At 34.1% G+C, this 226,956-nt stretch overlaps 2 protein-coding genes and 1 long non-coding RNA gene across 5 annotated transcripts; 1 reads left to right on the top strand and 2 right to left on the bottom strand.

Annotated features, from left to right (window-relative positions):
* Positions 1-11,136: 11,136 nt before the first annotated feature.
* Positions 11,137-221,906, top strand: LOC119070822 (discoidin domain-containing receptor 2). Of its 3 annotated transcripts, none has more exons than XM_037175322.1 (18): positions 11,137-12,024; positions 46,542-46,597; positions 82,125-82,366; positions 95,296-95,401; positions 118,247-118,478; positions 120,497-120,644; positions 130,921-131,100; positions 154,304-154,443; positions 158,407-158,596; positions 161,448-161,582; positions 161,764-161,987; positions 162,278-162,416; positions 176,413-176,776; positions 181,882-182,133; positions 182,259-182,351; positions 215,254-215,413; positions 217,319-217,468; positions 219,479-221,906. In XM_037175322.1, the coding sequence occupies exons 3-18, from the start codon at positions 82,264-82,266 to the stop codon at positions 219,632-219,634; spliced, it is 2,772 nt and encodes a 923-aa protein (XP_037031217.1). In that variant the 5' UTR covers positions 11,137-12,024; positions 46,542-46,597; positions 82,125-82,263; the 3' UTR covers positions 219,635-221,906. The 3 variants fall into 3 exon arrangements, with proteins under 3 accessions (XP_037031217.1, XP_037031215.1, XP_037031216.1); XM_037175320.1 differs by having other exon boundaries at positions 158,389-158,596; XM_037175321.1 differs by lacking the exon at positions 46,542-46,597 and having other exon boundaries at positions 158,389-158,596.
* On the bottom strand, positions 142,290-142,759 carry LOC119070862. Its single transcript, XR_005086560.1, has 2 exons — positions 142,638-142,759; positions 142,290-142,559 (listed from the first exon to the last, which is right to left on the bottom strand). It is a non-coding gene; the product is annotated as an uncharacterized LOC119070862 (long non-coding RNA).
* LOC119070847 lies at positions 169,137-170,390 on the bottom strand. Its single transcript, XM_037175357.1, has 3 exons — positions 169,452-170,390; positions 169,246-169,293; positions 169,137-169,206 (listed from the first exon to the last, which is right to left on the bottom strand). The coding sequence occupies exon 1, from the start codon at positions 170,186-170,188 to the stop codon at positions 169,475-169,477; it is 714 nt and encodes a 237-aa protein (XP_037031252.1). The 5' UTR covers positions 170,189-170,390; the 3' UTR covers positions 169,137-169,206; positions 169,246-169,293; positions 169,452-169,474.
* Positions 221,907-226,956: the final 5,050 nt, after the last annotated feature.

Raw genomic sequence — 226,956 nt, 5'->3', positions numbered from 1 at the left:
AATCTTGAATTTGTCAACAATGTGTGGCAACATGTATAAAACAAAAATCAAAACCCCCTCAAAACCGGTGGCGATCCACTTGTCAACGGACAATACATAAACAAATTCCATCCCCTATTGTCAACATTTGTGTTTCACCGCCTTCGTGATCAACTCAGAAGTGTCAACCCTGTTCTTTCACGAAGGCGGTGACACACAAATAGAGTTCAGCGGCTAACGAAGTTTATATGAAAAAGGCAACGTGAGGGATTCTATAGAAGCCAAAACCACTTTCAAAAAAATTCTTCGAAGCTTTTGTGACTGGTGAAAGGTGATCAAAAACCGAAAACTTGCACTTTTCTTACCATTATTTCTCCAGTTACACGAGCCGTACATGGCCGTACATGGTCAAACCCCCATAAGACCCTATTTGGCCCAAAAGCACATAAAATTACCTTTCAAATGATACCCCACACCACCATGTACGGCTCGTGAAACTGGAGAAATATTGGTAAGAAAAGTGCACGTTTTCGGTTGAAAACTTCAACTGCACATATTTCAGTGTGGATTAATTTTAAAACCAATGAGTCTCTATTCGCCTCAATAGTACATGTGATTACCTTTCTAATGACACCCCACACGACCCTGTACGGCTCGTGTACCCGGAGAAATTTTGGTAAGAAAAGTGCAAGTTTTCGGTTTTTGATCACCTTTCACCAGTCACAAAAGCTTCGAAGAATTTTTTTGAAAGTGGTTTTGGGTTTTAGGGTAGAAGTCCTTTCTAGGCACATATAAAAATGTCCACTGGAAAATGCGTCCGATTTCGGTAGGCTGTTTTTCAAAAGAATCGCTCCGTAACAAAAACAAAATTCCGAATTTTTGTTCTTTCCTGGATTTATGTAATTATTGAGGTAGTGCGACAACTCAAAAAGGAACGTGAGGAGCTGAGAAGGTCTTTTTAACGCAGTGTTAAATCGTCCCATTCTCATATAAGGAAACGTTTAAATTTATTTTTTCGTCCATTTTTTGGTCACTCGTTCACTTCAAATACAAATGCGCATTTACAGCATGAATTAGGAGTCAGTTCCTACCAACTGATCATTCCTTATTGTACCTAAAATGACTATTTCACAATTTCTCTAAGAAAAACGTCAACATTAAGAAGTTCTTAATTTCTAGATGATGCGGTTTTTATCAAACAAAACGTGTCGCGAAACCAGTCTTTTCAGATACAAATTTTATGCACTGCACTCTGTAATACACTGTAGTAATATGTGTTCACTTGAATATGTTCCCATTCCCTACTGTTGTAGTATACTTATAATGAGCGGTTGCCTACAAATCATGCTAAATTCGATCTATTGTCTATAAAAAGACTGTGGTAATTGGCATCTCCACAATTCGACCTATTGCGAACCTTTAAAACTTATATTGATGGGACACATGGCAGATATGTCTTCTTGACTGGTTTAGAATTCCTAATAAAGAACGTGAAGTGAAATTAAGAGAAATTGAATCAATGAAATGAAATAAAGTTTGGGTGTCACGACTGGGTTCGAAATTAGATCTGAAATTAAAATGTCCACGGTAGCTCAATCCCCGGTGAAAAAAAAAAAACGTATTTGAGACCCTTTTTGAGACCGAAACTTTTGTATGGCCGTGAGACTACGTATTTCGAGCCTTTGAGAATATTTGAGACCGAGAATTTATCGAAATAGTTCATCGGAGTTCATCCAAAATTCATGAGACGTCTCTCTTTAGACTCATTTGAGGATGTTCTAGTCTGACTGAGTGGTCTGGTTGCGGATTTCCTAGACGTAGTGAGACTGACTGAGTGGTCTGCTTTCGGATTTGCTAGACGTAGTGAGACTGGATGAGTGGTCTGCTTTCGGATTTGCTAGACGTAGTGAGACTGGATGAGTGGTCTGGTCTCGGATTTGCTAGACGTAGTGAGACTGGATGAGTGGTCTGGTTTCGGATTTGCTAGACGTAGTGAGACTGGATGAGTGGTCTGGTTTCGGATTTGCTAGACGTAGTGAGACTGGATGAGTGGTCTGGTTTCGGATTTGCTAGACGTAGTGAGACTGGATGAGTGGTCTGGTTTCGGATTTGCTAGACGTAGTGAGACTGACTGAGTGGTCTCATTTTGGATTTGTTAGACCTTGTGAGACTGGATGAGTGGTCTCATTTTGGATTTGTTAGACCTTGTGAGACTGGATGAGTGGTCTCCTTTTGGGTTTGTTAGACGTTGTGAGAATGGATGAGTGGTCTCATTTTGGATTTGTTAGACCTTGTGAGACTGGATGAGGATAAATGAGTGTCATAAAAAAAAAACTTTTTCAGACTTCTAATTTTTGAGTTTTTTCTAGACCGTTTGAGACTTCTCTTTTTTCAGTTTTTTCTAGACCGTTTGAGACTTTTCATATTTGATTTCTTTTTAGAACTTTTTTCTTCGTTCGTTATTTATCAGAAGATTTTTTTTGTACTTCTATGTTGAGTTCACAGATGGCCACTACCCTTTACTTTTTTTATAATTCGCTAGACCAAACTGACTGAAATTGTAGAATCGTTAGTAATATTTGAATTTTTTTATTTTACCTTTTTTTGTTTGTAATGTTTTTTCCGGTCACCCATCCAAGTACTAACCGCGACGAATGATGCTTAACTTTCAATTTGGACGGCCGTCGACGTTCACGTGCTGCTAAATCAGATATATCTATTTGGAGTTCTAATTTTGAACCGTTGTTACAATTTCCGAGGTCGGATGAGCAGTCTCATTGGCAGGCGGCTTGAGACCGAGTGAGTGGTCTTTTTTGAAGAAAATAATTTCTTCAATTACTGAGACCGGTTCAGTGGTCTCATTTGAAGAAAATATTTTCTTCGATATCTGAGACCGAGTGAGTGGTCTTTTTGGAAGAAAATATTTTCTTCAATTACTGAGACCGGTTGAGTGGTCTCATTTGAAGAAAATATTTTCTTTGATTTCTGAGACCGGTTGAGTGGTCTCATTTGAAGAAAATATTTTCTTTGATATCTGAGACCGGTAGAGTGGTCTCATTTGAAGAAATCATTTTTTCGATTTCTGAGACCGGTAGAGTGGTCTCATTTGAAGAAATCATTTTTTCGATTTCTGAGACCGGTAGAGTGGTCTCATTTGAAGAAATCATTTTTTCGATTTCTGAGACCGGTTTAGTGGTCTCATTTGAAGAAATAATTTTTTCGATTTCTGAGACGGGTTCAGTGGTCTCATTTGAAGAAAATATTTTCTTTGATATCTGAGACCGGTTGAGTGGTCTCATTTGAAGAAAATATTTTCTTTGATATCTGAGACCGGTTGAGTGGTCTCATTTGAAGAAAATATTTTTTCGATTTCTGAGACCGGTTTAGTGGTCTCATTTGAAGAAATAATTTTTTCGATTTCTGAGACCGGTTCAGTGGTCTCATTTGAAGAAAATATTTTCTTCGATATCTGAGACCGGTTGAAACGTCTCTTTTGCAGAAAATATTTTCTTGCATTATGGATACTGTCTACACCCTCAAGATCAACAACACCAAAAAGAAATGAAACTCATTATAATGAACAGTGTGATATGAAAAACTAAAACAGCTGAAATTGAATTTTCGATGGAAAATGTAATACCGCTCGGTTGCCAGAGCCTTTATGTTTTAAATCTCTAAACCATCCCAACACAATCATTAAATCTGGTACATTTCCTTTGTTAATAAAACGTTTGATTTAATTTAAAACAGTTGTCTCACTGGATCTGCAGAACGAACCAAAAGAACGCAAAACCTCAACTATTCGGTTGCATTTATTTTTAAAATTAGCATTTTCTTCGAAAGAGACCACTCGACCGGTCTCAAAGAATTGAAAAAATATTTTCTTCGAAAGAGACCACTCGACCGGTCTCAAAGAATTGAAAAAATATTTCCTTAAAAGAGACCACTCGACCGGTCTCAAAGAATTGAAAAAATATTTTCTTCAAAAGAGACCACTCGACCGGTCTCAAAGAATTGCCAAAAATATTTTCTTCAAAAGAGACCACTCGACCGGTCTCAAAGAATTGAAAAAATATTTTCTTCAAAAGAGACCACTCGACCGGTCTCAAAGAATTGAAAAAATATTTTCTTCAAAAGAGACCACTCGACCGGTCTCAAAGAATTGCCAAAAATATTTTCTTCGAAAGAGACCACTCGACCGGTCTCAAAGAATTGAAAAAATATTTTCTTCAAAAGAGACCACTCGACCGGTCTCAAAGAATTGCCAAAAATATTTTCTTCGAAAGAGACCACTCGACCGGTCTCAAAGAATTGCCAAAAATATTTTCTTCGAAAGAGACCACTCGACCGGTCTCAAAGAATTGAAAAAATATTTTCTTCAAAAGAGACCACTCGACCGGTCTCAAAGAATTGCCAAAAATATTTTCTTCGAAAGAGACCACTCGACCGGTCTCAAAGAATTGAAAAAATATTTTCTTCAAAAGAGACCACTCGACCGGTCTCAAAGAATTGAAAAAATATTTTCTTCAAAATAGACCACTCGACCGGTCTCAAAGAATTGCCAAAAATATTTTCTTCAAAAGAGACCACTCGACCGGTCTCAAAGAATTGCCAAAAATATTTTCTTCAACAGAGACCACTCGACCGGTCTCAAAGCATTGAAAAAAAAATTTCTTCAAAAGAGACCACTCGACCGGTCTCAAAGAATTGAAAAAATATTTTCTTCAAATGAGAACACTCAACCGGTCTCAGAAATCGGAAAAATTATTTCTTCAAATGAGACCACTCAACCGGTCTCAGATATCAAAGAAAATATTTTCTTCAAATGAGACCACTCAACCGGTCTCAGATATCAAAGAAAATATTTTCTTCAAATGAGACCACTCAACCGGTCTCAGATATCAAAGAAAATATTTTCTTCAAATGAGACCACTCAACCGGTCTCAGTAATTGAAGAAAATATTTTCTTCCAAAAAGACCACTCACTCGGTCTCAGATATCAAAGAAAATATTTTCTTCAAACAAGACCACTCAACCGGTCTCAGATATCAAAGAAAATATTTTCTTCAAACAAGACCACTCAACCGGTCTCAGATATCGAAGAAAATATTTTCTTCAAACGAGACCACTCATCCAGTTTCGCACAGTTCACCAATAAATGTTAGCAAAGAGACTACTTGTTCCGTCTCAAGCGATCTGGACATATAACTGCAACGAGACCACTCATCCAGTCTCGCACAGTTCACCAATAAATGTTAGCAAAGAGACTACTTGTTTCGTCTCAAGCGATCTGAGTATATTACTGCAACGAGACGACTCATCCAGTCTCGCACAGTCTGGCGAAATAATATTCTAAAAGAGACTACTCGTTTGGTCTACGGTATTCTCATTTGTTCATCCGAAATGATTTTAGCAAAAACAAAAATATTTTGAGACCTAATTGAGAATTCCAGCAATTTTGAGACTGGAATTAGACCGTTGAGAATACGTATTTCATGGTCTCGTGAGACCGACATTTTCACTGGGGATTGGTTAGAGCAACACCCTGGCAAGGTGGAGATTCTGGGTTCGGGTCAGATTTCAGATTTCATTTCATTGATTCAATTTATCTTATAATTTCACTTCAAATTCTAAGTTCTAGATTATTTCAGACACTATTACTGATAACAATATTCGATTATTCTATTCTATTATTTTGCCTTAAAATTTCACTCCTCTGGTTTTTCTGCGCTCAGTAAAGACAGTTTCTCTTACAACAACCATAATTTGTCAGCTGGCATTTAATATAATCGTGTGCACTGAAATCCTTATATTCGTGGTATATTAGGGTACTATGGGCTGTGGGCGACTAAAACCCACTTATCTCTAGTTCCCAATTTATCGACACAGTCTAACCTGTTTTGATTGCATGTGTTGACGAAATACGGTCTTTGATTACGAATAATGATCGATCAGACTGCATATGGCTTTGACGAGAATTGTTTAGTTCGAATTATTCAAGACTTCATCTGTTATCGATAACGACGACAAAAATAGTGACAAGCTCTGAGCAATGTGGTCGCTTATATAGTAAAATGTTTGTTAAACAAATTGAAGTGCAAGATTTGAAATCAACTAAAGTAGAGTTAGAGGAAGAACTTTGTTATTCCTTCCGCATTACCATAAAGCTCTTTCCTGAATTTCTTTATCTTATTAGCCATTAAGTAAGACATGAATTCCTCATTTTAACCGGTTATTTCATTGACCTTCCAAAGTCTAAACATATAATTCGAAATTACAATTTTTATATTTTCGCCTCTTCCATTTTATTTTCTTAGCTAACAAAGTTAATTATAAAAATAATAATAATTTTTGTTTGTTTATTCTTTCTAATCGCACATTAAAAAATAAACACAGAATTTTTTTTTATTAAATCTCAGCTTTAGCACATACCAACTCAACAGCTACAAAAAAAAATTATTGATTACATAATTACAATCCACGCGAAAAATTTATAATAACTATATGCACAACATGTGTGATTAATAATTTTCTTTCACATCGTTTCACATCCAAACAAATTTGTAGAAAAAAAAAAAGATTTTAAAAATAGAGATTGACACACTAATACTACATGTGTGTAATAAAGTGATTAAAGAACTCACTTCATTAATGTTCTACGTTTTATTTCAACGTCTAGGGTGTAATTGGCTTAACGTGTTATGTGATTATTATTATCACAACAAATGGGAATAATTTATTAATGCAAATTAGACAAGAGCTATAAAACGAATAAAAATTTAGATTTTTCTATGTAAGTCAATATAATATGGTGGTATAATGTCTGTTCAACTCGAGTTTCTGCAGCAAGAATGGTCAAATAAATAGTGCAATTACCTCGACAATTACGAATTTCGACTTTACCGTATAATAAGTTAGCTGTAATAAGGCTTAATGTAGCAAAAAATACGTAAAAGATTTTGTATGGTCAGAAAAAATTTGGATCGATAAGTTATATTAAACCTTAGACTAATCATAATTCATCTAAGTATTAAACACATTGTTATCGAAGACAATGACGAAATGTTTGCAAGCGGAACTGGAGCAGCTATTGCTATGGAAGCAGAAGACACTGAATCTGGTAAATGACAAGACCAATTTCGTTCAGTACCAGTCGATTTTAGGTTGTTCACAACTAATTTATCACAGTTTGTTTCGGGAAAGTGTAAACTTGCTCATACGGTTTTTCCTAATCAAAGTGTGATTAGTTACTGCAATAGCAATGCCAATAGGCTCTTTCGACCGTAATAAAGTCGTAAAAAAAAACAATAAGAAATCATAGCGATTTCTCATGTATGACAGTCATGAATATACACAATTGTATCTGTGATGTCACATAAACATCACACTCATACCGGATTTCAAGTCGAAATGTATCTATCGACGTAAGGATAATAAGACTTACGTTTGACAGTGGTTCGGATTCCACTTTAATCAGTAGGTCCAATTAGACGAAAAAGGGTCACGCACAACAGGGCCAACGGAGGCTTAGGTGCAGAGATTCGTCTCATCCCATACAATCTAATCTAATCTAAGTCAACGTTGCTCACAGATTTAAAAAAACAACGTCTTCCTCATCATCTGTTATCAACAACGACTTCACTAATGAGCAAGAGTTCTGTCTAAGGTTATCTTAGTGAAGAAATATGTGTTAAGACTAATGAAGTAAAAGATTTGCATCAAACACATGGTACATTCTCAACAAAAGATGTAATAGATTTTATGTACCTGATTAATAAGGAATTAATGTCTTCCTCAAACTCTACTTTAACCTGTTACAAATGGCAGGTATATGACCACGGTAATTATCGGAAATGAAAGTATACTCTATAGGTATGGTCTAATGTCAAAATTTTTATGGAGCGGAGGAAATGACGATTTTATATAAAGAAACTCACCTCTCAATGATTTTCATTGAAAGGTGAGTTTGTTTATATGAAATCGCTATTTCCTCCGGCTTGAATGGACTAACCATACCTGGTTTGTACATTCCTTGATTATCGGGTCTATTACTTCCATCGATCAAAGTATTTGATTTCAAATCTCATACTTCAATTTTTTAAACATGCATTTTACATATAAAGGACTCGATAAAGGACGATATTACCCAGAGCTTGTCATTATTTTTGTCGTCGTTATCGACAACAGATAAATAGCGGTATGTGACAGGTTAAATTGTGTCCATAAATTAGAAATTAGAGATGAGTGGGCATACCTAATTAAGTCGCCCATAGTCCAGTACCCTCAACGAATATAAGGTGCTCATATTCTCTAAAAATGTCCATGCCCATATTTGTCTTTAAATATCCTTTATTAAAAAAATTCTGAAACCAGTCACACAATAAGACATTTCTGCCATGTGTCCCATCGTAGCAGTTTTAGAGGCTCACAACAGGTCGACTTTTGATCATGCAAATTAAGTCAGTCACTTTACAGGTTTGTTGACAGTAGATCGAATTTCGTAGCTTCTTTGAATCGTTAAAATTGCGTGTTGAAGTTACGCAGACTAATTTTTCTTACTCTGACTTTACAGTCTTTGACATTTCAAATGTCTCACTGTCAAATTTTTCTGAGAATTTCATTGTGTCATTGCGAATTCACAATGACATTCTTTGAAAAAAATGAAAGTGAGACATTTGAAATGTTAAAGCAACGCACCGAAGCTGACTTTGCCGTCACTCAAATAGAGGACTGAACCGATCAAAGTTGGCTATTCTTTTTCATCCAATGGCTATCAAAAATTTTTACAAAATAGTCAACAGGTGTGTTTTTGGCCTTCTAATTGAGTTATGTCAAAGTCAGCTTCGGTGCTTGGCATTGCTTTGGTTAAAGCCTGTAATATCTTTTCATGACGAAATTGTCGCAACTGTCAAATAAAGTTAGAAATTTCTCTATCGAAAATTTCGATTGCTGTATCTGTCACTGAAAACTAAGACCAAAACACGTTTTCAATGTCTTGTTTGTGCTATTTTGTGCTACAAAGCTCATTTCTGGTTTAGTAGTCGATAAAGCATGCCGTTCATCGCATTTAACGCACAAGTTGAGAAGACCACCAACAAAATAATTTTAAGCCGGTACAGTGAAAGGCAGTCAATTTTCAGCATAAATTAGCTTCAGCTGTTGATCCATACAAACAATCACAACCATTTATGCGTCTTTATACGGCTTTACCACTATCATGCGCGTGCGTGTAGCAGCTTCAACCGTATGAACAAGGAAAATCAGTTTTGTTTGTATGTGTGGATCAGCTGAAAAACAGCTGAAGCAAATTTATGCTGAAAATTGACTGCCTTTGACTGTACGGATTTTGTACTCAAGTAGAATTAACCTGTTACTGACAACGACGGTAATAATAAACGACAAGCTCTGACTGAAGAGGTCTTATATAGCAAAAAGCATGTTCAAAACAAATGAAGTAAAAGATTTCAGAAATCAATTTATGAAAATCTTCGATCAAATGAAGTAATAGATCAGATAGTAAAACTGTTAAATATGCTTGCCGTCTGTGACAGGTTAAATAATTTTTTAATTGTGAGTGGCGTTCTTAACTGCGCGAAGACTTTTTGTTTAGGAGAGTATTCTCTACTGATTTTTGAAACGAATGAAGATTCCCAAAGTGCACTTCACAATATTGAAGCGTACTTTCGATTGCTCGATGTATAATGTTGTTGTAAAAATGGCGCCGGTGCTGAGTTCCATTTGCCAGTTCCGTTCCACGAGGCCATCCAGCATATACCGAAGAATGCAATTTGCATTGAAATTGATCCTCACGATCTGTTGCAAGCCATCATCAAGCGTTCACTGGGAAGTTCGATTCGATTCGACTACGAAGACAGTCACAGACCATCAAATGAGTCTATCCGAAGGAGCAAATTGTGTGGAATAAGCTGTCGATAGGTCTTTGCCGATAAGTGGAAATGGAATTGAAGACACTGCGATGGATTGTTGTCTTGAAACGGTACGGATGAACGAGGAAACACATGAGATGGATCACTCTGTCGAATGGGCTCAGGCAATTGGTGACAGCGAAGTTGACGTTACCTGCAATGACGACGGTGAGACCGATGGAATGGAGAGCTGTGCTGGAGCGGTGAATGATGAAATCGAGCGGCAATTTATCAGCAATGTCATGCTGGACAACGACTGTGAAAGTGATCAGCGTTGATGTGGACGATTTCATCAAGCAGGAAAATGTGGGATGGTCGTATTTAGTGTGCCAAAAACACTTTGTTTCGCGTCGGAACACGAAAGTTCACTTGGTCAGAGTACATTTTCAACAGTTGGCAGAATTCGAACGCTGCTATATAGGCAGCAAAGAATTTCACGTGAGCAGTCCTATCAACCGACACCATATTATGAGAGGCCACATTGAGACTGCTGCCATTCCATTCTGAAACACATGACACAGCCCGATTGAATCAGTTGGTGGCAATTCCGTGGATCAACCGTCATGTAGCATCAAATGATGTACACAACTACTTGCAACCAGTACAACGAGATATCATCATTTCCAAATTGACGACACATACATCAAGAACGGACAGATTCCACCACACAATATCAATTTTTTCATGGAAACAGTCAACGGCAAATCACCAACCCCAACAAAATATAATCGGCGTAAATTCCAAGTGAATGATATTCGAAGCATTTTACAAGACCTCAATGTTGATTACGTTACATGAAAATAAAGTTTCGAAAAATATTTACGTTCTAACATTTTGTTGACATTTTTTCTACTCTCTCCTACTTTTACTCCAACACTTCAAATACCAATTTCGGTGAATTTTGATTTTATTCCATTGAAATTAGACAAAATCAAAATTCACCATCCAAAGCGATGCACACACGATGCACTTACCACGATCGGAATAAAACTCTTTTCGGTATGTTATTGTAACATGCTCTTTGCCAGAGTGTTGCGCCGAAGTATCCACATTTTTATTCATAAAACAAATTTCTTCAATGGTTTTTCTCTTCGGAGAGCCCAAAATCAATATTCACACAAAATTTTCTCTCTCCGGAAAGAACATTCAGAGAACATTTGTAATATAATAATTGAGCAGACAGGAGAAACTTTGCCGTTTGACGGTTTTGATTCAGTTCATTCGAAACTGTTTCTAGTGTAGCATTGACGTCGTGAGATTAGTATACTATTCGAATTGATTCAGATAATGTTAAACAGCGGTGATGTGTATAATAATGGTATATGCTGTGTACATGTTGGATTATTGATGTGCGGTGTCCGTGAAATAACATTAAAAAACATTCAGACCAAAGTATCTAATATTTCTTTTTAAACTAAAAGCTACGCTTTGTTTACTGAAAAGGTGAATCGGCTACTACGTTCACAACACTAAGGGTTAATGAAAGTAGCCTCCTCAATATATAGAATTTTACGCACACAATATAAAGATATACAATTTTGGTGTATAATGTTGTGATCGAAATCAATTCGCAATCATTTGTTGTTTGAAAATGTTTCTATGACTTTTTTCGGGGACGAAGATTTATGAATGGAACGAGTATTATGTACAATTAATTCGGCAATTGACTGGTGCGAATTTATTATAATTGTAAAGTGCTAATGGTGCGTGAGTTGAAATTTTAATTGATTTTTTTGTTCGGTCAATGGTGTATTGTAGATTTGTTGCATCGATAAGGAAACAGTGATATTGGACGATTTTACTATAATAATATGTATATGGGACCGGTAACCCATTCTCAACTGTGAATTATTCATTAATGTTGTTTCTACAATCGATCAAATTTTGATCATAATACAGTGTATACTGAGTGAATTACAATCTCTGGATTATCAGTTAAATAATTAATTAATTGTTGAAAAAGGAACATAATATATGAGAGGATAAAAATACACTAAGCACATTAGAAAGCATCCAAAAATTGATTGAATTAACTTCATATTCTACGGTTACGCTGGATACACTTTTTTCATTCTTGCGGAATTAATAAAGAATGGAACGATAAGAATGACTGAAAAAGGTATAATAAAGATAATGCTGTAATAATAGGTCTAGTGATTTGTTATTTTGCGATTAATTATGTGTGAATCGTGCCTCTTTAATGACACGCTAAAATATGATTATAATCTGATTGATTTGCCAAATCAATACGTATAGGCAGGAGAATAATGATGATATAGGCAATGCGCGTTAATTTTTGGTATTTTTCATTCTTTTTTTTTCTTCTTTCATCCTTTTCTTCGGTGGCTATAATAACCAATCTAATCAATCTCGACACTGAGCACTTTTAAATGAAATTTTTTTCGTTCGGAAATTAGATTTGTTCGTGAGAAATGTCTTACTGGATATGGCCGGGTTCGACCTTTGGTGTGTACTTTTGTATTTTTGTCGTTACAACTACTCAATTGCATGATAATTTGGAAAAATATCAGCTGGATAGGTTTTGGTTTTCGTAAAATGTAGTTTTATTTGCTTAATGGTTTATTGATCAAACTGTTGAGTCAAATAATATTACAAGTCGACAGTCTGTCATTCGTTCTGTCTTAAAGACTTTCTGACTTATTAGCGCACTATAGCAAACTATGTCCTTATTTGGAACTTTCTATTTTGCTAATCGTGGTGTAGGTCGAGCCGAAAGCGAGGTACGCAACCACACGAGTCAAAATAAAAAGTTCCAAGGAATTATGCAAGATAGTTTACTTACTAAGCAAACGGGAAATGAGTTTTAACGCTCATTTCTATAATTTCTATAATAATTATCAACGAAACGATTTTATATGCTCGCGCCAAACATACTTTTCAAGATTTTTAAAATGACTTAGTGGGAATTTAGTGGAAATTTTAATTGGTCATTTGGAGTTCGTTTGAGGACACCAGTTGAATTGTAATGTTTATTGAACTATTTTTCTATTATTCAGAATGTGAAATTCACAAGCACATGACTACGACTAAATGATTAATTTTTAATCTACTACTTCTTTGGATACAAATGTTTCCGATAGATTGATGCAGACACTTGCAGTCATTTTTATTAGATTACGAGGCTCAGAATTGATGGCGGCAATTGTCCATTCAAGGTAGATGGAACGTCTGTATCTGTCTTACAGTGGTGTGTGATGATACAGTTCACAGACGAATATATTATTTGTTATCAATGTGATGTTATACTTAGGAAAGTATTTAATTAATCCAACGAAGTACAAGATTCTGTATTGGAATGTTGGAAATAATTCTATCAAAAGAAGTAATAGACTCGATAATTTGTCAGACTGATTACGTCGAAAGACTTGCTTCAAACATGAAAAGTACGGTTTTTGAGGCATGTAGCCATTACATAACTCGGAATAAAAAGCTTAAAAGTCTTGTTTCCGTGTGTTTACTGACCTCGGCTTCGCCTCGGATCAACAAAATTCACACGAAAACTCTATTTTTGAACTTTTTATCCCTTGTAGTTATGTGAATAACTATTATGAATCTTTATTTGTGTAAATCTCACTTCACATATCAAAAACATTTTTCAAGAAAATTTTATTTTCGTTTTTTCTATTATCAAAGGTGCATTTGCATGTCTTTTCCATAAAACCATTTTATGTTTCTTAATAGTTTCTGGATTCTTACTATGAAAATCGTTTGTTTTTACAATGGGTGTCGCAAACACAACCATTTCGTTCATTGCAAATGAGAAAACAGTATTTCCTTTGCAAACAAAATTAACATTTTTTCTCTTTTTTATTGGAGACAATGTTCGAATCTACGATGAAAAATTGGAAATTATTCGGATAAAAATTTGAATTTTCGTTTTGCGATTTTTTTCTTCGCATCGACAAAATGTTGCTATTGTTTTACATAATGAAATTAAGCCAAACAAAACGAGAATAAGTCTAAAGAATATGGAGAATATGGATAAACATCGAAACACGACATGTTTGGATTTTTTTTTGTGTGAGTTTGCCCTAAAAAATGTAATTTACGAAATCAATGTACTCAATTTCACGATTTCGACATAAATGTTGGCGTGTGGGTGATCGGAATTGTACACATAAGCCAATGAGACTGTTAGTTTAGGAATACAATTCGTTCAATTTTTTTTTCTTCTTTAAATCGTTGAGAGAACATCGCTGTCCTAAGAAAGTGTCCTTACGCCAACAGACTGTGATTTTATACAAGTAATTTACCTTCTTGAAACGAATAGTCATCTGATATCAACGACAGCGACAAAAGTAATCGATGAGGTCTGATTTGAGTTATATTATCAAGTGAACATTATGTTAACACAAGTGAAGTAGTAGATGTTTTATACAAACTCAAAGAATTATTCGTACAAGAAAACTGATGGATTTAACTGTTACAGTAATAGAAATGTCAGGACACAACAAACAAAAATAAAAACAAAAATCAATTTCCCTAGAAATTCCGGTTTTCCTCTCCTAAAACTGTCCTCCCGTAAATCCCTTCCACGAACACGAACGATATCTCAATACGATAAATAGACAATGGATTATCCATTTTAATACGATTCCATGAATATCATTTCATTTTCGTTCATTGTATTTGTTCATATTGAAAATAACCCTTGAACAAATAGCGCAAACCTTAACCTCTAACCCTTCCAGCTAGGAAAAAAAATGATTTATACGAGAAAGAGGTCGACATATTTTTATAATGAAAATATTTTCAGATTGTTTGGTTTTACTCTCATTATTTCGTTTTGAATTTCATTATTCAATTTCATGCATTCTTCCTTCCTGCAAAGTCTATTCCATGGAGACACTGACTTTGTTAGCACGAAAATTAATTTTAAAAAAAAAAGTTGAAAAGGGTTTTGAACGCATAGAAATTATGATGTTTCGTCTGAATGTTTTTATCGCAGTCTAAGTGGATGGGATCATCGACCGACAAAAACTCCACTTCGATCATCATCTACGACAATGAGGTTTATTGTCTGTTCAGAATACTGCTAAATGGTCTACTTATCGAAATATTTATTCAAATGTTCCCAATCACAATACAGCAACATCCGAACATCCATTGCTCACTCAATACCAAACAGTACAATGTGATGTCATCGACTAAAACTGCATATTGTTTCGAACAGAAACGAAAATCTTTCCAATGAAAATTCAATTAATTAAAAAGTAATAGATACTCATTAAGCAACCCTAAACGCTCCAGACAATAAACTGCGTTATATACTGTGTTATTCGAATTAAAATAAGCTGTCTGTTTGTTATACACACAGTTCAATCATTGTTTCGTATTATATATTGTGATTCATGAAAGGGTATCCATTAAACGTTCCATTTATTCGTTAGATCACTCACACACATTAGTTCAAAATACAAATTAACTATTTTAGCGAGTAAGCATTCAAATGGTTCGTGGAAAAATCAAACATATGTCTGTTCAAATTTCATTATTTTTAAACTTTCCTTGTCGGTTTCAGTTTTACATTACATGAAAAAAGAGTATAAAATTGCGGTTTAAACATAAACTCTTTTTTTTCACATATTGTGGGGTAACAAAAAAAAGAAGAATTTTAATAAAAAATAGTAATAAAAATTCCATAGCTAATAGTCGGTGAAAGTGCTGGCGTTTAAAAATGCATTTGAGTTGAATTTTTGGACCGAAGAATTGCACAGATTTTGTTTATTGCTTTTTTTAAGAAGACTTAATCTTTGTAATGTTTTTGATTGATTTTTTTGGAAAGTAAAGGTTCAGTAGAGGTCAGTTATTATGACTAAAAAATATTACAAAAATTCTCGGAACCCGCAATATTTTAGACTGAAAATTAAATTTCATTCTGCCATGCATTCCATTACTGTCTGCGTCGCTCTTCGTTTAATGTTATATTCATTCTAAAATGTAAAATCCGGCTACTCTAAGCCTTCGTAGAAATCAGCATACAGAGAGTTTTAGCATTGGATCGTTGATCCACCCAGGGCCTATTTTTGGATAATTTATTTAACAAAGAATCATAAGACTTAGTGACTTGTTCTCGTCCAGGACAATCATTAAATCTACATTTCGTTGTGAAACCATGAGGACAAATTTTGACCAAACAACGAAAAGTAGACAACGTAGTCCATATTTCTCACTACTTGGCTCAAAATGTGGTTGACGATTCATCTGATAAAAATTCACGTGAGAAAAAGGATAGCGGAGTGAAATATTTATTTATACAACAGAGTGGTAAATGCTTTTTTAGGCACTAGCTGTGTAGATTGTCCCTCGAGGCCGTAGGCCGAGTGTGACAATACACATCATGTGCCTAAAAAAGCATTTATCATCGAGTTGTATACAACGATTTTCGCAATAAAGGCAAAGGAAAGTCCTACTTTTGGTCACTTGTTGCGAAAATATAAATTTTCTCTCCTATATTGTCACGTCGTTTTTGTTTTGTGAAATGGTGTAACAGAGTGATGTGTTTGTTGCGCGGATAAAAACGGCTATTCACGCTGCGCACGGATGAAAATGGTGACGGGAAAAATCTCAGAGTGTATTATCGTTGCAGCGGTGATAATATCATTTCATGGACGACAATATCGTTACTTACTTACTTAGCAGCCTTTGTCAACCCAAGCGGGTTTTGGCTGACTCTACTAACTTCCTCCACTCGTTCCTGTACTCGGCGAGACTACTCCAATCCGCGACCCCCAATGATCTAGTATTCGACCACACAGTCTATCCATCCCTTCCGTGGTCGCCCTCTCGGACAATATTATAATCGTACAGCGAACAATATTATCGTATCAAAAACAATAATATTATATCAGCCGACGATAATATCGTTTCACGGGATATATTATCACTGCAGAAACGATAATATTGACGCATGAAACGATAATATCGTCGCAAAAACAATAATATCGTTGCATGAAACGATAATGTCGTTTCAATCGACGATAATATCGTTGCACGGACGATAATATTGTTAAAGAAAATAATATTATCGTCGGGAAAACCATATTATTGTCGTTAGATACGATATTATCGTCGCTCGGACGATAAATCGTCGTTGAAAACAATAATATCGTCACAGCGACGATATTATCGTTTAGGAAACGATATTATCGTCCCCAACGATAATACACTAGGAGATTTTTCACTAGCCCGACGAAAATAGTTGCGTTCACTTGTGAAATTACCATTCAGCAATTCAGTAAACAGACAGGACACTCTGTGAATAGCATCATTTAAAAAATGAGGAATAGCGGTAATAGTGGCAGGCCCGTGGCCAAATACTGTTGTCAAAAATTTATTAGTTAAATAGTCATGTGAGGAAGGCCCACCCTCGATAACAATTGGATTTGAGGAAGAAATCAACGAAATTGCATAAAATTGACAGCTATATCCTTTCAGAGGATCTAGCGGCTCACACACAAAAGAAATGTGTTCTAGTAATTCAATTTCACAATATTATACAAACGGAACAAAAAAAGTGTAGCTTACAGAAACCAGTACCTCGTATGGGACAAAACATTTTCGAGTTTTTTTTTCTACTTTCTTTTATAATTCTTGCAAAGAAAAATCAGCAACGATGTAACGAGCTATTATATTGTTTATATAAGTGCTTTTTAGTCAAAAAAAAAGAAAGAAAAAACTTTTCCTCCAAATAGTTCACCGTTCATGATGAAACGAACGAAAATTTTATAATAATAAAAATTCCATCCATTGTCAGTTATTTATAAAGTTTTTTTTTGTTACTTTCATACTTTAACTTGACAGCACTTCCTTCTACAATTTATTACACAAATTTTATTTTCCAAATATTACATTCCGTGAAACTCAAATGTGAAAAACGTTTTACGACGTCCGTACCTATAACATAAAAAAAAGAACTCCCCACACAACATGAATGTATATCCTCGTGAATATCCGATAGTTTTATCGCCAATAATTGATCGGTTTCGATATTCTTTACATATCTTAAAAGTTATATTGCATGTTGCATGTCTGTTATTTGTTTTCTCACCCCGATATAAATGCGAAGTTCGCGTTTTTTTTAAATAAATTATTTATAATCCAGTCCTCGTGGAATAATACATAGCTTTTAAATAAACTAACCTGAGGTAGTTTAACATTGATTATTGATTCCGTATTTTTTAATGCTTTAACTAATCCGATTAAAGAAAAAATCACAATGCATCCATCTAATGGGAAAGTTAAAAAGGGATATTATTTCAATAATGCACCGTAGGCTTCACTCTTAGTTTAAAAAAAAAAGTTTTATTCTTCTGCCCGTACACAATAAAGTGCTGAGAACATAGTCATTTGTACTCGATGTAGAACACAAAGGGACCCCATAATTTCGTTTATTTGTTACCTTTATATTTTGATATTATCCTCGCATACATAAAATGCAGTTCAATTTTCGTAGGTAAGAGCGAATGACGAAAACGTCAAATAAGCGAAAAATCAAAATCAGTTCTGTCGACTGTTCTATTAGGCTGAGAGCACACGTGCATAATAATACATCATTAGGCTATGGATGGTATGAAATTTATGCCATATTTTCACATCACACATGAAACAGTGAGGGAAAAGTGAAATTCAACATGTTTTCTGTTTTGTGAGTTGTTGTCGCTTGTAAATGATTCCACACAAAAAATGCTTAACAAATGAAAATCTAGATTTGTTGTTTTAGTATTTCATTCTTATTGAGAGCGCTTCATACTGTTTTCTCCATGTAGAAAGTGTTTGTTCTGACATCTTTGTTTCTGTCTTTAAGTACCAGAAATGCCCTTTTAGGAGCATAATCCTAGTGTATAAAGGAACCGTTAAATGCAGAAACAGGATATGACACATTAGCAAATTATAAGAAAATTGAAATTCAGCCTTTTCAGATTGGCTTCCGATGTTTTTTGTTTCAAAATGTCAAAAAGCTTTCATTCACCTGTTTGAAACGGAGCAAATAAAATTTCATTTTTCTTAAAATTCGCTAATATGTCACGTTTCGTTTATGCATTTAAATATTCAAATCTTAGCTAGATTACATCGTAGAAACTCCACACTAGTAACTAGTTGCAAAATGAAGGTATAGGTAGATCATGAATAGTCAAATTTTAGTTCGACGCCATTTCGGTTTCTCTACGATTAGATATTAACAATAAACTAACTAGACTAATAATACTGTAGATCTACCTTCTTGAAGTCCTTCTTTGAGATCAAAAACAACTAACATTGATCGTCTTTTTGTAGCAATAACCATTAGATTTCAAACCGTGTCCTTACTAAAGAACCCCGTTGTGTAGGTTGGTTCTTGGTCTATAAGAAGATTAAATATTGTCACTTACGCATCACTCTGATGTCATGGATTTCTTCAAATTTAATTAAATCTATTATGACACGAAATAGACTCTGACTTCTATTTATCCGTAATATCCTTCAATCAAAATTTTTTTTCTCTCCCTTTTTCGCCTCTTCATAGTTTCCGGTTTCTAAGGTATAACATTTCAAAAATGTTAAATCTGACAGATTTCACTATGGTTATGGTTGTATATATATGTACTTGAACGAGGCATACCGTTCTATATATTCCTCCAAACCATTCGCTGTGTGTGTTTCCATTATGTCTGTAGCATTTTGTCTGTGTTTTTAAATAACGATGTTCCTGGTAAACATAAGGCATTTAAGTTATTTTCAATTTGAAATATTTTTATTAATATTATTGTGTTGGCTCTCCGGTACCCATATATAAAATACATTGTATTACAGAGAACACGAAATTTTTATGGAGGAATTCCGAACCATGAATGGAATGATGCTTCATATTTTGTACTTTCTCGTTCGTTCGTTTTTTTTATTATTATTTCTAACTCACTTTAAATATTCGCAATAAACTCGTATACCAGTTAACATGATGGGGGTATTTTGGATATTACATTCGTAGGGATTAACTTCACTAATACGGTAACTTGAATGACTCTGTGAAAAAGATTCGTATCAGAACTGTTTGCATTCATTTTGTTGTTGGGAAGTCATATGAAAAATTGAATTCGTTGAAAGTTTGCACACTCTATGCAGTGAACAGAAGGGAGTGTATATGTGTGCAGTGTGCACAATATATGCATAATATAAGTTTTCAGGGCAACCCTTCATCCGATACCATAGCACTATTATTTAAACGATAAGCAAGTGCACAACGCTGTCTCATTACGTAGAAGACGTTTTATCTTATATCGAAATTACATTCACATGTTATTTCAAGCGCATTAAAATAATTACAGGTACCTGTTTCCTCCCCGAAAAGGTAATTCACAGTTGCATTATTTAATAACATAACGTTAGCTCTCTGAATTTATTCGGGGAATTATTTTGGAACAAGGCTGTTCTCTGTGTGCATTAGTCTGCTTTAAAAAAGTGTCAACAATTTCTTCGGGATAGAGTGGCTTTTCAGCAATTTAGCAGTCTAGAAATAATTCGTTTCAGTGGTATAATCAGCGAATCTAGATGTTGCTATGCAGTATTATGTGCTGTGCAAAGTTTGCCTTCAGAAGATAACTACAACAAATTTGGAATTAAAATTTAGAAATTGAATACCTACTAATTGCAAGGTAAACCACTTACATTGAAAAAAATATAGAGAATTGTCAACTTTTATAGACAGTAAGCTTATCGCAACACGACGACTGAATCTGTCGCTTCTTTTCTTTAAAGTTTCACGTAAAGTTTCATACCAAATCTGGTACTTCATTAATTTTGTCGTTGTCAATGACAGATGTTGTGCCGTTTATAACTATCCACGGCAATCAACACAAAACACAATTCTAAAAAATTTGTTTAACGGTATGCTTCCAAAATGCACCGATATTTTTATAAAAATGTGACCTGGTAACTAGGACTAGCCTGTATATCTACATGTCTACATCAGAAGAATATCTTAAAACAGTTTATGTCAAAAATATTACGTCGGCCATTTCTACATTTTATGTTTGCGGCTGCACGGATTGTTCAAATGTCAAATGTCAAAAAAGAGTTGCATTTTCGAAAGTGAGTTGCCAAAGAGTTGCACACTACAAAAATGAATTGCACACATAGAAAGTGAGTTGCTTACGAAAAAAGAGTTATAAAAGAGTTGCAGGTGGTTTCTCCCTAAGTTTTTAAGCTTCTCAACGCGTCTCCACGAATTTTTCAGAAAAAGTACAGTCTTCTAGGAAGAACCAAAGATCAATTAGATCAGAACTTTTTCAGCCTAATTGTGACCCATTCATTTTGCTAATTAATCATTTATTGAAATTATAATTTTTTCAATTTGAAAAACCATTCCAGTAAAATGGATTGCCCTTTTACAATTTCATAATGGGTCTAATTAACCTTTTTTTCTCGTCGACAATGTAGTCGTTTAGCGGTCTTCATTTACACGTCATTTGCTTTTTATCGATATAAAAAAAGTTACTATATTGTACCTAGTAATACCTCAAAGAGCTCCATTGGTTCCATTGTATCACATCCAATTAAAAAATATAATTCCATTTTTTTTTCTGCTGGTGTGCAGAATTTCTCTCGAAAACATTATTTCATTGAAATGGCTTTTCACCAACGAAATTATATTCAACTATAACTAACCAACCCTCACACTCCATCATTGTATATACATTATATTCAAACGTGTCTAGTTGTACCACAAAAACATCATTTTGCAATCATAATAAATATTAATAAAAATCGTTTCCTACCATACATACAACGTCATATCATATAATATAATATACAAACATCAAGAGCATTTTATATTCATGTCCACATGAGTACGACAGTTACTATTATTATTATTGTCACTTTATAACATCAGACATACTCATCAAACACTTCAGTTTCTGCGAAATGTGAATAGAATAATTTTTTATTTTTGAATGCTAGAGTGCAATCGAGAAATGAGTGAGAGAAATATATATGCAGAAATGAAAATTCGTTTTTTTTTCGTTCCTGTGAAATTATTTTATCCAATTCAAAACGGTTAAAAATGAAGCAGAAAGCAAGTATCGTATGTCTATCAAATTTTCACAGTTTTTTTTTTTTAATTGAATTATATTTTCGAAAATTCAATTATTATTTTAAAACGGAGAGCTAATCTATATTAACTGCGGAAGGCACGCTTTTGAATAATTTTTTCGATGTGTCAAAAATAATATTAAATTCCGTAATTGAGAATGGGATATGCTATACATGGTATATATATGTCTGGAGTTTTTTTGTATATATGAATAATATTAAGTTTTTTGTCGGAATATATATATTATGATGTATACATTACGTTTGCTGGTTGCTGTTGCGCGTTGAATTAAAAATTAACAAATTTATCTTTGCTTATAATAAGTGCACAATTTGTTATAATGAAGGAGAAATGTTAAAAGGAATTCGTTTGAATACAGAGAGTATAACATTCAGATATATATAATACGACACGCCGTGCAACGATATAACGACAGACTACATAAAAATGTGAGTCATTTTAAATTGAATTTTGCGTTAACGTTGTTTCGGCAAAGTTTTTTTTCTTCTTTATTTTGGCTAGGTACTTAAATCCAAAATGAAATAAATTAACAAGTAGTTGTTCATGACTTCTTGAAGGGAGCTGGGGACAACAGAAAAAAATTGATGTTGTGTACATGTCCTGTTTTTTTTTCGCGAGGAGTCGAACGAGAAAGAGAAAAAAATTTGTATTTGGCTATGTACTTTCGTTAATTTAGGTGTGTTTATGGTGCACAAAAAAAAACCTTCCCATTTTGTAACATATTTTTAGATGTCCTAGCTGATAGAATTCTAAAGATTTTTTTTTGTTCGTTATCAGGGTACATTCGGCTGGGTATTTTGTGATGTTATGTAAGCATGAAATTATGCAAATAGGAAGCATAAATCAAGACTGTTTATTCTTGTAAAATAGAACGTAGGACTACAATTAGATTTGTTTGTATCTCTCCTCGATGACTTTGGCAAGGTGTTTTACCGGTTCCATAATCACTGATATTTACCATATGAATCCTGATTCACTTACAAAAAATTAGTTACTTGTGTGTACAGAGTACATTTGCGGTTTCCATTAGCAAATACTGTTTAACGAAAACATCAAGAAAAATATTGGCTACGCGGACCCGTACGAGATGGCCTATTCTTTTGTTCATCTCCTCTTTTCTTCTTCTTCTTCTCTCCTCTCATACGTTCCCTTTAATATATACGTCAAAAGTCTGAATAAAATTTCTTTAAAATTGCCATCAATATTGATAGACCTCTACAAAGTGCAAGGACCAGCAATCCGGTATTTTGTCGGGATTATTATTCAATTACATTCCAAGTACAACAACACTTAGCGAAATCGGCTAAAATTTTATTTGCAAAAAACACTTAGGGCCGAGTAGCCTTGCGCTTCTAGAGCCCTTTCTCACGATCCTGACAACACTTAGACGACTCATATCAGGAAGGGCCGGCCCTAGTATGCCGATATGATCTTCGAACTTAGATCCAACTTTTTGATCATCTTTCAGATTTATTGAGTTTATTAAGTTTATTGAAATCGGTTGGGTTTTACTCGAGCTACCGCATGAAAGGACAGGCATATACTTTTTGCTGATTCGTCATTTATTTGCATAGACAAGCAACGTTTCCCATGTAAGCATAGGTTAATTATTAATGTTCCAAAGTCGAACGCAAATTTATGAAACCTTGTCCGTCGTACGAGTCTGAAAATATCTCGACTTCATTCGACTGGTAAGCCAAAGTGCTAGAAATACATAACTAACTATGCAAACGAATTAAAGAAGCTGACCGTCTGTCGACGCACCAACGCCATTTCAAATAATACATTGTTTGACCTCACTTATAGGACATCGATGTGCCAATATTTATTTTGCTAAATAACAATTCGCTGCAAGTGATCTCTACGTTCTTTTGTATTAGGAAATGTGTCAATGTTTATCGAACAAACAGTTTCTTTTGTAAAATTATAAAATTGTGTACGTTATGGTCGTTCATCCATCGATGAATAGTTTTCAAAACAATTCCGTTTGAAAACGGTCAACCACTATACCAGTAGAATCTGGAACACCTAATGAGTGGGTCCAGATGGTGCACACAAGTTTTATGTATATCTACCATGACAACATTTCTATTCTATTAAATTCACCAATTAGGTGGTATTGTACCTAAAAATTGGTATCGAAACCGAATTTCAATTGTGGATTTTATACAAAGAGAGAAATCTAGTTTTTTTTAGCTAACGAAGCAAAAGATGTTTAGGAAAAAAAAGACGAAAACAAATCCAGAACTGACCTTGATTAATCGTTTATTAGGCCATTTATTTAACAGAACGATCCACAGATTAGCGTTAAGGTTAATGTTTTCATGTACAATGTCTATATATAAACGATGTTACATGTCATGACATGGAAAGAAGACAGACTGTATATATACTTTTATGTACAATTATAAATTAGTTTTCCTGTGTATTTTCAATTCTAGCACTGACAATTAGGTTTGCATGTGATGTTAACTTATAAAAAAAACATTGAACAGAACATTATTACGGGGCTTTGCCACAAAAATGTGTCGTTCCTGTGTATGTATAATTAATTTAGACAAAAATATTACAACCAGCAAAAAAAAAACTTCATTTATACATCAGAATAGAGTAATGAAAGCCAGTTTGGGTAGGCTGCCACACAATAAACAGTTTGCTTTCCGTTTATTATGTAAGGATGGGCAGACGTGTTTAGAAAAATTGAGTGTTTATTGCCATCCAACATTTTGGAAAGATTTTCAATGGAGAGAAGATTTAATTTTTTCAGATATTTGTACTTACCTGGGAAAGAACACTTTGTCGCTCGTTGGCATTTTTTCCAATTTGACGTACTTTTGCAAAGGGATTGGCAAACAAGTACATATCATTTTAAACGTCTACTTAACAGATGATATGTAAAACAGTGACAAAAATAAACGCTGATCTGTGGCTAATGTTTTTTTATGTAACAAAGCGTCTGTTAAAACGATTGAAGTAAAAGATTTTGCGTCAAACAGTAGAATGTTATTTTAAATAGGATAATTAACAGATTTGATCAACATACTGCGATACGCAGGGCCGTAGCTAAGTGGGAGCGAAGGTGAACTGAACTCACTCTGGAAACCCTAAACTGAAAATTTTGTCATATTGATTTTCGACCAAATGCACCGAATATTTTCTCATATTAGTTTTCGACCAAAATGCACTAAAAAATTTCTCATACTGGCTTTCGACGAAACGACACCGACAATTTTCTCATACAGTGAGAGGCAGTGAAATTTTAGCCTGAATTTGTTTCTGCTGATACTGTATGTGATCAAAACTGTTTAAACGGTTGGTTTTCGACCAAAATGCACTGAAAACTTTCTCGTAATGCCCGTGTCACAATCATACACAATCGTGCACACAATATAGGCAATATTTCATATATTTCAACGTTCGCTACATTAAATTGACAGTTTATCTGTCAAATCATAGGGCAATTTTAATGGGGTGTGTTTTCGTATTGTGTTTTCACGAAACATGTCCCAGGGCAGAAGGAAATCAAAACCGGTTCTGGCAACGGACACACCAAATTTCAACATCAGATAATAATAATTAATTACCAAAAACAACAAAACCAAAATTCGAAACACTCAAGGTGTGAACAAATTTAGTCAAAAGAGGTTGAAATTACCATTAGCTGGAAATTAGTTTCAATTAAATTTTTTTTATAATCAATTAGACAAATTGAATCTGTATAACGCACAATTGCTAAACATTTTCTACTGATTCATCAGCCAGCAGTTGAATGTTTATTATAATATGAGAGATTGTGGCCATAAGTGTTTCTGTGTTGTTGCTATTTTTTTTTTCTGCTGAATTGATAAATAAAAGATAATTTGTAATATTTTCGTACGACTGGTTTTCTGAGAGATGTTGAATCTTTTCATTGGTAAATAAAAGTAGATTCGATATACATGACACACGTATATAACACATAATGCCATCATGGTATATACAATGCTCTTTGGAATAACAACAGAAAGAATATTTTTTTCTTTATTTCCTGTTAATATATTTTTATCAGACTTGTTTCTTTGGCTCTTCTCTTTATAATGTTGATATGTTTGCAAAGCATTTATCATATCATTTAATTTAAAAGACATTCGGCTTGGAAATAAACTAAAGTAAACTTAATTGAATGTTTTTTTTTCGAAATGTGTTTACTGTTGCAGTTTATGTGTGTACTTTCGAAAGAAGGAAAAAAAACTGAATTGATAAGAATAGAAATTTCTTCGTCCATTAGAGTGGAAGATAAAACGAAACATTGATTGTTGTATGATTTATTTATTTTATTTCGGTCTCATCGTATATCCATATAACGTGTATAATATATCAAACCAAACAGAAAGAAAATAACAAATTTATTTGAAAAATATTATACCTGATGATAAGCGAAAGCAAATATTGAACAAAAAAATTGTTTTCTCATTAATTCCTTTTCGTGCAACCTGTGATGTGTTTTGTTCGTTATATTGTGTGTCTGTTTTTTGGCCCGTATGTTGGTAGAAGGTCTTATAGTTTTGTGTTCGACTTTGTAGCATTGAAAAAGGACCAATGTTTCCGTATGCATAGTTGTTTGTCTCTTCGTAGAAATGACAGATCAGTTTAAAAAAAAGTACGACTGTCAGTTCTCTGGCGAGTGCAAACTATTTCGAAATGTTTTTTCCCTGAAAGATGATCAAAAAGTAGAAGCTATCAAACATGGGCATATTAAAGCCGGGATTTCCTGAGCCAGTGCCGGCTCAGTGTCTTAAGGTTTTTGAGTATATTTATCGAAAAATAAATTTTGTAAGAGTAAATAGCAAATGATAGGTATTGAATATACCAATCCAGTAAAAATTAGTTCTTTGAAATCGGATACTTAGATCCTGAGGCATTAGGAAGGATGCTTCTCGATTTCGCTCGCCAATTTTTGTTTTATTTGAAAGGTAACTGAATACTACGGTTTCCCTAGAAAATGTCAGATTGCTGGAGAAGTTGAAGTTGAGAGGAGGGGGCTACGGATGTAAAGTAGGGTCTTGTACTTTGTAGAAGTCTACCAATATTGCTGGCAATTTTAAAGAAATTAAGATTTTTTGAGCGAAATTCCTGATTAAAGGAAACGGATGAGAAAAGATGCAGAAGAGATTAGAAAACCGAGAGGGACTATGAAGAAAAGGGGAGGTGAAGAAATGTTGAGGTGAAGAAAAGTGTGGACTTTTGAAGCGATTTCGTACGGGTCGGCGTATCCTATGCTTTTTTCTGTTAAGTATGCAAGTTTCGAGAATTCGAGATAAAAGCTTATTATGTTGTTCTGTTTTACTGTCAAAATATTATTCTTTGGATGTGGTAAAAGCGTTCCGTTCTTTTGCGAATGACAGGGAAATGTAGATAAAATGAGTTGACGTTAACAATATATGTATACACAAAAGATAATGCGCTCAATATTATATTCGGTTTCAGATAAAACGTAATACATCTAGACCAAATTTACCAACGTTTATGAAAATAGTTTGGAACATTTGATATTATTTCACGAAAATGCTGGATAAGGAAATTTAGTTATTTCGATTTGGAGATAATGTTTTTGTTTTTCTTGATACGCGTTGCATATTGTCGGCAGTCTGGTTATATCACAATTCGGAAAAAAAAACGTTTTTTTTTTGGTTAAACTACAAACAAACAAATTCCGAAATGATATTATCGAAACGAGGGGAACGTACTCTTAATATATTTACATGATTAACATCACGTTAATCACTTGTTAATCATGTTAATCAATAGATTAGGCACCCTCGTTCGGAGAGTCGATGAATCTTTTAAAACCACTCGAAGTAAACATTCATTGCAACATGGAATTCGTATGTGGTGAATTCCATGACATCTCCCGTGATTACAAATGTTTAGATCAGATCCTCACAGTACCACTTAATCGAGAAGAAAATAAGGAGCGATTCTTGACTTAAGGCTTAGCTTCGCGATTCCTTTCCGTCACTTGCAATTTTACGTTTACATCTTAATCTATCGTTTCTAAGAGTGTAAAGATGGGCAAAGTCAATGATTCATTAGAAGCATACCTTTCTGGTGACCATTTTACTTACAACAGCCACGCCACAGTAACTAAATACACGCTTCAAAAAATAACCAGAAAGTCGCCTTTGAATCGTAAACTTAAGACTTGATCAACTCAAGTTATCAATGGTCTTTTGTTGTAGCCCACCTGGTCTTAAATCGGTTAAATTTAAACGTCTCGAATTAATATAGTCAAATGTAGAAGTTAGGCTATCATATAGCGAAAGATTTACGAGAGATGACGTCTAGAAAGGGATGTCTAAAGCAACCAACGCAACGTTTCCATTAAAATTGTTTTTCTCCGCTTTCCTGCAGGGTTTTCATAGTTTACCAAAATTAAATTTCTTTTGGAAGATGCCAATAGAATAATAGAATAATTGTATTACTTAAGGGTATCTAGGGTTAATTGTATGTAAAAGTAATTCTTTTAGCTTCGGTTAAAACATTTCGAAACGGATCATCAGCTATGCTATGCTCTGTTTGCTTTCATGCACTATACAACAACGTTTTCATGTTTTTTAGAGTGTGCACTTAAGATCTCTTTTTTTGTTCATAACTAAAAATACACGTAAATCCACCAGCAAAGAGTTTTTAGTATTCGTTTTGTTTGTTGGTTGCAACATAATGCTTCTTAAAAACAGTTCTTTTTTTGCTAATATAATAATACCACCCAGTAATATTTATGAATTCACTTGAATATATATTTTCGTGTAGAAAACATAACTCAACATAAATACGTCTATTATACAGCGCGCTCGAAAAAAATGTATTATTCAAATTAAATGTTTTGAACACATTCGTCATTTATAGATTTTTAATTTGGGTGTGCTAACACAACGCATCTGCTAAGTTTTTTTCTTCGGTAATGTGTGAATGTTTTCAATTAACAAATTTGAAATAGGAAACTGGTATATTTGGCAATTTTTTATGTTTTCGGACAGCGCACATTAATCAAATAACAAGAATAATAATTTTTCAAATGTTGTATACTCGATCAATGTAATACAAATAGAAATTCAACATTTTCAACAAAATCGGTAAGCACTAGAATTGTTAATGGCTCATAAATGTTTTTTTTTTCTTCATTGAATTCGTTTGTTTATTGCTTCGTTTTTATTTCCATTATATTGAAGTTAAAGATACACAAAGTTTATTTATCGAATTATAATAATTTATCATTTTACGATGGTCGAAATCGTAAGGAAAAAATAATAAAATAACCGAACCCGACAGTTTCTCACAAATTAGTACCATCGTTTTGAGGCTTTTTTTCACTGAAATGTATTTTTTTCTCATTCTTTTCGCTTCAACTTGTAACAATGAGATACGAACAAACTCAATCTTAGAAGTCATGACTTATCAGACGTAGACTAATACTAGCCGAACATAGCAACGCGAAAGAGACCTAATTCAATTTTTTTGGTTCTACTGTCCAACTTTACAGAAGAACAACATAAAATTTAAATTAGGTCTCTTCCGCGTAGATATATTTAGCTAGATTTACTCTATCTAAGCGTATCAAAGCGAAAGAGACCTAATTCAAATTTTTCATATGTTCTGTCAAGTTTGACAGTGGATCGAAAGTAATATTTGAATAAGTCCTCTTTCGCCTTTGGCGTCGCTAAGTGTGGCTGGTCTAAGAGTTGGAGGCAGGCACCAGACAGGAGGCAGGAAAACTAACTTATAAAACTGTTGAGCAAGCTCAGCTCGTCCATATTAGTTCAAATTTTCTTTTCGTTTTATTATCGACAAATGAAAAATTTGAATTAGGTCTCCTTCGCGTTGCTACGTTTAGCTAGGTAAACTGTCAAATTTGACAGTAGAACAAAAGAACAATTTTACTAAGGTCTCTTTTTCATCGCTATGTGTGGCTGGAGTATGACATATTCAAGCAAACTGTCTGAGAAAACTAATGAACAGGTGCAGGTGGTCACTGGCTGGCCGAAGGACACTTTGTGTCTCAAAGTTTGAGATGAAATTATTTCTCAGTTTAACTTAGGTGGTTAGTGCTGTGACGCTACTCGAACGGCTATAATTGTCGTTAAATTAAACAATTACCTGCCACATGACATTCATTTATACCCAGCAAATCTGACCTGGAGTCCATTCATCCAAGTGACGCAAACGGTTTCATCCGACGTTCAAAGTAAGAAATCAGTAGTTCTCTAAAGATATATAAAAACTACGTACAAAAGTATACGTCACAATTCATTCCAAGAGTCACACAAACTGTATGTATAACCGTCGTCGTCTATTTAAATAAAATTTCTATTACTCGATGCCGTACCCCGTACACACGTATCAGACCGAAAGTTTTAAATTGCAACCCATATATTAAACGGCTTCTTTCAAATTAATTTCCATTTAATTACAATCTTTCACATAAACTTAAATGCACGCAGACATATTTCTTCTCCCAGCACTAATTTAACCCTAACCCATTGCAACCTATACGAAGTTGTAATAAATGTTTTGAAGAATAATCATTCATTAGTTTGTCGTTCGTAAATGTGGTGCAGATTTTCACATTCATTGTAGAAATGGTGCATGGAGCATATATATATAGTGTGAGAGAGAGAATATTTAGTTTTATAAATATTCTATTGTCTGTCTCTGATGGGACTTTTGAATATAATAAAAGTCTCGCCTTTGTTTTCGATGACGTTGTTGGAGGACAATACTGAGGTCACAATCTCATTGTTTTGCGAAAGGTTTCCCATAAAAACAAATTTCCCTCATAAATCATTGCAAAAGCTCGGACTTAATAAATTGAAATTTGTAATTTCAATTAGTTGAGAATATCTATGAACCTAATTGCCCAATAGTTTCCCATATTTTCCGATCCAAACGATTATTCTTATCATGTCTCTTCGGCGTACCGACCACAGACTGTATCTTTAAACTACTTCATAATCAGCGTTCTGCAATTAAGCTTACTTCAGCACACAATTTCTATGCTGCATATGGCGCAACGGCACCGACCATAAGGATATAGGAATAATAAACAGTTTAATTTATTGTCACAAAGACATCCCAGCTTTATATTACACCATGCATAGACATACACTCTCTCTGACTATAGCAATTCCATTTAATTTAATCCACAACAGAACAATATCGAATTAACCACATAAATCAGATGGTATTACGACCTATATGCAACAGTTTATATAGCTTATTTAATAGTGATAAGGGCATCATATTGGGTGTAACGTGTAACTGGTCGTGCCGTTCCTATAAACAGATAAGTTTGCTGAACGCGGGTACCACAATATGCGTAGTACATATAGTGTAAGATGCAGATGTAAATTACAATCAATTAAATTTAATGATGCGACGAAAGAATCGTTGTCAATTTGATTAAAAAAATTAATTGAGAGGACATATTGGTAAAGGTCAAACTTTTGATTTGATTGGTTTCACTTGATTATGGTCGCTTAATTAGTTTCTTTGTTCAATTTATTAAGCACATTTGTTGGAAATGCAAGGTTCGTTTAAGTATAAAAACTTTCTTTTGTACTACGATCCATCAGGCACACCTTAAAACTATGTATGCTCATCAACTAATTGAAATAATTAACAGTTCTTCTCGAATTATTTCTAGTTTTAAACAAATAAACAAAAGGAATGTGGAAAAGATTTACTTCAATTACATCTCTTACCAGATACAAAATTTGTAGTTGTGTGCCAACCAATAAATACTGTAGACCCAGATGCAGAGGATATCTCTGCACTCTGCTTGTATATATATACAATGCACTATACCAGAATGTAATGGTAATCACTTTGTGCTCTACATTTGTACATACTTGCATTTCCAACATCATTCTACGAAATCTTAAAATAATGAGTAGAAAACAACAACTAGCTTTCGCATGAACATCATATGTACTCAAAAGAACGAATCACATCAAAAGACTGTGTTGCACCAAATGGAATGAAACATCAGAAAAACGATATTTATATCAAAAAGGAAAATGGTATTGAAATAATGATACACATATCAAAGGAACGACGCAAGACTCTCTAATTTAATAACTATATACATTTCGCCGATGATGTATCAAGAAAAAAAAAGCAGAGATAGATGTTATTATAATGCGTGCACAAAGAACATAATATCGAATCTCGGAAACTGTTATCATTTTACTTTTAGTTTACGTTTGTTTTTTGTGCATCGTTGTGATCGTTTTTCTTTCTTTTGGTTTCAAACTGATTGAATGCACACAACATTCCTGTAACTCTTGACAATATATCGGTGTTCCGATTGTAATTTATTTTAGAGATAAAAAAAGTTGTTGTACACAGAGCATCCTGAAAAAGCAGAAGAGGTAATAAATAGACCTAATGCAACTCAGCATCATAATGTGCAAAATTTGCAAACTTTAGATGCCTCTGTTGCATAAATCGTTACGTATGAATCTCAGGACATAGTTTCTTATTAGGTTCATGATGTACATTATGACACACGGGCTACAGCACGCACGCGAGGTCATAGACCGATGTTTGTTTCTTACACTTTATATTATAACCATTATGTAAAGTAGTGCGATCGAAAAGATTTATAAATTTTCGCACTAGTGCAAAAAAGTGACGGTTGCACTGTCGATGCACTGTCGTATATAATAGCTCAATAAAAATTCTCAACCTAAGAAGAAGTCGAGGCTGACACAAATTGCAAAATTCCTGTTTATCCACATGTTGGAAACCAGATTTTGTTGACAGAGAATTTTACAAACGCCAATTTTACGCACTAGTGTGAAAATCCACTTACACATAAAATCTTTTTAACGACTTCTGCCTTTATTGAAAATTTTCGTTTAATATGTAATCGGCCCCAGCTTCGGCTTGGGTTTGGCAATTTTGACATCTTTTGCGGAAAATTTCCATTAAGGCGCATGTAAGGAAAATAGCTATTGCCACATTATAGCGAGTAATTCAACGTTTTAAATGTCCCAGCTATTAGAACCCTAAACCAATGAAACCGGTGTGTTTGTACATATATATCAGAATAAATGCCATTATTTATTAAGAGAATCCGCCAACTGTTGTCACGCAATAAAGATAATGATTTCAAATGCTAATTTAATACAAAAGGAAAAATAATAAATCTCCAGACATTAAAATTCGTTCTCTCGGTTTCTTCTTTTCTTCTTCATTTTTTTTTATTATTTTACTTCTCAACCGTTTTGCAAAAATCAAAACCCCTTAATTAAATTATAATATTTCGACTTTCCGTTTACCTCAGCAGAATCCGTGCGGTGATAACGATGCGATTGTTTTGTCGATAAAAATTTAACCAAAAAGAATTTTGTGCACGAAAACCAGATATCTGTTTAATCGATTATCGCGCCTATCGTCGTATATTTGATTTCCATAAATTTTTGTGGAAATTTTATGCAAACATTTTTCCTAAAATATCAATCAACTTTTCTCGGTGGCGTAAAGAAAAGTTTTTTTTTCTCTCGGTGTTTTTTTCATTATTAAATTATAAAAATCTTTTAACTTTTCCTTTGCGGATGAAATGCGCGCATATTACATTAGGATCGCTATATTGTTTATTAAATTCTTTTCTTTTAACTTTAAGTTCCCGTGAATGGAATTGAATTAAAATATCTGTTGCCGCCTTTTACTGATTTTGAATAGCAATTGGCAATAAATAAATTTAAAAACAAAAAAAAAATATATATTGAAGAAGGTGTCAGGGTCTTTCGGGTTTATATATGCTGTGTATGCAAAACACTTTCCTCACACGTACATATCCTCTCGCATCTACTATATATATCTATATTATCCGCTATAATTCTCAGTTAATATTTTTATTACGTTCTTTAGCATGAGATACAAACACTTATTGCCGACGGGAATAAAATATACAAAAAATGGAAAAAAAAGTCACGGCGGGTGCATTGTTCATAATTTATTGTATTGTTGTGGGTTATGTATATATATACAAGTGGATATAGTTACATGCGGTTGGTTGGTATATATATTTATACGTACAGAGGATATATACCTTATACTTTTTTGTGTGTTTTTCTATCTTTTCACTTAAGTCTTCATGGTTTTACGTTTTATCTTCGTTTGCCAAATAAATAATTAAGAGTTATTCCCTATTCACTATGACAGGAAAATATTTTTTCTAAGATTCCATTGTTGTATTTCAACTCCTTGCGGTTTGCTTTTCCATGGGGATTTTAGTATTATTGGTTTGTTTGAATGATTGTTATACGTATTTTATATGAGTGTTTGGGTAGGGTTTTTTTTCCTTCTTCTGCTTCTCTCTCTTAAGACGTTGAAGGTACACGGAATCGTTGTGACTGATGTGAACTGGAAATGCTTGGCTGTATAAAATTAAACGAAAGCAAGTGAAGTTTGAGGGAAAATGGAATATCGTTTTCAAAGTTAATTTTACATTTTCGTTGTGTGTCGAACAGTTTACTACGGCTTCGTCGATAGTATAAGTACGATTTAATGATTACTAAGTCGTCTAAAACGCAAATGAATTTCACTTTAGACAATTAAATTAAATTGGATATTTATTCGTTATTAGATGGAAAAAAATGTATTGTATTTCGCTTGGGTTATAAAAGCAATTACGTTTTTACGATTCGACCGTATATTTTAGTCGGGTTCGGGATATTTAGTTTTATAACGCGTTGCGATAATTATTTATTGAACTATAACACATGAATCTATCATAAAAATTTATCATTCAGTTTTACGTGAGAGGTTAAATGTGTAAATGGGTGGATGTTGTCTCACAATAAATATTTGTTGAATTTCTATTTTTTTGTTCAATAAACGGCATGTGCATGCATGATAATGGGAAGGAGTAAAATACGACTTTTAATTAAAAGGACTAAAAGTGAGTCATAACAGAGTGGCGTCTCTTTTTTAACGTTACACTGTAATGTATTCGTATTGGTAATGTGTCATCAATTAAAACAGAAAGCATTCATGTCGAATTTAGACACAGATATCATCAATTAGGAATTTCACGGGAAATGTCTAACAAATTATAATTACAGTTGGTAAAGCTGACATAATGGTATGGTAATGAGGGACTTCAATTTCATGTCGCAGATCTAATAATTTTTTTTTTAAAATAATTTCTGAGTTTAATTACAAAATCACAAAAAGGTATTGGCAGTATTGGTCTGTGGATTGGATGTTATAGCTTTCCAGGAAGAGTTAATGGGTAACTTATCGAAAATAATGTACGGTTCAATGAGTCAGATTTGTCCGATGTGAAAGAGTTGGTTCTTAAGTGAGGTGAAATGTGTTGAATGAACCCACTCAACATAATTCATCTTTTATCGATAACGACAACAAAAATATTAACAAGCTCTGGGAATATGTTCGTTCATATAGTAAAATGCATGTTAAAAAAATTGAAGTACAAGATTTGAAATAAACAGATTAAAAATACTTTGCCCTACTAGGAAAGTAATAAGTTCATTACTGCCCTAGAGCAAAGTCTTTACCAAACTCGTCAGGTAAAATAGCATGTAGAACTGCCGCCATCAGATACTTTTACTCACCTGGATACGAGATAACTCGTTACTTCCCAGTTATACTAATCTACTATTGATCGGTGGAAGTAATAGACCTGATAACATATGCTTGCCGTCTGTAACAGGTTAAAGGGACTGTATGAAACAATGTGACTTCGATGTACAGTATATCTGTTATCGACAACGATACCAAAACTAATAGTCAGCTCTGCTTAACAGCGGTATCTTACACATAAAAATGCATGTTAAATCAAATGAAGTGATAGATTTTATTTCAGTCTGTCGAAGAATATGTCGTTTGTAGAGTTTTTTCTTAAAGTTTTTACAGTCGACAAGCGGTCCGTAATCAGTTAATCTCTTGATTCGTTTGTAAACAACGACAGGTTACGTCACGATATTTATTTCTATTACTTCATTAGTTTTCATATAAATTTTGCTTTATTATAAAAATACACTAACTAGAGTACACCGTCTATTTTGATGGTCATTCTGGTCGATTACAGATGCCTAGCTATTCACTCTCAACGTCTAAGCAGTCTCTCTTTTCTACAAGTACGAAATACCACAAGTACAACTTACATTTACTTGAATTTCTTAGACTTTAAATTGATTGATCTGACATATAGATAGAAAACGCGTAAAATTGGGTTACATCTAGTACTTTGAGGATTTTTTTATGTGAGCAATGTCTGTGCATTTAGAAACGGAAAAAGGAATCAGAAAAATGTTTCTAAGCGATTTTTACAAGTTCTAGAATATAGAATCGTCTTCGGTTTCTATGGATGCAATTTCATCCCAAGCATTTTTCAGTTGATAACAATTAGCTCCACAAACTCCATAAACTACTGCACTACCGTCTATCAGCAGTAAAACCTGTTATATCTAATCAACAGAACCAGAACAAAAGCAATACAGGAATGCACCTGTGTCCTTGTTGTGAAATATGACGTAAAAGTGAATTGAGCTGGAGATATTTGTTATGTAATTCTATGGGGGACACACCAGCATTTGTTACGTTTATTAAAAATTCTGTTATACCACATTCAATTCTTTCTCCGGCACATCCAGCACACACACAACCAACTATAAGCGTTGGTTGCAAATGAAAAAAGGAAAATGCATATGAAATTGTATAAAAATGACCTGACCCTGCTGACATCTTTTTCTGACGACGGTACAGGTAATATCATGTGAGTTTTCAGTCGGTTTTCGCCTTCAAAAAAGTTGATTTAAAAATCTGACTATATTATACATGCTCTTAACGAAGCGTTGCAATTTTGTCATAAGGTTGTTTATCTTATTTTCTCACTCGTTTTCTACGGAACCATTCCAAACTGTTGATTGTTGTATATATATCCATGACGGTATACACAATTGTGTACGCTTTTCGTGATGAAAATATACAACATCTGTTCCATTTCTGGAAAAACCATTCAATTTTAACACCCTTAGCATACGTTACCGAAAGTAACATAAATTGCACCTTTATGCTATTCATGACATGACTTCATAAATATATTTTTTTTTGTCCTGTCTACCAGCTCGTTTCTGACAAAATGTATTTGATGCTGGAGATCTGTTGCTTTTAACTGAAAAATAATTTTCATCCAATGTGTATCATTTTATGAAGAAAAAAAAATCGTTCGCCTTTTAGCCTACATAACGTTGCGGTCTTTTTTTTCCTCCGTATACATAATCCATTACGCTCAAGGCGATTTGAAAACAATATATGCATCGTTCGTATTACACATTTTTTTTTTATATTTTAAATTTAATTACATGGGACGAAGCATACAAATAATATAGAAAAAAAAGAGATGTAGGCCAAACTCTATATCATCATCCCGTTGCTCGTTTCGTTTTCATGTATTTAATTTTTAATTAACTTTTATGTTACCTTTGCGACATAAAACAGAAATAATAGAAAAAGGAATATGATGTGTGAAAGGCGTGGTGCTTTAGGTTGGGACTTGCGTAAATCAATTATATTTTAATACAATTTTTGTACACAACAGCTCAGAATAATAACATTTTTCAATCAGATTTTATTTATTGCGATTGCATCAAAGCAATTTTTCCTGTGAATCCATCCCAGTAGTATAAGTAGCTCTGACATACACGGGAATAACAAAATTTAATGATGTGTGCATGGAATGTAGAGGCGACGTTTGAACATGTTTTATTTCATAAAATAATAGTATTTTGTTAACCGAGGCGAGAAAATAGGAAATTCCAACAAGAGCGACGTTTGCGACTAGAGCGAAGCGAGTGCTGCAATTTCACTCTAGTAGGAATTTCGTATTTTCCCCCAGACGACAGTACAATATGTTTTTCAACTGTGAGCAGTGACATCATTTTGTTACACAATTTCTCAAAACAAAGCGCCTGTGTAATGGGCTCCATACCGTCGTCGACTAGGTTGGACGAAATTTACTATTTGTAGTCGCGTCATTTTTATATTCAATTCATGTAAACCGAATAATGCAAATAAAATAGAAAATTCACACCAAGCGACAATTCAGGTGAGATGATGACTATTTTTACCCTGCTCTCTTTTTTCACGGAAGAGAGCGTTGAGAAAGTAGACACTTTCTCACCTGAAGTGTCATCAGACGAATTATCAACAAAGCACCATCGTCTCATTGTATTTGAGTGGAGAAATTTTTTTTAATTTATTTATTTAAGCCAACGGCTGACACCTACTGGCTGTAATTTACAACATAAGAATTTACAAATAGAATAAGGTAAATTCATTAAGCAAAACCGGAGGTGAAATTCGGCCCAGTCGACCCGTCGGAGCCTCGTTTCGCCTTTTGCTTCGTCACTTGATTGAAACTGATCGATCGCGTTCTATTTCGGAAATTCGCGGTCCAGCAGCGCACAACAGTCCACGTTCCATACACTGAATGATTGGGTAACCGGTCCATGAAAACAACTCGCATGATTCTCCATTCGTGTGATCGGTCCACGCAGTCAATATGGAATAAGAAAAGAGCAATTCTTAGAAAGTACAGTCAAGAAGACGTATGACAAGAACTATGAATAACGACCGAAAAAGAAAATGATCAGGTGGCAGAAAGAATAAATCCATGCCTTATTCACGCCGTACGGATGAAAAAATGTAAATCAACATTAAGATTAAAGTGAAGTGCAGCTATTGACATACAAATTCAGCAAAATATATCAGAAAAACAAAACTATTGAAATCTTTTACAACTCTACGACTCTCTTTACGGACTATCGTATAGTATAGTACGTTAAATTGTATTGTCTATAGTCTGTAGTCTATATACAGCGTAATGCAATGTCGTCACAACATGTGCTGTAATTGTTGTTCATTTATCTTAACGATCTAGGTTCCTCAGATGTTTACATCTTTGCATAACTATTTACTTCTGCGACGAGCTAGTCTTATCGTCTTTACTCGAAAGCATCTCACAGTGAGCATTTTCCATTTTCCTACCTGTTCCCTATATACATCATGTTGTGTTGTGTGTACATATATAGTCGAGGTACATATGCATGCATGAGCATGATACACAGTATTTATACAATTTTTTTTGTTGTTGAAATATTTGTTCTATATCTATATACATATGCACATCGTGTGTGTATGTATAGACATTTAAGCTTTTTCCAACCAACACAGTTAAACGCAAGAAAATCCCTTTTATATAACGTGCATATAATATTATTATGATTACAATATTCCACCTGTCCCGAAACCAACATAAATTCATATACGACAGACTTTATTTACTCCGCGCTCATATACTCTGGCGCTCTTGACAAACACATTTTTACCATCCACACCAATACATCCAAACACATCTAGGATGTATTTATACACCGTGCTATACACATTCAACATTAAAATCTAGAATTTCATCCCCCACACTAGACACACCATATCTCCCCGACAGTATACAACCAGCGACTGTGAATACGAATCAACCATTGGAATATAGAATATAGAATTTGAAATATACTCAGTGCTTTCCAAAGGCACACAAAAAAAAAAGTTGCAACTGTATGTGCTTGGGCTTAGTAACATCGATGTGTAAAACATAATATGGAAAATTCAAGAGAAAACATTCTGGTGGAAGAGCCCAAATGGATCTCGCGCATGGTTTGGGGGAAGCCGAGAATATCGATCCATAGTCGTTTCTTGGTTGAGTTGTAACTTCGCATACCGGGGTGTATAATAGTGTTTGAATGCCAGGTTATATTGTCTGCAATTTGATTCAATTATTTATACACAACAGCATTGAAACATAAATGTTGGGTTCTCTTTTCTGTATTTTTTTTTCAATACCGTTGGCTAATAGAATTTCCCTATCTAGATGGACGTGTGAGGGGTTGCTTACCATATGTCTTTTGGTCGATACAATTATGATCTTTTTTTTTCATACATTCTGTTCGTTTCTTCTTGCTCGCTGGTACTACATTGTTTCCAGTTTCATTCAGATCATGTGTCACTTAAGATGAAGAGATTGTTGCTTCTCTGTGGGTTTTTGACATCAGGGCGTTGACTACACACAAAGCATAACCGAATCAAATGTAAAATTCATACAACTTGTACACTCAACGGGTGATACAACAGTGTGGCTTGTGTCTCTGTGTTGCCATTGCACTATCTGTACGAGAAGTAAATATAGCGTTGCGGTGTCGTATACTTGGGAATCTATTTGCCAAACTCATTACATCACTCTTTTCTCATTTTCTCTGTTGCCAGTCTCATTGTATAAGGTATAGCATGTCTACATTTCTGTGTTTTTTCCCCACTCCAGTGCAATAATTTTTTTTTTGTTCGTTACGTGATGGCTTTAGTGCAAATGCGAGATGCTATAAAAACTTGTTGCCCCTCTGGTGAACGAAACACAACCCTCTATGTATTGATGTTCAAATATGTTGTGAGGACGCACAAAATGGATTTAAAGGTGGCTTTTACAAAATGTAGTTTATATCTTTTGGGTAAATAAAAAAAAATGTAGCAGCCGGAGATAATGTGTATGTTTAGGAAATTCTGAAGGAAATTTTTTCTTCTTCTTCTATTTTTTAATAGAATTTTTTTTATGTTTAAGGTGAGATACACAATAAATTTCGAGATTTTTTCGCAGTAAAAGTATATTATATTTATGGCATACATTACCCGTTTGGCAATATTAAACGTAGAATTATATAAACGTTTTTTGGTGCCGCATTTCTAGTTATGTAAAAGGAGTATAAAATGGGAAACCGTAGAATATGATAAAGATATAATATTCAATGAAGTTTGTACTTGATTACACCTTCAGCGTACAACAGAAGAAGAGAAAAAAATTGATTGTATAAACGTGGGGGGATCCACCAACTTTCCAAAATAAAATAAAATAAGAAAGAATTTCGGTTGGTCTTTTTTCGCTTGTGTTTTCAATTATTTTGGCTTATAAAGTGTTTGTTCTGTGTGTACAACATTTTAGCGGTTTTGTGTTTCTTTGCTTTGCTTGTTGGATTAATTAGGAAAGTATGACAGGGTAAAGTTATTCATTAACATTCTACTACACAGCCATACTATACAGGCTTGTGTAGTACAGTAACAAACAGATAAACCGCCGATCGATACACATCATATCGTAATTATTATGTACTCTAGAAAAATGTTTGTTGTAAGTTTTCTGACAGTCATGGTCATCATTACAATTTTTAAAATGGGAAAAATATAAAAATGATAAATGGGAATTGTTATAGGGAATGAAAAGAAAAATGTGTGTGTTCGTTGTTTCGGGGTGTTGGATTTGGAACCTCATAAAATGTCATATTGCGGGCTAATAAACCGTAATAATGGGTGATTGTATAATATTCTCATTGAGTTTTTTTTTTGTACGTTAGGGTTTGTCAGTTTTTGGACGAGAGCAGGGTGAGTTCAGTACTTGAACTTGTAATTAATTTTACGTAATTAAATTAAAATAATTTATTCCATTCGTTTAACGGAAGTGGTAATTGCGGTGTGTATATGTGATTATTACTAAATTATTTAATTTCTATTAAAAGTTTAGCGCTCCCCAATTTTAATGACGATAATTTATCAAATTTCGCAACTACCTCCATCAGTTGCACGCCGAAAATTTTATTAATTTTCCATCGAAATTTCCATATTTTAAAAATGATTTGCTTCGATTGAACTGCCATCACATAAGAAATTTTCGGTTACATTACTGATGAAAAACTTACCGGCAACTTATGGGGTGGTGGCTATTTTTTTGGGGGTAAAACGTCAGCTTTGACAGCAATGGATAATTAGTCAGAAGAAAATATAATTTATTATACCCGCACGGTGCAAAAAAAAATCACCCCGTAGAATGGAAAGCACCATTTGGCCGAGAACGAAAATAATTCCATTCAGTAATATTTGTACGTCCATTTTAACGGTTTTTACGTCCATCTGTTTGTCTGACTGTCACAATAACTCACAAAATAATTGAGCTGGGATGATGAAATGTTGGTGAAGCTTTTTTTCAATGCAATGAAAGCATATGTGGATGACCTATGCAAATGAAAATAGATGTGGAGCGAAAAGTCGGGAAAATCGGGAATAAATAACAAAGTTTTCATTCATAAGCATGACATTCAACAGTATAAGTAACGTTACACGACTATTGAGTTATTAATGACACTCGCTTTGGTGCGATTCTTACTATACTGTCCCGTAATACTATTCGGTTTCCGAGACCAACCAGACAATTTGTAAAAATAAAACAAAAATAATTTCCCATAGGAAACCAATTTACAAATTGTATATGCCGTCTCCAATCACGTCACAACACAAAGATTTGATTTGAATGGAGAAATATTCAACGTCAATCACATCTTTTAGAACTTTACAATTAAAGCTGTACGGAAAGTTAGGGAAATAATACAGAAATCAAAAGTGAATTACGGGAGTTTCATTAGCTCTGGCAGAAACATTGTAGTCATGTTAAAAATGCCACCTCATAATTTTCAATGAATCTTTTTTGTTTTCATATTTCTTTCAATCGCCTTACGAATTTTACAAACTTTTTACACCGTCACCTTTTCTATTTACTGAATATGATTGATCAAGAAAATAGGAAAAAAAAAGAAATCTTTTTAATCATAGCCACACGTACAGTATTATGACAATAGGAGTGTGACGCAGGTCTTATGCAAAATTTCCAAATTGAAAATTGTCCCTGATGATCAATAGTAAAATGTTTTGGAAATCACCTGTTATCACGAGCTCGAGCAATTATGTGGTGGATTATGTATGTAAACAAATGAAATAAAAGATTTTGTGTCAAATGTAGTCGAGGCTTTGAACAAAATATAGAAGAGACTCGATGATTATGCGGCAATATACGCTTGTCATGGACAAATTGTATTATGTGTGCAAACAAATGAAATAACAGATTTTGTGTCAACTGTTATTCTGTCAACTGTTTTTACTCTATATATGTTGAACGAGAGAAGTAACAGATTCATTATATGCAGTGCAGTATATGCTTGTCAAGTTGAATTGTATGTGTAAACAAATGAAGGAAAAGATTTTGTGCCAATCATAGTCGATACTTTTAACGGTGTGGAAAATTACTTCGAAAATGCTGTACCATTACTTTGTGACTTCGTTGTAGAACACAATATGTACTTTGTCTGTACATAGCTTTGATCCACTTTACTCATGTACAATACTTTCCAAGGGAGACACAAAAATTACATCAACAATTTGCGAGTAGTTCAACTCTTTAGGAATTTTTCTTTTTGCACTTATGGAGACTTGCGTCACATTGTCTCGCTCAGCTGATCCGGCTGATAAGATACGAATAAGAGACATAGATTGAAAACCTTTGATGCTTTGATGTGTCTTCTACATAACATTTTTTAACTGCTACCTCGACTGCTACCGTATTCAATTTGAAAAACATATAAATTGAGTTCGATAATTCTTAAAATGGAAACCATAAAATTGCCTGTAACGACTGTCTTGTTACATGTTTCGTCCACAAAATACTTATCGATGTCTCGTATAAAAAATGTAATAATTTCTCTTGTTAAAGGCTCCAACTTTTTTTACAAGTTTTAATTTAAAATTTTATTAATAGCTACAGTGCCTTCCAGCTAAAGAACTTTTTTTTTTAATAATAGACTCTATTTTCTCCGTACGTCTTTATTATTAGAATTCATATACATAAAGCTTTTATGCTCAACTAAGTCACCTGTAGCGTCTTATCCGTGTAATTTTGTTTGTATAAATAAGAATGAACATCAATTTTATCCATGATCGTGGGTCATTTATTTTATTACATTTTCTGCTTTATGTCACTTTGATATGTTCGTTTTATGTGTATGAATATTTATCCATACCAAGTCATTTAAAAAAAATAGGTGTGTGCTAAGTACATTTAATAAATTGTTTAAAATGACATAAAATGCATAAAGAGAAGCAGCAACAATAAATGTAAGCTTGAGAAAATGTTTTCGCGGTAAATGACCCGGGCGGTAGGAGAGGAGTAACATCAGTGTGTACATATACTTGTACCGTTGGGGATGTAGAATTCATGTCTGGTTATTCAATTAATAACTTTTTGACTTCAAAATTCTTAATTTAATAAAGTTTTAAGTTGCAAGATAATCAGATAAAAAGCTTCAACCGAATCTTTTCGCATATTTTAAATATAAAATATACGAACAGAAGGTGGTTGGAGTTTACGTGAGAAAGATTTTTTTTTGTAAGTTTAGATGGTGTTGTCAAACTCTTCTCGACGAGTGGGTTTTTAAGAACACTGAACGACTGAAGTAGTACTATACTCATGGAATATAATGCTGATACATATTTCACGCAAAATATCTCGCAGTTATTTTCGCTAGTCAACAGAGCAGATAAAGTGATGAAAAGTCATCAGAAAATTGTGTTCGTTTACATTAGACTGCTTAATGTGGCTGAAACAGGTACCCACTGAAGAATAACGAAACATCCATCTTGAGTCAATTTCCAGGGAATATAAATACACTTTATTAATAAAATACGACGGGATGGAGTGAAAGAAATGTTGATTTTTTTTCCTTTTTAAAATAAATATACGAACCAATTGGGACGGAATTGCAGACGAGAAAAAGTCGATAAGACCGGTGAAAAATGATCCAACATAATATAAATGACAAAAATGTAACGAAGCGGAAAGTATCCGTCAATCTATCCTTTCGTCTGATATTATTACATCGAATTTAATATACAAACACCCCCATCATCACCACACAAAATAACCTTTTTCTTCGACTTTATAGGTTTTTTTTTTCAATATTCGCAAAATACACATGTTAACGCTCGCCACTCGCACGCCATACCTTGAAATACTGTCTGGGCCGTATAAGTGTTTTTCTAAGTGTTAATTAGTGCCGTATGGAACGGCGCTAATTCGGAACAAATAAACGAATTTCCAGGAATGATTTCTTGCTATTAAATGTATAGGATTAAAAATGTATTTTCTCATTTAATCCGAGGGAATAAAACGTGGCGAGGTCGTTGAGAAGTCATTAATTTTAATAACGACGAATTAACTTTCACAAAAGTTTCTTGTTTATAATACGTACGGACGTAATATCTACGATATGTATTACGATAAAACGCAGTAAAAGTTTTTGTTGATAATTTGGCGTTACATTATTTTATGTTTTATGTTGGCATGAAAGCAGGAAAAAAACAGCAAAAGTTAAAACTTACTATGAGGGAGCACCAATACTACAGAACAATCCACGAAAAGAAAACTCCAAATCATTAGTTATATACGAATCGGTTAATAGTATAATAATACTTAAACATAACTGCTTGTTAACCAACAAACTTAGTATAGTTGAAGCTTCACTTCAACTACATCACAGAAAATAAGGGAGTACACAGAGGAAACCGAAATTATATGTTGAACCATCAATGCATTTTTTATCAAATGAAAAAAAAAATATTGAAGAAGCTTCAATAGCTGATGCATAATTTATGCTCCAATTATGGGAAATTCATTTAGGAAAATTCCTATTCAATAGAAATTAAATGAAAATTCAATCATTGAATGTCTGACTTTCATTCCGTCAAAAAGAAATATATTTTTTCCTCTTTAAATTGAAACAAGATGAATCCGATCGTCATACCTAATTGAAACTCAAATAAAAAACCGCTGAAGTGTTCTTCAAACTCTTTACAATCGGTAAGCAATGAAATCATTGTAAATCTTTTACTTCCTTTGTTGAAAGTATCGTCTTGTGTGGTTTGATTCAAAATCTTTTATTTCGTTAATTCTTTTCATCCTTCTATGAGGTCTAATCAAAAAAAAATTGAAAAAGTTTGCTGGTTGAGTTTACGTGAGCCATCTAGTTACGAATTTTCAATTTGGAAGAATCGTGTATTTGGGCCAAATTATTTGGGAAAAACACCACCATCGACCACCCCTAGTAAAATTTGTGTGGTTTTCAACGTGACCGGACCGAACAGATTTCTAGAATAAATTTCGACTGACATCGTTACGATCTTCACCCCAAATAAGTTCCACGTAACGAGCTACTTTCAATCCTTAAAAAGCAGACAAGATTCAAATTTTATACAAAAATTACCGTTTCTATTTCAAATATTTAAGCATTTGAAGCTTAAGTTCCGCCCCTAAGGTTAAATATTAAGCCCGAAAATTAAGATTGTCATTACGTTGACATCCCTAATAATAAACCCCCAGCTATAACATTTAAATGGTGGCGGTACCAGCGACACATACATGCACTTTATATTTTTAGATTATTCATGAAGGAAAAACTATTTGTTGGGTCGATATGGAAAACGTATCGAAACAATTTCGCTGTATTATAGGACGAAAATGGCTATACATTCGAATATTAAATGAAATCACGTCATTATGATAGATTCGCTCACATTTTTATTCTTTTCCGTTTCAGATAAAAATAAAATAAGTGAATGATGTCCACCGAGTGCCAAAATCTAACTATCAACGGTGAGTGCAAAAAATATTAAAATTTCAACAGTTAATTTGAAGTCAAAAATAAAAATTATTTTCACGCCATATAAAATTGACATGGTATTAGAGCTGGTTAGTGCCCCGGCATCTATTCTATTATTTAGGAGTTTTTATTTCCCGAAAAAAAACCTGTATCATATCATGTGGCATTTTTGTTTAACTTTACTCAACCAATTTTGACTCAAATTTATCTCCGGTCTCATCATTTTATTAATAGCAGAAACCGCACTTTTTCTTATAATTTTTATTATTGAGGAAAAGTCATAAAAATCAATGAACGTTTTATAACCATGCCATAGAGAAAACTATAAAATTTATCGTTATGCCGTGTACACTTTTATATATTTAGAATATGTTTACCACCACGTGAAAAATGTAAATTAACTCCGAATTCAATAGACATAGTCTGTCTATACGCGTTCCATATTAATATCCACATACAATTCCTTATTATCATTTGAAGTCAAATTTATGTCACATCGTATATAAGTAACATAACGATAGGTTTCGGATTCTTTTTTTTTTGGTCTTCGAGTTTGTATACACATTTTAAAATTAACTATTTTCATCCGGTAATTAATTGGTTATTATTTAAGCTGTCAGTTTACAATGATTTATTTGATTTGGTAAATTTATGAATGAGTTTTAAGAAGGGAATCATTTGAATTATTTTTATTAAATATTTTGGGTTTTTTGTTTATTTTGTTTTTTCGGCTATGAGATTTAGTCGGTCTATTAAAAGAATTATACCAAAATAATCATACATGCTCATCATAAACGACTATATGTTAATCGCTGTGTTATACCACAAGGATTACATGTCTCGTGTTATGGATTTTTGGCCCATGTTTATCGAGTGGTTTTTTTAAAAACATTATGAACATTTAGAGCACATTAAACTCTTTTAAAATGTTAACTGTTCAACGGATTCAATTGATATTTGAAATAACTTAGAGCAAATGCCGGAATTTACATTACGTCACATTGAATTGCAGCGTAATGTGGCTATAAAAGTATAGTTAGCATTTATAGTGCATTACCGGAAGTATGATATTGAACTGACTGAGAAATGAGCAATGATGTACATGAGACATGAGAGCTGATAAGGTTACATAAGGTCGAGCATTATGAAAATCAATAAAGAGAAACAAGTCAATGATATGATCAGTTAAAGACAGAAAGGGGACGGGTCACATTAGCGAATTATAGGTAAAATGAAGATTGATTCATTTCGCTTCGGCTGACGGTAAAATCGAAAGTGATTGCCCCCTCGCAATCTAAAAAGATTCAGAAAAACCAAAGAAAGATATTTGAGCCGAAGTTTACATTTTTTTATTACAATTTCTTCATTCCGACAAACAAAACAGATGAAGTGGCATGATATGAAAACTTATGTTGGTATTTAATAGTGACCGGGGTCTCATGTCGATGCAGCATATCGATGGTACATAGGTTTCAGTCTGAATTCGATTGTCATTCCAATTTTTTTTTGTAGAAAGTCGACTCAAAAGACGAAAGTAAATATGAAAAAATATATTGGTCACTAATTACAAAAGCTAACGGCGAAAGATCTATGGCTTGTTGTCTAAATGGAGCACAAAAATTTAGGATTCTCAACTATTAAAGAAATATACAAATATTTACCGATAGGATTTGTCGATGGGACTAAATTTAAATCTTTTAGGAATTAACAGTACACGACCGAATCGTTTTTGAAATTTAAATTTAATCCACTCGGGAATTACTTTCATTTTACCCCAATTTAATTAACCCCCGAGGGATCACATTTTAATCCTTCGAAAAAAAAACCTTCGATAACTAAGTTCAAAACTCAAATATTTTGTCAGATAGGATTGGGTTTGGTTAGTAACCAATGGTTACAGTTTCTCGTGAAATGATCGTATTCAACCAAATCATTCCAATTGTGTAACGGCGACGTTAAAATTTTCATTTTAATTCACATGATGATTTGAATTTCCTTAATCCAGCAGAGGATCACAGTGTAATTCAAAAAAAACTTACTGGAAGTAATTCATCCCAGGATTCCAATTTTAATTCCGGATTTTTATCTGTGTATCAGCTGTGGCAAAAGAGGAAAGCACCTCTACCGATATCTGACGTACACATACTTCAAATCCCTCGATGCATGTGAAAGTGTCGAAAAAATTGACAGATAAATTTAATGCCGCCGCTAGACGTGAATAAACACGTCTCGTATACTAAAGTTAATATCAAACCAGATCGACTAGTGTCACAAAAAATTGTGTAAAAAGTCGGAATTCGGCAAGAATTTTATCGATTTTTCAAGTAAAATCAATAGAAGCACAAAGTCAACATAAAACATCAAATTATATGGATTGACGTTGACCATCATGACAGAGTCCAGCATCGTTTCATTTTAATCACCATTGACGTTTCACTGGACCATTCCGAATATCAGTAAATTGGCTAAAGTCTATTCACCAGAATATACAATTCAGAGCACACCATGGAAAGTTGAAGTTCGGCAAGGAATGGTTAATTTCAAGCAACACCTTGGTATATACTTGCATCATGCTAACATGAACGTGTTGTCAAATTTGTCATATGCTGCAAAAGCTACATTTAAATTGATGTCATTCGATAAAGGCACTGATCGTCTGTTATCGATAACGACGACAAAAATAATGACAAGCTCTGGGTAATAGAGTCTTTCATACAGTAAAATGAATGTTAGAAAAATTCAAGTACAAGATTTGAAATCAACAGATTAAAAATACTTTGATCGATGGAAGTAATAGACCCGGTAATAATACTGGTCATATGCTTGCCGTCTGTAACAGGTTAAGAAACGATTTTTTTTGCAAGTGAAGTAAAAAAGATGGTTCTACACTTAAATGTATAAATATTCATTGTTATCAAAATTGATAATTCTAAGTGAAATCGTTGATGCGAGACATAACACCCGTATCGTATACATTATAGCATAGTGCTCATTCGATTTCCTCCATTTCGAGCAACAGTTTATAATCCTTCTACCCTGAGCAAATGTATCTTGAAGAAAGTCTCTGGACATGTACAAGTTTGATAAATGAATCAAAGAACAATAGGTGTCTGACAACTGGTACGTGTGAAGAGACTGGTGCCTCCACCCTATATGCCTCAAAGGTCAACAACTTTATTTTAACTAACTTCTTCATAGAAACGTAGAGTATACAGGGATATAATGATTAAATCTGTAAATCTGCACAAATTACGTACGGCTATACGTTCCAATAAAATTGATTTGATTGTATGGACAAAATCGTACGAGGGGTGGGAGTCTTACGGCTTCGTTTTCTGTTTAAAGTGTTAATAGGTGTCTGTATTTGATAAAAAAAAAAACTCTTTTTCATTTGTCATCGATGTTGACAATTGCTGACAGGCGTTTTAGAAAGGTGAATAGGGAAGTTTCATAAATCTTTAACCTTAAATAAACTTCTTCGCCTGCAATCGTAACAATAAATCTGCTACTTCTTTTGTTCGAAATGCCATCTTGTTATTGATACAAAATCTTATACTTCATTTGTTAAAACATACACAAGTCAATACAAACGCAGGTTCATTGATTCTTTTGTCATCACAGACAATTTTAACAAGGGTTAAGTATTGACCATTATTGTCGAAACACAAGAAGATATAAATCTATGATGTCTCAAAGAAGACCAAAGAAAATATTTAAAATAAATTGCTGCATCACTAATTACAAAAGCTAACAATGTTAATTCCGGCATTATTATTAAGGTAAACTCTTTGAAGATAATTTCCCTTTCTGCTACATAAAATTTGAGTAACACAAAAAAATTAGCCCTTTCTTTGTCGTGGGAAACGACGATACACAATGTCTGCTTATTTTTCGGCTTGGCTAGGCGCATATTTCTAACTTTATAAAAATACATTTTCTTTATTTCAATTTATCAAGAAATTTGTCATTCGCTGTAAAAGTCTGAATACCAGCATAATCGTACCGCTCAAGTCAATTCTTTGTTCCGTTAAGAGATTATCAAAATAGATTAATTGTTAATGATATTTTTGGTATATAAGACAAAATTGAAATGAATGGAACAACGAAGAATTATTAAGTGTTTTTTGATTGACCTTAGATTATCGAGTTTCTTGTTTCAAGAAATAATCCCTTGCCTTTTAAAGATTTACGTTACTTCGTTACGTGGTCGATTCTATTCGTTCCATTCGTGTAAACAAATCTTAAGTGTTCACTTTATTTCTGCAGTTTTACCGTACATTCCCATTGCCACTGACACCTGCAGCTATCTTCCAGATGTATATCCCTTTAATTCGAATAGTTTTACGAGTTACAGTGTGCACTCGTGCATGAATCGGATTAGTTTAACACTCTGAACACGGTAACCTTCGTAGAAACAATCAGAAAACGTATATAGATCGAGAAAGCCATAATACACTCAACCTGCACGTCGCAGAATTCTTTTTTTTATTCTCTGTTTGCAAATTCTTTTTGACAGAAAATGGTTGAATTGAATATGTAAGGGGGTTTCTTTTCGGTAATACGGTCAAATTTTTCTGTCTATAATATGATTGAGGTTGGATTTGGATATATAAAAGACGTGTAAAATATCGTCAGCCCTGTACGACGCACGTGTTTCATACGTTTGATGTATACCTTTGATGTATAAGATTAGAAAAATTCTTAGTAAAAAGAGAAAGAGAAAGGATACAAGAAAGTAGCGGTAAACTCTCTTCACTTCACAAGCTCAATATTTTCCATTTTACTATAAATGTCTTTGGATGCTTCTCATCGCTCTACAGAAGTTAAACTGGTGGACTCAAAACCCTTGATGAGTTGTAACTATTCACGAATCATAAGTCTCGCAATCGTGAGCTTTCAAAAAGAAAGTCCTCAAGTAATTAAATGATAAGAAGAGGATTGTTTTACCCTGATTATCAAGAATCTCCATCGATTTTGTTTAGTTTCAAGGATTTTCTTGGGTTTTCAAAGATTTTCTTGAATTACCAAGGATTTTTAGGCTTTTCTTCAATTTTAAGGATTTTCTAGTTTCCAAAAAATTTCAAAGAATTTTCTTTAAGTTGAAAGAGGTTTTTTCTTGTTTATCCGCCCATCGTGTTCGGGTCTAGGTAGTAGGTAGCCATTCTGATTATTATAATTCGCTGTTGCGAATGATTGAATTTTCCATTTTTGTTTTACAAAATACGTCAATCAATATTATCCACGCATATCGGTTCACTTTAACTGCTTCCAATTATTAAACATTTCCCAAAAAATGTCAAATTACAATTCGCAGAAAAACATCATCATATAGAATGTCTAGAATGTAGTTGAACCATGTGAATGACATTCAATATCCAAAAATTAATGAAATGTTTCGGATTCACATGACAGGTCTTTAAATAGTTTCCCTTTATTCAAATAAAATAGTATGCAACTGCCACAGCGATGTAATACACACACACACTCATGAATTTAGTAAATTGCAATATTTGCTTTGAAGAAGTTATATGCATTCAAAATTCCCTTTATTATATCAAAATGAAATGGCAACAGAATGATGTTCGATGAATGCACGGAATATTTAACCGATTTATATCGTTTTGACTACGTTTTTTTTCACCGTAAAACGCGTTGAACACAGCCAATTTTATTCCATTCCTCCCTAAATATCAAGAAATAAACAACCAAATCTGAAATCACAGAATTTTGGCATTCCTTTCAAATTACGGATTAAAAGAAAAAGTATTACGGGGGCATTAATACAATAAATTATAATTCAAAATAGTAAACGGGCGAATATATAAATAAATTTCATGAAAATATGGACAAAATGCACATCTGGTTTCTGTAAGTAGTATAAAGTAGCAGTTTCTATTATTGTTGTATATATTGTATGTTGCAAAAGGGGGCGCCGAAATGTTTTATTTTTATGTTTCGGAGGCGTTCGTTTGGAAAATTTAACTTTTAATATTAATCAATTGTTCTTTTACGTCGTCAGACGCAATTAACTCGGTTTATAGTTCCTTTCGGATACATTTCACGTTTATACTTCATTGATGTTAATGTGATGCGAACACATTTTCGAGGGAATATTTCGTACACACCAATTGTGTTAAACGCATTTCGATGTTTCACTAACAAAATATTATTTAACTTCACAGTAGGAGCTGCGGGAAATGAATGGACATGCTAGGCTTTCTCAAAAAAACCAACACAAAGTCAAATTCTCTATGTGTTCAATTCAGAGCCTATTTTAATTGAATTAAATTCCCTAAAATTCCTGAATCTTTCCTAAATTCTTTACAGTTCTTTTAATTCCCCAAATTTCCGGCAATTCTTTCAATACCTGAAAATTCCTCAATATTATTTGCTCGTAAATCTGAAGAAATATCATTTCGCTTCGCTGGCTTATCGAAGATCAGAAACAACTAAAAATCCATAGGACACAGGCTTTTCAATACGCATTAAAAGGAAAAAGATCGAAAGGCGGCGATAAAATTAAGGAATTTTAGACAGTTTAAATTTCCCTTAAAGTAGGCCTTGATTCATTTCCCGCAGCTTCCAGATGGGAATAAATTTTGAATTTTGTAAACAGTTGACGTTTTCACAACCAAAACAAGACCAGGTCAAGCTTTAGTTCGATCGTTCAATGAGTTAAATTCCGTGTCTCACATTGATTTATTTCTGAGTGGAATATATTGAATTTTAACAATTGTTTCTTTGAAGAAGGAAATGAAATTATAGATCGTGACGTGTTTGTTGCTCCTATTTTCGTTTCACTTTAATTCCATATTTAGAGTCATTTCGCTGTGAAAATGGCTTGCTCCTCAAAATGGTTCGTGTGCTGATCCCGAAACAGAGAAATAAATAAATTGAATTGCAAAAATATCTACCTGGGATATGGTGTATCTATCGCGAAACGTGCACGCTGAACGATTCCATATATAAATATCTGATTTGGCCATCGATGCTAATAAGATTTCGTTTATCTCATACATTGCTTTTCTATAACAAACATAAGACCAGGAATACAATTTCGGTGTATCCATTTCTCCTCTCCCCCGTTATAGTTCTTTTTGCGTTTGCTTAACTTGAAGTTCCATTGTTTGATAACATCAAATTTAGCTAATACGACATTAACTCCATGTGTATAAATATATAAATCTCAAGTAGCAATGCTTGTATTATGCTAATCTCTCAGCGTATTATTGTGTTACATAAGCATCTAACAAATTTCCGACAAAAAACCACAAACACATATATTAATGCATTTTGAATCTCTGGGGAGTTTAGTGGCATAACATCGATTATCTCACCCTAACAGATAGCATACACACACTCATATATATTTATACATGCGTTTACGAAATGTGGTTGTGGTATGTTTGGTAAGGAAGAAAAAAAAACACACAAACTGTACGAGGAGTATAAGTGTAGTGAAAAGGCGAATGAACGCCAACTATAGCAGTATTCGAACCGAATTTCAAATCACTAGAGATCAAGTGTTTTATAAGATTTTCGTGTCCTGTCCCACGTAAAATTAGATTGTTACTGGGATGCTAAAAATAATGTATATGTGTACATGTTGTAGAGAGTGAATTAATGTAGTAACATGGTTTTCTTTTCGTTCATGCTACCGTTGCTTTTAGTTTTACGATTACAGGTATATAAGCTAACCATTAGGGTAAATGCTAAACAGTTCGTATGTATTGCAGGGTTTCCACGGCGACTTCTAATTTCACTTTTTTATACACAGTAGTTCAAATGTCGAATCTACTACTTCATTTGATCGAATTGTTTGATAGAAAGTCTTTTACTTCAATTGTTTTAACACTTCGCTTACTTTTTTTCACTTCAATCGTTACCAGATGACACAGCCACCGACTGACAGTGACAGCGGGATTTCATTGCTCTGTTTCGGATAAAGAAATTTAATTTAGAGAACATATAACTGTGACTCGCGAAGTCTGCGAATAACATTCTTCATTTGTAAGATCAGATAAATCTCATTTCAGAACATTAAGCAGTGTGATATGATGCGGGAACCCTGTTGAATTGTGTCATATTATAGTTGTGGTGAGACAGCACTACTCTCAAAGTTTTATGATTTCTAAATTGCTGTGCTCAACGTAAAACATTGAGCAGCGTACTTGAAAATGTATCTTGTTCCGGTAAGCAAAGCTTATGTTTTTTTGGCTGCTTTTACTCAAAAATGTCACAAGTGTAGCAACGAATATAATTAGCATCCTCATAGCAATTTTTCTCGGTGATGTTGCACCTGCGTTTGCATTGTTGAAAATATTTATATTTTCAGAGCGAAAATACTTTTTAACATTGGATGCTGCGAAAGTAAGGTAACCTGAGGTAACAATTTTGTTATGAAAGCAAACTCCCAAATGTGTTTTTAAGCTTCGGTAACTGTCTGTTTTCGACAAGTGTTACGCTGGAGACAGGTACACTTGCCCAAAAAAAAGCTACCGAAGCACAGGGCGAGTTGCTCAAATATACACGAGGTAGTTTGCCAGTTTCACAAAATTGTTTCCGCTTAATCAATTACAAAGCAGCATTCAATGTATACTGTCCTACTGCCTTTCTCATGGAAAAGTTGAATTTGACATACAAATTCACGAAAAATTAAATATTCTTAAAGTAATCGATCATTTTCGCAGGGACAAATTTCTATGTAAAGCTCAACTTTCGAATAGGGCTGCCAGTAATAGTCCATTACTGTCTTGCTGGGACATTTTTTGTTGAGGCGTGTGGGAAGGTTGCATTTCGAGGAATATATCACACACGCCTCAACAAATCAGGCCCCAGTGAGGCAGTACGGTTCTTTGTTGTCTTGTGAACGGTAATGACACATTTTCTGGCCGCAAGACAATAAAAGTCTTTCCAATTAATGCACCATAGCAAATTGAGTCCATGTGTCATTGCATCAGGACCAAGACAAAATGATTTCAAATTGCCATTTGTTACCAAGAACAGAAATTCAAAGAAAGAAAAGGAAAACTGTCGAGCTAAATCAGAAAATCATAATTACGTTTTATGACACAATTCGGATACAGAGGCAGACGTCCCAAGTATTTATTCATCATATCGAAGGCATACATGCATAACATGTGTTTCCCTTTAAAACGAAACTCTTCTACTGGTAACATGATATCCGTAGCTAAGTTTTTCGTTACAAACCTATTTTAAATTAGAGGAAAATCAAAAGACTTTTCTGTTACGGGTAAAAAATTGTATATTTAAGGAATAAAAAAAAATTATGTCGAGAAATGTATCATTATATTAACGTAATTATTCCAGCTGGAATAGAAGTGGCTTTGCGTATATATCTATGGAAAAAAGGGACACTCTATTAATTTAAGCCATACACTCTCTCGGTTGTAGTTAGTTTGTAAAAAGAATTTAATGAAGACACTTTGTCTGCATTGTGCACCGAATGTTTTGAAACAATTTAATACTCGTCATTGAAACTGTTATTCGGTTTTATATATTTTTTGTTGTCTCTCGGTTGAGAACACAGTAAGTTGATTTAATTTAACTTTGGTTTACACAAAATTGAGAGCTTGTTATAATGTTGGCTTGTGGAACAAGCAGAAAATTAAGTACAGAAATGGAGTTTTGTTGAAATCTGCAATTATGCAATTCCATTCTTGGCAAAGAGAATATTTTTTCGTTCAACAGAAACCGTTACACGATTTTTAGTCTACACATCGACATTGACTATACACCATAATGGTAAACCATGGCCTGAAATATCTGAAATTTGATTAAGTTACATAAATTGACAAACCTAATTTGATTACTTTCACCCAATAATGTAATGACCAATGGCCTCATTTCCAACGAAGTGGTTAATCGACATATATGTATCCATCGACTATATTATGTTTGTGTATAATGTTTGGCTTTTTATGATATTGCTTTTATCAGGCCCAGAATCATCATCAAAAACAAATTAAATATGAGACAAAACTACACATAACAATTTTTTTGCTTTTTACGGAAATGTAATCCAGTAAAGAGGCCATTGAATATTTAATTTACATTTATCAATCAATCATTCAATTACCGGGCTCGAAAAAGCTTATCCATAAATTATTGTTGTCAAATAAAACAATTCCTGGGAAGTCTACACCTTTGTCAATAAACTGTCAAGTGTAAATGCTTGAACTGTGCGGCAATATGCTTTTCTCGTTCAGTTTTCCATCAACAAAAAGTTTGGCATTTTAGTTCGAAAATATTGTTTTATGTGTCAGAAAAGGTTCTCGTTCCTCGTTCTCTGACAAACGAATTAGTCTAATTTGAAATGCAATTTTGGTTTATACATTTTCATCATTTGGAATGAACATTAAATTTTCTTTCGTAATAAATTAGGAGAACCGTGTTGTACTGTTGTGACAAGGAGTATGATGTAGACAAACGTTCGTTTAGGCATTCTTCGTATAAGATAAAAAGAAAATTTTATTTTCCGTTTGACTTATACTTATACTTAACTATTCGTCTCAGTAAAATGACCTTCTACGGTACAGAATAATAGTCAAGCCGACCAGTATCGGAAACGAAAGCTAAAATGTAGTATAGAGTAAATTCCTGTAAATTTGGGAAAATGTGGAGTGAATCCTGGTTAATACCAGAAGATGAGAAAATACAAGAGCGGATGTCAGGAAAAGGTATAACAATTTGGCAGAAAAATTACAGTGAACTAAGCCGATAGTGAAAGCTAGTTACTTGCCGAGACAGGCAGGCAGTCCTTTAGACCTGATCCGAACCTAATATTGAGTAAATCGAAAAATGAAGCGAAATTCGACGTAAATCATTACAAGTCAAATTATACCCGACAATCCGTCAATACAAAATCTCTATGAGATCTATTCCGGGCTTGTTTATAATATCGGACTCTGACTTCATACATTGTATTCCACATGCAATAAAAGAATGATAATAAATGATTTGAATGGAAATTTCGAAGCAAACTACACTGCAATCACTTTCCATAATTATGATATTTCTAAAGAAATGACTAAAGCAGCAGGGCATAACCTATTGACATTCGTACGTTAGTAAATCAATTTTTCATTTTTTTCCCCTTTTCTTTCGGAAACCCAACAATCAAATAAACAATTTTCCCGAAAAAGAAGACATTACTGAATATTGTATACAACACACAGCCGGTACACAAAGAAACTGTTTTTTTTACGTACAATTTCGATTTCAATTTCTCTTTCATGTTTTTTAATCAACTCCGACAATCGTCCTACACTTTTGACGAAACACGAAATAAAACACTCGCACTCTAGAATACAGAAACGATTTTTTTGTTGTTGTTTGGACGAGAATGTTTTATCGAAATATAAAATAATGTTAAACATACGTTAAATACAAGACACTACAGAAAATTTACGCACGCACAGCTCTCGGTGTTATTATAAAAATTAGTCGAAAAAAAAAGTTTTTTTTATGTAAAATTGTTGAACAGCCCAGCCATATAAATAATTAAACATTCCATTATCTGCCCAATTCAACCCTACGGTATTGTCTGCTTAATCATTCATATAGAATGGTTCAGCACCGTCATGGAACCCCGTTCGCTTTTTGTTTCGACATATCCGACGTAGAGTGGAGAGAAGACAGAAAAGAAATTTCCGTCCATTTTCACTCACCTTTTCATTCCAGAAAATAAATAAATAAAATTGTAACATCTTCATTCATAAGATGATATTTTTCCGTAAATTAATTATTCTAAAATTAGAGTGAAGCATGTTTATATTGTGTCTAACAAATGTATTATACGGAAAAGTTTGTGATAGAAGTTTTTTTTTCTGGTGTGTTTGTTGTGTATTCCGTCTTCGGCTTCTGTTTTTCCTTTTGGCTTTGTTAATTCGTATCATAACAAGGGAAAGTAAAATTATGATTTTGTGATCTCTTTTACAAGATAAATTGTCTTAGCTAATTAAGGAACATTCCGACCATTTGCTTTTTGTACGGAGAAATGTTGACATGTTATTCTATTATTAACAATATCATGATTGGACTAACAAATATGACAGAAAGCTTGTCGAGTGAAAAGGGTATGCTCTAATGTGTAGTAGACTTGTAGACGCTCCTAGCTACATCAGTTCAGGTCACATATTCACATGGTATTTTCATTAGTAAATATTGTCACTGAAATTGAATTAGTATCAAGAATCCATAAGCAGGCAGTTTTGATTTATGAGGTTGCCCTCATAAGTCAATGGTTTGAAACCAATGTCAGAAGCTAAGACTAAAAAGCATTTCTCTGAGAATTTCTTTGAGCACTAGAAATTCCCTTAACGAGGCTCGCTTACATATCGAGAAGAAATTGATATGAAAATTAAGGTATTTGTGTCACGTGACGATATAATCATTGTCTTGTCAGGCACGACTATCCACTAAAAATTTGCTTTTTAATGTGGACAAAGGACACCACCAAATGCGAGAAATCATTTTTATGCCACTCAGCATCATAATATGTAAAATTTGCAAACTTTAGATGTGTCTGTGGCATAAAACGTACTTTGCAACTCGGTTGCGTAAATAGATAAAGAATCGTCACACTTTAGATGTATCTATTGCATGAAACGTTTAGGTACCTACCTTTGAGAGAAATATTTTCTCGACTTTCTTGAATTTTCCGAAATCTTCTCGAATTTTCTCGAAAAAGATTTTCAAGAACGAATTCGAGATTCAAAATTTTTTTGAAAACCCGGGTTTTGGTAGAACAACGAAAAAATGCTTGCACTTGACCTCATTTTTTTCGGTTTTCTACGAATGACTCTCTGTGATACATAACCCAATCTTTCAACTTGAGATTACCCAAAAGTGTAACTGTTGGATGGTAACACCCACATTATGTGTATTATAAATATTAGTTTGCGGTCTCGTGTAACGATTGCACAATTAGTTGTGACATCTATTGCAAATAACGAATCCAGGGCATCTAGAACACCCTAATGACGCACCTTGCACTCGATGGCATAAATAATTATTCTGGCAATGGCCTTTTGGAGCCCTAAGCATGCGATTCTCTAACAGTAGATTGCCTGATATTTACACCCACCTTTGTTTGGTTTACGGCATAAGTTTTACCGCGTTCCCTTCTCTAATGAAAAACTGATATGCACGTATGCTATCGATACATAAAACCAATTTTCTGAAACAAACAATAGGGATCGTTTCTGAAAAGAAATGAAGTAGTACGACATCTACTAACCTACTTCTAAATATCTGCTTTGCATCATCATCAAAAAATCATTTAAAGCGTTTGACTATGCCGCGTAACCACAACTCGTTCGCGATGTGATACACTCAAATGTTTCCCGTTTTCTAGTTGACACACTTTACTTCATTGATACACACACCTCTCACTGTTTGTTTCCTCTGTCTTGTTATTTCATAGAAAACGATTCAATATTTAACAATATATCTGCCAGATATCATCTCATTTTTTATGAATGAAGAAAACGATCCACATTTGAAAAATTTTCGAGAGAGAAAAAAACGGCCTTCCCATTATTCAAATACACTTGCACCATACATCACATTATGTAAAAGTAGATACAACATAATAAAAATGTGTCATATCATTCTCTAACTATTTTAGAAAAATAAACAAAAAAAAAATGTTTCGGTCTGTCCAAATACAAACACTCCATTTTTCTACTTAGTTAAACCGAATGTGTCTCGAAGAAATGACTAAGCTAAACCATAGACAAAAGAAATAAAAGAAAGAAAAGAAATATTAAATCGAAAAAAAAGAATTAAAAAGGGGAAAAACGTATAAGAAACGAAATATTACGGATGACATGGACACAAAATTGTGCCAATTCATTGGTATTTTGTTGTCGTCCGTTATTGAAAAGCCATAAAGTTACAGCTTATTGCCTCGGTATATGTTTTGAATGATAAAAGTCTGGTTTAATGTTTGTTGTTTAACATTTCTCAGAAATTGTTATTGGCTTAGACGGGAACGGTTTTAATTGGAACACACATTTTAGGACTCACCATTTTATTGAACGAAATAAGAGAAAGAAAAGAAAAAATTCCAAACGAGAAACACGATTCTCCAGCGAAATAAGTCACAAATTATACTTCCCAAGAAACGAAAAATTGTTTTAATTTTCCCAACTTTATGCTGGTGACATAGTGACATAAGATCTGCTTTTGATAATAATTTAATTGCCAAATATGCACGAGCGAAAATTGTCAGACTCAAAATTATAAACACTTCTAATTCCCACTTCAACTCATAAAATCCCATTCTTAAACAGAAATATTCAAGGTATATAACACTCACGCATTGTTATGTTAATACCTTAACGATGGAAACAAAGAAATTTTATGCTACATGGAATTGTGTCTTCTATTAGCTATTTTCGGATGTGAAAAACATGTTACTCTTCATTTGTACATTTTCCCTTTTTAATGGAGCCGACTATTATCTGGGAATTTTCGTGTTATGAAATTTCAAGATTTACGTTTATTTGGTAAAACAAATATGTTGTATAATAATAATGAAAGCTCTGAATGAATGAATGTACAGGAGAAAAAAAAATAATTCGGGAATTTATACAAATTTTTCGGGTATATAGCAGAATTTTAGCGAAAACCTAAATCCATTATTTAAAATGAAATGTTGTTCGACCTGAATATATTGCTGTGTTAATTTTACAGCATTAACAGCAGAGAAGGATGAAATTCGTTTTAATTTTATATTTTCAAAATATATAACGACAATCGTTACTCATCGTTATGTATGTGATACGAAAATTTGTAGATTTTAATTTTGTAATTCGAATTTATTTTCCGTTTTTTTATATTTTTAATTTTTATTTTTATTTTTATCACGAAAATATAATTTTCTTTTTTGATGTGGTATATTTCAGTGAATTAACGACTTACATTATGCTGTCATAGACGGATGACATATTCCCAGTATAGAAATTCATTCTATTCCGTCTTTCAATCTAAGGATGATCGACATATTGAACGAAAAATCTATTACTTCGTTTGATTTTAGCAAACATTTTGCAATAAAAAGCCACGTTAGCCAGGTCATATCGATTATTTTTGTTGTCGTTGTAGATAACAAGTGATGTCTGAGATATTTATAAGTGAAATTGTCCACTGTAACATGATGCTTTAGGGCTGGTTGGTTACATAGAAATGAGAATTGAGTTGGCAGATTTCGAGAAATTTTAGCAAATGAATGAAGCGAATTTGTCAAAAATATACAAAATTAGTGTGAGCATCCATTGTGCCTTCAGAGATGATTTGGCAAGTTCGGCCCTGAGAATCTTGCAAAAACCTTGGTAGATAGAACAAAAACAACAACTTTGCAGAACCGTAACTATAGCGGGCTCAAAATTGTGATTTTTAATCATTCCTAAAAAATTCTTAAATCGTGGAGTCTGGTTGCGACGCTGCGACCATGATGGAATTTTCCGAATCATACATATTCTACCTGAGAAACTATAATGAAGTTGAGAGTTATACGCATTCCTAACAATGGAACAATTCACCTCAATCTTGAGTCTCAAAAAATAGTTTTGAAGTACAATTACAGTTGAAAAGGTTCTTTCGTCACTGCAATAGAAATTCCCTGTATTTAGTACGGCTAATTTCATGAAATCTGTTTCACTGCAAGCGTGATGGTGCAATCAAATCTGTTACTTCTTTTGTTTGATTGTGCTATATAACAGAACGTCGGCTAGAGCTCATCGCTCATTTTGGTCGTTGCTGCCGATAACAGATGAAATTCAATCACGAAACAATTAATTTGCGATGCTAATCCCAGGAATGTTATTTCACTTCTGCACTGTACAGACTAGGCACCACTTTGGCTGCCAACATTCGTCAAACTTCTGGGTCGAAGAGCAGATAATCTTCGCTCTTAAGCTCCTCGAACTTAATTATCTGTTTTCGAATTCATACCATTTCAACTACTTATGCCAATTCACCGCCTAAATTTCCATAGATGAGCAAAAATTATCGAAGTGATAATAATTGTAAATGAGTTAAATGTAGAGCGTTTGCGCTATTTACATAACATACATGACTCCACGTCTAAATAAAATGTCTGAGAACCACTTGTATTTACTTCTGTTTACATCAGAGACGCTTCCAATGTGTGTGTGATGTATTTTACGTATTTCAAGTCGATTAAAGCTCATGAATATATGAGCAAACAAATGTTTGTACAAGTACAGTACGAATATAATTAAGGAAGAAAAATCTTGTTATTATAGTTATATGGATTCAAGTAGTGAATAACGTACATATTTGATGAGAAAGAAAATTGAATTTTACATACGTAAGGTGAGGTATCTTGGAGTTCCAACAGAGAATTCATCGAATTAGATCGTCTTTTTTCTCCGTTGTTGTTGCTGGTGCTGTTCAAATGTGTTACATAATACAGCGTTTTTCTTTGTATATTTTCCTCCACTGCCATGTAAAGGATACAAAATGTGTGCTCAATTCACATGGCTCGATGTACGTACACGTTTATATTATACGAAAATTTCGGTAGGGATGATGGTGATGGGATGTTGCATATTTAATACATTACCTTTGTTAATAATGAAAACTAATGCTTCATGAGGTTTAACGCAGTAGAATCATATTCACGTTTATGAACGTGGCTGGTGTATTGGGCTTACTGATTTCGAATTGAAATGTTTTGAGAATGATGGCTATGTCGGATGTTATAAATTGGCTATTGGGAAATGGAATGGAAATATTATTAATACTCCAGATAAAATGGTTATAAGATTGCGAGCGTTGGCACAACATATATGGCTTTTACTTAACATGTAGTTGATTGAGAATAAATTTTTAAACTTGATGAAATAAATTGGGAACAAATCGTCAAAATTAGCTCCGACAGTTAGAATTTGTTATTAAGGAAGACACCTATCATGAGACAGGTGAGTTGAAGTACAAATAATGGTTTCAACGTATTGATTTTTATTGAGCAAGCAGTGAAGATTTCCGATGGTAATACACTTCTGCAGACACGTTTCTTATGTTAAAGTGACTCACTTTATACATATGGAGCTGTTGGAATTTAGGAAAAACAGAAAAAGACATGAATTTCTTGCTAACATTTTGATGAGAGTGTAAACAAAAAGTTTGTTACAATTTGTTGCAACGACGGACTTACACTCTTCCACGCAAAAATTCATGAGAAAAAAATTCAAAATGTCCGGAATGCCTGCTTTCCTCTGACCAGCTCCCCAAGGTTACATTTTCAGGCTCCTCAGCGGAATTCTATCCGACAACATTAGTCCGTACTTTCTCATTCACTATCGGCCTGAAGATTTGAAAAATTTGTTATAGTTCCCTGCCATAAAGTCTTTATCTTTACAAAAACCACAAAGTTTTTATCTCTCCAACAACCAAAAAGTTTCCAACTTCTTCGAAGTTTTTCCTTTACATTTTGTGACACTTGGTTCGGGTGTCTATTATCAGTTGATGATGCCATCACCATGCATTTTTACTGGTTCAAAATCAGTGGTGTATGGTATTCTGCTAACGTACAGTGGACCTCAGTGAAATTTACACATAAATTTGTTCAGCTGTTTTTGAGCTGGTCCACTCATACAACCAAAAGTACTTACGGGTAAAATAGTTACACGCGGTAAAACCGTATACAGATGTATGACGTCAACTGTAAGTTTTCCTGACAATGATCGAAACTCAACATTTAGCGTGTCTGTGTATCCGTGCATTGTTGTTGAATCAAATTAATTTTTCCAGCACAACGCAGTTACACTTCATTACTCATTTTCCCAAATCCAATTCGTTCACTAGCAGTTATAAACATTTGAAAAAAACTACGCTACGTCGGACATGTCTTTCTCACAATGCACGCTTTCTTGTTCAAAACCAGAACCAGCACAGTCAATTCTTTACATTTCCGTGGCAAGTGTTCACATCTAGATAGTAATTTAAAACTGCAAATTGAATATACACTACACAGCATCATTTTTTCTAATTGGAAGACTAAATTGTGGAAATGCATTTGTTTATTTTACTGTAGGAATACTTTTGACCTGAATGGCATACCTACCATTTTCGAGTTGAACATTTTGTTTGGTTATTCAATTCAACATTTTTTTTTCCCAGTGAAATTCAACTGCGGTGGCAAAAGAGGAAACCATTTTAATGTTGTTTTTGATATCGTCAGCGAAAATGTTTGAAATTCTTTTTTTTTCACTCGTCTCGATAAAATTACCATTTGCGCACAGAGCAATCAGCTTGGTTCTCCGGTTTACAAGGAGCGAAGACTGTGTGTGCTTTCAGCTCTCAACTTTATATTTAATATAAAAGGGGCAGGATATCTAATTTTTCATCACAGAGTACATAATGTTTGGAATTATAAAGTATTATGAAGAACATTGAAAGATAACATCTTTTTTAATGGAAATATAAATAAGCCAGAGGTGAAACAACATACGTGTGAAATTAGATTATGTTTTTTTTTTGCAGACGAAAATAAATGTTATTTACTTAGTTCGGGAATATAAAAAAAATGTACAGCGCGACAAGAAGAAAAAATAAACGAACCCACCCAGTTGTATGATTTTATCGCTCCGACATACAGACCGAGATATATATACAGAAACCTTCTGTGTTATAATAAAAAGACTTGCATATTATAGTACTAGCAGCTTCAAAAAACCGAAAAACTTTATTTTATTTCGACATCATGTTCTACTATTATTTGACTATAATGTGAGCAATTGATGAACATGCCCTTTTTTACACAAAATTTTCAATACAATCGACATAAACAAAATATTTTCTTCAATCAACCGATGTATATATTGAATGTGTGTAACGCATTTCACTTCTTCATAATAAAAAAAAAACTCCATCGTCGTCGCCATTGACTATGTGAAGTGAAAAGAAAAATTGTTATCAGTGATTTTGCCACTTATTCGACTCTTGAGCATCATTTACAATAAGGGGAGAAGAAAAGTATTTCGATTTTTCCGCATATTAGGGTTTCTCCTAGTACATTTGGAAATATGTACGTATATTGAGTGTTGCCGAGTGTGAGCATTTGAGCATTGTTGCATATCTCCCACGAAAAACGAAGAAGAATATTACTTTTCGCTTACTGTTACATATTTATTATGTGTACCATAACCATTATTTCGTGAATGTAACAAATTTACATGTTATGCCATTTTAAAGCTTGAGTATAAAATATCGTACCATTGTTTGACTTTGGGGATTATTGTATTTCAGAGAGGAGTCATCCATTTAATATACATTTTGGTGTTTCGCGAAATAAAATTTTTTGTTTGTTCTCTCGCGATGAATTTATTTATTTACCTGATGTTTCGAAGATTTTTTTTTTTTTTGGAACATAGATCATAATGTAAAATTGAAAATACATCCACCGGGGAAACTAAAAATGTTGAAAGCCCCATAACCAGGCAATTACGGAGTATATGAAATGATTTCTTTTCAATTGCATTGAAATATGTGGATTGAAAGTCTGTAAATGGATTATATTCTATTTGGGGATTAATCTGTACTCACTTGAGTACTTGAATTACGTAATATTAAGAAGTCTGTTCTCAAACTCGAAGAGGACAGAACAGCATAACACTGTTCTTGCATGAAAATATCTTGCAGGAAATACTGAACAACATTTATAAGGTGGTAGGTTCCCAAGATAAAAAAAAGTTTTCGTCAAATTTGAATGAACCATAACAAACTAAACTTAGCTAAGACTAAGTAACATTCGCGCCCATTTAATCACAAAAAAGATAGGCTTGGAGCGTCTTCTAATCTCTTAAAAGAAGTAACAAAAGTGAAGGGTGAAGAAAGTGGGAAGACTTGTAAAGTTGGATGAACTATCAAACAACCAAGAAATTGGTAGCATAGGTGACTGTTGCATTTTAATAACAATATCCAACTAACTAAATAGAGGGAGAGCCTGGTGTGCATGTCTTTCTTTAGGTTTGACACCTATGCTATATTATTATGATAAATGTTACGCAAATGACGATATTTCATTAATACAGTCGACACAAATTCCTTCACTTTGACACCAATCCGGATACGTGACGGATGAAACATATACCATTAACGATCAAGGACAAAATTTCACAGTCTATCAAGCGGAAACATATGGCATCTCACAATGCAGCCGGGAAATGATAACCGAAAACATCAGAGGAAAGTCGGTAATAATCTGTTCTGACAGCCAAAGCGCATTGAAAGCTATAAGCGCATACAAGATTTGCTCGTCTACCGTCCTTAAGTGTAGGGACAAGCTTCAGGAACTCGCCGAACACAATTCGGTCAAACTGGTTTGGGTCCCAGGCCACAGTAATATTCAAGGCAACGAAATCGCCGACACTCTAGCGAAAGCGGGTGCATCAAAACTAATATGCGGACCAGAACCATTCCTAAAAGGACCACCGTCATTCTATACAAATCTAATCTCTAAATGGAAAAGCAAACAGTTCAAACAACACTGGGACTCAACGAACCACGCCAGACAATCAAAAAACTGCATTAAGATCAGCGCCAAGAATGCTAAATATCTCCTCTCACTTAGCAGAAAAAACATAAGGAGATTAACATCCATTCTCACTGGCCACTGCTTCCTAAATAAGCACTTGCACACTATGGACCTATCCTCAAGTAGCTTGTGCAACAACTGCGGAGACATAGAATCAGCCGAACACTTTTTATGCAAGTGCCCCGCTTACATCTCAGCTGGAGCTAAAAGCTTTGGAGCCTACATTCTCCCATACAACATAATCTGGAGCCTTCCGCCCAGCAATATTTTGGATTATCTAAATCGCACAGCTAGGATTTAGGTAACCCTGTGGGTATGCACAACAGGCCCATTAGAGGCTTAGGTGCTGAAGTTTCGCTTCACCCACTCTAACTAACTAACTAAGGACAAAATTTACTGTACATAACGGGTTTTCTCCACGAAACGATAACACCGACTGGTTATACAGTGTTTAAGTAGAGTGATTTTTGACCACTTTGTTTAAACTGGTCTCGGGGTCACACGTCAAAATGAGAGAAATCACATACAAATTTAAACTGGGCTCAACTCCCAATTTCTTTTTTCATTGATGAATATTTGACAGCTGACCCCGAGACCAATTAAATTTAACTGGTTTTCGCTCTCCTTAAACACTGTACACGTACAGTGCTAACGGAGAGAGATTTTTCGGCTCATTCGTTAACGTTGCATATGCTGTTATGACAGGAGATAAGGAAATATAATTCAGACCACTTATTTAACGCAAATCTATCAAATCTATTGAAAAATACAATGACAAGTCCCTCAACGCAGGTTGTAATTTACTGGCCTTCTACCTTATCACTCTGATCATAACAAAACACAACATTTTTGAAAACGAGAGAAATGTCATTCAACAAATTGCCTTTTTTCTCATGACCTTTTGAGTGGAGAAAATAAGGTTAATCACACCGCACACACAATAGTGCATCGTCATATTTAAATCTTAAATCTTTTGTTTAGAGTGTCCCAATCCCAAACAGACAAAGCCCAAATGGCTATAAATATGATCGTCAAACTTAAAATCTCTTACGTCTTTTGTTTAACGTATTTTCTTTTACTTCATCAGTATTAGACGTACGCTCTGCAATATAAAAGAGCACAAACCTTAGCGCCCGCCTATTTTTATCGTCATTGTCAATAACAGATAAGTCCAATTTTTGTATAAACAATTTCTGCCAGAATCCCCACAACTTCTACACGTTCCATTTCGTGGGTAACCCTCCATTCGTCTCAGCACTGTAGTAAAAAATAGTTTAACTGAAAGTTTTTAAGTTTTATGTGTTTAGGTAACCGAGCAAAACAAAGCGTTTTAAGTGACGACATTGTCAAGAAGCAGATAAACTTTCTGAAAAGTTACGCAGCTAAACATTAACTTTGTTTTGGGTAGTGATGATTTATGGCTTGTCATTGTCAAATTCGAAAATTTTGATCGATAAATAATGAGCCGTTTTCAATAATGTTCGACATTTTTGTTCTAATCGTTTCGTTGGTATGCAACTTGTAAGATTTTGTATGTTGAGGAAACGCAAGGGTAAATTCTTATCGGACATGGGCTATTATTAAGGCTCAATTCATAGAGCTTAGCGTCGTTGATAGCTGTAAACGATTAGCTTCTCTAGTTGCTATCCATCTGCTAACGTTACATAAATAAACTTGTAATGGGGATCACGTGTAGATTCAGGTCCGAAATTTGTTTTCAAACCGACTAAAATAAATTGAAGATTTGAAATGTACGTACACGTGATGCCATTGTATACCTACCTGTTCTACGTCCTTAATTTTGAATGACATTTTCAGTATTCCACTAGATTTTTCTTTTGCTGCTACATTATGCCTAATGCCATGTTTCCTTTTCTCTCTTTTTTTTTAATATCATATATTTAATAATTCAATGTTTATATACCCACATAAAAGATTGCCAGAGGGATTATGCTTTTCGGTTACCTGATTCAAAGCTTGTATTTTATGTTTGAACAGCCCGAATCTCGCAGTCATTCAATGTGCGAAAAAGTAAATATGGCAAATTTATGACAACAACAGAGAGAAATCTCTGGTGGATCAGCTTGCGGGAGGAAAAAAAGTTATTTACAATTTTCGTGACGTAATTCATTGCAGTTAAACAGAAAAAAATAAAATATTTGGTTTTCACAATCTTTTAATCTAAAATAAAGTTCATTTTCCCCACTATATAATCCCTTGCTAGTTCATCTAATTATATCCACCAACTTGCCATTGGAACGAATAACCCATTTTTGTTCGGTTTTCTGTGTACTCTTTCTCAAGTTTCCGCAAAACAAAACACTCAATGACACCGTACAATATTTTGTATGTCGTCCGGCCATTAATGCAAACGATGATTTGATGATATCGTAAATGGCTAAACATTGAAAATAATCAGGGAAAAAATATACCATCCCCACCCCCACAAGTCCCTGACACATTATATTTCGAACAGCAAGTCCTTGATTAATCAAACGTATTACGAAACTTATCTCTCTAATCTAAATGTGAAGTCCTTTTTCATATAATTTACTAAAGGTTTTCGGTAAAGCCTCCTCATAAATGAATTCGGATTTTGAACCCGACATCGGGCTATAAAAATGCGTAACAGGGTGGAAACGTAAAACGGAGACGTTGCTCAGCTTGAATTTTGTTCGATGAAGCTGGTGGCTGTGACAAAATTAGATCTATTATGAATGTCGCTGCTGTGGCGGGTTAAAGAAAACTTGGCGAAACAATTGAATCCGAGCAATATATAACAATGGCACCCTGTTTGAGTATATATATACACAATATACACCATCATGTAAATGCCGCTTCATCATCCCAACAAGAGAGGATGTAAAGAATGGAAAATGTCAAAATAGAAACACACAACACACACAGGTATGATAGACAAGATGTATAGAAAATAATGTCAATGCCGTGTTTTGTGTGTTTGACTTGAAATTTATTTTGTATGTTAACTTTGGGAAAAAGGAAAACTTATATCTCCACTTTTAAGTACGATTGCTTGTACCGCACATAATAATGCGAACTTCGTTTTATGTAACATGCATACAGCCAGAACAAGCTTAATTATTAACGTTTATTGTTAGTGAAAAATCGTATGTGATGAGAATGCTAAAAGTGTTGGGGTAATAAATGTGTGATGAAACCATGTTTTTGAGGGTAGTCATGGTATAATATTTGTCTTTTATTGTTGCCTTTCATTCAGTTTTATTATGTTGAGTACAATGACGTATTAACAACATAAGTTCAAAGCACTCGCGACATTTTTCTTTCTTTCTTCTTCTCGCTTCTCGGTTTTGTTTGAATGATTTTTCATTTCTTTTCTTGTCGTCTATATGAATGCCGCGTGATATCATAAATGGACGAACATGAGCATGAATGTTTATATTTCAAGTCGGTCAAATGATATGCTTACATCTGGGAGGGTTTGTTTATGTAATGGAAAAACTATACATTAAACTCAGATCGTCATACCATTATGTATCATACAAATTAACCGACAGAACGAAATTCAAGATACAGGTGGTTTTTACAGTTACAGAAGAGACGAAACTTTTTTTTCAAACTTTATCGAAGAGCCTTTTACAGAATTGAGAATTCTATATGACGTAGCTGTAATCGTGAACTTTTAAATTAAAAGAGCGAGATAAAAGTTCAGAGTTTTGGTAGTTAATGGAGATTATTTGTCGTTTGATTAATTTATTTTCGATGGACTTAAATATACGAAAACGTTATTCTCGTCTTCTTCAGATGTAAGTTGAACTGTAAATAAAAGATTGTTTCCGTTAAAAGTGGATGGTAGTAAATGTAATGCTTAAGAGTTCTGCCAAGGATTATTGGAAAAATCGTGTCTGGAAATCCAAACTTCTTCGACAAGTAAAATGGGCTGTCTAGTGTATTCGAAGAGGTCAATTAATCCATAAAAAATTTAGAAAATTCATTCGGAAATTGTAAAATAGAAAAAGTAATCAGACGTCCCAGGTGTCTAAATTTAGTGCTACCACAAGCCAACCGAGAAAATGAAATTTCCAACTTTTTTCCCGCGGCCAACACAACGTTTTTCAGAAGCTTCAGCGGAGGGAATAAAATGACAGGTTTCTCGTCCGCGTTTTAAAATAGTTATTTGTTGAAAAAAGGAAATTCCAACAAGAACAGTTTCGCTCGAGTATTCCAACAAGAGCAGTTTCGCTTCCAACAAGAGCAGTTTCGAGAGAGTTGGAATTTCCTATTTCTGCCAGAGGTGAACATAGCGTTTTTCATGCGTTCGTGTTGTGTTTTTCCGTTTTTCTCCACGAAACGAAAGCATAGATTCGCAATACCATTTTCGAAAACATAAACAAAGTGACAGTTCGAAAGAGAAAATTTCTATTTTCTCCCCACGGGAGAGGAAGTGCAGCACTTTTCTTAATAGAAATGTCATTCGACAAAATGTCAGTCGTCAAAAAAACACAAGTTTTTCATGGCCTATTGGGAGGGGAGAAAATAAGCCAAAACACAACGCTCGCATTAAAAAGTCATTTGACCTTACATCCAAACGTCAGTGTGAAATTTCAGCGTATTCAAATCTCAAATCGTGCATTTCGTAGACTAGATTCTCTTTTCTCTTCAAACGCTAATTCCGAAAGTCATCGCAAAGTGTCATCGACAAAGACAAATGTATCAATTTAGCGAAGATAACTACATTTTGACTCGATGGATTTTGATCAAATAAAAGTGTACAGCGTACAATCCATGGATTCCGGCAAAGTAAATAATTAGTTTAATCCTAAGAATAATTATACCTATCCTAGAGAGGAAATTTCGAACAAAATTACGTAAAATATGTGGTCCCAACACGAAATGCGAAATGTTTATTGGTATGTGTTTGCCCTCTTAATCAAATGGGCAAATTGAACTATCAAAAGCGTCAACGCATACATGTGTTGGTGAAAATTATACGAAATGTGTCTCTTATAGAAACTAATGTTGGGACCACATTTCGTAGTACATACGCCTTTCCTCTCTAGGTATAATTACTCTTAGGTTTAATCGAACTTGGAACTGCCATTCTCTAATGGTTGATTCTGTTACTCCATTTGTATCTACTATTGTTTGTCGAAAAATCTTGTGTGATTACTAAATCGTTCAAGAAAAAACACAAAAAATCTTGTACTTCATTAGTTAAAACAACAATTTTGCTATATAAGAAATGAATTGTCAACGAAACTGATTATTTCTGCCGTCGTTGTCGATAACAGATGCGACTTTATTCAGGAAAGCCTTACAAGTTCACAATCATGCAAAAGGGCCAAATCACGAGAAAAATTCCAAAACATCGTCGCATGAAAACGGAATGTCTCTATCATATATGGTCTCTATATAGTGCATCAGCGTTACGCACGTTACAGAAATGTTATCACTAGCTTTTTTTTAGCGAATTCGATTCCGGCTCGTGCTGGATACTGGATGATTCCTCTTATTCGCCGAAAACCCCTTTATTTAACATGCGTTTCGGAAGCGTCCTATCTGTTTACGAAGTAAAATGTGAAAAGGACATCATTACAGGATGTGACTGCACGTTATAAGTGTGAGTAAGTACATTTCATCATTAATAAAAATATGGCCATTTCCAGCCACATTTTTGTGTATGAAGCGAAAAATTCGTTATCACTCACATTATATACATAAATGGAATGGAATGGCTTCCGAAATTATTTTATAACATTCATCATTTGTAAAGCGAAACCCTTATGTCGTTATGAGCAGTTTTTTTTTGTGTTGGTTAAATAGTAACATTAATTTACCATTTCTATCTCCCACTGTTCGGCTGAACATATCTTTTAGCTGTACAACATTGGGAGACATTATGTTATATATGCAAATATGGATCTACAAAGGATTTATTCATAGCCCCTCCTAAAATCCATACCTACACTACATATACCCATGTTGGAGAAAGGTTTTCATGAATATTTGTGAATACGATACAACGAAGGTGAATCATTAATTTTTCAAAACAAATGTGTAATATAAATTTATGAGCTGGATAACCCAGTGATATACACTTTGTAGTATATCAAACCCATGGATATTATATGTTTTGTTCAGCAAAGTTGTTCTTTTCTCCTCATATGACTCTAGGTATTATATACATACAACAAAGAGGGATACAGCACACGGCACATGCTACCAACAAAAATTTTATACAAAATATCAAGTGTATGCTCGAACCTACGAGTAGTTTCGTAAATGAACAAAGTTAGGAGTTACCTACATTTTACACCACGGTTGATAGTATGAATACGATCATGTTGAGTTTGATACTTTAGGGAATTCTTCGGTACTTTTTATTTCTCCAAATGTTTTTCTCATGGTCTGGGCTGTGAGAGGGTTTTTTCTCGTTGCTGCTTGTTGATTTTTTGCCATTGCAATTTTACGTTACCGCAGTGAGAAAGCTATTAGGTCGGTTTCTTTTACGGAAAGAAATTCATATTCATTATGGCGTTGCTGATACTTACTTTCATATAAGTGGAAAGTGGAATGCATTTTGTACCTCGATTCGACTTTATACCTGTGTCTCGATAATAAATCGGTTTTAATCAGCGTACGAGACGCCATATTATTTATACAATGAACGAAATAAATTCGGAATGCTGGCTCATCTGTTCGCTAATATGTTTTCTTTAAAAAATGTTTTTGCTTGGATGGAAATGGTTCAGCAAAAACAATTATCGATTTTATGTTAATTGAAATTCATGTAGGATGTAGGGTGCTTCATAAATAATTAGAACGAATTTCCATTTCTTAGTAGGTTTTTCATTATTATTCTTGCTTGAATGGGACGGTTCCACGTAGGTGGATTCTTAAGGTACAATTTACGTGTTAAAAAAGTGCAGTCAAAAGACCATTAATTCAACGTTCGATGTTACTTTTTTATTTGAATTTGGAGTACAGAGAAAAAGTGAAAGAGTGAAATCTTTCGAGCCAACGATTGTTTCGCGTTCATCAATTCACGATGCTCATCCAAATGCATTGCAATTTCTTCACGAAGCCGCTCAATTTCGGCGTGATATTTTTTTGAACGGGAACGTTCTTTTTCCAACGCTGCTTGTAGACCACCGATCCGGTCATGCAGTGACAAATTAATCTGTTCCAGAATCACTGTTTTCGTATTGTTCTCATCGAATCGGTCATGGGCAATTTTCAATTCCTTTATTGTATCGGACAGAGCGGCTTTATTATGCTGGGCGTCATTTTGCACGGCCCTGATTTTTGTTGCGTACATAGCCTCAATTTCGTCACGGTTTGATTTCATTTGAATTTCGTATTTTTCGCGAAGTTTTTGCATGGCATTGGCGTGGATTTCATGCTGTTCGGTTAGGCGGTCTTCAGCTTCTTTCTTTCGGTTTTCAACTTCTAAATTTCGAACACTATCGACGTAGCTAGCAAAACGATTGTTGATGCTATCTTGTTGTTCCAGTTGACTTCCACCATTTAGTTGTACTGATGACTTCACTGATTGTTCCATTTTGAAAGAAAATTAATTTTCGAACACTTTTAAAGACCACTTGTGAATTGTAAATTGAACCTCTCGGTAAGACTGACCGTCAGCAAATAAATGCAAAATGCAGAAATCGTTCTAAATCGATGTCAAGTGGAAGCATAAATAACTCTGTCACCTTCATTTAATTTCTGTCTTCTTATTGGTTGAAGATATATTATGTACATAAGAAGAGGAAATTCCTTTCCGAAACTTCCCAGGTAGAAATGTAATTAATATCACATTAGAGCATTTTGTATTGTCAATATGAGCGTACGTTCATTTCGAGTCCTAATTATTTTAGTGTTTGCTAACGAATATGGAAAAACCATTTTTACAACTGAATGAATACGGGACGGGATTTAGCTGGTACATATTTCTAAAGGGTCTCGAAAGTGTTAAGCTTGTCAATTGTAAATAGAGTGTTAGTTGATGGTGTAAACCGGTTTTCTTCTAATAAATCCTCATTCACTTACAAACAAGACAAAGACTTTAAAGTAGAAAAAGTAGGGTCAACAGGTCAGTTGAGAGCCGCTCTTTATTTTTAGTTAAGAGCCCATCTCTTTCAAGCACACATTTGACACAATTTTTTCATTCACTGCTCGTAACTGGCAACGGATTCTGACAGGGAACATTTGAGAAATTCTTTTTACTTGAAGAACTTAGGAAGTTTTTGAGAAATAATAAAATTTCTAAATTTGATGAAGCTTTGAGTAATATTTATTTGAAGTACAGCAATTTGCTATGAATGCACTTTCCTACCTGGATACAACTCTTATTTAATGTTTGCTACTCATCATTTTACATCATATCTCCATATAAGATTTAGTTCTATTACTTCTCTTGTTCATAATATCGCCTTGTATTTCATCCAATATCTATTACTTCACTTTTTTTAACAAGCGTTTTGCTATCTGCCTAGATATGACCTACTTCTCATATGTCACTCTCTTTTAAAGTATCTCGATGTCGTAGAACCACCCTAATATACGACTATATTTATTTACCTATAAAAATAAGTTGCAGTGCCCATAAAGCTTATAAAAAGGACTTACACATAAACGTACAGTGTTCATGTACAACATACATACGTTATTATTGTTACCTTTTATAAAACACACACATATATTTGCCTTTGTTATCGTAGGATACACATGTTAATTAATGTTTACATAGGAATGGGATCTAATGCACCAGTTAATGAATGGAATGAGTACAAGGTTCGAAATGAGTTAAAAGAAAATATATGAACATTGCCACAGATATCGCGTATTCCATTAAATCGGTAGATATGTAGAACGTGAATTTAAATTCTAATAATTCTGTGTTTGGCTTGCTTTAAGAGTTCATTACAGCAGTGCTCATATGTACATACGGTGTATAAGATAAGTGCCAATTATTGTAGTGCACGAGCCGAGGGCGAGATGCTTAAATCGCATTTAAGTTGTAGTTGTGTACATGAGCACTTTTTTATGGAATTTTAACGTGCGGACAAACGGAGGTCAAAACAACAACAGAATTTTATCCAAAAAAAATTGTCGCAATTTTAGTAGGCGACAACACTGTAATAGTTATTTTCCTAACGAATGCTAAAATACTTTTTTAGCGAATGAGACGAATTCGCTAAAAAAGCCTTTTAGCATAAGTTAGGAACAACGTTTTTCCTAAACGACGTGGGAAATAAGCGACCAAGTCGCGATATTTCAACACTAGTTAGGAAATATTGAATTTACCGACTATTGGCCTGTTATGGAAGGAAGTTCGTTATATGAAATCTACATCTACATGGTAATGCATGCAATAACAATACAGAAGAACGCTCCTTTGGTTCGGAATCCACAATAATTAGCACTAGTGTTATTCATTGTTGGCATAAACACTTCTGTACTCTAGTATAAAGACATCTATTGATGCAGGCAGATGCAGCACTTACACCGCACTTACAAGCTGCTGTGTCATCTGTTGACGACTGCAACGACGAAAATTAATAACGAGATCTAGCTAACGTCGGCCTTTATGTAGAAAAATATATGCTAAAACAAATGAAGTAAAAGATTTCAATCTGTTAATAGTATTTGCATTTACTAGGAAGGAAAAATGGACTTTCCGTCTCCAGGGAAAATTCTTTCCCTCCTTCGTAAAGGAAAACGTTATACTACACTCGGGAAATAATTTGCTATTTCGTATTACGATGAGTAAAAGTGTCCGAGGGCTTTAGCCCGAAATATCAAATTCCTTCCCTTATATACTAATATATTTTATCACATACGCGCGATGTTCGGATGTCAAAATTACCTAACTAGAAGAATAATTCAAAAATTACACTTCAGTTCGATGTTGATGTCTCGTTTTCGATTATGTGATAAAATAGAGTACACACTTGTCACTATCAGCCTAGGCAAGCCTCGACTTCTTCGAGACAAGTGTGTAATATATATATTACATGACTAGGGATAAAAAGATCAAAAGTTTAGTTTTCGTGTGAATTTTTTGATCAGAGGCGTACACGAGACTTTTAATTTGTATCCCGAGTTCTGTAATCGACATGCTGAGGGCGTTGAAAGTAGTGCTTTAAAAATGAAAAGTACGGTTTTTGACGAATGTAGCATGTGTAAATATCTAATTCAAGGATCAAATCAAGCTATCAAGCAACAGTTTCGATGACTATGAAAGGTAAAATCAGTCATCGTCACTTTGAAAGGAAAAAAAAGTCGAACTCACGCAAATGTTCCACATATTGATAAATGCGAGAAAAAATGAAATCAGTTGTCAATGTCGGCTTTGACACTATATCACGCATGTCATCAAATTTCGATTTTTTTTTAAATTAAAAATCATCGTTCGTTTAATGGCTGTTCGTGAATAAATTCCAATCACACCACATAGTAATTTATGATTTTATCAAGCATAAAGTAAATATGTTCAATGCGTAGGACTAACCACTACAATATTACAATAGTACCCATGGTGTTACCATCACCTAATTTTTTTTTTTAATGATATTTTAAATGCAACGTTTCGGTTCACAGGTATACTAAACACATAAAATTGGTTCACTCAATTTCTATACAGTTAATTTTCAGTTTAAAAAATAATTAATATTTGACGTGCGGTAAAGGAATACAGGAAGGTACGGGAATTCAATTAGTTTTTTTTTATTCCAATTTGTAGCTATAACCATGATGCAGATGCACAGACAGTGCATTAATAAACACGGGGATGTTGTAACTAGATAGTTCAGCGAAAGATTGAGTTTAACTAGGTAATTTCAATTACTCAAACTATATTAAAGATGGGAACATTAAAAGTAGGGAAATTGTAGTACGATACCTGTTGTATAACGATTGAAAAAAAACAACATTTTTTTCATAATCTTTCAAACCAAAGCGTTTATGGTTAGTAATGGTAAAGTACAGCAACACAATTAAATCGACGTTAAATGACATAGCCATTAGTGACCAGAATGAATATCCCAAAAAGGATTGGAAAGTTTGCGTTACTTTGTCTATATCTGTTTTCCGTTTCATATTAGCTTCTACGTAGAGAAGAAATAGGAAGTCCCCGTGTTATGTTTCTCGTCAGAATGTTGAAATAACGAAGCGGAGAGCATCAGGCATTATGTTTGTATAATACGATCCGACCAAAAAGTTTGTCTAAATATTCATTTAACCTAAATCAAAAGCGTATACCAGAGAGAAATTGTATCTTAAAAACGTGTATCCATATTGCTACCTCTTGAATTCAGTGGTTAGCAGCAAAAACATTCATAAACTTCCACAACCTGTAACGAGGAAAGCTTATTTAAAATTATTGTTACATTAAAAATAGGTCGACACCAATTAATAATAATACCAGGCGCATATTATTCTCGAGACTGCATATTATTTATGTTTTCGTATTTAAAGTGAATTTAGATAATTTGTTCCTTAATTAATATAAATGGCATATCATAATTCATTTTCTTATTATTTATGTACGACTCAGACGTAATATATATAAATACATAACAATATATCAGAGAAAACTCCATTTGTTGCAGACAATGTTGAATCCTATTTCAATCGACTCTCGTGTGCTATTATACAACAACAATATATATAGATCTTCAACTAAGGCGCAAGTCCTTGTTTTGTAACCAGGTTAAATGGTATGGAATAAGGTGATGGGCGATGGTGTTTTAACCACAAATTTACTTCATATACAATTATAGTAAAGAATGAAACAATTCACCGTTCAAGTATTGAGACATAGTTTTTATGGCTCATATGAGGATACTTGGTCAACAGTCTCCGTAATTGTATGAAGGCTACTTTTTTTTATTGATTATAGATTGAATTCTACTGTTGGAGGGATTTATCAAGAGGATTACTTGGCCGGGTGGTTAGTAGCTGAGTAACATAATCAATTCCTACCACAGCGATATATTGTACGTACATGTTGTTCGCAAGAAGTCAATGGTTGATTAATGTGGAAAAAATTAAGAATCTTTTCAGTGTATTGAATTGTGTGAACGACGATAGTACGATGACTCTACATCCGGTATATACTGAAATATATTAAAATTGTTAATTTATTGACATCTAACAAGCGACAAGCAATTTGTCGTATATAATACCACAATCTTTTACTTCTTTTGTTTAAAATTTTACCTAGCGTTCGATGCAAAATCTTTTACTTCATTAGTTTTAACATACAATTTCCTGTTAAAAGGGGCTGTTTGTATGAATATGTTCAACAAATTTCTCTAAATTTCCGAATAAATCCGAGCTCATCGTTCATTTATGTTATCTTTGTCAATAGCAGATGACTAGCAATTGCTATGTGTGTCATGTTTCTGCATGGTTATTTTTTAGGTCTCTAGGGCTGTCTTCATACATTCACACCATCACTTTATGTTACACCAAAGCTACACAGCGTTTTTTGTTTCCGAACAAAATAATGTGTGCTCTCTATCTGTCGTGTCTATCTGTAGACAAAATTAGCGAACATGACCTACATTTTTGCATCTAGATGCAGAGCTCGGCTATAAATTTAGGATTGAAAAATGTTTTCAGAATGAAACAGTTAGAGGACATAATTTTTCTTTCCGATAAAGTCACCGTAATCTGTAATCGATTTCCGTGCGGAAGTGGATTGGTTGGTTAGATTCAGAATATTTGAGTTGAAATGTTTTACCAATGGTGGATAAAAACCGAAAATATAGAGGAGTGATGCACATCTCAACCAAAAAAAAGGTATGTGCAGTCGTATGGTGTCTGTAAGACTTTTTGGTTTTGAAATTACGTATTTCACATAAAGGGACATGCTCTTTGGGAACTAAAGCTCAAGTGTAATAGATTTTTGTATAATTCTCTTACATTTCTAATACATTTCGTGACAGGGCCTGCTTTTTGGAAACTAATTTCTTGAATTTTTCGAAATTTCTCGAATTTTCTCGAATTTCTTAAAATTTCTCGAATTCGAGAAATTCGAGAAACTTCAAGAAACTCAAGAAATTTCTTGAATTTCTCGAAGTTTCTAGAATTTCTTGAATTTTCTGGAATTTCTTTAATTCGAGAAAATCAAGAAACTTTGAGAAATTCAAGAAATATTTCTCGAAGTTTCTTGAATTTCTCGAAGTTTCTTGAATTTCTCAAAGTTTCTTGATTTTCTCGATTTTCTCTAAAAGTTTCTAAAAAGTAGACCCTGTTTCGTGATAAAACTACCAAGGGGTCATTCATAAATGACGTCCACTTTTATCAGTGCTGCCAGCAGATTTGAATCATTAATAACTCAATAACTCGCAAATATGCGTTCTGGAGAGCCTAATGTGTGATCAATCCTTCACTTATTGACCCATTTGGGACAGGGGTGGTAGAACACACATTTGACTCACGAAAATACATATTTATCGAGTTATTGATGATTTAAGTCTGGTGGCAGCACGGAAAAAAGCGGAAGTCATTTTTGAATGATCCCGAATGTCAGCGCTCAAGTTTTTTGTGAACCAACTTCACAGTGATGACATTTAATGGACATTTACTAGAGTAAAATTATTTCATAAGAAAATGGAACACAAAGAATGAATTACTGAAGTTGTGGCGCCTTTTCTAAACACAAGCGCAGATGAAATTTTTCATTATAGCGAACTAGTCATCTGATATCAACGAAGTCGACAAAAATAAGTGATACGCTTTGACTAATGCGGTCTTATACAGTAAAATTTATGTTTAAACATTTTAAGTAATAGATTTTACATAAAAAAATGAAAAATACTGAGATCAAAAGAAGTATTAGACTTATACGAATGAATGAGCTTATAGTCTATAAAAAAGTTAACTCAAATTCGTTATTTATCGCAATAAATATAGTCATCATGTATTACACTCATGAAAGTGTATGTGGTACTTTCCTCCATTTATCCATCTGACCGCTACGTAACGGCGCAAAATAACAACTAAACTTAAACATGGACCTGCACACAAAGCCATAAAAGTGAAAACTTTTTCCATCAAAGTTGAAAATTTCTTGTTAACTTTCCATTTTAAATCTATTGCATTTATGGCTAAAGAGAAGAAAAAAAAAATTCCAGACATATTCACATTCTATTTTAATTCCTTAAAATTACTTAAAGCGAAGTTTCGAGTGTGTGTAGCATTTTCCAGTTAATTATGTAATACACACCGGCAAAAGTTTCAGGTTAATTAAAAATGTATAGAAAATTTGCTTCAATTTTAACACACAATGGAGATAGAATCTGATAAATAATATCGTCGTCTGCCACTTTGCACTATAAACGGCAAGAAGTGTAGTATCATTATAATACAGTTTCGACTCCTCACATCGATTCACAATCCGTGGAATGAAAATGTTTGAAACTGTACTTATTTTATCTATTATATACCGAGCACAGCCCCCATCTCCATCATATCAAAAACTTTTCCCGTCCAAACTTTATTTCCTGGAGTATAATATTTTAAATAAATTACGTCAATAATTATATAAATTCCATTTTAAAATGATTTTTTTCTTTCTATGTCTACATCATACATAAAGATACTCTAATTGAATAGATTTGTCTCTATCCTCATTAATTGAATGAATAAACTTTAAAAGCACTTACCATTTTATAAATTGTGTTGTTTTCGTCTCACATAACTTTGTTCCATTTTAAATCAACTTCATAATCCTCTTAGATTTATGTGCATAAATTTGTCCAGGGAAAATAAAAGTGAAAAAAAAAACGAAAAACAAAAAAATATTAAATTGTTGGCTTAAATATTATAATTCTTTCTTTTTCATACTTTTTTTATACAATTTTCGTTTCGTTCCGTCGTTGTGTGTGTGGATGTGTTATTAACTATGCTAAATTGTTTTTGTTTTACATTTCTAATTTCAGACGAATAATCTACATTGCACAGACGAATATTCCGGTTACATTGTCATGGAATGCACATTAACGTTGTGTACTTAATGCAAATAGGTCACGACAAGGATTCGTTTGACTGGTTACCAATCTTTCAACAAACGACAACAATATGACGATATTCAAGTCAACGAAACTGCATGATGGACGCATTAGATCGGTTCAGTTGCTCATCAGCATTATGTCCATACAGATCGTACATGCAGTTGATTTAGGTATGTACATGTCTCAATATTGTGGTATTACATGCCAAATTATCCCGCATTTTAAGTATACATAACATACAATGCAGACGGAAATCATTTTCTTTCGCTTTCAACGGAATTTATCATAAATCATGAAATTAGGATGATGTTTTTCTTACCATACATGAAATATTAGGTCGATCAGACATCGTTTAAGTCATCATTATATTATCGGTCGAAAATCACGAATCAGCATGATGATGATTCGAGTAATTTTTGTATATGGTCGCTTTTGATTGCCTCAATGAAAATTACGTTGATGCCAAGGGTCAATTGGTTCTGTTAAAGTATCTTTGCTCAATAATTCAGGGGTCCCAATGAATTTATTTATTTTGTTTAATCTTTCACGGACGACAAGTATATCGTGGGCAACAACACTAAAGGGCGTATCTCCGATATCTCAGGAACTACTGAACCGATTTTGATAAACTTTTTTTTCCTTCAAAACGGTAGTGAAAGGTAATGAATTTTGAGCTCCGACACCCGACATAAATTTCAGTATTTGCATTTTTCGTCGTATTCTTTAGAGGCCTTTCAGTTTTTCGATAATATCCTCCGATTAACTTCATATCAGGCTCAAAATTCATAATCGGTTCAGTAGTTCCTGATGAGATATAGGAGATACGCCCTTAAGTGATTTTGCCTACAAAATCTAAGATAGGCTAATTATCGAATTTGTTACTTCATTTGATCAGAACACTTTCAACAGATTGTGGCGAATCTATTACTTCATTCGTTTTAACATACCTATTTTGCCATATTAGTCGACGTTAGGTAAAGTTGATTGTTTCTTGTTGTAGTCGTTGTCGATAACAGATTATTTTAGTCATGTTTTGCTGAAATCTTAATGTAAGTGCAAGAATTCTAGCCAAATTCAGAAAATTAATTTTCCAAAAATAGGCAGCGAACACGTCTTATTCACCTCATCTTCTGTGATTACATTTCGTAATTCGGTTTTGTGTATTGGTAGAGCTTCAGTTCATTCAGTTTTAGCATCCAATTTCTAAATAACTTAAATAACCGCAACATTCAACTGTTTCGCGCATTCTTAAAAAGCCGATTTTAACAGAAATTCCTAAAATGTTTCTTATATTTAGCTAAAAACCTCAAAATGCGATGTACTTCTTTGTTACTTTATCTATAGATTCTATTCGCACAACGTGTGAATCGCCTACAATATACTTTGAAGCTAAAACAAACCTCAATCTTCCCACGTAAGACCATAGAAAATAAATTTCCTACAAATTTTCAATGAAGCTCCGATCGATAATCATCAACAATTTTAGTAGTAAATGAGGTAGAAAGAAGGGAAAAAAAGTAACCGAACAACCCCAACAAGAAATAACTAAGGCAAAGCTTTGAATACAGAAAATTTTTTATTTACGGTCGTTACAGACAGTGTTACAAATTGTTATTTAATTTTTATATCAAACACGAAAAACGCTCGACAAACTATTTGCACAATTTATTAGAACTTCTTCTTCGTCTTTTTTATGCTTCCAAATTAGAGTCCAAACTTTTTCGCTTCCGAGAAGGCGACGAGTCCGGCGACGAACGCCTAAATGTTTTCTCTGCATCACTTAATAGTTGTTCGTAGAGTGAAATCTCTCGAGCCAACGATTGTTTCGTGTTCATCAATTCACGATGCTCATCCAAATGCATTGCAATTTCTTCACGAAGCCGCTCAATTTCGGCGTGATATTTTTTTGAACGGGAACGTTCTTTTTCCAATGATGATTGAAGACCACCGATCCGGTCATGTAGTGACAAATTAATCTGTTCCAGAATCACTGTTTTCGCATTGTTGTCATCGAATCGATCCTGGGCAATTTTCAATTCCTTTGTCGTATCGGACAGAGCAGCTTTATTATGCTCGGCGTCATTTTGCACGGCCCTGATTTTTGTAGCGTACACAGCCTCGATTTCGTCACGATTCGATTTCATTTGAATTTCGTATTTTTCGCGAAGTTCTTGTATGGCTGCGGCGTGGATTTCATGTTGTTCGGTTAGGCGGTCTTCAGCTTCTTTCAGACATTGTTCTCGGTTCTCCACTTCCAAATTTCGAACACGGTCGACGTACCGAGCAAAACGATTGTTGATGCTATCTTGCTGTTCCAGTTGACTTCCACCGTTTAGTTGTACTGATGACTTCACTGATTGTTCCATTTTGAAAGAAAATTAATTTTCGAACACTTTTAAAGACCACTTGTGAATTGTAAATTGAACCTCTCGGTAAGACTGACCGTCAGCAAATAAATGCAAAATGCAGAAATCGTTTCAAATCGATGTCAAGTGGAAGCATAAATAACTCTGTCACCTTCATTTAATTTCTGTCTTCTTATTGGTTGAAGATATATTATGTACATAAGAAGAGGAAATTCCTTTCCGAAACTTCCCAGGTAGAAATGTAATTAATATCACATTAGAGCATTTTGTATTGTCAATATGAGCGTACGTTCATTTCGAGTCCTAATTATTTTAGTGTTTGCTAACGAATATGGAAAAACCATTTTTACAACGGAATGAATACGGGACGGGATTTAGCTGGTACATATTTCTAAAGGGTCTCGAAAGTGTTAAGCTTGTCAATTGTAAATAGAGTGTTATGTGATGGTGACAAACTTTTGTCTACTTATAACGACATCAACATTCAACTTACAAACAAGACGAAGACATTTCATTTATATTAGAAAAAGTGGGGTTAACAGGTCAATTATGAGTCGCTCTTTATTTTCAGTTACGAGCCCCTTAGTTTTATCTCTTTCAAGCACACATTTGTCTTTCTCTTTCAGTGCTCGTAACTGTCATTGACATATTTCGATCTCTTTATTGATGTTAATGACAATAGCTGATCGGCTTAAGTACAGTAGACGTCAGTGAAATTTATGGATGAATTTGATTAACCTGTTACAGACGGCAAGCATATGACCAGTATTATTATCGGGTCTATTAATTCCATCGATCAAAATATTGTTAATCGGTTGATTTCAAATCTTGTACTTCAATTTTTTTAAATGCATTTTACTATATTAAGGACCATATTACCCAGAGCTTGTCATTATTTTTGTCGTCGTTATCGATAACAGATGAATAGCCGTATGTGATATATTAAAAGCTGTTTTTGCAGTGGTCCACTCAAACCATCTTTATACCACTATTTCACCGGTATAAGACCATATAAGCACATTTCTTTGTAACCAACTGAACAAATTCATCTCTAAATTTCCTTGACATCGAGAAATCTCAATTGAGAATTTTAGGAATTTTTTCAGAAATTCAAAGAGGCGTTGAGTAATATTTGAAAGACCTTGGATTCTGCAGTACAGCAATTTTCTATCCATTTGCTGAACTGGATACAGCTCTTATTTAATGTGTGATGCTACAAGAAGGTACTATTTAGACCGGCAAAATAATTTGGTTACGTCGATTCTTAAATTAATTGAATTACATGGAAAATGTTCGGTTTTTCAATAGGATTGTTTTAAATCTAAAACTTTCGAAATAATAATTTAAAATGTAACGACAGGTAGTCTTGCGAATTTCTTTTTTAACGAATGAAACGATTTTACAGAGATTTTAATCTTTACCACCATTTCATTTTACATAACATCGCCATCTGGGATTTATATTCTATTACTTCATTACTTTTAACAAACACTTTGCTCTTAAGAGTTTATTGCTCAATTTGGTTATATGTCGTCCTTATCGACAACAGATGTGTCGTGATAATAGCTGCTTACTTGCTTGAAGCTGTCGGCTTAGATTTATCTCGATGTCGTCGAACCACCCTAATGTATGACTATATTTATTTACCTATAAAAATAAGTTGCAGTGCCCATAAAGCTTATAAAAAGGACGTACATACGTACATTCCTACAAATTTTCACTGAAACTTCGATCGATAATCATCAACAATTTTAGAAGTAAATGAGGTAGAAAGAAGAAAAAAAAAGTAACCGAACAACCCGAACAATAAATAACTAAGGCAAAGCTTTTCATACACTCCATACACCCGAAAGGTATAAGTAAACAAAGCCGAAAATCGGTAAAAGATAACTTTAAAATGTTCAAAGTTTCTTCGTTTATTCAAAAATCATACAACAATAATTATTTGTTCTAACAACTCGGGGGAGTTAACAATGAGTCGAGCGAAAGATGAAGTGAGTGCCATGTTCCGAGAATTCATCCGAAAATTTCGAAACGATGCTTTGATTATTCTCGTGACTGATAGTCAGGGTCTTACAGATGAAAATCACTCGAACATGTTTCACGATCTTATATAATATTCCTAAAAGAATTTTTGTCTTGTCGCTTGTAGATCAGTGCCCCACGGCACTTTGAGTTTCCCATAAAGCCACGGCTTGAAACCTGTGCCAAATTATTTTGTTAACCGACACGAATTTGTTATCTAGCGCTAGAAGGGGCACCCCTAGTGTGTATATATGGACAACTACACATCGTAGAAAATCCAAATCGGGTTCAAAGTGAAGATATAGCACCCAAATGAAAAATTGATAAAACATGTTTGTGTTCCACGAGGAATGAAATTAACGGCAATATCAGTCAGTCAAGGGACCTGACCCACCCAAAAGGTGGCAACTAGTAAATATATAATACGTACCACGTTACATCCGAATATTTTCCCTTGCATATCAACTGTTAAATTAAAACTTGTTGAAAACAAACAAACAAAAATCAGAAAACTTGAACATTTTGGAGGATATTAAATGTATTTTTAAATAGACTGAACAGTCTCTCTTTCACTCTACGATATATATTTCCATTTCCATTGGAATATTTTATTCCACGAATGACATGAAACGTTTAGATTAAGTTTTTTTTTATATCTTGATCGAAATTGGGTTTTTCATTTTAATATGCTTTCAGAGTTGATTTTATCGACAAGTCAAATATTATTATTCCATGTTCTTTCTTGACATGAAGGAAGTTAAATGAACTGAAAACAGTTTTCCACTGAATGTGTATAGATACATATATACATTCACAGTATCGATAAAAATGTAGAGCACAACTAAAAAGAAACAAGCGAAAAAAAAATCGGAAGGAAAAACGTCTCATCATCATATACTCGTTATAGAAGTGAAATTTGTCTTAACATTATTTTAATAATGATTGTATTCAGGGTGAGTGAATGGGTCGCATACCTAATGTGTAGCATTAGAGCTTATCAGCTATGAATTGGGCTAATATTTATTAGCTCGTTGAATATAATTTTGGGACGATTCCATCACCCACACACATACACAGTCTGATTAAGCAATAACGGAAAACACTTTCCCATAAAATTGTATGCTATTAGCGGCTAAATGAGTTGTAAAGCTTTGTTAATTCCGTAGTGAAACTGAAAATAAAAAATTGATTTCATCAAAAGTTCTTCGGCTTCTCTCTCTCTCTCCCTCCCTCTCTGCTTCGTTTATTTAATACGAATACATTATTAGATCCCGTAACGTAACACAGGGTATTAAATTGTTAAATCTGATATGGAAAACTTTCCTCTTACGCTTCCACTTTAATTATTTAAAAGGATAAGATGTGCGTATATGGGCTCTCTCTAACGTTAACATTTTCCTTGGTTGATTTTCTTGTGAGTTTTTCGTCCTCATGATTTTCACTTTTCCATAATTATAATGGGCACCATCCATTGTTTGCTGTTTTGTGTTCCACATTCAAATCTTTTGAGTTTTCCACTTTTGGCATGCAGTGTTATAACTGTTTTGTTTGAATTCGTAAATGTTTTATGTTCATTTCGGTTTTTGTTCATATATTTGCATGAATGCTCGCCTAATTTTCGGGTCATTTTATGCTTGTTTGAAGTTCATGCTGAGAGCAAGGCACGTGAAGGTATAATTAATAAAGTAAGTAAGTTCCGTAATAAACTCAGGCCATTTAATAATAATTGTTCGTGACATGTTTGATGAGGATGAGGATATACAATTCAATTCTTTTATTCGGGATATATCCAGAAATTTTGTATTTTTTGTTGTTGTTGTTGTTGTGTGTGTTTACATCAAAAGGAATCCGTTTCGGATACATGAAATGGTAAAATTTATTATCTCCTGCGTTTGCATGCTCATCGTTTTGTTTGTTTTGTATAGTCGTGGAAGATCTGATGATGAATTATGAAAATTTTCCAACTAAAAAAAAAACTTTTAAAGTCTCGACGGCCGTGCAGTAATGGTTGGATATTCGTTGTAAAAAGGCTGCCTAATTACTTCTCAATGACCGATTCTTTTCAATTTATTTTAAGCTTACAACTTTTGAAATTATTTCCACTATGCTATGTACGATCCACTTATTTTTTGGAAATTCTATTCACCATTTACCTCTGCTAATTGAAACAGAATCGAAACTTGTATCTCGCAACAAGTTGACAAAGTCATTTCAACTCATTATCGATTCAAAAAGTTGAACAACAATCGACCGGGTACGTACAAACGTTTGGCAATGATAATAGCAATTAACAAACTTATTTGAGTACAATTAGGAATTGAATTAGGTAACGTAATGACATACTTTCCCCGGGAAAACATCTTCTCAGTGCTTTAAAACATCCCTCAATACAATATCTTAGTCTATGTCGGCGTGTATTAATGAGCAAACATTTTCATGTTGATGATTGTACTCGAGAGTTAATTCTAACCAATTTCTATTTTGATAATTCATATTAGAAACAATATTATGCAAAACAAATAGAAGTGCCCGGATTAAATCATTTACATGCGACCCGGACACGGTGTGCCTGAAATGACTTTAAGTGCAAAATTTTACAGATGAGATTTGTCAACGGATTTTGCTTTTCAGCGTCAAAAGAACCAAATTTTGTTCAAAAAATATTGGGCGGGATGGGCTTTTGACAAATGTCAACTTTGTCGGTTTAACGAGAATGAAAATGTTTTGAATAACTTGACGACATTTACTCTAAAACCACGGGTCCAACAACTGTGTTGTTTGTTTTATAATACCAAACCTGGGACTATTTTGTGGAAAACATTTTCCTTTATTTTCTTGAATTTTCACAAATTTTCCCACAGCTTCGCATATTTTCGCAATTTTTTTTTTGTATGAAAAAATTGAGAAAAGTTTGCAGAAAATTCAAAAAGGCATAGGAAAACGGTCTAACAAAAATAGTCAACAAAACTGTACAAAACACTTGTCTTCAAGTGGAACCCTGCAAAAATGTATGAAAATTGACCTAAAACGGCCATCTTGGTCAACAAAAATTTTCAAAAGCGCCCGCAGCACCTCAATACAGTTAAAACAAAAGTTGTTCCTTTTAATTCAAAAAAGGCATTGACTCGTTGATCAATCCCACGTTCATTTATCAATTAAATCCATTTCAGGCACACCGTGCGGAGTAATTGCTGGGAATCATTTGATTTAAAAATACATTTCTGAAGAAGAATAAAGTCTAATGAAGAATCATTAAACGAATTTACATTTTTCTTTGGTGATACCATATAATCTACGAGAAAGAGTTGAAGAGAATCTAGACATAAGTAACACCCCCAGTCAGACAATCTATTTTACTCTTCTATTGTCAAGTTATAATTCCCAGTTTCAATGAAAGTTGAATGGTAACTCGTCATCAGCATTTTATTGCACAGATCGGTATAGACATAGATATTGATCCTGTTTTTTTGAAACTTTTTTTTTTTATTTTAATATTAAATGTTGAGTTCTCTCTCTGCATTACACTTTTTTTTTGTTTACAAGTTTTTGAGCGATTCAAAGTTTAATATTAGAACTTTTATAAATAGAATTGAATAAAATGTTCCACACGTTTTTGTATGTTAGAGAATTTTGTACCACTCCGAATAGATTATCTTTAGCTGTGATGATATAGTTTCGTACATTTCGATAATCCCTTACTCGTTTGAATGTATTTGTGTATATAATGCGATGCTATGAAGTGGATGTATATACATTTTTGCTGTTCAACCAACTTAAATTTCATTTTTTTTTTTCATCACTGCAGAGGGTAAGAAAATCATAACTTTATTATGGTTGTTGGAAAACGAATGAAAGTATAGAAAAAGTAACAAAAATGAATTTGTGAAATGTAAAAATTTTTCCTTCTTTTTCTCTGCAAATGCACTTTTTTGATAAAACGTCTTTAAAATTTCCTTAAAGCTTATTCAAATCCCTTTGAATATGGAATCAAGATAGTGCTACCTACATTGTATCATTCAAAATGTAATATTCCTTTACTAAGCTCACAATGGAACTTAGACCTTCTAAAAGCTTTACAAGTTTTCCGTCGAAGTCGTTGTACCGGCACAACTTTGATGAAACAAACTGAGTTATTATTTTAGTGGATTAAAGGTGATATCGATTTCGTAATTAATCCGATTATTTATTATTGGGCCAGAAATGAGATAAAATGATGAGAGAAGGATGAAATGGAACTGTACCATCTTTTCATTGTCGAGATTTGATTCGATAGATTTCGAGCTACGGGGGCTTTAGTCGAATAAAAGCGAAAAACACAGATAAAATATCGTTCGTTTCGATCCACAATTCTTCAACTAATAGTGGAATTTCCCAGTTTTCATTTGGAAGTCGTTAATGCGCTTTCCATCAGAACACGGCAGATCCTCCTCACAGAGTTCATAATACCCAAAGGACAGGCCCTGAATTCGGTGTAAACGATATACATAATTCATTAAAAATGTTATAATTCATTAGGAATAGATCTAACAGAAATACAGATTAAGTATCCACTGCCGCCCAATCTTGTTTCCAATCCGTCTTCAGGCGTCCAGCTTTTTATAAACCGGAAGTGAAAGAAATCTTTTATGCAAGTAAATTGTAAAATGTCTTCTTGTGTTTGATACTAATCTATCTATCAAACTCGTTAAAATAAAAAAGGAAATTCTTGTATACCAGGAAAATTTAGAAAAATTCAAGAAAATATGGGAAAATTACTCTAGTTATCGTGTTACCAACGACGAGTCAAAAATTCTTTTATCTGAGAGAAGAGTGTAAAGACGTGGAAACACACCTAGAAACTGATGGACATCTGTGATCGACAACGATATAACAAAAATAAACGATGAGCACTAAGTAAAGTGCTCTTATTTATAGCAGAATGAATATTCGAGTTATTGAAGTAGAAGATTTTGTATTAATCTCTAGGCAGTACTTTAAACAAACGAGGTAACAGATTTGATGATTATCTACCACAAACAGATTTCATACTAACTCGAATACCATCCTTCGCTTCTAAAAAGAATAACGCCGATGGTAGAAATACCGTACCTGAGATTCAGAAATTTCAAACGTCAAACAACGTCGGATGAATATTTGTCATCACGTACCGAGTATTTCAATTGTCTGCAGTGCTGGACTGACAGACGAATTAATTACGGCCTGAATCGATATTTTTTATGTGCCCTGAAAATTTCGTAAATCCGGTAAACATCATTCCACATACTGAATGGCATTCCTATTGTGACAAGTTTGCATGGCAAGTGAAAACATTATTGCCAGACATATCGTAATGAAAATTGACGATTTTGGGCTTTGAACATTTTTTTTCTTCCTTTTCGATTTCGAAATTATTTCGGAATCGTGAAAATATATTCGTGTGTATAAAACTATTTGTCGATTCAACTGGCAATTAAAGTTCATTCCGAATGAATAACGTTCACCGTACAATAGCCATTTATTGTTCTTTATATTAAACAATCGCGTTGGTATATCCCTTTATTCCTTTACGAATAATTTATTGTACAAACAATGAGTTCAATATAAATGGATTCAATAAACAAAATTGCTAATGTAAACACAAAACTAAATTCATTTCATAAAATAATAATCTCTACGTTTCGTATCTATGAAAACTATCTCCGATATCCGAATTATAGTTTGGGAATTATATATACATCTAATAATTCCGAGTAACAATTATTTAGACGTAATGTATGGGATATATATATATATATATCAACAGTAGAGACATTAAATAGCGCATTGGACCTATTCTAGTTAGAGTTAGATAAATATAGACTTTCGCTGTTAGTTTAAGAAACGCTTTCCGGATTAAACAATAAACAACACATTTTATAGGCAAACATGACATTACTATTATCTTATTGGTAATGTTAAATTCATTTGCATTTACTTGATTTTACAGTTAATGCGAATTTGATATGTAGACAATTTTTTATTGTTGGTCTATTCATCGTAATAAATATATGTACAGAGATAGAACACGCCATTGCCATGCCAGCACCCCCCATTCCTAAATGAATGTATAGGTATGCTGTTATTCACGACACAACACAACCTCATCCGAATATCATAAATACGTTTCTTTTCTCCGAATGTGTTCAACGTATTTTTTCCCTTCTTCCTGTCATTCACTTCGAACTAGATTATTTCATTTGGGAGCTTTCACACAGCAGCAGCAACAGCAGAAGCAGCATTTTCTAAATTATATCTAAACCAAAGTTTATATATTTTTCCTTTCATCTTATTCTTCCCATTCAGTCAGTTTCAGACGGTTTTATGACAGATACCATTTTCTAAAGAGGAAGACGGAACATTTTACAGAAATTCCCGGTATAATGCTCAAAACTCATATTATATTCTTACCAGCTAAAATGCTTTATGCTTCTTAAACGAAGTTGTATGCCGACAATGCACATGTCGTTTTAGTCCTGTAATATTGCCAATTATAACAATACAAGTATTCCGAGAATGGTGCGAGAGGTGGTGTAGGAGTTTATAATGCTTCTTATACTATGAAATTAGCAAATAATTTCATTTCATAAGAATGGGGTTGATACTACAATATATTACATAGACGAAATGAAAGGTTTATGAAATGGGTAATATGTCGTGAGAATTTCACCGGATCGTACAAAGAACAAGAAACGGTTGAAGAGCGTTAGTTACTTGTCAACTTCATTGCATTTTATGGGTATCCTTTATTTGATTTTCGAAAACAGAATATTGCGTGCGTGCTTATAACACTAGGGTGAGTGGATTTTTAACCTTACGGGTTATATAGGGTAAGTAGGCCAGGTCCTTGTGTTGAAAAACTAAGCCAGGACCACTATCATCTCTTATCATCTCTCATCTCTTACTGCAGGAATAAACGACACGCTCTGACTAATGAGGTCTTATACAGCAATATTGTTAAAAAATGAAGGAAAAGATTTGGAATCAATCTATTGAAAATGCGTCGATCAAATGAAGTAATAGATCTGATTGTAAAATTCTAAATATTTTTGTCGCCTGGATATCTCCGAATATCTCCGAAACTACAATATCTTCTTGAAAAATTTCTTTTGTTGTGGCGCATTACCGATTTTTCATGGAAGAACCTTTTTGTTGGAGTTTTTCCTGTAGTTCTATAGTTCTGGGATAGGTAAGACAGTGAACCATGAAGAGTCTTCATTGAAGACGTCATTTATTTTAAGGATCTGACTTCAAACTTGCTAAAACTCCAAATAATAGCCGAAAAAATGGTCAAAAACGTGTGAAATGTCTAGTGTCTAAAACAAAAAAGTAGACACGCCAGGATTAGGCATTCCTTTGGATACAAAATTGTTTAAATAGTCACAAAAATAATTGCATCGACGAATGGGGCCATTAGTTATGTCAGACGAAAAATACATACTAGGACAAGGATGGTTTCGTAGGCCAAATATTAAACAAGTACCGAAGTACCTGCACTAAACAATGTATCTTTGAAATGGCAATAATATGTTGGAGACCGAGATCTTTAGTTTGGATGGGTAGCTCTGCTTTCTCTCCAGACCATGCCTGCCAAATCTACCAATCATGACATAATATGTCGTATGCGTTATGCCTGAATGGGTAATTTTATGGATAGTCTACGAAAGTACACTACAACATGGTGCAGGTGTTAAAAATAGGGTGAAAATTCGACCCACCCTATATATACACACACTCAACACACTAAAACTTCTGTCCATATAAATATAATTTCACATCCTCTCCGGATGTACGAAAGAAAATTACAGTGGAAGGTTGGTTGTGTGAAAAATCTCTGTTCTTACACAAAGATCAGACAGAATTTACGCAAAGAAAATTACCTCATTCAGTTTTTGCTTTAACTCATTCACACAAAATGCCATCACAGTTCTCTTTTCAAATTCTTTTTTTTCTGTAGTGCAAGACTCGCTTCCGACCTAGATTTTTTTGTACTTAGGTATGGTAATTCTAAGCGAACTTCTGTGTCAGCCATGTCCTCTAATTTATGGCATTTTGCTAAAAGTAACTTTATATCTCGATTTTATTATCCGACAGCGAGACATGTATACTACAAAAATAATGCTGCAAATGAAAAAGCGTAACACAACAGAGATGAACTAAAAAAAAAATCACAGAGGAAACTAAATAAATGCAACAAATGCTATGTACGTTTTCTGTTGGCCAGTTAACGAACACATGGTCTAGTTAAATGTGCTGCTACTAAAGTTAAATAGTCCCATTTATGTGTGCCTCGTATTAATTGGACATAACAGCTTCCGGCAGCTTCTCACTTTCTGCTACGTGCAAAAGTAATTTTCAACGATTCGGATCGTTTCTGGGCTTTCTCTCTCTATGTTTTTTCATTTGATTTCCATTTATAGAAATTTAATTACTGAAAATAAAAACTGAAAACTTTTTTCATTTAAAATTTCTAAATTGAAAATTAAAACCTTTGATTTAGTCCGTCCCGTACATTTCACATACAGTATGTTCGGCATAGGTAATATAAATTGAATAAATAAACCATTTTATAGCAGAAACTCAATAACAACGTCTTGCTTAAATCCTATGCACTACGTAGAGCTACATGAACCGAAAATTTGTTATCATAAATGTTTATTATTGCATTTTCATGTTTGATTTTAATTTTGCAGGAAATTGCAAAAGCCCATTGGGCATGGAGTCTGGTGCTATTGCTGACTTTCAAATAACTGCAAGCAGTGCACACGACATTGGAAATGTAGGACCACAGCATGCAAGGTATGTCTACATATATATATCTAAAATAATTGTTAATATGGAACAATATTTAAGTGAACACAATATCTAGAAACAATTTATGCTAAACTACACGTATGTGGGAAATGTTTGTTCAATTTAGTAAGAACATTTCCTGAAGGTTTGTCGAATATCCCATCAGAACAATCCACATTTGGAAATTATATTAAAACTTCGACATCTTTCAAAGGATTGTGAAGGAAGACAACAATGATGTGGTAGAAGACCAATAGGTCTTGGTTCAATCTTAGAAACAACTTGAATAATCTTTCTCCCATTCTGGCGTTATTTAGTTCATCCAACTTTTTTTTTAAATTATTTTTAGTAAAATGTTAAGCCGAATACAAAACGTTCAGGTCAGAACGACTAAATTAATGGGAAAGCGAGAAGTTTTTTTTTCTTTCGTTGTGCAAAAGAAAACTTTTGCTAAATAAACTTTATGAAAGCCTTTTGTGTTTCAATTTTCTTTTCATCTATTCATTCGGTTAATTTTACAATTTTCATTTTTTTTAATTAGTGATGATATGTTTTTCCGTTTTAATTTCTTTTCGGAAAACGTTTTTTAGGTCGAATATGGTTTGAAATTACTCCCGGCTTAAAATAATTAAATTGCACGTTTCGACTGCATGAACACAGGGCCAGAATGGGTATATCAAAGTCGGTTGAGAACGGGGTAAATAAATCAAACATAGTACGTTCTATTTTCTTGTGTACCTTCTGGTCACAAAAATTCGAAGTGGGTGCCGGAAATCGCTTGATCCATCCCTATTACCTAATCTAGCAGCAAAGTAGTGTTATCATTATACAGCAAACATATGTTGAATCAATTGAGCTAGAAAACGTATCGCACAAAAACTAGAACGAACAACAGAAGTACTAGATTTAATTATGATTTACCGTGATAAACGCTTGCTGTATGCACAATATTAAAATTTATTAGCCAAACACAACACATTTGAGACCATTAGACTACATATTACAAACTTCTCAGACTTTCATTCCGAGCCTTTTGAAGTTGTTGTAAAAGTCTTAGCTACTTCAGACTCTGTTCAATTTTCTTTTGTATTTCTTTGTATTGTGGTTGTTTCGGTAGAAATGGGCGTCGGGAATCGCCTTGATGACCGGACTGTGCCTTTATGAACTTTATTAAATAAATAATACGAAAACAAAGTTGGAAAACGACATTGTTGTGACAAAAAAATGTTCTGCCAATTAAAATGCTCCATACACGGGTCTACTTTCTATACGCCTTCGGAACTGATAATGAATTCCGTTCTTAATATCTAATTCTGGCCTTATTCTACAACTTTGTTCAGACTCGGAATCGCTGAAAATTTCTTTGCATTTTATTATCGCTGAAAGGCGTTACAGTCCCAGTGTGGCTATGACAACAACTCAAAAGTTTTTTTTTGGTTGTTGTTGTAAATTGTTACTGAATAAACATCCATTTTATTTGAGCCGGACGTTGATTTTAAATGTTTGCAATGAGCTTTTGGTCTTCAAACGAAATTAAATAAATTAAATTGCCATTGCAATTTGTTGATTTAAAGTTCTGGTAATGGAAGTTCGTAAAATGCATTCATTGTTCTCTATATTTTCGACCATGCATAATTCAACGTTGATTTAACATTAAATTTTTGTGTAGTGAAAACAAACCCTACGAAGGGACCCGTACGAATAGTGTACTAAATAGTTTGTTGCTCAGAAAAGTGATATAAATCTTGAGACTGTAACACTGCAACTTTAAACCTTTCATCAAAATTGCTCACAGCAATGTTGACATCCACGAAGGAAGTCAAATTTGATAACTCTTAAAGTATCATTTTTACCGAAATATTTCACTTTAAATCCTTTTTTCCACTGATTTAACATATCTGGACAACCACAACAGGTTTCCCGTTACTCCAGGAGTCGAACTCAACGTGCTACAACCGTGGCAGCAAACGTAAGACCCCCGTACTTCGTACAAATCTAAAAAAACTGTTATCAAGAAAATCTATCAATTTCCAACTCAAACGAAATACATTTTTAGTCGGAAAGAATAATTGTCTCCTTTTACAATGTTTAACTTATTTAAATTGATGTCATCGGCGCCAACTTTCACCTAGTGCTAGTTGCTAGTATAATAATTAGAACCTGCGAAGCATATAATCATTTTATATTTGACACCACGTTTTGTGACATACGTACATGTGCAAGTGTGAACGAACAGTCGCTAGCAAAGTTCGCAATGAAGTTCGTGTGCCTAATCATGTCCATCATAATATGCGAGTATATGACTACTGTGATGTGATAGTCTGAGTCTGGTGGGTGCTACTTTCGCCCATACATACATTCATACAGATGTTTTATTGACCTTTGACTTCTACCGATGTTTCATTCAACGTCTGATGTCCATTTCCGTTTTCTGAGCTTAAATAACCTGAAATGTGTCTACAATATTCAGTTCGGAGAACAAATTCCATTCAATGTTTATGTTGTAATTATCGTTGGCCTTTTCAGTGCACTTGTGAGAGTATCTGTACGTTAATAAATATTATTCAAGTTAAATATAAATTACAGGTGCTAAATTTTTACTGCTACACCTTAATGTGATTATTGTGAGCATAAATTTAGACAAGACAATTCCATACGGACATTATGTTGTGTATATGATGCCACTCTATTCAAAAGAAGAACAACTGAACAACGTTGAATGAACAATATGTTAACAGTTGACATAACACCATATACATACCCAGCGTATTATTATATATACACTAGAATAAGCGTGCGTGCTTAGAGTACCACCATTTAATATTAAAATAATGTAAACAAAAGCTTGTTTTTACAGCTAATTCAGAAGAAAAAACATCTTTCCAGAAAATCTCTTACGAAAACTGTGTTAGTTTAGGTATCAAAATGGTAATGAGATTGCTGCTTCAGAATGTGTAGTGTGTATCTACTATATTCTTTTATACGCTTTTTACCATTTGGATAGACACAGAAAACCCTCCTAAATGGCTATCGTTCCATTCTGTATTATATACACACAGACGTAACCATTCACCAGATCTCGTCATACAAACAACACAATGGAAGTAAAAGAATGTATCTCTTTGCCTTCCATTGTATTTTTGACTAATTCGATTTGCAATTTTGTCCTACCATAACAGATTTGTATTTTGTGTATCTACTACTCTCACTCGTACCCCTATTATCGAGGATATATAGATGTTTTGACCAGACTCCAATCAGTGTATAAATAATTCAATGAAATAGGTTAAGTCTTTGTGATAATAAACTATAAATAAATGAGATAAAGGGATAGGGGGAGAGAGAGAGAGAGAGAGAGGAACCAAATTGAAAAGCTTCGGATATAATGAGCGCGCAACAATAATCATTTGATCGAAAGGACTCATTTGGAATTAAACTTTTATTTCTAAGGTACTTTCGATTGATAAGTGAAATGTATTTCTCTCCGCACATTTCTCGAACTAGACAGGTTGAGGAGATTGCACAAAATTTCGTTTGCCGATTACTTCAAAGTTCGCTATGATATACGTATGGTATACCCTTAAAATGGTAGTACTAAATGGAAGAGAATATAAAATCACTAATCCATGTAGTGTTCTCGTTCACGCAGCGTCATCTGTTAGCGACTCCAACGACAAAGTTAAGCTAGTGTTATATTACAAAGCACAAATAATGAAGGACTAGATTCCACTATTATTTTTTACCGTAAAACGCTTACGGTTTGTACGTTATTAATATCCAGTGTTAATTTAAGCTTCTTTTTAGACAGCTGATCGTGACACAAAATATTTCATTGTAGTTTTCTCAGAAAAGAAATTTGTGATTATACAGTCTTCTTCTTCTTCTTCTTTAGCCTGTTTGTATCCACTGCTGGATGTAGGCCTCCCCTAAATTTTTCCATGTTGTACGATCCATTGCCACTTGTTGCCAGTTCGTGTGTCCATATGTACCTTTGATGTATTTCTTTATTCCGTTTGTCCATCTCTCTGGTGGTCTTCCGACAGGTCTTGTTGTGGGGGGTCTCCAGTCCATGATGGCTTTGGTCCAACGGTCATCTGTCCTAATTGCAATATGTCCTGCCCAACTCCACTTTAGAGACGCAATTCTTTCCATGACATCAACGACTTTTGTTTGTTGGCGAATCCATTGGTTTGTCATTTTGTCTCTGAGTGTAATTCCAAGCATACTTCGTTCCATGGCTCTTTGTGCCACTCTCAACTTATTTTCAGATGCTTTGGTTAATGTTAACGTTTCTGCTCCATATGTCAACACTGGAAGTACACACCTATCGAAAACTTTCCGTTTTAGACTATTATTCATTGTGCTTTTGAAAATCAGGCTGAGTTTCCCGAAAGCTGCCCATCCAAGACCAATTCTACGCTTGATTTCTGCAGTTTGGTTGTCTAGACCTAATTTCAGTTTGTGACCAAGGTATACATAGCTGTCGACTCTTTCAATAACTGTATCTCCAATTTTTATTTGTCATCGTTCATAAAAGACGTCCGATTTTATGTTTAGTTTAAGTATGGAAGGATGAGTGAATACACTGACGAAAAAGTGTTGAAAATCTGTGTTGCATGTAACTTTGTCTCCGGGTAATGTATCTTATCTGATGCAGTTGCATCGTTTGTATTGAGACCCACAGCTGTGACAGCTATTGTAGGTTACCTGGAGAGAAAGTTACCTGCAACAGGCTAGATTTTAAACTCTTTTTTGCCTTTTTTTGTCAGAATAGTTTCAAAATTGTAAGACTCCCTATGAGTATCCTAATTAATCGAATGCAAGAGGAAACCACGTTGAAGACGAACAATTGTTGAATATGCAATAGAATCCTTACATTTCTTTGAGAATCCGAGCGAGAAATAAATACCAAAATATGTCAAACGGAAGGTACATCAGGGTGAGGGTATACCTGTAAATTATATCCTCATTTCTACCAACTTTTATATAAGTGGAGGGTACGTGAAGTATCATATGAATACTGAAGGTACGTCTACCCTCACTTGACCGTTTTTTTTTCGTTCGGGAACAATACACCAATAAAAGATTGTTTTCCTTTTCAAACTTTTTTTCTTGGTCATAGTATTTAAGATCTTCTTTGCAAGTATCTAGCCCCATATAACCAACAGACAGAATCTAATTCATTGTTCTTGTTGAAAGCAATTCCACTTCTCTTAACTTTTTATCAAAAAAAATGTTTTCTGAATATACTTCGGTAACAATTTCACAGTTTTGTAGTTTTTTTTTCTTCTTCTGCTCCTCTCACTCCCATTCTTCCCATCGTTTATAATAAAAGAAAACTTTAAATTTATTTATCCTTCCGTAAACAAATTGAATAAAGTTATAATGGCGTTGAAAATTGTCTAATAAATTAAATATATTTTTAAAACGAGATGTGTCTATCTTCCAAGCATCAAATGAATATGTCCCGATGAGATTTCGTGCGCTAAGTGTCCCCTTTTTACTGCTGTGAAATATTAATTACTCGAATAAACTTGGAAGACATTTATAAGTGACATAAAGCAGAAATTTCTCGATTAATTATATCTGTACGTAATTATCAACGGATATTCCACTGAAAAACAATTTTCGCAAAAACACGTTAAAAGCGAAAGTGCCAAGAAAGAGTGTGAGTGTGTATAACACAAAAAAGAGCGTTTATAAATCGCAGGGAAAAAGAACTGGCAATACAGATTCAAAAATAATCAACCATTTGACAAGCACTTTATATTCTTTCAGAAATATCTGACGATGGCAACTGCTTGTTTGTTGTACCATGCCACGATGCATATCATTTTATAAACTTGTAATGCAAATTGTATGTCTATTTTTGAGTGCATTCCACAATATATATTTCTGAATTACAGAGGATGGAATTTTTTTTCCGTTTTGAATGCGCATGTGGCATGGATTTATTAAGTCTTAATTAGCTTAAAATTATTGCTCATGTTCGATATGTGTGTATATACCAGTAGGATATGGTATGATCCCGTGTATAATGCCTTTAGATGTGAACACATGTCACCATTTACGACAAATTATTTCGTTTTTTTTTTCTTTGGTTCTCTCTTCTATCTGATTTTGCAGGGGTATAATGTGTTAACATTACATTCTGGGTATTACAAGATAAAATGGTTGTTAACCTCATTTTGTGTATCATCAAAATGAAAATTGTTTCCACTGAAATTTATTTCCACTTAAACGCCCATTTCTGTTTCGTTCGACAAACAAACCGAAAAAAAAGAAACAAAAAATAGCGAAGAAAGGAAAAATGTTGAAGTGCATTCTTTAACCACACACAAAATCACGGAATGATGTTAAATTGCTTATTATGATACTCAGAAAACGACATCCAGTGATCCCGATTGTGCACTTTTGACACACAAAGTGTGTTCGTGTGCGCGCACTTTGATGTCATTTCCTGTATTCTGAAAATTTTTCCTATTTTTCATTTTTCATTTTTCACTCATTTTATTGAACCATTTTTTGGAATGAAAAGTAACATTATACTGCAAATGTAGCAGATGAAATATTTTATATCAAATTCCATTACACTAATTAGTTACCATTTTGACTTTTTAGTCATGTTGTCATATATGTCTACATGTCACAAATATAAATTTTCCCTGACATAACTCAGAGGTTTATGTGTTACACCGTTCTGTATTGTACACATTATATGCAAAACAAAATTAATAAATGATACGAATATGGGATCGAGTTAAAAAAAAAGTGTTGCCATACGGCTCTTGAGCATGATGGTGTATGTTGGGAAATGGTAAATTGATGGGTTTACTTTGCTATTGTCTCATTACGAAAGCTCCGGAGAATAGTAAAACATAACTAACGATCTAAATCGCTTTTCAATTTGAGGTGTGTTACACACACACATCACTCTCGTCAATGAGCTTGTCTGACTCAGTAAAACCAGATGTACTGCGTCACCCGAAATTAATTCAATTTTAGAAATTTAATTACTGAATTACAGTCAAAGGAGCATTCGAGCTCAAGCAATCAAGTGAAATGTGAATATGAATATGATGCAAGTGACATAATAATAGCAAGAAATAAAACGTTAAAATTGAGTGAATGGACATTTAAGCGAGGTTAACTTTTTCATTCAACGCAGAGATGGACGCAAAGTTAACGTTTTCATTCACTTGCAGTTGATCGATGTTCCGCTCGTGGGTGGTAGAACATAGTGTTGTGATTTTTAATCGCATTAAATGCATATTTAAAGTAAATGCAGGCAAATGTTAAATGAAAAAGTTTTGCCATTCAACAGAAGGACGGCAACCGTTTGATATGAACCACTAAGTACGCCATTTAATACATAAAATTTTCATTTTTTTTTTAGTTTAATAACTGAGGGCTTATTCCGTCTAATTATTTAGTAATGGGTGAATGTATTTATGATATTTATTCAGCATTGGAAATACTATTGAAATAATTGATGAACATTTTACAGTGCAATTCTTCATTAATATGAAATTTAATTTAGTGGAATAATTTTGGTATTTTACTTATTTCAATATTTATTTATTCGACTCGTACTGTACGTGACGGGGTCTATCAAGTTACACTTTTTTTTGTAGCTAATAGTAGAAAACTTCTAACGCAATATGTCTCAGATGTTTTTCAGCTGGTCTACTCATACAACCTCACTGTCTTTCGCTTTTAAAAATAAAAAACCTCACTGTCTTATACGTGTTACATGTTTATACGAGTTTAATAGGAGTCGTAGTGATAAAATCGTATAAAGACGTATATAAGGCTTACTATCAGATCGGGTTGACCTGAACGACCTGTATTTTTAAGAGTCAATTTGCCAAAACTTTGAACAAATTAAAAACTAGCCATCGGCGATTTTTGGAGGTTATACAGTTATTGAATCAGGAAACCCTCCTGAGTCATTTGCAACAAAAAAAATCCTCGAAGTAATTATGTCTTCACTCCATTTATCTGTAATTATGGTCATTGGTAGAGGTGTTGACGCCGCATAATGCTGGCCTTTAAAACATTTCAAAAGTTTTCGTGTATGTGGTGCAGTAGCTATTTTAGGGAGAAAAAATTCCAACTTTTGTTGGGTAGGTAGTGACCTACCGCGACACGACTTTCATTGAGCTTCAATTTTTATTGAATTGTACTAACACAAAAATTCTTCGCGTCTATTTTAATTTTTCTGACGTATGAGACAATTTTAAGTCTAGGCTGGAGTTATCATTGGTGTGGGGCTCTCCTATTGCTGCAATACACTTACTCATTTTTTATTTTATTTATTTTTTTAAATTTCATTGTAGCATAACATTGATACGTGCAGTGCATGTACCAATGTAAACTTTAAATTGAATTTTTACATAGAATTACATTAACTGCATTCGTTTATATTAAACATTAAACAAACATTTATCTGTAACTAAGTATCTCACTGCAAAAATATATTTTACAATTTATAATTTAAATAATCATACAACCAGTCGTAGTGATTTAACCTCTCGAAACTTTTATTCATCAAAATTTCATCTCAAGCTCAGTTTCAGTCTTCCAAGAGATAACATAAATAGCAGAAAAAAACATTACATTTACATATAGCAGCTTTTGCCTGGATAAAACCCAAACTGGTAACGTCGTAAAAGCATACGTCGTGAAATGTTTTCAGTATCCCAGTAGAGAACACGAAATATAAAATAACAAAACAGGAAATTATAAGTAGCATTCTAATGTTGTAAAATTTCAAACTGGATAGTACATCATGTATAAAGTATAATGTCTGGTCTAGTTTACTGAGAAGCGTGATAATTTTGTTTTTGTTATTTCGTTCGTTTTTTTTCGTGAAACATGCATTTAAAAATCCAATAATTGTTACTATTATGTTGTGTGTTTCAGTACGCGAATTTTTCTTATTTCTGAAGAAAAGGAAATTGTCCAATTAATAATAATTCCTCTCATCCTTTCAGTTAGTTTTGCAGACGGCAGTTCACCAATATAATTATCGAATCTATTACATTACTGAAAGTGTTTCGCTTCATTTTAGGTTTATCGTGCTTCTCGCTATACTGAACACATTAACCAGCCACCAGCGATCGTTGCTTAAGTTTGTCATCTCTATCGACTGTATAACAATACAAATACAAAATACAAATGATACAGAACAATGATTCATCTCCTTTATGGGGCGATTTTTTTTTAATTCAGCATCTCACTCATTTACAGTCTACTCATTCATAGGTGTCTCTTAAGTGTTTGTGTAGACAATCATACGACGGACGCCAGTTCACTCAAGAAAAAACTTGAGCTGAAGGGTGTCGTAATTCTCGAATAGAGTAAATAGTCATCATCATCATCTTTATCATCATTGTTTTCCTTTTAATTAAATTTTACTGAAATATTTAAAAGCTATGATTCCCAAAGTCTGATAAAGTCTGTAAAACTTTTGTCTGAAGCATGTTCAAGGCTTTTTCATTTTTGACGACATTCTAGGGTGTGATCCACCTTGACCTTTGACATACATTTTACATAAATTCGCTATAAAATAGAATGCAAGACAGAGCCCGATGCTTATTTTCGCCCTCGACATCGATAATTGATGACAAGCTCCTTCTGAAAGGTTGACTCACCACTCACATCCTCCTCGTCTGAACAATAAATTGCAAAAAAATAGAGACAAATCACTCAAACAAAAGACTAAAAACCAAGCGCCTCCAAGCATCAGCAACTGTTGGACACGCTTACAAACTCTGTAAAATTTCCAATGGATAGTCTTTGATTCAACCAAAGGTTTTTCGACCCTTCATTGACATTATGATGTCTGAGGGACAACCACCTTCCAACAATGCCCAGGCCACTAATTTCTTCAACTATCGCAATAATGTGGTCACCCATTGAGTTTACGGCTTTGATGAATACATAATCATGGCAGTACCCGTTAAATATGCAATATTTTTTCTTGTGAAAATAAACAAGAAAATCTGTTACTTTGTTGTGGTTGATACAAAATCTTGTACTTCATTATTTTAACATTCGCTTCGCTGTATAAACGGACACAAGACAGTCGTTGTTGTTATCACTAACAGATGACTAGCCGTTTCTAGAATCAATCATCACAAAAAATTTAAACAACCATGATCACGTTACTATACTGTCCGGTTTTTATCGAACTTCATACGTTGCTTCCTATTACTTTTCATTTTTCAACGAAACTCAATTTTTGTATACTCTGGGGTTTGACGAGATTTGTGTGAGTGTCATTACAACTAACAGAATGGAGTTTGATTTCTCAATCGCCCTGATAAACATCGAATTTATTATTCATTATGAAATTCGAAAGTTTCTCATAAAAAATTAAATTCCATGCGTTACGGAAAGTTCCCAATTTTCTTATTTATTTATTTATTGATTCAGACAAACTTCCATTATCAAATACCTGGAAAGGACATACATGTATCCCACTCTAAAAAATTACAAAGTTATTGCCAACAATAAATTGAATTTATTTTACCGTTCCACTTTTCGGAAGTATTCTATAGCATTCAATCCAAACGATTCCGTGAATATAATCCCTTTCAACATTTTTTTTTTACTTTCTTTCTTCCTTCGTCGATACGAAATGTCATGTTCAGTGGAAATCTATATAATAACATGCATCATATTTTCTTGCTATAATTTGACTGATTCCAATACATTATATGTACAACAGAGAGAGGAGTCTATACATTTTGTTTCAGTAAATACATCACTTATATGATATCTATGATATCTATATATAATGCGCGCATTCATGTATTCTATTATTTGGTAGTCCCTGCTCTGGGTGTACGTATCTCAATTTTCATGTATTCAAATTTCAACTATAAATAAATAATAAATGCTTTTCATATCCAGCTTTCCATATGTCTGTATGAACATTTATCCGACATTGCTTCTCACATATATCTACATTTTACGGAGAGAAAAAAAAAATCAATAAAACACTGTGTTTGGCTATACGTGTGCACTGCAAATAAAATTCATCATTTTTTTGCCGTCGACATATATTCCCGATTCGACACACAAATTTTTGAATGCCAGAGAATTATTACATTTTGAAAATATCGAAAACATATTCGCTTAATTTCCATAGATACATACTAATTTCGAACGGGGTAATTAACATTTAATTCCCGACCCCCGTTCCCCATGTATATTATCTGTATGTACAGTATATATGTTCACAAAAAAACATATTAAATTCAATGATTTAATAAAATTTATTTCTCGATTAAATCTTTTATTATCTACCTTTTTATTCGGAACCCCCGAAAATTGACTGGAATTAATTTTTTATTATGCGAACCGTTTCCGATAAAATAGATTTCTGGGTTCATGTTAGTTTGCAAACATGTTTTTTTCTTTCCAAGACGGGTCAGCGATTAAATAAATGTAATTTCTATTTTATGGAAAAAACGTGCATAACTTAAGCCCCACACATTCGATTCAATTCTCACCCATTCACGACAACAACAACAAAAACACGAAAAACGAAAACTGTGTTTTTCTGACGATAACATTACCACCTTGAATATGTTACGTGTTGATTTATGTTGTGTGTGGCATAATAGTTTCAACATTCCGTTCGTTCCCTAGCGTCTCGTGGTCTCGTTTGGTATTTCGTATGTTTATAGTTTTCATCTGACCATCATTAAACTTGGGAAATTTGTATGCTACAAGCGACCAATATCAGACCGAAAGAAGCTGAGTTGGTTACATGTATATAACTTCCAATTGAAATTGTTGGATGGAATTTTACAGTTCTGACTCTTCGTAGGAAGCTTTGAGTTTTGAATTTGGTTGGTTGATAAGAGGTGAAATGTCAGGACTGTCATTATTTATCTTCGATCATTGACCATGCGTTCATCCTTTATCGATGTTATATTTGGTCGATAAAAGAAAAAAAGTGAGGAAGGGCGAAGAAGAAGCACACTGTTTACTTGTATCTATAGATTCGCTTAGATTAGCCATTCATCATTCATACATTACCCGGTCTGTGATCCAGGGCCTACTTTTTGGAAACTAATTTCTTGAATTTCTCGAAATTTCTCGAATTTTCTCGAATTTCTTAAAATTTCTCGAATTCGAGAAACTTCAAGAAACTCGAGAAATTAGTTTCTTGAAATTTCTTGAATTTCTCGAAGTTTCTCGAATTTCTTGAATTTTCTGGAATTTCTTGAAATTTCTCTAATTCGATAAAATCAAGAAACCTTGAGAAATTCAAGAAATATTTCTCGAAGTTTCTTGAATTTCTCGAAGTTTCTTGATTTTCTCGAAATTTCTTGAATTTCTCAAAGTTTCTTGATTTTCTCGATTTTCTCTAAAAGTTTCTAAAAAGTAGGCCCTGCTGTGATCTCTTCGCCTGAGTAAAGAAAAAATTTCAGGCAGGAATAATTTTTGTCTCCAAAGAAGAGTCTCCAAGAAAAACTTGAATTTGAGTCCGATTAACCAGGGCCGCAATCGAAGAATGTCGCCAGATGGCCTCATATACCACTGTATGGCCATTAGATTTAACGTCTTAGATGAGCTAGGCATTCAAAAAAGAGAAAACTATGACCTCTTCAGAGTGCACCTGCAGATCCACTGTCCAATGCTTTTTTTTCTCTAAAGACTGTCCTGTCTGACAGGTACAACTTTTGTTAGCAACATCTTCAGCTGCAAAAAAACTTCTACAAAATTTCGCATAAATCATGTCTAAGCAGCTTGATGGACTCGCCTATAACATTTTGTAAATCTGCTGACGGTACCATTTTGTTCCATTATCGTGTATAGGCAACATTTTCGAAAACATTATGTGCCGCAGGTAATGTTTCCAAATCTTTTTCTTGATATAAGTGAAAATCCACCAGAACTCGTATTTCATATCACCAGAGCAAGACCAACGAGAGTGAAACTTTCGCAATCGTATACAATAAGTTATCTCTGGTGACCCGTTTCCCCGAAACTTTTCAACAAGTGGCTCCAACGAAAATGGGCGTCCATAATTTCTTTATACATAGCAATTACTTGCAAGCACTCGATTTAATGTATAAAAGAAGTTGATGTGACGGGACTGTTTATCATTGTTCGAATCGAAAATTATTATTAGAAATCGATCGAAATGTTCTTGTTGGTGGATCAGGTCTTGTTTATTTCAATTTACGATTACACACATTCTTTGCAACCAATCGATTGTTGTAGTGAATTTATTTGAACATTGTGACGGAAATGTTTCAGAAACGTGTTCATGTGAGTATTTTCACGTGACGGGAAAAAAAGCGCAGAGTTTTTATTTTAAACCGAATTTAGGTGTCTCGTTTTTTATTTATATCTTTGTTTGGTTGGTTGGGTTTGAAACCGAATAGAAAAAGTTCACCGCGGGAAACAAATTGTTTTGTTTTTTATAAAATAAAAACCTTCGAAATAATGTTGAACTTTACAAATATTAGTTGAAAATATTGAATGTTTGATTATCTTTCAGCGGAAAATTGTTTTGGAAAATTCCCCAAAAATACCGTGCGTGCATTCTGAGTCTGGCTTCAAATTTTTGTTGCTATAAAATTTTAAATAATTTTCCATGGCAGTGTTTTTATGGGGAAACCCTTTAGGTTACCTACAGTGATGTTAATTCATAAATTAAAAATTGTTTGCAAAAGTTTGAAAATGTAATTTATAAACACATCGTACAATCATGCTCTAAACTATTCGCTTCTCGAATTGACGTCACTGTTTATGAAATTTTTTTCATGAATTTTTATTCTCAATTTTCACGTATAAAGTTACAAAAAACCTTGCATTTCATTACATAACCCGACGGCAAATATTTTGATTGCTCTCATCTTAATTGTGCAATACACATCTACGAATAATTAAAAATAAATATCGTTTATTTCGACATAAAATAGAAAATCTAGATATCAGTTTTGTATACATTCTTCGTCTTCTTTCATAATTCTATAATAAATTGTAATCAACACTTTAAAAACACATTGACGTAATTAAGTCCATAAATCTATTACTTCTTTTGATTAAACAATAAGCTAAAATCTGTAACTTCGTTAGTTACAACATACTATTTTTGCTATATATAAGAACACTAGCCATAGTAAATCGTTTAATTTTGTCCATGTTGTCGATAACAAATAAATAACCGTTTTTAAAAGATGCCAATGATATCATGTAGGCATTCAATCTGTTACTATTTATAGTATATCGCCGAATTTTCGATGCAAAATCTTTTACTTCGTTAGTTTCAACATAATTATGTAGTGTAACCATATGGCATAGGTTTTAAACTCTATTAGCGGCTGTCGTTCTATAAACAACAATTGACAAATTCTGTCGAAGAAAAAATGCGAACTTTCCCATAACTCACCTGTAAAAATACGATTTGCATGTTCTACGGCTCATGTATTCTTTTAAAGGCATTTTCATTGATTTTGAAGTTTAAAGTCAAGCCATACAATAACACAACCCTCAGTACCAGCGTTCAATTATAAATTATACACATTGCACTGTGCGTGTCTCAATGTAATTTGAATATAGAATAAAGGATTCAAAACAAAAAAAACTTATCACCATTCTCGGTTCGTTTGTTTCTTATAGTAATGGTGTCCATTTCTGAATGAAATCGATCCCGAAACTGTCGTTTACAATTTCCGAACAAAAAAAACTGATTATATTTTGCTACAAAGTATATATCTAGTTAAATTCGTTAAGTGTGTACACCAGTTTAAGTTTCCGAGAACATCAACTCTGTAAAAGTCTTTCAGAGATTTATAAATGGATTTCGTTCGAGAAGTTGTTAAGTTAATTAATTTCTTGTTGAAGTTCCATGAACATTATATTCCTAATTTATCACAAACTGAAATTTTCAACAAGTTGTAATTAATCATTTCACAAACAAATAGAAATAATAATTCCCCAGTTAAAATTCATTCGATTTGACCCGAACGGAGCAGTTTTTTTTTCTCGTCTTTTTCTTCATTTCGTTATGTTGACTTGACATGTTTCATTTCGGCTAACACACCATGAAGCATAAAGTGTATACTTAAACAAGCTACTGAATGATTTTGTATGTTGAATGTTGTGTTACAGTTTACATTCAAATACGTATGATGAATGCAGTTTTGACGGAAGAAAAAACCGATCTTTGTAAACAATGTTATCTTAATGGTGGGTGTTAAAATGTCAGATGTATAACATTTAATGATACGATATCCACATCCACACATATGATTATATCGTTAACATAAATGCATTTAGTATATGCGAGGGAGGGTAACTCTTAAGAAAATCGAATTTTTATGTGGTTCTTATCATTCGATGTTTGTATAATGAAACGATGTGAACTGGTTCCGTATAAACAGTAACATGATATGAAGACGTAAGAATTATTTCAAGATTGTATTTATGCCAACGATAAAAGAGTTGGGTTGAATGGGGTCGATTATGGTTTTTCGTTTATTGATTTGGTGAAAGTCAATTGTGTTGTGCCTGTGCGCATCGTCGATAGTAACTATTTTCAACGGCAATACCGACCGATCGTTGTTAACCATTTGAATAATGAGTTCAACTTTCAACGCATACTGCTTGTGGTTATCCCATAAATCATGTGCATTCAATAATTTTCTCTCAAGTATTCCGAAGGTAAATTCAATTTTTTTTAAATAAAAGGAAACACCCGAGGAACATATATATCAAAGAAACATTTCGACTTGAAATACAATTCTCTTCAGAAATTGCAGTAATAGGTCGGTGATTATACTGCATCAAACTGACTGAAAGGGTACCAATTTTTCGTTCAATTGATTTTCATTTATTTCGTGCTAATTCTAAGATTTTATGCTTCATCAATTTCACCTCAAGTATGATGTACTTACGATTAGTTCGGATCTGTGTTAATGCCATAATAAAGTTTACTTAGTTGAGGTGGTGTTTAGAATTTCCAACATCTAACAAATTTCACTAATATATTCCCCATACACCATACATAGCAGAAGCGGTACACAATCTTGCGGATGTTGTGTGAAGTAAGTCTGTTAAAACTGTGCCAAAATTAAAATACATTGGGGAATTACCTGCTTGTAGTGGTAATTTATCTACTTGAGGTATTATCAGATTAAGCACAAATCTAATTGTTGAAATTAAATGGCGCTGAAAACTGTACACATATAGATACCTAATGCACAATCGCAATTCATGAAAGAGAATGAAAATGAGTCGCTACCTTTTAGATACGGCTAACTATATGTTATCGACGACTGTAACCAAAAAAGACGATAAGCTGTGTCAGAGCAATAAGTTAATGTGTGTGTTAAATAAATGAAGTAACAGATTTCGTGTAAAATGTTACATAGACCAAAGTAGTAACGTATCTAATGATTACATGATGATTCGTTCCATTTTACGCTAAAAACCAATTGTAACCTTTTCTTACAATCTTTTTCGAAGGTCTATTACGTGTAAACAGGAATCTGTAGAGTGATCGTTTATATCTAATCTATTCTGTTCTATTCTAGCCATTTACATTAACCATTGCATATCAGAGCCTTTTGCCAAAATTTTGCATTTTGAAATTCAGTCTCTTCGGACTTTTAAATTTTTTTTCTGTAATTGTTAAGAATTGTATTTCTAAAATAGGCCCTGGTGAAGAGTCAAAAATATCAACATGTAACGCGAATTAAAATTCGAATAACAATTCATCTGTTATTAACGACGACGAAAGAGAAACGTGAACTCTGGTAAATGTAAGATATAGCAAGATTAGCCTTAAACCAAATGATGTAAAAGATTTCGTATCTTGCAAATTGTTGACCCAAAGCAGTAATCAGGGCCGGTTTAACAATTCCAGCGCCCTGTGCTGCTGACATTAAATTTTTGTTCTTTTAAAACTTTCTATTGCTCAATTGCTCCGGCGCCCTCAATTGCTCCAGCGCCCTGGGATCAGCCCACTTAGTCTGTGGGCTAATCCAGCCCTGGCAGTAATAGACTCGATGATTATACTGCTGTTGTAAAAGCTTAGGGTAAGGATAAGTGAGCTCACTCCCTTTGGAAGACAAGCACCAAGGCCGCGTTTGAGCCTCTTGTGCTTATGTGATTCTATTGAATGAATAATCTTATGGAAGAAGTTCACAAACATACCACAAAATTACTCGGTGAGGTAACAAACATTCATCATCGATCATATTTGACAACTTTTCTTGCACTTATAAGATGTGCAGGGTCAAGGCCTTAAATTGCTGTCAAGTGAAATAACTCTATGAAAATAAGTCGTTCCACCGTTCTTTATCCTCTGATTCTGTCTGGTTTTTGACATTTTTACTAATGACAAATGTAAAATCTCGTTTCGACAATGATGATTATGCATTCCAAATAAAATATTTTTTTGGCTTATTGGCTCTTCTTTCAATATGCACGTGTTGTTTAGATTTAAATATTTAAATTTCATAATAAATGAGCCGTTTTTTTGGGAAAAAAAGGATCCCTCTCCGACAACAACAACAACCACCAAAAAATATGGAAAAACTAATTAATATTTTTCCATGCCATAATGGATAGATAAATTGTTCCAACTGTAATCAATCTATTTCATTTTCTGAATCACCTATATTAATGTACGCTCATTTTCGTCGCTGCTGTGTTTTTACCCCCGCATTTTCATGTTGCTTTTTGGGGTTGTGTGTACAATATAGAAATACATACAGCCATCATTGTTTGAGTCGCTAGTTATAACACTGGCAACATACAATTCTGTACAAATAAAATGATTTTAATTGCGCAACCCTATATAAATATGTAATCATGGTCTATATATCTCTCGTTCTATGTATATTTTAACGGTTCTGGGTATAAATAACAAAAAGTAACATACAACAATATGATCTAAATTCTTTATGAAATGAAATGATGGACCCAAAAAAAAGAGAAGAAGGAGAGAGTCCCCCCATGCCACACGTATTTCATTCATCCACTACACCACTCAGTAAAATTAAATTTTAATTATGCCACAGAGAATAAAATAATGATACATTAATCTCCATATTTTTCATTATGAGAGAATTATTATTTTTTCGCACAACAAAACAAGAAAAGAAAAAAAACGAAGAAAAATCTTTCCACTTTTCGGGGATACCTTCCACACAATGGGCATATCGAAATCATTAACACAATAGTATTTATTATACAGCGGACACCGGGTAAAAGACTGAGGTAATATAATGTTGATTGTTGATAAATAATATCAATTTAATTTAATTATCCGTTTAATATTCTGTTCATGATTTCTTCTTTGTTTGCGCTCCCGGTATATAAACAATTTTTTTTTGTTCACTTTCTTGAAACATTTTTTATGTAACTTCAAATCGACTTTCTTCGGATACAGAAAATTTTTGCATTTCTTTGTACAATGATACCCCCTTTGGTTATGTAAGGTTGTACTTAGTTGCCATCAATCACCCGAAGAATTACTATTTTATACGTTTTTGTAGTTGAATGAGACAAATGTTGAAAATGCTTGCAGAAAATTTATGCTTGGATTTATGTGGGTTGTGTATGTACACATAGCCAGTGCTAAAGGGATGAAATCTTTTAACGTTCTGACCTGTAAATGCCAAAGGTGAGGCAATGAATGGGGCACTTCGGTGAGTTATGATTATTTAATAATTCCGTTAGTGGAATTTGTTTCGGGAAAAGTATGAATTTGTTATTATGTTGCCGGGCGAAACGTGCAAATGAATTTTAATTTTTGGACGAGATTTATTCTGGATCATAGCCGTTTTAGATATAGTTGGTTTGTACAGATAGGCGGGTTGGGTTTTTTTTAAACTGCTCGAAATTGAACCATTATGAGAGATTCTTTTGAAAATCCACCTATCAAAATCGGACCCACTTCGTCTGGGATGGATATATACATGGTTTGAAAGGTCTTTGCCAGTAGACCTCAAAACAGGCCTCACACAGTCTCGAGCCACACCTGGTTGCTGGTGATAGGTGTGCGAAGGTCGAAAAAGGGTGTTTTTTAACCTAATTTTTTGGCCGCTATAAATGATCCAGACGAAATGGGTCCGATTTTGATAGGTGGATTTTCAAAAGAATCCCTCTATGTATGTCTGAAACCTAACGAATAAAGCCCTACCGATTTCTAAACTGGCCGAACCCGGTCTAGTCCGATGACTGCATATGAAACACGTTCGGGAATTGATAAGAACCAGTTTTAGAGACCATAATTTCAGATAAGAACCATACCCAATTATAGCGTCTAATCGGGTTTTCTCGGTTACATGACACTGTTCGCTCATTAAAGATTTAATTTGTTTAGAGACCTCACTAACCTGCTTTTACCGTCAATGATAAGTGCAGCCTATATCACCGGCTTATTGTGACACACTTCAAAGTATGCAATACTATTTGAGGAAAGTTAGGTTTCTTTTTAATATCTTGCCTAAATGTAGGCCAGAAATATGTACACAAACTCATCGTAATTGAGTGACGTCAAACTAGTCATTAGATATTGCCCCATATGTTAAATTTTTCACGTCGAGTTGAGAACCCGGTCCAATGATTCCATTTTTTGTAATCCGACCAAGAGCCAACCCGAAGCACTCACAGTCCACCTACCCAAAACCACGGCCTAGTTCTGCATTTTTCCCAATTTTGTTTGCTGTCCGATTTTTTCGTCCAACACGCGGTCATGTCTTGTCTATTTGGTATATTTGTTATGCTGAGCACTGAGCCCATCGTGTCTGAACTCCACTTTACTTTATTGTATTATACCTGATGCTTATTGTTCATCAGTTCTTAGACTATAACTATACTCCCTATAACAAAATCGTTGCATTCGACGCCGAATTCAAGATTATATAGAAGTGACGTCTCGTCACATATCTCATTATTTTGTGTAGAATGTACGATTTGTTGCAAACAAAAAATTCCAACTGACCAAACTTAAGGGTGAGAAAAAAGTTGTACAGAATATGTCTAGGCGGAGGATCGAGCCCGCATTGTCTTGGTAGAAAGATAAAACATTGCCAAACACCACCCCTGAACATTTAAACATGTCTCATTAATCATTATATTACATAAAAATGTCCAAATTGACTTGTTTTGTGCTCCTGGCACATGTTTCTCGTTTTTTGGTATGTGTGCATGTTACGAGTGTAACATGTCTCCACTCACAGTCTAACGAAATTCTTCCATAAAATTGTCCACATTGAAAAAAGGAACATCGGAGCGGTTGGCTGTCATGCCGAAACAGTGTTGTATCTTCATTCTTGTGCAAAATGTTCTACCCCTGCCACTATCGTGTCACAATCTGTCCGCCTTCGGTATTATACTAACCGCCGCCAGCTAAGCCATACACATAAGTCATTTGTCTATTCTGTTCTTCCAGTCATTCATTTCAATTCGAACACAAAAAACTTTCAGTTAGGTAAAATGATACTCAACAACATTTTTGTAAACACAACAGTCGATATAGCAGCTCCATTTTGTCCAAGAATTATCAACATTTACCACCACGTCAAAGAAAAATTTGCAAAATCCATCCAATAACTTCCACATCATTTATAACATTTGAAGGTGGCTTTTACTCTTCAATGCAAAACTTCCATATATACAAAACATATCCATCCTGGTAAGGCGGTTTTCCATCCATGACGCTTTTGTTAACAGCCATAGCCGATATATATATATATATGGTAGTCATATGCACGTATAGCATACATACACCACACCATATATATATGGCTGATTGATGAATATTAGATTAGATTAGATTAGATTAGATGGGAGGGTGTAAGCCCAGCACCTAAGCCTCAGATGGGCCTGTTGTGCTATTGTACAAGTCTCTTGATCATATGGACTGTGATTTTACATCATATCTCTCCCGACTTAGATTGTTCACAAATCGACCGTGTGTTAACGTCCCATACGTTGTGAATTCTCCAAGCCGTGGGTGGTATGCGAATACCACAACCATCACTAATTGACCTGTACATTTTCCCAAAGATGGCGCTATCAACATTGTCATGTTGTAGCTCTTTCTACTATTGACATTATGTCGATATGGTTTCTTTTATGGAGAAAGCGAATGTTGGGTTTTTTGATATTTCCGACTTTGTTACGGTTACGGCTATTAGTTTTAGGTAATAGCAAGTGTCTAATCACCATAGGCCATGAGTTGCCTCTTCGTATAAATCGCCATGCCACCATGTGACTGAACTCGTTCTGGCGTTGCAGGTTGTAGCGTTTGAATGATTCGTATTTCGTCATATCCCTTGACATCCATACAACGTATCAATCAATAGATCTGTTAAACCTCGCGGTCATTTTGGAGTACAAGATAGTTTCTGTATCTTGGGATTGTACCACAGCAAATTTGTAAAAATTTGCTATGTGGTTTTGGGGTGTCAAATGAGAACCCGAAGCGTTTGTACCTTACCTGCACTAAAATTGACTGCCAGATGCCATACGGCAATGTGTCATTTTCGTACATTAATCGAGCACGTAATTTAGCATTAGCTTCTGGTAGAGTCGATTGTTAATCCGTAAACCGACGCCACGAAGCACATGTTAAATAACAAAGGAAATAACACAATTGTTGATATCGCACAATGAGGCGAGAACGACTTTATTGATCAAAGAGAAAATGACCTACGAGAACAACACTTTGACTTCGTTAATAAAACCTTTAAAATAATTTCACCATTTAAACATTACAGCAAAATAAAAACACCAAAGCCGTAAAAGTTGGCACAGAAATTAGACAAAATCGAAAATGAATTCACACACAGCCACACAAAAGAAACACTTTTAGAGAGCAACGCATAAACACGTCCGTTCTCTGTGACTGCCGTTGTCCAGCACTTGATGAATATAGACTTGAGGAATAAAAAACTTTATTTTTATCGAAAGACGCCAGTTTTGTTTTGTAACACAGCGCATCGTCTGGTCTGGTCTTTAGTGCCATTTACATCAATTTATATCATCACTTGGCATTATGATTTTATCGAGGCATATTATTAACGCTATATATGTGCCGAAGCATGTATACTTGTTCTTAAGCTCTTCTCGTTCTTTTTTTTTTGGTTGACATGATCGGGTGTTATTCTATATATTTCCAGTGAACGTTTGTAGCTGTGGCGCTTCTTAACATGAATATCGTAAATAAGTTAACACTAATGTTGTAGTCGAATATACTTTGATCTGTTGTCTACAGTCAAAGTAATAAATTAATTGTCTATCCGACTGTGATAGTGATAAATTTCAGTATGAGGGATAATTCGAATAGCAATTCGTATTCCGAATGGAATCCAATGCATTGCTTGAGCGTATATTATGTATAAAATATGCTCTTTGCTGAAATACTTTAATGCGGCGGTAAGTAATAGTTGTTCCGTTCAACATTGATATTTTCTTGGTCTTCTCTTCGTTTTCGTTTCGTCTTTAAAATTTTCTCAAAGAGTTGAAGATTTGTTTAATCAGATAAAGAATCTCCTCTTCCTCACTTAAATGTACACAAGCATGTTGGATTTTATAACAGTTGTGTGTGCATTCTAAATCCAAAATAAATTGTTCAAATACGATATATTACAACGAAAATTGTCTGAACTTCAGTGAACATAATTTATGACCATCACCATCACCATACTTTTTATTACAAAACTAATTTAACAAAACGCATTTTGATGTAATCGAACCATAAAAAATGAATTTTTATTATTAATTGCAAATGGCATATTCATAGCGATAGATCTATGTTCAGTTTAAGTGTAATTTCTGATCATTTTTCATTACATTTTATTTCAGATTGAAAATTGATAATAATGGTGGTGCTTGGTGCCCGAAGCATATGGTATCTCGGGGCCTTAAAGAATATCTTCAAATTGATTTGCTTCAAATGCATGTTTTGACGGCCATTCGGACGCAAGGGCGATTCGGCAAGGGTCAGGGACAGGAATACACCGAAGCGTATGTGGTAGAATATTGGCGTCCGGGTTTTGCGAAATGGGAACGATGGAAGAATATTCAAGGAAAGGAGGTAAGTCACTGAATTGCCATCGAAATGAGCAGTAGAAATTGAAAATGAAAAGTGGGCAGAGTTCAGTAACTAATTTAGTCCGTTGATCTATCCTACTTGCTTCTGTGGTTGAAATAGTCACACGCGCGCACACATAGTGAAACCTATCTAGCTATCTTAGGAAAGTGCAGAGAGAGAGAGAGAGAGGTGCTGATAAACATAGAAAATCCTTTTGCACTCAAAGAAAATCCTTTGTTAAAACCCTCAAATTCGTTTGAAATCCTCAAAAAAATTCTTTATGATTTAAGAATATAAAAAAAAGTCGTTGGAAATCTAGGAAAATCCTACAAAATTGACTAAAAATTCCTTTTGAATCTGAAAAAATTCTTCAAAAAATCCTTTGAGGATTTTCTTTCACAAAATCCTTTTGCACTCAAAATGAACGATAACGATTATCTGTCCCTCGGTAGAGAGCGAAAGTAAGTAAAGAAGCCAATGTCATTTTGTCTTAGAGCGAGATCTCTACAACCAATCAGATAATAATATTTGCCTTACAGATGTGAGATACACACACATGCACAGACATTTTAAGAAAAGATAGAAAATTAAGAATTCGTCAGCAAAAATATTTCTTTATAAAAAGTGAATTTTGGGAAGTTTCCATTTCTGTTAAACGAAACACAGATCATTCGACTTTTGTTTTTACCATAGAACCAAATTATTATTTATTTATGCATCGGAGAATACTGCCAAGAAAAGATACAATTGACTCGTTCCAAACGGTTCCACTGATGTTATGCTCGTAATTTCTATGTTAGACCATGCCAAAATATTATGGTAATGTAATAGTTCTGATAATGTACATGGAATGGAATCCTTATCCTTGAAAATAAAATAAAGTTCCATTGACAACATACGTGTGTTTTTGCTGTCGGTGGAAGTATCGCAATGTAGACAACAAGATAAAATTTAATGTTCGTGGGTCGTTCACAAATAACGTCCCATCTTAGGGAAAGGGGTTTTAAAGAATGTACTGTCATTGTCAATTTTTACATGAATAACCTCGTAACTCGGTGAATCCTTAACCAGCACCGTATCGATTAGTTTGTTCCATTGCTGATACAAGCCAACTAGCTATAGACAAATTTACTGCATATATCAGACCTTTACCATTAGGATCGCAGATTAAACCTGCTGATGTCAATCAAATCTGTTACTTTTTCTGTTTAAATTGTATCGTCTAGTGTTTAACACAAAATTTTTTACTTCATTTGTTAACCGTTCAATATACCACACAAGACGGATTGCTATGATAGGGCGTATTTTTGTGACTGCTGTTAGCAGTCTGCTGTCGATAAACAAATAACTAAACGCTTCTCAACTACATATTTCCTCTATCTCTTACGTCTTTTATGATCGTTATTTTGGAGCATCGAATTCGATATCTGGTATTTCAAAACGGTTGTTTCTATTCTCGCCTTCAGTCATCATAATCCTGAAAGTTAATGAAATTCCATTTCATTTAAATAAAGGAACGAAAAAAACCTATTGCCGTGCCAGAAACTTGTTCCAAAATAGTAATAATTCTGCGAATTAATTATGACATTTTGATTGAGTTATGTGAATTGTTTCCATATTCTTCTGTGGATGCTTTTACCAAAATATTATCAGAAAAAAAAAATATTTAAATTATATCGTCAAACTTTTACGCTTGTTAGTTCCGAAAGTTCGTCGATAGCGAAAACCCATTTATTTTTCCCATATTACCCCGAAACTTTGAATCAGGTCAAGTCTGTATGTGTTTGTGTGTCTATTTTTCAACATCGGTTCGAAAGAATTTGTTCTATTTTCGTTCCCCGACTCGCGATAACAATGTGTCTATGCTTATAACCCATTTTAAAAGATTACCAAATAGTGAAGGTACTCCAATAAATTTCAATGCAGTTACTGTTTCAACCCATATATTTTAAGTGTGTTGTATACCACATACATTAATTCCATCCAATTAACGTTAAACATTCTCGTTTTGAAAAATTTAGATTTTAACCGGAAATATAAATACGTACAGCGAGGTAGAAAATGCACTTCAACCAATTATTTTCGCTTCAAAGGTGCGAATATATCCATATAGCCAATATGATCGAACGGTTTGCCTTCGAGCCGAAGTTGTCGGATGTGTTTGGAATGGTGAGTATAATAAATTTTCATTTAACATTTTGGTTTTGTGTTGTTCCAGCATTAAATTGCTTATAATGTTTGTTTTTCTTTATACCCGTCTAATTGAAAAAAAGCCGCAAGTGGAATGCAAGGTGGAATACATCTGTTCGGTGATATAATTGTATTCCAATTTCAAGCAAATCTTGGAATCGCAATTACAGTGAACGACATCTCAAATGTCTCACTGACAAATTTTTCTGAGAATTTTATTGTGTCATTGCAAATTCACAATGACATTCTCTGAAAAAAATGACAGTGAGACATTTGAAATGTCGTTCACTGTAAGATTAACAAAAGGCAACACTATCACTGTCCAATCAATTTTGTCCGATGAAAAATCTTTTACTTCGTTTGTTTAAACATTTTGTATTTTGCTGTATTAGAAAACACAGACCTAAGCTCATCAAATATTTTAGTCGTCGTCATCGATAGCAGAAGTGCACTGGAGTAAGTTCAAAAATTTTAAATTGTCTCGGCAATTCATTTTCACAATTATTTTGTGGCTGATGCTATTCGCCCACGAGGGCGTTAGTAAGCGAGCGACACAAGTTGTCTCCTACAAAGAATTTTTTAAGGAATTAGGAACAGCTACTTTTGACCTTTGACTATTACGTTCTTAATTTTACGAATTAATTATCGTGCGATGTGTCATTAGAAGCGTCTACAACAATATAGGAATATAAAAAGACAAAAACCCAATCTTCAGTGTGAAATCGATGAAAGCAGTTGGAAGCTTCACAGTTTTCCTTCAACTTGCTCTAGCCCTAATGACCGCCAAAAAAAAACTCAAAGATTTAATCTAAGAAAATTTTCACAAAACATGTCGCAGATGTCACAACACTTAATTTGAAAATAAACATTTTTCAAGATTAAAGCCAAATCTTCTGCCATTTGTGCGGCGCAAATTTTTTTTTTTATTTCTTTGACAAACTTTTTGAGTTCATCCGGAGCAGAATGTGTCACCAATAGCGACATCAGATATTTTGTAAGTGAAGACCTTTACCCTTAACTGACTGATTTAAATGTGTACCTATATCTAATCGATTTGTAGATTATTTATAGATTTGCATGGGGGATAATTGTCAGATGATTTTGTTTCGATGAACCGTTTGTAAACGGATTGTCATCTGTTATCGACACTGGTGACAAAAAAATAAGCGATTGGATCTTCCTTGTGCCTATTTTCTTACGTAAATCGTAAAATGAATTGAACGATTTTCTACGAAACGATGGAAAATCTAACATGTTCAATATGTCTGTGTAAGGTTGAAATTGATTAAAATTTATGTTATTGTCAAAGAAGAACATCAACAACAACAAGACATAAATTTATTAAATATTCAATGGAGACAGAAAAATGTTAGAGTAACACACAAAGAAATATTTACCTTGCAAGCATTTAGTATCCAGCCATGAGCGCAAGTAAATATTAATTTTGAAAATAGTCTTTTATTAGTCGGTGTCTAGACCATAATAATAAAAGCGAAAAGTGATTCCCATCAATGTTAATGTATACACTAACGTATTAATAGAATATTTTCTTTCTTGTTTATTGATTTTAATTCGACCCGGTCGCAGTAATGCCACATATTAATAACAGTAAAGCCTATTTTCTCATATCATTTATTATGCTATCGTGCTATCATATGCGAGCATTTATGAGATTGTCATCAATGAAACGTTAAATCAAATTAATTACAAAAGTTTTTGTTCGCCTTCGTCTTCTCGTCTATCGAACAAATATGTTCCGTTGACCCCACACTCATTAAGCTCTGACTTTTGTTTGTTTGTTTTTGTTTGTTACATTTAGTTTCTGGTTTATATCACACATAAACGCTCTGTTGTGTGCTACGGTGTACATGCATGACTTAAAAGCCAAAATTACTATCTAGAACGCCCAGTTTTTTCCCATTTATCATTCAATTGATGCTTTGTCAAACATCTCCAACAAATTTACATAATTACATGGCTCACAGTTTGTGATATCACGCTCCATCATGTCTAATGGGAAAGATGCATTGAGTAATAGAAGGAAGTTTTATTGTAATGGAAAATGAAATCGACACAAGTGCTATGAGAGTGTTCCTTCATTAGTTCCCTATTTTAACTCACTGCAATTTATTTCTTAGAAAAAAAATATTGAACTTCCAATGGTAGCAAGGATTTGACGGTTTTTTTCCTCGTCACTGCAACCAATTTAAAACACAGTCCGTTTCCATAGTCGTATTCGTTTTATGACAAATTCACTTATTGTTATGCACTGTCATGCAATCATCCTACCACAAAATACTTATTTAACCAATCTTCACACTCGGAAACACTAATTTTACCGTCCTTGTTAGTATCCGCCTCTTTCAGGAAATTTTCATAAGAGACATGCCGAACTCTCGGATCGTGAACCCTAATATTTTCCATTCCAAACTCAAATTCCTCCTTCGAAATAAATCCATCGTTGTCCTTATCAAAGGTCATCAAGTATTCGTTCATTAGCAGACGTGGGTCATGTTCAGTTCGTAGATATTTCATAGTTTGAGTCATCTCCATTCGTCCGCCCAATATGTTGTCGAAAAATTCAGTATGCTTTCGATACGTCTCCATTGATTTGATGTAGTTAATTGACTGAAGGAAACGGGTTAAATCCTTGGAAGAAATAGATTCTTCGTAAGAAGGCATTGTGCGGAAAACTTTTCGGAATTGTTCAATTTCTTCCGGTGAATAGCCAGTACTCGAGCTGAAGTTCTTGAATGTTGCCGGTATAAGTTTCCATTGTGATTCAACGGTTAACAGATTAAATTTACGAAAGACCGCAGAAATGAACTGCATTTTAAATCTTTGAATGTTTTAACTCGACTGGTCGTTGGGATTGAATAGCGTTGCTTTATATGTACAGGTCGATTTAATAATTTCACACATTCAAATTAACTGGTCCCATTAGCCAGATTCTTTGTACAAACTTGTGAATCCTGTTGGACAAGTGCGAGAATGAGAAATAAATGTTTAGTAAAATCGAGGTGTGCTAAGCTCGATCCGTACGGGATTCAAATAAAAAAAAATCAAACGGCAGGTTAATCCGGCCCTAGAATCTTCCGAACGGGCTTCAAACGAAAAGTTTTGTGAAATCCGAAAATAATTCAATCGAGAAATTCTGACAATATTTAAGATCAAAAATCCCTAGTTTAGTCGCGAGAACTAAATTGTAATTCATGAACGAACCTTAACTACTATATGGAAATTTAGAAAAAAACTCAGCTTGCACAGCTCTAGTGTTTAGGTAACAAAATCAAACAGCCAAAAACTCTAAGAAAAACTCCTTTCTCACTCATGAGGTTTTAGCGACATCTTCGGTGACTTGAAGGTTAAAGCATCTGTTTTGCGAGTCTGATTTAATTAGTCATAAAAATAGATGTTTTAAATAGCAACGCGTCGTCCAGTTATTTTTAATGCCAATGAGGAATAACTGCATTAACATTTGTGTTGTCGCTGCAAATTATTTAAATTAAAAAAACTCTCGAGCCTAATAAATAACCGTTAACATGTTAACAAGCTATAAGAATAGTTCGATGAGAAATTAACTGCGAATTGATGGAGACGGGATAAATCGGAGAATTTTTTTTTATCGGATCCACCAGCACTTTTTTTACCGAAATCTATTTTATGAATCATTGAGGTCGGTATTCGGTAATTATTATATGGTTGGCAATTTTTTATGCGATTTATGCAAAATACATTTTTTTCTGATATATAAATCCGTACGATTTTAAAAATATGCTCGTCTGGGTCTCGATCAATGACAGTCAACCAATATATAGCAAAAAAAAACTGCTTATATTAACAATTTATTTGCATTGTGCAGGGTTGCGTTGAGTTAGTAGTTATGGTGTGTTTAATCATTTTGTCGATGTTCAAGTGCCATGCGGTAAAATTGTTGAAACATTGATTCCAGCATTTAAATCTGAAAGCTAGCACACGACTTCCTTCTAAACTCCTCTGAGCTTAATGAGGATTTACATTTATGAAATGCTTTGTAACTCAGATTTACGATTAAGCCACTAATCGGTTGTAGTTGATAACGAATATGACATCCCAAGTTTTTCCGTTTAAATTTTAGGAATCCACTATCTGGGTTACCTGGGTTATCCACATTCTCAAAAATTGAATTTGAGCATTTTGATGTCATTGTTAGTTTGTTTGTTTGCCTTTCACTGTCAATTCTGGACCATCGGCTTAACGTGACTTCCATACCACGCCTCGAAGTATGCATAATACTCTATCAGTAAAGTTATTTGCTTAATTGATATCTTGCCTAAATGTAGCCTAAAATTATCGTACCCGGGCTTAACATACGATTTATTCAGCGTGTTCATAGGAGTCGGAGAGTAGATTGCTCATATGATTTTGGTATTATTGTACCGAATGAAATCTAACGCATCAACTAAACGCGACCCAGCCCTGACAATATGCACACAAATCGAATTTAATCCCTAAAAATTTGACGCACACATAAACAACGTTTCTACAATAAAACGCCGAAACATTCATAATCTTGGCAATGATCACGCATAATTTAAGCGTAAATGTTCTTATAGAAAAATGAAATGAGTCGATTTTTCATTTTTTATGACTGAAAATCATGCACGACTGATAAAATATATAATAACGTAGTAATGTAAACCATAAAATTTATATTGAATTTCATTATTATGTAATAAAGGTATATACGTGAACGGCACAGCATAGTAATATACAATTTTTTTGCTTTCGGTTCGGTACAACTTTTTTTTTGCCCTAAGTAGATTTTCGTTTACGGATATTTTTTTTAAATCTATTTTTGGTGTAGCGGTTTTGGTTTATTTTTTTTTTATTTATACCCTGCATGCCTAACAGGCAGCACTGTTAAATTTTCGTTATATGGGACGAAACATTGGAAATGGTATAGAATCGAACAACATTTTTCCTTGTTTCTTTGCCGGGAATATAATATGAAAATAAACTACCGTTTTATGGCCTGACCAAATGTTGATCGCAAATTCGATTGGGGTCCACAAGATAATTAATTTTTTCACCTCTCGATAGAGGATAATACCCATGAGGATATTTTTATATGCATGTGAGAGTGTGTGGGGTTCAAAGCTAACACAAATGTTTCCTCACTGGAATCCAGTGTTTCGGATGCTTTTTAATTTGATTTAGGAAATTTCATATGGATTGTATGGTATATATTGGGATGATAGCACTAGGGAGACTAATTGTTGGATATTGGAAATGCAATCCTTTTAACCGCTTTGAAAGCAGAGTTCATAAAAACACGTTTTTTACGTCAATTAGTGCGGTTCAGCATTATGTATGGGAATTTGTGTTGATCATGTAGTTCAAAGGTATAAGGTTAACTTTAGCGATCCATGGGGGAAAACATTTTTGCTACAGTATGAGTTCTGAGTCCACAACGAACGAACTCCCAAATGGCTAACCGAAAGGTGGCGATTCGAAGAGAGGGATTCTTTTGGAAAACAGAATCTTGAAATCAGACACATTTTCCATTGGACTTTTTTTATATATGACCAATAAGGTATTCGACCCCAGAAGTCAAAACCACTTTCAAAAAAATGCTTCGAAGCTTGTGTGGCTAGTGTGAGGTGATCAAAAACCGAAAACATGCACTTTTCTTACAAAAATTTCTCCAGTTACACGAGCCGTACAGGGTCGTGTGGGGTGTCATTAGAAAGGTAATTGCATGTACTTCCAAGGCAAATAGGTTCTTATTGGGTTTAAAATTCATCTACACTGAGACATGTGCAGTTGAAGTTTTCAACCGAAAAAAGACTGAAAACTCACACTTTTCTTAAATTTCTCGAGTTACACGAAACGTTCATGGTCGGGTCGTGTGGGGTATCATATGAAAGGTACGTACTTTCAGGAGAAGTAGAGCTTACGGAAGTTTGGTAGCATCTACGATAAAATTATGTGAAGTTGAAATGTTTAAGTGCTCATATTGCATCGGAGATGGTACGTTTCGTGTACCTCGAGAAATTTCTGTATGAAAAGTGTGAGTTTTCCGTCTTTTTTCGGTTGAAAACTTCAACTGTTCATATCTCAGTGTGGATGAATTTTAAACCCAATAAGACCCTGTTTGCCCCGAAAGTACATGCAATTACCTTTCTAATGACACCCCACACGACCCTGTACGGCTCGTGTATCTGGAGAAATTTCTGTAAGAGAAGTCCATGTTTACAGCCACACAAGCTTCGAAGAATTTTTTTGAAAGTAGTTTTAGGTTCTAGGGACCAATACCAATCTAGGCACATATAAAAAAGTCCAATGGAAAATGCGTCTGATTTTAAGATTCTGTTTTTCAGTTGAAGGATTCTTCAAGAAATATTTTTTTAAGAAGCAGCAAATAATCTGATGATTATTGATACTTTGACACATGTATGATGTCAAATTAGCAAAGACTAGATTTCACATTGAATTATTGTTTGCTAGGTATTCTTTTGTTCATCAGCTGGTGAATTCAACTATTAAATGTAGAACGAGGACATGTCCCATTAGCGAATAATAAGAAAATGAAATTTCATTCGTTGTTAGCTTTGTTTCGAATATGGTGATGTTAACGAAGCGAAATGAACAAAATTTCATTTTACCAACGCACTTCAAGCAAAAGTGCCATTAAAGACAGCTGTCAAATAGAGTACTATTTTGTATGAAAAAATTGCCCGAATTTTTTTACAGTGCTAAAATTTCTTCGATACACTGTTCAGTTTTAGTACCCTATTTAGAGTACCACTCATGCTTGAAGTGCGTTGATTTTACCCATAATTCGATATTATGACACGTTCCCTTTTTGTATTTAACCATTCATAGACCAACTATATCTCATCATGGAATTATGCTGGTAAATGCGCGAAGCTCTTATAGATTTCGGACAATTTCGGCTTAAAATTAGTTAGGCACAGTGCGGACAGGCAATGAGTCAATGTGTATTGAATATTACTAGATTGGACGATGACGCATGAAGTTTCCTATTTTCAATCAAATTAATGTAGTTACCAACGCTTGAATGACTTCAAAACTAATCATGATTGAATTTTCATTGCAAAAATACTTGATGATAAAATAACGTTCACAAGTCAATAAAACCGTTGCACTCAATCAGTTTGCCCAACAGACAACGATTTTTTTTTGTACATTCGTTCCACGAACCGCTGTTTCAATTTAAATTTATTGGAATCCGATTTGTCAATAAATCGATTAAGCTGTAGGCTGTCAATAAATCACTCTCAGTCTTTATACATTTCTACGGTGTGCGTATAGTTATTTAAATCCGGCTGTAAACTGACTATTATGCTTGCCATTTTATTAGCGCCAAACGTTAATACGACTTCGCCAAGTTTACACACGGAAAATAGCATGCTCGATTAGTGCTGTGAAAGCAACAATTAAATTATTTCACATTCACATTAACTTTCCAATTAAAATTCAATTTTTTATTAATTAAAAAATCATCACTTCCATACCATCCACACACCAAGTGAGAGATTGTTATGATGAAATAGAAAATTGTGTTCGATGAAAAGTTTTCCTTGTCGATTATGCCATGGTTGTGTGTATAGCATACACCACAAAATTTCATAATTCTATCTATCAGCAACACTTCATTATCGTGTAATTGAATAACACAGTGTGTGTTTATTCGTTCGAATGTAAACACTTAACGAGAAAAAAGACGTATCGAACAAAGGGACTCCTTTTTTGAGCAACATTTTTAGGTACATTTATGTAAACATAATTAAAATAAAAAATCTTGTTCGTACAATTGTATATATTATAATAATTACACGATGATGTTTAAAAAGAAAACAATGTCAAAAGAGAAGAAACACTTATGGAGACATCTGTTTGGTAAATCTCTTCCCATCTGTATATATAAACATCCAGAACCATTCATCACATAGAAAGAAAGAAAAAAAAAAGTTGAAATTTATTTCGTTATATTGGAGGATATGTTAAGTGAACAACAACTCAGCGGGAAAAGTATAGTTGACACTGAAAACTATATCGGTACTTCATCTATGCATGTATAATACCAATTATGGAATTAAAGAAAATTGAAAAAATAATAAATTCGAAGCAAACTTTTTGTTGTACTGCTTTGCTCACGTAAAAAATCCCACTTTCGTATCTAAACTGTTACTACGTTATCTCTACGTTTCTCCGATTTCTCTAATTTCGCATTCTATTTCAAATGGCAAAAGAGAGAAATAAAGCTTAAATACGAAAGATGGATTTTTTCTGTGTGCAAGACAGTAACAACTAAAAGTTTCAATAAATATTGATATCCAGTATAATCCGTTGAATCACTTTCATATTCACACAACAACCCCCCAAAACACTCACCTACCACCTCACTCCAATTCATAAGACAAACGTAACGAAACCTTTGATTTGTCGTGCCGAAGAAAATTAAATCAACAGAACTAAACACAAATTAAAAGCTAATTTCGAATCATTATTGGTTTAGAAAAAATGTAAACATTGTGGGCCCGAAATAGGTTCATTTAAAGAAAACTTCTCATTTAGTGACACTTTCTCTTGTTTGTGTCATTTCACCAGACTATGTGTCAGGAATTTCAATCACAACAAACGGTAATGGATAGTATTTCCATTCGAATTCACCAAGACTTTTCTTATATATTTTTACACAATTTTTTTCTTGTCTGTTTCAACACTTCTCTCAATTGGAATAGCATTCGATTGACGTAGCATGGTGTAGTGCATTGTGTCGGGGATTATTGCGTGATATTCCTACTAGATACGATATTGTGTATGTTCTGTGAATAACGTAAGAACGATGATAACAAAAGCAGAAAAAAGGGATGGAAAAATTGTGTATGCTTTTGATAAAATTATTCCTTGGGTGTCAAGAGCTCTTCATTTCGCTTTCGAAACTTGATACGGCTGAACGATATACACATATTTAAAATAGTCGTACACATTGAATGTGAAAAGGTTCGAGGGGGTGAACAACACTGCAAAAATTCGGCGAGATCATGTTAATCATCATTTGTCGGTAAAATGCCAGAGATTCCACCTATCGTACCTATTACAAACGAAAGCATATCACGGTGTGACTATTAAATCTGGTACTTCTATTGTTCAAACTATTTCTTTCTATGTGAAATCTTTTACTTCAATAGTTTGAACTTAGTCCTTCTATATAAGATAGCACAATTCTGAGCTCACTTCGTTGACTGTTGTGAAGTTGTGATCGATAACAAATGATGAGAACTGTGATATTGGTCGCCCATGGCCTTTGTTGTTGGTTTCTCCCATGGGAGATATTTTTTTCTTCTGATCTTCCGATGGGATGCGAGATTATTTTTCTGAACTTCGCTTATTCAAAGTCAATGTAAGAAATCGGTTTTGGTTTTGGCGCTGCCACCCAAAGACTTATCCATGGTAAGCAAGCGTCCCCTCGTCCTCTTACACTCTGCGCCACTGGTTTAGGTAGTTGGGAGCAATAGCTCAGTGCCTCGTTACTATCAAACATTTTACTTTAACCTTTGAAATTCAAAATTAGTGGAATTAAACGAGAACGCTAGAATGCAGAAATTTACCGTTGAAGTACGTCCAGCATTCTACTTTCAAGATTCGATATGGACTTCCATGCATCCTTATTTCAAAAAGACCTTCCCCTCGGAAAGTCTCATGCACTTCAAAATTCTTCATTACTTTAGTTCAGTACGACATTCAATGTCTACCATAAATTTTGTGCTAAGTGGTCATACATAAAGGACATTCATTAAAGGTGGGACGTGTACAACAGATTTAATTGGATAATTGTATTTAGTGCATCAATTAAGCATTGTGATGAATGTTACTTCATTTAAAACATTTTAAATGGGACATGATGGACAAAAGTGTAGATGGAGTGAAACCACGAGACTAATTTACGAAGAATCACTTACTTCAATTTTACGTCGTTTCATAACTACCTCGTTATATTAATTCAGACAATCAATTATGATTCACTATACGACTCACTTACAAGTCAATTTAAAATTAGTTATTCTGCCAATATATTTAATCGGAAAATAAGTAACATCCATTGTGTTGCCTTTTGTCCGGGACCCATTTAATTCAAATTAATTATTCAAATTGAGATTGTAATTAATAATTCACTTTAAGCATCCCATCGGCCACATATGCCCATATTGATATTAAACATAAATCCATTTTCTATTTTCCACAGAGAAACTGTTATCGTACAGCATCCCAAAAGGTGTTCAACGTGGCCTCGAAGTCGATTTATCCGACCAAACTTACGATGGTCGAGATGAAGGTGACCAATTAGTTGGCGGTCTCGGGCAATTAGTCGATGGTCAAAGGGGAACGGATAATTTTCGATCGGATATACATGGCTTCGGAAAAGGTATGCATATTTTGTGTGTTCGATTTATTTTATATGCTGTGGAAGGAATAGCCTTTGCGTTAGGAATGGTAAAATTGATTGCTTACACATTACAAATTAACTGGTTGAAAGGCAGCTTTGAATATATATTTTACCTATTTTATACGTGTACCGGGCACGTTACATACAAACAGGGACTATTTTTTATGAAAACATTTTTCCATTTTTTTCCCATTTTCTAACATTTTCCGAGACTTTACCATAATTTTCTTTAATATTCAAAAAATAGTTTTGCGAAAATTTGTAAAAATGTACAGTGGATGTCAATTAAATTTAGACATGCATTTTCTTCAGCTTCAGCTTTCAGTACGCACGTGGTAGTGGTATATGGTATAACCATGTAAAGAGTATGAGTGTTTTGTTCAGTAGACCAGCTGACAAACAGCTGAAGCATATTCGTGCCTATATTTCGCTGACAACCACAGCAGGTAATTTAGGGAAGGTGTCGGTAAATTTATGAAAATTATGTTTTCCCAAAAATAGTCCCTGCATAAACAATAAGCCATTATCAGTGTCTCTCGACTAAAATGTTCTATTAAATCCAGAATTTCAGGCTACATTTACAGAAACAGATTGATTGTGTACGTACACAGAAGACATTTAAACTGTTTTATAAATGTAAACATCATTCAAAGTATTTTGTTGCCAACATTTTCAACATGTTCGGCCTTATGCCTACGTACATTATACGTTCATACGATACAACGTTTATAACCCATTACTAAATAAACCATCTGATGCAAAATGCTCTATATGCATTGTCTCCGTACTTTAATCTTTACAATGACGAATATATAAATAAAGAGCTTTTGTAGACTTAACTTCGAACATGGGCAAGGATTATGTCATTAAACAATATGACTACAGTCTTAATGAAACAACAACTTTATCCTTTATGATGTTCCAACTCCAACAGATCTAACAATTTAATCAATAATCATATGCTCGCTTAAACGACACTGATGTTAGCACATAGTTTACAAGGCTTTTTCTTTTTGGGGGGACTGGATGATATGAAAAGATGAAAGGGTAATTGAATTGGCTCTACTTCTCATATAGTATAATGTGCGTGCGTTTGCATGGAACAAAGAAAAGATTGATTAAATTGAGGTAATTAATTACGACTCCTTGATTTTATTATATATGAAACACAGTCTTTGGGTGTATAAACGCTCGATTTTCTGTTGTGTAGACGAGTGTTGGAGGTAAACAATATTGTCGAACGGCGTTGCGGTGTGAATTCTGGAAATAGAACGATGCTTCCTAGAAACCGACAATTAATTTATTGAATTTTCAAGTAAAATGTTTACGATATATTACTATCTGATGTACAAACTGCTTTACAGACGAGATGTTCCCGTTTCCAATGTGTCTATTTCACTACTGAAAATGTCAATACAATTTGATTACAACTTGAAAATTTAATTAGTTCCCTTAGTTGCCTCTGAACACTGACGAACCAGACTCTGTTTCGTTACCATCGAATGTCCTTTCTCAATTATACGTTGTGAATTGGAAACGTAAGTTCATTGTCGACTTCTCTATTACAATAGTCCACCACAAATAGTTCCAAAGGGAGGAAAACATGAACTAACCAATTTGTTGTGAATTCAATCCCAGACAGGAAATTAGCGTAAAGTGTTTTATGAAGAATGCAGGTAGGATTTTTTATACTATGCAGTATCTGATGAGATAATGTGTCTTAAGTAAATTTTAAAAATTCTTCTTCACTTAATACAATCTCCGCTCCGCTCAATACTGCTGCGTTTTTTAGCGACAAGGACGTTTCTGTTTAACAAAATCGAAGAAGTCGATTAAAACAACGACTTTGAAATATAATACAGATTGTGTAATGTGATGTAGTTAATATACGCCTCACCTTTGTAGTACGGTGATTAACTCACGAATATTTTTTTTAAGTAAAATCTTTCAAGAAAAACACCAGCCAAAATTAATCGAAACAAGTTCTTGCTTTTTCGTAAGACATAAGACTCAAAATTGAAGATTCGAGAAAGTATTGTAATCTCTGTGATCTTTCTTCTATATCCTGACATTGTCTGAGTTAACTGGTCGTGGAAAAATATTGCGAGACGAGTAGGTCCTTATTTTCAAATATATGTTCTAGAGGGAACTTTGGGCGAAAGATGACTGGTCAAATGTGTAGAAAACTCAGAATGAAATACGAACGGTGCCCGTTTGTTCCACGTAAATTCGGAATACAACCGTGAAACTCCAGACCGATTCTGTGTTTGGAAATGTAATTTTTGAAATTTGATGTTGTACTGCAACTTATTCCTTTCCGATGGATTAATTAAAACTTTTCAACTACGCATCGTACGCAAGCCAAAACTCCGACATTTTTGATGTTTTGTATTAGAATTAAAATTCATAAATTTGAATCACCCCCTTACGTGAATGCTAATTAATGAAAAGCGTGCAATTCAACATTTTTCAGGCCATTATCAATTTAGGAAGTAAATATGAACTGAGCTGATTATTTTCTTGCACAAAATATGTTAAGAAACGACTCATTAGATGCGAAATTTTTTGATTGGGGTGTTTCCAAGGAGCTATGCTAAACAAATTATAAAATATTCAACGGCTTCGTAGCTTTTTTGCGTTTGTAATAATGGAAGAAGACGTCCTTTCTGCATGTATACGCTAGGACAAAGTTTTATTCATTTAAAGACTTCTTGCTACATATGCCACTAACTCAACTCAAAACAATAGTTATTTGCTTACCGAGAGGAGAATATAAATAGGAAATTCCAACAAAAATGATGTTTTGCGGCCAGAGCGAGTGTGTTTGCTTCTGTGAGAAATAGGAAACCCCAATAAGTGAGATGTTTCCGACCAGAGCAATGCTCCTCTCGGTAAACAAATAACTATTCCTTCAATAAACAGAAAAATAAATTCGTTAAAAAAATGAAAACAAAATCAAGGTGATAATCAAGGTGTGAGAGAAAATGTCAAATTTCTACCACGAAATTTTCTGATGACAAAAAACCAAAAAAGCATAAACAAAATTCATTTTTTTGTCAAGCCCATAAAAAAACGGCATTTCGTTAATGTTTTGTTCTGATGACAGTCCGGAATAGAAAATTTCTATTTTCAACCCTCTTGTTTTGACAGGTGATAAAATAGAAATTAACTTTCTCACCCGTCTTGTCACCTTCGTTTTTCTTTAGAAAAATTTGTGTATCGCTCCGCTGTCCGTAAAGCTTCCATCTTTTTGGAAATTCCTATTATCTTCCCTCGGTGATCCAAAGATCCAAATAATTCTGTCCACATCCCGTGCGTTATTATAAGAGCACGATACGTACGTTTGTGTATTATATATGGTAACGTTGCTGTGTCGAATGATCATGTTATTGGATTAGATTGGATTGAAATTGTTGGATGCGATAATTCCACGGTTGTAGCAATACTGCTTGTAAAAAATTACAAAACAATTGATAGGCAGGCAAAAAAAAATGTAATATCGAGTCCCGTGTGGCGTTTGAAACTGCGCTCTATTAATGCCTTATAGATCTCTTTTAAAACAAATTGGTATTCCTGTTAAACCAAACTAGCACAGTCAATTCGACAAACAATCCGGTATGTCTATTGTTTCCAATATTAATTTCCAAAGAAATAGATTCTGACATAGCGCAGCACTGCGCAGCATTACGGTATTTCGTTTAATTGAAGTTTATGGTTACATACCTTTCTGACCTCCATTTAGTTCGTACTACTCAAATTACATCGAAATTCCCCGAAAGTGTACGTTCTATCTTCAACATTGATCACAATTCGTGCATAAATTTCCGACGAAATCGAATAATTACCTCGCATCTGTACACATGTTCGGATGGTGTATCATGCACCAGCAAATTGCAACATTTTGCAACATTCATCACATTGATATAATTCGAGCGTAGTTGAAAATTAATTAAAAGTTATTGAAATTTACCAATGCGGTAATTATCATGGTCTTTAATTTAATAGACTTCGATCGCCAAATTAGCAGCTTAACAGACAACAATTGTTTGTGAAGCACGTATATTGATAAAGTGGAATAGGTTTCCAGCAACGATTTATTGTAATATATTAGTCGAATGAAAATTATTAATAAAAAAAAGTTGGAAATGATTTTGTTTCCTTTTTGGCAAAAAAAATACAACGAACCGTTTTCTGTTGTTATTACCTATTGTCTCATGAGATTATTGAATTGAACCTACCCATAAAAATAATTCAATTTCCGCTTTATATGCGTGACCGTCACCATAGATGTATCGTATATTGTCGTACGAAAATAATTATCGAAAACATTAACCCAAACAGAATTTAATTAACTTTGTACATTATGTTAATTTTCCAGCACCGGCGCGTACCCGATGATGATACGTAGCGCGTAGATAATTTAAATTCAATTGAACATTTGACACAAAATGTTAGACGCAATTTGTGTTGATATGAGTTCGTGTCATTACATTATTTATTCAAACATTCAGAACTGGGACGACGTCACCGGCGCTTGTTTTAAAGACGACGGAAAATCACTCTGATTAACTACTGTTTGATCTTGGTTTATCTTTGGCCCTTTGAAAAAGATTTAACACAGACCCTAAGGACCTATTTTTATGAATTTAGTTCCATAAATTCGTATAAATTCTTAAAAAGTTCCATAAAGTTCTTAAATTTTAGGAATTTTTAGGATTTTATGGAATTTTTAGGAATTAAATTCCTAAAAATAGGACCTGTGAAACACGGGATCTTCCTTCTCATAATTTCCAAACTCTTCAAGTTTTCGAACAAATTGTTTCATGTTCTAGCTATTCCCTCGGCTTTCCAGTGAGTTCCAATTTTTTTAAATTAAAGCTTCACATTTACTCACGCCACAAGTGCGCCCTAGATTTTAATTTTCACTGAATTAGTGAGTGAACAAATAAACCAAAAAAATAAATTTCAATGCATCATTGCATGAGAATATCGGAAATGGGGGTGATTGAACGCTGCGTTAGTTGGACCTTTTTCACTTTCATTTGAAAGACAATTTAAAACTAATAACCAACTGGAATAAGTTGGACAAAAATCTTAAAATTCAGTCGGTTCATAGTTTCCAACTTCCTCAGCGGGCTATCGTTCAGGTGGCTGCCTTATGTGAGCAACTTCGTTATTAAAAACATTGAAATTGAGTCAAATAACACACCAATAACACGAATAATATATTATTAAATAGACAATGTGTTCCAAACTTCGTTTACCGTTTCAAAAATAAATCGGTTTTGTGGTGTAATTTTTGGATAATAAATTGATTAAATCATACACACAGTTACAACGATTATTTATTTATCGAATATTGAAAATATAGCAGTTTAATGCATCCATAATTGAAACGAACAAATTATTTACGAAATTTATTAAAAAGTTAATTAAAAAAATGAAAATATTTAAAAAAGTAAGGCGGGCAATGACGTGAATTCGTTTCTGGAGTAAATAATTAAGAACGGAATTACATTTCCTTTTACTCTCTTATCTCATCTGCACACAAGAAAATGGACTGATTTTTTTTTTGCTTGCTGGCACCGTATTAAATTATGTCATAATATCATTCAATCCTCTTGCGATTTAAATTTTTTTTTTTTTTCCGTAGTATTTTTATCTCGGTTTTAGTTTACCATACCGATGTTATAATGTATATGTGTCAAGTTAACTGTAACCGCTGCTGGAAAATATAATTACTTTTACAACTGAAATCAATGCAGCATTTGGGGGATTCATTATGTTTTCCATTAAAAATTCTCATTAACAAAACATGAATTGAATTACGTGTTCAAAATTATGTACATTCGAAAGCAAATTCTATCGATTATCAAATTATTCGCCGAATCTAGAATTTTCGGGCATCGAAAATGCAATTGCATCTGTGACAGGTCTTGTTAAATTTAATTGGATAAATTTTGAGTTATTTTTTCTTTCGGTAGGAAAGTGTACGTAATTTGTATGATTTTGAAAAATACATAAGACAATCATCAGTTCTATTTACAGTTCCAAGAGTTACGGTCTAACACTGGAGACATATATATGAATACAAGAAAATATGAAAAAAACGTTTTCCCAAAAAAAGACACTGATTTCTCCCCTCTTGTTTTGACAAGGGGAAAAATTATAAATTTTCTGTTTTTTGTTTTACCGCTCCGCAAAGCCGCAAAACTTCAATCTTCTCGGAATTTGCTATTTTCTTCACTCGGTAAACAAATAACCATTCCAGACCTCATTGAAGTCTTCCCATTGCGAAATCATTAAAAGTTTTTAGAAAATATGCCGGCCGATGAAAATTGAACATTTTTTGAAGAAATGCTTAAAGGTTTAAATGTGTTTCTATATAAAAGGCACTAAAGTCGAGACTAAAATTGGTAAATAATATTGTCTAAGTTACCTAAACTTCCAAGAAAATCTAACCTTCCATGAATCCCTGACGGTACCTATTTCACCAGTAATTATTTATCGAATCTGTTACTTCCTTTCAACAGATCGATACAAAATCTTCTACTTCGTTAGTTTTAACATGATGTTGTCCTATATAACAGCATAATTCATCAATAGGTTTTCATTTATTTTGCGGCTGTTGTCGATAACAGATAACATCATTTATCCATTTGCCTTATTATTCTTTGATATTAGTTTTTTACCGCATTTCCCCAAGCTCTGTACCACAGAACTGTTCACCCTTCACGTTTCTTACATTTAATTCATCAAACAGAAAACTGATCGACTCTAAAGCTGGGTGCGTTAAAGTAGCAGGTAATCATCAATCCGGCTACAATGTAGTTAGCATAAATTTTAAATAAAAAGAATCTTTTCTCTTGTCTATCTTCCAATTGTTTGGAAATTTGAGCAAGTAACAGTTGGTATGGTTACCATTTCTTTTATCTTTTTTTGTTACCGTTTGTAACATTCAATTACCTTTTTCTTCGGCATGCTCTATAATCCCTATATCATATAAAAATAACATAATCTTAAGCGTACATTCAACAACATCATCCATTCTGTCCATAACATATTGGTACGTTCAAGCCTTGAGGGTTGAGGGTTGATTCTATAGTGTGTATGATAATATGGATACCTAAGTATATAAAAAATGCCACAGCCATGACTATAAATTGCAAAGAAGAAAGTTAATGTTTGCATACAAAGCAGAATTTTTCTAAAGGAACTCGTTATCACGTATATCTATATCTATATATTGTTGGTATGTTGGTATACCATTTATATCATTATGTAGATCCTGCTTGAAAAGTAAGTGTATAATTTTAGAGGAAAATAATGGTGACCGGTCAAAGGATGGAAGTTATATATACAATTTTGAAAATCGTAATTTTCTTACGCAATGTGGTATAACAAGAAATAAAAAAAAGGAAATCAGGGAAATTATTGAATTTCATTTTTTGTTACACGAAAAGTTACTACAAAATGTTATTAGAGAAGGTCGGTTTTTATTCAATTTTCCTTTCTTTCATTTTCTTTTCGGAAGAAATAACAAAAATGCTCACCACAATGGCTTCCATCTAACTCAGATTTACATTCTAAATGGATTAGTGGTGAGGGCGTTTTAGGCTATAATCGAATATTGAGAGACTGGATGGGAACAACAGATTTTACGTTAAATCGAACTTTTTATTCATTATGAACTGGTGAAAGTATTTTTGTTTGTCAAAAGCTTTTAAGAATTGAACCGGTAGTCGGTTCTGATGCTTTAATCTTTTCTAAATTCCCCTGCCATTCAGTTCTCCTTTCTCTGATCTTTTCGAATGCAACTGAAAATTTACGACAATAAGTTACAGGCTTGTAACAATTGATTAATTGACGATAAAAACATGCAATGAGTTTTCACCAGTGGTCTTTGATAAGGCAAAATCTATATCAAAACTAATAAAGTAGACGATTTCGTTTAAAGCATTAGACTCAATGTATCAGACAAATAGGTCTTTTCAGTCAATTCACATCAAATCATGAATGAATCATAAAATTTACAGGCGAAGAAAAATAAGATGTCACAATTGCAATCCAATTCTCTGTATTCATTCCACATACTTCACTAATGTTACGACTTTTAGTTATGAATATGTATCATGAGTGAATATTGTGTGTGGAATGACTAACATCGATCATCGATTAGATTGTAATTATTGAAAATGTGACTTGTTTATTTTCTCGCACATTATTTCGTTATATTCCATATTTCAAAGGAATTAGTTTAATGGCGGTAAGTTTTTTTTTTTGCTCCATGGCTAGCTAGCAGACGAAAGCTGCTTATAGGAAAGATTTAGTAAAAAATATTTCTCTTTTAATGGGTCCAATCACTTTAGGGGAGTTTTATCTTTAAAGTTTGCTATGAGTGTTTTTAGACATAAACTTTTAGAACATTTTTTGTGGAGACATTTTACGGCTTACCAATTTCAATTGAAATTGAAAAATTTGAAAGGTCTTGCAAAACTAACATAAACCCCACCACCACTGTCAGTAAATACATAAAGTGGTTTGAACTGTGTTTCTACTACAAAGCTTGGCGTAAATATGAAACTGAAGAAATTAAATTAACGTTTAATCAAATACACAGGAGCATTAATAACTATTTTGATACTTTGAACCACAACACCACTTGTTTAACAGAGTTTTCTGCTTGTTTCGAATTGAATGACATTTGTCTTGATTGTGTCTCAATTTCAATTTTATTTTTTAATTATTGTGGTGTCTAATGTATGCAGTTGTCAATTGCCAAAAGTACTGTATGGACGCGCCTCGTTGAACAAGTTGATTTTTGTAGCTCCACTCGCTTCGCTCGTATGGAAAACTTCTGACTATCGCTACAAAAATCGACTTTATCCAACACAGTGTATTCTGTAATGTTTACCCCAAAATGCACATTCCAATTTCCTAAAATATTGTTAAGTAAACAAATTTTTATTTTCAACCTTTAATTTGGTTCAGATACCAAAGTCCAATCGATTAAACGATATGTGCCCGAATGTCATGCCACCCATATAGAACATACAGTTTGTTTGCTCGCTGCTCGCACAGACGAAATTCATTTTAATAGTCAATAAATCATAAATTAAAAAATACTATTTATTGAGCCCCCGATTCAGTTTTAGTTATATACCAGAGCCTATTTATTATGGGAGGCGTACTGAAACGTTGATTATTTTTTCGCTGCGAAATGAACCATTGCTGACGGTAGAGTAAATGTTAAAACTGATAATTTCCTATATAATAAATGACCAGTAAAAGCATCAATATTGAACGAATCCAAAATTAAATGGATTTATTGTTGTTTTGTTTATGAAGCTTCGGTTCTAATTGTAAGTCACCAATAATTATGATTCGAAATAGCGATTTTCGCTGATCACTTTTTTTTCTCTCGCTCTCCGGTCTGTTTGACCATTTTAATACTTCGCGAGTTTCCGTGAATATATTCAAATTTTTTATGCATTTAAAAGTAATGAAATTTTGTGTTTATTTGCTTTTTATTTTTGTGTGTGTACACAATTTTTAATTGCTTTTGCAAACAATAGCAGTCGTTGGTTTTACGAGCAATGAGATATGGTATATGCGTTCCAGCGACATGGTGGTATTATATTTTAATTAACATAAAACCTGAAATTGTGTGTATACCTGTTGGTACATACATGAATGTTTCAACAACAAAAAAGGAATTCGGTAACAATTTACACAATAATATGTTCCATCTACCAATGAATTACACAAATATTTTACTGTATTTCCATTTCAAAAATTAATATTTATAAAGAGATCATTGGAATGACGTGCCGCCGCCGGGGGGCAGCTTGGTAAAATCCATCAAACCATACATTTATATAGCCGTCGGGGAGTCCGAAAAATAATTTTTGCATTTCACATGAACCTGGAGATCTTTTTCGATTAAAAACTAAATTTGTCAACAGACTTCGTGACGAACGAAATGCCACATACCAATATATGGTAGAAGTGCGCCCGGTGTTCTAATTTCATACAATGAAAATCAGCGAGAGGAAAATGTGTCATTTTGTAATAACAGAATGAATAAAACAGCCGAAAACAGCATTAATTTTACAAATTGTAACATGTTATGCATTCTATTGTTTATGAAAATACCAGATAAATATGCGTTTCCATTCATGGGTGAAAATATCGTCGATTTTATTCATACACTGCGGTTTTTGTTAAAATGTTGTACAATTTATTGCAATTACTTACACCATATTATATCATGTATACAACCGTTTTTCCAGCTAATTTTTTGTTCTGTAATTATTGTCATTTTCCAGCGAAATCAAGGAGAAAATTATTCACAAATTATGCATGTAATTAGGTTGTTTGTTATGCATATACGGCTAATTTTCAGATTAAAATCTGCTTATTAGGTATGTGTCATAATATGTAAGTGGTGGGCACCGATAGGAAGAAGGTTTCAAAATTCAGTTTCTTCATGTTTCAATATCAATTGGTCAACTAAAAAAAAACGTTAAACCTCCTTCTTCCCCTAAACAAAGACGATCCACACACAAACAAACAGTAGAAGTACATATTGTGGAATCAACTACAGCTAGACAGTCAAGTGTAATCATGATCCTACGTTAGTGAAGGGTCGTGACGCAAGTCCTAGCCCACTAAAAAATATGATAAAAAAATTTCAGTAGGACTCAGAAAGTTCGATTCAGACAAAGTTTTATAGTTTTCGATTCTAGTTTCCCAAAAGTCCCCGATTTGGGAGATATGAGCATTTTAAGTGTGGGTTACGTGGCCCATATTTTGGACAATATGGCAGATAACAAGTTCGGCTTAAAGACAAATTTATAAAGTTTTATATTGCAGCTGCCACGTATGGTTGTCCAAAAGTCGCTCATTTGGGAGCTATGACCGTTTTAAGTATCTAGCCGTGTCGTTCGGCTGAGTTTGAGAGATGGTTTAATGGAAATTCGATCGAAAAGATGACGAAATACATACAAAAGAACTGATATCGCCCAAAGACTACTTACAGTGGAAGCGTGACGCAAGTCCTTTTATCCACTTACAAAATAACTGAAATCGTTAGGGGTGACGCTTACCGAATCTGTATCATGGTATCGAATCTTTACCTAAATTACAGTTGATGAGAAAAGTGTAAATAACTGAAAAAATAAACACAACTCTCTTGTACGTTTATTACGGTTCATTCACAATATTACATTGCTGATATTTTGCAAACCAAAGTGAACTAATTCTATCCCCTTCCTTGAAAAGCATTCTGTCACCCTTTTGCTAATTGCGACCAGCGCACGCTCTATTCTGACACGAATTCTGGTCTTGATAAACTCCATATCTTAGACAACCTTGGCTCAGTTCAACCTGTTTGCATCTGCAAGGGCTAGAATTTAAATCTAGCATCCAACACCAATCTATTTGATCCAAAAAATTTCAAAAAGTTTAAAAACCAAACATTGCAACAACTGAAGATTAAAATGAATTTTACTTACAGCTACAGTTCACAGAACTTGAAAACATCATTACTAACAAAATGCTCAATAGCCACAGAAACTTCATTTTCTTACGACTGCACTGAATCAACTGATAAAATCAGACTAATAACATTCGATCTAATTTCAAAAGGAAAATAATGTCGTTATCAGAATGAATGGTTTGCAACTCTTAATGTCATAACCTTTTCAAAGAATCTAGTTCATAAACATGCCGTGTGTTGTGTTCCAGTGTGAGCAAACACATTTTCCTATTTTTAGCGAGGGGGAAACTGCTTCGGAAAGTCATGGTGCTGGGCCGAGAAGTGTAAATATGCTTAAAATCATTGGCTCAGCTTGACACTCAGCTCCGAGAGCCTAATCGGTACTCATAGGGCCATGTTTTGAACCCATGCCATAGTGGTATAATAGACCCTTCAATAAAATGTAATTTATCATTCTTACCTTCGCTTTGTCACATCCAATTGAGTAGAGCTATGAATTAACTTACTCCCAGTCACTGTCCACATTTGAGAAAACTTTTGTTGATTTTCTGGAACTTTTTGAATTTTCTCGAAATTTAGAAAATCAATCAATCAATATTTCCAGATTTTCTTGATTTTCTTGATTTTCCTGTGCCCATGACTGTCTTCTTGTTCCTAAGATTTTCATTCTTATGAAGCTAACGAAGCCATGGATTTTGTGGATTTTCAATTCTATCAATCGCTAGCCTTTTCGGCTCGTGCAAATGTAAATATGAGGGTCCATAGACTGGCTTTCTCAGGGCAGTTTTATTCAATTACTTTGAACATGGTCCTCATCATCATCGACGGAATACCAATTAACTGTAAATCAATCTTGGAAGTTATATTAAACTCTTCGAATTTTTACTTTTTTAGCATGCCGGAATTTACTTGTCTATTACAGACTTGAAAAAAAAATCCGATCCAACTTTCTGGAAGCCAACTTCTCAAATGCGTTTCATAGAAATCAACATCATGTTATTATATTGCAAAGTTTTTAAGCATTCTCTCAAACAGTGGAACGTTTCAAATGAACTTTCGAAACGCTCTTGGGCTTTTCAAATTAAATTTGTTCACATGCAGACGTTTTTTTTCCTCCACAATTTTTTTTTCTTTACTTCTTCATTCTGATTTTATTACAAGTCATCGTATGCCAGTCACCATCATGATATGAAATATTCATATTATTTCATAGTATCTTAGTGAATATCAGTGATGAATATTAGTATTACAAGTGTGCTGTGCTGCATAAGTACCTTCATAAGTACAAATGTGAGGATATAAGTATTATACTCATGACAAGAAATGTGACTTCCATAGAAATAATATGCCGTGTGGCAGCCACACTGTGGCTATACACATATATTTATATACGGATCAGTGAGACGGGAAAGTGTATTTGCGATTGTACATATAAAACCATAAGTGTGTGGAATAATTTCGGATTTTGTAGGAAAAAAATATGAATAGATTGTTTGATGGAAACTTTGCGCCCTCAGTTACACTTATGTCAGCTATTTAAGTATCGATTTGGTGCTGATGTCTCAAGTGCTTGATTGTAATGCGTGTTGTTAAGTGGAAGAATTTTTTTTTGGATTTAACTGATAATTATGATGTATGCTTTAAACAGTGTTGTGAAACATTTCTTTTAAAAAGGCAGTTAAGAACATTAGACAACCCTTTTAAACGATCAATTTTGGCGTAACTAAACGATTCAATTGCTTCCAATCATTTTTCGTCTTTAAAAATGTTATATCAAACGACAACAGCTAATTTCTTAATTTCCTACATTTGTGACCATATGACCTATGTTCCGTAGGTAGGTTCATTGACATGGACAAATAAATATCGGTACTAGTAACACTGCAATAACTTTTATTAGAGCAATACATTAGCATGATGATAATGTAATCTTTTACTTCATTTGTTTTAGCATAGCCAAATATATTTTTTGATTAAAAGTCAAAAGTAGCTCATTTGGCTCTATAAAACACTGTTAACCAGAGCTAAGATAAAATTGTGAGTCAAGGCCGTCATCCTGAACTGTAAAAACTTGGGTCTTTTCAAATTACAAATTAAGTAAAAAATTTCTTAAGAAGGTTTTGCCGTAGATATCGTGCCCATTGTACAAATAATGTTGTGTCCTTGAATAGCCATTAAGATTCGTTGCTTAAGATAAAATTTCGTTTTTTTTAAATTTCATTTGAGCTTTTGCAATTTCGAGTCAATATTGTTTTTTTCCTAACCAGTGTTAAAATATTTCTGACGTCGTTTATGAAAATTGTTGTTCCTAACTTATGCTGAAAGACTTGCCTGTACTGGGGCTCGTGCTGGAAACCTCTCATTCTTTAAAAATCTTTCAGCATGCGTTAGGAAACTAACTATTTCTCTTATTTATCCAGGAAAGGATTTTTACAGTTAGAAATAGTGGACTAGATTTAAATCTTTCAATCAGTAATCGACCGAATCTTTTTTCGAATTGAAATTTAATCCCTCGAAAATTACTTTCATTACATTTCAAACTGGTACATCGTGTATGGAGACTATGTTGTTTAGAAATTTAACAAATCGAAAGTAATCCCACACGGCTGTAAAATTGTAATCCCGAATGTTTATTGGTCCTACAAATCGAATATCCTGCCATTTTCCTGTGAAATAAGTGGTACTTATCTGCTCTACCTCACAATTGGTCTTATTTACCGCCAGTTTAATCTACTTTACCAAGGATTTACGTCAATTTACCAATGCTTTCATAAAAAAATCTATTTTTGCGCAAATGTATCTACGTCCCTAATTCCACTGGAGATTTAATAATTCGATATTACACTTAGCAAAACTGTCTCCTCTCAATGAGTTGATCGGGCAGTGAAATGATTAATGTACTTCTTTGTGATACTTTGCTTCGGATCTCAGAATGAAGTGAAAATTCAGTTTTGAGAAACCATAATAAGTTCAAAGACTAAACCAATTATTGCTAGTCTGTATAACCGATTTATGAGCCAGTATTTTTTCCCGAGAGTTCCTCTTGAGAAAAGATGAGCATTTTTCTATTATTTTTCGTAATTAAATGTGTTCAGAGAGTGGTACTCGAAATCGTTACGTTCACATTAAGTTAACAAATTATTAATACTCTTGGGACCGAGGGTCTAGTCTTCCACCTACTGAAATTTCTTAAAATTACATCGCGCGGTGCGCATTTATCCCTCTTAATTTAAAAGTCATTGATCTGGAAATCAGCACTTAGTAAACACAATCCACTCAACTGGAGTATCCGAGGTATTACAAAATATCAATTCGAATATATATTTACAGGTATGTATTGTATACTCACTCAGACGCAATGTGTACGTATATTACGATATGTATTCATGATGACAATCAATATTCTAATATTTTATTCAATTTTTCTATTTTCTTGTTATCCATTCTTGCCACTTACCTTTCCAAGTAATTGTTACTGGTGTGTATACACATACAACGTACGAAATACAAAAAAAAAATAAAAGTGATATATTATCTCGCTTTTATATTATACAATAAAAGTCAATTACTTTCCTCTCATATTTCTTCAGCATCAATATTTTATTTACAATTTTTTTTCTTTTTTTTGGAACGGGAGATAAGATATTGTACATAATATACTAAACATTAATGTTACACGCACATGGGTGTTTTGAAAAATTTAAATACAACAAGTACATACACCTATACAGGTATGTTACGGGGAAAAACTTTCGAGAAACGGGACGCAGAAAAAAAAGTAATCGGATATAAAGTGATACACGTAGCATTAATCCGAACAAATAAAAAGTGTGTGATGGAAAATATAGGTAAATATCACCCGATGTACGCGCATTATATAGAAAGTGGAACAAGAACCTTTTATAGTCGATAGTGAAAGAAATATTAAAAGCAATAGCATTTTATGCGATGGCAATAACAAAATCCAACCGAACACATCTTGTATAATGTGGGGATGCTTACATACGTACGCATAATTAACTAATCACCCGTTTAGAAATGAAATGTGACGCAAGTCTCTGTTTATTGGTTTCCGATATGGTGATAGCAGAGGTGTTCACCCTTGCCTTCGATACGTAAATGCTTCAGTTTCTCTAACATGGTCGTCCCAAGTTGCCCTTTTCCCCTTTTTTTTGAACTTCCACAAATTGAATTTTTCTAGAAAGTCCCATTGAGCTTAGTAACACATTTTTGACCTAGACAATCTTCAAATATATTTTTACTATGAAGCCATGATGACGCATTTTTGTAAAAAATAGATTTAAAAAATGTTTCAGCTGGAATTATGTTACTAGGTTTTGGAGTCTCTACCTTAAAAATCGTTTCATTTCCCTTTTGATCATCATCTATCGTGTAACACGATTCGTGTTACTCCTCGAGGGAGCAAATAGAGCCGCCATCGTCTTCGGTTCGATGCGAGTGCCTTGACTTCCGTCCATTCTTTCTCGGCTTTCCTCGCTTCGTCGACGACTGTTCGTTTCCATTTTATTGGTCCAAAAATTCCAAAAACATAAAAAAGCACATGAAAAGCAGCCATAAAACACTTCCATCTACTGTTAGAGCTCCAAATAAAAGTTACCCAGAAAATTAGGGAATTTTTGGGAGTTTCATTCACCTAAAATTCACCATCAAAAATTGATTTTCAGAATGTACTTAAATTTACTGATGTGGAACGCTAATTAACCAAAATTATTCCTTGTATCTTTTCAGTGAATTTAGTAAATCCTTCCTCACTTTCTTCTCATACCTCGAATTACATTTTGGTCATAGTGTCTCTTACCAGAAGTTTAACAATTTCATTGAAAATCGATAGATTGAGTTTGTGCTCGTTTCTTTTTCACACGTAAAGTTTCCATTAACAATTTAGATGGAAAAACAGAAAATAATTTCGGTCGAGAAATAAATTTATTTAAACAATATCCGATGCATGAATTAGACATGAGCCACATTAATTTTTGATGATTTTTCCGTGATAGAAAAACATTTAAATTAGTTTTCCATTTTGAAGTGATTAAAATGTGGTGGCACCGATTTTACAGACACTTAATATTCATTGCGGTGTGTGTGCGTGCAATTATGAATTTTACCCCATATTTGATTATACTTTCAATATTTAACCATCCGTAGATACTTTAATTTTCTAATTTAATTGCGTTTATTTGGTTCCATCTTCCTAAGGGTGTTAGTAGTAATTCGGAACGGCAAATTGAAGAATTAATTCGATTCATAATAGACAGGAATACGCCGGCAACACCTAATAGGATTGATCTTGTGATTTAATTAAACACCTTGAAGATTATAGGGTCGTTCATAAATTATAAGTGTCACGCTCCGAGCCGGAGGAGCTTCATTCATTTATTATGTGAAGAGGTGCTTTTTGAAACGGCAATGACATAAGCTCCCAGTTCGGAAATTCATAACCACGACCGAAATGTACTCGACTAACTTGCAGAAACTTTCAAGAAAATAAAACTTAATTTTAACGAATGTAATTGAGATTGACGCGCTGCTGGTAACATTTTGAAGAAAATTATATTTTCCCAAACCCATCTTACACATTCACTCATAACAACTAAGCGAAACTTAAACAAGAAAATTTTCAGCTCACATTTTATTATGCACAACATTTGCAGCCATTACCATGGAGGTCATTGAGTTTTCCTCAAAACAGCAAAAGTTATTGCAACATTACGAAGGCCAAACACAAGTTAATATCCGAAATTCCAAGCAATTAAGTTTTCACGATTCGTTATAATATTGTGCATACACAAACAAATATTCCTCGTTCCCAAAACGAACCGAACGACCCTCAACAAAATGTTCCATGAAGTGTTTTTTAATCGTCTATGGCTGGTTATTGATTTTTAGATTGGTATTTTATGATCGAAACGTTTGTTTCTGCCAATTCGTATTACACTGGCACCATTAACGTTATTGACCCATTGTAACATTAAAACACAAAATCTATTTCGGGGAGAAACGGGAGAGATCGTTGGAAATCATTTTTAGTGGTCAATATATTGAGAAGTCATAGACGTTTGTCTCGATTGGTAATTCACTCAATGAATTTTATTGCATTCGGCAATTTACTAAAAAGTTACCAGTACACAGTGAACGGTTTGCCACTTTCGCTATAAAACCAATCACATTAATTAGAAGAGCGTGAATATTTCGCATAAATAATTTTTCGAGTGCGTGCTGCTTGAAATACATTTCAACATTACATTAGCAAACATATTTTCATTTCTTTTTCCCTGTTTTATTTCCAAAAAGAAAAATAATAATAAAAAAAACCACTAACAATAGACTAAGATTACGCTTTTTTCAGAAATTGTACTTTTGTACATATTCATTTGTGCTTTTAGGCGCCACGAAATTATACATCTCGGAACAAAAAATCGCTTTGTAACGTTGATTACCCGGTCATCAGTAATGATTCACAATAGTAACAAAACTTTATGGAATTGAAAGTGGAATAATTGTACGCATTAGAAACGAAATGGAAAAGAATTCACTTTAGGCATCTCTATAACCTTTCATTATTTTTACAGTGTGAGGTGGTGGGGCTTTAACCTTATCAAAGTAAAATGCAATCTGTCATAGGGGGATTGTCCTTGTATCCCCTATGATTAATTTAAAAGTGGAATATCTAGTTTTTCATTAGAGTATTTCATTCTTGTTGCGAACGGGTGCCTAACCAAAATAAAAATCTAGATCTTCATTTGTTTAGCGAAATTCTTGTTGATTCATGTTTTATTAAGTTGATTTTTGAGAAACAAAACCCAGAGGAATGGGTCACGAGCTCTAAGCTTGGTTTCATGGACTAAGTCTGTTCATATCGTACAATTCAAATCAACAATGGAACTGCAACGTTATTGTTAGAACGATTGACATTCTTTTTTATCGAAACTGTGCCCCTTGATCTCCTTTGGCGTGTTGCTTGTAGGGGACATTCATAAAGATTCGAAGCATTTTGAATCTTACTCTATCTCGTCTGCAATTCCGTGTCACACACAGCGAGATTGACTTGTGTGGATGGCCTTAGTTCACCAAAGTGCGCTGCTGAACCCAGAAAAAGTTAGGCCCGACTGTCTAAATTCGCTCCCTGAACCTTGCAATATTACGTAATATTGCAAGGTTCAGTGAGCGAATCTAGCTACTAATACCCAACTTTTTCTGGGTTCAGCAGCGAACTTTGGTGAACTTTTGTGAGTACTTTAAAAGTTCGCAAACCAAAAAATTTTATCTCACAGAATGGCTTCAGAAATCAAAGATGCAGTTTGTAACGCTACATTACATTACAATGTAATGTAATGTGCAATGTGTAATGTAATGTGTAATGCAGATGTAATGTTGGATTTCTTTAGTTATTTAGTGATATTTCTTGAAAGGGCTTGGAAAAGTAAAGGAAAGTACGCCGTTTAGCCCAAAAAAGATTAGGTCCATGTCTTCAGGATCGCTCCCAGGACTTAATGAAACACGTGGATTCTTAGTATCACATTTAGATTTATGAAGTTATTCTAGCGATTTAAAATTAGATTTTAGTGGGTTCAGCAGCCTACTGTGATGAACTTTTGCATGTTCCCCACAAATACGCAAAGCGGAAGGTATATATTGCCTAAAGACCTCGGAAGTGGAAGTCTGGCTTTCAGTTAAAATTAGTGTGGTGAACTTGTAGGACATTGTTGTGTTTATTCGATTTTTGTTAGCGATCAACTGTAATGCTATTATATTGTCAATTTGTTTTTGTTTGGCAAAGTCCAAGTCAAAAATTGTGTGTCGTATTCGTATTTTGCAGTATTAACTCGGCGCGGATTAGTTTGTTGAACTACTGGAAAATTTGGCGTGTAGGCTTACATCAAGTTTGTTGTTAGAAATGTTCGGACTAAAAATGTCGACTTATTTGAGAATTGTTAATTATTTTGAAGAATGTGCGGTGACACACTCACTAATTGTACCGATTTGATTCATATGCGTTTTTATTGCCTTTTCCCGCATCTTCCAGATGTAATGATAAAATCTATTATTCCATTTGTTCGAAAGTTTAATGTTTCATACAAATCTTTTACTTCACTTGTTTTGACAAACATTTCGCAATGTAAAGACTATCTACATTACTCTAAGTCTTCGCTCATTTTTGCAGTTGCTGGCGATAACAGATGTTACGATTCTATATGATTCTAAAGAATCGTCAGTTATAATTCAGTTTGGTATTCGTTCAACATAATCGTAGATAAAATTAATAAATAGAAACAGTTCAGACAAAAGCAACCAAGAGATTCTAAGACATTTGACGCCACTATGTACAAAGGCCTGTTTTTGGATGTATATTAGAGACAACCTCTTTGATAATGTTTGGAAATTAGAAGATTCAAACATTGTGCGAATAGCCAAAGTATTATAAAACGACTGTTCACACATTCTCGCACAGAGGCCTACTTACTGTATCTGAGCGCATACAAAATGATCAAAGCGACCGATAAAAGAAAATTGTTTCACTGGCATAACCTGTGAACCAGAACTCATTAACTCACATGTGTGCATAACGCGAAGCCTCTTTTATTCGGCTAATGTATGCATTGCTGGTAATAAATGTCTTAGTTGGTATTATGAATAAATATATTATGGTCAAGGTTTTGACTTATGTTAACTTTATCTTCGAAAAGTAAATACATTTCATTTTATATTTGCAATAAATTCTGCACGAACAAAGGAACTGAAACTTTTAATGGCTTATGTAACTTCCAATATACATGGAGTGTACCAATATGAATTTTGCTGAACATACATAAAGCATCTCTGTGAGTGTATAGATAGGTATGTGCTGAATACGAAGAAGACGAAAAAAAAGATAACTTTGATGTCGAAAACTTCACATTACATATACTTTCAATGCTTTTCGTTCGAACGATGGAAACTTCTCTAATACTTTATCGATATATATATAAATATATGTGACATCACCAGTGCAAATCGTCTTCATATTATACTAAAGTGCTTTAATGACAGGACAGACGACGCCTTCAATATTTTATTAAACTTAATATTCGATAGAAAATGTCTGATAGTGTCTATGTACGATGTTGCCGGAGAAAATCTGAAAAGTAAATTATGGTAGCTTTCCGCAAATTACTATCCCACATCCCCATAAATAAATTTATATTCTCGCACCGAATACACAATGTTTTTTCATTTCGTATTTGATGATTGGTCGCTGTTTGCCCGATGCACGAAAGTAAAAAAATGAAGAAGGAAAAGCCGAGAAAATATCAAATGACAACATTGTCGGGATGAAAATTTCACTTAAATACTCATTCTCGGTGTATGAATTTTTTTTTTCTTTGAATATGAAAACACTGGTTCACTCGCGCGACAGTTATAAGAATTTATTTTCTTTTTGATTTTGGCTATACGATTTTCTGTACGATTTCAGTTCTATTGATTTTTATTTTTTTAAAGCGAAAACTTTTGTACGAAAGGTGTTGGGAATGTTGATAAGAGAGAAATTCATGAACAGCATCGGCCGTTATAATGTGGAAAAAAAATGTAGACTGGAAGAAAAATACGAAAAGTGTCAATTTTTGTTCGTTCGTTTTATTGCTTATTGACAAGTTAATATTGACTACTTTTATGATGTCACATTTTATTAGGTTGAGCCATTTGGTAGAAACAATAAAACGGAAAACATTAAATAGTTTTTACACATTTAAAACGAACATATATCTATGGAACGTGCTCCGAAAACCCTCAATGAACGAAGTTTAATGATTTAACATTTTACATTAAATTTTTTATGATTTTGAGAAGACTTCAGATACTTAATTCAATAGTGATGAACATAAAAGAAGGCGGCTACGCAACACCCTGTTGTCACAGCAACAGAATGCATAGATGCTTCTATCGCTGTATGTACTTTTTATAGATCATTTGATGAAAGAAGTGAAGATGGTTGTAAGTAACAGTTCCATTAAACTTCCCCAGACGCCAGGCATATCAGCGGATCTATTACTTTATTTGATCTGAGTATTTTCAAGAGATTAATTTGAAATCTTTTACTTCAATTTTTTGAATATGTGTTTTGGTATATAAGACCTTTTACTCACAGCTTGTTGTTTTGCATGATGTCGTTATCGATAACAGATGATAGGCGTCCGTAGCAGGGTAACAAGGCCAATGATTTACACTCTAACCCATGCAACAATGTAACCGAATTATCTCATCTATGAGTCTATGAGTAGCCTTAAAGACAAATGTTAAAAAATTAAATAAAAAATTTTCGAGCCCCTCAGTAGACATCGGAGCGAGGGGTAACTCACTTCTAGATTAAATGGATTAAATGGATTAAATGGTATTAAATGGATTAAATGGATTAAATGGATTAAATGGATTTAATGGATTAAATGGAATAAAAATTGGATTAAATGGATTAAATAGGAAAAAAGTTCATTTTACCAAATACTGTAAAAGTCTTAAAAATTGTTGATTTTGATCGAACCACGTACTACAACTCATACTACAATGTTAAAAAGCGAAAAAATCCACTTTTAGGAGTTTTTGGTGTAAAGTGGATTAAATGGATTAAATGGATTAAATAAATTTAATACCATTTTTCACAAAAAAAATTTTCCTATACCTCACGAGTACTTAAACGAGCTGGGGATCGTGCAGATCTATTTTTCGCAATTACTTTACAAATTTTTCAGGTCGGTAGCCTAATTATTTCGGTAAAACTAAAAATTTTTTTTGGATTAAATGGATTAAATGGATTTAATGGATTAAATGGATTAAATGGAAGTGCGTCACCCCTCGCATCGGAGCATATTTTTACGGATCTGCAGAGTTAGACGGTTTGAGTATCAAATGATATCATTTTACTCTGAACTGCAAAATCGCAATTTTACTAGATATACCCTAAACCCCGTTGTACTTCGTACAAGGCTAAATATCGACGAAAAAAAAATCGTTGTTGACATCACTTCAACCATTTCTTCACCCCAACGATTTCATGCAATCGGATTGGTGTACACTCCAACACTTTGTTTTTCGATTTCATTAATTTATTATGTGTTTTGTAATCGATCCAGCACCCCCATTTTTCCCGCTGAACGGTTTATTATATCCGACGATATGCACATCTCGGAACTTTAAAAACTCAATTAAACGAAAGTTAAGGAAACCATTTCTGGTGTGTATAACGATTTCTGCTGATACAAAGCGGATATCAAAGAGTAGAAAAGAATTTCCTCAATTTGTTGTGGAAATTGCAAGTTTTATTATCGCAACAGATTAGGCAACCTGTCTTTAGCAGTCATAACAACAAAAGTTAGTATTTATAGCCCACAGACGATCCAATCAAACGAACAGAATGGGTTACGGTGTTTGTTGAAAATATCACAGTGCTTTTGGCTCAGTTGGTTGTGTTTTGACCACAAAACTGCAAATACTCAAAATGTTCGGTATCTCACCGCACATAAAACTAAATCTTTGAAACTGTCCCCATATTTCTACGTAAAACAACTATCTAAAACCGTGTTTTTAGATAGCAATTTAAACATAACCACATATGTACCCTTTCTCTCCTATATTGCACACAGCATTGGGTACCATAAAAGTTTATTTTTTTCTTCCATTCTCTATTTGCAGGATACGAATGGGTCGGTTGGCGAAACGATACTATGGGAATGGCTGGAAAACCTGTAGAAATGGTATTTGAGTTTGATTCGGTACGAAACTTCAGTGCGATGATACTTCATACAAACAACATGTTTTCGAAAGATGTTCAAGTAAGTAGTCGGTAAACATTTTTATTCAACTTTTTTACATTTTGTGGCATATTACAAATTGGATTTCTTAAACTGGATTTGTAATACTCGAATATCTTCAGGCTATAAAATAGAAACGTTTACATGGATGAAAAGTCCATTTGCTCTTATGAGTGCTGCAAATTGCGTTTACGTTTTGTTGTGTACAATAGATTGGTTTTTTCGTTGTTGTTGTTATAGAAATGAATTTAAGATTATTGTCTAATTCCTATGTCAAAAAAACACATCAACATGGGAATTTTCGCTTTGAATTTAATGCAAACTGCTGTTTGGGAGGGGTGAATACAAGTTTTTTTTCTCTTTGTTTTGCTTGAGGAATTGACCTGGCAAGCCTTGAAACTGATGTCTGAAGCCTAAACGATATAATTTCCATAGAAATCATTTCCCATTGATTTTGTTTATAAACATTTTGTGAAGCGTCCCGTCACACTTACAAATAATTTAAAAAATGGTTCCTTGATTGGATGAGAACTATTGGTGTAAGGGAAACATTTTATCATTTACCCTCCATACTCTAACGGTCAGTTGCTATAAACGACTAGTCATTTGTTTTCAACAATTAGTACGAAAACAGTCGGTGATACAGTACAGTGGATTTTAAAACTAATGAAGTAATCAGTAGTTTTAATATTGCATCTATTACTTCATTTGATAACATGAGATTGTTGACACTTCTATTACTACATTTCTTTGAACTTGTATTTTTACAATATAAGGTTGCATTAGTTAGAGTTTTACTATCCGATCTATTACTTCATTTGTTTGTTCGAAACAAATTGCTTCGAATTATTGAGAGTCTTAAATGTGTTGAAACAAGTTTTCTTCGATTATGCTCAAATTCAACAACTAAGGCATGCATGGCATAGTTGTTTTAACGAATTACTTCTACTTATTATGTCGAAGGGCTGTAGAAATAAAAAGATATCGTCATCGACCTCAGTTGACTTCTCATTCAGCTATGTAAAACAATCATGAATGACTGATTCCCCTCATACAAGACAATACTAAATGATTAACAACAGAAAGCAAAACATTTTGATAAATTTACCCTTTGATAATACACCATAACACCCATCAAAATGTAATGCATCATCCTTCTCGTGTGTCACGTCTTTACACACCACCACCAGAAGCACACATTCTTCAAAGGTGAAAATTAATGTCCTCAAACCCAGCTCAAAATATTCATCAATTAGCTACAACTTATCGTATTCTATATGGCAATTTGAACATTGTTTTTGTCTCATAACTCGTAAGATGTTTAACATGAATCTCAATTAGATTATTCCCCCAATGTCAAGACATATATTTTAAATTAAAATATTTAAAATAGAATAACATACAAAACTTTCGCTTTTCCACATCCTCCATTTTAGCGTGGATATACAGTATTTATGTGTGTAGTTATATGTATATACAAACACTCGCTCTGTTCATTTGTTTTCTCCTTGTGCCCTCCTCACCGTTTTACAAAAATAACACAATTTCTATTAAACAAAACATTTCGAGTCGCAGAAACTTTCTACATTAAGTAAATGTGTATAATATGGAAACAAATGATTTATTGTGTCCCCAACATTCCATTCTGCGTAACCAACAAAAAAAACCGATCCCTTACCACAACATGCCATAAATTTTATATATTTTTATATCCCCTATTCGGAACTTTTCGAGAGGTACACAATAATGTCTTGGCGGCCGGGGATATTATTGTGTGTAACGATGGAGGATGTACGGAAGGGAACGAATTTGAAATTTAAAAATTGTTTGTTTTCTCTTTTCTGCCACATTGATGATTATTTCAAAGTGAAATATCGATTAATTACCCAGTATATTTGTACCGGATATATGAACTTATTGCTCAGGCTAGCACCTCGATTCGAATTTAGAGTACGCGTTGAATTTAAACGAAAATTGTGTCAACCGCATGATACCGTCATGGTGGTAGATTTGGTTGTATTAAAGTCAAATGTGACTAGTTATTGACGAAACATGGTGACAATAACATAGAAGGGATGACAATAAATTATTCATTTATTTGGTCGGCCTTTATGCTGTTTCGATAAAACCCTTTTCGGTCCGGAAATGAAGTAGTAATTCACTGGTCACCGGTCAAAGGAGTCGGTTGTCTTCTATCTTTTTTTGTAATAATAAACGTTTTATGTCCAATCAATTTCTTATTCTATTTTACTTTCGGACCCGGTCAATGTTTTTAGCATTCAATTGTCGCCCACTCCATCAGGGAATTTTTTTGTGGGAAAACATTTTCCTATTGAATTTTCCTAACTTTCCAACATTTTCTTGAAATTTCCGTAATTTGTCAATATTTTTGCTTATTTTCTCGAAAAAATTTGAAAAAAATGTGGGAAAAGACATTTACATGGAAAAATGAAGAAAAATTCATGAAAAGTTTTTCCAAAAATAATCCCTGCACTCTATAACATAGAGTCTATACCATATACTGTGTTAAGCTTACGTAATTTACAACCTTTCAAGGAATTTCCCTTAACTCACTCGGCGTTATTTCAATAATACATTATCGTAATATCGAAAATAATTTCAACTTTATGGAACGCATTAATTGAATGCAATCAATTTTAACATCACCAATCATTTCTCAACTATAACAGGAGAATCGGTTTTATATCGTAATTGATTGTTTTATGACAGTACTTCGACCCTATTTTATATGTTACACCGCAAGCTTAATAATAAATATTGCGTAGCGATTTGAGTGCGTTAGAGTCGTGGAACACCGCACCGTTTCAAAATCATAAATGATAAATGATTGTAGTTGATAGTTATGGTACGCATGATCTACGCCACGGTATATATCTATGAGAAATTATTGTTTATTGACTGGTGTACGCTTGAAATTCGCCACAGATTTAGAATCATAAATTTTTTAGTTGACACAGAAAGTAGTCATAGAATCAATAAGCGTCTAAGTTTTGTTATAACAGTGGTATGCGGTCATTCATCCTTGAATTTCTGTTGTTTTACTTAAAACTCCTAAAACATGGTTGGGAGATGGTTAATGTCTGTATACAATCTTCAATGTACATAAATTTTCAGTTAAAATTTGTTTTCTGATCGCTCATATTCCTTGTAGACAAAAGCATTTTTGCGACCAAGATATTAGGAATTACTTTCATGAAATTCGATTTATCATAGAACGAAGTAAAAGTCAAGACATTCAATGTACCTCTTTAACTCACATCAGTCATCTAAACAAACGAAGTAAGAGATTAAGCAACTACGAAATGGACGAAAATTTAAACGAAAGAAGTACTAGATTGATATAATCACACATTCACGTTTCATGAACTATGAGTATTATTTAAGTTCCTTAGGGCAGCGTCAAGTTGTTTCGTAGGTGTATCAAGATGATAATCGAGTTTAATCCATTTCTTTGAATCCCATAACGATTTATCTCCTTGACTATCTGCATTCTATGAAAGTAATTTCCTTATGACCGATTTCCTGAAAATAATACACAAAATCCTTCCATTCTGTTGCATATTATGTAGATGATCCACTTTTCAAACAAAGTGCTGCAAATACTGACATTTTCTCAAATCAAAAATGCGAATCTCGTTTATGGATTTCTGTATAAAATATGATTTTGTGAATTTTCCACGATTTTGTACCTATTTCATTCGAAAGCTACATATCCTACTGTGAATATGTTATAATATTTGGGTCCTCATTTGCATCAGAGAGAAGAAAAAAAGAAGGAAACTTGAAAAGCTCCGAAAAAAATTCAAAATCATGTAAAGTGGGCCTTTCAAACTGTCGTTAAAATTTCGTATACACTCAACCTAGGTATGCTCCAATAAATCAGTGGTCCTTGTTATGCCACTTAAAACCGTAAATCGTTGAAAATAATGTGATGCTATTTTACAGGTATTTGTGCATGCCAAGGTTTTCTTCAGCATTGGTGGCCAGCACTTCAACGGCGAGCCGGTTCATTTCTCCTATATGCCCGACACAATTATGGAACACGCCCGAGACGTAACGATAAAGCTACATCATCGAATTGGTAAATACTTGCAAGTTCATCTGTATTTCGCCCTGAGGTGGATAATGCTAAGCGAAGTTTCGTTTGTGTCATGTAAGTAAAATTTATTTCCCACTTTGATTAACCATTTTGTCGATTCACCAAATGCCAGCCCAGGCACCCCCCGAATTCCCATTTTGAATATTTCCATCGAAATAAATTCTATTTTCCAGCCCAGACAAGAAGCGTTTGATTAATAATCTTTTATAAAATATTCTATTAATCCAATCGTCTGCTTCGACTGATACTTAATGTAGATACGTTGCCACATTGTTCTGCCTTCTATATACGTATATTAAGACAATAATTTTGAAAATTCAGTCTAATGAACAAGGCTACATAAGAATAAACATTTACTTTACGGCTTTGAATAATTCGTTAACTTTTGCTCTGTTGAACTAGCGAGGCGTTATTCATTCATGCATTGTAATATTATTATGTCCCCATAAGTAATCACATCTGTAGTATATGTTATACTATGGGAGATACGAGGATCTACTGTTATTTACGTGATTTTCTGCTGTGTATTCCTACCTTTTCAAATGGAATATTTGATGCTATTCCGTTTTCGACGTCTACAAAGAGTTCTCCCATTTAGTTTAAAATGTTCCACCAACTCCATACACACATATAATATTCGACTCCCTTTGCAATTTATGCTTTTTATATATTCGGTTTGTTTGCTCATGAAATGAGACTTGCCTACCTATGCCTGTTAGTACTCTTCAATTAAATGTATTTTTCTACAACAAACGCTCAAGAATGTCAACAACAGTTCGGAGCTAAAGTTAATATGCCATAATCGTCTACTTACTCGAAAATGAAAATGTGTATTACCATTACGCTTATGTACACATCAACACAGACGGCAGCAGAACAGATTAAAATGTACAACGCACTAAATTTTGAGGAATTGTGACGTTAGATTGATTCGGTTAGAACTTTTGGTGAAGTCGTGCGACTGGTTGAATAAATTTGATTGTCCCGTGGGAATGTTAACTTTTGCGACAATATTCAAAATGGAAAATGGAGAACTGTGTTGGACTTTTCTGCAAAAGGATATTAATATGGAGTAGGGTTGAAAGGAGAACGAACAGAGAAAAAAGTGGCATTGTAACATGTTTTCAAAGTTTTGATAAATGTTTTCTTATTATGGTCTTCAAATATTGACAATGGATGTAGTCTACGGGGAATTTCGTTTGATACAATTACTCGAAGTTTTGACTGGGACAATTGAAGTAGCATCCAGTAAAGTGGTTGTTGTGTATGAAAAATGTGTGGAACGATGTCTGTAGAAGTTTATTTTATTGAGCTGGTGGGAGACATTGCCGTTATTAGCTGTAATAGCACTCACCTTAACACGGTGTTTGTGATCGAATTTTAACCTTTCAATTGTCAGAAAGGGCAATGGATTTAATAATCTAATCTTGTACTTCTTTTCTTTAAAGTGTCGTAAAGTGTTCGATGCGACGTCTATTACTTCATTTCGATGAACATACTGTCTGCTTTAAGAGAAAGCAATACCATGTTTATTTTTGTCGTTGTCTATAGCAGATGAGTATTGAATGAGCCTGTGACTTCGGATGCCAGCAAACTTCAATATGTCAAAATATCGTAAAGTCTAGACATGATGTACTCACCACACACCATGTTGAAAAGAATCGAAGAATCTGAACATTGTATTGGAAAGTGTAATTTTGCTCTGTAATTGTCAGATGATATTTGACGGTACAGCAAACATTCACAGACGTTCCTAATTAAAATATGGCATAGTTCGCTTGAAAATTAATTTCCAAATTGATGTGACGTTATATGAAATTTAGATGCAGAAACAGGACATGTTACATTAGTGAATTTTGAGAAAAATTAAATTTCATTCATTTAGCTTCATTTCGCATACCTTTGTTTTAAAATTAAAAAAAAACTTCTGTTGACTGACACCCTATTTGAAACGAAGTTAAATCAATGAAATTTTATTTTCTTATAATTCACTAGTGGGACATGTCTGGTTACTGCATTTAACCATTCATATGTAGTTTCTTTGTTTGGTAGATTTTGAGACTTCCAACATATCAGCATCGACATACAAAAAAATCAAATAGAAGTCTGAAGTTTCCACACAAAAAATATTCTCTCACGAAATTTTCATCAGAAAATATGACGAATTTCAGTTTCCCGCCAGAGTATAAAAAAGACCTTAATTTGACATAATCTTTGTGTGGTGTCAGTGAATGCTTCCGAATGAGAAACGGTCAAAATAACTTCGATTCTTGTTGTTCGGGGAATAAATAATTGGAATTCCTTCAATGTTCCTATTCACAAACGTAGACATACTTTTCATTCAGAGGCAGAGCAATTGAAATGGAGAACAAAATGAGGGGTCGAACGAAAAAAAAGCTGACTACAAACTTTTCTCTCCGTTAAGATCAACAGATACTGTCAAGACCTATTCACAGACTAAATTCTGCTACAAAAATCTATTTAAAAATGAAATCAAATTCGAGTACTCAGCCATTTCAAGTGTTTATGTTTAATTAAGATATGCAGCAGCATAATACCCTAAATACGTTCCTTTCTTTACATAACTTATAACTTTTAACGAAAAGGGAAAAAAATCCTCTCAAAACTCCCCAAACAAAATGTGCAATTCCATCAGATATATCGCTTTAATACACACACACACACACACACACACACACCAAAAAAGAATTTCCATATTTCATTCCACAAATGACATCGTATACCGCCAACGGGCCAAGAAAAACATTTATTCATAATTTGGCATGAACAAAAAAAAATTTTCTTCCCTCAATTATTTAAAATTAGTTACTTATTACATTTAATATGATAACTCGATGATGTAATGAATTTTCACATTTTCCATATTTCCTTTTTACTCCTTTAGCGCCGGTTAATGGCAATTTCACAGAGGAAGAGATAAATGGCAGTACATTGCCACAGGACACATTGGAATATCCCCTGCAGAGAGATGAAGTTCAAACGATTCAAAGTAAAGGGGAACGAAATTTCGTACCGCAAAGTAAGTTATTTTCTTAACATAAAGTTCGTATCTCTATATATACTTATTGTGCTGCTGGTTTGAACGAAATATCTTATTTAACAAGGGCGGTCGATTTATTTATTTATTTTATTTTTCCTTAACATTTATTTCTCGTTTTTTCTTTCCATTTTTCCTTCTCTTGCTGCAAATGGTACATCAGTCATTTCACCGAAACCAATTGATCAAGAGCCGGAACAGCATTTCGTTGGTGTCATCATTGCAGTTCTTACAACAATTATACTTTTACTGATTGCTGTTATTCTGTTCATTGTTGCACGAAATAAACGATCTCGTCGTTCCGAGGCATTAAATTCACTTCAATTCAATTTTAACCAGGACACGCTCGGATTAGGGATTGATAAACGGATGAATAGTAATATGAAGGTAATTGTTCGAATGATTTCAATTGTAAAATATATCCCACTCTCGAAACAAGCACTTTAAATGTTTTATATCGGGGTGTTTGATTGTGCCCACCACACCCTTTCTCTCTCTTTGTCTCTCTGACGATTTAGAATGACAATGATGCATTTCGTTACATCTCACGTTTAAATTACATAACAGTCTTTGAGACACGACAGTGGTGTGTGGTGGTGTGTAATTCTTATCTCATTTTCAGCATTTAATTATTATGACCATAAAATATATTCATCCCTTCCATTGTCGAACAATAGGTAACAATGGATGATAATGAGTCTATTGATAAAAGCAGCCTCTACCACGAACCATTCAACGTGAATATGTATACCAGTGCTGCCAGTGGGTGTTCATTAAATGATTTGCAACGTCATCATGTTACGCCAGACTATACAGGTGAGGAGCTTTAAAAACAAAAAAATAAAACAAAATTCTTCGTTTTCTTTATTGATTTTCTGCAATTTTTAGAAACATTTGTAGACGAATTTAATAAAGTTTCAAGAGTAATTCGTTGTTTAGAAACACAACTGCAAGAAAATAGAAAAAAAAAGTTGGTTGAAATTTCGTTTTATCCTCTTCCACTTGACCGATTTAAGTAAATTCTTTAATTTCGAATGAGATTGAGAAAAGCTTTTAGTATTTTCTTTTGTTAAATCTTGTTCGTAAAGTTTGTTTTCTCTTTCGTACGAAAAGGCAACTGGAGCAGCTTTAATTATCCGCAATGAATTCTAGGAGTGCTTTCTTGCAAGTGGTTGAAATATGCTCATTTTCATTAGAAACTCTTAATTTATGCAAATGTAAGGTGGAGTCAAACATGCGGATTGATGTGTGAAGAGCACAGAACAGCAATTTTGATGATCATGTTGTGAACTGATGTTGGAATTAAATATTTAATTCACTGAACATCAGTTCGATTAACACTAATGTTTATTGAATCTGTTACTTCATTTGTTACTTCATTTGTTACTTCATTCCAATATAGTGAAATCTTTCCCTTCAAAGTTTTAACAAAACATTTTTCTATATATTCATCGAAGATATGGTTATTGCACATATTATTTATTGTCTCAGGGATTATTATGGGTAATCATACCTTCGCTCAATAGCCTACATTTAGACGTTTTTTAACTGGAATTTTGATTATTTTTGCTGGTATCTTTTTACGAGAATCGTTTAACAGGTTAATGTTGAAGTAAGGACTTCTTTCATTTTTTTTTAAATTTTGCATTATGAAGTTATTTTGGCTATTTGTGAATGTCGCGCTGTGTAAGATGGTGATAATTTCGTTTTATTTTATGAGACTTCGTACCGAATCTAGTAGAAGAGACTTATCGTCTATATCAGTTCCTATATTCGCGAAAATATTTTAACGAATTTTCTCAAATTTTCGCGATTTTCTCAAATTTTCACAAAAAACTTTTTGGGAAAATTCACGAAAATTTGAAAAAATCGTGAAAATTTGAGAAAATCGTGAAAATTTGAGAAAATTCTTGAAAATATTTTCGCTAATATAGGCACTGGTCTATATACATGATTAGGAAAATCCATATGAGCTTGATCACGTTGCCGATAGAGCCCTACATCCATAGGCAGTGAGTCATCGATAGACCTACCCGGATTGTTGGTTTAAGTGTGTATTTACATTTTTACTTACTTTTGTTGTTTGTTGTAGAAACGGCCGAACGGTTCGCGCTGGTCGTTTCTTTATCTGAACGCTTCGAAATCTGAATGAATCGACAGAATTGCGTTAAAGCGAAATAAAATGGACAAAACCATTCCCTATACTCCATACTCCTAAACAACATAACCGACGACATTACTTTGTAAATGTTTCCGTTATGCATTACATGCTTCCGCAGAAAAAATTGAAAACTAAAATTCCGTAAAGACATCGAAAAATCCATTAAAATAAAATAAGTTTTTGTTGGGGTAAATTTATTAGTTTTGGTTAGTGCAGTTGTTTTACCGATTAACAACAGTGAAGAGGCGCCAGTTTCCTTGTTTGACAGTGTTTTTGTGGACATTGGACATGAGGGTAAAAAATAAATGTCAGATGATAATTTACGTTGGTTTTTTCCCTGTCTTGAAGTAGCATGAGGGGATTACGTAGTACAGGCATCAAAATGTATTTTGTGGTGGCTTTGTGGAAACTTTGAAAAAGATAGCAGAAACAATTGTACGTACAGCTTCGAACCGTATGCCCTTTAACCTACAGCCATAAAATGACAATGACAGAAAAAAAAAACATTTCTTTATAATTTAGTCTGTGCCAGATTTTAGATTAAATCTCCGTCATTTTATCGTTGTAAGGTAGCTGAATATATATACTTTGTCTGTAAGAAAACAGACGCTTTCGGATGAAGGGTACAGGTCGAACATAAGCTTTTTAAATTGAAATTGAGATTTGTTTTGTTTTGTAAACGTGCTCACGATATAATTGTGATTTATGACAAAGTATTTAAGATGAACAGAACATGATGTTATATATATGTGGGTAGAAAGAAAGCAAGAGTACGAAGCAACAAAAAAAACAACAACCAACAACGGTGGGTTGAATGAAATAACCGAAAAAGGCATTTCCCAACAAAACTTTGTCGTTTACCTTCTTCGTTCATGGTAGATTGTCCCATGTTTGGAAAGTTTTATGTTTATGTTCAAGAAAATCTTACATTTTTCGAGAATTTCTTCTTCGTTTCTTTTTTCCTAAAAGAAAAAAAAACTTTTGAAGGAAAGATGCTTTCTAAAGCGAAACTTTAAATTTAGTTATAAATGATGACGCGACGTTGTATTAACGAAAATTAATTCAAAATTTATTTTTGTTTTATATTGCTGCTGTTTCTCATTATATGGTTAGGAGTAGATTTATGGATTTATTTTCTTAACAGAAGTTGGTCCTTTTTTTATGAATATGTGTGTGTGCACGACAAAATTTGATACGAGAAGAAAAGGTCTTAGGGGATATATTTCGATGTTCTTTTAATTAATCTTTTATCCCGACCTAGACGTATTGGTTTAATTCAGTTCACTAATCCGTAAATTCCTGGTCTGCACACCATATGTACGGGGTGGTATTGTTTGAACAAAATATTCATCAATCAAACAAATTTTGGTGATCCATGGAAACTTGTTCTCGTGGCCATATAGTTGGCGATTCACTTGGGGCATATTTAGTAAAAGACTGTGAGGATAACACTTTCGATTCTATTTCATATGTTAACGATAGTGACGACAAAAATAATCGAAAAACTGTGGCTAACGAATTCTTACATAGCAAAATGTATATTAAACTGATGAAGTAAAAGATTTTGTATCAAAGGCTGGGAGATACTTTACACTCGTGAAGTAACAGATTTAATGTTTTTGTTGCAATACATTTGCCGGTTGTAAATGGTTTGAAGTAAAAGATTCGACAATTATACACTGACCGGTTAAAAAATTATAAAAACCAACATTTCTATAACGAATGTACCTAGAGCTTTATGTAACTGAGCTTTGTGTTAAAAGTGAGGTGAGAGCAATCTCAATACAAAGAAACTCAAATTGGACAGCGGCCGAGGCGGAAACCAACAAATTTTTCGAAATGGTTTCGGCCCTAACTTGATTCCTGACTAAAAGTGATTCATTCGAATAAGTGATTTTTTATAACGGTCGTTTGAGACGTGGTGGTTGAACATGGCAGATAAACATAAGAACACCTCTAACTCATATTTTAAGAAGCCTTGAAAATCGCTAAAAATCAAATAAAAACCTTGAAAAGTTGAGTAAAATCAGTAAAAATCGAAAGTTCTCACTCAAATACACGATTATCCGCCACTTGGTCTACAATCTATTACTACTTTTTTAATCCTTTTGTATTGTTAGTTACGAAATCTTTTACTTCTTTTATGTCAACGTTTTTTCTGCATATTATCTCTTGTTTTGACGTTGTCGATAACAGATTAAAAACACGACAATTCTCACTCCATCCAGGCAGCAACTCAATTTTTTATCATAATTGTAAGAAAATTTAGGGAAATATTTCATGAAAAATAAATAAACGTCACAACAGGATCGATCGCTCAACCAACGAAAATCATCTAAAACTCGGTGTAGATACAACGAAAAACCCACGGAACCATAAAAGTATATACTTCGGTAACATCGACTTTTTTTTTACATTTTCCTGCATCGTACTCCATTGCATGTTTTCTACCTCATTTCCCTTTCACGTATTATTCATACGAACATATATATACACAACCCACTCGATGGAAGAGTTTTTACAAAAGCGACGTGTGTTTCCAGTGCATATATCAAGCAATTCCCCAGAGGGACGGACGCTTCAATTCAGTCGTATATACACTGCAAAGAGTCTAAACTAAACATTTTCCATTGAACCATTTTTTGATAGGAAGCACTGAAAAATGTACACATTTCAAAAGCGGGGTACTAAGCCCGGAGGTGTTATACCGATGGTTCAATGGGCTTATTTTTCAAAAATCACAAAAGAGAAAATTGAAAAGTTGTGGATGATCATTGATCGCCCATCAAAACTAGTAAAACTTTTCTCCTCTTTCTAAACTAAGCGAACGTTTACAAAAGCCACATAGTCCTGCTAGCCCTGACTATGCAGAAACAGAATGAATTTAAGCCTGAAGTTATTATAACTATTGTAATCGCTTAGTTATATCCGTCAGGCACATTCTCCATTAAATGATACACCCTGCATTTTGGTATTACCGAAAGCGGATTATGCGGTTTTATCTAGGGAAGATTGTACCGGAGAGAAAGCAATTTTTCATGTACTGTTTATGCTTGCCAAACCGGATGTTGTGTGTTATGTATTATGAAAGCTCATAATCCTTTTAACTGGTCGCGAATTTGTTGGGTTTTTATTCGTTAGACAGAATTTTCATACACGATACACCATATTGTTCTGGTGTAATTTCCTCCTCTACTTTTTATTTGCAAACTTTTCGTTTAACAAACATTTTTCACATGCATTTCATAACTGTTATCATAGAGTAAACGCCCGAAATATATACATACCATACCCATATCAGGCCAAAAATATTCCACATGCCACAAGATTTCTATTTAGTTTTGTTTTAGTTTTATTATACCACCCACAAAATGGTTTTATCTTTATTTACTTTAACAACAACAGCAGAAGAAAAAAAAAAGAAATAATTAAACTAAGGAGACAATTATTTTGAAACATTATTGCAAATCCCCATTGGGATTTTCCCGAGTCCTCACTGCTTAAGGACTCTACGTGCTTAGAAATTTGATTTCTATTAACCTAAGTTTCGGAATGTGACTATTATACAGCTAGAGGATGTGGTACACAGTATTTATATATACAATATCGTCCCAGATATAACGTTCCAGAATATTATGGTACCGACTATGTACATTAGATTGAAATGTTGTCTTGAATATCGTACGAAAGTGTATGTTCATACATAGACTGGTGGTTTGCATTTATATGTGTCCACCTCAAACTCCCCGTTCCCGTCTACACATTTCTGTAAAGTTTTCTGGTGTATACTACATACGAAACACCGATCTTTGTGAATACATTCGTTGGCTCTTGCCATAGAACTAATTTCATGGAAACATGATCTCAGGTTAAATTTTGCCAAAAATCATCCGAACAAAGTAATGCGAAAGGTAATTCTTCTGTACACCTCCTTCTGTAATTAGCTAATTGACCACTTTTAATGTTTTTACATTTTGTGCAGACCAAAGTATCTAATTGCCGAGGGCAATAAAAGATTATTTGTACACCCACATATATGTGCGACAAGGTTCTAGCCACATTGATGGGTTTAATGTACTGGTACATATGTTTGTCAGTCTCTTTCGGTATCTTTACTTACAACTACACGTTGGAATGTACACTTTATATTGTAGGACACTTGCTGGTATGTTATAATGTTACATATAAGTTCGTATAGAAGTAGTTCTGTCGATTCTGTTAGTGATTTCTCAATTATTGCAATGTTTGCGTTATTGTAAGGTCAAAACCTTCGAGAATGAATCCTTCGTAACATATGTACTTCATGTATGAGAAAACGAACCAATTAGTGAAAATACATGTTTATTCTGGCAGTGTTTACAGCACGGACACTGTGTTGGCCTAGATTACAACGAAGTAACATGACAAAATGAATATTGCAGTAATTTTGTCCATTTAAAGGTTAAGGTAAAATAGGACAACTTCTAAAAATAGACTCGAATAGTCGAGACTAGCAGTGCCATCAGGAAAATGGTTTTTCCTTGGTAAATTGTTGGATGTAATAATGTGACGATTTGATGACAAACTTTCTGTTGATTTTATTTTGTGATGTTGATTTTCCGGGTTGTTGTAGACAGCATTACATTAATTTAAGTTCTTGGCTGAAAATATTCTTTCGAGTAATCGTTTCAAAACGTTAATATAAGTTCATGTTTTCAGAACATCAAGATAGAGAACGTTGAGAAATTTTTCCCTCTCAATAATAAATGATCTCGTCAGACACATGGAACGTGAAAACAAGACTTTCTACTGTAGCTGGTCTGGTGACCGATTAAGCCGTGTAGGCATTTGTTCGTTATTTTTGACCAGCTTTTTCCAATCTGCAACGTTAAAAATACCAGCACTGAGATTAGATTCATGGTTATTTCCAATTTACGTGGCCATTCACAAACGACGTCACGCTATTTTACGGATAATAGACAACCCTCAATACGGAAAAAGAGTTAAAGTAATCCCAAAGTGAGAAGCATCATGTTATCTCTAACATCCCTTCCCCCTAACGGCGTTATGTCATTTTTGAACAGTCCTTTTTTCTGTAGATATATCTTTTTCGAGTTTCTTCCACCGTTGCTTGAACTCACTTTTGATCTATCTGTAGAGTTTGCTTCCTCCCGTGGGAAATCAAATCAAAGTCTCAAAAGTTCGAAAACCGGTACCGTGGCGTTCAAAAAACGGAAAGGAATTTCCAACTCGAATTCGCTATGGCTGCAACCTTCGACTTGTTGGAATTTTGTATTTTATCCTCTCGTTAAACAAAAACCCATTCTTTTTTCGTCTTTTAGCATGATCTGTTTTCGCTTCCATATATTCTATGTTCAAACATCGCAAAAACAAAAAGATAGTTGAGTTATTTCAGGTGAAATATGTCCAGCTGGTAAAGCACCTGTAGCAAATTTAAACACAAGGCAACATACACAAAACACCTTTTTCTAATTTCAATGTGATCAATTTATTAATTTCAACTTAAAACACGTCAACACTAGTCAACAGTCTTTAGATTACTATACCAGGGAAGTAATTTGATATCTCGAATCCAGATAGTGACCGAGGACTTCAAATGATTTCCCGTTTGGAGTATGCTATTTTACTTTACGAGCAAGGTAAAGAGTTTTCCCTAGTGAGGGAATCGCCCTATGACCTCCCAAGTAAAGTAAATATATTTTATTGTACAATTTCACCATTTTTTGTTCGCATACCCTGCTCTACCCAATTCGTTCCATTCTACGTCTTGAATTTCCAACGCTTTCATTGCAATTACAAGTGCCTTGCTTTTCGTTTCCGGATCCAAATCCATTTCTAACAATTCGTTTTCAATTTCCTCTTCGCCGTGTAAACCGCCCGTTTCTCTTGCAAAGTGCCTCCGACCGAAATACAATAATTCCTTACCAGTTTCCTCTTCACTTCTATCAGCGATTTCAAGGAATTTCGAAAACACTGCTCGACCATTAATTTCGATGCTTAGCAAGAAGGCATACCGTAAAATTGGATCGATAGCCCGATCAGCCAAAATAGCAAATTGATAGCATGACCAGCGTTGCATTTGATTTGCTTTACCCCATAGATACCTGATAGCTGACGTGTACGTCGTTTCTTTATCCATACCGAGCGTTTTCAAATCGGTCAGAAACCATGGCCAATGGGTTGAGTCTTCGGCACAGTGTGCATTGATAGCTCTTTTAATGCGATCCGTTTTTACCTCGGCAGCTGGATACTTTAGAATTAAATGTTGCAAATCATAGAAGCCGAGTACAAAGTATGCAAGACTTGGCGCTAAGCGAGACAGGCGTTCGGTGGCAGTTAATGATTCATCGTTTAGGAATGCAAAAAGGGTATTTTTGGCAACCATTGACTCGACTTTTGTATGAATTGCAGCTTCCACTTCTTTCATATTTACTGTTTTCGGAAAACAAAATGTAACTTTACCAAAACCAGTACGAAACGTGAAGTACTATAGAAATCAAGAAGTATTCTGGTATACACTATTTTCTATTAATTAATCTATTGAACTATCAATGTCTTAACAAATGTTATCAGTTTTCACAGCGAAATGAGCCAATTTATCTGAACCCGCTTAAAACATATCTCAATTCGATTTGCAGCTGAATCGATAGGAATAATAGACTATATATATCTGAAAATGTGTTTTATCAAAAAGACAATTACTAATGTCGTGTTATTGTTTGATCGTCAGACCTAATAAAGGTCTGTACTTCGTTTATGTAAATGATCTGCCAACAAAACAAGAGCACATACTTGCTGGCTATGGGTGACTCGTACGTTACCTATTGTGATCTTCTAAATTTATCAAAATGAATAGGTTTATTGTCGATCATAACCGTAACTCAAAATAAGTTTTCACTTTTCGTGGAGTTTGTTTGTTTCCATAGTTTTATTCGTTCCACATGCATTCCACCACACATCGTCTCCCTATTCATTTCTTCCATTCCACATGCACGACTGAGTGCAACAACTCTCTTTAAGTTTCTCCTGCTGAAGAACAGAAAACGATGTGGAACGAATAAAACTGCAGAACGATAATCACGTAAACGCTTTATTTGAGTTGACTTAAAAATAAGTATAAGTGTGCGATCGTTCAGGTATCGGGACAGCAAGGCAAAACTCTTAACACCCTTACATACCAAGAGCGAGTTTTAAAATTTTTCAAAATTCATTAACAACCTGCGACAATTGCGATGAACTGACGAAGACAAATCTTCGAGTTTCTTATTGTTACCTAACGACCTCCACCAAAATCTTTTGGAGATATTTGTCAACTACACGGGAGTGATGGCATTCAGTTGAGATTAGTATGCACACGCTCGTTAGTGGTAAGACTGTATGTACAAGACACGAGTCTAATGCCACGAGCTTGTTTGTTCAGCTGAAGTAACGTTCGATACAGAAGTGGCTGATATAAACCGTATGTTAAAATGTTTTTCATTTAAATTAACAGAGCTCAATATTCTCACCATGTGGGAAGCAAATAGGAAATTCCAACAAGAACGAAGTTTTGCGACCAGAGCGAAGCGATTTGATTATTTCGATGAAAAAAAATAATATTTTCTGTGTTATATTTGAAGAACATAAATCCATTTTCAATTACAAAAAGTAGAGTTTCAGGACAATTATGGTAATTTTTAACCATTCCTAATTTGCATACGCCGCTCTGTTCAGCATCTTGAATATCCAACGCTTCTCATACAATTTAAAGTTCCTTTGCTTTCGCTTCTTGGAGCGCTAATTCAGCATGAGTTCTCTGTAAACTCTTCTTTTTTTGTCTATTCTACCGTCGATGTCGTTTCGCTATTTCAAGCAAGAGTAATCTGCAACCCAGTGGCGGTGTAATGTCAACAGAATAAATATTTTGCACCTATGTCCAAATGTTTATTTTGACGAGTTGGTGATTGTGATCCTAATGCTTAATTTCCTCTTACTCCGTTTACGCTCCGTTTAGCTAAACCACGCCTCTTTTTTATTGTTTAAAACTTAAACAGGGCATAAACGTCGTAAGAGGAAATCAAGCATAAGCCAAAGTGTCTGTGAAGGTTTGATGTGCTTTGAGAAAAGTGTACCGATAGCCCAAATTTTCATCAAAGGTACACTTTTCTCGAAGCACATGAAATTTTCACAGATAATTGTATTTTTTATTCAATGCTGACATATGTTCACTCGAAACGTTGTTCGTACATTTTTATAAAAGACTCCAGTTTAAATTTTGAAACGCACAAATGTAGGCTACAATTTCAGCGTACCCTTGTACCCTCTTAAAATAAAAAGTCTACTAAACCTTCATAAACCAATAATGATGTGGTATACTGTTTGGCGTATAAAAACCTGTGTTGGGCTTAGTTAAAGTTTTTCGATGGGGATATTTGTGTCGAATTCATAGTCGCTCGTTTTATAGCTAATGGTCGGAATAGTGATACTAATAATATCCATTCAAAAGTGATTTTAATGTATGTACAGTAGTGCGATCAGCGTAAATTGATTTTCATATATACCTTTGCGCACTGGTGAGCAAAAGTGACATTTGGAAAAATCAAGATCCCTCTCCTGTACATAAAATCGTGTTGCTAACTTGTGCCTAAACTGGAATTTTTCGCATACGATGTGTTGTCAACCTCGGCTTCGCCTCGGGTTGACAATTTTCACATCTATTGCGCAAAATTTCCATTTAGACACATGTTAGAAAAATAGCTATTTGCTCATACAATGTGTTGCCGCCTTCGGCTCGTATCGGCAATCTCACATCTATTGCGCAAAACGTCCCATTTACTATCTAGTTAGCAAAATAGCTATTAAAATGTTATCTGACTGAGTCACTGATATTATATAGCGACTTCTATGAGTCATTTTTAATAGGAATCGTGCTTTAAAACAAACCACTCCATTTTTTCAACAAAAAAACATTCAATGAAGTTTTCAAAAGCCATCAGATAAGTGCTTGCCTAACATCAAAGTATTCAATCTACTTAGCACACCCACCCAGGTATTCTGTGATGACATAATTCACTACCTTCCAGAACAGTGTATACAATTCTAAAACTGCAAATCCAACCGTGAAAACAAATCAAATAAAATTTTATTCGGTCATTTGTTTTATCTTGATAGAACCTAAGCACCGACAAATAATAAATATGCGAATTCCAGCCATAATGACTTTCAATTCTGATGATGATTACATGAATGTTAGACCCCGACAAGCTATATCAGGCCATATCAGTCTTCAAAACGTTTCATTTGCAAACAAAAATCCAACACCAAAATAATATTGGATTGGATATATGCAACCGGTTTCCCTACATAATCTAAATGTGTTGGGTTGATTTTGGATTAGTTAACACTAAATAAAATTTCGATTTATCATTCGGTTAATACTCTGTGGTGGATCCTATGTTACATTACTGATGGCTCAAAATTTGTGGTTTGCATTATGTATGTTTTGAGCTTTGTTAGTGAAGGAATTAGACCTCCGAAATTGATAAGACTAAGTATAGTAATGTTGAGGGGCAGCTGGCTTTTGCTGCATACAATACCAACCATTATGAAATTGCTTAAGCTCGATGAGATCATCAAGAAATTTGTAATTGGAAATCCACCTTGTGAGGACTACCTACATAATATTAATATGATAACCACAAACCGAATGGTGTACGTACAGGAACTACAGTGGGCAATTGGATTTTGTATTTCCGTTTGTAAAATAAGGGATTCACATTCTGGAGTAATGAAAGACTTCTCTTTGTGAAAACAGGTCGAGTGGAAATAGGCAAAAATACGTGGTAAATTCTAGTGATTTCTCAAAGACATACTAAACCGTCTACTGATGCTAGAACGTCAAGTGTTAATGCTATCATTGAATATCTTCAATAAATTATGCAAACGACACGTTTTACTTCCGATTTTGTTTAGCTATTCATCTGTAATCGGCAGGCACGTCAAAAACAAAGATCTTGCTCTAACTATGAGATGTTACATTTCAAAATGCATTCTGAAAACTGTTAGATTATATGAAGTAGTAGATTCGATAATTACGTGATGTACTCGCCGTATGTGTTCAAAGGGCAAATCACCTTTGTACACGATATATACGATAGCATTTCATTCAGGTGGAAACGAAACAATCTGACATGGACGGTTTTCAACAGTGTCTATTGCGATGCTACTATCTCATTTGAGCTTTGTATTCTTGTTTTTGAAGTCTTCATTCATCACGTAAAAAATGGTTAATTAATTGAACACTGATGGTCAATAATATTGCTAATAGAAACAGTTGTCTTTGAAAAACCTGCAAACGACTCTGTCCATTTAAATATTTAGTGGGTGTGACCAAATATTTTCACATAATTTTCTCATCTAAACAGTAAACACGACTCATCATGAATTAATTTAGCATCCGAATATATAACAATAAATTCACAGCTTTGCAAGGCGAAGCAGCAACGTTTAAAAATCAATATTGAAAGGGCTAAAATACAAACAAACGTGACATGCTATTGCTTTCTCAACACACTAAATAAATGCCGCCGTGTCCCTAACTTTATCGAAAATAATAAGGTTGATAGTACACTACGTATAACTAGCTTTGCTATCCTTTGAAAATTTACAACATCATCTCTTCAACCATTATACTTATGTATTTTATGCGGGACTGAACTGGATGATAAACATATTTGATAAATGTTTGAGGTATAAACTTGTAAGTTATGAGTTCGTATGAGGTACACCATATGGGTTATGGGCCGTATACATATACATACAGATTCAGTACAATGTTTTCGATCAGAAGAGTATATGAATTTAAGAAAATATTTCTGTTCTTTGTGTGTGGAAAAGGTTGAAAAACTGCAAGTAGTTTTGGATATTGTCACATTCTTCCGAAGTATACCCGAAAGGAAAACCTTCTAGTCTGTTGTCATTTTTTCGATTATAGCCGGAACTTTTCTTTTCATGTTTTCTAAGCTATAGAGTTGCATTACACTCAGTGTAACAAGCATCGAGGTTTAGATTGGTTAAGATTACTTTTTGTGACTCAACCACAATAATGTTTTACTGTCTTGGTCTGTCTCTCTTATCTTAGTGAACAGAAGTTATTGTAAGAGTTAATCGAAGTAACTGCGTGTTTTAGCTTCAGTTAATTGTACTGTTTGAACTCCTAAAACTTACAAGATCGGAATTATGGCAAAGGACCGCAGAATAGATCGGTCTGTCAAGCCTACCTGTTCTTGCGGTCTGGCAACTGAGTCTGGTGTACATATCCTCAGGTTTTTGCAAATTCGGTTAATATGAACTCCAATATGAGGAGTCAGCCAGCCCTTCACTTACACAAAATAACTGATATCGCTAAAGGAGTGAAGACTTAAGGACTTGCATCACCTTTACTCTTTAAAGGGTTTTTGTATATTCAGGCAATCATATGAAACAATTGATTTATGAATCGTACTCTTTGGCGGGAGCCGTTCAGGGTCGTGTGGGGTGTCATTAGAAAGGTAATCACACGTACTATTGAGCCGAAATTGGAGAAATTTTTGTAAGAAAAGTGCAAGTTTCGGTTTTTGATCACCTTTCACCAGCCACACAAACTTAGAAGAATTTTTTTGAAAGTGGATCTGGCTTCTAGAGTCGAATACCTTTCTAGGCACATATAATAGAAAATGCGTCCGATTTCGGTAGGCTGTTTTTAAAAAGAATCCCTCTCCTTCAGTTTTAAATTGAGAAAAGAAAAACCAACTCCACACTCGAGTAAATATTTCGAAGCCCGAAAATACAAACTATCTAACACATTCCGACCAGAAATTACATTTCCTCCGAGGCATTAAGCTCCAAATGGTAGCTATTCGTTTGTTAAACATTACGCCGAACGACGAGTCGAACGGCTATGTTTGTAAATTAATAGACCAACCAGAATACTCACACCATGTGTGTATGCATATTAAACAGCATAACGACGCTCTTTCGTATCGTACTACATCAAAGTTGAAGGGATGTTAGTGTTGCAGACTTTATAATCAAACAACATACACGAACTCACGTACATGAGTCTCAAAAACATTGCATTTATCATTTTAGCTAAATTTGAAGCATATTTTAGAGTCAGCAACACTATCAGCTTAAATTTCAAAAGCTTCCCAGCGGAATGAAGCCTTGGTTTAGGTATAACATAAAATAATATTCCCATTAAACAGTACTGTTGTCTGGTGCTGGTCTGTTGATGGAAAAATAATACCAAAAAAAAATTCTCGCAAGGAATTTCAATACCCTTCATTGTTATTTTCTACTTCTCGTTGTAAATTCCATCGTGTTTGCTTAAATGTGCATAACAACTCTTAAATAACTTTCATTATAAACTTAGAAATGAATATTAATATTTAGCTAGAATTTCTCAACAATACCCATATACGAATAACGTAAAGTCGGTCATATTCCATCCACAAAACGGAGATATGTGGGATGGGATACAATTCAGTTTACGATTTCAACAATATTCAGTTGCATTTTTGAAGTCAAACAATCATAAACAACATTTTAATAAGTTGTTCCATAATTGCTTCCTACTCCATTTCAAATTACACACAAACTTTCCCTGAGATTAATCCACATTTACTTTTCCAGACGTACCCGATATTGTTTGCCAAGAATATGCAGTGCCACACATGCAAGATCTAATACCGAAAATACCAAGCGGTTATGTCGGTGGCATTAGACTGACGCCGCCTCCGTTGAAGAACATATTCCCGAAACCGCCGCCCGTTCCACCGCCACCGGAAAAGTACTATGCAGCGACGGCTATTTGTAAATCATCCACACCGACCACCCCATCAACGACGCAAGTGAATTCATACAGCGATGTTGAAGGCATATCAACGGATGATGATGTACAAGTGCAAGAATTTCCGAGACACTCGTTGGTTATCATTGAGAAGCTTGGGTGCGGAGTATTTGGAGAATTACATTTGTGCGAAACGAAAGGATTGAGGTGAGCATATAATTTACGGTTGAAAACATTGACTAGAATTACTCAACCGCGGCATTTCTTTTCGAATTCGGGGGGAAATTTCTTAACTATTATGCTACTCAGAACGCTTGTGAACATTTATTTCTGGTGTATGTTAGAAGTTTTCAAGCGTTTCGATACAACTTGCTTAATTAGAAACTTTTGAGGTTCGTTTTAGTTGTGGGGTTTAATGAAGTTTGAAGTTTCTGACTTCAGTAAATATTCTATTCCTAAAAGTCTTCCATCTACTTCCGTCCATGTTGAGTTTTCTTTTTAGATTCTGGATTCTATGTAAATCACAAAAATTATAAATTGAAAACATTGCTTTGGAGCCGAATGGTTAAATCATTCTAACCTTTTGATATGTAAAACAGCTGCGATTACCGTGTCACTTGGGAGTGGTTATTCTAATTTTGTTTTTCTGATTTTATGTCCGTTTTTTGAAGATGGATTAATGCAAAAAAAAAGGTTCAACAGATCGTTTGCTTACAGTAATCGGCTTTTGAATACCTTGCTCTTTTTAGCATTATAGAGTCATGTATGTGGGATTGAATTAAGGTCACCTTGACATGTAGTTCTACTGGCAAACAGACCATTTAGAATGATGTTGTCATGCTGCTATCGTTCCTACAATTTGTTTAACCTTTCTCAGACGGCGATAAAGATATACTCGCCGTCGGAGGAAGGTCAATAAAAATTTTAATTACGGAGACTGTTTCGACAGTTCTTTCTAATTGATGTGTGCACACAGGTTATGTATGGACCTTTGTACTACACAGTCGTATTCATCACTAAAATCTTGAAGCCACCTTTCAGGACCTTATCTTCTCCTAATCCGTCTATTTTTTCGAGAATTTTTTTTCCCTTACACGCCAGAATTTACCTAAAACATATTGGTCTAGTAAAGAGGCTGCATTGTCGGACACTGAATCCAATCCAGGGCTATTCGTATCCTATAGAATCGTACAACTTTACTGTATGCCATATCCAAGACAAAAACGTGACAGAGTATCAATCAATAACATAACCGTCGAGTGGAAGGGGAGGAGGTGTTATATTCGAGGACGGCCATAACACTACATTCCCATGACAAAGATACCATATTAATACAAAGCTGTGTAATCTTGCCGAAACGATTTCATTACAACCAACGAATATTTGGCCATTCGAAGCCGTCAATTTGTTTTCAGTCATTGAGACTGTTATTTCTTTTAATGACTTTAATTCAAAATCTTTTACTTCAATTGTTTTAACATACATTTTGCTATATGATAAAATGTTCGTTAGAGTTCTTCGCCTTTTTGTGTCGTTACTTTCGTCAACAGATGACTTACTAATAAAACAGATGATGCTTTTCACGAGGCTTTTCAGTTTTTAACTCAGATTAAATATATTGAAAAAGTTTTCGTACAATTAGCCAATGAGAAATAAACAAAAAAACTTTTCTTACTGAGTCTGAAAGCCACAAGAAATTCGTAAAATTTCCAAAGAAAAAGTCTCCTCTTTTCATGCGCTTATTAGCTAAACTATACATACTAAGCACTTAACCTACATCGCCGTACATCTTGAACGAACTTAGCATATGTAAACCTTTTCATTCATAAATAGGTTGCGGTAAGTGAACAGGTACTACATAATAATGCAAGTCCTCAATAAATGAGCATGTTAAAGTATACACATTAAACTAGAGATGAATAAATTGTTGATCGTAACGGGAGTTTGGTACCCGAAGGAGCGTTTCACTCCTCGTTTTTCCTTACATTTTTATCACTGTGACACGTTCTCGTACTATCTCGTACTATCTCGTAGAATACTTTAAGGTTATGAAAGAGATGCTTCAGTAAATAGAAGACTTAATTACTTCCATACTAACTTTTTCGAAGATAAATTTTTACTTGTTGCGGTAATGTCCATTGACCATTAACTGAACTCAGCCCCTCAGCCGCCTTCTACGAATGGCAGTAGATTGAGCGATTGTTCAACTAAATCAAAGATGGGATTTCCAACTTTTACACTTGCATAACGTGAATTTCTTAATCATTTCCAAACGGTGACTATTTCTGGCAAAACATTTTCTTTAGTTTTCCCACATTTTCCTTCATTTTCCCATAAAATATTTTTGGAAAAATTCAGGTAAATCTAGAAAAACATGGGAAAATGTTTTCTTCTTAGGAATCGTCGATTCGCACATTTACATTCCTAACCAAAGATCTTTTTTTAATATTGTTTGAAACTGTGCGAACGCTAAATCACCTAAATGTGACAAACAGCGACGAAAATTTGCGTACGTGGTTGCAGATCTTTCATCCACACCTTATTCGACAAGCATTTTAATGTTACCGCCAAAATATACTTCTGTGGTACACTCGTCTGTGATATATACAACATTTACAGTCAGCTCTGATTACAAAAGTTATTTCGTAACTTTATTACTTCTTTCCATGTTTGTGCGTATATAAAAGCTGAAAAGCGGTCATAAGGAAATTAGTTTCCTTGCATTAAATCGTCTGAAAATTGGGTTACATTCAGGAAACATTTAATAAAGAAGTGGAACTATGACTTTAGCCGAGACGACAGAATATTACAATAATGCTGAGATAAATAAGTTATGTGTATATACGTATAAGACCATGCAAAAACTCAATTTTTCGTGCGATTATAAAAATGTAAATTATATAGAAAATCCCATATCCTCTCTAATACGTAGTATATATATTTCGCTCGCGGTATAAATTTTGTGCAATGTTCCTTGCATTTTCATAGTATGTCACAAAATATATGTCTGCAGAATTTCAACATACCGACCGTATAGACCGTATATATATACAATATTTTTAGACCAGTACGAAGAACAAGGTCTTATAAATTTACGTTCGACTTTGTAACATTGAGGATTGACCTATGGGCAAAGTAGTTCCTCCTGTTCCAGGAGAAAAAAGTTTTTTTTTTTAAAATCAGACCGTTGGATCGGGAGTTAAAGCACTCAGTCCTTCAGTAAGCGTCAGTGAAATTTAGACGTGAATTTTCTTCATCTGTTTTTCGGCTGCTCGCTCATACAAACAAAACTGCTAATATGTCTTTATACGGTTTTACCACTGCCACGCTCGTGCTTGTAACTATTTCACTCCTATAAAGACGTACAATCAATTTTGTTTGCATGAGTGGACCAACTGAAAAACAGCTGAATCAAATTTATGTCTAAATTTCACTGACGTTGGTTGCAATTTTATTTTATTTGAAAGGTAATACTAAGGTTTCCCAACAAAAGGCCGGATTGTTGGAGAAGTTGAAGGTGAGACGATGGGAATGTATATCGATGTTGACAATTCGGCCCTAGTGCTTTGCAGACTGTAGAGATCAATATTAGAGATGTAGAAGAGTTAGATGAATACGATGATGAAAAAAAGAGATAAATGAAAGAAGAATTTCAGAAAGAAGAGGCATTTAAAACGATCTCGTACGGGTCCGCGTAGTCTATTTTTTACATAGAAAAGAGTTAGTGCTGAACTACGAAAAGCTTTGTATACAGAGTTCTATGTACACAAAAGCAGAAAAATCAATATTTAACTTTTATTATTTCTAGCGTTTATTAATATAGAATAAAAAAACGTAATTTAAATTTCAAATTTTTCAAATGTGTGAGTGGTACTACAAAGTATGAAAGAATTATTGAATGTCTGCATGAATGGAGAAAAAAAGCCATGGAATACGGACGGGCTTAGAGGTGCATTTATGAAAACAAATTAAATTATTTTTTATTTTGAGTTCAGATTATCTTAGAATTTCCATCTACTAACACATCTATGCATCTGTGCACTCGAAGCAGTTTAAATAAACTAAAATATTTTAGGTTATAACAGCGATTCAGCCATTCGGAAGGCATTTCTAAATTATTTTGAGATTTTGTAAGGGGTTTTTTGTCTGGTTGAATCGGGCGCTGGTACACTAAGGGTGTTGGAAGTATTTACTGTGATAAGAGATAAAATATTTTGTCCACATTAGTGACAGTTGCCTCCTACGTCTAATGCTGTAAGGTGGGCACGTGGACGTGAACCAGTAGTCGGACACCTATTGTTCTTTCATTACGTAACTTTTTCTTTTATGAAAACCCTTCAAAGTTAAAAAGTTTCACTTCAATTTCTTGTGTTTTTAGTTACTCGGTTCGGTACTATTAGTATCATCTCTAACAAAGTCAGCCTACAATAAAATCTAAGTAAATGCTAATGTTATAATTGTGAAGCCAGCAACATGTTTGAACTAATGAAATAAAAGATTTTGTATCAGACACTTGACGATTCTATAAACAAAAGAAGTACCAGATTGAATGACTTTTGAAAGATTAAAGATGCAGCTTCAACTTCGCTAATTATTGTGTCATTAAAAATTAAACAATGTTTTACCCCTCCTCCTTCCAATCTTTAAGAAACTCTTCCCATAAAATTGCCATTTATAATTCAGCCGAAAAACGACCTTGATAGCAATTCAACTATCTTTGTATAAAATATAAAGATACTTTCAAGATCCAATAACTCAGTCTACCAGAGAACTTCTTAGCAAACACCACAATGTTCTCAAGTGAACGATTTTACTGGCAAATTACTGCAATAATGTAATTATTCCATCGAATCGTTTCATCATCTTTGTGGATTCAATGTATGTAATTAAGTAATCGTAAATTATGTCGATTCATAGCGATTATTGCATAAATGTTCCATTTAGATTTGAACACTGGAAATACTATGTATAGTATATACTCTCAACGACTATATGATGCAAACATTTTGCTTCGCAATATCCCTTTTCTATGCAATGGTTCTCTATAAGAAATCCGTCTTGAATAGCAGAAATTTTAATTAAAATTTATTTAGAAATATGAATTCGTCAGAAATGCTGTAACTGGTTTCCCAACATCCATCTGATATCTCAGGAATTCGTTTACAACGTTGTTTTCAGTACTCTTGTACATGTCTGACGTAATCGACTCCACAACAAGCAGCTTTTACCAACGAATTTTAAGGCTGATCCCAAAAACCTTTTTTTAACAAATTGAAAATTGACATTACTAACTAAGCTTCTTTGTCCCGCAGTTCTAGTCTTGTTGCCGTTGCAACGTTGCGGCCGGGTGCATCCGAACACACCAAAAAGGAATTTAGATCGAAAGCGAAACACTTGGCTCGTCTGAATGATCCGAATGTGGCCCAACTGGCTGGTGCATGCCTACGAGACGAACCAATTTGTATTGTACTAGATTATAGCAATTGCCAAGGGGATTTGAATCAATTTTTACAAGAGCACGTTGCCGAAACTGGTCCGGTCGGTATTCAGAATAAATCATTAAGGTAAGATATGGAGAAAATAGAACCGTAGTCTTCCCACACACAGTCAGAAACGAAACATTGAAAACACCATTCATATAGCTCATATCTGCCGAATCCTAATGTTATTTTATATTATTTCTTTACAGTTATGGCTGTTTAATATACGTTGCTACTCAAATAGCTTCGGGTATGAAATATTTAGAACAAATGAACTTTGTGCACAGAGATTTAGCAACAAGGTAAGAAACATTGCTTTTTTCTTGGCGTATTTCAGCATACCTTTTGTGTATTCTGCTACGAAAATGGTTATATAAAATTTATTGAATTCCTTTACACCGAAACCTATATCTACATTATATAACATAAACATTCAACAGCGAGCATACCTAAAGGGTTTTCTATATAAATATGTATATAAATACACATACAATGTGTGTGCTCCACGCCGAAACGACGATCCGTTTTATAGTGAAAATTTATTGCTATGCTATGAAAGGATTATTAATAAATATATTTTCCCCAAGAATGATATAGTTTCAGGAATAGACGTATATTGAAGGGGATATTCCAAATATTTTATGTAATTTCGAACAAAATCACAGCGTCTCTTTTTTCATATTATGGAAATCTGGAAATCACAAATATCACAAACAGATGCGCTCAATGACTTTGTATTACTGGAATGCTCAGTTAATTGTCGGAGCGGAACAATGAAATTTCGATGTTAATTTTTGGCGTGCCTGTAGTTTTAATTAATTTTTAATGACGACCTACAATGACTGAGCGTGTACTGAAGACACTCTAAGCAACGAGCGTACAAGGAAATGATTTTAAGTCAGGGTAATGAAGTCTTTGTTCCGATCCGTTTTCTTTTTCGTCGCACGCAGTAAGATGTGTGAAGAAGAAAAACATTAACGTTACTGTCGTTCCACAAAATTTGTTTTTGTTCAGAATATTACGTAAATTTTGAACCTCAGATGTAGACAGCTTCGATAATTTTCAATGGAAGGTTCCACAATTGTTCTATAGCGTTTCGAGATGCATTGTTTCAGCCTTTCGCCCAGTGACCGTGGACTAAAGTGATCCGTGTGCTCATGAGAAATTTTTCTCATGACTGAACGGGTTAATTCAACTGCACTGTTAACAGGTGCTAGTCTAAAGTGATGCGGCTTCGAAAGTTATAGAACGGATATGTAATCGAACATTAACAATTAGCGGTGGATATTCTAAAACATCTCAAACAATTCAAAATAATAATCTGTAAACAATTACGTAATACACTACACTGTAACACTAATTCCAGTGAAGGAAGACTAGTTTCTGGAGGGTGCGAGTAATAGTCATTTTCTCAATTAAGTGACGAAAAGTAAGACTTTCATTAGCTACGACCTCAATCTACTCATCTACAACCTGAAAAAGCATTTAGATTCAGTCCAAAGTCCAAATACTGTCATAAATCATTTTCATAGGGTTTTATCGCACTAGTGTGGAAAAGTAACTGATGCAATCGCTTCATTATTTATAACGTTGTACGAAACACGTACGTTGCATAATGGAATTTTTCATCACACGATGTGTGGTGAGCCTCAGCCTCGCCTCAGTCTTACAATTATTGTGCAATTGATCGCTTGGTGACATAAAATCTATTACTTCATTAGTTTAAACATGCATTTTCTATATAAGAGGAGACCAACCTCAGTTCATTGCTTATTGTTATCATGGTTATCGATAACAAATGAGAAACTGTTTCTAAAAGGTCTTCTGAATTTCAGTTCACGGAAACGAACAAGTAAGAAGGTGTGCGCTATTCGTTAGCTCGTTTTTATCAGTGTTGTTGCCGTATGAAAATCACAATCTACCCTAAGTCATCCGTGTGGCTTGTACATTTCGCTCTACTAGAAGTCGTTGAACTAAACTGTTTGCGGTGTACAAGTTTAACACTCAATTAAGTGCATATCTCAAGTTTGGTCTCGTTCATATGTAAAATATGTTTCAGTCGGAAACCAATTAGTATTTTGAACTACGAGTCAATGGAAGCGCCTGACGAAAGATAATAAATTTTCCGAAGAACATATCTTTGATAAATGAATTTGTCGGAATATGTTTTCCATCAAAAGTTTGTATGATGCTCAAACATGATATTCGCATGGAAAACATATTTTAGCCAAAAATGTTGTCGAGAAAATATTCCAGCTATGGGAAAAAAGTCAATCAACTTCCAGTGGTATTTGTTAATTTTCGAGAACAATGTGTGTTCGTTGCATCGTTTCGTTCCCGTATAGTTTGTTGCAGCTAGTGGCTGGTATATATGATGTGTTTACAACCTTAACGAAGACAAACTTTCAGACATATCCTTTCAATATTTGCAATTTGCATTGTTAGAGAAAATCGATAGTATTCGATGACGAAGTTGATTGGTTTTTCTTTTCTCTCGCTTCCATGGAAAATAACTATGAAAACGGAAATGTGTACCATGGCGGTTTAATTTACCCGTAACTATTTCTCAGAACTCGAGCATTCCAAAAACAAGTCAACGCTTGTGTGAACCTAATACTCGCTCGGGACGCGTATGTGGATCCGACAGAATCGAGTGACAAAGCAAACAATGTATCGATTTAAAGATAATGAATTGGGTTAATTTACGATGTGTCATATAAAACACTAAATTGATTTATCGAGCTCAGATCATCGCACCACACTGAAAACAAAAACTGCATCCAACTATACAATGACCTTACGGCAATAATTGAGTGGGCGGGGTGGGTTTTTGGATATAGTTTTCAGCTATTAAAGACCGCTGTCATGTGCATTCAACTGTAGATGTTCCAATATTGAATGAAATTTTGTGGGAAGAGCATTATTTCCTGTTCAGAATCAATTAATTGTTATATACAATTTGGTATTAAATGTATGTTAGAGGTATATGTGTATGTACGAGCAATAGTACAAAGGGAATTACTAATTATCCTCAGGTACAATTGTAGAATGTTTCAATTACCGTCAAAACATATATAGTGAATTCGATCGCCTGGGCTCAACATTATAAATACATTTGGGTCAATGCATTTCGATTCGAATGCTTGATGATGGATTACCGACCACATTAATATCTTACACACCCAATCAATATCAATCCGAATAACTGTTCCGCTAACGAATAGAATGTAAAAGTCATAAAATGTTATCACCGTAAATAATCATAAAAATTAATGTCGGACAAGACATAAAGGGACGACAACACAACCGCATAACATCCGTTCCATACGATCGGGAAAAAAAATTTATTTGAATTTCGATTAACCCAACATGCATACATAACATCGGCGCTATATATCGTATACGTGTCTTATCTAATTTCCAAAGTACCTTAATATGTTATGTCATTTCATCTATAATATGGGGCGTTATATATGGGTTTTAAAATATTATCAGGGCCGTAGTGAGGGTTATTCTGATGGGTAAGGGTAGCCAAAAATTACCAGGGCTGAATTTTGATTTTCTAAATTTGCTACAAATTTTAGGTGCATTTAGTAAGTTTAGGATATTCATATTCTGTCAGTGGACCTTGTTTTAGGTTGACCTTCACTATTTAGGCATAAATTTCTAAAAATATTTTTTTTTTCGAAAATTTGTTCGACTTTGTTCCCAAACGGTATTAAAATAGGTTACTCTTTTTGTTTTAACTATTGACTAGAGTGTGTAACGAAATCTTTTACTTCATAGGTTTGAACATATGCTTCGCTCATAAGAGGACACTATCCAGAGCGTATCGTTTTTATTCTATTTCGTTGTCGATAACAGATGTATAAAACTAAATTTAATTGATGCGCTCACGAGACGAGTATGAATGGTCAACAATAATTTCTTGACAGTTTTTCAATTGGCGGAAGAAAGACGAAATTGATCTTTTCTGGCGGTGGATGTCACAGCCTGAGGAGCAGCTGAAAAACAGCTGAAGCAAATTAAAGTCTTTTCACTGACGTCCATTGTAACGTCATAGTTCGTTTATATCGCATTAAAATGGCAATATAAGCCAAAATAAATGTAGAGTTACTCCACATCCTTTAAAACCTTTAAAAATATCCTGCAGTTCTGTCATTACTTGCAATGCCAGTGTGAAATCTCAAACGTTCGAAATACGTATTCTCATGGCTTCAAAGGACAATGGATTTAAAACCATGATAACTATACTTCTTTCGAACTTTTGCGACTTTCTTTTTCCTGAGGGTGTTAGCTTCCAATTTATTAGGCTAGTGCCCTAGCTACATCCCTGAATATTATATTTATGGCTCAATATTACATATGTTCGAATGTACATTAATTTACGGTCAGTTGTCCGGGGTAACAATGGATCCAAGGGGAATTTCTGCTAGTAAAAAGAATAATTTTTCATTTCGATAAAATTACAATATCTAATTTTAAATCGATTTACATACATCACAAATGGTTGGCGTTGTTCATTCGATAAGTCGTTTGTTTGACAAAATGAATTACGCAGACAACATTTTTGATCGATCAGTTTAATCAACGACACAGCCTAATCTATTCGAACACACATATATTCAAATTGTTGTCGTCAAAATGTTCCGTGTGTACACCCTTCTCCACACTCTTTCAAATGGTTTTATCTCAAAAAATTGGGAAGGCAAAACTGCTTCGCCATATGGGTAACATATCGACGTTCCTTTTTTTTTGTTTACATCTGCAAAGTGGATGTTTTTCGTTTGTTATTCTTTTTTTATATTTATTATTTTAATTTTATTAGTTTTTCGGCGTGGTATGTAAGGGGGTGAATGAAGGAAGAAGAAAAAAATCGATTCCAGCATTATAAATGAAGGTGTACGGGGTGCATTAAACTTTTTTTTTTATTTATCTTGAAATAATCCCCCAGTTTGTGTAAGAAACAAATGAGGAGGGTTCATCTTTGTACATATTCGGCTGGGATTAGGTGGTTTTGCAATGCACAAAGCCAAGTCACGTTAACGCCTGGCGAATTATAATCGAAAATTTAATATAATTATTTCTGTTGCGCATAGGGATGTTACAAAACTACACATGTGGTGTTTTTGTTAGCTTTAGTGAATTCGTCAGTGAACGTATATATATCCAGTGAATACGGTGTGGTGAAATCATTTTTTTTTTCAGCAATATGCTTTCCATTTGCACTGACAATGCATTTTTTCCTCCTTCGTTCTTTTTTTGTTTGTAACGGATTGAGGGTTGGATATTTATTTAAGCAACAAAGTTGGTTGTACTTCATTTTCAATGATACCCGTTGCATGTAATGCTCTACGTAGCATGGTAGTCTCATCTACAAAGTGATATTTTCATTGTAATGTATTATGTCGGTACACAAAATCAGTGTGTTTGAATTCGCCAGTTTGTATTCACAAACAAATAAATTGCGAAGCAGAACAAGTTCTTTTTTTTTGTCAATGATTGGATGTACGTTACAACAACGAGAACCAGAAAAAAATATCCGATTTGTTTACACTGCTAGCCCAGTTAGTGCTCCGAATACTTTTTACATACTTTGCTATCAAGTGATTAGTGAGTGGGTGGATATCGGATACACATCACCGTCATACATTACTAAAATTTGACGGCAAATTTTCCCATCCATCTTTAAAGAAACAAAGTTGCTGATTATTATTGATGGCACAATGGGGGATGATTTTTTTTTTCTTTAAATTAAAGGAACGTGCTAAAATAATGTTATCGTAAAAGCAATCACGTTTCGACGCAAAGAAGATGAAGCAGATGAAAATCCATAACGAACATAGACGCTCCATTCACCTGAAAATTGAATGTAGTTTTTAATTTTATTACATCCCGTTTTCTATTCATCTTGCTATGATAAGACGGTTTTCTTATATTTATAAAATTTTGTTCTCCGCTTTCGCTATAGATATATTCGCAACGCTTTCAACGTAATACCTAAAAGATTTTTGCAAAAGAAAAAGAAAAGCGCAACAGTATCCGGCACGAGAGCAACGGCACAAAAAAAAAATCCTCATCCTCACTTAATTCAAATTTATATTTCCATACATTTTGATCCATCGTTTCGATTTCTATTTTTAAAACGTTTTCTGAAATTCATTGCGGTACTGCACATTATTCACTTTTAAAGAACTATTAATGTTATATGGGGTAGTAGGGATATATTATTGAGTATGCAGCAAAAAATTTTGCAGTCGTCTCACTGTGGTTTTGGTTTCCATTGAAAATTGGAGATCGGAAATGATTTTCTTGGAATTGAATAAGTTTTACATAATTTTCGAGAGGAAATAGCACACTTCAATAATGGACAAATAAAATGCTAGCAGTTGTATTACCAGCATAGTTATTAAATTATGTGCAGCTCTCGTGTGTTGTACAAGAATTTTATTCCATTTTTTTATTTGCTCTGTCCTCTATCCCATACTCAATCCACACAACCTATACTGGCTGCAAGTGTATGTCGTTCTTTCACATAATATTTTGCTAAGATGTCGTTTTTCCTCGGGGGTACAATAACGAGTGAAATTGTATGCAGCAGCATGCATACAAAACATATTACTCATTGTTACGACATTTATTTAGGGTTAAGATACTGGAATATATTATTATCTGCTACGCTGTCGATAACAAAATTGAATCTCTGTTATATATACGGTTGTATTCGTTGGGTATACTTTCGGGTTGGTTGTATGAAAGTGGATAAATATAAGTATTATATAATGGGAAAGAGGATAGCATGTGCGGGGTCGGATTCTCTTCAATAAAGTACTCAGCTGTTTTAAGGAAAACCTAAATAAACAAATGCGGCTTTTGGTATTAGTATAACAAAAGAATTATTTTAATATACAGGGTTTTCCATATGAAAGACCCCTAATGTATATTATTTTTCTCGACCTCGTTTACGGCCATTTCCGTTCCGTAGAACAAGAAGAACGCGGTGTTCTTTATTGAGTTAATCTTTCTTTTTCGGTCGCTGGAATGCCTCGTCTTTGTTGAATTCAATGGGGAGACAATCGTTGTATTGGCACAGACCCAACTGCATTATATTGCGTGCTGCGTTGCCGTCTCGGTTCCAATACAAATGCTTTAGCGTTGCCGTTGTATTAACTGTGTAGGTGGTTGATTTTAGTTTAATACGCGCAGCCATTCTCATCTTATCGCCAAACGACCATCGTTTTGTTCGTTCCATTGCAACTCGTTGCGCCCTCTGCGTCGGTTTGGGATAATCTTCTGTGATCGGAATCATTGCTTCTGCGATAACTTTTTTCCGTTGGTATGTCGATACTAGATTCGTTGACGTGGAATTCTCAGCCAGCTTACAATTATGGCATAATTTAAGCCGTTCTTTAGAAAACTCTACATCGTCGAGCGTTTCGTAGCATCGACTACACTTCTTCGTTGTACAATATTCATCGATGGTGGCGTCAACATACGTTTGCGGGATCTGCTTCAAATAACGGACGATTGGTGCATTTCCGGGTGACCGCCTATGACCTTTGATTGTTGAATTTGCCGGTGTTGAACAGTTGCCCACGAAGACTACACGTATTTTGCTCGGTTGTGTCGTTGCTTTGTCGTGAACGTTTATGTCGCCAACAATCTCCTTTGCCATTGCCATCATTTGCTTTTGCGTCGAACGAAACTTATCGAACTTTACGTTTGTTACCACTCGTTGCATATATGTGGCTGTGCCCTCGTTGAACCATTTCAGTCTGGAATCCAGAAATTTGATATAATCAGGTGATCGTTGCGATGGCTCTATGGGTTGGCTTTGTCTATCCTACTGGTAACGTTCATCGAATTCTCCATGCAGTTTCTTGCCTTTTCGTTGACGTCTAGCGAATCCTGTAGTCAAATTTCATAATGTTAAAACCAATTGAAGATAATCAAAAAATCAGGAGAAGGTCTGAAGATGCTTACCTGCTTTATAGTGGTAATCTTTCGATTTCTGCAACACATTGGACTCATGAACTTCGTAGCCGTCGGATGATTTGCTCCATTTCCGTATTACTGTCGCGGCAACATTGCGGACGCCTAAGTCGACACCAGAAACACTCAAATCTTCCATATTGGTGATGTTCGTCAAAGCGGAGACAATTGCTGGATCGGTTCTGGTTGAAACAGAAAATCATTTTGTGAGTATTTCGGCGATTTCATAGACTAAATGTGGTAAACTTACTTTATGGTCTTTGCGTTATCATCATCATCATCGTCTTCCGATTCAGACTCTGAATCTGAATCAATCACATCGTGTTTCCGTTTCCTATTGCTTGCCATTTCGAGAATTTCAGCTTTGGTGAGTTCTTTTTCTTTCCGTAGCTTGCAATATTGGATTGACACGTCGCTGCCGTTGGTCGTAATCCTTCCTCCAAATTTCTTCGTTGCCGTTTCCATTTTCTGAATGTTGAACAGGAAATACCAGAACGGATTCGTGGTTTTTCTATTTGGATCGTCGTCGATTTGGAGTTCCAAAAATTCGGCCTGATTCAGGATAGCCTTGAATTGTGGAAGGTTTTTCAGGATGTCGAACAATGCTTTCGTGTCAATTGGAAAGTGCATAGTGTGGAAGCTGTTTTGTGGCACGACTATGAAATTAGGTAGCTTTGCATAATGTGTTGCCTCTGGATCGATTTCACGTTTCTTTTTCGTCCCACCAGCCTGACGTTTGTTTTCAGTAGAAGATGGTTCTGGTTTCGACTCGTTTTTTCTTTTTCGTTTGCGTTTCCGTTTGCGTTTCCGTTTCTTTTTTTCCTTTATTATGCCGGCATCAATCAAAGTTTGTTTTCGTGACAAATTGATCTCGTATATACGACGTTGCAACCTTACCATTGCTGGAACCATTTGAAACCAGTTAAGACGTGGGCCATTGTTTTGTGTCTTCTTTTTCTTTTTCTTCGATTTCTTTGTGGTTTTCTTTGGAGCTGCACATTTCCGTTTCCGTTTCGGTTTTCCTAAGTCGTCATCACCATCCTCTTTAAAATCGTATCGAAGTCGTTCAAAATACGATCTGCCGCCATGATTGAAATTGGGAAATTGGCAAATTTTCTGCAATTCGCATATTAGCTCGTGCTGCACTTCCTCTGCTTGAGTGCATTTTTCCGAATCGAATAGGAATTTGATGGTGTGGTAGATTTTGTTGTTGATATCCTTTCGATTCTCTTTGCCACATACGTCCTTCTTCTTTTTCCCATCTCGTAGCTTGAAAGCTAACCATTTCCTTATTCGTGAATATAAATGAGTGGTTATATTCGTTTTGAAATTGGTCGCAAATGTATCCACAATCGAGTTCCACGCATTTTGGGACGTTTCCGTGAAATACGTTTCCACATCGTACTTTCTGCAGAGATCGAAGAACGTATTGTGTTTATCCGGTCGAGGTTTCTTTGCTTTAGCAGTATTTCTTTGAAATTGCTTAAATTCCAAAATCATTTCTTTCCAATTGAACTCTTCTTCGAATATACGATCGATTTCGTTGCCGTTTTCTGGGTCGCTGATTGTGTTGTAGACGTCGAAGTAAACGAGGCTGGAAAACAAAATTGCCAGTTTGGACAATTCTACAGCCTGTTTGTTCATTATATCGAACACTTTCGTCGCAACTTCCGTCTTTTCCGTCGCTAGTGGTTCCAGTACTCTTTGCTTCTTAATTATCGTTTCACCGTCGATAATTAAAGGACGCAGTTTTTGCTTGACCGTAGTGATGTCGAATCTGTTGTTTGCATTCTGTATTCGTCGCCAATTGTTCGTGTCCGTCTCGATGGGTTTTTGCAAAGTTTCTTCGTGAGTCTTCTTGACGTGATTCTTTAGATTGAGGAACGTTGAATAATTGACGTTACAAGTGGCAAATGGACACGTAAATCGGCGTATCGATTTATCGAAAACGTTTCCGAGAAAAATGATTTCTTCGAGTTGCGTTTGTATCACGGCCCGGTTTCCATTTTCATCGTCGTCTTTTCTTTGCTGAGCTTTCGATGCCTTTGACCGTTTCGTTGACGTTGACCGTTTCGTAGTTGCTTCATCAGCATCACCAGCCTCATCAGCACTGTCTTGCTGCGTTTTCGTTACCTTTGACCGCTTCGATGCCTTTGACCGTTTTGTTGACGTTGACCGTTTCGTAGTTTCTTCATCAGCATCACCAGCCTCATCTGCACTGTCTTGCTGCGTTTTCGTTGCCTTTGACCGTTTCGATGCCTTTGACCGTTTCGTTGACGTTGACCGTTTCGTAGTTGCTTCAACAGCATCACTAGCCTCATCAGTGGATGCAGCACGTTTACGGTTGGACTGAACTGGCGTCTGCTTCACTTCAGGTTTCGTTGAAGTGGAGTGAGCCTTTTTGCTCGGTCGTTTCCGTTGCATCTGTTTTAGTTGCGCAATAGTTGCTTCTCCATCCGTGTCCCATTCGGATCCGTATTCCATAGGGGGAGGCGACTGTCGAATGGGTAATGGATGTGCCACTTCTTGCGTACTACCTGTTCGACCGCTACCAATGATGCTGGACGTGGTATTTCGGTGAGAGGTAATATTGATGGCTGGATTAGATGCAGCTGTAGCATTACTTGGCGATGAGGAGCGATCTTTTGTCGTTGCATTTAGGAGAGCGGCATTTATGGCAGCGCTACTGACGGGTGGTTTCTTCGGAGCTGCAGCCACATTCGGAAGCTTCGGCGGCGAATCTAGAACGTTAACGTTAACGTTGCTACTGACGGGTGGTTTCTTCGGAATGACGTTCTTTCGTCGGCCTACTGCAGCCACATTCGGAAGCTTTGGCGGCGAATCTAGAATGTTAAATGGTTTTTGTTAGTTTTCGGATTTGCATTATCAAGATTATTTCCAATTACTGTAAACTTTTTTCGTTGACACGAAATCATCGTCTGAATCTTTGCCGTTACCGTTACCGTTGCTTTGACCTGATAAGAAAAGGTTACGAATTTTTAGCAATTTCAATTGCACATTGTGAACAGATTTTCTTACCTCGTTTCTTCGGTTTTTTATTGCCTTTTTGCTGGCGTTGATGTTGCCATTTTCTTTGCCGTTTCTCAATGTCTGTGTCCGAGTCCGAACTTAATTCCTTTGTGTTTTTCATGTTAATTTATTTCTGTAAACATAGACACAATTATTAAATTAAGCGATGAATTTGAGGTTTATTGTTTAGGCTATAGTTTTTTGCCTAATATTTTTGGCTGGCTGTTTTTTATGCCTTTTTTTATACGGCTACAGTTTTTTGCCTAATATTTTTGGCTGGCTGTTTTTTATGCCTTTTTTTTCGGCTAAAGTTTTTTGCCTAATATTTTTGGCTGGCTGTTTTTTATGCCTTTTTTTATACGGCTACAGTATTTTGCCGATAATTTCTTTTTTTTTTTTTGCTTTTTTATTAGTTTTTTCATTATATTGATGTTATATTCAATATTCAGTTTCAAACTTTCCAAACTTTTACAAAGTATCAATTAGATCAATGACTTAATTCACTTTTGCCGAAAAATTGACAATTATTGTTAATTTAAAGCCAATAGAAAATCTATGGCACAATGTTTTAGATACTTTGTAAAAGTTGAAGACTGTAAGAAACTGAATATGATCACTTCACAAACACTTTTTCACACTTAGTCGAGACTTTCAACTGCCTTAACATGTAATAATTGTTTTTTTTTACGAAACCAGTCATCACTAGTTTGGTACTATTGTGCCACCGAGAATTGAAATACGACGGATTTCCACGTCGATAACTAGATTGAAAAGTGCACAATAAGTGATTGTTTATAATGAAAATTAAGATTTTTGTGCATTTGCCTACTTCAATTCTCGGTTGACACAAAACATGATGTGTTATACGTCCACGAACCAATTTTCGGTCGTCAAAAGACTTTGGTCAACAGTAGAACACAACATACTATTGTTACATGCTAATGCACTACTCAAATGCTGGGACATTATACGGAATTTCATATTTTTTTGATTTTAACTGTAATAATCCGAATTTATAAGTTATAAGTCAGTCACTTATAAGTTATAAGTCACATTGTTATAAGTCATAAGTTATAAGTCGACTACTTATAAAGTAAAAGTTATAAGTTCATAAGTTTATAGGTCAAAAGTTTACAAGTCGTAAGTTTATAAGTTATATGTCCCAAAGTGTGATGCATTTATAAGTGATTAGTAAGACAAAATTTAAAGTTCAAATACATCATTTTAATTTTTGCGCTAATTGAAAACGTAACAGATTTTGGTAGGTAACTTGACCAATGTTAGTGTTAATAAAAAAAATTGTCGCAGAAGACATGTGATTGACGCCATGTTGTCAAAATAAATTCTGGACCTGACATACAAACTGAGTATACCACGTGACATCCCAAGTATACAGCTTTAAGGTATACAACTCCAACCAATACTCTCTCTAGCAAACAAACCCTCAATTCTCTGTGTCAAATACACACATTATTTCTTTGTATTTTACAAACACAGTTTTACATTTTGACTGACTACGCTGTAGTTTACATGTAAATTCCATAGATTACTTGATTCTTTTACCACCTTAATGAAAGTAGTTTGTTTGGCAGAAGAACACTAACATGATTGTACATTGGCAAAGTTACCTACCAAAATCTGTTACGTTTTCAATTGGTTTCTTCCTCCAAGCAACGGTTAAGCCGAACAAAATGACATGTCTATCCATAGAACCATAACCACAACTTATTTTTCTTTGTTATTTTGACAATTGCATTGTTAATAGTGTTGAGGTTATGATTCTATGAATGACAGTTTGATATTTCATTTCACCTATTAGCGCGCAAAAATTAAAAATTTAGAGATGTATTCGAAATTTATATTTTGATTTTTGTCTCACTAATAGAAGGTTTGCGCACTGTGACATATCTCACTTATAACTTATAATTATAAGTCATGTTCCCATATACAACACATGTAAACATGACTTATAATTATAAGTTATAAGTGAGATATGTCACAGTGCGCAAACTCTCTAATCACTTATAAACGCATCACACTTTGGAACGTATTAACTTATAAACTTACGACCTATAAACTTTTACTTTATAAGTAGTCGACTGATAACTTATGACTTATAGCCATGTGACTTATAACTTATAAGTGACTGACCTATAACTGAAATCGATTGCGTCACGAATACTTTTTCACACTAGAAAATGCGTTAAATTTGGGATGAATGTGGATTACGCGCTCGAACCATATAGATGGCGAAATTAGCTACAACATTCACCACAAATTTTTGTCACATTTTGTATGGAATTAGATGTTTGGACGCCGATTCTTGAAACTTTAAGAATTCGTAACTTGACAAAAAGTATTGGATGACGTGATTTGTTTTTGTTTTTATCAATGCATTTTATCAAATTTATGCTTACCTTCTTTGACCATATTCAATCCTAATTCCCTGAATCGCTAACAATAAAGTGACAAATGAACCATCCAGTCAATGGAACGTTAAATGAAATAAATTTTACTCGATCAAAATGTGTGTACTGTTCATTTATGGAATGATTTGGTTTTGTCTTATTATTGTTAGCGACACCAACTGGACTCTCGTTCGGATGTGATGGCGCATTGGCACCATCCGTGATTCCCATTATCCGTCCACCTCGCCCAACGTATCCTCCATTGTCATCTTCTCTTCGTCCGAATGTACGAGGTAAACCCTTCAAATAAATAAAAATCAATTTTCACACAAATTACAACGATATTAACATTGTTTGGCCTACCGCTCGAGCAGATTTGATATTCTTAACATAATTCATCCCAATTATGATAGCGGCATTGTTGTGAAATTTTCGAAAATCGTCTGTTCCCAGTACAAATAGATCTGCATATGCACTGTCGCTCCCGTTACGCATCATTACTTGCATTGTTCCAATATTTGAGAACTTTTTCCCATTCAGTAAAAATGAACTCTTTTCGTATTTAATGGGAGCAAACAGACTCGCCGCTGTTTCAATCCCAATCAAGTTGTTGTTGATTTTGGTACAGATGAACGCGCGTAAAAACCGCCCTCCAACATTAACCACCAAGCGGTCATCAGCTACCAATTTGCAGTCCTCCCCAACACAGCTTGGGTAGAAAATGTTCCATCCATTAAACGCGCGTAAAAACCGCCCTCCAACATTAACCACCAAGCGGTCATCAGCTACCAATTTGCAGTCCTCCCCAACACAGCTTGGGTAGAAAATGTTCCATCCATTAAACTGACAGTTGTACCCAACGTGACCGTTTCCGTTGCACCGGAAACATTTTCTTTGTTGCTCATTACAATTATTTGTTGTGTGGGAGACTTGGAGCCACATTTAACGCAGTGAGGTTTTCCAGACAACATTATAAGACTTTCGATTCCTATGAAAAAGAATGGAAATGGAGATTTATATTAATAACTTCACAGAATCGGATGAAGAAGAGAATCCGAAAAGTGTGCAGTTTGCAATTATTCCATGCGATATACATAGCAAACTCAAAGAATATGGATTTTGTATGATGGCTGCGTAAGTACCGGGGATCGGATTTCAGAATCCCCCCGTATGCTCAACCCGGATTGCAGTATCGCCTGATTTTTATGCATTGAACGCAGAGAAAATAAATTCATTGAATTCTTTCAATTTGAATAAAATATGCGAGTTATCCATTCATACAAATCGTTTACCATTCAAATGATAGCGCATGATCCATACAATGAAACTTTTCACCAATTCAAACACATTAAATTGACCGAAAGTGGACTCACAGAAATTGAGCGCTACCATTCAGTCAATTCAATGTTTTTTTTCTTCCAATTAATGTACCAAAACTGGACCCAATAATCAGGCGCCAGAATTCGATACATCAACCGGTAATAACAAACACAATTCAATCACATTAAATTTCCCGAAAGTGGACTCAAAATAAGCGCCACAAATCGGTAAATTCAATGTTTTTTTTCTTCCAATAAATGTACCAAAACTGGACCCAATAATCAGGCGCCAGAATTCGATACATCAAACACAATTCAATCACATTAAATTTCCCAAATGTGGACTCAAACAAATTGAGCGCTACAATTCGGTAAATTCAATGTTTTTTTTCTTCCAATTAATGTACCAAAACTGAAACTGACCCAATAATCAGGCGCCAGAATTCGATACATCAACCGGTAAAAACAAACACAATTCAATCACATTAAATTTATAAAAGTAAGAGCAACAGAAAACAAAAGGGTTTGAAATTCACTTCACAAAATAATTAAATTCGTCAAAAATATGTGCAAAACTTGCTTCTTTGTGCGCAAAAAAAAAAGTTTCAACCGCGATATCCTTCAACGGAAAAAATCCAAAAAAAAAAATGGCGTTGTCCAACCATTGTTTTCATACTTTGATATTTGACTGGCAAATGGATGTGGAATTTCGACAAATTCCCGAAAATCGAAAATTGCGGACAAGGTTCCCAAAAGGTTCTGGGAATTTATTAAATATACAACTTACCTCGTTTTTCTTATAACTAGGCCGCCAAAATTTGTAGGTTATCAAATCAATGTTAGCGACATACAGAAGGCAACAAACCGAATATAATATTGAACCGGGCGATGTGAATCCAAAACGAAAATGTGAAATGGTTGGTCGTTGGTTTCGTTGCAATTATATTCTTTGAAAGTGAATGACCAATTACAACAATCTTTTTATGACAACTGGCCGAAGCTATGCGATGTGACATCTATTGGAAAATCATCTCAACACGAGTCTGAGGCGCTACTTTTAAAAACTTTTTTTTGAATAAAAACTGTGACATTACAACGCAGATAACTGTTACATACATAATTATTTTAATATATAATCGAGAAAATTTATTTTTGTTTGTCGAGTCGATACATGTGTGCTTGATGGTTCTGGTGCACGGAGAGAACCGGGAGAACGTTTATAATGTCAGAATAATGTTTGTTTGTTTGTAACTCAATAGGAGCCCAGACCAAAAGTACTAGAGACTTATAACTTGATATAGTACTGAGTACTGAGGAAAGAATTAGGAAAAAACGCGGGATTTTTCTTCCATTTTCGTTCGTTATTTGAATCATCTCTTCTTTTTGCATTTTCGTGCGCCATTTGACACGTGAGTTTTTTTGTCCGTCTGCGTCGTATGTGCATCCTTTGGGCCAAGTATACACTCAGCCGTGAAATGAATTTTGACAGAAATGTATGGAATATCTGTCATTATTTACTGCTAGCGACTGAAAGGCCATACATATTCTGTCAAAATTTCCTTTCATCAGTGTACTTAGCTTACAGGGGGAAATATTTTTGAAATGCGTGAAAATTTTTGACGCGGAAAACACTTTTTGAATCAAGTTTGTTTTTGAAGCTGGAAAATTTTTTTTTAAGATTTGGAATCAGTTTTTGGGGAAAATGTATTTGTGACGCATGAAAATAGTTTTTTAAGGGGAAAATATTTAAATATTATAGTAATCTCGAGCGAAACCGGTGTTATATATATATCTATACAACCATCGCTTGAAACTCTTCGGCTCTTTAAAAGGAAATTATTTCAATTTTAATATTTGGCGAAAAGAATCTATCTACCCAAACGAAAAAGATTTTCTGCATAAGAAAAGAATTATTTTTTTTATTCCCAAAAGGAAACTGTATTTTATACTCATTTATGTTATCATATTGCCAGCCATCGTACAGAATTTATTCTTACATTTACAAAATGAAAAGCTTAAATTGTAAGATTTCGTTTTTACGCCTTTTACGTATGGCAATATTTGCTGAGTCTTTTACTGAGAGTAGAACTTCAAAATAAATTCAACCAAGTATTTTAAGTCGACAATGCACTTATGCAATCTTTTTTTGTCATTCGCTAAGTTTTCCAATGAAAAGTGTAGGTATAACATAAAAAAAATGCTTGCAAAATTTCGTTCATTATTTACTCGCGATTTTATAATACCTTAAAATTTATAAATGCATTTCGGCTTAAGGTATGGAGGTTTAAATCGTCGCAGCGTCGGATGATTTTTTGTGTGTTATTTTTTCGCTGTTGACTTTTAATTATTTATTGGATTTCTATTTGCGCTTTCTATAAAATCGCATTAACGTCGAGTTCGTTTTTTTTATTATTAAAACAAAAAAAATTACGATTGGATGAATGATTGTTGCTGGATGTGAAAATCAAAGCCGCTAACATGATTTAATGCACAAATTAATTTTATTTTAAATAATATAAAATCGGACTAACTTTTAAATCGACTTTTCATGGAAGGGCGTAACTATGAACGGCAGTATGCAAGTGATGAAAGTGTGGAATATGGTGATCATAGTAGGATATTTGAACTGAAAGAACATTCAATTTGTCTTACATTTTGGATTAACATTCAGTTCAAAAATACTATTTCTTGAGAGGTCATGGCTGCTGGGCTTCTTGAAATTTTGTGTACACAAAGAAGTCTAGTCTAGCTATCTAACCAAATTTTTCTATGAAATCTTCTTTTTATGAGTAGCATTTAAGGCTGACGACACGGCAGGTCAGGTTGACAAGGAAATCAACTTCGGCATGTCCTGAATTTTCAGATTTTTACTTGAAACCTGTCAGGCCTACTACTACTCATACTCTGCGCCGGCATGGCTCAGTGGTTAAGTACTAGCCTTCCACCAGACGAAATTCCACGTGGAAATATTTTTCTAACGATTATTTCACATTGGGAACGTCCTGAAAGTCACACAAGCTTCATAATTTGGATACACTGTGTTTGTGCAACGATGCACACACTTAATGACTCGTTAGACATAACCCAAATACGATTAATTTGTGTACATGCTTATTGCTTATGTATAGAGTACACTTAGGCGAAATATCAATAAAGCATCTGCCTTTCTGCATCATCAGTCTTTTCGACTCGGTTGATATTGTCCGTGCTACATCCAGTCCATCCAGATGCATGCAGATAAATCTTTACGTTAAATAAACATTTTTTGTGGGGAGTGATATTCTTGGCTACTTGAATTTGCCTATGAATTTGCTACGAAAATATTTTTTGCTGATGGGAATTAAGAATGTGAAAATTATCTCTCCAGGTTGGATCATTAAAAAAACTTTGCGAATTCTAGTTTAATTAATTCCATAGAGCGACGAAATTCACGTGCAGATTCATGTGGCAAACTATTTTTAAAATATGAAAAATCTATTAGGAAAGAATGGATACGATAGACTGACGGAAGCGGATTTAATTATGTCAAAGAAAGTGTGGCATACGTGTACGAAAAACCACAGTACATTCCGGAATAAGATAATTTTCTTCGTATAGCTACCAATTTAACGTACAGTCAGCAATTACAATAAATTGTATAAACTATGGTTTCAAATTACATGGAAAAATTAACAAAGGAAGAAAACGATTGGAAAATTTTTATTGTTTCTAATTCAAATTCAATTTTCTATATCGTGCACGTATAAGAGAGACTTCTTATCGGAACATAAAAAAAAACAAATTTCCTTTGATTCTGTATTCCATTTACCAATATGTTTTCTGTACGTGGTGTGGGCTGACACACACACGAAATATGTACACCCGAAACTTAAACATAATGAGTGGTTCCATAAATCAGTATTTATCCCCCTAAGCTGAACTCGGGCGATTACGTAACACGAAAAACGTTCACAATTGGGTTCATCAGTTAATATTACATGAACGAAAATATGTCATGCAAAAAAATGTCTCCCTATCTACCCGAAAATGCGCAACAAAACAATATTTCTCGTTGCCATTTCACAAAAATATTACCAGCCTGTTGTGTTGTATGTGGATTGCTCTGCGATGGTTAAAGCTATTTATGAATCATTTATGCCGTTAACCATCCCCGCAGGCATCCATAACCGCCCATTTCTTATATATGTATATCTACGTATAAATAATGTCGTGCGGTGCGTGGGGATGTTTATAGCATTTATTATTATTTTTAACCGGTTTTTTGTATACAACTTTTTTTCTCCACTGTGATAAAAATCACAAAAACTCATAAATATTCAAATTTGTGTGTGTTTGTGTACGGTGTGTTATTTTTGTGACTGTTAAATTCCACATACCAGACGCTAACACATTACAAATAAAAAATGAACTTCGTAAATATTTGTTAAATTACTGGTCTTTTAAATCTTTTTTTCGCACGATAAATACAAATAATTTAATAAACATTTTCAACTATATTTATATACGTACACTCCACCACCCGTGTCTACAGCGCTCGCGACACACTCTGCGAACCGAAATTGAAATGTAATGGAAAACCGGAAAGGACATAAACCCTTGTAAAACTAATTTGTATTCGAGTGAAGTCGGCTGGAAAATTAATTTGAATTTTTGAAAGTGCTAATTACAAAAGCTAAAGTCACCACAAAAGCAATAATACACAGTCCAGCCGAGGACTACAGTTTTTTTTCCCTCGCTTTTTCTGCATTTGATCCATTAACAGTATATGTTTCGGGCATATGTTTATGATATTTGATAAATACTTTCACATAAAGTGATTATACTACATGCGTCGCTTTGCACCCGTAACTGTTTAGGCGTTTGATTGCTATATTTCACAAAAGGCTGTTGATTATCGATTCCATTGAATTTGAAAATGCATCAATGGTTTGCAGAAAGAAAAAAAGTCAGTTGATTTGATTGGAATTATCGGTATTTGGATGTTGTGTTGGGACTCGGTGGATTATTTTGACTCATCGAAATAACTGCTGCGGCAATGCAAATTTTCAATATTTTAGTCACATTCAACCGGATACACGTTCATGGTTTCGGAAATTTATAGGCGGAATGAGGAATGGGACAACAGGGAACAACTGTTGTAGTAGTTTTATTGGAGAACCCGAGGCCCTTACCTCTTGTTACATTGCCAGAGAGTTTACGAGAGTTTACTACACTTAAAACTTGAAGAATTTCGATTTAAAAAAAAATTCCATAAGTTTTTTTATTGGAACTGCGTTGCGCGCTTGTCCGATGCAGTGGAGAAGTGTAACACTTTCAGAAATTTACGACACCATTTATTTAAGTTTCCACTTCACCTTCTTTCTTTTTTTCCCCACCCAAGGAAAATGTAACCCAACTTATTAAAACAAGTATGTATGCCGTAGTGCAATTAAATTCTGAACGTGGCATACGAAATGGCCGTTCCAAGCGCTGAGATAACATTTGTTACATACTGTCCGAGTGATTAAAAAATACACTTTGACGTCATTTAATGTTAACAACGTAATTATTTCGTTACATTTCCTCCTGCAAGAAATAATTTATATTTTTTAGACCCGAGAATGTGCTTGTCTATCGATAAGTCGGTAAGCACCCGTGCTACATTTGTGGGAGGTGTGGGAAAATGCTAAACACGTTAGATAACGTTTTGAACAGTGTGGGTGGAATGGATTCTGATTTTTGAAAAATGAAACAGGACTGACCGTGCAGCGAGAAGAGATTTCCTCGACGTCCTCGGGGTAATGAAGGGTCTAGCGAATGTTATAATAATAAAGGCTCGGAATCACGTTAGCGTAGCGTCAACCAGATTGTCATATCTGACCTAAACTCGTGTTATTGAATTTTTAACGGACCTGATACCCGTCAGTTTATCAAATATCAGGTTTAGCCAGGTTGTGTTTTAAGGTTACCTGAAAGACGTATATTAAAATTTCAGGTAACCTGAAACCTGACCCGACTAGGTTAGTTGGAAATCGGATTCCGAATCAATAATCGTATACCTGAATAACCCAGTAGATAGTTATATATTCTTACGAGACTGAGCTAAATATGAACTTACGAGACTGTGTTCACTTATTCCTGAAGGGAGGTGAAAGGTGATCTGTTAACGACTACCACGTCAAAAAATAAGCAATGACCTCTGGTTAGTGCGTTTCTTTATAGTTCCAGTATTTCCAAACAAATGATGTAAAACATTAAAGTATACTTTGAACAAAAGAAGTAAAAGAAACAATGATTAAATCAGGATAGGCTTGCAATTTCTAAAAAGTTAAAGAAAAGATGACTACTGCATTTGTTCATGTACGTTTGTAAAAGGTTAAAAATATTAGAAAATACGAAAATATTTATGGAACTCAGAAAAAAGTGGACCGCCCTTTGAAGTTGTTCCTTGAATACAAACTGGCTGTTATTTTAACTTATTGACTGTAGGTCCTCCTAGATGTTATTAGCTACGTATGGTGTTAATGCGTAGACATCTAAAGCTGATAACACCTCCTGCAACGACGATAGGAAAAATACCTTATGTTCCACGAGCCAATTTCATCTCTACAAAAAATTTTCCGGTCATGAAAATAATCGGTGGTGCAAATTGAACTATAACCTTTCTCTCATTATTACGTGTACTAGCATTGTAGTGTAGCTTTTAAATTGTGAAAATAAAAAAAGAATGTTTTCGTTTACAGTCTACACAGCAGATAAAATATAACAACATAACACAGAACAATTTATTGCCCTTGCACACCGTTTCCATACGTATACGTATATATACATTCTGTTCTCCTTTGTTTCCATTTTACAACTGATACCTCGAGGGTTTAATTGATTTTTTTTTCTGGTATAATTCCGTCGATTTATACATGCATGAAGCATATAATTTAGAACATAGAGATTTATATTTCAACCCCCTCCTGCATATGAGTTGTTGTTGAATCAAAAGTTGTTTCTAATAAATAAATAATTGAAAATGTATGCTCTACTACATGTATACAATTAAGTACCACTCATCATAGTGAATATATATATATCATACAGGTGAAAAGGTTATGATAGGTACACCAAAATAAGGCATCTTTTCGTATATTGAATGATTCATTATTAATCGAAAAAGTCTGGCAGGAGAGTTCGATTTCTTTATGTTTGTAATTCTCGGTGTAATTGAAATAAATTTGTAATTTGCTTCAATAAAATTCTCTGGCTGTATAAATGAATGTGCCTGCCTACCTGTAACACTTTATGGGGATTAACATTTTGTTTCTTTTTCAATTAGGTGAGAACAAATTTTTGTTTCACTTATTTTCATTCGACGAATTTTATTTTCAACAAAAGAGAATCGTTACAAAACACCCGTCGTCCGAACGTTACAGGTTTTTTTATGGAGTTTAGTTTAATGTTCGCTTTTAACATTTCGCAACTTTTATCCTTTTTTTTCTGTTGATGAAAAATAAAATAAATTTTTTGCATAACAAAAAACAAACTGTAAAAAAAAGTTACACACAAAACCATGGCTAGAAACTGAAATAATTTTATTACGTTTTATTATTAACATTTTGGTAGTTGTACGAAGCACACACAAAAAAAAGAGTAAAAGTTTCCATTTTATGTCTCGTAATCATGGTTCTCAGGTTGAGGGTAAGTTGTAAAGAATAAAAAGGGCACATCACGGGGAAATTATAATAGAAAGACAAACTTATAACACAGTAGATTTTATGCTAACAATTTTTCCAGAACACAGGAACGGTTATATTGCAACATGAGACGGATTTGTAGATTCACTTTTTTGTGAAAATAAAAAATTTGCGACAAAGAGTTCAGAAAGTTCAGAAACGGTAGTTTGAACGGATACACGTAAATTGATTATTTATTTAACTTTTTTGAAAATGGCAATCGCCATCACGATATAATTAATTATGTCTCTTCTTTTGTTTGAGGCAATTAATAGCCGATTGATAAATAATCTTTTACTTCATTTGTTGAAACTCATCGCTTAATTTTATCATCGTAGAAATATTTTTACAGAAAATCTAGAATTTCAAAAATTCGAGAAAAACAAGAAATATCAATGAAATTTGAGATTTTTTTTCGTTTTCTTTATGTTTACGAATTTTAGAAAATTCAAGAAAATATTGGAAAATCCAGAAAATTTGAATTGTTTTCTCGAATTATCGTGATTTCGAAAAATTAAGGAAAATTCGAAAAGACAATAAGACTTCTCTCCTACTTTCATAGGTAACAGATGACCAGTTCTGATCATGAAGAAGGTATAGAAGGGGAATATATTGTTTGGGACATGGAGGAACAGAATATTTTGTTTTTTTAAAAATTTTGAAGTTATTGTAATTTCATGCTTTATTTTCTAAAAAAGTGACGAAAAGAGTCCGCTGAACAACTGTTTCGATTTCTGAATACTACTGCTGTCGTCTTCCATTCCATTCGTTTCATGCACAACTTGTTTATCCGTACCAATAGTTGATAGCCCAGCCTGACTTCCTGTAACCCAGATCAATCATTTTCGATGCATTTGAGAATCCTCAAAGACTGCTATTACCGTAATTTTGTTGGCGAATCTTCCGTCTAGCTCTGAGATCAGCGAGTTTTTGAGCTCTATTTGCAGCCAGTTCCTTACGACAAGATTCACGTTCCTCCTGACGTTGTTTCAATGAAGCCATAAAATTATCGTATTTTGTCGTTAGGCTTTCGTTTTCAATATTATGGTTGCCACCGGTAAGTTCGCTTATCAATTCATCCAACAATTGTTTCATTTGTTTATTTGTTTTTGTACTAATTGGTTGAATTTGCAGTTTCTTTATGTCTGCAATAAGCTGGTTAATTGCTTCACTCCAAGGTACTAATTGGTCTTCGAGTTGTTTTATTAATTCGGTTGTCTTTCGATTAACTGTAGTTGTTCTCGGTTGGTTATTCAGTTGTACCAACTGCGCTACAATTGCACTTACTTCGTAACTTATTTGATAATTCGGTTTGGTTTCATCTGAAATGCAGATAATATGTTAGTGTGGGCAAAAGTGAATATTATTCAAATGAAGAGTCTGTGACAAGGAGACTTACCAGTAACGGTCGTTGTTGCTGTATTATGTTCGCTATTATCATTAGTTTCACTGGCACTATCGGTATCACCAACATCTCCAGATGTTAGTTGATTAATCAAGTACTTTATCATTTCGCTCGCTTCTTCGATGTTGACAATTCCAACCGATTGATTTAGCAAGTTTGTGAGTATCGTTATCGTATCTTTTATTTGTTCACTTGCAGCAATTGTTGCAGTGATGCTATCTGTACTGCTACTATCTAAAATATCATCCTTCTGTGCGAACATACTAATAAGTTGCGATATTAGTTGTTTGGTGACTTCATCGATAAATTCATTTGGCTTGTTGATCATGCTTATTAAACACGATAAAAGCTGGCCAATCTGAGAACTATTCGCAGTTACATCATTGTCAGATGGGCTTTCTGAAATTCATTATATTTTTATCGGATATCTCGAGAAATTTAACATTGCAGGAAAATCCATCACTTACCATTATCGTTTACTGTATTATTCGGATCACTACCTGTTGGTGATTCTGCTTGAATGGGTTGAGTTGCTGTGTTAGAACAATTCGTTTCGCCATTAGCAGCACTCGTTTCTTCATTACAAGTAACCGTTTCTCCGTTTGACGTACCCGTTTCAACGTTAGAGGTACTCGTTTCACCGTAAGAAGTACTCGATTCACTAGATGAAGTATCCGCATCACCAGTTGAAGTACTCGTTTCTCCATCACAATTACAGGTGTCATCGATAGAAGTATCAGTTCCTCCGTTATAAGTCCCCGTTTCACCATTAGAAGTACCCGTTTCACCGTTAGAAGCACTCGTTTCACCGTTAGAAGTACTAGATTCACCAGATGAAGTACCAATATCACCAGTAGGAGAACTCGTTTCTCCATCATAATTACAAGTGTCAGTTTCTCCGTTATAAGTATTCGTTTCACCGTTAGAAGTACCCGTTTCACCGTTAGAAGCACTCGTTTCACCGTTAGAAGTACTAGATTCACCAGATGAAGTACCCATATCACCAGTAGAAGTACTCGTTTCTCCATCACAATTACAAGTGCCATCTATAGAAGTATCAGTTTCTCCGTTAAAGGTAGCCGTTTCCTCGTCAAATTCACCTTCTCCGCCAGATGTGTCTTCCTCTCCAGATGCACCTTCTTCACCAGATGCATATTCGTCGCCAGATGTGCCTTCCTCGCCAGATGCACCGGTTTCCCCGTTGAAAGTACTAGTTTCCCCAGAAAGATCAGCTTCATTTTCACCTATGCTATCTTTATCCCTCATTTCACATTCTTCCGTCAGTATATTTAACAAATCTATAATGATTTTGTTTATTTCTTCACTAGCTGCAGTTGAGGGTAACTCATTTATTAAGTTCTTAATTTGAATCACTATCACTTGAATATGATCTGGATTGATGGTATCTTCGGTACTTGTGGTAGAGCTCGTATCTTCATATTCAACGTAGGTGTAAGCATCACTTTCTGTTTCTTCTTCATTGTCGCTGATGTTAGTGCTAGCGCTACCAGAACTGCTTCTGATATGCAATTCGCCTGATAATTTTTCCATGAGCTGATATAATTGGTCGTTAGTCTCCGCGCAATTAGTGGTTTTGAGAAATTCACTGAGCAGAATTAGCAGTTGCGTTATAGCTTCGTTTAATCGTTCACTTACTACAATTGAATGGCTAGTCGGGGTGTCATGTCCAGTTGGCTCACAAGTCGTAACTGGTGAAGTTGTATTTGTGCTGGGAGCAGTTGAGGTGGTGATTGGAGAAGTGGTGGTTGTGTCCGCTTCTGTATTAACTATTGTTGTTTCAGGAACCTTCGTCGTTATGATCTCAGGTGCATTTGTTGTTGTTACAGGTTCCTCAGTCGTTGTCTTTGAGGTTGTTACAGGTGGCTTAGATGTTGTGGTTCCAGATGCTTTAGTTGTTGTGGTTACAGATGCTTTAGTTGTTGTGGTTACTGGTGCTTTAGTAGTAGTTGTTGTTTTTGTTGTAGGAGTTTTTGTGGTCTGTACCGTTGGCAATGCAGGAGGATTAACTATAGTATTTCCAATTGGTGGTGAGACCGTAGGCACTTTAACATTACTATTTGAGATGCTGTTTATGTACTGTTGTGCATTATTTAAATAAGCCTGAGCTGCAGTTGGCCTTGATGTCGCGGGTACATTTTCTATTCCCTGGAAGGAACACATTTAAAAACAAAGTTTTTTCCGGTAAATTATGTATGTAGATTACCTTGACCAAGCACCAAATTAATAGGACAGAAATAAGTTTCATTTGAACTACAATTTCCCAATCAATCGCTAAGGATTTGAACTACCAAATGATATGTTTGCTCGCTGATTGCCAGCTTTTATAGAAGTGTGAAGTTCAATTTGTGCAAATATTGATAATTGAGTCGAATATTTTAATTCCACATGTGCCACCTTTTTGTCGTGCTACAGTAAATGGTTGCAAAATTAAATGAAATTAAAAATTTAATTCGCAAAAATTTAGACGCATTCTGGGATCAAGGTCATACATTAACGAAAGTAAACTGAATTAAAAAGATAATTTTCAAATAAATGTGGTTGGTTTAGCGGTCGTTGGTGTAGCGAATACTATAAGTCGACTAAAATATGTCCAATTTAAATATTACGCTGCTGGTAGAACTTTTATTTAAGTTTGACAAATACAAATACCGCCACTTCAAGTCATTTTCTGCGAGAAGTAATTTGAATTTACATCCACAGTTTTGAAATAAAGAATAAGTATCCGTTAAGATTGTATATTGCAACGTTTGCTGATGTCTGATGCGCGTTAAATTCAAGGGTTAACTAAGGACTGTTTTTGGGTCGATCAGAAATCGAGGTCGCTCCACAGATCCACAGAATATACCAGGCCCGTAACTGGGTGATTGAACACTGTATCAAAGTTACTCCTACACCAGTCAATTATTTTCATCCTACAATCATTGTACAAATCTGTCCTCGACCAACTTCATGGGCTTAAATTATTTACTAATTTAAATCAAAACAGAGCCTGTTACTGAGTCTGAAGTTATGTTACAATCAGATTATAACAATCTAGATAATAATAACTAAACCATTAAGGCTACGTAACAGCGTATACTTGACGGCTGTGTACTTTTCTAAGGTCCTTCGATTTTGATCTATCAATAACACCCCTCTCGTTTACTTTGAATTAATCAAACGTGGTCGTTGGTCGTAGCATCTCTTTCATTGAATGCTGCTTTCACCATGATAATAATTATGTAAAATTGTAAATTAATACATCCGAAAAAGCAGGAAGCACCTCTGAGAGTTACTTGTTTTGTCTCTCGATTCAAAAACATCCAAGAAAAAAATATAGGAAAAAACAAGAAATCGACGCTGGCTGGATAAATATTATTAATTAAGCCGACGTAAATTGCACGCTCTATTTACTCACGGACATATGGCATAAATAAGTTGCGTGTGGATTTTCATAAATGTTTTTTGCATATATTTATTTACCTAACAAGATCGTCGCATCAAAGTGTCGACGATAATGTTTTCAATGGAAAAACAGAAACACGTCTCGCAATATTGTTTGCGTCTATTTTGAGAACACAGTCCTTTGATTAATTTAAAATCATTTAATGGTTTCTGATGAAACAAGGAAACACAATTTCAAATGCGAACATTCAAAAGGCATCTAACAATGGGGTATACCATGAATAATAGTCCCACAAGCTAAATTTTGCATTCCAGGATCGATTTCACCGAAACTTTGTCTGGCTAGCTTATTTGTAAGTGTTCATTTTGAATAAATGGATGTATAGGTAAATCGGTATCGGCTTTTCCAGTCTTTTCAGCCAGACGATTGCTGAAAATTATAAATTATAAATTTTCCAATTAAAAGTAGCCTACGAGGCGGTATTCAGAATTGTTAGTCGAAATAAAAGCGAAATAATGTGCTAACATCACTACCTTTCGGCGTTTCACGGATTGTAAATTGAAATCGAAAATTAGAATGCGAATTTTAATGCAAACAAAATATTTGCGATGGAAAAGAAACGTCTGGCAACATTAATTACCAGACACAAAACAGCAACCGTAAAATTGGATCAAAAAGGATTACGACCACATCTCCATCCAATGAAAAAGAAAGAGTTTCACGATTCGCATACAGTCATCACTGTAGTATACAACCAACGCGCTTATTATATCCAACGGTTAGATATCATCGAAATGTGTCTATACAGAGATAAATGGAATATTAACAATTGACATTTCAATTCTGATCGTGGGATTATTAGATTTATTGCTCTTGATAAAAGCGAGACATTGAATGACAAGCTTAACATTATTTTTTTTTCCTGGACGGGGATATTCACAAGCAAGGGAAGGATATTTTGTCCTCGATTTATTTATAACAATAAAAGCATAGAAAATTCAAATGTTCTGCATTGAAAGCTTCGACTTAAACTTTAACAATGTGACAGATTTTTGTAGAAATAGCTCTGTTGGCGTACAGATGCTGGACAAAAAGTGAGTCATTTCAAGTAGGAAAAGTTGAATAGAAAACCAGCAGGGAAGATAATGACTCAGGAACGTTTTCATAGCAGTGATTGATAGTCATTTTTCCATATTTTCTTGAACTTTCCAATATTTGTCGACATTTTTCAAAAAAAAAATTTTTTTATTAAAATTTGGAAAAATGTAGGAAAATTCGTGACAAAGTATGAAAATTTGTCGCGAACAGCATCTTACGGCCAATAACAAGTGTAGTCTGGCTTAGCGTGACTTCCGAACCACGTCTCGAAGTATGTTAACACTCTCTGAAGAAAGTTATTTGCTTGATTGATATCTAGCCTAAATGTAGGCTTCACAAGTGCCATCGCTTCCTTTAAACCAAGCACTACCTCAAATCACAGTTTCATGCAATTCATGCAAGGATATCACAACAACTCATCTTGAAAATTAGATTTGAAAAGAAAAAGTTAAATTGCCAGCGAACTATAGTTTTTTTTCCAAACAAGTCAACCATGATTGATATGGTTTGAAGGCTCCTAGACGATATCCAGATGATATCTAGACTTTTTTTCCCCCAAGGAATCACAATTAGTTTCCACTTGGTTCGCGTAGAAACGGTGTAGACTCGACCGGTGTAGACTCGACCGGTGTAGACTCGACCGGTGTAGACTCGACCGGTGTAGACTCGACCGGTGTAGACTCGACCGGTGTAGACTCGACCGGTGTAGACTCGACCTTCAAGTACACGAATACTTCAATTTAGCAATTAAAATGAGGTGCGTACATTTTTTCAGCAGGGGAGTTAATAGCTTCCAACCCTCTACGACGACAATATGCCATTCTTATTACTTTAATAAGAAATGCGACATGTCAAAACCGGTCTTCGACAATTCGTTAGAAGAAGGAACTGATTTGAATCTACAACATCCATTCATAGGATCCCCAACTAAGCCATTTTCAGCTTTATCTTTTTTAGTATCAAGTGAGAGAATGCTTTGAATTCTTTATCGCCATAATTAGATTGTGAATTGAAGCAATTTTTTGATAACTTTATGTTTGAAAAGTGGTTTGCGTTGGCAATCAAACGCAGAACTGACTTCCTCTAACGGTCTCTGCCACTAACTAAAGGAATCTTTGAATTTAAAGTGCAGCGCACGTGTTGATATATACATTTCCCTGTTGGCTGATTCCCATTTTTTTTCCTTCAATTTTTTTTTTTGATGATGAGCGTGACTGTGACAAGTTCATATATTAATTTTTAACGCAGGGCTCAACTACTGATGTGCGTTGAAGGGATATTATGATTATGATCGCTATATGGGTCATAACAATGTGTATATTTGAAGAAAAAGCCTCGATTACATTTCACCCTCTTTTTTCATGTGCACGAAATACAATTACATTTTCTGCATGCATTAAGACCAGAACAATGATGACATGACCCCTCTTACGTATATATACGTTTGTTTTGTCGGTGAATAAATAACAATTTATAATTTCGTACGCTTTACAATAAAATATGTTTCATGTTGGTTGTTTTTGTGGGGGTTATCGTTATACATTCATTTTTAACATTCTCCACGTCACGTCAATTTATTCGATTCCAAAAATTATTTAATTGTTCAAAATGACAAAATCACGTGTGCAATTCAAGCAACGATCTATCGTATAATGTGTGCGGAGCTGCAATATCGGTATTATTATGGGTTTTAACACATTATACACATTATAATATTCAATTAGATTAGCTCTGAATTATTATTTATGGCTGGGAGTGGAAGAAATAAATTTTCAGCAAAATTTTAATTTATTTCTAGCAAATATTCAAATCCTACAGTCAATTTCGAATTAGGCAGACTAAATGAAATTTGAAATTCATATATAATATTATACCCCGGACTCGTTATGAACGGGTAATATGTGCATACATTTAGTGTAATCGATATGGTCATTTTATTCGAATGGTCGGTCGTTGAAAGATAAAAATTTAATTGACAGGTACAGTGACCAGGCATCGTATGAATTTTAATTGCAATAATTGAAGCATTTAAACAAAGAATTTAAATAAACTGGTGAACAAATTCTTTGCATCTAAAATCATTGTAAATAGTGCAAAGTCTATGTTGGGATTTATATTTATGTCAAAAACCTGACCTGAGACAACATTTTGACAGGACTAAGACTGGCAATATGAAACAGCATATAAGATCTAGCTAGTGTTGCTTGTAAACCAAAATCCCTTTTAAAGTGATTGATGTTTTAAATCTTCTACTTCAAATGTTTCAACATAAACTTTGTTTTAAAAGAATCATCATCAATTGACTCTCAGTAATTTTTTGTCGTCGATGTCGATAACACATGACAAACCTGCACAAAAAATGTCTCTCTTAAGATACTGTTATGGAAAATCAAATAAATGAAGATTGAATGCCGTATCAAGTTAGGACACCAGAAGGAAGCGCGAACTCTAAGATTTCGAAAACACCAACCAATAATTAACAAATTCCTTCAGTTAACTAGCGGGTGACGAAATTGTCCGTCGACTTTCTTTGTACTGTGTTAATAGTTGCTCAACTTTTGGCTTATCTAATCTAAATGTCGTCTTCTAAAGGTCTCCAGTGTTTTATATTAGAAAATCTCAAAGAGTTTTTTTTAAACAAAAATGCATGCAAAAATGCAAAAAAGCATGCAGTACCACAACCTATTTTGACCAGACGCAGTGCTTTCTTTTTCCTCTTTTTTCTTCCTTCAGCTCTACAATACTTTTATGACACTACGGTATTTCAATAAGCAAACTTTATGTCATTAGAAGCTGGTGGCAAATAAACAAATGTTGAGCAATGCAATGCAATAAGTGTAAGGCAAACGTAGATGTGTTACAAATAGTAAAAATTGTTGAAGAATGAATTTTGGTCTCATTTCGATTAGATTTATCCGTAAGTAACGGCGAAAGTAACGTCTTAATGGGTCATCTGTTAATAACAGTCGCTAATGAGTGTTCTTTTTTTAAATAAAAATATTGCAACAAATGAAGTAATAGACTTTGTCCATACTTGCATCACATTAGTATGATTAGCAAGTCTAGTACTTCATTGGATCTAATCATTTAGAGCAGACTGATACCAAACAATTTACCTCACCTCTGTCTTACGACATTAATTTGATTGAAAACCGTCCGTAACATTTTACCGGACCTTCCACGCATGTTGAACATTTGTTACACGCGATAAACGATTCTATATTAAATTCTGCGTATGCTTCTCCCACCGAATTACACAGAATCAAGAAACAAAAACCTTAATTAATGCTAAAATTTGATATCACATTCTGCACATGTTGGCATATACGTTCGCATTTAATGTGTACACATGGTATACGTAGTTTTTGACGCGATGTTGATTATAGAGAGACGCTATTTTAAATCCAAGTTTTGATTAAATGTTGGGTATAATATTTCATTTAGTTGAAAATTTCCAGCATACACTGGGTATGGGAGCAAAATTCCATCGCGAATACCTTATCGCGTAGAAAATGTATGAAATTTGGATGGTAAGAGTGGAAATGTTAGCTACTGCCTTGGTTAATGTAAAGGCTGAATGGGGAACATACACACAACAACCCACACACAACCAAATTGATCAAAATGACTGATTTTGATCATGATTAATGAAAAATTATTTTCTTTTTGGACTTGTGTGGCCTTTCTGTAGACAACATTTTCTTATGCCAATACAGACTTATAGAGTTACCGGCATGAAACATTGAGTTTGAGTGGTGTGTTATGTATAATTCCAAGTTTGGTATCTGTATAATTAATGCGAAATTCGAAACTTGTGTGTACGATAATCTTTTGAGTTAAATTTCCATTAATGTGTCTGTCATACTAACGATATTTAGACAGAATATAGACAATGAACGCGTAAAAAATTCGCCAATTTTTTCTTTCCCTTTTAAAGTTTAACTAAGCGCTACATTCGTGCATAGTATTTCCACTATTTGGAAACGAGGAAATTTGATCTTTTACAGCCGTTAGACAACTAAGCTAAAGAAAATTAGTTTTGTATTGAAACTGCCTATTATATTCCGTTCGGTTCGACCCATTAAAGATGTATGAGAGTAACTAAACAAATTAGAAACCATTCAATGCACGCAATCGAAGTTAATAAAATATGAACTTGATTAATCGATGTTGTGTCGTTGAAAAATGTTTATGTTTATTTTGTCAGTCCCGTAATTGCAGACTATGGATTCCAGTTGAGTCCCTAGATAATGGTAAATTATGGACGTATACAGCTAAGCCGTAATAGCAATACCATTATCTGAAATATGTTTGACACGAATTCGACCTTCGGAATGAACTGTAAAATATTTTTTTTTCCTAAATCAATCTTCATTATTGACAAAAAAAAGAGAAATGAAAAGAACTAACGTTACCATTAAAAACTAATAGAGAACCGGTGTAGAATGGTATAGATGTATAAGCAATGTTTAGCAACAACGGGTAAACCAAATGGTATTAACAGAGAAATGAAACTGCCAAGAAAAGTTCTTCGTTTTTTTTTTCTTTTCTTATTATTCTTCCACCGTGTGGCGTTTTACACTACCATTCGGTGTAAGCGAACAAATAAACGAATGTTTTTCGTTCCAAAATGTAATTGAAATTGGTTGTGGCAAGCTAATTTATTTCTTTCATAGTCTCCTGATAAAATGTATTAACTGGAAGTCTCTGCTATTTTCAACTTACTTATTGAACATGATGAGAAAGCTAACGGTCATTTTGTGTGCATTTTAGAAATGTAACAACAAACGGAAAATTTATTTAACTTTTCGTTTCATTTTGTTCTGTTTGTTTTATTTTCCAGGAGTTGTATTATTGGACGACAGCTGGAAGTCAAAGTGTGTAGTCTTGGAACTGTGATAAACCGGACCGCATACCAATCGGACTACTGCCATTTGGAGGGAGCGGGTAGACAATCGCAACCGATGCCAATTCGATGGATGGCATGGGAAAGTGTTTTATTAGTAAGTCAATTAACATAATTAACTGTCTTGCACACGTAGAAAAATCCCACTACCCTATCTAGTCTTCCCTTCTTTCTTTCTCTGAATTCTCTCGTCTGACATTTAAAATACCATACGAGATTAGTGAAATCAGAAAAACGGTGAGGAATTGCAGTAACAGCTTGAATACGAAAGTGAGATTTTTTACGTGGGCAAAACAGTGACAATAAAAATCATAAACACAATCTACACCATACATTCTAGAGTTTGATACGTTTTTTACTAACATACTAAAAGAACAGAGTTCATTTTTTTTAAGCTCTGATAATTTGCAAAAATGTCTCAGATAGTAGCGCCAGACAGTCGTTAATTTATTCATTCATACCATTAAAGAGCGACCTACTTTCCTCTTTTATTACAATCCTTCAAATTCTACTTTAAGAAAATTCTTTGCGGAAAACACCATTCTTTTGTCATCAAAGCTTGCGAGTGGCGGGAATGCTAACAGAAATCGTAGGTGATTGTTCTACACTGCATAGATGCAGTTGCATTTACTGGTCGCAGATAACTAGAATTCAGGAAGAATGTTCACCGACAAAAAAGATTCGAAAATTTCATCTATAGCAGGTGTAACCGTATTTTTTGCTGTATTTTTTGTATGAGGTGCTGCAGCTGTGTCAGATACATACTGTGGGCCTGAAAACAAAGTTACTTGCTAAATTTTCAAATTTTTGTTAATGTTTTCGTGATTGTGTCCACACTTTATAAATGTTTATTACTTGATCAATAGAAAAAAGGCTTAGCCAACCCCTTGGAGAATTTTGTTTTACATGCTCGCGGATCGAAAATCTTTCTCTTCATCGAACTTGAAGGCAATTGACGACTTCACGTTGTAAAATCTTTTTAATGAATAATTGAACTCGTCTTCGCCTCAGAATTTTAAATTTTTTATCCCTACTTATGTAAGCAGCACTGATTGACGAGGAAATCAAATTCGAATCTTTTACTTCTTCTGATCAAAGTTCTCATAGATTGATGCAATCTCTTGTACTTCCATAGAACTAACATTTATTTTGATATATAAAAAGGCATCAGCTTATCGCTTATTTGTTTGTAGCTGTTGTTAACAAATGAAATGGATTTTTACAACATCTACACTCCACTTAGACTCTGCAGTCTTTACTTAAATGTCAATGAGAGCTGTTGAACAAAGAACTCTTTCAAAGGAAAAAAAATATCAGTGAGTTGTATCTTGCGAAGCCTGCTTGAAACTGCATATAAGTTCATATGTACATACCTCATTACAATCGAAAAAAAACAGCGCTCTCATGGACTAATAGCTCATCGGGTATAGCGGCAGCAGCTTGGCATCTAGGTCAATTAAAAGTTTTTTTTCCTAATTGCCCTTCCCACAACTCCCTTTCACAAGATAAAAATTGGTGAGATAAATTCCATTGTTTCAAAGTTTGTATCAGACCAACTGACTTCATATATAAATTTGTAAAGAATTAGGGCATGCGAATGGTTCACCGATTCATATGTTGCTGAATTGTTTTGTGTTTTTTCGTCGAATATCAATAAAAAGTCTGCGATAGCTGAACAAATTTATAATGGTCTCTACTCCACGTATTACCATCGATGGAAACGCGTAAAAAAATGGTCGTAATATTTTAAGACTTCCCATTGTTGATTTAACTATTCATCGTTGTTATACGTGTTCCCCGTGCCATTTGAATCGTCAAGCCAAAATGTATATGCTACACAACTCTGTGTGTATTAATGATTTTTGCAGTAATCTTTATCGTTTATCAAACGTATAAAAATAACTGTGAGCCATCATGGTTGTACGTACACACCGCACACAATATAATAACGACAAAACACAGCGTTCCTTATTCATTTCGATTTTTCTATTTTCTTCTACAGGGAAAGTTTACATCGAAATCAGACGTTTGGTCGTTCGCAATAACCCTTTGGGAAATACTAACGTTTGCTAGAGAGCAGCCATTTGAGAATATGACCGATGAAAAAGTGATTGAAAATATCGGGCATATTTATCAGGACGACAAAAAACATGTAAGTTGATTTATGTAAGGCATGTATGGGTGTGTGGGTATGTAGTACTTGGAACAACAGTGAGAGAGTATAAAAACCAGCAAATAAAGGTACCCATTTCCCATTGCCGGGGAAAAGGTACATATTATGTGAAGGTGGATTGAACAAATAAATACAACCATTTCGGCTTTAGTTTCAATCTCAATATTGATGTTATTTGTTTTTATTTTTCCAAATATATATTTTCTTTGTCGGGATTGTTGCACGAATGGTCTTAACCGAAAGGAAAGAGATATATTGGTTATATCAGTCATCTGGAATTGATGTAAAAATACACATAGCGAATGTTGTGGTATAAAATACAGATAATTTCACATTATATAACTACGTATGGATTGAATGGGATTTTATAAAAATTGCAAATTTCTTGTTGTGATTATTGAGGTGGTTCTTATATTCGATTGTATATATACCCGAAGCGTATAATAATAACACACAGCCCTCCCGATGTTGCTTTAGTATAATCGAATTGTGAATACAGAAGTCAGAATACATTAAAATTGACTTTGTAATCCAACAAACATTCGATCAATATTTTTTCTCTTCGTCAATGAAACATTCAAACGAATTTCGTTTTTTTCCTGTTCGCTTCAAATTTTCTTACTTCATCTTTTGGAGCCGGGTTTTGTTTTCAATTTCAATGAAAAGGAAAATCTTAAAACTTTTCGCTGAGTTTCTTTTCATACAACTTGAATTGTCAGGGGGATTTTCAATACGATTGACCACCACAGAGACAGTGCAAGACAGACTGCAAATTTTGTGATGTGTTTAAAGCCGGAAAACCATTTTTATTGTATTGCCGATCGTTACATTTACAATCGACACTAGTTAACTTTCGATTTCTAGGTACGATTAGGCGGTCTGTAGGGAAAACGGACAGATAGATAACTTACTATTTAAAAACAAACGGAAAACGCATCGAGGTATAATCATTAAATCTGTGGTTCAAAGTATCACCTGAATGTTTGATACAAATTCTAGTACTTCATTTGTTTAACATTCATTTTGACGATGAAATAACCGAATGAACCGTACGCCATTGCTCGTTGTTGACAATAACAGATTTCTGCAAAGGGAAAGTTCAAAGTTTCGAAATTCCAGCAGACTTCTAAATCAACTACCGTCAAAATATATTCATAATACTGCTAGGTCACATCCATTTCTGAAACCATTTCAATAACCTAAACAAGCTAATTCATGCTTGAAGCGATCACTTTATCATGATAGTAATCGTGATAATAAACAACGTCAATGAAGCATTGTTCTGGAATTGCGACCGGCGACTGACTATTTTGATTGTAGACCTAATAGTATAGTTGACCGATCACGGAAAGGAAGGATACCGTTTATACAATTATCGAATGTAGTTCTTCATACCATCTAAATATTATTGTAAAATATCGATTGTTTACAACAAAATCTTGTCCTTCATTAACCTGTAACATACTTTCCGCATAGAAACAGTTTTACTATCTGATCTATTACTTCATTTGATCGAAAATTTTCATAGATTGATTTCAGAAATCTTTTACTTCATTTGTTTTGAACATGCTTTTTGCTATATAAGACCTCTTTAGTCAGAGCTTGTTGTTTATTGTTGTCGTTGTCGATAACAGATGACATCCGTCTGTAACAGGTATAATGGAAAATTAACCACAGTTCATGGCTTACATTTGTCCTAGCTATCGTTAACAGATGAAGTATATTTAGTGAAGTAGTCTCGTCAACGTGTGTTTGTGCCTTTCTTATGCCACGTCACAATCATTTTTTTACAAATTTCGGCTAAATCGTCGAGCAAAAAATTGCCAATTCTGATGACTACTTCAGGACGGTAATCTTCAAAATTTTGGAGGTACTTTGTTGGGTAAATGAGATTCTCTTAGACCTGCGATTTGTGATGTTCTTCTTTATAGTTATGTAAATGCAAACTTTAAACGAATAAAGAAAAAAAATCTTTCCATTTATTTTCAGACTCTTCCTGCAATGCCTTTGAATTGTCCGAGAGAAATCTATGACTTAATGTGCGAATGCTGGCAACGAAACGATTCCAATAGGCCCAACTTTAGAGAAATCCATTTATTCTTACAACGAAAAAATTTGGGATATAAGCCATCCAATATTTATTGACTATATAATTAAAACAAAGGAGAAAAATGAAGAAAAAAAAACGGAAAAAATTGACTTTCAAATTCGGATGTTAGGTGTACAAAAAAAAGGAAGAAAAAAGAAGAAAATCATGGAAGGTAATAAAAGTAAATTTTAGTGGTAAATTGATTACACAGAACCTTTTTTACAAGTGATCTTAGTGATTTTTTATAAATAATATGAAGTGTTACTATCTTCATCGTCGTTTTTTTTTAAATTTTTTTAATTATTTAATTTTATTTAAAATATTTTATAAATTATCAAAAACAAAAGAAAATTACCCGAATTTTTATACAAAGAAAAACAAAAAACGTAAAACCGTTTCCTCATTGTCTCGTTTTCCTTTCATATTTACAAAAAATTTCCGAAAAATTATTATTAATTAGTGATAATTGTGGCATAAATTGAGAATTTTTAATGGATTTTTTTAAGTAACAAAAAAATAAAGTAAATTTTTAACTTTTATTAGCAACATGTAGTCATGACAACAACGCGCTTTTATAGATTAAAATATTGAAAAAAGAAGAAGAAGAAAGTTATTAAAAAGTAAAAAATATCATTTTACTGCAGCAGTAGTTTTTCATGTTATCATATTATTATATTCACAATATTTAAAAGAAAAAAAATCGTAAAAAATGAACACAAAAAAAACATTTAACTTTAGCTACTACAAAAATGATATTTAATTAAAGAAAAATTTAAAATTAAAAAAGAATCCTTTTTAACTCTGGACACCCCCTTAAATATGATGAACTTGTACGGATGATTTTTGACAATAAATGAAGGAAATATTTATTAAAATTACGAAAACAAAAAAAGAAGAGAAAATATGGGCTTGATATTGACCATGTGTGTGTGGCGGAGAGAAACTAATAATAAAAGAAAAACTATTTTCTAAATGATAGCGAAATAAAAAATAAAATTAAAAAAAAGGAAACCCACAAAGACAAACAAATCATTTTTCAGAGACAAGAAATACGTATACGTATACCTAGTGTGTCAAAAATACAAAAAAAAATTAAGTTTTTATCGCTGGAATATCGTCGTCAAATTTGTTTCCAATTTTTCATTTTTTGTTAACCAAAATTTCCATAAAACATTATCGGTCAATTGAACTTATTCCGAACATTTAAATCGTCGAAGAATAAACTCAGCTTCAAAAGGAAGGTCGTGTGTGCATACAGCATTTTATTACAGGTACTTTAATCTCTCACAGGCCGAAAGCATACCTCCAGTATAATTATGGGATCTATTATTCCCCTTTAAAGAGATTGATGGCAAATCTTCTACTTCAATTTTTTTTTTAACATACGAACGACTATATTATCAAGTTACTTCCCTTTATTTTTGTCATTCATGTCGATAACAGATGATACCTGACATAAAATTTTTTTGAATGAGAGTGTCCAAAACCACTAGAAACACTGTTACGAAAAAAAATCAAATTCCGCATTGAGTTAGGACACCGCCAAGCGCCAACTCTAACATTACGAAAATTCTAACCAAAATTTTCAACTTCCTTCATCTATCATTTAAGTAGCTGGTTATGAAATTGTCCGTCGACGTTCTCTCGTGCAACGCAAAAAGTGATTCAGTCAGTGAGTCAGTATGGATACGGAGGTATGTACAACAGTAAGAAGAGACTAAGACTCTGTATTTTGTTGATAGTTGCGCCACTTTTTGGTTTATTTAGTCTTTTCAACGGACTTGCGTTTTCTAAAGGTCTCCAGAGTTTCATATTAGAAAACCAAAAAAAAATATATTTTTTTTAGAACAATTGCATGTAGAACTACAACCCAATTTGACCATACACTGTCCTTTCGTTTTCCTGTTTTTTTTTCTCCCTTCAGCTCAATAGTTCTTTTAAGACACTGCGGTATTTCAAATAGCAAACTTAATGTATACTTTCCGTCATTAGAAGCTGATGTTAATAAAGCAATTTTGAGTAATGCAATAAGTGTAAAGCAAACGTAGATGTGTTACAAATAGTAAAAATTGTTGAAAATTGAATTTTTGTCTCATTTTGTTCAGATAATTAGATCTGGAACGGCTGCTATGAAACGAGAAAAAATTGAAAATATTTTTTTTATAAGAACTTGTTCTTTCAATGCTGAACCGCTTGCCTAATTGAACCCCATACCTATTCTTGTTTCAAGAAGACCCTTTTTTTAAACGAAATATTTTACTGATTAACCCATTAGACTAATTATTGTCCATCTAAGGATTTCTCATTTAAATATTACAAAATTTCGATTAAAACAAACAAACAAATTCGATCTCGTCACTTTTCATAATTTCTACAGAGTTGCCTCTAATCTGCCCGAATCTACTGAACATCATACCGAGAATATTCAAATTAAAACCGACAAGTTTCAATCTACACCTCATCGAGCGAATTTCAATGTGAGTCTGAACAGCTGTAAGCGTATCGCAATATGATTGTTGAATCTGTTACTTCTTTTATTTTATGCATCGCCTGCAGTATTAATACAACATCTTTTACTTCGCAAGATCGCTAATTTTATCACTAATTTCGTTGTATTAAGATAAAGCTATGGACAGAGATCGCTTTATTTTCATCAGCGTTGTCGATAACAGATATTTCAAGCTGATTTAAAAAATTAAAATTGGCAACAACTTCAGCTCGGTCTGAAAATTGCTAAATATGCTTCGTTCTGTTAACGATAGCGACAACAAATGTAAGCCATGAACTCTTGCTGATATTTGAGGTAGTGACGATAACAATTTCCACAATCTATTTCTAAGTGGCACAAAATTGCTACTCTAAGAAGCTTGCTTACCTCGTGTATATGTATCAGTTAGATGTGAACAATCCTAGATATTTGGCCCTCGTGGCCCCTACATTCTGATTGTGAGCGAAACTGGCAAAACTGGAAATGTTTATCGTTCATGCTAACAATATGTTTTTACTATGGTTTCCGAATCGTTCTCCAACCATTTAATATTCTTTTCACACTAAAAATAACGGAAAAATAATGTAATAATTCTAAATCTATCCCGTTTCCCCTTGTGCCTTTTCAACCGCCTGTCGTGGTTCGCTAATTTTACTTTATAAATAATTAAAATAATGAAAATTAAATGAAATTTTTCCCATATTTTAACTGAAAACTATTTTTTGTTTTTCGTTTCTACGATGAGTTTTTCTGATTAATAAAATGAATTCTAAGAAAAATGTAAATAGATTTTCCTTCCTCCGTTTTTTTTTATTAAAAAAACTTACAAAAATATTTAAAAAAATAATTTCGTCGTTTTTAAACCATTTTTTTAAATTAAATTTAAATGCAAGAACTGAAAAAAGTAAGAAAAAAATGAATTGAGCGTATTTTTAAAAGAAGCGATGAATTTAATTATACATAAAAACTAAAAAAATTATATTAAAAAATAAAAACTAAAAATTCGAATTCCTAAACTGGTGTAAAATGATGAAAGGATTTTTCTCTCATTTTGAATTTATTGACAAAAAAGAAAAGATGTAACGAAGTAAGATGTAAAAGATATTAAAAACGAATCCGATTCTTGTTACAAAAAAAAACGAAAATTTAAGAAAAGAAAAATAAATAATGAAACCCAAACTGGCTAAATACAATCTCAATTTCCATCTAAAAGAAGAGGAAAAACCGAAACACAAAAAGAAAAATTGAATTTTTGAAAATTGTGAGACAAATTTTTACGAACTAAAAATTATATGTGTAAAAAGTCATATCATACCTAAATGAAAAAAAACAGTCTATTTCAACGACTAATTTATAATTAATTATAAAACAAAGTATTAAATGTAGTTGTAAAATGTAATTGAGAACATATTTAAGTAAAAATCCCCCACAATACTGTTACAGAAGATAATGTGATGTTGATGCATACCAACCATTAAAATAAAAAAATAAAATTAAAACTTAGCACACACACCTACACACACAAACGACACGTACACACAAACACAAAAATGATATGTAAAATTAGACGTCATTCTCATTATTTCTAGAATCGAGCCTAATTTTCGAGAAACAAAATTTTCTCGAATTTTGCATAATCTATCAATTTTTCACAATTTTTCGAATTTTAGATACATTTTTTTGTAATCCGAATTACCATCCGTTTGTCAACTAATGTCCTACAACACAAAATCTATATTTTCTACAGTCTTTGTATTTATATCTATGCTAGCAGGACATATGCCATTAAGTGCGATTATAGCACCTTTTACCGACTCAGACTGCAAAAATTTCCCACGTCAGACCTGAAATTTAAACCAATTTATGCGATCTCGAGTTCGATCACCATCAAGATCTGGCTTCATTAGCATTAATATGTCTCTGTCATCAGCTAGCAGATAAAATAAGGTATTTATGCAATTGCTTCCGAATCGTATTTGACTGATAGAATTGCTGCCCTTGTCCTCGGCTCGGGCGGCAAAAATCATTACAAATATTTTGAAGCAGCTGTTCACCCTATTACAGTTTTCAAACAGCAATCAAATGAATAAATGTTTTTGTTTTTGTATTGACTTTTTGTATTGACTTTTTGTATTGAAATGAATTCGGGTGAAATTCTCAATATATCGAAAGGAGTAGTCGCAAGCCTCTGGAGGCAATAAGTGTTTGAATATTTCTCGTGGCAAATCAATATATGTTGACCAACCTTTCACAAACGGCTCTGTTACAAAAATAAACGATTTGCAATAACACTATTAGTATAGCAAAATGAATGTTTTGTTTAAACTATCGAAGTAATAGACGTTACCTTAATCAAAAGAAGTAGCAGATTTAATCGTTATTGTGTCAATACGTTTACCGTTTCTGAATTGAGTTAGCTATGTTTGTATCGTAAAGTAATAGAAAAATCCACAATCTATTTGACGTGCAACACTTCTCGTTTCGATAAATTGAGATTTCGATTTTCACACGAGAATCGCCATATTTTTCCCCAAATGGAATCCAATTAAACTCACACTAGTTTCTAACGATAAATAAGTATTTCATTGATGTAAATAAAGTAAAATTAAGAATTATTTTATAAAAAAAGAAGAAAAAACTGAGAAAGATGGAAATAAAATGTAAATAAAGGAAAAAAAAAAGATTTAAAGTAAAAGGAAACTTAAGGAATCAACAAGGATGGTTTGCTAAAAAATGCAGAAAATGGACCAAGGCAAAAAATAAAAAAAATAAAAGGAAAGTAAAAAGAGAAAAATAAAATTTTAATTCAATTGATTATGTAGATTATGTATATCGATTATAACAAAATGCCATTGAAACGAATCAATTTAATTAAAAAGAAAAAAAAGTTTGTTCAATTTTATCGGAATTTTCATGAAAAAAAAGTAAAAAAAAAATTATGGATGACGAATTATTAACGTTTAAAACAGTGAAAAGGGAAAAGAATCAGAAAAAAAAATACAAGAAAAACAAGAATGTACAACCCATGAAATATAAGAAAATAAAATAGCTTCAAAAATATAATTTAATTTCGCATTTTCTGTTGAAGATTTTTTTTCCATAATAATGCATTGAGTTCACTAATCGACAAAGCCTAATAAAAGCTTTAGCCAGTTCTGCAAATATCAACAACAATTGAAGATTACACCAGACAACACGGGCTTTGTATATGGATGGTGGAATATTGGGCTGGATAGGACTCGGTGTACCCTGAATATGAAACAAAATGTGATCTTAAAGTGTCGAGATAGCTTGAGTGGTCGGTGTTCCCTATGACTCCTGGGAGTTGGTGTTGTAGCCAAAAGTACTCTATTGGTACGAGAATTATGAGTTCCTTTAAAATCTAGTAAAACCAACAAACTTAAATTTTTATTTAGCGAAACATACTAGACATCAAAATCTGAAGTGAAAGCATTTTTGCTAATAATGTCCACTGCTGGGCTTGAACTAGCAACCTCTGGTTTATAAATCCAGCGCCTATCCAACTCGACCAACGAGTTGAGCAAAAATGAAGTCATTGCAGATGTTTATGTGCCACATTTAACGTTAACCACTAATGCCAACACTACTCTATACTCTATTGGTATCGATCACTAGAAGCGCTTTATCGAAAAAAAAAATCTTTCTTTGATAAAGATACTGAGCCATAGATTGAAACCAATGGAAGTATTCTTTGCCCTCACAATCTCTTACGACTACCCTGCTTCACTGACCATCAACCCAATCCCGAAACATTTTAGATTTATGATGTCATACAGCTGAGGACTTTCATACTCAGGACATTGAGCCAACTTACTTACTATCCAACTCACTATGCCAACATTTGTGCACTTTAAAACGTTTTGAATTGGAAATGTTCTAAGCTCTGACTGATGTACACGACAACAGTCCATCGTCCAGATACATTGAATCATGTGAAGCCGCTAACAGTCATTGGATAAGTTCAAAGCTCTGCCTGATTTAGTGCATAACGCAACGTCCCGTCTGAAGACAACATGTTTCAAAGACATCCATCTATTGCTGTACTTGTTTTCAGGCTCTGATTATGAATTGCATTGTTTTAGTGTCAGCTCTTTTCACGCATTTTCCAGCGCATTTTTGGCTACCAAATTTCTTTAGCTTGACATAATAGACCCCAGCAGATCTAGTGAATTGATTTCTTCAATCCTTCAACACAAATAAGATTGAAGCGCAGATATTAGATAAGTAAAAGACAGTCAAGCGCCATAAATTGTAGTCGTAATCGAATTTATGGAGTCAGAAAGCTGTAGCCAAAATAAACCGTGTGACATGTGGGCATAACATGCATAATAGAGTGCCCTATTTCAACATACTCATTCGAGTCATTCTATTCAAGTCTAATGATATGTCTAAAGCCTCCGTTTCGTCCCACTAGTCACAAAAACCTGAAAGTTCATCTTTGTAATTGCTAGGAACTATATCGAAACCTGTCAAGAACTTTAGTGTGCAAAAATTGTGTTAAGATTGCATTTCACTACTTTTTGAAACGGTTAGTCATCTGTTGTCGACAACAACGCTGAACATAATATGTGGAAAGTGTATTCTTACACAGCAAAACAAATGTTTTAACAAATGAAGTAAAAGATTTTGAGAGATAGGCGCTGGATTTATAAACCAGAGGTTGCTAGTTCAAGCCCAGCTGTGGAAATTATGAGCAAAAATGCTTTCACTTCAGATTTTGATGTCTAGTATGTTTCACTAAATAAAAATTAAAGTTTGTTGGTTTTACACCAGAGTTCACAGGAACTCATAATTCTCGTAAAATATTTTGTATAAAAATCGAGCGACAGAACAAGAATTAGTTTTTATAATGACGATAATGTTGCCGTT

This window comes from Bradysia coprophila (assembly GCF_014529535.1).
Source record: "Bradysia coprophila strain Holo2 chromosome IV unlocalized genomic scaffold, BU_Bcop_v1 contig_106, whole genome shotgun sequence".
NCBI classification, from domain to species: domain Eukaryota; kingdom Metazoa; phylum Arthropoda; class Insecta; order Diptera; family Sciaridae; genus Bradysia; species Bradysia coprophila.
Note: the sequence above shows the minus strand (reverse complement) of the source record. Positions and strands in the feature narration are given on the sequence as shown.

Bases quoted from the DNA above. Each gene is read 5' to 3' on its own strand.
- LOC119070822 (XM_037175321.1), top strand. From the start codon at position 82,264: ATGACGATATTCAAGTCAACGAAACTGCATGATGGACGCATTAGATCG. The intron at 95,402-118,246 runs GTATGTCTACAT...ATTTTATTTCAG, and splicing joins GTAGGACCACAGCATGCAAG to ATTGAAAATTGATAATAATG. The intron at 131,101-154,303 runs GTATGCATATTT...CTCTATTTGCAG, and splicing joins TATACATGGCTTCGGAAAAG to GATACGAATGGGTCGGTTGG.
- LOC119070847 (XM_037175357.1), bottom strand. From the start codon at position 170,188: ATGAAAGAAGTGGAAGCTGCAATTCATACAAAAGTCGAGTCAATGGTT.